This window comes from Rhinatrema bivittatum, chromosome 9 (genome assembly GCF_901001135.1).
Source record: "Rhinatrema bivittatum chromosome 9, aRhiBiv1.1, whole genome shotgun sequence".
NCBI lineage: Eukaryota > Metazoa > Chordata > Amphibia > Gymnophiona > Rhinatrematidae > Rhinatrema > Rhinatrema bivittatum.
This window is the reverse complement of record NC_042623.1, coordinates 52,752,999-53,041,356: the sequence shown is the minus strand read 5'-3', so window position 1 is coordinate 53,041,356 and position 288,358 is coordinate 52,752,999. Positions and strand designations below refer to the sequence as shown.

General features: G+C 44.1%; 1 protein-coding gene and 1 long non-coding RNA gene across 2 annotated transcripts; one reads left to right on the top strand and one right to left on the bottom strand.

Moving 5' to 3' along the window:
• Positions 1 to 76,399: 76,399 nt before the first annotated feature.
• Positions 76,400 to 150,826, bottom strand: LOC115098674. The gene is made up of 3 exons (XR_003858587.1): positions 150,752 to 150,826; positions 98,795 to 98,937; positions 76,400 to 79,379 (listed from the first exon to the last, which is right to left on the bottom strand). It is a non-coding gene; the product is annotated as an uncharacterized LOC115098674 (long non-coding RNA).
• A 22-nt stretch (positions 150,827 to 150,848) lies between these two features.
• Positions 150,849 to 237,240, top strand: NAMPT (nicotinamide phosphoribosyltransferase). The gene is made up of 11 exons (XM_029615471.1): positions 150,849 to 151,007; positions 178,109 to 178,265; positions 182,401 to 182,504; positions 185,331 to 185,459; positions 185,644 to 185,802; positions 198,980 to 199,116; positions 212,663 to 212,888; positions 215,420 to 215,539; positions 231,449 to 231,589; positions 232,050 to 232,184; positions 234,908 to 237,240. The coding sequence occupies exons 1-11, from the start codon at positions 150,954 to 150,956 to the stop codon at positions 235,019 to 235,021; spliced, it is 1,476 nt and encodes a 491-aa protein (XP_029471331.1). The 5' UTR covers positions 150,849 to 150,953; the 3' UTR covers positions 235,022 to 237,240.
• The last annotated feature ends 51,118 nt before the right edge of the window (positions 237,241 to 288,358 follow it).

The following is a 288,358-nucleotide window of genomic DNA, read 5'->3' as shown; positions in this document are numbered from 1 at the left end:
CCTTACTGAAGCGCAGATTTTATCGTTAAATATGTAACTGATTCTGAAATTCATGCCGTTATATACAGCCTCAAGTTGGGTAAGGCGGCTGGACCAGATGGCCTGGGGCCGGAGTTTTATAAGATTTTGAAATTCCCCATTTTACCTGCGCTACAATCTTATTAAAATAGTTTAGTACAAGAGAATCCGGTTACCCTCGCAGAAAATCAATCCACTATAGTGTTGCTCCCTAAGCCTGGGAAGGATTTACAGGAAGTGGGCTCGTATAGACCTGCGCTACGATCTTATTATAATAGTTTAGTACAAGAGAATCTGGTTACCCTCGCAGAAAATCAATCCACTATAGTGTTGCTCCCCAAGCCTGGGAAGGATTTACAGGAAGTGGGCTCGTATAGACCTATCTCTCTTATAAATGGGGACTTAAAAATATTGGCAGCAGTGTTGGCGGCCAGATTGAGTCTCCTTTTGCCCTCAGTAATACATGGTGACCAAACTGGTTTTATTAAGGGGCATCAAGGCGTTAAAAATGTGAGGCGCCTGATTGGCCTATTAAATTTTCATTCTAATACCGAAGCCCTGGTACTGAGCTTGGATGCGGAAAAAGCTTTTGATTCCCTCTCGTGGGACTATTTATTTTGGACTTTGCAAGCATATGGCATATCAGGCTCCTTTTTATCTTGGCTGCAAGCCCTGTATGCTAATCTGAGTGCCAGGTTACTTATCAATGGTACTTTGTCAGAAGCTTTCCCTATACTATGTGGGGTGCGCCAGGGATGCCCTTTGTCCCCTCTTTTATTTGTATTAGCCTTGGAACCTCTGGCTATTAAGTTGCGGTTGGAGGATAGGTTTAGAGGCATCCATATAGGCCGTCACCAAATGAAGTTAGCAATGTTCGCTGATGATATTTTGTTGTTTGTGGGGCAGCCTCAGACTAGCATCCCCGTCATTATTCAATGTTTTAATGTTTTTCACTCCATTTCGGGCCTGACCATTAATTTTTCTAAGTCAGAAGCGCTCGCTCTTGACCCTGGGGTACAACAACATTGGCAGGGAGGATTTCGATTCACGTGGGCTCCGAATAAACTGAAATATTTGAGGGTATGGATTTCTCGAGACCCTTTGGATCTTTATGCTTTGAATATAAAAAAGCACACTGGTAGACTTGGATGCTCAACTGAAGGCTTGGCGCTCTCTGCCCCTTTCTCTTTTCGGTAGAGGTGCTCTTATTAAGATGGTCCTTATGCCTAAGCTCCTTTATAAATTGCATATGTTGCCCTGCTGGCTTTCTAGCAGAGATTTAAAATGGCTGCAGTCTTCTTTTCAAAAATTTCTTTGGGCGGGGAAAAAAGCGAGGTTACGCTATGAGGTGTTGATGTCTCAGAGAGGGGAGGGTGTTAGGTTATACAATGAGGCCTGCCAACTTCGATTTGTGGGGGAATGGATCCTTGATGAATATGCATATTGTGAGGATGGGTTGGTGATCAGTATGGTTGCACCTTGGTCCCCTTTGTACTTGATTCAGGCTAGCCCCGGGGCTTATAGGAAATTAAATATCCCTCGTACTCTGGTACAACCATGTCGTCAGGCCTGGCAATGGATACAGTCCAGAGGAGGACTGTCGGATCTTTCTTCTCTTTTCATGCCATTAATAGGCAACTTGGACTTTCAGCCAGGCTGTGACAACTACTTTCTTTTTGATACATGGCTGCAGAAAGGTTTGGCGTTCATTTTTTTGCTTCTATGTTCCAGACTCGCCAGTGGTACAGGATTTTGCCTTTTTGGCCCGAGAATATGACTTACCAGCTAAACATTTCTATGTATATTTACAGACCCGTCACTATCTCCAATCTTTTCATTGGACTTAGGAGTCATATCTTATATTTATTTCCTGCCTTATATATTTCCCTTATATTTCCCTTATATTTATTTCCTGCCTTATCTTCTTTCTAGCTTGTTGCAAGCTTCCAAGTTCTCCTTCCCTGTTGATTGTAACTTTGACTTATTCCTACCTATTGTTTTCTTTCGTTTACTTGAATTGTTACTCCAGTTATACCCTTGTTAAATGTAAACCGATCCAATATGGTTATTTACTATGAAGGTCGGTATAAAAAACTGTTAAATAAATAAATAAATAAATATCGTAGGGAGTCAGCCTTTACACAGCGTTTTTTTGATAGGGCCTTAAAACGTAATTCCATTAAAGGTTGGTGCGAGTTTGGTACATCATATCGCTCTGTGACGCATGTGGCTTCTTTGGCGCGCTATTGGACAGAGGCGTGGAACATGGATATATCTACTACTTATCTGCTTTCATGTTTTAAGTTTATGTCCAAGAGCCTACCAGATCTCTCTCTTCAGGAATTGCAATTTAAGATTCTACATCATATTTTTTGCGATGATGTGCGTCGTTGCCGGATGGGATGGCTACCCAACCCAAAATGTGTTAAATGTCATCAGGTGACAGGTACTTTGGCACATAGACTGTTTCTATGCCCTGTTTTAAGACCTTTTTGGACGAAGGTCCTTGCAGTAGTAGCTCAATGCACTGGCTCATCTATTGGTTGGACAGGCAAGTTACTTCTCTCTGGTTTATGAGGAACTCTTCCCTCTTATAAATTATCTTTGGATAAATTTGGCCATACGGCCGCACGATCTTAGCTGACTGGATAACACCAGACAAGATGCCCAACCTGCGGGCGTGGTTTGGGCGGCTGGCCTTTTTAATGCAAATGGAACGACTGGCTGCCATGGACAGTGAGAGAGAAAGGGATATGCTATACCAGTCTTGTTGGTCAGTTTGTTATGGCCTTCTGCCGTCAGATCTTCAATCTACTTTAACCGCCGCTGGTTATCATCCCTCTTGGAAATGACTGGCTTAGAGATCACTGTATACTACAAAGCTGACTGAATTCTGCAAGGGCAGTTATGGGAGGGATGTCTCTCAGGGTAAAAAGGGAGGGGGAGGGGCGGTATGTGGAGTGTGTGGAATGTTAGTGGACGTTTGTGGTGTGGCTGGGTAGTGGGTTATGCTTGAAGTTTAATCTGTTTCTTTTGGTCAGGGGGACCACAAAAGGAGAGTCCACGGGGTGTTGTTATAATTGACCTTGCTATCCTTGGAAATTGTTCTTGAAATATGTTGTCTTGATAATATTTATTTATTTATTTATTTATTTAAACATTTTTATATGCCGGCATTTGTTGTGGACATCATGTCGGTTTACAGTAAACAGGTTAAGTTTGGAAATTACATTTTAACAGGGAGATTTACAACTGGGAGAGGGGGTAACAACAAGCAGCTAAGAAAGACAGGGTAACCAACAAAACAAGGAGATAGAGTATAACAAAACATAGTTCCTCAATATGAGATAAAAGGGTAGGCCTATTGTGGTCTACTTTGGCACGGATTGATGGCTTTTTATTCTGGGTAAGCTTGGTTGTACAACCATGTTTTCAATTTCTTCTTGAAATTGTTCATACATGGTTCGAGGTGTATGTCCGGCGGTAGTGTGTTCCAATGAGTGGGACCTGCAATCGAGAGCGCACGGCTGCGTGTGGAAGAGAGATGGGCATTCTTCAAGGAGGGCACAAGTAGGGTGCCAGATTTTGCCTTTCTGGTGGGTCGACTGGACTTGGGAGTTGTAAAAGGGAGGTCTAACCAGTCAGAGTTGTGCGTGTGGATTGCTTTATGAATTATGGTGAGTGTTTTGTAGATAATGCGTGATGTTATGGGGAGCCAGTGTAAGTCTCTGAGGATGGGGGTGATGTGATCATATTTGCGGGTGTTCGCAATGAGTCTTGCTGCGGCATGTTGTAGCATTTGTAGAGGTTTAATGGTAGAGTGGGGGAGTCCCATAAGTAAAGCATTGCAGTAGTCTAATTTGGATGTGATGGTGGCTTGGATAACTGTACGGAAATCATGGGTGTGTAGGAGGGGTCTAAGTTTTTTGAGCACATTGAGTTTGAAAAAGCAGGCTTTGAGTATGGAGTTTACGTGGTTCTTCATACTTAATTGATGGTCCAGAATGACTCCAAGGTCCTTAACAAAGGGTTGTGTAGGGGGGTTGAGTTTAGTAGTGTTAGACAGAGGAGGGGAAGCGGATGAGTGGGGGGAGATGAGTAGCAGCTCAGTTTTGTTCGTGTTGATGGCAAGATGGAGGTTGGTGAGGAGAGAGTTAATGGCCGTGAGGCATTTCTCCCAATGTTCTAGGGCGTCTGCGAGAAAGTTCTGTATGGGGATGATGATCTGAACGTCATCAGCGTAGAGGTAGAACTTAAAGTTAAGGTCAGAGAGGAGGTGGCATAGGGGAGTGATGTAAATGTTGAAGAGGGTGGGAGAAAGTGAGGAGCCTTGGGGGACTCCTTGCTGGAGGGGTTGTGGGGAGGATGTGTAGTTCCCAATTTTAACGGAGAACATTCTGTTAGAGAGGAAGGATTTGAACCAGGAGAGAGCCAGACCTGTGATGCCAATGATTTCCAGACGGGTTAGGAGATGATGGTGGCTGATGGTGTCGAAGGCTGAAGAAATGTCGAGGAGGGCAAGGAGGTAGCTGTGGCCTTGACCCATACCTCGGAGGAGATAGAGAGGGATAGGAGTAAAGATTCAGTGTTAAAGTGTTTTCGGAATCCAAATTGTGAAGGGTGAAGGATCAGGTGGTCATCGAGATAAACCATGAGTTGTGAGTTGACAACTCTTTCCAGTAGTTTGGCAATGAAGGGGAGGTTGGAGATTGGGCAGAAGTTGGAGGGGTCTTTGGGGTCAAGTGAGGGTTTCTTGAGGAGGGGTCTGACTGCTGCGTGCTTGAGAGCATCAGGGACGGACCCATGCGCAATAGAGCAGTTGATGATGTCTGCTATGGCTTTGACTATAGCGTCAGGAACGGCTAGTAGTGCTTTGGAGGGTATAAGGTCTTCAGGATGGGAGGAGGGTTTGAGCTTTTTGAGGATAGCTTGGATTTCTATGGTGGAGGTAAAGTCCAGAGTAGGCATTGAAGGTTGGCAGGGGGTGGGAGGAGCAGGCAGGGTGGGTACGGGACTGTTCGGGGATGGGGGGAATCTCATAAGGAGGGTAGAAATTTTGTTGTAGAAATATTTGGCTAGTTCCTCGCACTTGGCGGGGGCCTCACAGTCAAGTGTGGTAGGAGGGATGGGAGTGGTGAGACTTGAGACATAGGAAAAGAGTATTTTGGGGTTGAATCTGAAATCGTGGATTTTTTTTTGCGTAATAATCTCGTTTATGTTTTTGGGTGGAGATTCTGTAGCTGTGGAGAGCAGATTTGAAAATGGCAGAGTTTCGAGGGGTCTGGTCTTTGCGCCATTGTCTCTCCTTTTGCCTTAGGGTATTTACTTTCAATTGGTATTTACTTTCAATTGTGCATTATTCTCTTAAGTTTGAGTTCTGGATTGTACCTGTGTTGCTCTCTAATAAAAAAAAAAAAAAAGGATTTTGACAAAAAAAAAAGTATGTCCAGTGGATTAGGGTGGCAGAGAAGCTTTTGAGGATCTGTTTGGAAGCTGACCTGGCAAAAGCCTAGATTTCCAGATTCTATTTGAGGTATAGGCAAATGCCTCAGCAGTGAGAGTGGGGCCTCTACTCATGTGAACCAGAAAGGAGAAGCATAGTGCTGTGTATAGTAGTTGAAAATGACTACCAGGAGAGACAAAATTATTCTGCTTGGGAGAAATAGAGCCTGGTAATAAAATAGGCACTAGAATCCCTGTACTACTATATTGCACATAGGGAAAAATAATCCCAGCTACAAATCCATGTTTCTGAGTTCTATGTTGGGAGTCCCTATCCAGCAAAAGGACCTGGGAATCCTTGTGGACAATACTTTGAAATGTTCAACTGTGTGGAAAATAGAATGTTGGGAATTATTTTGGAAAGGAATAGAGAACAAAACTGAGTATATCATAATGCCTTTCTATAATGTAAACCCATAGTGCAATTGCACCTTGAGTAGGGGGTACAGTTGTGGTCATCCCATCTCAAAAAAGACATCATGGACAAAGATATTGAAAATGGTGCCAATGAGGGAAAAGCTCCCTTATGGAGAAAGGCTAAACAGATCAGAGTGCTTTAGCTTGTAAAAGAGAAGAGTGAGGGGGTATGATTGATATTTATAAAATTATGAGTGAGATGGAATGGGTAAATAGGGAATGATTATTTACTCTGTCAAACATCACTAGGACTAGGGACCACTCCATGAAACTAGCAGCCACCAGATTTAAAACAAATCATAGGAAGTATTTTTTTCATTTGGAGCACAATCAAGCTATGGGATCTGTTGCCGGAGGATCTGGTCAAGGCAACTAATATAGGGCTCAATAGAAGATTAGACAAGTTCCTGAAGGAAAATTCCATAAATAGTTATCAACCAGGGAGACTTAGGAAAGCCAGTGCTTATCCCTAGGACTGAGGTACAAGAAATAGATGAACTATCGGGGATTGGCCAGCTACTTGTGACCCAGCCTGTCCACTGGTGGAGATAGGATCCTGGTTCGATGGACTTTCTTCTGAGCCAGCTTAGCTCTTCCTATGTTCTTACTGGCAGGGTCAAACATTTTTGATGGCAACAAACCATCAAACTCTAAAGTAAATCTACCGCAATAAGGACTCCAGCAGAAGAGTAATGCAGTGTTTCCGGACCCGCCAGACCATTGACTTTAAAATAAAATAGCAAGCTGGGAAGGCTATCAGGAATTCAGATTTCCTTTCCAGGGAAGTCCAGCTACTCTCGATAAGTATTCCAATCCAGAGGCTTGGGTGAGGGTATGAGAAGGAGTCTATGTTCCCAGTTGGAGGCTGTGGTCCCTGGGACCATGATAGCTGGCCAGATAGCTTGCTGAGTCACTTTCCACATCCAGCGTAACTAGATATAAAAGATTAATGTTATTAATAAACCTTATATACCACTTGTACATCACAAGTAGTTTACAATATAAAAAAAGTTACATTAAATTAACAATCACTCAACAACTTCAACAGTTAACTTTCATATAAATACACAGTGCCATCAGGAAGTAGACTTGGCAGAGTGAGGCTGCAGAGGAAAAAACCCACAGGACAGGCTGCAAGACAAAAAGCAGCTAGAGAATTTAAACTGCTGATTGTCTTGAGGCTAACCAGCACTGCTTAACTTGATCCTGCAGAGTGAGGAAATTGCCAATGGTTTTATAACACTGAAGCAGAGGAAGGTCTTCTGTTTATGATTTTATATGTTCACTGTAAATATTATTTCCCTTTCAGGATTTCTACATTGTATTTGCGATGAATAGATTAGAAGACACGGAAAATGCAACCGGTCCAAATATGCAGTAATTGAAATAATATATAGAAACAGATATATCAATCTCTCTCTCTTGATATACTTTATAATCAGTTTCATTCACCAATTCATTCAGTGTCCTAATGTCTGTTTTTGTGAAAAGATATGAACATTTTCTCAGCATTAATATTCTTTTAAGCAAGGAAGTCGTATTATGCTTGGCAGGACTGAGTCCCTCATCAGGCTAGCAATGTTATTTTCCTTGGAGTGACAGTGTATTCCCCTGATGATGGAATGCAAAAATAAAACCAGTTTCTCCTAGGACAAGCAGGGTGGTTATCCTCACAGATGGGTGACATTCAAATGCACTTTACGAAAGGCCTAATACCATATGAGTTCCAAATGTCTTTTTTCTGACTGGCACCACAGCAGTGCATTTAAAAATACTATACATGTTGTAATATTTTTATCTCAGAAGACTATGAATATCCTTTTTTCATGTAAAATCTGTTATTAAGAACATAAGAAATTGCCATGCTGGGTCAGACCAAGGATCCATCAAGCCCAGCATCCTGTTTCCAACAGAGGCCAAAACCAGGTCACAAGAACCTGGCAGTTACCCAAACACTAAGAAGATCCCATGCTACTGATGCAATTAATACCAGTGGCTATTCCCCAAGTAAAATTGATTAATAGCCATTAATGGACTTCTCCTCCAAGAACTTATCCAAACCTTTTTTGAACCCAGCTACACTAACTGCACTAACCACATCCTCTGGCAACAAATTCCAGAGCTTTATTGTGCGTTGAGTGAAAAAGAATTTTCTCCGATTAGTCTTAAATGTGTTACTTGCTAACTTCATGGAATGCCCCCTAGTCCTTCTATTATTTGAAAGTGTAAATAACTGAGTCACATCTACTTATTCAAGACCTCTCATGATCTTAAAGACCTCTATCATATCCCCCCTCAGCCGTCTCTTCTCCAAGCTGAACAGCCCTAACCTCTTTAGCCTTTCCTCATAGGGGAGCTGTTCCATCCCCTTTATCATTTTGGTTGCCCTTCTCTGTACCTTCTCCAAGTTTTAATTTGTGTGTGGTAAGAGCTAAGAAGGTGGGGATGCAGGGCTGTAAAGTTTGCCCAGGATATTTAATAACCTTGCATTGACCTGAAGAGAGTTCGCCACACACAGAACCCACCCACCCCCTGTAGATTCACCCATCTCCCACTTCTCCAGGGGGAGTGTGGCAGGGTTGCCAGCTTCCTAGAAATATCACTGACCCTCTCTCTGCCACTCCTCTTGGAACTCTGACCTCTGCTTTCCCCCTTCTGCCGGCAATGAAATTTCACTCGGATTAACAATGTGGTAAAAATTCATGTACACTGACTTCGCTAGAAATGGACCTCATATGAAAAGCACTTAGACTGCACCATCAATTCTGGTGTCCTATGTCTTGTGGAAACCCGTGTATTTATAAGCATTGGCCTGGGACAGAGTGAATAGCAATGAGTACCAGGTATTTTTAGGATATTTTTTTGTTGCAAATAAAATCTTCTTATAGAAAGCAAAGTAAAATAAGTTTATAAAGTATGACTTATCTTGAAGCTCCGGTTCAATTAAACCTGAACCCAGATTCTCAAACAATTCTTTGGATCCACAGGAGCCAGATGATGTTGCAGTGCTGTCAATAAAGACACTCGATTCTGCAGCATTTCACATTTCTATATCTTCATCAGGGGTAAGTCTAATTGCTCGGCACTAATAAGAAGTCAAAAAAGCTCTTGTCAGATCCTATTAACTGTATTATAGAATTTAAACGAGACTTTAAGAACTTTAGAATTATGATATTGTGCATAGAAAGTCTCAAGCAAAATGACTTGTCAGCAAGTAACTTGCATAACTCATAAATGTAAATCTTCCAAACAGGTATAAGAAGAACAGCACTAATTCCCATGGCTTTTCAAGGTGACAGCTCAGCCGCTCTCAGATGCTGATTTAAAGAGACTTGCAGGGAAAAGGACTTGTCAATCCCACACCTGTTCATACCAAACCAGACAGGAACCAATCAGTGTATATTTATCTCAGGCTAATAGGTTTGACCAACTTTACGAAGATTCAGTGGTTGTACCTTGTGGATGCATAGGCATCAGAACTGGAAGGGAGGGGGACTCTAGGGCCATCACCCCCCCCCCCCCCCCACCCCTAAAAACATTTCAGCCAGCAAACATTGATGGCAATGGATGGCACATTTCTCCCTTCCTTCTACCCGTAGCACAAAAGCAACATAGGTGGCAGTGGGAGGTGCAATCTACCCTCCTCGTGCTCCACCCATACCCCCTAGTTCACTGGCTCCTCTCACTTCAAAACGAGAGGAAGAGGACAGCAGTCTTGCATCTCCTCTCTTCTCTCCTGCTGCTGTCCTCCTCTTCCTGTTTTGAAGTGAGGGGAAAGGGAGGGAGTGAACCAGTGATCGCTGGTGGAGGTGGGGGAAGTATCTGCCCCAGGTACCAAAAACTTTAGGTATGCCACTCGGGAGAAGCAAGATTTGAACCCTGACTACCCAGGTTGTCAGCCCAGTGCTCCACCCACTAGGCTACTCCTCCAATGCATGTTAACCAACCAGTTTGGTTCCAGTTGGATCCACTTTATAAGCCACATTATAATGATCATTTACAAAACGGGGTGGAGCAAGCTAATAGTTCTTAATCTATAACAACTAGTGTCAGCCATAATAATAAATTTGAAATGCTAATTTTATATATACTGTCATACCCAACATGTAAATCCTCCCAGATTCTTGGTTTATGTGCTCATTCTTGCTTTGGAGCCAGCGAGTGGACTGCAGCAGGTTTTTCTTTTCAAGTTGAACTCTTAGTTTTAACAATAATCTGAAAATCTTTTGGTGGGTCTCTTCCAATTCAGGTTCAATCAGGGATGGACTGATAGTGATCTGGGCCCCTGGACAACAAGGGCCATTGGCTCTTAACCACCCACCTGAGGCTAGGGGAGAGTGCTGTGGGCACTCAGGCTGTGCCCCATTGTGCAAATGGTCAATCTACTCCTGGATTCAACAAAAACTTTCAAGTAATAATTCTGGTTTGGAAAAAAATGAAATAAAAAATAGCCATTCCTACATCCAATCTATCACAACTAATTTCCACAAAAAAAAACGTGCTATATCCTTAGCGGGACCAACCTTATGGAACTCCCTCCAGATCTCCGCCAGGAGCACTGCACTGCCACATTAACAAAAAAACTAAAGACCTGGCTGTTTGTGGGAATACCTGAAGTATTCCCACACTGCTATTTCCCATCACCCTTCTAACCCAGCCGTAGTACTCCCCTTCAATTCCCCACCCTGATGCCTACTAGCCACTACATTTGTTTTATAGTTACTTGTTACTCTAGGCTGATATTTGTTAAAAAAAACAACAAAAAACTAGCTCTATGGTACTGTAACACTTTACTATTTTTCCCCTACAGCCCAAGTTCGCTTATGTCCTGTTTAATGTAACTTTATTCTTCTCATTTGGTTCATATGAGTTACCCCTGTTGTCTGTAAACCGATGTGATATTGCTATGAACGTCGGCATATAAAAGGTTTTTAAATAAATAAATAAAAAGTTCAGTTTGGTTTTTGGCACAAATTTTATGCCATTTGCTCACAAGCAATTTTGGCTTTTTCTACTTGTGGTGACATCATCCTTAAATTATTTCCACCTTCCAATTTCAGAAGTTGGTGACCATAAGGGAACCTCTATACAAGGCAGAGAGAGGGGTCAAGCATACAATATTGAAAGTAATAATGTGTTACGTGATTCAGAGCGGGAGTCAACTTTAAATCTCATGTAAAGGCGGTTTATTTGGTTTCCTCAAGATGCACAGGGCCTCTGAAATACGTTTGGAGGATTTGTTTTATTTGCAGAAACTGGCAAACAACTTTCTGCTGGAAATGTTTTCAAGTCACAAATGTGGGTGAATCAAGCCCTTCATGATTCAAAACATGGCCTAATCCAAGATTATACAGAGTGAGACTCATTATCATAGCACAAGGCAGTCTGCTGAATTTTTTCCTCTTTTTATCTCTTCCATTTCAGACATTTAATTGACAATTCATAATAAAAGATCAAAACTGAAATAAATAATATCACTGCACACTTATCCTTCTCATGGATGACAGCAAGCCCTGGGTTTTCTGCATTCTGCAGCTGGGGTATTTGCTTGTTAGTGCAGAATCTGTTCAAGGCCTTTCTTTTTATGCTTTTCATATAAAAACATGTTTTTAAAGTTTAATAATTGAGTAAAGAGAAGGAAAAAAGTCTGTAAATGTTTTATGAAGAAATAGATGGAATGTTCTCAGAAGATTGCCTCTGGCAGGTTCAGCCTTGATATAAACACACTGTGTAAAAAATCCCCCTGTCTTCTGTGAAATTAGGTCAGAGAACAAAGTACCTAAAAGAAAAAAAAAAAGTAGATGTGAAAATAGTATTTAACAGTGAATGAAAGTGGTGAAGCTGAGACATTCTGCTCTTCTTGGACACCTGCATTAGATAGTGTTGTGTTTGTGGCATTGTGGACCCTTGGTCGCTGTGAAGATGACTCCGCCCATGGGGAGGAGCCCCGTGGGGAACACAGCGATAGGCTAAACTCAGATAGCAGACACAGTTAGAATGGAAGGCTTTATTGTACTGCTGTAGGTAGATGGTATGAAGCAGGAAGATAAGGCACTGAAGTCCGCGAGGTGCCAATACGTTCAACAGTCTCAGAAGTAGATTCTCACCCAGATGTTTCAGAGAGGCGGAGACCCACGATGCGGGCAGTGCCGAGCCTGGAGGGTGGAGTTGGAGCACCGGATTGTAAAGGTACTCACAGGAGTGTAGGCGTCTTCCTGGTAGAGATGGTGGGACCGAAGGTCCCGTGGTACAGGATACTAGAACGGTAGGCCCTCGAGGAGCAAGTAACTGGTAGACCAGAGGTCCTGTAGAATAAGAGAGAGAGAGAGAGACCCCCGAGGAGCGGGTGTTTTGAGCTTCTGAAGGAGCGAGGCCCTTGGAGTGTAGAGCGGCGTCTAAGCGTGCAGCTTAGATCGGGCAGAGTAGCTTAACCGAAGTCCTTGCCAACTCAATGGTGGTAGCGAAGCAGAGGCTTGAAATACTCGGAGGTATTGACACCATGCGGTGGGGACGCCCCCGAGGTTCCCGCCATGACGTGTATTTGAGCGTAGGAGAGGTGCGCGCGCGCCCTAGGAGGCCACGGGAGTGAGTATGGTGGACTGGAACGCCCCTGCTAGACTGGAGACGCCGAGGCCCTCGGCATTCGGCACCAGAGGCAGCCATCTTGCCCAAAGAGGAGGAAAAGGGAAGAAAAGAGGTAAGGCAGAGCGATCGCAGCCATCTGCAACTGACGGACGCAACAGATAGGTTATCAATGAGTCAATTTATTGTTCATCGCTCACCTTGTCAAAGAATACAACAGAATAAAAATGCTTTAAGCTTAAGTTAAGCAACTTTTCCTGACTACCACATTAGGGATAGTATCTTAAGGTGATTCAAAGAGGTTTAACATCATTACATAGACATAGTTATGTGGCTATGATAACATGATTTTTAAATTCTAATTTGTAAAAGCATTTTCCTTAAGAGCATAATAAATTGCCATATTGGGTCAGACCGAGAGTCCATCAAGTCCAGCATTCTGTTTCTAGCAGAGGCCAATCCAGGTTACAAGTATCCAAACATTAAACAGATCCCATGCTACTAATGCCTGTAATAACAGTGGCTATTCCCTGTCAACTTGATTATTAGCATAGCAGTTTATGAACAAATTCTCCTCCAGGAACTTGTCCAAACCTTTTTTAAACCTAGATACGCTAACTGCTTTAACCACATCTTCCGGCAATGAATTCCAGAACTTAATTGTGCAATGAGAAAGAATTTTCTATTTGTTTTAAATGTGCTACTTGCAAACTTCATGTCATGCCCCCTAGTCCTTGTATTATCTGAAAGAGTAAATAACCAGTTCACATTTACCCGTTCTAGTCCTCTTATGATTTTATAGATCTCTATCATATCCCTCAGCCATCTCTTTTCCAAGCTGAACAGCCCTAACCTCTTTAAACTTTCCTCATAGGGGAGCTGTTCCATCCCCTTTATCATTTTGGTCGCCCTTCTCTGTATCTTCTCCAGTGAAACTATATCTTTTTTGAGATGCGGCGACCAGAATTGTACACAGTATTCAAGGTGCGGTCTCACCATGGAGCGATACAGAGGCACTTTAACATTCTCCGTTTCATTCACCATTGCTTTAGTTTGGTTAAAATTATTTTTTCACACTTTTAAATGATGCTGTAAGACAGTGCATAACTGCTGTATAATTTTATAACTGTGCTGTAGAAATTGAGAGGTTCTAGATGATTGTCTGTGCTTGATGCTAGATGGCCAGTGATAGTTGGCACCAAAGGAACAGGAAACTTAGATATTCCATATTTTTTCTATTGATTTCTTCAGCTTTTCTATATGCCCAGATCATCACAAAAACTGTGTCAGGAAACCCCACAGGTATCGGTTGCACCATTTTTTTTTCTGTTTGTTTCCCCTGGGCCGAGTCACTATTCAGCTCATTTTCTTTCCCTCTTCTCTTTCCTTTGTCTTCCTCTTCACTCACCATATCCTCACTATTCTCTGAACATTTCACAAAATCTTGTCTCTACAGCTCATTTGGTCTTCATTGCCCTGGCCCCTTCCTTCTGCTTCACTTGGCCCATTCTCTCCTTTCCATTCTGCACACGCGGGAATCCATCATCTCTTCAGCCCTGCTTGGTCTGTCATCTCTGATTTAAACTTCTACAGCTTAGTGAGAATAATGTTAATCATCTCATTTATTAAATATTGTGTCAGTCCTCTACCAAATCCTATGTCGTCTTACTCTTTTCTTCAGGATCACCACCAACTACTATTAATCGAGTGAATACATTTGAAAAACATATTTCTCACCATCTGTGACCTTGCCTTGTCCTTTTATGAGTCAAAATTTGCCATTTATCACCCTCCCAAGTCACTCCATTTCCAACAGTAAGCTTATCTGGTTGCTTATTGCTCCAACTATAGCTCTCTACTCGTCTCTGCCATGATACTCCCAGTCTACTGAACCTGCTGCACTGTTCCCATGGAATAATTTCCCTCCCTCCACTCCTCACAATTCCAAGCAATTATCAAGACCCCCTCGTAAGAAACACCTCTTCTCCGTCTTCCCAAACCGGTCCCCGTCCATCTCCCTCTTCTGCTTTTGCTGCTTAGACCTAGTCATGTTTGGTTAATGCTTCTGATTTGCACTTAAAAACTGTGTTTTGGACAAAAGCACCAGCTAAAGCTAATATTAGTCAAGGAAAGCTATAATTGTCACAGAAAGTGGTGAGTCTATAGAATGGTGTGACAGGGCAGCTTTGTCCTGCTCTAATTAGTCAGGATTCCTTGTCTGTAAATTATACAGGCCCCTTTTCAATTTTACAGGGGTTTTTTTTTTGTTTTTTTTAACATCTTTAATTTCCCCTTTAAGGATATTTTCAGGCAATTTACAATTATGAGGAATCTGGTATCTGCTCCCCAGAGGTCTGTCTAAGAACCTTTTAGCAAACTCACTGTGAATACAATCTGGAGGCTAGGTTTCCCTCCCTTTCAGGTTGGTGACCTAACTTGATTTGTCCTAGGCAGTCCAAACAGTAAATCAGGCTTAACCTTTTCTCCCCGCTTCTGCCTCTAACTCTCTATAGGCAAAAAAACTTCGTGAATCAGGCCCATAAAGTCTTAATTAGAATTACGGAGCCCCCTGAGGTCTGTAGTTTTCATTTTCTCACTTTATTTATTTTATTTATTTATTTATTTAACTTTTTTATATACCAACATTCAAGACGGTGGTCCCATCATGCTGGTTCACAAGAAACAGGGGTGTAATTATAATAAACTTTACCATTTAAACATTTAAACAATTACCATTTAAACAATAGTGCAGAAAAGCAGTTACATATAACAAGGAAAACAATAACTTGGAATGAGAAGGGAAATGAAGATCAGATAGTTATATATAAGTATAAATAACATTGTAAGAGGTGGCTATTAACGCTAATGCTAGCGGAGCATGTTGAAAGAAGGAAGTTAGATGGAATTGGAGTTAGGAAAGGCCTACGTGAACAGCCACGTCTTGAGTCTTTTCTTGAATGTTGAGATGTTGGGTTCCATTCTAAGATCCGGGGGAATGGAGTTCCATAATGTTGGACCGGCTGTGGAGAATGCCCGATCTCTGAGCGTGATGTGTCTGGTAGTCTTGGCTGGAGGTACTTGAAGTGATCCTTTGTAAGCATCTCTTTTCGGTCTTGTGGAATGGTGTAATTGGAGGGGGATATGTAGATCGATTGGGGCTAATTGATGGATGTTTTTGAAAATGGTGAGAATGGCCTTGTAGATTATTCTGAAGTGGATGGGCAGCCAATGGAGGTCCATCAAGATAGGTGTTATGTGTTCTCTTCTCCTGGTGTTGGTGAGTATACGGGCGGAGGCGTTTTGGACCATTTGTAATGGTTTGGTGTGTGATGAAGGGAGACCAAGCATGATGGTGTTACAATAGTCCAGCTTTGCGAAAATGATTGATTGTAGGATTGTTCTGAAGTCATGTGTGTGGAAGAGGGGTCGTATTCTTTTCAGCACTTGGAGCTTATAAAAGCAGTCTCTGGTGGTTTTGTTGATGTTAGCTTTCAGGTTTAGGTGATTGTCAATTTGAACTCCTAGATCTCTCACTTGTGTGGTGTTTGGTACGGTGGGATGGGTGTATGAGATGGAGCTGTTTTCTGGTGTGATGAGTAGAAGTTCTGTTTTTGATGAATTTAGTATCAGGTTGAGACTTGTAAGAAGTTGTTTGATATTTTGGAGGCAGGATTCCCAGTGCAACAGTGTTTTAGCGAGCGACTCTTCGATGGGGATTAGGACCTGAATATCGTCAGCGTAGAGAAAATGTTTGAGATTGAGGTCAGTGAGAAGTTTACATAAGGGTAATAGATAAATGTTAAACAAGGTAGGAGACAGGGATGAGCCCTGAGGGACTCCTACTGATGCGGGGTGTATAGAGGATTCTTTATTATGAATCTTAACCTTATAACCTCTGTTGCTGAGGAAGGTTCTGAACCATGATAGGGCAGTGCCTGAGATACCTATGGCTGATAATTGGTTGACGAGAAGGGAGTGATTGACCGTGTCAAATGCAGACGATAGGTCGAGTAGTATCAGAAGGAAGGCTTGTCCTTTGTCTAATCCTAGGATGATGTGGTCAGTCATAGAGATGAGGAGGGCTTCCGTGCTTAAGGTTTTACGAAATCCGTATTGTGATGGAAATAGAAGGTTGTTGTCTTCAATGTGGTTTGAGAGTCGTGAGTTTACCAATTTTTCCATTATCTTGGCTATGAATGGGAGGTTAGCTATCGGTCTAAAATTATTAGGATCGTTTGGGTCGAGATTTGGTTTTTTGAGAAGGGGTTTGAGTGAGGCAAGTTTGAGGTTGTCCGGGTAGAATCCTTGTGTGAGGGAGCAATTTATGATGTCTGCCAGGGTTTTGGAGATGGATTCTGGAATTGCTAGTAGTAGTTTGGCTGGGATGTGATCCGAGGGATGAGAAGATGGTTTCATTTTCCTTAGAATTCCTTGGATCTCGGCGGATGAAGTTGTGTCAAGTTCTTCTAACCGAGTGTAGTTGATTGAAGGTTGAGGAGTGGTTAGTGGAACAGTGGGGTTCGTGGGGAGCTGCGATAGGAGAGTATTGATTTTGTTATTGAAGAATAGAGCTAATTCTTCTGCTTTTGATTGAGCTTGGTCATGTGTAATCTCTGGTTGGTTTACTTGTGTGAGGTTGGCTACATAGCTGAAGAGGGCTTTGGCATCGAAAACAAGGTCGTGTATCTTCGAGGCGTAGTGATTCCATTGATGGGATTACACACTCAGTAACATAATCTCCCTCTTAGAGTGTTCCTGGGGAGCCCTACTTCCACCCCTATTCAAGGAGAGGTCTTAGGTCCCACCCCTCTGATCTTTTCCAGGAGGTTCCTGGTGAGCGTTGCTATCTTCTTAATCCGCAGAGTCTGCTAGTATTGCTCAGAAAATCGGTCCTGTTTCTCACAATATCTCTGTTCATTTTCTTTGTCTTTAGAATTCTCTGTCAACAAGCAGGGCTAAATTAGCAAGGGCAGTCCCTAGGGGGACTGTTTTCCCAGCTATATTTTCATGATGATTCTTAAAATTGTTGCCCAGTTGCCATGAACAGAGTTTGCTTTTGACCTTTTTCAATGCTGGATGTTACATGGGCTTAGCGCAAGACTACAGAACCGTTTACCTCTGTGTCACTGATTCCAATCTGACTCAGGGTGGTGGTAATTAAAAGACATTACCATATGAAGGAAGACTGTGATATGAAAGATATTATCTTACCAAATGTAGGTGATTTCCACCCTCCTTTAGTACTATAAAGAAACAGTTGGTCTAGCTCCGCTTCGTTTTTGTCTGGATGCTGCCATAAGGCACGCATATGCTGTGCACGTTACTACTGCTGGAAAACAAAGATGGGATTAATCCACTGGGCTGCTGGAAAAATGTTGGAGAGTGAGTGCCTTAACAAGATGACTTCCGCTTTAAAGAGGGACTTTCACACTGAGGTAGTAAATATTAGAATATATATGTTGTCTTTCACAGTAGCAACATACAGCAGCAGAAAAAAAAATGGCAACTCTCCTAAACTTTGCTGCTGCAATATACACACCAGAGCTTAATTTGGGGGGGGGGGGGGAACGGGGTGGAACATAGTTCCGGCACTTCTTTTCAGGCTTACGCGAGGGGCGTTCTCCTCCAACCTCTCCCCTCCAGGCAGCCTGCATGGAAGAGAAGAAAGGAAAAGGGGCTGAGTCTGAAGCACAGGGAGAAGAGAACTGCTGCTTGCTCTCTAATCCAGCCCCTCCTCTCTTGCTCCCCCTCCCCCCCACACACACTTCTCCTCCTGTACTACAGGGAATAGAAGGGGAAGGGGTGATATTGAAGCAGTCACTGCAGAGCAAAGAACAGACAGAAAAAAAATGTTTGATTAGCACAAGTTTGAAAGTTGTGAGCAGTAATGCCAATTGTTTAGGCTTTAACCCTGGTCTTGATGAATGGCATGTTGCAGAAGTGGACCCTTGAATCGAGGTGAGCTTGGCGCTACCCACAGGGAGGAGCTCTGCAGGTCCTCACCGTCGGTCTGTGGAGCTGGCTGGAGCAGAGGCCTAACAGGAACTTCACCACTACCAACCCACATTCCCCTTAGGTTGAGCCCTCGGGTGTGGGGGCCAGTTGGACTTAGGCATGGGCCTCTGTGTAGGGATGAATCCATGGGTGAAGAGACGGTTGGCCAATGAGAAGGAAACAGTATCAGTCCAAGCAGAGGCTGGGGCCAGCAGCAGACAGCAAGATGAGAAGGAGGCCGAGGTCGGGACAGGCAGCGTTCAGGAAGACGAGAAGCAAGCAGAGGTCACACGGCAAGCAGAAATCCATGATGATCAAGAAGAGGTCCAAAGGAAGGAAGGAAGGCAGGATCAGCACAGCAGGAAGATACCGAAGGAAGACGAGGGACCAAGAGACAGGGATGCAGCCACTCCGAAGACACAGAAACACAAAGGCAAGGCATAGGAACAGAAGCAGGATCAGAAACCAGGAACGATGTGGCAAAGAGCTACTGCAGGGAGTCTAGCCTATTGAAACATAGAAACATAGAAATGACGGCAGAAGAAGACCAAATGGCCCATCCAGTCTGCCCAGCAAGCTTCACACATTTTTTCTCTCACATTTTTGCTGAGGAATCTGAGGCAGGGCAGAGTAGGCTTTAAATAGGGTGCCGCAGAGGATTTCCTGCCTCGGGCACTTTAAATGTGCTCAAGCCACGTGTGCGCCTAGAGACGCCCCACTCAGCTGAGCGGCGGCCCTAGCTTGATGCGTCGAGCCTTCACTGTGGCCAGCCGTGTCCTCACCCAGCTGGCGTCGGTGGGCCTCCTGCAGCCCAGGAGAAAAGGTAAGAGCGATGGGTAGTGGGACAGGCCCGCAACCGGCCAAACACAACATGGGACTATTGCTCACAACTTTCAAATTTTTGCTAATTCAACCCCTCTTTGTATCTATAACCAAGGGCTTAATTTCTGGCAGAACAACCAAGAACAGCATTCTGCCACCTTTTTTCTGGGGCTTAAGAAATTGGAGCAGAGCCGGCAGTGTATATCAATTCTAGCTCCCCTGAGGAAACAGAAGAGACCTAGTAGTTACATGGATCACTTTTGGCCCCCTGGCCCTTGGAGGAAGCAGAATGGCTTACCCAGTCACATAGCTTTGATTAGGATATATGTATGTGAGAAAGAGAGTTCACACCTGGCCCCGCCCCTTTGCACAGGTCAAACCTGGCCCTGGTCCCGCCCATCTCATACCCTCCACAGTTCCACTTCCTTTCTGTTTACAAAATAAATCCTGATACACACTGAGGAAGGTGTTCTAATCAGTCTATAATGTTCAGGAACATACTGGGAAAGTTACCCACAAACGCCATAAGGCAAACTGTTCCACACGCCATCATCAGATCAACAGCACTGGATCTTGTAATTAACGGTTTTTATTGTAATGCAAACATATCCTGCAACAAAGCAACCCCATGTGCACATTTGCTCTTATGTGCCTCATGGTACAAACAGCTTAAGGTACAACAGAGTTTTATTTTTTTCTCCCCCGATAGGTTACCCTCCTCCTGCCCCACCCCCCACCCCATCCCCAGAGGTTTCCAAAAGCCAGTCCATAGACATTCACAAGAGAGAGGGGGCAGCACTGTTATCTTCCAAAAGGGTCTGCCAATTATTTGTTGAGAAACAAGCTGCGCGACTTATGAGGGAGAGATTGAAGGTAAGCGTCCCAGGTGAGCAAGAACAGTCGCCGGTGTCGTGTAGATGTCCAGGAAGTTAAACTGTCCATTTGAAGCATCCTATGTAAATGGTTGCGCCATTCCCAAAAAAGTTGGGGGATCTGCATCTTTCCAATGAAGTAGAATCACCTTCTTACCCACATAGCTAGCCTTCCGTAAAAACAGGTGAGGTCCCATCCCCCGCAGTTTCAAATCAAGAACATTATCAAATAGCAGGATATGGGGGGCTAAAGGTACACAAATGTCAAGCAGCTCGGTGAGGTAATTGGCAATTCTAGACCAATATCGCTTAATCAATACACAGCCCCAAAACAAGTGTGAAAGCTTACCAATTTCCTGGTGGCATTTCCCACAGATATCTGAGGTTACTAGGTGTGAGCGAAATGCCAGTGGGGTAGAAATATAAGCCCGCCAAAGAAACTTAAATTGCATTTCATGATAGTACTGATTGGGAGATACTCTCGTTATGTTATTAAGGCTGTGTTGAACCATGGTGGCGGTGACCACAAACATCCCATCATTAGTTCACCTGTCAGCCATCAATTGACTGGGATCTGTCCACCCCTTGGTCCTGAGACATTTATAATAATAGGACAAGGATGGCACCTTTCCCCAGCTCAGCTGTAGTACCCCTTCTAGCATATTGAAGCAGGCCAGATTGCGGTGGTCAGCTGACAAAGAGTGAGCGTAATGCCTAAGCTGCAAATAGGAAAACTCGCCCATAAAGAGTGATTATATCCTGCATTGGAAGCAGGTGTCCAGTAGCGTCCAAAGCGTTCCCCAGCTGAACCAATCCTTTTGCTATCCATCCTCTAACCCCTGCTGATTGTGTCCCAGGAAGAAAATCAGGGTTCCCCTGCAGAGGCAAAAAAAATGCACTAAGTCGAGGGATGTTTAGCTGCTTCATAAGAGCGCGCCAACCAGCGTTGGATCTTAATAATGCTAGTAAGATATAAAATATTGCTGAGCTGTGGATGTTGTTGAGGCAATATTCACAGCATCCTGGGAGAGAGGGTCCTAGCCACTGCACAACAGTGACAACTAATAGCTAGACAGGGCGCATAGGTATTGGGTTCCAAGAAAATAAAAACCACGGTATATAGAACCTTGGCCAAGGATTGGTACTTCATTGACTGCAGTAGGTGAGAGTTGGTTAAAGGGGAGAGAAAGTCCTGGATGGTAGTGATGGAGAGTTCATGGCACCATAGCTCTCACAGAGGTTGATTCCAACTGATCTGGACGCCCGTTGGAGCAGGATGAGGCTGCCAGGCTGAAGGCAAATCCCAGCTCTATGCACTGCGGTCTCCCCACGCGCCTTTTCTTCTAAAGACAATACGATGTGGTCAGTGCAGAACACTGAGACAATTTAGGCATAACTGAACACACTTTCAATGCATTTTTCATAATTTTCCTGGTGGCTTTTTTACAACTAAAAAATGTCTGTTTAGCTACATCATTTCTCCCTCACAGCATATCACTTCTTCCTGCTTGACAAAAATGAAGCTTCTCAGCTGGTTTTTCTTCTTCTTTATCATTCTTTGTGTGTGAGAGAGACTGTGATTGGGCTTTGGGGGCATAGGTGAGAATGTGTATGTGCAAGAGGAGCAGGTGGTTGTGTATGTGTGTGAGAGACTATTACTGGGTATTCGTTTTTTAATTGGGTGTGAGAGAAAATCATTGGCCGGGTGTGTGTATGTTCAAGAGATTGTACCTAGATGCGTGCATGAGTGCCGTATGTCTGAAAGAAACTGGGTGAGGCTATGCGAATGAGACAGAGGTAGGAAATGTGACTGGGTGTGTATGCATTTATAAGTATGTGTATAAGTGGTGTGGGTGTGTCTTTGTAAATGTGACAATGCGTCTGCTTGTCTGTCTATATGTGAGGGAAACTGCCTGTGTGTATTGGGAGGGGAGTTGACTTTTTTAATCAAAGCAATGACTGGGTGTGATTAAGGCTGAGTCAGTGAGGAAGGTTGTGTATGCTATGATCAAACTTTGACTGTGCACAATTTGTTTCTCCATAAAAGAAAGAGAATAAAAAATAAAACCCCAGAAATTGAATGGTGAAATGAAAAAGTGGTAAGGCTGATAAACAAGTCACTGAAAAATACAGAAAGATAATGTAAACAGAGAGACTGAAGCAAAGCAGGTAATTTTCAAAGGAGTTACACATGTAAAATCAGCTTATATGTGTATGAGTAGCTTGTACTCGATGCTATTTTAGAAATATCAAAAGTATGTGCATATTTTGGCTTTGCTTGCACATTGACCTGCACAAAAAAAGGATGATCTAGGGGTGTTCTGGGGTGGAGTCAAGAGGAACACACATAGGTTGCTATTTTATAATAGATTTACGCAAATATATTAGACTACTTAGTCGCAAAATTTTACTCCTATTAATTATCTAGCACAATTGATATCGGATTTGTCTGTTGTCTGGGTCAACTGGCGGGAGTTCAGGGTAAAGAACAAGGATGGTCTTGATGACCTGGAGAAGGACTGGGTGAACTGGTGGAGATACTGGCAAACTGGTGATTTCAATTCCGCTCGCTAGTTTTAAAATATACCAACTTCCACAGGTAAATCAGAGTTTACATGCTATGCAAGCAAGTTATTTTTTCATTCATAAAATTTACATGCACATGTTTAGAAAATAGGTAGAAAAAGTACACGCTTTCAATGCATTGCAAATATTTTATTTATTTATTTATTTATTTATTTAACAGTTTTTTATACCGACCTTCATAGTAAATAACCATATCGGATCGGTTTACATTTAACAAGGGAATAACTGGAGTAACAATTCAATAAAACCATAGATAACAATAGATACGAATAAGTCAAAGTTACAATCAACAGGGAATAAAGAACTTGGAAGCTTGCAACAAGCTGGAAAGAAGATAAGGCTGGAAAGAAGATAAGGCAGGTAATAAATATAAAGTGGTGCAATATTTGAGTGTAACCAAACATATACATGCATAATCCATAATCTGTACAGACTAGATATGCATAGATTATAAAATATCTGCACAGCCATATTGGTGGGACTATGGGGCTGTACAGAGTTGTTTGTAAGTTATTTATTTATTTATTTATAACTTTTATACACCGAAGTTCAAATAACAGAGTTACTTATCACTACGGTTTACATTACAACCATAAACAGACAATAACAAAAATTGTCTTACAATGAACAAGGAGGAGATAAACTTGGATAAAACTTAAGCAAGGGGAAAACCATGTGTAACATTAGTATGAACTGGACTTTAGGGGTAGCAAGCCAACTGGGATGGGAAGGTTGACTGGAGGAGGGGGTGAAGAGAAGATGGTTACTACAGCTGTATTGAAGATCAAATGCATAATATAGGAAAGCCTAGGCGGTGAAAAATATACTTAGGAACAAAGTTTGGGATGAGACGGTCCATGGAGGCTGTGGCGGGGACGAGTTGTTATGGGAAAGCTTGTGGCAGGTTACTGTGGTACCTGCCACTGAGAACTGAAAAGCTGTATTGGTTCGGTACTGAGCGGTTTGAGGACACTGGTGCTGACATCATCAGCATTCTCAGTGTCAGCTTTCTCTATGTCCGAATAGTTCTCGGAAGCTTTTCCCCTTTCCTTCCTGTCCCTGTGCCCAGCCCTTCGCCTGTACCGTCTCCTCCTCCTGAAACTCTTCGGTACATGGACCCCTCAGAGGTATCCTCTGAGGAAAAAAAAGTGTTGCCATAGAAGGGCGATGAATGAGCCTAAGCAGAAAAAAGGTAGGAAACTTCACTTTTATTTTTAAATTATGACAAATTAACTTTCATTACACTGTCATAAAAGTTGTTAAATCACATGAGGATTGTGAGAAATTGCAATAAGACCTTGCAAAACTGGGAGACTGGGCATGCAAATGGAAAATGAAACTGAATGTGGACAAGTGCAAAATGGTGCACTTAGGGAAGAATAACCCAAATTATAGCTGCACAATGCAAGGTTCCACATCAGGAGTTACCATGCAGGAAAAGGATCTAGGCGTCATCATTAATAATACTGCTCAGTGTGAGAGGTGGCGTGGGTGTGAGCCCTTGTTGCTATGGCGTAGTTGACGCAGCCTTATAGGAGAACTTACAAGGCCTACTCTGACAGTCGGTGAATGCACCCTGAATCGGGATGGGTTGGCACTTCACCTATACCAGCCACCTCCCTTACAGGTTGAGCCCTTAGATTCTGCCAGCTGGCAGAGTTTATGTGGGTTTTAGGGCAGTAGGGTACACAAGAATCCAAGAGCACACTGAGGTCAGGGCAGACAGACATGAGGAGTCGAAGGCAAGCCAAGTTCGGGGCAGGCAGCAGGCAATCATGGTCAGGTCCAGGCAAGAGGTCACGTCCAGGTGGCAGGCAATCATGGAATTGCAGCAAGAGATGCACAAACAATATACCCGTGTTCATAATTAAATATTTTTATTTTTATTTCACAACACTTTTTTTTAAAACACATAAACCATACCTATTACATCAAAAACCATCCATACCACACTCATTCATCTAAACATTATACAATATTAAAATTTCACAGACAAAGCAGTTACATATTAACTCCCACCATACACAAATATTGCAACAATCCCTAATTACAATATAAACAATCATTTAATGAGTATCCTTATTTCACAACAGTTCCCTGTAAATTGATTAAACCTTCTTTGGATGTTGTTAATGCTTCACTTTAAACTACTTTAAATTAATAGTTCTTATTGAATTCATATGTGAAGGGATAGCGTTGAACAAGCTGATAGTTATTGGTGGAAAACGTCTTGACGATTTAATGAAAGGGGTATGTTAGATGAAAAGTAGTCGTATTACGCTATTTGTCATGGGAGGGGTCAGATGATGTAATCACGTAGAGAAGTTTAAAAATGACAATGAAGGCAGGAAGAGATTTGTGCGCAGTCGCGGCGTTGTTCCGCTAAGAGGAGATGTTTGAATTATGGCGGCTTCTGTGAAATAAAGTAAGTAGTACTCGTTCTGTGCTGTGTGAAAAGGCACCTAAGAATGTTTGTTTAAAGAATCGTGGTTAGTGGTGGTGTTTTAATTTCGCCATGTCTTTACAGAGAGAGGCTCGGTTAAAAAAGAAAAAACAGTGGACATAAATAGTGGTTGGATAAAAGCAGCTTGTGAGGAACAAGAGTATGCAAAACTAAGTTTTTCAGGTTGGTAAAATTGATGGAATAATGTATTGAATAGGGTATTGTTGTGCAGTATGTAAATACTGTTTTTATATTTCGATTTACATAGAGGAAAAGAGCTGGCATTAGTGAAATATACAGCCGTCTAAGGGATGATGGAAATAGAGCACGTTGAGTAAGGCATTGGAACGTAGGTGAGTGGGGCGACGATGGTAACAATGACTAGGGTAAATTTGGTGTAAGCCATTTAAAAATTTAAAATTTCATTAATAAATGTATATTTATCAGTGTAATAAGTGAGAGGTATGTGTTTTAATTTAAGGTTCCCTAAATACATTGTGAATGAGAAATGAATTTGAAGTGGGAGTTGTGAATTCAAGAAGATGTTATATCAAAATCGTTGGATGTGAGTTTGAGAACAAATCCCCTGAAGAAACCAACGGGTGAAACAGGAGCTTCCTGTCGGGATAATGAAATTGGGATAATAGAATTCAATAAGAACTATTAATTTAAAGTAGTTTAAAGTGAAGCATTAACAACATCCAAAGAAGGTTTAATCAATTTACAGGGAACTGTTGTGAAATAAGGATACTCATTAAATGATTGTTTATATTGTAATTAGGGATTGTTGCAATATTTGTGTATGGTGGGAGTTAATATGTAACTGCTTTGTCTGTGAAATTTTAATATTGTATAATGTTTAGATGAATGAGTGTGGTATGGATGGTTTTTGATGTAATAGGTATGGTTTATGTGTTTTAAAAAAAGTGTTGTGAAATAAAAATAAAAATATTTAATTATGAACACGGGTATATTGTTTGTGCATCACTAGTGATAATACCTGTGGTAGACCCAGGATAGCTTAATAATATAGAATTGCAGCAAGAGGTCAACGTCCAGAAGTCAGACCAAGGGTAGACACAGACATACAGGAAAAGACAGACAGGACAAGGAAGGTTGGATGAGGAAAGGCAGAAATCAGGAACCAAAATGCAGGAGCAACCTGAACTGCTGATGCAGGAGACCCATTGCTGAGGCCTAATGCTGCAAGGCCCTTGCTTTAAATAGGCCAGTTGGCCTAATGTCAATGGAGGACCCCGCTCAACATTTCCCACCATGGGCCCTATATAATACACGCACCTAAGGGAAGGCAGTGGCCTGGGAGTGACATCGGCGACAGGAGGGTGCAGCAATGGCGGCATCCTGACATGATGTTTCTGGGCCTGCGGTGGTGTTGGGGTGAGTGTAGCTGGAAAACATAAGTCAAGCTTTTCTTCTGCCAGCAGAGTGTTCACTGGTTCCCTTCCAGGCTTTCTTGTCACACCATCCACAGATTTTTCTCTGGCTTCTGCACCTTGGCTAGTTTTATATTCCCTTGCAGATTTATCCCTCTGAAGGGCAAAGTACCAATCATGTGCTTCTTCAGCTTCCAGGAGTCCTGAGCCCTTCCTGGGCTTTACGTCTGGTAGATTGGCAGTCTTTTCTTCTTCCTTCTCTTTTAACACTATGGCCTCCTCATCGAATTTTCACAAGTCATTCTCCACGCAGGTCATTTGTGCCAGAATTCCCTCTATTTCATCCAGCAGCTGTAGGCATTCTTCATCCAACCATCCTGGATTTCTGGGAGTGGTTTCTCTGGCTCCTCTAGCTTGGCCTGCTTTTCTGGTTACCATACTTCTTCCTTAACTTGAGCAACTTCTTCTGCAAACTCAATCTTAGCTTGCTTACTCTCCTTTATTTCTAGCTTCAGTGTCTCCAACAGGTAGTTCAGGTTATTTCCCTGCTCCTCAGCTCTATTACGGGAAGCCTTCTCTGCATCTAGACCTTCTTGTAATTCTGCCACCTTTTCAGAGACCAACCAGTTCAGAGATTCCTCGAGCTGAAGCTCCAGTCTTACTTTGTCCTCTACGTTTTCTGCTAATTGATAAGGAAGGTTTTTCTTCCCAGCAACCTCACCCTGACATTTTCTTTTCTCTAACTCCTTTAGGTCTTGGCCTATAGCTGTTTTTAACTGCCATAACTCCAGTCTCAGATTATCCCTCCTGTCCTGCTCTCAAGAAGTGGGAACTCCTACTACACAAAAGTACATGGTTGTCCCCTTCTTCTAAGCACTTTCTATTTCTCCTGTGTTACTATCCATAGGTTCAGTAAATATGGGGCCTAATTCTGTCAGGTCACCCTTGGTTTCCTCCCGTATACCTAGATTCCTTTCTGTAGCCTATTTCCTGGTGCAGATACCTCAGCAACTTCCTTTTCCCCACTCCACTTCCCATACGGTGTTTTCAGTGGATCTTTAGGACAAAGTCCTGTTTCATGGGCTCTCTTACCATAAATAGACAAGGGAGACAACCCTCAACAATTTCACACCAACTTGTTCAATCAGACCATTGTCAATGCCATCTTCAACATAGTGTTTCCCAAATCCCAATGTTCCTGTCTCTGCACTTGCATAGGGACAGATTCCGGTGGCATGATGCAATGAACCCCACAGTGAACAATCCAACCCAGTGCTCTCATGGTTTTCATCAACATACCTTGTTTTGGCAATGCTACCCACTTACATTCAACCTCAAAGGGGCTTTTTCTCTGGAGTCTCAAGGTCTGGCTTTTGTGGTCCCTGCTTTAGCCGCTTACATTTCTTCCTTGTGGACTCCCCACAGATTCTTTTGAAGCCCCTTTAGCTTTTACTGCAGTTCTTGCTTCTGCCGCTAACACCTCTTCATACATCAGTCCTGTAGTGAGTACAGCACTTGCCCCTGCTTATAGAGCAGGAACTCCTTCCTTATGCTTCCACCTGTCACATACAGACAACATTTCCTTATTGTACAAGCATTCCACAGTATACTTTAAACCCTGTTTTCCTCTTTCCAGAACCTCCAGGTAACGTTTTATGCAAGGACTTCTTTCCCTAACTGCTTCTTCCAAGCTGGTTATTAAAGTCCCCTAACAAAAGTATTTGTCCAATTCTGTGGGTTTCCTTGTGCCTTGGAGTCGTCTTCCATGTACCCCGGTATAGGCTGCATTGTATGGATTTACACCTGGTCTTTTCTCCAACTGCTTCTCCGTCTGTTGTACTGTGCTCCACAGTTTTCCCTTTAGGCACTGACTTAGGAGAAGAGAAACAAACTCCAAGTGCTGACTATAAGGAAACCTTGAAATACACAAACGTATTGAAAAACAAAAATGTATGAAATGCAAACACTACAATGACTAGTTTAGAAAAGGACCATCATACCACCCTTTGGTTTTAGAACATAATTCATGTTTGTTAAGGCCAACTGGGTCTCATATAATCATTGGTCCAAATATTAAAGTCTTTGATACAATTTTCTCTTATTTACACTTTTTTTTATAAGCTTAAGCAAAAGTGACTTCCCTTCAGTGTGGCCAATGCCGCCAAGCCCAACACGATATCATGTTTCGCAGTAGCTGCTTCAGGGGCTCCAATTGTGTATAAGTGAAGTAAATAAGAGATGCAAATCTTAATGTTTCTGTTCCACAAAGAACTGTTTTGGACGCATTTGAGAAATTCCCGGCGTCCAAAACAGTTCTTTGTGGAATAGAAACATTAAGATTTGCATCTCTTATTTACTTCATTTATACACAATTGGAGCCCCTGAAGCAGCTACTGCGAAACATGATATCGTGTCAGGCTTGGCAGGGTTTCAGGCAAGATAGACATGACTTATACTCCTAAATGGGCCCTGGTGGCATGAATGCAACTTTCCCTAGTCCTTTGTAGTTGTTCCCTGATATTCAATTTATTTATTTATTACATTTTTATATTCCGCTTTTTGGCACTTCAAAGCGGATTACATTCAGGTACTGTAGTTATTTCTCTGTCTCCAGAGGGCTCACAATCTAATGGGGGTCATGCATCAAAAGGCGTTTTGGTGTTAATGCATTAGATAATGCATTATCGCATGCGAAAAATGCTGTAGCACATGGTGTGAATGCAAATTTTTGGGGTGGATGGGATCAGAGAGAAGATTTGGGCAGGAATTAGTTAAATTAGGGGCTATATTGGGCCGAGTGATAGCATAACGCATGCTATCGCATGATTTTAATGCCAGAAATAACTACACCTTTTTCCCTAGTGTTAAGCTGTGCAATATGTCCGAAATGGTCATAACGTAATTCGTGATAAATTTTTAGAATTGCATTTTGGCTATTTTTGAGCTTGTGGAAGGGGGGGGGGGGGGGGGGAGAGAGCCTCTGGGGGAGGGCCTTACTGTGTGCACCTATTTATATTTCTATAGGAGGGCCACCTTATTAGGTTGAGGTGAGGTGTTAGTGGTGGTTTAGGGTTTAGGGGCCAGTTTGACATTAGAGTTAGATGTACGAATAGCACAATACACCTTGGTGAAGATTTGACGTCATTTGGAGTGAGGAAAATCTCAAAAAGATGAAATTTTGTACTATGTTCTCTCACCCTAGCTTGATGGATTCTATAACAGGGTACCATCAAGCTAGGGTGAGAGAACATAGTAGAAATGTAATCTTTGACATTAAGTAAACTAGCTTCATTCAGCTTCAATAAACAGTTAATTACAAAAAAGAATTGTAATCTTTGTGAGACTTTCCTCACTCCAAATTATGTCAAATCTTCACCAAGGTGTACTATGTTGTTCGTATGTCTAACTCTACATGTCAAATTGGTCCCTAAACCCTAAACTACCACTAACACCTTACCTCAACCTATCAGGTGGCCCTCCTATAGAGATATAAATACTTAACTACTATGAGGGCCTTGTAGATAGTCTCTCTCTCAAAAAAAAGTAGGGTTTATCACATAGTGCAGTAACATACCCCTTTTTTGATAACGAATGTGTTATTGATGAATCTAGGTCTAAGTTTGTATTTGAGGCAATTGCCCTTATTCCTTAAGGGGCGGATTTTAAGAGCCCTGTTCGCGTAAATCCGCCCGGATTTACGTGAGCAGGGCCCTGCGCGCCGGTGCGCCTATGTTCAATAGGCCTACCGGTGCGCGCAGAGCCCCGGGACTCGCGTAAGTCTCGGGGTTTTTCGAGGGGGGGCGTGTCGGGGGTGGGGCCGATTGGCGCAGCGTTTTGGGGGCGGGACGCGGCGTTTCGGGGGCGGGCCCGGGGGCGTGGTTTCGGCCCGAGGCGGTCCGGGGGCGTGGCCGTGCCCTCCGGAACCGCCCCCAGGTCGCGTCCCGGTGCGCTAGCGGCCCGCTGGCGCGCGGGGATTTACTTCTCCCTCCGGGAGGCGTAAATCCCCCAACAAAGGTAGGGGGGGGTCTAGATAGGGCCGGGGGGGGTGGGTTAGATAGAGGAAGGGAGGGGAAGGTGAGGGGAGGGCGAAAGGGAATTCCCTCCGAGGCCGCTCCGATTTCGGAGCGGCCTCGGAGGGAACGGAGGTAGGCTGCGTGGCTCGGCGCGCGCCGGCTACACGAAATTGGCAGCCTTGCACGCGCCAATCCAGGATTTTAGCGGATACGCGCGGCTACGCGCATATCTACTAAAATCCCGCGTACTTTTGTTTGCGCCTGGAGCGCCAACAAAAGTACGCCAACGCGCCGTTTTTGAAAATCTACCCCTAAGTGTCTTCTTATTTATAGAGCTATGCATAGAGCCTTTAATGAGTTTGAAAACCTTGTTAAACCTTTGTATACACCATGGAAGTTTTCAAATTTGACTGTTTTGGTTCAATTGTCATTTAAAAATTAAGGAATGTATAGCATGGAGACTTTAGTAGTAGCTTGGGACATGAACACTAGATCAAGTCATGATTAATGGGAAATCCATTTCCTTTTCAGTATTAACCTCTGAATTTAAATTACCACCTTCACAATTCTTTCATTGGCTGCGATTACAACACTGTATTAAAGCAAACTCTACCAAACTAACTTTATTTGCAACTTCTCCACAGGTACACTCTGTATTTTTTCATTCATACAGATTAGGTTATCTCTCCTCTTCCTTGTGTTAAGTATAAGAAGGATGCCAAATTTCCTCACAATATGACATTAGAGAAGGGTGTAGGAGGTGGTTCTTCATGTCACTGATGGTTTCCCTTGGGAGCAATATTGGACATCTTCATTATCATCTGCTATCACCCAATCAATATTTTTTTTATAGCTTGTCGAGCATGTAGACTCCCTGGAAATTGCATAAAGCAGAAATGCTACCATCACATATGTGTTGGTTTTGTAGTCAAGCAAATGCAACGTTAACTTATATGTTGTATTACAGTCCTTTGACTCAAGTGTTTTTTGCAGGAAATTATGAACAAAAATCTCTGATATGATGGCTATTGCACATCCACTTTCTTATGCTATTGTTGTTTCGAAATCTTTGACTTTATGTCCTCCCTTGGGATTTTCACAGGGGAAGCTTCTTAACTTTTTCCTACTGTTGCTCTTAAAGCTCCATTAACTAATTGGAAAAACAATACCTGGGTCTATGTGCATTTTTAGTGGAGCCTGGTGTGCTTATATTACAAATATGAAAAGCTTGCAGCTGTTAAATACAATCCGGTTACTCAATGGGTGGAAATGTGGAGTCCAGTTGATAATTTTTTTAAATTTGTGAATTATTTCTTTCCTGTCAGCCTGGTTACGCTATTTTTCCTTTTCTGTTTTTGATTATCTTTGGTTGAGAGTGATATTTCTGATAAGTGCCTGCTGGGACAATGCTGATCCTGTTGGAAACAAGATATAACATAGTTAATGTGTGGCAAACATAATTCACTGGTCAATACATAGTGACAAAATACGGTACTTTTATTGTAAATACAGTCACATCAGCGGTACATGCTGATAAACAAAATTGTGGCACGTGATGTAGAAACAAGGGCCCTGACACGGCTGTGTTTCGCATCAAGGCTGCGTCAGGGGGACCAGATGTTCCATAAATCTTAAATACAAGAGCATTTCAATGCAGGCAGACTTTGAAGCTGACTGTATGCAATAAGGGGGATGTGAGGGAGTTCGTGATATAGTGGGAACCCAGACACGAATGTATGAGTGCTTGCAAACAAAGCCATAAAATGGGCTCTTGCACCGGAGATAATTGGAGTAGCAAGGTCAGACTTTTTGCCACGGGTCGGCAGAGGAAAGCCGACCCGCGGCAAGATATGCCATACTGGGTCAGACTAAGGGTCCAGCCCAGCATCCTATGTTCTTTTTTTTTTTTAACTTTTATTTATAATTTTCACAAAAATTACAAAGAACTAACTTTGCACAGAAACACAGAGTTTAACAAAAAGAAACAATGAAGTTGGGAAAGCAAACACATGCTTCTGAAGTCATATAAAACATTGCTCTCTCTAAATTCAGACCATCCAACTTATTAGAAGGGGGAGAAGAGGAAAAGTAGGAGAAACAAATCAAAAAGAATATACCAGGAAAAGACCTTAGCATGAAACCTAATCCTAATTGTGGGTAAGGATTGTCAAAACTTAAATCAAGAATGTACTGGAAAAAGGGCCAGCTTCCTCCTATCAATGAAAAATCTAAGATGTTCTGAAACAAAAAAAATATAGCATTCATTCTTAAATTTAACAATACACTTACAAGGATATCTAAGTAGGACGAAGCCCCTAAGCCCTGAATCTTTGAGTGAAGGGCCATAAAAGTCCTGCATCTTTCTTGGGTAACCTTAGCCAGGTCAGGATAAATCCTGACCGGGTGTCCCACAAAATCCACTGCCATATTTTTAAAGTAACTTTTCATTATAAAAATAATAATGTTGCCTTTCAATTATTTCAATAGAGGTAGTGTTGTGCTGGGAGTGGACCCTTGGCCTGGTGCAGGATTGGTACGGCCCTCCGGTTGGACCCGGAGAATGCCTGCCACCAGGAGGCGGAGCACAGGAGGAGACAGAGGCTAGCTGAAGCTTCACCAATAGCAACCCGGGGTTCCTCAGGTTGAGCCCTTGGTTACCCGAGCCGCCTGGTCTTAGGTGAGCCTCGCAGGGTCTCCTAGAGAGTGCCCCACCACGAACAAGGGTGCGCAGTCGGTGTACAGACAAGGAAGTCCAGAGGTCGGGTTAGACAGCGATCAGAATAGTCAGAGTTCCAGGCAGAGGTCAAGTCAGGTGGCGATCAGAGTAGTCGGAGTTCCAGGCAGAGGTCAGGTCAGGCAGCGATCAGAGGAGTCGGAGTTCCAGGCAGAGGTCAAATTTCACAAGGCACAAACGAATCCGGATCAGAACTTAGAGGGAACCTGTGGCAACTAGGAAGGGACCTGTTGCATAGGGAAGCTCTGACTGTCAGAGCTTGCCTTAAGTAGGGCTGGTCGAGTGACGACATCCGAGTGGGCCCAGCAGCCCTAGCGTGCTGCGGCCCCCTTTAAATCCTGCGGAGGGGCGCACGCGCACGCTAGGGGAAAGCCAGAAGAGCAGGGAACTCGACGGCAGCGTGTCGGCCGCAAGACGGGCCCAGGAGGACGGCGGAGGTACTTCCAGTGCGCCGCGAGGCCAAGTAACACCAGCAGGACCGCGGAGAGGGGGTGAGTAGGACGGGCCACGGAGCCCATGGCCAGCCGTCGCAACAGGTAGATTCAAGAAACTGAATTAAATTGGACATATTGAAAGAAACTTGAGGAACATCACCCTGGCTAGGATATTCTTAAAAGGAAGGAAATACATTTTATTTACAACAGGAATAGACTCTACAGGCAGATGTAATACTTTCAAAAAGAATTTTCTAAAAGTCATTTGTGGCAATTCGTCCATAACCCTAGGAAAATTAGTGAACCACAAGTTATGAGATCTCAGTCAGTTTTCCAACAATTCCATTTTGTGAGCTAAAAAACTACAATCCTGGATCATAGTGGCATTTAACAACTCCATTTTAGAAACAGCACTTTCCAGTGACCAAATTTTCTCCGAATGTTCAGATGCAGTTCTTTGATGATCCTGAACAAGAGACCCCATTTCTAAGAATAAAGAGTTTACTTTAGTGTAACATTCAGAAAAAGATGACGTGAGACTGGCAGTAGATCCCACTGTGCATCCAAAGTAATTACGGCTGGTTTGGGAGGTAGGAAAATCTCATACCCCTAGATGACTCACCAACTGCCACAGAGATTCCAGCAACATTCCCAACATTGAGGAAGTTCACTTCCGGTGGACATTGAAAATGGGAGACTGCTTGCTCTGATAACTCTGGCTCTTGGGTTTCTTCCTTGCAGCTCTCTCCTGTTGCGGCTGAACTCCGAACGCCAACAACTCCCTCCACCGATTTCCTCCCCATAACTTCATCATCCAGTGACATGGAAGTGTCGGTGCAGCCACAAACGCGGTCACGGGGAGGCAAGCGACAATGCAACGGGCTCAGCGATGCCTCTTCCCTGGCTGAGAGAGGGTCTGTTTCTCCTGCCTCAGCAATGGGGGTAATTGCCCGAGCAGCTTCTGGGTTGGGGGAAACACATTCCACAATAGTCAATTGCCTCAAGGGGAGAATAGGGTCTGAAGGGAAGACACAAAGTCGACCCCTCCTTTTTTAAGGCATGAAAAACAGTTTAGAAGGTAAAGAAAACCAAAATGAAATCAAGAAGCAAGCGGAAAGGTAACCACTCATGCGGCCACTTCACTTCTCCCCCTCCCTGATAGTGTATTTAATCTGTTCTGTGGGGTAATATTAGTGTGACTGCATTTGGTTATATTCACCATGTTTATTTTTTCTTTTTTTGTGCTGTGTTAAAAATACCATTAAGGAAATTTGAATAGAACAAAGAGCTGGAAGAGTCAAGTTCCAGATGTACACAGATGATATACAAATGTATTTGGAACTTGGCCCCCACTGAAGCCCTGAGGTTAAAGGATTGTTTGAAAGGAGTGGTAGATTGGTTAAAAATTTACAAATTAACGTTAAATACATCCAAAGCAGTCATTGTTTGGGTGAGAAGGCCTTTAAATTCAGCTCCATTTTCTCTATTGACAGTAGGCATTGTTCAGTTGGAACACAGGAAACAGGTTCAGATTTTAAGAGTTGTGATAGACATTTGTTTAACAATGAAACCCTAAGTTGCAACAATCACCAAATCCTGTTTCTTCCAACAGTACTAGCTGAGATAACTAAAACCATTTTTGGAAAAAAATAATTTGGTTTTGCTTATTCACTTTTGTTGGTTGGACTACTGTAAATTGCTGCTGGTGAATTTACTATTTACATGTAATATCCTGCTCTTTCAGTCTAACAAAACTGCCCAAAGTGACTTACAATAACAACATTTCAAAATGCAGTACAATAGATAAATAATAAAAAAAAAAGTAAAAGGCATGTAACACAATAATAAATACAATAGTGAATAATTATATTTCCTTCAGAAAACTAGTCCAAGGCATGCTTGTTGGACTTGTCTTATTTATTTATTACATTTCTATACCGATATTAGTGGGGACATTATATCGGTTTACATCAAATAGAAAACTTATAGAATGGAAAGTTCCTAAAACAGGGAGGTGGGGAGGGAGAGATAGGAACTATGAGAACGTAGATTGAAATACATAGGAATCAGGCTACTCTGAAACATGAGATAGCCAAAAAGTTAACGTTGAGCATGATATTTGTAAAAACAAAAGAACTATGTACAAGGGTTTAGGGTGGGTTTGCATGGAGGGTTCGGGTGTGTTAGCATGGTTCGAGGGTTTAGGGTGGGTTTGCATGGAGGGTTCGGGTGTGTTTGCATCGTTCAGGTGTATGCATGGAGGAGAGAAGGGTATTATTGATGATAGGCTTGTTTGAAGAGCCAGGTTTTTAAGTTGGCTCTGAATTTAGCGGTACAAGTCTCAAGCCTGAGATAGGGGGGTAAGGAATTCCAGAGCGTGGGCAATGTTCTCTCAAACTAGCTTGATGGACACTCTACCTGGGCAACAACAAGCTAGTTTGAGAGAACATTGCCCAAATCTCATCTTGGAGTGAGGTTCCTCACTCCGAAGGCCAGCAAATCTTCACAAGAGACCACTGTTCTGTTCGTACGTCTCACGTTGAATGTGAACGTGGCCCCCAACCCCCTACACTCATACCTAATCCCCACCTCGAGTTACTAGGTGGGCCTCCCATAGGGTACAAATACCTGTCTAGGGAAGAGACACTATAGCAAGTCTCTCTCTCTCTCTCTCTCTCTCTCTCTCTCTCTCTCTCTCTCTCTCTCTGTGCTGTTCGTGCACTGTGATGATTCTTTGGTTGTTTTATCGCGCACCGCGAAGATGTATTCGCGAATACATTTGCGCAAATCGCAAAAACATCGCGGCACACGAAGTTTCCCCGCTGCACGAAAAAAGCCTCATTTGCATGGGAAACGCCCCTTAATGCGTTACCAATGCGATATTGGTAAATGAGGCCCTTAGAGAGATAAATGAGCATTTTTTAAAATCTTTAATAAGGCAGGTTATTCCCCTGGATTGAACTGTAATGGTAATATGTATTAAAATTGTATTATGATTAGTAATAGTAATATTTAATTTGCTTGAATAATATTTACTGTATTTTATTGTTTGTGTATTATGTTTTTGTGTATCCACATACCCTATTTGTTTGTTCTGACATTATCTGATGTTTTATGTTCATTAATTTGTACTTGCCTTGAGCTCTGGGAAGATGCTTTATAAATTGAAGATAATAAAGACATGTGAACATGAATTGCTTGGATGGAAGCCATGCTGTCACTGCACACTCTAGCGAACTACTCCAACATTTAACTAACATTGTTTCCTCAGGGTGCATGCAACAATCACTTCCTTAAATACCAACAGAAATGGACATTTCTAGAGAGTGTGATTATAGGTAAACACTTAGCATGAATAAAATCCTGAAGAAAAGACTAACAAAAAAAGTGCAGATTTGGTAGAAACAATGGGGGATAGGAGGAGTTTATTGTTTGTTTCTAGAACAATCTGGTTACATAATGCTTGTGATAACAAAAGAAACATGTTTTGTATTTACAAGTTTAATAAAATATTTTATTGTTTTATATACCGTCATTCCATATGAAAAACACTAGTTCACAACTGTGCACAGGGTTGGCACTCACAAACGTAAGATGAGGTACAAAGGTAGGCATACATACAGATGAACAAAGTAAACATACTAAACTAAGGGTGTACTACGTGGGCAGCATATAAGAAGACACGCATGTCATTGTGGCCAGAGAAAAGGGGGGTGTTTGAGATAAAAGGGGGTATAGTTTATGACAAATTTCAGATATCTGAGTCAAGGTGAATACATTTCGGATATCTGATTCAAGGTGAATTGGCTGAATCAGCCAAACCATAAGCAATAGTAAATAACCATGTTTTCAGTTTTTTCTTATTGTCTGATATTGTTTGCAGATTCGCTGGCATTGAGTTCCAAAGCTTTGGGCCAGCAATTGAAATCGCTCGATCTCTAGATTGAGTTAGATGACAATTTCTTTATTCTGAGTTCTAAGAGATCATATGGGAATATGTAGTTTCAATGTTATTCCCATCATGTCGTTGCTTGGATTAGTGTTGTTGAATATTATTGTTAGAACTTTGTAAAATATTCTTGGCTGTATTGGGAGCCAAAGTAATGCTAACAGAGTTGGGGTGATGTGTTCGTATTTGCTTGATCCAGTTAAAAGTCTGGCTGCGGCATTTTGCAGAAGTTGTAGTGGGTTTAAGTGACTAGCCGGAAGTCAGAGAAGTAGGGAATTACAATAATCTAGGTTAGAGAATATTAGAGATTAGAGACTGTAAGACTGTTCTGAAGTCTACAGTGCATTTCAGTCGGCTTAGGATTCGCAGCTTGGATTAACTGCTATTAATCAAGTTTACTTAGGGAATAGCCACTGCTATTAATTGCATCAGTAGCACGGGATCTTCTTAGTGTTTGGTTAATTGCTAGGTTCTTGTGGCCTGGTTTGGCCTCTTTTGGAAACAGGATGCTGGGCTTTATGGACCCTTGGTCTGACCCAGCATGGCAATTTTTTTATGTTTTTATGTTCTTATTTAGAAGCCAGATTTGATCAGTTTGCCAATGTGGGCTTTCATTGATTTGAACTCCAAGATTTCTTACTTGAGTTGGGGGGATTAATTGGTGATTTCCAAGATCAATACCTGGAGGATTTAGGTGGATTTTGGCTCAACCATATTACTTCAGGTTTTTTCGGGTTCATCAAGAGTTTCAGTTGTGCAAGTTTAAAAAAAATGTTTTTTAAAACAAAAAAGTAAAGATTTAGGGGTAGATTTTAAAAATATACATGCGCACGTCCTTGGGCGCGCACTACCCGGTGCGCGTACATGGACGCACAATTTTATAACATGCGCAAAGGGAGAGTGGACTAGTGCAATATTTGCGTGGCGATGCATTGTGGCCTTCCCCAGTTCCCTTCTCCCTACCCTAACCCTCCCTTTCCCTTCCCCTCTCCTACATGTCCTATCCCTATCCTAGCTACCCCTAATTTTTTTATTTTACCTTTTGCTCCTCCACAGGAGCAGTAGCAAGTTGCGACACATGATCCCTCGGCACAGCGGCAAATGGCCACTGTACCGGCCACCTCCAGCCCTGCTCCGCCCCCTGGACCACCCTTCCCCGCCCCTTTGCCGAGGCCTGGCTCTTGTGCGCGTAACAGGGGTTACGCGCGCTGCCAAGCTCCTTCTAAAATGCGCATGGCGCTCGCAAGGCCTGGCCTCGTGCTTAACTCCCAGATTTTACACGCGGGGTTTTTTAAAAATTTGGCCGTTAATCCGTATATTCATTTTAGATCTTTTGGCTCGCTGTGTAAAACCTGAATCTTAATGTTAATTAAGCTGGTTAAGCAAGTCTGATGTTTTCTATAAGTACTTTGTCGTTTACTTTTCCCAGTATCTGATTCCACCCAATCTTTTTTCTCACTCCCAGCAAAATACGAGAAGCACTCACAAACAGAGTGGGAAGCCATGTTAGCTCACCGAAACAGAGGCTGTATCAGATAAGGACACTAAGTTCCTTCTAATCTGCACAATCTTTGTTTTTTCCTGGTACAAGAAATTAGTGACCAGATGACCACTGTGGATCTTTGGGGTTGAAGGCATTCTACGAGGCAAAAAACAAAACGTGAACTGAGCTTGCAGCTCTACTGATCCACTTTCTTGATTTTCTTTCAACAAATTATAATAGAACCATTCTTTTCCACTTCCTGGAACAGAGAAAATGCTGCTTGCTCATGTCACAGGCATTTCTTTATCAATGGCTGACTCACAGTCACATACATGCCTTGCAGCATGTATGTGACTGTGAGTCAGCCATTGAGTGTTAGGAGCTGCATTTGTTCCTCCTTCCCTTCAGTCTCTTGATCTTCCCCTCTCAGGTTCTTAAGGCTGCTCTTGTTTCTCCAGAGCTGGCTGGTTCCTGTAAGAGTGCAGTATGCCACCAAGGGGTCGTAAGCCTCCTCAGGGGATACTGACCTTTTCATAGAAACCCCCTCAGCTGTTTTTGTTTTTTTTTTTGTGTTCTGTGTAGATTCTTCAAAACAGCTGAAAATAACAACTGCTATTACTTATCACTTCTATATCACTACTTTACTTTCAGAGCTGTACAAAACACACAAGAGATAGTCCTGCTCTTTAGAGTTTACAATCTAATCAAGACAAACATACAGGGCAAAAGAGACTTTGGACCGGATTTTAAAAAGGTTATGCGCGCTGGGCCTATTTTCAAACAGCCCGGCGACACGCGTAAAGCCCCGAGAAGTGTGTAAGTCCCGGGGCTTTACTAAAGGGGCGGGGTGGGGGCGGAGCCAGAGGCTTCCAACACAGCGGCCATTTGCCGCTGTGGCAGAGGATTGCATCCTGGCAGGCTGCCTGCGCGCGCAACCTGCACCTGCCTCCAGGCAGGCGCAAAAGGTACGATAAGAATTTGGGGGAGGGTTAGAGTAGGGCTAGGGGGGAAAGGTTAGGGGAAGGGGTGGGAAGCTTAGGTTAGGGGGAATGGGGGAAGGCAGCGTGGCTCGGCGCACGCTGACCCCTGATTTTACAACTTACGCGCCCCGCGCACACCTTTTAAAATCTACCCCTTTGTGAATTTCATTTATTAAGAAAATAGTATCAATAAGGCTATAAGTGGTATAAGCAATCTAAAAAAGGAGGGTTGTTAGACTGAATTTGAATAAAGCAAGAGAGGGAGTATGATGCACCAGCTCAGGAAGTCTATTCCAAGCATATGGTGCAACCAGGTGGAAAGCACAGAGTCAGGAGTTGGCAGTAGAGGAGAAGGGCGTAGGAGTGGCTTGCTTGATGAACAGAGTTCATGAGGAGAGGTAATGAGGAGCTGCAGAGTGAAGGTTCTTGTAGGCAACTAAGAGAAGCTTGAAATGTATGTGGAAACAGATAGAGACATAAGACATAAGAAATTGCCATGTTGGGTCAAACCAAGGGTCCATCAAGCCCAGCATCCTGTTTCCAACAGAGGGCAAACCAGGCCACAAGAACCTGGCAATTACCCAAACACTAAGAAGATCACATGCTACTAATGCAACTAATAGCAGTGGTTATTCCCTAAGTAAACTTGATTAATAGCCGTTAATGGACTTCTCCTCCAAGAACCTATCCATACCTTTTTTGAACCCAGCTACACTAACTGCACTAACCACATCCTCTGGCAACAAATTCCAGAGATTTATTGTGCGTTGAGTGAAAAAGAATTTTCTCCGATTAGTCTTAATTGTGCTACTTGCTAACTTCATGGAATGCCCCTTAGTCCTTCTATTATTCGAAAGTGTAAATAACAGATTCACATCTACTTGTTTAAGACCTCTCATGATCTTAAAGACCTCTATCATATCCCCCCTCAGCTGTCTCTTCTCCAAGTTGAACAGCCCTAACTTCTTCAGCCTTTCCTCATAGGGGAGCTGTTCCATCCCCTTTTATCATTTTGGTTGCCCTTCTCTGTACTTTCTCCATTGCAACTATATCTTTTTTGAGATGCAGCGACCAGAATTGTACACAGTATTCAAGGTACGGTCTCACCATGGAGCGATATGGAGGCATTGTGACATTTTCCGTTTTATTAACCATTCCCATCCTAATAATTCCTAACATTCTGTTTGCTTTTTTGACTGCTGCAGCCGACGATTTTAAAGTATTATCCACTATGATGCCTAGATCTTTTTCCTGGGTGGTAGTTCCTAATATGGAACCTAACCGTGTAACTACAGCAAGGGTTATTTTTCCCTATATGCAACACCTTGCACTTGTCCACATTAAATTTCATCTTCCATTTGGATGCCCAATCTTCCAGTCTTTCAAGGTCCTCCTATAATGTATCACAATCCGCTTGTGATTTAACTACTCTGAATAATTTAGTATCATCCACAAATTTGATAACCTCACTCTTCGTATTCCTTTCCAGATCATTTATATATATATATATTGAAAAGCACCGGTCCAAGTACAGATCCCTGAGGCACTCCACTGTTTACCCTTTTCCACTGAAAAAATTGACCATTTAATCCTACTCTCTGTTTCCCATCTTTTAACCAGTTTGTAATCCACGAAAGGACATCGTCTCCTATCCCATGACTTTTTAGTTTTCTTAGAAGCCTCTCACGAGGGACTTTGTCAAACGCCTTCTGAAAATCCAAATACACTATATCTACCGATTCACCTTTATCCACATGTTTATTAACCCCTTCAAAAAAATGAAGATTTGTTAGGCAAGACTTCCCTTGGGTAAATCCATGTTGACTGTGTTCCATTAAACCATGCTTTCTATATGCTCTACGATTTTGATCTTGAGAATGGTTTCCACTATTTTTCCCGGCACTGAAGTCAGGCTCACTGGTCTATAGTTACCCGAATCTCCCCTGGTCCCTTTTTTAAATATTGGGGTTACATTGGCCACCCTCCAGTCTTTAGGTACAATTGATTATTTTAATGATAGGTTACAAATTTTAACTAATAGATCAGCAATTTCATTTTTGAGCTTCTTCAGTACACTAGGATGCATACCATCCAGTCCAGGTGATTTGCTACTCTTTAGTTTGTCAATCTGGCCTACTACATCTTCCAGGTTCACAGTCATTTCGTTCAGTTCGTCTGACTCATCTCTCCTGAAAACCATCTCCGGAACTAGTATCTCCCCAATATCCTCATTAGTAAACACGGAAGCAAAGAATTAATTTAGTCTTTCTGCAATGGCCTTATCTTCCCTAAGAGCACCTTTAACCCCTTGGTCCAACCGACTCCCTCACAGGTTTCTTGCTTCGGATATATTTTTAAAAGTTTTTATTATCAGGTTTTGCCTCTATGGCCAACTTCATTTCAAATTTTCTCTTCGCCTGTCCTATCAATGTTTTACACTTAACTTGACAATGCTTATGTTTTATCCTATTTTCTTCAGATGGATCCTTCATCCAGTTTTTGAAGGATTTTTTTTGGCCAAAATAGCCTCTTTCCCCTTACCTTTTAACCATGATGGTAATCGTTTTGCCTTCCTTCCACCTTTCTTAATGTATGGAATACATATGGACTGCGCCTCTAGGATTGTATTTTTAAACAATGTCCATGCCTGTTGAACCTTTAACCTTTGCAGTTGCACCTTTCAGTATTTTTCTATTTTCCTCATTTTATCAAAGTTTAGTGTTAGAGTTGCAGATTTACTTATTGTCCCCCTTCCAGTTATTAGTTTAAATTTGATCATGTTATGATCACTGTTGCCAAGTGGCCCCACCACCGTTACCTCTCTCACCAAATCCTGTGTTCCACTAAGAATTAAATCTAAAATAGCTCCCTCTCTTGTTGGTTCCTGAACCAATTGCTCCATGAAGCAGTCATTTATTACATCCAGGAACTTTATGTCTCTAGCAAGTCCTGATATTACATTTATCCAGTCAATATTGGGGTAATTGAAATCTCACAAAACGCTGGTGCAGGAGAAGTATTAAACCACCATTTTAGGTGTATTTTAATAGTGAATCCAGATAATACAATATAGTATTGTTTCTATTGGCAACTCCATAAACTCAGATAAGAAGATTTTAAACAGGTCCCCCGACACGGTCCCGTGTTTCGCTGGGCTGCATCGGGGGGGACCCAGGGTATATTCAAATCTCTGACGTCATACCCGGAGCGCCGGGTATGACGTCAGAGATTTGAATATACCCTGGGTCCCCCCCGATGCAGCCCAGCGAAACACGGGACCGTGTCGGGGGACCTGTTTAAAATCTTCTTATCTGAGTTTATGGAGTTGCCAATAGAAACAATACTATATTGTATTATCTGGATTCACTATTAAAATACACCTAAAATGGTGGTTTAATACTTCTCCTGCACCAGCGTTTTGTGTTACTTGCGAATGTGCAAGGTTCATGCTTCTTCTTCTTCTGGATTGGTAATTGAAATCTCCCATTATTATTGCACTGCCAAATTGGTTAGCTTCCCTGATTTCTCTTAGCATTTCATCATCTGTCTGACCATTTTGTCCAGGTGGACAGTAGTATACTCCTATCACTATACTCTTACCCAACACACATGGGATTTCTACCTATATAGATTCTACTGAGCATTTTGTCTCTTGTATGATCTTTATCCTATTGGACTCTATACCCTCCCGACATAAAGTGCCACACCCCCACCAAGTTGATGCTCCTATTGGTTATCCTCCTTCCACCAAGTCTCTGTGATGCCAATTATGTCAAGCTCATCATTTGCTGCTATACACTCTAACTCTCCCATCTTACTTCTTAGACTTCTGGCAATGGCATACAGACATTTCAAAGTATGTTTTTTGTTTGTATTAACAACCTGCTTTTCAGTTGTTAGGGATAATTCAGAAATCATTAACTTCGGTAATTTTTTACATATAGGCACATGGACTATGTTTGTTTTTAATGGAACCTCTCTGTTTGGATGCCCTAACTCTCCTGTTTCATTAGTATCCCTCAAGGATACATTTCTCTGAACCATACACTGATGAGTGACTGTCGGCTTTCCCCCTTGTTCTAGTTTAAAAGCTGCTCTATCTCTTTTTTGAAAGTTAGTGCCAGCAGTTTGGTTCCACTCTGGTTAAGGTGGAGCCCATCCTTTCAGAAAAGTCTTCCCTTTCCCCAAAAGTTTCCCCAGTTCTTTACAAAGCTAAATCCCTCTTCCCTGAACCACGCATTGAAACTCTGGAGCTCTGCCTGCCTCTGGGGACCTGCATGTGGAACAAGAAGCATTTCAGAGAATGCCACCCTGGAGGTTCTGGATTTCAGCTTCCTACCTAAAATCCTAATTTTGGCTTCCAGAACCTCTCTCCCTATGTCGTTGGTGCCCACATGTACCACGACAGCCGGCTCCTCCCCAGCACTGTCTATAATCCTATCTAGGTGACATGTGAGGTCTGCCACCTTCGCACCAGGCAGGCAAGTTACCAGGTGGTCCTCACATCCACCAGCCACCCTGCTATCTACATTTCTAATAATCGAATCACCAACTATGATGGCTGGCCTAACCCTTCCCTCCTGGGCAGTAGCCCTGGGAGACTTGTCCTCAGTGTGAGAGGACAATACATTACCTGGAGAGCAAGTCCTTGCTACAGGATCATTTCCTGCTACACCAGGGTGATGTTCTCCTACTGGGAGACTTTTCTGATCCAAGGCAGCACTGGGGCTGCGAGACTGGATTTGGGACTTGGCTACTATGTGTTATGGTTTAGAGCTGTTTGAGTGGATTCTCGGGGTACTGTGGAGATGACCACACCCACAGGGAGAAGCCCTGTGAGGAACCACAGTACCAGGCTAGACTCAGGACGCACAAACACAGAGATTTGTCTTTTATTAAACAGCTGATGAGTTCCACCAGAGGTGGCAGTAGTGAGGCAATCCAGAGATAGCAGTCCCGGGATCCTTGGCAGAGGAGACCCATCTCACAGAGGTGGTTAGAGAAGTCCGTTACAGATTTGCAATGCAGCGGAGCTGTAGAAAGACAGACTGACAAGTTAGATTACTCACTAAGATGGTAGCTGTATGATAGTGATTCCAGTAGGCAGAAGTAGATGGTTACATGCACTGAGATAGGGAGAGCAGGCCCTCGAGGAGCGAGTACCTGATCCCAGTAAAGCACCTGAAAGAAAGCAAAGGGCCCCCGAGGGGCGGGTACCCAGGTTAGAGAATACCCCGAAGGGCAGAAAGAGCTTCCAGTGGCAGCAAAGAAGTGGCAGAGTAGCACAAACCGGAGGCTTTCCATTCAACACAATCCTTGCTAACTCGATGAGCTAGCAAACAAGGGCAGGCTAAATACCTCCAGGAAGGAGGCGGAGACCAATGGTGATAGGCCGGTCTTCCTGTGCTGATCTTCTTTAAAAGAAGGGCTGGCTTCGCCGCGTGCATCTAGAGGACATTGGGAGGCGGGGCTTCTGCTGTGATGGCGTCCCGAGCGCAGGGGTAGGCCTTTCGACATCGCGGTAGCCCCCGGGGTCTGGAGCGTGTCGGACCGAAGCCGGAAGGGGTAAGCTTGGTCGGCCTCCTCGGCTGAACAGTACCCCCTCTTCAAGGGCCCCTCCGGACAGTTCCTCAATTTCTTCCTCGTCCTCTGTGGTCCAATCCTCTTCGTCCATCTCGAGAATCTGTTTGTCCGTAGGCTGTAGAGAAGGGCGCATCCTTTGTTGCAAGAGAGCATGTAGACGCTGAATCTCCCATTCCTTGTGTGCCAGTACGGCTAGAAGACCTTGCATGGTTAGTCCATGTGACTCCATCAATACCTTGTTCTCCAATTCTTTGCAGGTCAATGGTTTCATCTCGTGCAAAAGTTCGTCATGCGGAATGGACACCCCAGATGGGCTAGACCTCCCCTGGCGGAGTAAGGGTACCAATAGTGCCGTTGGCTCAGACGTGGTCCTGGGTAGTCCAGAAGTTTTTAAGCAAGATTCTGCACAGAAAGGACCCCATTGGATCTGATCAGGAGAGGACCAAACAAACTGCGGCTGATATTTTTGCAGCCAAGGTAACCTCAAGATTACAGGGATCACTGCGTCGGGCAGGACGAAAAAGGAGAGATGTTCAATGTGATTCGTCCCAATCTTCAAAGGCAACAGCTGAGTGACGCGAGTGACCTCCCCGGGAAGAGGGTCTCCATGCACTGATGAAAGAACTAATGGAGGATTGACTGGTGAGGTGTGAATTTGATAATATTCTACAAGGTCTTGCCGAATGAAATTCGCTCTGGCGCCCGAATCCACCAAGGCCTGCGTGAGGTTATTGGAAGAAGACAACTGCAGAGAAGCAGGCAACAGAAATAAGGGTGAGGCTGCCGTAAGACCACGGTTAACAACCTCCACATTCTCTGGACACCATAGCTTCTTCTTTTGCTCCAGGAACATGAGTACAGAGGACCTGGAGTTACCAACACATCCTGGTTGCGGATGAGGAGTGGTTACAGCTGCCGAAACATGGGCTTGACCTAACTGCATTGGTTCCTCTCCAGGAGAAACAGGGTCTTCTAACAGATGGAGGGGGTCTGAGACATGACCACCTCGTCTTGCACAGTTCTCCCGGGCTCATTCTTGGAGTCTCCGATCAATTTTACCCGTGAGGTTTATAAGGGCCTCAAGGGAAGTGGGGAGTTCCTGTGCTGCCAGTTCATCCTTGATCTGTCAGGACAATCCTTCCAGGAACATGGCGTTAACACAGTTCCCCTGCCAATTTAACTCCATAGCCATGATATGAAATTCTATAGCGTACTCGTCGAGGTACCGAGACCCTTGCCAGAGGTGAAGCAGGATGGATCCCATTGTAGGAATCCTGCCGGGTTCTTAAAAAATCTCCTTAAAGGCGGAAACGAACAGGGACAAGTTGGATACAAGGGGATCCAAGTGCTCCCATAATGGTGAAGCCCATGCCAAAGGCTCTTCCATCCAGGAGAGAAAGAATGAATGTAGTCTTTACCAAGTCGTTCGGGAACAATGCGGGCTGAAGTGCAAAGTGCATATGACATTGGTTTAAAAAACCTCGGCAGTGTCTTGCATCTCCGGAGTAGCGAGGCGGGTTAGAGAGGGGGATTACCGCCTGATTAGATCAGGAGGAAGCAGAAGAACTAATTACCGAAGTACAGGTATTGAATTGCTTCAGGAGGTCCTGACGAAGGGTTAAACGCTGAACATCCATCATCACTATTTCCAAGGAAGTCTGGAGACTCTGTACCTTCTGAATAAGGCCAGGTAGAGACTGGAGTATCTTCAATTCCTCTGCTTGAGAATCCAGTTGAGCATTCAGATGGTCTTCAGCCATCAACAGTGTTTCCAGAATCTTTTGATGTTCTTGGCCTCTCTGGGCCAGACCTGGGATGGCCTGCAATGCGGTGAGCTGAGCCAAATCCATGGAGTTAGCAATCTGTTATGGTTTAGAGGTGTTTGGGTGGATTCTCGGGGTACTGTGGAGATGACCACGCCCACAGGGAGGAGCTCTATGAGGAACCACAGTACCAGGTTAGACTCAGGATGCACAAACACAGAGATTTGTCTTTTAATAAACAGCTGATGAGTTCCACCAGAGGTGGCAGCCTGGATCCTGACCTCTGCCTGCCTTGTGACCTTGTCTGACCTCTGGAATCTGACCCCTGCTTCATTGACTACTCCTTGGACTGATCCTCGGATTCTGACCCCTGCTGCCATTGACCACATCTCCTGATTCTGGCTTGTCCCTTGCCTTGTTATCGCTTACACTGTACTGGCCTTCCTTGCTTCTGCAGACCTACAGCCTAGTGACCTATCGCCTCCCTTGCTGCTCGTGGGCATGCCTCTCTACTACTTCTCCGGGAGACCCTGCGAGCCCCATCTAAGACCAAGCGGCCCGGGTCCATACAGGCTCCACCCAGGGGGACCGCGGGCTTCCAGTGGTGAAGCTCATCCTAGCCTCTGTCTCCTCCCGTGCTCCGCCCCCTGGGGGCAGGTGCTTCCTTATCCCTACCAGGGAGCTGTTCTCCACTGTTCCAGGACAAGGGTCCACCTCCAAGCACAACACTAGGGGGCACTCCATGAAGCTAGCAAGTAACTCATTTAAAACAAATGGAGAAAATTCTTTTTCACTCAACACATAATTAAGCTCTGGAATTCATTGCCAACCCAGCTACAGTCAGTGTAGCTGGATTTAAAAAAGGTTTGGATACGTTTCTACAGCAGAAATCCATAAACTGCTATTTATCAACAAGGCTTAGTAGCTTGTGATATATTCATGCAAAGATAAATTTTAAAACAACTGCGCGGGTGTCTATGAGCGCGCAGTTCCTGGCGCACGCACATGCACCCTTGATTTTATATCGGCGCATACATGTGTGTGCAGGTGCTGACTCGTGTGCGCAAGGGTTGGGGGAATTTTGTAAAAATTGTGCGGCAACGCAATAGGGCCTTTCCCCAGTTCCCTCCCAGTCCACTCCTCCTAAAACCCCTAACTTCCCTGCCCGCCTTTTGCCCTATCCTCCCCGACCCCTATAACCCATCTAGCTATCTTTTTTTGTTTTGTTTTATACTTACCTGCTCTCCCGAGCAGTAGTAATTTGAGCGGGCCGGCCGGCTGCTGGCATGTGCTTCAGCAGGACAGTGCCTAATGGAGTTGTCCCGGCCCGCTCATGCCCTGCCCACCCCTTATTACTTTGCCAGCTCTTCCCTGTATACTGGGAAATACGCGCATCACTGAAGGCCTTTGAAAACGCCCGCTGAGTGCATGTGGCCCGGCCACACGTGTATCTCCCAGTATTGGTGTGCGCCGGTGTTTTAAAATTTACCTCTTAATGTTTGGGACTTGCCAGATATTGTGACTTGGTTGGCCACTGTTGGCCATAGGATACTGGGCTTGATGGACCATTGGTCTGATCCAGTGTGGCATATCTTATGTTCTGAAGTTAATGGAACAATAGGACATTTTAAAAGGGAAAAATCTACTGATCTGATGTCATACATCCCCATGGCAGTTGGTGAAAGACCAGGAGACTGGAATAACCACTGAGGCAGTTGGGAGAAGCATACAGAAGTGTTGTAATCTCTTGACTGACTGTTCAAGGAGTGCAGGGTGGGAGCAGTTCAGGCTCAAGAAGGGTAGTGGTGATTTCCAGAGTTGACCACTGAGGCAGCTGTGCAAAGTATGCAGATGAACTCCAAGCTCCCCAGTAGTTGGCCAGCTGCTCAGGGAGCATGGGGTGTGAGCAGCTCATGCCCGAGGTGGGTTGTAATGACTTCTGGAGTCAACCTCCAAGGCACCTGGGAGAATCAGGCAGATAGACTGTAAGCTCCCCAGTACCTGGCCAGCAGCTTAGGTGCAAGATAGGCTGGGACAACTTCCAGAACCAACTACTAAGACAGCTGAGGAAAGTATACAGATGTATCATAACCTCCCCAGTACTTGGACAGCTGCTAGAGAAGTATGGGGTGGGATCAGCTCAGACTCAAGGTAAACTGTAGTAATTTAACCACTGAGATAATTAAGCTATACCCTTCCCAGTATCTGGTTAACTACTCAGGGAAAACTGGATAGGAAGATCCAAGATCCAAGGTGGGTTGCAGTGATTTTTAAAGTTAACCACCATATATGCTAAGAGAAACACATGAATAAATTATAACCTGTCAGTGCTAGGCCAAATGTTTGGGGAGCATGAGGGCAGGAGCATCTCAGGCTCAAGAAGGGTTGTGGTGACTTCTAGCATCAACCACCAAGACAGCCCGAAGAAGTATGCAGATGGGCTACAACCTCCCCAGTACTAGGCTGGTTGCTCGGAGAACTCAGAGTGGAAGTTTTTGGGTACTTGCCAGGTTCTTATGGCCTGGATTGGCCACTGTTGGAAACAGGATGCTGGGCTTGATGGACCCTTGGTCTGACCCAGTATGGCATTTTCTTATGTTCTTAAGTATCTCAGGCTTAAGGTAGGTTGTAGTGACTTCTGTAGTTAAACCGCTAAGGGGGTCATTTACCAAGCGGATCGCATGCGATAAGGGATGTTTCACACGCGAAAAGTCCCTTATTGCATGCAATACCAAGATGAGGGCGTAGTCAGGGTGGCGTCAGCTCCGGATGAGGAGGAGTCGGGGCGGCACCAGGGCTGACGCCGCGAAGACTTCACCGACAGAGAAAGGTACGCTTGTTTATCGCTGTCAGTTTTGCTCCGAATAACTACACCTTTTATGATGTAGTTATTTGGCGCATCGCCAGTAGCGGAGGTGCGATCGCTGCCGGCTATCGCAGGACCGCCCCCCTGTTTCTCCCCCCCCCGCCCCCCTTTACTGTGGGATTCACTATGCCTTGCGGTATTAGTAAATCCAGCCCTAAGTGTCTAAATGATGAAGATGAAGAAAAGAGTAACCTGTGTAGTCTGGGGTAACCTGCGCAAAGCAACAATTACCCTAAGAAAAAACAAAAGATTGCTGGGCAGACTGGATGGACCACTTGGGTCTTTTTCTGCTATGTTACTATGCACTTACATTTATATTCAGTAACAAGAAGCGTTGGGGTTGGGGTGGATGTTTGGAACTATTTTCCTACTTCTGAAAATTCAAAAGCATGTGCAATATTTTTTATTGGAAAAGCTATGCACACACATTAGCAAGTGTAACTGCCCATGGGTAGCATTCCTGGGATAATTTTGAAAATAGCCAGGTACATGCTTTCAGTTTCAAAATTGGTAGAAAGTCTAGCAGTAAAAAGCCCCACGTAGCCTTTGCCTTCATGCAAGCAGACTCACGAGCACCCTAAGAGCAGCGCAAATCCCTTTGCTTTGGCGCCTTTCAATCGCCTTGAAAGAGAAGCGCTGTGGTGCGAGCTGAGTCCATCACAGTAGTCTGGAGGCTGTGGCCAAGTTCAATGTCTGAACATCTGTTACAGCGTCTCTCTTCAGGCTTTCCCAGGCAAATACTCATGAAATCTTTACCAGCTCTCGAAAAAAACCCAACATATCATTAGCAAGCTAAACCAGTTCCACTTTGACCGCCAAGAGACTGAGCTAGGTATGGCCTCCAATGGCCAGTTAAAAAACATTCCCCCCAGTAGATTCCTAGTCTCATTAACTGGTTTTAAACATCCTGCTTTGCACACTTTTCTAACTTGCCCCGCGAGATGCTTATATCCCTCTCCTCTGCCACATCCTTGACTGTCCTTCTGGCAGAGCACAGACTGACAGTGGAGTCAAGGCAATTCTATGGCCCGTGCTGTTTCCCTCCTGTGTCTGTGCTATTCATTAACTTGGGTGCAGAGACCCCTTTCACTCCTCCACAGTCTTTTTGGCTCCAGTTCTACCCCATGAATATTTTACTATCATCTGCAACATTTTCTATTTACTTAGGGCTCACTTTCGCTGAAGAAGGAGCAAAGCGTTTTTCCTTCTTGGCAGGTACCTGAAACACTAAAGTATCCTATTTGGGTAGAATGAGTTGCATTTTTTATTTCCTTCCTCCCCTATCACTAGTCTTGGGTTTCTTGGCAGACATTTTGTGCTTATTGACAGCATGGACAGCAAGAACTTTCTATGATTTTACTCCTTCTGCAAACTTTGTACTGGAGAAAGTACAGAGAAGGGCGACCAAAATGATAAAGGGGATGGAACGGTTCCCTTATGAGGAAAGACTAAAGAGGTTAGGGCTGTCAAGCTTGGAGAAGAGAGGGCTGGGGGATATGATAGAGGTCTACAAAATCATGAAAACACTTGAACAAGTTGATGTAAACCAGTTATTTACTCTATCGAATAATACAAGGACTGAGGGCATTCCATGAAGTTAGCAATTAGCACATTTAAAATGAATCAGAGAAAATTCTTTTTTCACTCAGTGCACAATTAAGCTCTGGAATTCATTGCCACAGGATGTGGTTAAGGAAGCTAGTGTAGCTGGGTTTAAAAAAGTTTTGGATATGTTCTTGGAGAAGTCCATAAACTGCTATTAATCAATAGGGAATAGCCGCTGCTTGCTTGCTGCTGGCATTAGTAGCTTAGGATCCATTTAATGTTTGGGTACTTGACAGGTACTTGTGACTTGGATTGGCCGCTGTTGGAGACAGGATACTGGGTTTGATAGACCCTTAAACTGACCCAGTATGGCATAGTTTATGTTCTTATAAGTAGAAGGGAAGAATGGCAGAGGCATCTATATTTACTCAAAATAATGGAGCAGAGAACAAAAATTACTTCGGAGGTTCACTGCAATATCATGACTATAACAATCTTCATGACAATAGGTAACACAAATTCTGAGGTTAAAATTACCTGCTTTTTCCACAGACCATGCAGCACAAATAGAAAAAGCACCACTCAAATTTTATACTGCTGTACAAACTTAGGGCCTGATTTTAAAAAGCATTTACTCGAGTAAAACAGGGTTTTACTCGAGTAAATGCACTTTACTTGAGTAAGTGGGCTTTTGAAAATTGCTATAATATATGCCATTGAATTGTCCATAGGATTTACTTGTGTAAGTGCACTTTACTCCAGTAAATGGCTTTTGAAAATTGCTACAATAGTAGTTACATTTACATGTGTAACTCCTTTTGAAAATTACCCCCATAATGTTCCTCTTCGCAAAATCCTTGAACTACTGCAAACTGTCCCTCTAGTGGCAGAAAGAAATACTGCACAGCAAGCTTATCGCAGGATGGTGCTGAGCGTGCTTTAAATAGACAAACTAGCCCTGCCAGAGAGGCTTCCAGCCAGATCAAGTTCTATCTAAAGGCTTAGATGCAGTCATGCTGTTCATTGATTACCCATACACTTTAGTAGGTAAATATCTAGGGTAACTTATGTACAAATGTTGCTGAAAAGCAGCGGCAGCATCTCTGATTTCTTCAGCGTTGGTGACCTCTGTGCTTGTATTTAATTAATATCCATGGCCTGGGTGAAGGACTGAGCAGGACAGGCAGAGCTCACTCATTACAGGGACTATTTTGCGGGTTGTGACATCTTTTCACTGGTGTAATGTATATGAAGCTGTTGTTGTATATGAATTTTTGAAACCACATCAGTCTCTTCTCCAGATGATTTTACAGAAGGATACAGATAACTAAGTAAATGGCAGAGAAATAATGTCATTTCAAAATTGTCTAGTTTTCAAGATTGTATCCTTTTTTTAAGCCCTATGCATGCAAGTGAACCTTCAGATATGTTTTGGAAATTAAATACGCATATGCAATAAATGTCTTATATGCATTTAAATGGATTTTCAAAAGACTTTACAAGGTCGGGAGAAGGTTTTCAAAGTCAGAACAGACTGTACAGAAAATATTGCTGGAGAGAACTGGAGATTGCTAGTTTTGCTAACCCACCATCTTTAGAGTGCCTGTCTTTACAAAAGTGTAATTATTTTTTTGGCCTGGCCTAGGGAAGCAGGGCTTTGCACAAAGCGCTGCATGACCTTAGGGGCTGTGCAGCCCCCACCAAAATACAGAGGAGTCCCTGGTGGATCAATTGTCCCCTCCTGGAGCAAAAAAGTGTGGGTTTAAGCTCCACCCACTTGCCCCCAATACATTGAAAAAACAACTGTGGCCCCATATTCTTGACCTCCTCTGCTTCCCCAATAGCTGAGGCAGGGGGTGTCTTCCAGGAGCAGGAACAGTGGCTCCCTATGCACATGGAAGTGAATGGAGTCAACGGATCAGCCAGCAACATTTTGGAAAATGGCAGCCAACAGGGCAGGAGCAAATCTCTAACATGCCTACCCCTGGAAGACTCTCCACCCAGCTATTGGGTTAGCTTGGGAGACCAGCGGGGAGTCGGGAGGGGTACAGTTTTTTTTTAATGTGTTGAAGGAGATAAGGGAATGGGACTTGGATACTGAGCTTGTAGAAGGCACATTGCACTTGAAATGTATTGCCCTGCAAGGGCAATGGGACTACTGGACTACCAGGGATGTGACTGAGCAAAGGAAGAATATTGGCTGGCCAGCACCATTTTGGTACTGGCCACCCCAGGTTCAGAGCCCTAGAGGATGCTCTGGGACCCCGCTAGACTACCAAGGCTATTGAGGTAGGGGTGAGGGGATGGGCTAGGGTGGGGCATCTGGAGTAGAGGGGCAGTTGTAGAAGAAGGATAGTAGTTTGGGGGCACACACACTGATGGCGATTACCACTATGATTTGTTGAATACTTAGTTTATAAGCAATGTGCCAAAAGTTCTAATTTGTTTTCTTCAATCGACTTGTGTTATATTGGAAAACCATACAAAATGGTATAGCGCTATGTAAGTTCATGGAACCATATCTGAATATGTAATCTGAATATGTTGAGAATGTAATGGAGCCTTGCAGAGGAATTCAATTCAGCTCACAAGCATGATATTTGAAAATCTAATGGCAACTCCTTCCGGGAGGATTTCTGAAGAGAGGAGAGGTGTGTGAAATACAGAGTACAACCTGCAGAGTCTCCATATTGGTTGTAGCACCCGGCAGAGTATTTCACACACTTCTCCTCTCTTCAGAAATTCTCCCGGAAGGAGTTGCCGTTAGATTTTCAAATATCATGCTTGTGAGCTGAATTGAATTCCTCTGCAAGGCTCCATTACATTCTCAACATATTCAGATAACAGTGTTTACTGTTTCACTTTTGGGCTTCTCTCCCTCCCGACACAGCCCTTCTGGCAAAACATGGTCCGTGTCGGGGGACCGAAAGATTTGTCTGCAAGCAATTGTTTAATAAAGCAAGGACATGTTGATCTAATTAATTCTCAAGTTTCAATCATTGAAATATTTCAGATATAGTTCCATGAACTTACATAGCGCTATACCATTTTCTATGGTTCACACCTAATAGTATACTGCTCATCGTCTCCACTTCCTATTAGCTTAAATTGGAAAACGCCAAGTGTCCAGCATTGCTGAAACAAACCATGCCCAACACTGACAGTGTTTCGGAGGATGTCACCTGCTTCAGGGGCTTGCATCTGATCTAAATAATAGCAAGTTTTCATTGTTTGGATAAAAAGGAGTAACTAAAAGATACTCAGAGGAAATGCGGGTAGGGAAGGTACTCCTATAAGTCACTTAGAGCAGTGGTTCTCAACCTTTTTTTGGCTGGGACACACCAGACAGATGATTCTCACATGCGTGACACACTGAACATGTGACCATCATGGGGTTAAATGTAAACATGCACTCTGCATCCAGAGGAATCCCCTCAACTCCCAGCAATGAGTGCAGAGCAGATCTAGGGCATTACCCTGTACAACTCGCCATACAAAAAAGATATTCTGGTTCTGATGACATCTCAGTAAAAGCAAAACAAACTCTTTTTACTACCAGGCAAAATAGCCTTCCTTATGAAAAGACAGTAATTTACCACTAATGCATATCCTATTGAGAAAACACAACAAATAAGATTGATACAAATACCTTACCTCGGTCACACACCCAGAAATGACCTTCACCAAGTACAGAAAAACCACAAATTATAAATATGGAGAGAGAAACTAGAATGGAAAACCAAAAAAGCCACTCTGCATGCAGTGCAAACCGGGAGAAATTGAAAGAGAAATTTAGCACCTAACAGACTCTCAGGATTTGCAATAATGCACACAAACTAACCCGCACAAAGTTACACCTGTATTATGGAACACACTCAAACAGTAACAACCCTATCTAAGAAATACAACTATTAAACCAGGCCCTAAACACTAATACATTTCCTATTGGGAAAACAGAATAAGCCAAGCTGCTATAGAGCCCAACATAGAAATAATTGTAAAGCTATACTAAAAATGTTACAAAACAGCTGCTGAACAGAATAATATCCAACAATTAAAAACTCATAAAAATTATTAAAATATGTCCAAATATCAATAAAGAATTTCAAAACAGCAGACACATCACATAATACCCAATAATTAAAATGGCAGTTAATCAAGAAAAATAAATTTAAAAAGCCACCTTTACTTACCCTCTCCAGCAACTCTCCTACTCCTTTCCCTTGCAGGCCAATAGCACTCACCAGAAGCAGCAAAGGCTGCTGAAGCTCTGTCCTCACAGTCCTCTTCCTTAGCGCCCACAACCAGTCACTCACACACACACCCCCAATTAGACCCCACGACCAGTCTCGGTCTCTCCCACACCAGTCATCTTCCTGACCAGTCTCTCTCTCACATACGGACACTAGTCATCTTCCTGACCAGTCTCTCTCTCACACACAGAAACACATCAACTCTGTGATCAGTCTCTATCTCTATCACACTCTTGGTCTCTTATATACAAGCTCTCAATCACACACAAATGCTCTCGCACCCATTCACACCAGCTCTTATCCAGGCTTCCATTCACACCCAAGCACAAGCTCTCACCCAAGCACCCATTCACACCAGCTCTTACCCATGCATCCATTCACACCCACAGACACAAGCTCTCACCCATGCATTCATTCACACCCACAGACACAAGCACTTACCCAAGCTTCCATTCACACCCACATACACAAGCTCTCATCCATGCATTCATTCACACCCACAGACACAAGCACTCACCCAGGCTTCCATTCACTCCCACAGACACAAGCTCTCACCCAGGCTTCCATTCACATCCTCAGACACAAGCTCTCACCCAAGCACCCATTCACACCAGCTCTCACCCAGGCACCCATTCACACCCACAGACACAAGCTCTCACCCATGCACCCATTCACACCCACAGACACAAGCTCTCACTTAGGCACCCATTCACACCCACAGACACAAGCTCTCACCCAAGCTTCCATTCATACCAGCTCTCACCCAAGCACCCATTCACACCAGCTCTCACCCAGGCTTCCATTCACACCCTCAGACACAAGCTCTCACCCATGCATCCATTCACACCCACAGACACAAGTTCTCACCTATGCATCCATTCACACCCACACACACAAGCTCTCACCCAAGCTTCCATTCACACCCTCAGACACAAGCTCTCACCCAAGCACCCATTCACACCAGCTCTCACCCAGGCACCCATTCACACCCACACACACAAGCTCTCAACCAAGCATTCATTCACACCAGCTCTCACCCTGGCACCCATTCACACCCACACACACAAGCTCTTACCCAGGCACCCACAAACACAAGCTCTCACCCATGCATCCATTCACACCCACAGATACAAGCTCTCTCCCAGGCTTCCATTCACACCCACAAGCTCTCACCCAAACACCCATTCACACCCACACACACAAGCTCTCACCCAGGCTTCCATTCACACCCACACACATAAGCTCTCACCCAAGCACCCATTCACACCAGCTCTCACCCTGGCACCCATTCACCCCCACAGACACAAGCTCTCACCCATGCATCCATTCACACCCACAGACACAAGTTCTCACCTATGCATCCATTCACACCCACAGACACAAGTTCTCACCTATGCATCCATTCACACCAGCTCTCACCCAAGCACCCATTCACACCCACAGACACAAGTTCTCACCTATGCATCCATTCACACCAGCTCTCACCCAAGCACCCATTCACACCAGCTCTCACCCAGGCTTCCATTCACACCCACACACACAAGCTCTCACCCAGGCTTCCATTCACACCCTCAGACACAAGCTCTCACCCAAGCACCCATTCACACCATGTAGAACATACTGATGGAAAAAATACCAGAGGCCTCAAAATGAATTAAGGCTCTGAAGAAAGAAGAAGAAGCTATGGTGAACTATGGCCTAGTTTTGCAAAGCAACACATGAACTATGGCCTAGTTTTGCAAAGCAACACACACATTAGCAGAATCCAGGTGAAACGTCAACAAGTAAGTCACAGGATGAGCATAAGATAAGAAGATGAAGGATCGGAGAAAGGGTATCTGTGAAGATAACAGATCTGAAAAAGGGTATCTGTGAAGAAAGTTTGTGCATATGAAGTAAGATAAGATTAAACGGGAACAAAGAGTAGCTGCACTTAGCAGCAAGGTTAACTGAAATCTTGTGGGTTTGGAACAAATAGTAGTTATCAATTAGCTTACAGAAAATGTATATAAAAAGAGCTTGCAAAAAGAAAAAATTAAGCAAATGTTCCAGACCATAGATGTGCTATGTACATGTTGTAAGTATACCTTTGCTTCCTGCGTATACCATTGCTTATACTCAGTATAATAAATATATTATTGTGTGATTTAAGACTTAGTCAGAGTTGTTATTACAAACAATTGGTGGAGAATGCGGGCATTCGTCACATGTTTGCGGAAGCAACTCTGATTATTTCTTGGGAAGAGTAGAAGATTTACGTTCTCTTGGTGTGATTCCCTAGGGCCCAGATTGATCAACTGGGCCCAGGAGTAATCGTAATTAAAAGCCAAGAGTCCTGTGTAAATCGTGGTGATAGTTTTGAGAAAAGGCGCCTGAGGTTTTAACGCTGCAGCAATTGTTGTTTTTCTTGTATTTACTGTGTGGGTTAATATTAGCGTGTATATATTTTGTGTTCTTATTTTGTTTTGGTTACTATATACAGTTATATGTGCGTAGCCTAAGTAAACGACAGTTTAAAATGGTTAAAACACACCCCACCCCTAAAAGGGTCCCAGAAGGACAATTAGGACAGCCTAACACGTTACATACATTATATGTTAACAGTGATGATACATGTACGGCTGTCCAGCATGTAATTAATTTATTTCCATTTGAAAAAGACCTTATTAAGAAAACAAATGACAAATGGGGTAAATACTCTGCTAAAGATTCCTTTCTTTCCTGGCCCATGGAAGGATCTTTGAAACTTAGTCATTTATTGCCATTGTTAACATTCCTACAAGATAATAAAAAGAAAAATAGTCTAGAGAAACACCTGCATGTCTGGAATTTATTTTCAGTGACAGGTGACTTATATACAGCTGATAAAGAAATAAAAAAGAAAAATAAGGTTATAGATGAAATAGGATCAAAATCCCTAAATCCGCCCCCATATGTGACTACATGTGCCCTGCTGGAAGACAGTGATCACGAAATTTTAATGCCCATGCCCATACCAGCAGGCTATGGTCCGTTAAAAGGTCCTGTACAAAAGCCTAAACCCTTATATCCGGATTTGGAACAAGCAGCTAAATTTGAACGGGAAGCTGCTGAGCTTTTCCCTGGAACAGATAACTTTAAAATTAAGGGATTAGTGCACCTGACACCTGCCGATGGCAAGGACTGTCAGCAATTACGGGCTGATGTGTTATCAGAAACCCCACAGAGTCGGTTAACAGAAACGGCTCAAGGGTCATCCTTGACACCAGAGATGATTAAAGAAAGGATTAAAACGAATGAGGAAGGTTCATATGGGGCTCCATGGTGGACCACTGTTAAGACAGGATTAAGCAATGCAAATATAAACATTCCTTGCCACCCAGAAGGGCCAGTAAATGAAGCACAGCTTGCAGAAATAAGGGAATTAATCGGCAAATATTGTACGGAGTCAGAAGATTGGGAATATATTCAGAAAGGTCTAGACATATGGTTAAAATGTATACAAGATTTAAACTCGCCACCTTTTAAGGGCATAAGAAATAAGAAAGATAATTTGGAGTGTCCTATCTTTCTAAGAGATAATGGGCAACAGCCACCCATTGCAGCTTATAAACCATATACACCAGTAGATATTAGTACGATTATACAAAAATTGCCTAGTATACATAAAGGAGCAAGGCTCTGGCTCGAGGCAATAGATACTAATACGGCCGGAACACATTTAGCCATAGGGGATTTTAAGGCGCTATGTGCAGCTTGCGGCATTAGTTTACCACAACTCTCAGCAGTAAGCGCACATCCACGGCTTATCACCCATATTGCTGATGGAATTCCTTTCCAAGGACAAGATAGGATAGATTTGGTAAATGCTTTAAATGTCCTGTATCCTACCAGCATAGATTTTACAGCCATCACCGCAGCCAAATGGGATGGCTTAACTGATTTTGCAATGCACTTGACAAAATGTATGGACATGTATAAGGCACAAACCGGGCAGGATGCTGATATACAGCCAAACATCCCTGTATTTTTACATTTATTCTATGCTACTTTGCCTGCAAATATGCAGACTAATTTGAATAATGTTGTGGCACTTTCAACAAAAACATGGCCAGAGGTGAGAAACACTTTAATGCATTTCGCCTCAGTGCATTGCAAAATGATAAGAACTTCTAATAAAGAGCAACAGAAAATGGCTAGCAAATTAATGACACTACAGATAGCGGACTTAGAGGAGAAAAAGAATATGAAAACACAAAGAAATCAGGATACAGTAAACCTACAAGGCAGTGATATACAGGATTGTTATGTGATACAGGGTCCTCCGCGTACCCCGTATGCAGGAATATATCAGGGAGCATATCCCTCCTATATCCCCCGAGGTCGAGGGATGAGAAGGGGAAGGGGAGGAAGAGGTTTTGCACAAGGGATAATGAATAGACCGTCCCCTGATAGAAGAGCTCATGTGCAGTGTTGGAATTGCCAGTCATTTGGACACTATGCAACTGAATGCAGGCGATCAGGAGTCCCTGATCATACACAACAGACACCGCTGCCGCTTAACCAAACATTGCAGACACCACCGTTATCTGCACCAGATCAGTTACAGGCTGGCCAACAGCCCTCACAATTCCCTGTGTGGGACCAAGGTAATTATTGACAGACTGCAGGGAATAGAGGAATAATCCAGGGAGATACTGTATTCTTACATAATTCAGAGCCATTCATTCAATTATTAGTAGGTCCTCAGCAGGTTCCAATGCAATTTTTGATTGATACAGGCGCTACATCATCTGTTATTTGTGTTAAACCAAGCGCTGTAAAAAGATCCATTGAAACAAACACCACTATTGGCTTTGATGGCAAGCCCAGTAAAAAACATTTAACTGAATTAACCCCAGTAGTAATTAACACTACACAAGGTAAAAGAGAAGCTTCAGTTAAATTCTTAATTGCTGAACATTGCCCTGTAAATTTACTAGGACGAGACTTACTTACTCAATTTGGATTAACTCTCACCTTTAAAATCCCAGCATCTAAAAGCCTCCTTTCATTACTCACTTCAATAGGAAGCGAGGAGGAGAATGAAATCCCGGATGAATGGAAATGGGATCAACTACCTTTAGATTTATGGAGCACAGAGGAAGCTCCTTATGGTAGAGCAAAAACAGCTCCGGCTTATCGAATTAAAACAGTACCATTTGAGCTGGGACCAAATGTGAGCCCTTATCCAGTAAAAGAAAAATTAATGGAACCTACTATGAAACATATTGCTAGATTGTTAAAACATGGTATTATTGAAGAATCACAGTCACCCTATAATACTCCTTTGTTCCCTGTGCCAAAAGGAGAAAATGATGTCAGAATTGTTCATGATTTACGTGCATTAAATGATATAGTGATTCCACAATATCCAGTTTGTGCTAATCCTCTGACATTATTACAAACACAGCCCATATATAAGTTCAACTCTGTCATTGACTTATCTAATGCATTCTTTGCAATTCCTCTACATACTGCTTCTCGTGATCTAACATCTTTTGTATTAGGCACAAAAGCTTATCGATGGGCACGGATGCCCCAAGGTTTTACAGATAGCCCGACTGTATTTTCAAAACAATTGAACAAGGATCTAGAGCAGTTCAGAAGTATTTTACCTAAATCAGTATCTTTATTTACATATGTTGATGACATATTGCTTTCTGCTGAAACTAAAATAGAATGTTGTGAATGGACATTTAAATTATTACAAAGGCTTGGTGAGGCAGGATATAAATGTAATCAACAGAAATGTGTATTAGCTAAGACTCAAGTAAATTTTCTAGGTCAAATAATATCCTCAGCTACTAAACACATAACAAAGGACCTATTGTTAGAACTACAGAAACAGGAGTTTCCCCAGAATTTAAAGCAATTACGAGGTTTATTGGGAACTTTTAATTACTGTCGACAATGGATACCAAGTTATTCAGCGCGCATTTCTCCTCTACTGAGACACTTACAGGTACCGGCTGGTACTGCTTCTAATGCGCAAATAAAATTGACTGAAGATGACGAAATGGTAATACAAGATGTATTACAGACTTTACTACAGGCTGAACCCTTAGGTACTGTAGACCCCAGGCTGAAAGTGCATATATGGGTCCGAGACATGGGAAACACATGGGCTGCTTTTGTAAATCAAGAAGATACACCGAAACAAGCAGTGGCATTTCTATCTGGATCCTATAGTCCAGTGGAAATGGCTCTACCTGAAATTCCAAAGTTATTAACTGCTATTGTCGCCGCTATTGGTAAATGGCGAGCTATGATGCCATATAGCTCGTTAATTTTACACTGCGCTCATTCAATACATCATTTGCTAACGACTAGTCAGGCTGCATTGACAGCAACCAGATTTGGTAAATATCAAACAATATTGACTGGCCAAGATATAGTAACAGCACCTCTCACGAAAGCTCAGAATAAGTTACTAGATTGTTTTTTTCCTAGTAATGTACAGAGACAAATTGAAAGAAAAGACATCCCGGACCTTTTACTGACCCAGTTTGATCCCCTTGACAAGGGACTAATATGGTTTACAGATGGGGCACAGAAAGACCAGCAAGCAGCGTTTGCAGCATTAAGTGTTACACCCAGTTTAGATATTATTACCAAAATACAGTATCAAACAGAGAAAGGTGTAACAGCACAAGAAGCTGAACTCCTTGCTGTAATAGCAGCTTTGAAATCTTCAGGAATAAAAGAGCACTGCACGATCTATACTGATAGTTCATATGTAGTTAGTTCTCTACAATACCATTTATTGAAATGGAAAAGAAGGGGAATGATTACTGCCACGGGTCAGCCCTTACAACATATCAACAACTGGAAACAAATACTGAACTTATTATCAAAAAGGGAAGGGGTTGGTTCTAAAACTGCTATAGTATGGACGCCAGCACATACTGGACATATGAGCTTTGAGGCACAAGGAAATGACCTAGCAGATAAAGCTGCTACAGAAGTGCTTACCGTGAAACTAATGACTATGCAAACACGGTTTAGCTCAGAATTAATGCATACTCCATATCCCATGCCACTTGACATACTCCATGAACAACCTAGTGGTGAGGAATTACAGAAATGGGTGACAATTGGATGTTATCAAAAAGGGAAAGAATGGCTCCACCCTAATGGAAAAAAATGTTTGACAACATCAGAAGTGTTGCGATACTTCTTTGCATGGCATGCAACCATGCATCTGTCTGCCACTGCACTATTAGCAGGCATACAAAGTAATCATTGGAACCAGAATCTTTATGCTTTAGCTGTACAGATAATTCATAATTGTTTAGTCTGTTCTACTCATATAGCTCGTCGAGGCCCAGCTGTGAGTCCTGGGAACTTGCCTATCCCCCAGGGACCAGGTTTGGAATGGCACATTGATTACACTGATATGATTGAAGCAGTTAAAGGAAAACGGTATGTATTGGTATGGGTGGATAGCTTTTCACATTGGATAGAAGCTTTCCCATGTACAAAAGAAACAGCTCATGTAGTTATTGATACCTTTTTACATAGAATTTTACCAGCCCATGGATGTCCGATCAAAATTGTATCTGATAATGGGACACACTTTAATAATCAAATTATGAATGAATTACAAGAGATCTGTAATATTATCCATCGACGTGTGTCAGTCTATAAGCCAACCTCGAATGGTTTGGTAGAACGATATAATGGAATATTGAAAACCAAATTGAGGGTATTGCTAGCAGCATTAAATAAAAACAAAACAAACAAATTATATACCTGGTTGGATGTATTACCATTGGCCTTAATGAATATACGGAATACGCCAGGTACAATCCATGAGATTACTCCATTTCAATTACAGACAGGACGGATTATGAATCCGGTGAGAATAAGACAAACTGATACTCAAGTAGAGTATTGGAAAAAAGTTCAGCCCCTAGTAGCCATGGCAGCAGATCTAATACAGACTGAATCGAAAAAGGTTCCTAAACAATCTTTTTGCGCTTCCTTTTCAGTAGGTGATCAAGTACTACGAAAGAATTACACCCACAAGACTTGGAAGGATCCGATATACGTTGGACCTTTCACTATCACAGACCTCAGCCATACTGCTGCTAAACTATCTGAACATTCCACTTGGGTACATTTGTCGGATATACGGACATTTAATCCGATACTATAATTGGACTGTTGCATTATCTTTTCTCTCTGAAATAGACTGACGACTGAAGGAAATGAAAATGTTATGTTTACTAACCTGTTTATATGTACTAACGTATACATGGCCACTTGTTACTTCTTTCCCTCTCCAACAGGCCCCTGTTTCAGGATTAACAAATTTGTGGGTACAGACAATACAAGAATTAGTAAAGGCTCTTCCAGCAGATATTACGGATTGTATCGTCTGCACTCCACATCAAAAAGCCCATTCACATGTCCCAGCCATTTCCTTTCCAGTTCCATTACACCATATTTTAGGATTTAAAGATAATGGACAACACAATATGACCATAGATCCATTAGCAGGACAAACATGGACACAATATTTGGGTAATGCCAGACCTCCCCCACTTACAGCCGATTTACCAAAAAATGGTTTTCTTTGCCTTAGTAATGTTACTTCCCCGAACCCTATTCCTTGCAACTATACTTACTCCACATACAATACAACATGGATTATTCGTAAGGGAACCATCTTACCCAGCACCCCTTTCACTGACATTGTAATAAGCTGTAATTGCACATTTTCACATATTACTGCATCTCCTCCACCAGGTTGCCTCCCATGTATAGCAAATCTGTCCAAGATTGTACATGTAGCCACCGACACCCAATACATACGCACTTTCAATTCCACATACACTGTCTGTCCACGTCTGTGTGACCTCTTCAACATAGCAGACAATAACTGTTCATCTGAAAATGACTTATCTTTGGTTCCTTGTAGTGTATTAGGAAAATATAAATCTCCTTTTGTTTATGGCCCTTATGACAATAGCAATGATACCGTAATACAAAACTTTGCAAATCTTTATGTTGGACATTATTGGTTGTGTGATGGAATAGTCTTCCTCAAACTCCCTGCATACTATGAATTTTGTGTGTTAGTTACATTTAACTATTTTTCTCGAATTATTCCATTAAATCACCCTATGCATACCCGCTCCCGAAGGAGTATTCCCTCAGCTGTCCCTGAAGATCAAGCAATCCAACTCTCATTGGATTATATTAACTCCACCTACCCTTTAACTAAAACTAGATTAGACGCATTAAGCTATACCTCATGGTTACCATTTGCCCAACCTGCAGTTGCAGCTGAATTGGGAATGGCCATTCGGCGACTACAATCTGTTCTCCATGTAGTCACGCATGAATTAGAAATCGCCCTTAAAGCCCTTCAAGACACGGTAGATGAATTAACTACGGTTTCTACATATAATCGACATGGTCTGGACTATATATTGGCTGCCCAAGGCGGATTGTGTACAGTACTTAATAGCTCTGAATGTTGTACAGTAGTGGTTAATCGCTCTCATATAGTTTACAACGCAATGCAAAAGATACAAGAACTGGCTAGACTTCAAGTTAGCGATTTTGAGGGAGGAATCTCAGTAACTTGGTGGGATTCCATAACCTCCTGGTTTTCTAACTTATCTAGTCATTTGAAGGGGATAGTAGGAGTTTTTCTTGGATTACTAGTTTTAGGTATAATGTTATGTTTTTGTATTCCATGTATTTGTTCAGTATTACAATATTGTCGACCAAAGATGCCAACACCAAAACCAGTAACCAATATGATAGCGTATAGCAATATAAACTTGAGAACTACTAGAATGATCCAAACCACAATCAGTACAGATGATAGCTGGGAAACGGAAAGTGAGAGCAGTTAAAAAGGGAGGTCCTAGGGAGGTGTCCACAGATACAAAGAAGAAAACACAAAGAAGAAAACCCTAGTCTCTATGCTGTTCCCCTGTGTGAAGAATGAAGACACCTAATGTGAGCCAGAGTCAATCTGGCTCAAGGGAGGATTGTAGAACATACTGATGGAAAAAATACCAGAGGCCTCAAAATGAATTAAGGCTCTGAAGAAAGAAGAAGAAGCTATGGTGAACTATGGCCTAGTTTTGCAAAGCAACACATGAACTATGGCCTAGTTTTGCAAAGCAACACACACATTAGCAGAATCCAGGTGAAACGTCAACAAGTAAGTCACAGGATGAGCATAAGATAAGAAGATGAAGGATCGGAGAAAGGGTATCTGTGAAGATAACAGATCTGAAAAAGGGTATCTGTGAAGAAAGTTTGTGCATATGAAGTAAGATAAGATTAAACGGGAACAAAGAGTAGCTGCACTTAGCAGCAAGGTTAACTGAAATCTTGTGGGTTTGGAACAAATAGTAGTTATCAATTAGCTTACAGAAAATGTATATAAAAAGAGCTTGCAAAAAGAAAAAATTAAGCAAATGTTCCAGACCATAGATGTGCTATGTACATGTTGTAAGTATACCTTTGCTTCCTGCGTATACCATTGCTTATACTCAGTATAATAAATATATTATTGTGTGATTTAAGACTTAGTCAGAGTTGTTATTACAAACAACCAGCTCTCACCCAGGCACCCATTCACACCCACACACACAAGCTCTCACCCAGGCTTCCATTCACACCCACACACACAAGCTCTCAACCAAGCATTCATTCACACCAGCTCTCACCCTGGCACCCATTCACACCCACACACACAAGCTCTTACCCAGGCACCCACAAACACAAGCTCTCACCCATGCATCCATTGACACCCACAGATACAAGCTCTCACCAAGGCTTCCATTCACACCCACAAGCTCTCACCCAAGCACCCATTCACACCCACACACACAAGCTCTCACCCAGGCTTCCATTCACACCCACACACATAAGCTCTCACCCAAGCACCCATTCACACCAGCTCTCACCCTGGCACCCATTCATCCCCACAGACACAAGCTCTCACCCATGCATCCATTCACACCCACAGACACAAGTTCTCACCTATGCATCCATTCACACCAGCTCTCACCCAAGCACCCATTCACACCAGCTCTCACCCAGGCTTCCATTCACACCCACAGACACAAGCTCTCACTTAGGCACCCACACACACAAGCTCTCACCCAAGCTTCCATTCACACCAGCTCTCACCCAAGCACCCATTCACACCAGCTCTCACCCAGGCTTCCATTCACACCCTCAGACACAAGCTCTCACCCAAGCACCCATTCACACCAGCTCTCACCCAGGCACCCATTCACACCCACACACACAAGCTCTCACCCAAGCACCCACACACACCAGCTCTCACCCAAGCTTCCATTCACACCAGCTCTAACCCAAGCACCCATTCACACCAGCTCTCACCCAGGCTTCCATTCACACCCAAACACACAAGCTCTCACCCAAGCACCCATTCACACCAGCTCTCACCCTGGCACCCATTCACATCCACACACACAAGCTCTCACCCAGGCACCCACACACACCAGCTCTCACCCAAGCTTCCATTCACACCAGCTCTCACCCAGGCTTCCATTTACACCCTCAGACACAAGCTCTCACCCAAGCACCCATTCACACCAGCTCTCACCCATGCATCCAGTCACACACAGACACACAAGCTCTCACCCAGGTGCTCATTCACACACAGACACACAAGCTCTCACCCAGGCACTCATTCACACACAGACACACAAGCTCTCAACCAGGCACTCATTCACACCAGCTCTCACCCTGGCACCCATTCACACCCACACACACAAGCTCTCACCCAGGCACCCACACACACCAGTTCTCACCCAAGCTTCCATTCACACCAGCTCTCACCCATGCATCCAGTCACACACAGACACACAAGCTCTCACCCAGGTGCTCATTCACACACAGACACATAAGCTCTGAACCAGGCACTCATTCACACACAGACACATAAGCTCTGAACCAGGCACTCATTCACACACAGACACACCAGCTCTCACCAAAAACGTATTCTTCCTTTCCTGCAGGGATGGGCTCCAGTTCCACCGTGGCTTTAATCCGGCAGGCCTTCTTTTTGCGCCACCATGGGCATGGGCTCCTGTGGTGGCCCCGGTCGGGGTCGGGTTTCCTCTTTGTCACCATGGGCTGTGGCACCATGGGGATGGGCTCCCGTGGTGGCTTCGTTCGGGGTCAGGTTTCCTCTTTGCCACCATGGGCTGTGGCGGCCTTGCTTGGTCAGGGTCGGGTTTCCTCTTTGCCACCACGGGGATGGGCTCCCGTGGTGGCCTCGTTCGGGGTCAGGTTTCATCTTCACCACCACAGGCTGTGGCGGCCTTGCTTGGCTGGGGTCGGATTTTCCTCTTCACCGCCATGGGAATGGGCTCCCGTGGCGGCCTTGCTTCGTCGGAGTTCAACACTTCTATTCCTCCCACCCCACCCCTGGGCATTCTGAAGCCTGCCTCACCAGTCAATCAAAGTCTTCCTCCCTTCTTCCTACTCCCACTGGCAGGTAGAAGGGAGGAAGGTTTCGATTGGTCTGCGCGGGGGCAGGCAGAATGAAGGAGGCTTCCCATTGGGCAATGGGGGTAGGAAGAAAGGAGGGTTCCAATTGGCCCACGGGGGCTAGAAAAAGGGAGAAGAAAAGTACAACAGAGCAGTGGGACACCAGGAGACACACACACCTGCCGGTGTTTGGCGACACACCGGTTGAGAATCGCTGACTTAGAGGACAATATTTAAAGGAATTTATCTGGAAAAATAGTTCATTACCACTAGATTGTCAAGGCTGAATTTTGCCTCCCTCAGAGCATCCAAAAGTATGTGCAGCAAGCTTTTGCAGCATATGTATTTTTAGCTGGATTAAAACAAGATCAACTGCGAGCCTATAGTAATACAACAGGAATTAAATTGGCAGAATAGATGGGTCTTATGATCTTTATCTGTCATCATAGGACTCCTGCTTTTCATTACAACAGACCTTACCAATTTTGCTAGCAATGCCATATGTCCTGAGTTTGGTTTTGCAACTATTGTCTGCCCTTCTTTGCTATTGTTCACAACTAGTTTCAATGACTCCTCCATCCCCTTACCCTTTGACGAAAATTGGGAATACTGCTGAAGAAGAAAATGTATACAATACACAACACTCTAAACCCTCTGCAAGGTATCACAGACATGGTACTAAAGTGCATAAAATATATTATGCAATGTAAAATTAAACTAAAATCTTCATGTACAGAGCTTGAATATTAAAGAAACAAGTTAAGCAAATCTCTTTCACTGTCACTGTATTACAAAAAAGTAAGTTGCAATATTCTATTTAATCATGTGTCACAGTAAAAAAAAAAAAAAAAAAAGCAAGAAACAATGCACCATCTGGCCACTAGATGTCACAGTAATACAATAAATGTAAAGTGCTATTCACTTTTGGGCCACTAGAGGTCACAGAAAGATAAAATAGGAGCTAACTGCTACTTACCTTTTGGCCACAAGAAATCACTAATTCCTACTACTATTCAGATCTGAGGAGAACAGAGAGAAACAGGTGGGGAGCAAAGACTTTGGGGTTCCTGGACTTCTGCTCAGAGACGTACTGAGGGTGTCCTGCACCTGGGGGCCAATGCATTTGTGTTGTTTCCCCCACGTTCTTCCGTGCCTTCCAGCCACCACCACCACAGTGCAACACATTAGCTATTCCAGGCTTCCATAATAGTCCTTAATTAACCATAAAGAAGTTCCTTCGGTAATTTAGAACTCAAGGCTGCAGCTCAAGCGCTTCCTTTGAATTTCAAGCACAAATCCCAGGGGATCAGGAATTCCTTTGACTTTTAGGAACAGTATGAAATCTGATTCCCTCAGATTAATTAAAATGTACAGTTCAACTCATGTTGCAGCTCTACATTTCAGGAACTGTTCATCTTTCTGGATTCTGGCTGGTACTAGGAATGTACCAAAGTGTAGAGACAAAAAAGGTTCAGTTGAGTCTTGAACCAGGAGCCCTGCCTCTTGAGTCACTGGATGACACTGGCAAAGTTGGTTTATGCAAGGAAAAAGTCCTGGTATTTAGCTGAATGCAAGCTCCAGGTGCTCTGCCCCTGAGGATCCAGATTGGACCCTGTAACTTAAAAGGAATCTCTTGGAACAACTCCTGCTTCCAGGCAATTTGAGGGCTACTTCACTGTGTTGTGAGGCACCTGGATGAGAAGATCCATAACTGTTGAAGTACTGCGTGGACTTGCTGAGTTATATGTAGACGTGGGTTGATGAGGACTGAGAATGGATTCTAGCTTGTCATATTTGGACTTGCTATTAGGGACTGTGGACCGTTTCTGCTCCTTGCTCTGTGAGAGTATAGTGGTTGTTAGTGTCCCTGAAGGTGAAGACTGGTGTGATATTTGTGTGAAATCTGCTTTTCAAGAATAAATGCTGCACTGAACCCAGTCTGATAACTGGGGATGGAATCTGACGCGGGCTAATCAGGGATCTTGGAGTGAATCAAAGACCAATGAAATGGTCACAGAGAGGATTGCTGTACACAAGTTGATTTTTGTCATGTTTACGGGATGGGATCTAGCAATGTTCTCCAGTTTTCCAATTTCCCTACTGGACTGTCCTCAAAGAACCAGCTATTTGTAGCTTGTCCAGCTCACAGTGCCACAGGACCTCTACCAATCCATAGTCCTTTCTGTGCTAGGTGATGGACTTTTCCCATCCACTTGCAAGGGTCTGTGTTATGTAACCAGCAGCTTCTCAGCTCCCAATAACCTCTAAAAGTCATTAGACTGCAGTCTTCTCTTTCATGGTTAGTTGCATAGGTCTTACAAATGGAATCTTCCAATCTCATTGAAATGATCTCTTGTATAAACTCACAATGTTATCTGATAATTATTTAGAGCAGGGTCCCATACTAATCTATTGATTCCAATAGAAGCTTTGTCCATAATTTGGGAGTGCATAAGAACCATTCTACTTCAGAGGAAATATATATTATATTGTTGCTTCATAAACAAATTTAAACATAAATGGTCTGATTTTAAAATGCATGTGTGTGTAAAAAAGGGGGGTTACGCGCATGGCTGGGCCTGTACGTGCCGAGTGCATTTTCGGAAATGCCCGGCCATGTGGTAACCCCCTTTACATGCTGAAGTGCCGGGCCTCTAGAAAGGGGTGGGCCGAGGGGCATGGTCTGGGCGCGCCGCAGATTACTTCTGCTCCAATGGAGCAGTAAGTAGCAAAATATAAAATCTGGGGATAGTTAGGGTAGATTTAGGGAGCAGGGTGGAGAGGGGAAGAGGAGAAAAGGGAAGAAGGATAGAGTTAGGGATAGGAAAGTTCCCTCCCCGTCCGCTCCTTAATTGGAGCGGACGGGGAGGGAACTGGGGGACGCCTGATTGCGTTGCCGCACATATTTTTCTAAAATTCCCCCCTGAAGCATGCGGAGCAGACAACTCGTCTGCACATGCGTGTGCGGACATGAAAATCCGGTGCGTGTGTGCGCACAGGACCCGTATTTTATAACGTGCACGTCTTAAAATCAACCCCAAAATACATAATTTGATACAGCTCCTGTTTCATTATTTTCAGCCTGGAGTTTCTTTTTGCTCCTCTGGGCTTCCAGTTCATTTGAAACCAGCCGTGAGCCTTCATTCATAGGGATGTGAATCGTGTCCTCGATCGTCTTAACGATCGATTTCGGCTGGGAGGGGGAGGGAATCGTATTGTTGCCGTTTGGGGGGGTAAAATATCGTGAAAAATCGTGAAAATCGTTAAAAAATCGAAAAATCGAAAAATCGAAAAACCGGCACATTAAAACCCCCTAAAACCCACCCCCGACCCTTTAAATTAAATCCCCCACCCCCAAATAACTTAAATAACCTGCGGGTCCAGCGGCGGTCCGGAACGGCAGCGGTCCGGAACGGGCTCCTGCTCCTGCATCTTGTCGTCTTCGGCCGGCGCCATTTTCCAAAATGGCGCCGAAAAATGGCGGCGGCCATAGACGAAAAAGATTGGACGGCAGGAGGTCCTTCCGGACCCCCGCTGGACTTTTGGCAAGTCTCGTGGGGGTCAGGAGGCCCCCCACAAGCTGGCCAAAAGTTCCTGGAGGTCCAGCGGGGGTCAGGGAGCGATTTCCCGCCGCGAATCGTTTTCGTACGGAAAATGGCGCCGGCAGGAGATCGACTGCAGGAGGTCGTTCAGCGAGGGTTCCGGCGCCTCGCTGAACGACCTCCTGCAGTCGATCTCCTGCCGGCGCCATTTTCCGTACGGAAAATGGCGCCGGCCATACGCGTATGGCCGGCGCCATTTTCCGTACGAAAACGATTCGCGGCGGGAAATCGCTCCCTGACCCCCGCTGGACCTCCAGGAACTTTTGGCCAGCTTGTGGGGGGCCTCCTGACCCCCACGAGACTTGCCAAAAGTCCAGCGGGGGTCCGGAAGGACCTCCTGCCGTCCAATCTTTTTCGTCTATGGCCGCCGCCATTTTTCGGCGCCATTTTGGAAAATGGCGCCGGCCGAAGACGACAAGATGCAGGAGCAGGAGCCCGTTCCGGACCGCTGCCGTTCCGGACCGCCGCTGGACCCGCAGGTTATTTAAGTATTTGGGGGGGGTTCGGGAGGGTGGGGGATTTAATTTAAAGGGTCGGGGGTGGGTTTTAGGGGGTTTTAGTGTGCCGGCTCACGATTCTAACGATTTATAACGATAAATCGTTAGAATCTGTATTGTATTGTGTTCCATAACGGTTTAAGACGATATTAAAATTATCGGACGATAATTTTAATCGTCCTAAAACGATTCACATCCCTATTCATTCACAATTCCCCAGGAATTTCCCCTGCCCATTGCAGCGATAGTCTTCAGCCAGGGTCCATGGCCATGGACTGGGGACCATAGGCCATGGCTTATTCTAGCACATGGTACATGTGGTCACTAGGAATCATCGTTCAGGGTTTGATTGAAACTCTCTCTGCCAACCCATCCCATGAGCCCCTCTCCTTCTGCCCCACTCTCTTCACACCATGTCCCTGACCATCTTCTGCCCATCATCCTCTTGAGCTCCCCTCTTCTCATCCTCTTCCCATATCCCCCTAAGCCTCCCTCTTCTTCTCATCCTCTACCCCATCCCCTTGATCATCTTCCCAGCATCCCCATCTCTCTCCCCCCTCTTCTGCCTGTCATTCTCTCTTTCCCTCCACATTTCCCTGCCCAGCAGCATGAGTATCCCCATTGCCCACTCCTTCTGGTGCTCAGACAGCAGCCCTACCTTCTCTTACTTGTGTTGGCTCTTTCCTATGGGCTGGCCAGCCCCGTGTAGACATGGTGGCAGCAGGAGATGGCAGGAGAAGGAGGCAGCATTCTTCTTCTCCTTCATGCATGCCAGTCAACTTGGCCTATGGACATAAAAGCAGAAAGAAGCAGCCAGTCTCTTTCAGTCCAGGCAGCAAAGAGTGAAAGAGGAGGAGGCAGCGGTGGCAGCAGTTCCATATAGCCTGAGCTGCCACAGCATATACCTCTTTCCTGTATTCCTCCATGAGGATGCAGGCGCTGCGCAGACCAATTGAAGGCAGCTGTTCATGTTCCATTTTTGAGTTTCTTCCCTACCATGGCTCAATCAGACATTCCATACAGTGTCCGATTACTATTGTAGCCGGACACTGTAGACAAATGGGGAAAATTGGACAGTTGATGATGGTGTAGTCTGCATCCCTGCACTGGCCTCTATTCTCTCTCTCTCTCCAGGAGCAGTGTAAACAACCAGCAGTGACATAAGCTATAACAGCCAAGCCATAGATAGGTATCAACAGGGACAGGCCTCAGGGACAGTGCTTCCATTAGGCAAACTAGGCAGTCACCTAGAGCACCAACATTTTGTGGGCGGCATAATCCTGCCAGTGTGAGGTCTAGATGGGTGCTGTACCAGAGCCAATACTTCCAAAGAGAGGCGTGCAGTCCTGGAACCATAGCTGTAGGTAGGAGGGAGTGCTGTGCTAGAGATGCTGGTAATAGGTAAGTTTTGGGAGGGTGACTAACCAAACGTTCGTCTAGGGTGCCAAATAGGCTTGCACCAGCCCTGACAAGCCTACTAATATCAGGAAAGTAAATGGGTATGGAAGATAGGCACAGAAATAAGGGTGACAAGCAGAAAAAAATAACTTTCCGAGTGGAACTTGAGAGCCGAATGTAACATGCTAGCTGGCCCCAGTCTCATCAGGGATGAGCAATACCGTGTGCTCCAGGTTAGAAAGATTTAATTGCAGAAAAGGTCCCTTCTGCCTTAGGGCGAAATGTTTGGCCTTCATCTTCTTGCGCAGGTCCTGCCACTTTTTCCTCAAGTCTTCATTATCTCTTCCATTGTGAACGACAGCATTCATCTTGTTCGCCATGGCTTTTTGGTATGCATTCACCTTAGTGGATGCAGGCCCAAAGAAAAATTATTTTGCCTTTAGAACTTAAGTAGAATACAGAATTTCACAAGAAAGTGAGCTTCTACAACTTAGCACCCTTCTTTGCTGCCATTGTGTGTAGACTGCCAGAGGATATGGGAAAAGCTATAAAATTTCACATAATTTGATATTAATTATGTGCAAACATAGGGATTTATTTGGCAGAGTAATTTTATGCGCATACGTTTCAGACATAGCAGCATGTGTGCCTCTGTACATTTTATGTGTTTATATTACTATTCTGCATTGTGCCTTATTGTTGAATTAGCTTGTTTCTTCAAGATGTCATATGATGTGCTGACTATTCCTTTGAGAAATAGTGCTTAACAAAAACCCTTAATCCTTTTTTTTTTTTTAAGTCTTATCAAAACTCCAAAACAAGGTGTTGCATCATTTATGCATCTTTATACAATATTTATTCATTGTTAGACCTTTATACTGCACATATCCAAAATGAGGAAGTTCTCTGGTGCTTAAACCAAATACCTGTAATGGTGACCTCAGTGGCCTGGGTCTTTCTTAATGAATGTTAATTCTGATAAATTTTGTTTCGAGATGTGGTACCAGATAATTTACTTATGTGCTACAAAATGTGTGACTTACTGTTAACCCCAGATTGTATCTGGAGTGTCATCATGGGCATCATTACTATGTGTCTGAAAGATAATGGTTGCAGTTCTACGCTTGTGTATAACATTTGGTGGTGAGTAATGTTGTTGCTATCAGACTTGAAGGTTCTAGGGCAGGGGTGAGCAAATGTTTTGAGCCTGGGCTCTCCATCCACCAAAGTTGGTTTACATCATGTATATAATATATATTTTTTATGTTTCAAACTTTTTTATTAAGTATATAATATATATTTATATTTATTTATTTATAGATTCTTTTATACCGCGGTACGTATAGTTATACATCACCTCGGTTTACAGATAAACAATAAATTAGCAACAGGCTTTACATATAACAATTTAAACAGTAACACAAATAACAGCTACAATCTTTACAGTAATAACGGGGTTCAAATGTAACATGCTAACTTCATTAACTATAATAACCATAATATATTAAAGTTCAGGTATTACGCAGGAGCAATAAACTGTCGAAGGCCAAGTCCAAAGTCACATAAATATATGTATATATATGACATATATGACATATATGACATATGTATACACATATGTGAGTATACATATGTCAAAGTCTCTCACTAACCAATCAGCTGTTGAACTGTTTGCCAAATAGCAGGCAATCATACTGCCAGCCAGACACTCAAAAGTCTAGTTTAGATTCTCTTCAGGTTGCTGATAGGAGCAATCAGATACACACAAACACAATCGGGCTGATACAGTAAAGCGCGGCCGCGGTTGCCCATTTTTTAACCCGCTTTGGATGCATATTTTGAGTGCGTAAGACGGACCTGAGATTCAGTATCGACTTTTACGTGTCCTTAGCGCTTGCCAAAAAAGACACGTATCCATTACCGCCCGCCGCATATATATATGTTAATGATCGGATTAGCTATTCCCCCCGATACAGTAACGTGCGCCCAAATTATCGCCTTCTTAACCAGCTTATTTACCGCGTCTTTAACCTCAATATTTACCACCTACCCTGACCCTGGCGTTAGTGTGGTATTCAGCCAGCTTCGTTCCGGACAGCGCCATGGACAACATGCATATATTGGCTCTGGCGTTATTTTTCATTCGGTTGAGAAGCAGAATGCGAAATGTTCGAATTAGAAATGCTCGAAATGCTCGGCAGATTGAAGAGGCCAACAGGGGAGCCCAGCAGCAAGGAGAACCCAGCCAACCGGAGGTATGTGTTCTATTCTGTGTTCAACTGTACCATCCATCTCTGGGCGTCTGTGAGGATCCGGACATGGATGCCTCTACGGACGCTGGAGAGATGGGAGCCGTGCCTGGCCAGGGTTAAACTGTGCATCTCTGAGGCTCCGGACATGGACGCCTCTACGGAAGCCGGAGAGTTGGGAGCTCGCCAGGCCTTCATCCGGCGTCTGCTAGGCGTCCTGAGGCTCGGGGGAGGGGAGGGAAGGGACAGCAGACGCCTATATGGACGCCTATACGGAGCCTTCCTCCTGTGTCTAGAATTCAGCATCCCTGAGGCTGCTGATTGTAGTATACGCTTAAATAAGAATGCATAACTCATTTCTGAATAGTAAAAGCTCAGCTAAGAATGCATAGAATCCACAGTGTTGCAGATCCATGTATGTACTGTTAAACAATTTATGTGCTGCTATTAAAAGTATGTACACCAGAGAATCCCCAGTGTTGCATATCCATGTACGTATTGATAAACTTTTTCTATTTGCCCTGCTACTAAATCTATCCATGCATGTGCTGTTAAACGATTTATATGTGTTCATCAATTAATTTGAATTTCTTGTGTTTGCCTCTGTTGTATTTCATGCAGGCAGAGCACCGTGCCATCAGCAGGCCAGGCCACCGGGAGGCCATCGGCAGACTAGGACGTTTCATTTGCACATGGACAACTCTGTTTGGCATGTGTGAGCAAGATGTTGTCCAAATCTATCCGCTGAGCTCACGGGCAATCTTGTTCCTCTATGAAGATCTGCAGTGCGACCTAGACCCCCTGGCCAATTGCCACCATGCTGTGCCAGGGTTGACAAGACTTCTCGGTGCCTTAAATTTTTTTGGTACTGGAAGTTTTCAAAACCCCGTAAGTGTCGTTGCAGGTATGATTCAGGCCTCCATTTCACGGCATCTGTCATAGGTGTTGAAGGCCATGATGAAGCGGATGAGGAAGTACATCGTCTATCTTACGGATCCAACGGTGCTGCAACAGATCCGCAGTGGGTTCATGGGTCTTGCGGGGATGCCGAACGTGTTGGGTGCTATCGACTGCACTCATTTTGCGTTTACCCCCAGGTTGGAAGAAAAGAGTGCGTTCCGGAATCGCAAGCACTTCCATTCGATGAATGTGCAAGTCGTTTGCGATGCACACCTTCGGATTCTAAATGTTGTAGCGAAGTATCCTGGGAGCTGCCATGACGCCTACATTCTCGCACATTCGTCTCTGAGGACCCAATTCCCAGAGGGAAAGTACGGTGAAGGTTGGCTACTTGGTCAGTGACAATGGCTACTGCCTGTGATTCTATCTGTCATGTGTTCAGATCTGGGGATGTTCGGTATACAATTATGTTTATGATGTTGTGTTTATGATATTAGGCGCTGCGAAGTTGTTTTTGATGCATTCCGGATTATTGATCCTATAGGTGATGGCGGCTATGGCTGTAAGCCCTGGTTGCTAACTCCACTCCAGTCCCCATGCACAGCGGCCGAAAAACACTACAATGAGGCTCATGGCAGCACCAGAAACATGATCGAGCGCACTTTTGGAGTTCCGAAGGGGCATTTCCAATGTCTGGATCACTCAGGGGGAGCCCTGCAGTACAGTGCAGAAAAGGTGGTGAGCATAATTGTTGCCTGCTGCATGCTACACAACATTTGCCAGAGATTTGGTGTGGATGCAGAGGTAGCCGAAAACGTGCCACCAGATCCGCCTGTGGAACCGGCAGCTGAAGCGGACAACACTGCACGGGGTCATGAAATCCAACAAAGATCATCGAAAGTTATTTCTCTTGTAAGTTATTATACATTCATTTTCCTAACTGCTCTTATTCTGTCTTATAGCGACACTCCTGTCTCCAGGGCCCCATACTGATGTTGCGCTTTCATTGTACTTCATCGCTCTGATTTATTCTACATATTAATCATTTATCTGCTTGTACTGCCTATTTACTCTTGTCTTGTTTTTGTTTCAGAAGCTGAGATGCCTCCATCTTACAACATTTTCCAGCAAGATGACCCCTCCATCAAACCCTTTACAATCACAAACGTTTTCATTGTCTTCTGTTTTTTTATGGTATATCTTGAAGTATCAATGATTCTATGTTACAGGGCTAATATCCTCACACTGTATATCTATACACAATACTCAAGCACATGAGGACTATTCTACTTATCACTTAAACTTTAACACATTTTTCAAAACCCAGGGAATTAGTATCAGAATATTTGTGCTCAATCACTCAGGCTCTTGCCATATACAGGGCTACAACCACTTTCATGGCAACAATAGCACTGGATTTTTACCTCATTTACCAATTCCCACTAAATGGTGATTTTTATTTTTTATTCAATTTATATATAATTTAATATTACTTATCTTTTTGTGTTCATTTTAAAAATCACTCTGATTTTTCAACACAATTCCGTGAGAACTCCTTCCAACACCTCCTCACGTGACTCCAAATTGTCTACCTATGAGGCAATTCAACCACCCGCTATTTTTGTGAGGTCGGAGTTTTTAACAGTCACATCTATTTTTGCGGCCTTCTCTTTGACCTCTTTTCTGGTGTCGCGTCACCGGTGCTGCACCTGTTTAACGTCCCTGGGCTTGACCGAAAGGGAGCTCACATCCTGAGCGATATTTTCCCAAATCCTTTTCTTCGTGGAGCACCAAACCTTGGACTGGAAAAGAACTTTATATTACTCGCAGACGGCACGGCACAATAATTCCTTCTCTTCATCCGTAAAGCGAGCGTTACGGGTTCGCTTTTTGGATGGCTGGCTCGCAGTTGTGCCTTCCTGTTGTTCATGCTCGACGGCATGCTCCTCAACCTCAGCGATTGTTCGTTTTCCCGGCATATTTATACCTGAACGATAAAAATAAAAATGGTGATTAATGAAGCATGAGGGAAATTAACAAAAGCGGTATAAATAAAATATACTAGAAACAATAGAGGCCCATGTACAGCATCAAGCAAGAGCCTGAAGTGCCTTCCAGCACTGGTTGCTGGTCTCCAGACTCCGCCTCTACCCATGCAAAGCAATGTTTTCAGGGCATCATGGTCTGAATTGGAGAAAATAACAAGGGGAAAAGTGGTTAATGACTGTGATGAAAATTTACCAAATTACAGCAAAGGAACAGGGCACATGGAGAGCATACAGCCAAGAATCTAAACCCTGACAGAAGAGGGGCACATATACAGCCAACAGTCACAGACAATCAGTGACATCCAAAACAGAATAACCGCTAAGAAGAGGGGCACATATACAGCTTACAGTCACAGTGAAAATCATGAACATCAAAAACAGAATAACCACAAAGAAGAGGGTAACATACAGTAGTTAAAATAATATACATCAAAAACAGAATAACTGCTAAGAAGAGGGGCACATATACAGCTAACGGTAACAGTGAAAAGCATGAACAAAACATCAAACCATTAATTACCGGAAAAAATAGGGGAACATATATTGCAAACAGGAAAATGAAAAACAGACCTGCCACCATGGATGTCGAGCCCATGGAGGGTAGCAAGAAAGGGCGGGAACGTCCATGTTCACCGGCCATGACCTGCAGTGGAACCAAAGGGACGCCCAATTCCCGGCTTGATCCTTGAGCCCCCTAACCTAAGCGCACAGAAAAGTGTAGCATGGAGCAATCCAAGGGACGCCTAATTATAGGCATCAGCATACATCATGGTCTAGCTACCAACCTTTCCGGACTATCACGAACGTTGGAAGAAAGGCTGCCTTGAGCACTGGAACGTTCAAAAGTGGATAGCCTAGCCGCAGCGTCCATGAATCATGGTGACCTTGCGGTACCTGTTGGAAAGAAAGAAGCATGCATTGCTATGCCTACCTGCTGAAAGCCTTGCTGATCTCACGGTAGATATCAGACGGAACAGTTGTACACGGTGTGTCCTAGTCCAAAACGAATTAGAAAGGGACCTTGGACGTCCGGCCAGGCGTCCAGACGTGGAAAGTTGGGGGTGGCCTCCAAACAAGAGGACGTCCAAATGCTCAGGACAGTGGCCCCGGTGTCCATGCGGGGTCTGTAGAAAGGAACCATCCACTTACTTGGTGGAATGACATTTGAAATGACATTTGAAATGACAGGTACCAGCGCAATCTGGATACTGTATAGGCGCTGTATACCGCTCTATACAGTAAAATGGATTGAGAACGCCTACCGCTTCATTGACGCGCTTTGGACGCTCGTTTGCCGCCGCTTGGATTTGCGTCTAATTTGAATACTGAATCGAGCGGCTTGTGAACCAAAATGTGCGCGCGTCAAACGAGCGGGCGCTCGGCACTGCCGCATTTTTTCTTAAGCATCCTTACTGTATCAGCCCAAAAGAGAGGTAGATACCACACCACATCCAGACAGGCACCTTACAGTAACAGCAGCACAAACTCCTTCCACTGCCAGACACGTTGTGAATTAATACAAAACCCTACAAAAAAGACACTCAAAATCTATACTGCAAACTTATCATAACCTAACAGTAGTAAACCCAAGAACTCAAACAAGAACCCTACCTGTGAAAAAGCAGCTTAAATATTACACTGAGTCCCAGAATACCAATATATCACCTACAGGGGAAACGAAACAAACCAGATTGCTATAGATCCCTAACACAGACACTACACGCTAGCAGAATCTCTCACCTTGGTCGCATGCACAGAGCAGAGACAGACCCTCACCAAATACAGAATAAAGGATCACAAATTAGAATCAGCAATATGCAGACAGAAACTGAAATGGAAAGCCCAAGAAGCCAGACTCTGTGTGCAACAATGGAAAAACAGAACCAAGAAACATAAAGAATCAATTATAATAGTAGAATCATACTAATAAAAGAATATTTCAAAACTATTGACAAATAAAACAACTTCTATTAAAGTCATTTACATTTTTTTTTTTTTAATTTCCCAAGCACCAATAAAATATTTCAAAACAGCACACATATCAAATAAAACCCAATAATTAAAACTATTGAGGATAAAAAAAAAGTCCCTGCTGTCCATACCTGGGAACTTGATTTCTAATCATCCTGAAATTGTCGAAGATTAAGGGCTAGGGGGACACCTAAACTTTATCCTCTCTCGCTCACACACACACATGTGCATGTTCATTCTCTCTCACACATACTCATACATACATGCTCGCATACATACCCACACACTCTCATACACAGGTTCTAAGTCCCTCTTCCCCCCCCTCCCATGCACACAAAAGCTCTTACTCCCCCAGATTCCCTCATACATACACAGATGGACCCCAGGCAGGCACTCGTTCTCACATGCACAGACCAACTATCAGGCAGGCACACAATCTCTCCTTTACACCCCCTCCCCCAGATCAACCCTCAGGCAGCCGCCCATTCTCTTTCACTCACACACATACAAGAAGGTACTCATTTTCTCTCTCTCACACACACACCCAGGCAGGCACTCATTCTCTCACACACATATGGAAGACCCTCAGGCAGACATTCATTCTCTCTCACACACACACAGACCCCCTAGGCAGGCATTCATTCTTTCTCGCTCACACACACACAAACCTCCAGGCAGGCACTCATTCTTTCACACACACACACACACACACACACACACACACACACACACACACAGATCCCCAGGAAGGCACCCATTCTCACACACATACAGACAGACACCCAGACAGGCACTCATTCTTTCTCTCTCTCTCTCTCTCTCTCTCACACACACACACACACACACACACACACACACACACACACACACACACACACACACACACACACACACACAGATAGACTCCCAGGCAGGTACCCATTCTCTCACACACACAAGCTCCCATTTATACACATACACACACACTGAAGGCAGGCTCTCTCTTCATTCCTCCTGCTGCCGCCTCCGTCGGCACGTGGCTGTTGAGGAGGAGCCGATTGCTTGTCGCTGCTTCTGGCACAGAAGCCCATTCTGCTGCCTCCTCATCTGTGCAGGCCCCATGATAGTTAAAATTGGTGGGATTAGCACTTCCTCCATCAGCATAGAGAAAGTGCTACTCTCGTGAATTCTAACACCTTGGGCCTGCTCAGCCAACAGTGGGATGAGATCCATTGGCAGCTGCACGGCCTCTCTCACTGTTTTTTTGGCTGCCGGTGGGATTGGGCCCACTGGCTGCTGCATGCATCTTTCCCCAGGGTACGGCATTCCACTAGGCCCCAGACAGCAGAGGCAGGTACTCTTGTCTTTTTGTCCCAGCTGCTGGCAGCCTTCTGGAACCTCATTTGCAGCCCCCTCCCGTTTGTGCACCCCTGCTCTAGGGGGGTTCAGGTGCAAGGGCCAAACTGAGGCAGCTGCAGGAAGATCGGGGATGTTTAAATGGCAAACAATCTTTATCTCAAATAAAATGTTACCTCAGATGCCAATGTATTTATTTTTATTTATTTGTAGTCAATTGATATTCTGCCTTTTACCAAGAATGGTATCAAGGCGGATTACAACATATGTAAAAACAGGCAATACTGTTTGAATTAACTATACAGTTAGAATCAAATTCATAGTTGACCTAGCATTAAGACTCCAATGGCGTATAAGTTATTCAAGTTATTCAAGTAAGGTAGTTAGCACTCTTGTATAGTAGAATGAGTGCTGATTAATTAAAGGCTTATGATACTTAAAGAAATGGTAAATGCCAGCACTTTGGCGTGCCGACAGGATCAGACTAACTGTGAGGTGTGGTGCTTTGGCACCTTTGTCTCTTGCTTGGCACATTTTGGGAGACCAAAGGCTCTGCATTACTGCCAGAAGCAGTTTTCTATGGAATTGACAATGCTGGGAGTGACATTAACCTTTTACTCCCAAGACCATAGGCCAGCCTGTGGGTTATTGCTCCTAGCCTAGGGCTTCCCAAACTTTTAGCTAGTGTGACTCCATTTTAGCTCTTGAAAATAATTCACCTGACCCCAGAGGGTGACGGACAGTGATGGATTTAGAATTTTGGCATCCCTAGGCAGTATTGGTGCTGTCACTCTTCCCCTCTGAGGTATGACAATAGGGAGCAGAAGTTTTCTGTGACAGCTCTGGGTTAGATCCTGTGGCATACATTTTAAAATTCTGAAGCAAATTGGAAAATATTTCCAGCTTTTGTATTACATTATAAAAATAAAGTAGTTTTACATTATAATTAATATAATTTATTTTATTTTTATTGGGTGAAGAAACATGATCTCAAGTTTCAGTACTGGGAGGAGACCTCTGGAATGGGAAGGGAAGTGTTGCATGTGCCGGCCGTGGCAGGCCCGTGGCCAGGCCCTCTTACCCTCTGCTGCCTAATCCAGCATCTGGCTCTACTTCCCTCGCAGCTGCAGGCTGCGGGCTCCATCCCCGGTCCGTCCCTGGAGCTGCTGGTTCTATGACGGACTCCTGTGCTCCGCGGTGGGTCTCTCCGCGTGGTCCGCGGAGAGACGCCGCCATCCAGCACCACGCCCCTCCCTAGGCACGCACACATCTCTGCTTCCTTTAAAGGGCCCGCGGCGGGAATTTGGCTGTGGCCCCGGATGATGACGTCGCTGAAGCTCCGGTATAAAAGGCTGGGCTCAGCTCCTGTTAGTCGCCTTTGCAACAGGTCTCCATGCTGGTCATGTACTTCGTTGCCTCCTGGTATTTCCTTTGTGTTCCTGGTTCCTGATCCCTGTGAGTTCCTGTTCCTGGTTTATCGTCTTCGTTCCTGCTTCCTAGCTTTCCTTTCGGACTGATCTCCTGGACCCGACCTCTGCCTTGCCCGACCACGCTATTGCCTTTCTCCTGGATTTTACTTCAGCCTTGCCTTGCCACCGCTCCTTGATTGCCACCTGCCCTGACTTCAGCTTGTTCTACGACGCACCCCTTATCTTTGTCCTGGACTGGGCCTCTCGGGCTTCGGCCTGTTCTTGCTCAGGTGCCCCCTGTCAGAGATTGGTTCCTATTGGCGCCCGGGTCTCCAGAACTCCGCCTCGTCCAGTACAGACTCTTCAGTTTTACAGTTGCTGCCTCTGGGCTGACCTCTTTATTTCTTTATTTATACACTTTTATATACTGACATTCATAAGAAACATCACGCCGGTTTACAAATAACTGTAGAAGAAGGAAAAATTACAATGAACAGGGAGTGGGGGAAGAGGAGCAGGTCAGAAGAAGGGGGAGGGGGCAATGGCAGGATTTTGATTTCTGTTTTGATGTATTTATTGCACCCCTGTTTATTTGTAAACCAGCATGATGTGATTGTCTCATGAATGCTGGTATATAAAAACCTTAAATAAATAAATAAATAAATAAATAAAATAAAATAAAATAAAGAATTAGAGAGAAAATAGCTAGGAACAAAGCTCTGGAAATTGAGGAGGAAACATAACCTAAGTACAATAGAAACATAAGATATATACTATAATAATTGTAAGAGGATAATACTACAAACACTAAAAAGCATTTACAGAAATTACAACATTACAAATTACAATTAGCAATGAGGGTAACATTACTTAACGGTTACGGATAATGTTACAAAGATGAGCTATTTTGATTGGAGATACAATGTTAAACTGAAGAACTATGCTGGCAAAGGGGCTGAGCTAGGGGTACAGGAGCGGAGAAACTAAGGGACTATATGGACAGCATATGAGTATGTGCTGAATATAGGACATTTGGCTGGGTCGGGCATCTGGCTAGGTTTGGTTCAAATCAGGATAAGCCTGCTTGAAGAGCCATGTCTTGATTTCTTTTTTGAAATTGCGTAGAGATGGCTCTAGATGGAATTCGGTAGGTAGGGAGTTTCAGAGGGAGGGGCCAGCAATAGAGAAGGCTCTGTCTCTGGTGAAAGCGTGGTGTGCTGTTTTGAGGGAAGGGGTGTGAAGGGTGCCCGCAAGGGATGTTCTGGTAGGACGGTTGGACGAACGGAAACGTGGAATTTCTTCGAGCCAGGCGTTATTGTGTTTGTACAGTGAATTGTGCAGGATAGTAAGTGTTTTATATTGAATGCGGAAGGGAATAGGCAACCAATGAAGGTCCTTTAGAATAGGGGTGATGTGTTCCCCTTTACGGGTGTTCGTTATTATCCTGGCCATGGCGTTCTGCAGAATTTGTAGGGGTTTGATAGTGGAAAAGGGGAGGCCCAGAAGTAATGAATTGCAGTATTCCAACTTAGATAGGATGGTCGTCTGTAGTACAATACGGAAATCCTGAGCATGGAGGAGGGGTTTGAGCTTTTTGAGGATGTGGAGTTTAAAGAAACCCCCCTTTAGTAGTGTGCTGATGTGGGATTTGAAATTTAGATGTTGATCAAGTGAGACGCCTAGGTCTCTTATGGATTGTAAAGGAGTGTGTGTGGGGGAAGTGTTATGAGGGATGGATTGAGATGTATGGTCAAATTGATTGGAGATTATGAGGATGTCTGTTTTAGATGCATTTAGAGCAAGATGGAGATTGGATAGGAGGGAGTTGATCCTTTCCTCTCAGTGTTCCAGTGGGAACACTGAGAGGAAAGGATCACCTTGCTGGTGGCTGAAAGGAATTAGTAAGTTTTTGCTTGGGACATTGTCTTTTTTTAAAGTATTGGGGCAAAGGTAACTATCTGGGAATATTATTTAGTGTGTTTGTGCCTTTAATAGTCAGAAAGGCAGTGAATAAACAAGTTAGACTGCTTGTATTTTTAAATAGTCAGTCAGTAAGGTAGCTAGTAAGCAGTAGGTAGTGTGTTTATTTTTAAAAGTCTGCAGACTCAGTGTTCTGCAGACTTTTAGAGAACTGAGTGTTTGTATTTATTACAAATTGAGTGTTTGTATTGAAAAAAACACACACAACCCCCCCCCCCCAAAAAAAAAAAAAGTAGCCAGAAGCTAGAAATAAGCTAGGAGCAGTGTATACCTAAGTAAAAAAGTTGAATATTTCAGCTCAGTTACTCACCTTGGAAAGGTATTGAGGTAGTGTGATTGGGTTTGAATAGGGACCAACATTTGTTAATCAAGAGAGCAGTGAGTCACTCAGGAAAACTAACTGAAGTGTAAATCTCTAAAGGAACTGTTTTGTACTAATTTACCTTAGAAGCACATTATAAATTAGAAGGGAAGAGCTCAGAAACCCACATTCCAGTGGCAACACTGAGAGGAAAGGATCACCTTGCTGGTGGCTGAAAGGAATCAGTAAGTTTTTGCTTGGGACATTGTCTTTTTTAAAAGTATTGGGGCAAAGGTAACTATCTGGGAATGTTATTTAGTGTGTTTGTGTGTTTGTGCCTTTAATAGTCAGAAAGGCAGTGAAAAAACAAGTTAGACTGTATTTTTAAATAGTCAGTCAATAAGGTAGCTAGTAAGCAGTAGGTAGTGTGTTTATTTTTAAAAGTCTGCAGACTGAGTGTTCTGCAGACTTTTAAAGAACTGAGTGTTTGTATTTATTACAAGTTGAGTGTTTGTATTGAAAAAAACCACACAACCCCCCCCCCCCCCAAAAAAAAAAGTAGTCAGAAGCTAGAAATAAGCTAGGAGCAGTGTATACCTAAGTAAAAAAATTGAATAGTTCAGCTCAGTTACTCACCTTGGAAAGGTGTTGAGGTAGTGTGATTGGGTTTGAATAGGGACCAACATTTGTTAATCAAGAGAGCAGTGAGTCACTCTGGCTGACTAACTGAAGTCTTGCCTCACAAATCTGCTTCACTTTTTTGAAGGAGTTAATAAACACGTGGATAAAGGTGAACCGGTAGATGTAGTATACTTGGATTTTCAGAAGGCGTTTGACAAAGTACCTCATGAGAGGCTTCTAGGAAAAGTAAAAAGTCATGGGATAGGTGGCGATGTCCTTTCGTGGATTGCAAACTGGCTAAAAGACAGGAAACAGAGAGTAGGATTAAATGGACAATTTTCTCAGTGGAAGGGAGTGGACAGTGGAGTGCCTCAGGGATCTGTATTGGGACCCTTACTTTTCAATATATTTATAAATGATCTGGAAAGAAATACGACGAGTGAGATTATCAAATTTGCAGATGACACAAAATTGTTCAGAGTAGTTAAATCACAAGCAGATTGTGATAAATTGCAGGAAGACCTTGTGAGACTGGAAAATTGGGCATCGAAATGGCAGATGAAATTTAATGTGGATAAGTGCAAGATGATGCATATAGGGAAAAATAACCCATGCTATAATTACACAATGTTGGGTTCCATATTAGGTGCTACAACCCAAGAAAGAGATCTAGGCGTCATAGTGGATAACACATAGAAACTGTCGGTTCAGTGTGCTGCGGCAGTCAAAAAAACAAACAGAATGTTGGAAAATGTCATAATGCCTCTGTATCGCTCCATGGTGAGACTGCACCTTGAATACTGTGTACAATTCTGGTCGCCGCATCTCAAAAAAGATATAATTGCGATGGAGAAGGGCTACCAAAATGATAAGGGGAATGGAACAGCTCCCCTATGAGGAAAGACTAAAGAGGTTAGGACGTTTCAGCTTGGAGAAGAGATGGCTGAGGAGGGATATGATAGAGATGTTTAAAATTATGAGAGTTCTAGAACGGGTAGATGTGAATCGGTTATTTACTCTTTCGGATAGTAGAAAAACTAGGGGGCACTCCATGAAGTTAGCATGGGGCACATTTAAAACTAATCGGAGAAAGTTCTTTTTTACTCAACGCACAATTAAACTCTGGAATTTGTTGCCAGAGGACGTGGTTAGTGCAGTTAGTATAGCGATGTTTAAGAAAGGATTGGATAAGTTCTTGGAGGAAAAGTCCATTACTTGCTATTAATTTCACTTACAGAATAGCCACTGCCATTAGCAATGGTAACATGGAATAGACTTAGTTTTTGGGTACTTGCCAGGTTCTTATGGCCTGGATTTGCCACTGTTGGAAACAGGATGCTGGGCTTGATGGACCCTTGGTCTGACCCAGTATGGCATTTTCTTATGTTCTTAAGCAAGGCAGGATTCCCAGAATTGCATGGATTTGGTAAGGGATTCATGAATGGGGATGAGGATTTGCACATCATCTGCACATAGGAAAGATTTTAGGCCTAAGTCAGTGAGAAGGCGGCAGAGTGGCAAAAGGTAAATGTTGAAAAGCTTGGAAGATAATGAGGAACCTTGGGGAAAACCTTGAGTAAGGAGAATGTGTGAGGAATTAGAGTTTTTAATTTTCACGATATACTCTCTGTGGTTGAGGTAGGAGGAAAACCATGAGATGGCAGTGTCTGAAATGCCTATCTCTGCCAGGTGGGAGATTAAGATTTCATGGTTGACGGTTTCAAAGGCAGCCGAAATGTCTAGTAGGGCAAGTAGATATGATTTTCCATGGTCCATTTATGTGAGAATGGTGTCAGTGATTGCTAGTTAGAGGTTTTTGGTGTTCCGAGATTTACGGAAACCGAATTGTGATGGGTGTAGGATGTTATGGTCTTCCAAGAAGTCAGTGAGCTGTGCATTAACTACCTTTTCCAGGATTTTGGAAATGAAGGGCAGGTTGGAGATGGGACGGTAGTTCATTGGGTCGATGGGGTCAAGGGTGGGTTTTTTAAGGAGGGATTTGACAACAGCAAGTTTGAGGGGGTCTTGGACTATACCAAATGTAAGGGAACAATTAATAATATCAGCTAGGGGTTTAGCAATGACAGAAGGGATAGTAAGGAGTGCTTTAGTGGGAATGGTGTCAGAAATGTGTGTGGCTGGTTTAAACTTTTTTTAAGATGGATTCAATTTCCTACCAGTATGGCGCCGATCACCTTTGCCCTCACTATGTCACAGGGAGCGACTGTCGCTCCCTGTGACATAGTGAGGCCAAAGGCGATCGGCGCCATTTTGAAACCTCCAGCACCGGCACCGAGGGTATGATTGAAGGGATGGCTCCCGGACTCCCCCGCTAGACCACCAGGTACATGTAAAAGGTTTTTGGGGGGGGTCAGGAGGGTGGGAGAAGCAAAGGGGTAATTTGTAAAGGGTCAGGGTGGGGTTTTTTTTATTGGGCCATCGGCGCCATTTTTATCAGTGGTAGCCAAAATGGCGCCGATGGCCCGAGAGCGGGAGATCGCGCCGGGCCCCCCTCCCCCACTGGACCACCAGGTAATTTAACATTTTGGGGGGGGAGGTTCGGGAGGGTGGGAGAGCAAAGGGGTCATTTGTAAAGGGTCGGGGTGGGGTTTTTTTTATCTGCTCAGGCCTCACTAAAAAATTAACAAAGTGAATTGGAATCGGAACCGATTCCAATTCACATCTCTAACGATCCGATTTTTTTCTCCCACCATCCGAACCTGATCGTTAAAATGATCGGGCACACGATTCACATCTCTACCTAGTATGACTGCAGGAATGGAGAATTGATATTGTCAGCAATGTATTCTATAATGGGGAAAGGGTCATGTTCAAGATGGCCTGGGGGGGCACAGACGAGGCAGACCTGCAGTGCTTTGGATTTAAACAGCCCAATTTCTAGTCTGTGTGGGGAATGGGTGTTTTGGAGTTTTAGGTTAAGGTGTTTTTTAGCAGCCAGGAACAGGCCTCCACCCCTTTTTTTGGGTCTTGGAATAGAGAAGATGTCGTAGGTTTGCAGAGGAAGCTGGTTAATGAATACCTGGTCTGTGTTCTTTAGCCAGGACTCCATGATGGCATATATGTCTGGATTGGAGTCCGTGAGCAGGTCATGGAGGATGGGGGCTTTTTTTTAGGATTGATTGGGCATTGAATAAAGAAATGGCTAACGTGGTTAGGCCCAAAAATTGAGTGAGGGGTGAGATCATGATGGGTACTAGGGATTTGCGTGGCTTGGAGGGGTGTGGGTGTAACGGGGTGGACTTTCGTAAGGCGAGACAGTGTAAACGGGGAATAGAAAAGAAGTGCATTTAGGCTGAATAGGAGGGTAAGGGAGGATAAAGAGGGGGAGAGGGGGATTAGACACTTGATAGGCGACGCTAAAATATGAGGTGCGGCAAAAGGTTAGGCCCCTTTATTGTGCTTCTTCAGCGAGAGACACCCGGACTGGGTGCCTGCCTGCAAAAAGGGCGGAGTCAAAGGGTGCAGTGGGCAACTCTCTCAGTTGGTCTAGTGCGCAGCCTCGTAATTACGGTGAGAGATATCGGTGGAGTCTGATGTAGGCGAGGAAGGCAAGCAGAGGTAGATGGATGCCCGTGACCCCGGCAGGTCTACGCCGATCACGCGGGGCCGAGAGGGAGCTAGAGCCGTGGGCAGAGTGGCCTGAAATCCAAGGCAGTCTATGTGATCGGATGCAGAACTTCTGGGCACCGCAGGGCACACAAAGGGGTGCACCAAGGGGCAGGCCCCTTAGGTCGCGCTCCTTTGGGCGCACGACGCCCGGCGCGCAATGCCAACGGGCTGCGCCTGCTTTTAAGCAGGTCGGCTGACCTTTTAAGATGACATCGTGTCCTTAGCTGTCCATCTCGTCTTCAACGACACATGGAGGCACACCTAACTCCAGCCGGCCCCAGTACTCAAAGGCTCAACCCACGGGGAAGAAGGGCTGGAATTGGCGAAGCTCCAGCCGGCCTCCGTCAGTCAACCCACTCCGCCTGTCGATGGTAGGGACCCGTAGGATCCCTCCTATGGGTAGCGTCAACCCCACCTTGGCGCAAGGGTCCAGCTCCTATGCAACAGGTTGCAAAGGCCATGGACTCGGCGGAGCCATGTGCCCTCCAGGCTATTCCTGGCCTGGCTTCAAAGGTACAAGAACAGCAATGATTTCTCGAGGCACTGGCCTCTTCCATTGAGTGTCTGCATGCCCGGCTTGATGCCCAATCCGGTAATCCAGTACCAGTACCGGGGTCCTCCAACCAACAGCCATCTCCCTCTACCTCCAAGGCCTTGCTGGCCCTACCAGCTCCGCCTCATTTCAATGGTGACTTCAAGCTCTGCAGAGGGTTTATCAACCAATGCTATATGCAGTTTGCTCTGCAGCCCTCCATCTTCCAAGATGAACTTACGAAGGTCACCTTTATCCTGTCTCGTCTGGAGGGGAAGGCGTTGGCTTGGGCCTCGCCCTTATGGAAGTGCTCAGATTTGCTCCTGAAAGAACTGTCTCTCTTTGTGGCCGTGTTTCGACGGACCTTCGACGACCCCGAGTGGCATGCTGTGGCAAGTACTAATCTGCGACAGGGCCAAAGGAGCCTGTTTGACTATGCCATTGAATTTTGGACCTTAGCTACCAAGCTCTCTTGGCAGGAAGATTGCCTATGAGCTATCTACCTGGATTGGCTATCACCTCAGCTGAAGGACGAGTTGGCAGCTCGGGAGCTCCCTCCTTCACTTGAGGATTTTATTGATCTGACTGGCCGAATTGATCATCGTCTCCAAGAGCGCCATTGGGAGAATCAGATGCCCAGAAGGTCCACTCAGGTACGCTCCCGTTCTCCACCGACCACCAGCCCTGCCATCGGCAGGGTCCCTCTTGTGGCCAAAGTGGAAGAACCCATGCAGTTGGGCCATGGGCGGCTGTCTCCGGAAGAGTGCCTCCAGCGGAGACAATCAGGCCTGTGTTTGTATTGTGGAGCACCAGGCCACCGTCTTCAGACCTGCCCAGTCCGTCCGGGAAACTACCAGGCCTAAATTCAGTAGGGGTCCTGAACTTGGGCGCTACCTCACCAGCCCCTCAGTTGTCCTTACCAGTTACGCTGACCTGGGACTCCCGGTCCTTCCCAGTCCTTGCTTTGGTTGATTCTGAAGCAGGAGGAAATTTTATTCTCAAGGATCTAGTTCAGTTATTGAGTATTGATACCTGTCCCTTGGAAACTTCCTTGTGTATTGCATCGATTTATGGTGAGCCATTACCTGGCCAGATCTCCTTGACTACAGAGCCAGTTCACCTTCTCACTGGCACCCTCCATGTTGAAGAAATCGAACTCCTTGTTCTGGAAAAATCGATTCATTTGGTAGTCCTGAGACTACCTTGGCTCCGTCATTCCTCTCAGTTTGACTGAGGGTTGCTCCAGCTGGTTGAGTGGAGTCCAATCTGCCATCAGACCTGCTTGAAAAATGTGGTACCACCTCCTACAGTTCCCTTGGCTACCACCTCCTCTGGCATTCCAGCTCCTTATGCAGACTTCAAAAATGTCTTCTCAAAGCAGAAGGCAGACATCCTTCCACCTCTACGGAGGTTTGACTGTCCCATTGAGCTCTTGCCTAGAACTACGCCTTCTCGAGGGTGGACTTACCCTCTGTCACTACCAGAGACTAAAGCTATGATGGAGTATATCCGGGAGAACCTAGCTAAAGGCTTCATTTGACCTTCAGCTTCTCCCGCCAGAGCGGGATTTTTCTTCATCATGAAGAAAGACGGATCTCTAAGACCGTGTATCGATTACCACGGTTTGAATGCCATCACTCGCAAAGACAAGTATCTGTCGCCCTTGATCTCAGAACTGTTCGACCATTTACAAGGAGCCTCCATCTTTACCAAATTAGATCTATGTGGAACCTACAACTTGGTACGGATCTGTCCCGAAGATATCTGGAAAACCACCTTTAACACCAGGGACAGGCATTAAGAATATCTGGTGATGTCCTTCAACCTTTGTAATGCTCCAGCAGTATTTCAACGGATGATTAATGAGATCTTCAAAGACCTCTTGTACGTCAAGGTCGTGGCTTACCTTGATGATATCCTTGTCTTTTCCAAGGATCTCGCTACGCACTAGGGATGTGAATCGTTTTTCAACGATTAAAATTATCGTCCGATAATGTTTATATCGTCTTAAATCGTTATAGAACACGATACAATAGAAATTCTAACGATTTATCGTTAAAAATCGTTAAATCGTGTTAGTGCGCACTAACTGAAAATGATACAAATAAACACTTTCCAGGTCACTGAAGGTCAGTTAGGAATGAATATGTGTTCCTATTGGCTGGCTGCCCTCTTATCTATTGATATTACCAAGGTTACAACTGAGGTGATGGTTGGGGGGATGGGAAATGGAACTGGAAACTAACGAACACCAACAGAAAATGAAACAAAGTGTTCACACTTCCCAGGTCAGTAAAGGTCACTTAGGAATGAATATGTATGTATGTATTCCTATTGGCTGGCTGTGCTCTTATCTATTGATGTTACCAATATGGTTGGGGGGATGTGAAATGGAAACAGTTGGAAGCTTGACAAAAAAAGTAATGTAATGATCAGCACTCAAGTGACTAGAACTTGTTTGTTTATTATTTTTGTTAGCAGGCACCTGAAATGCTAGTGCATGTTGAATTTGCCAATCACTGTGCATTTTAGAAAGGTGGTCCTGGCTGGAACTGTACACAGTTCAAATATATGTAATTGATTGTTGGTAAGTGTATTTTTTAAGTAGCCACACTGGCACCAGTATGTTTACTTTTCCTCCCACTTAACTCACTAGCTCAGCTTTGTAAGAAGGGCTTCTCTGCTTGTGTGTTGTTTTTGTTTGGTGTGAGGAGAGCAGAAACATCAGATCTTTATTCAATCTACTACAGTCATCTCTTACAGTGCCCTATCCCTATTAATACCAGGAGTGTTGTGATCTTCCTGCACACAGTGCCCTAACCCTGATACCAGTCTGAGACAGCTCCCTCCCTGCATTACTAGTGAGAGGCTGGCTTCACAGACAGGGGGGAGCTGCCTGACCCTCACTCCTGACTTCCCCCATGTCCCAGCTAGTGAATGGGGTGTGGGTGAGGGGGGGGGGGGGGGAGGATGGTGAAGTCTGAGACAGCTCCCTCCCTGCATTACTAGTGAGAGGCTGGCTTCACAGACAGGGGGGAGCTGCCTGACCCTCACTCCTGACTTCCCCCATGTCCCAGCTAGTGAATGGTGTGTGGGTGAGGGGGGGGGGGGGTGGATGGTGAAGTCTGAGACAGCTCCCTCTCTGCATTACTAGTGAGAGGCTGGCTTCACAGACAGGGGGGAACTGCCTGACCCTCACTCCTGACTTCCCCCATGTCCCAGCTAGTGAATGGTGTGTGGGTGAGGGGGGGGGGGGGGGGGGTGAAGTCTGAGACAGCTCCCTCCCTGCATTACTAGTGAGAGGCTGGCTTCACAGACAGGGGGGAGCTGCCTGTCCCTCACTCCTGACTTCCCCCATGTCCCAGCTAGTGAATGGTGTGTGGGTGAGGGGGGGGGTGGATGGTGAAGTCTGAGACAGCTCCCTCCCTGCATTACTAGTGAGAGGCTGGCTTCACAGACAGGGGGGAGCTGCCTGACCCTCACTCCTGACTTCCCCCATGTCCCAGCTAGTGAATGGTGTGTGGGTGAGGGGGGGGGGGAGGATGGTGAAGTCTGAGACAGCTCCCTCCCTGCATTACTAGTGAGAGGCTGGCTTCGCAGACAGGGGGGAGCTGCCTGACCCTCACTCCTGACTTCCCCCATGTCCCAGCTAGTGAATGGTGTGTGGGTGAGGGGGGGGGGGGGGAGGATGGTGAAGTCTGAGACAGCTCCCTCCCTGCATTACTAGTGAGAGGCTGGCTTCACAGACAGGGGGGAGCTGCCTGACCCTCACTCCTGACTTTCCCCATGTCCCAGCTAGTGAATGGTGTGTGGGTGAGGGGGGGGGGAGGATGGTGAAGTCTGAGACAGCTCCCTCCCTGCATTACTAGTGAGAGGCTGGCTTCACAGACAGGGGGGAGCTGCCTGTCCCTCACTCCTGACTTCCCCCATGTCCCAGCTAGTGAATGGTGTGTGGGTGAGGGGGGGGGGGGTGGATGGTGAAGTCTGAGACAGCTCCCTCCCTGCATTACTAGTGAGAGGCTGGCTTCACAGACAGGGGGGAGCTGCCTGACCCTCACTCCTGACTTCCCCCATGTCCCAGCTAGTGAATGGTGTGTGGGTAAGGGGGGGGGGGGGGGGGAGGATGGTGAAGTCTGAGACAGCTCCCTCCCTGCATTACTAGTGAGAGGCTGGCTTCACAGACAGGGGGGAGCTGCCTGACCCTCACTCCTCCGGGGTATTGTGATCTTCCTGCACACAGTGCCCTATCCCTGATACCAGGGGTGTTGTGATCTTCCTGCATGCAGTGCCCTATCCCTATTAATACCAGGAGTGTTGTGATCTTCCTGCATGCAGTGCCCTATCCCTATTAATACCAGGAGTGTTGTGATCTTCCTGCATGTAGTGCCCTATCCCTGATATCGGGATGTGTGCAAGAAGATCACAACACCCCCGGTATCAGGAATAGGGCACTGTGTGCAGGAAGATCACAACACCCCCAGTATCAGGAATAGGGCACTGTGTGCAGGAAGATCACAACACCCCTGGTATTAGGGATAGGGCACTGTGTGCAGGAAGATCACAACACTCCTGGTATTAATAGGGATAGGGCACTGTGTGCAGGAAGATCACAATACCCCTGGTATCAGGGTTAGGGCACAAGTTCTAGTCACATTGACTGATCACATTACTTGTTTTGTCAAGCTACCAACTGTTTCCATTTCCCATCCCCCATATACTGTCAGTAGGAAACTTGGTAACATGAATAAATAAGAGGGCAGCCAATAGGAATACATATTCATTCCTAAACTGACCTTAACTGACCTGAAAAGTGTCAAATTGTATCATTTTCAGTTAGTGCGCACTAACTCGAGTTAGTGCGCACTAATCGGAAAAAACGATTTTTAACGATTTTTTAACTAAAAAATCGTGCCTAAGACGATTTTCTTGCCCTGCCACACGATTTCTATCGTTAAGACGATATGGAAAACGATTCACATCCCTACTACGCACTGTGCAGATGTGCGCATGGTCCTTCAATGCCTCCGTGAGAATCATCTCTTTGCAAAGTTGGACATGTGTCTTTTTGAACAGTCAAGTTTGCCCTTCCTGGGGTACATAATCTCGCAGCAAGGATTCTCCATGGGCCCTGAAAAACTTAGAGGAATCCGAAACTGGCCTCAGTCCATAGGCCTCAGAGTGTTGCAACGATTCCTTGGATTTACAAACTATTATCTCCATTTCATCGCCCATTACTCGACCTTGGCAGCTCCCCTCACTGCGATGACCCGTATGGGCCAAGATACTCGGAATTGGACCCCAGAAGCCATTACAGTTTTTCAGTGCCTCAAAGAGGCCTTCCTTGTTGGACCTTGCCTTCATCATCCTGACCCAAACCACCCCTTTCTGGTCGAAGTGGATGCCTCTGCTATTGGGGCTGGGCGGACCTGAGTCAACATTCCATGTCTGGATCTTTAGTTCCATGCTCGTTCTATTCTTGCAAGTTCTCTCCTGCAGAATAAAACTATAGTATTGGTGACCGAGAACTACTTGCTATTAAATTAGCCTTGGAGGAATGGCGCCCAAATTCACGATATTTACTGATCATAAGAACCTTGAACACTTGAGTCATGCCCAGCGTGATGGGCTTTATTCTTCTCTAGGTTCAACTTTGAACTCCAGTATTGCACTGCTGAAAAGAATCTCCGGGCAGATGCCCTGTCTCGTTCCTTCCAACCTGAAGATATTCCCGAAGAACCCGGTCACATCATTGACCCAGCTTGTATCTGCTTGTCTGCAACTCACCCAGTCCCAGCTGGGAAAACTGTTGTGCCCCGTCGCCTCCGTGAAAGAGCATCTCTGATGGGCACACGATTCTAAGTTTGCTGGCCACCCAGGCAGGCACGAACCCTAGCTCTGCTTCAGCGTTTCTCCTGGTAGCCCACTATGGTCTCTGACGCATTCCTGTAATACCTGCGCTCAACAGAAACCCCCGGTCAGTCGACCTTGGGGTCTGCTCCAACCGCTTCCAGCTCCTGAAAAACCGTGGATGCATCTCTTCACGGATTTCTTTGTGGACTTACTACCATCTAAGGGTCACACGGTCATATGGGTTACCATCGACAAGTTCTCAAAAATGGCCCATTTTGTTCCATTGCTGGGCTTACCTTCTGCTCCAGAATTGGCACGCCTGTTCTTCCTCCATATATTTCGGCTGCATGGCTTACCCTGCATACAATGGAGTTTCCCCACCGTCTACTCACTATTTTGTCTTCCCACTGCTGCCCACCAGGGTGCAAATTACGCACAGGCTTCCAACGTGTGCACTGCGCACGTGCTCATTTTCAAAGAAAAGCAACGCGGGTTGTTTCTCTAGGAGCATCTGCGTGAGGTTATATGCAGCAAGACTGTCCACCTGGTTTGCAATTACCCGGCTTGTCTGAAAATTGCACCCCCCACTGGGCTACTTTCCAGGTGTAAAGCAGCAAATTAACCAAAAAAAATTTTTAATTACTCACACTGGAAAATTATTAGAGGACTAATGGTGCTGCATTTGCTTGTTTTACTCTGGTCACTGTAGCAAATTGAACATGAGCATTGTATACTTTTGGTGTATCCATACAAATTATTGTGAGTGAGCATATGTGTCGAAGGGTTGGGTTGTAAAGCTTAAAATTGCAAACTTCACCAGTTCAATGGTGTTTTGTGGACTTCAAAGGGTGCAAGGGAAGCGAGGAGCTTTATACTGACTTTTAACTGCTTTCTAGCACATTTACAGTTGAGGTTACAATGGAGGGCATCTGTTCCTTTTAAGTAAACACAGCCTTTCATTTCTTACTTTGCAATCAAAGTTCAAGCAATTCCATGATGGAAATCCTCACCCTTGCAGCAAGAATGTAGTCTCTCTATATAACATAGTGACAATTTGCTTGTGATATTGCCACTCCGTGCAGGTTACCCTTTGCATTCTGTTAAGGGTAATAAATGTCGCTCCATGCAGGTTGCCCCCCATGCGATCTGTTAAAGGTAGTAACTGCCGCTCTGTGAAGGTTACCACCATGTGTTCTGTTAAGAGTAGTGTAGCAAGGAACTTTGGAAGAAAGTCAGCTGCTCCTTCTCAACAGCTTTGGCCCTTATTTAAATAGGAATGTTGTTTGTTTGTTTGTTTGGGTTGGTTTTTTTTACCTTGGTTTAGCAGCACCAGAAATGTGTTACCAAACTTACAAAAGCAGGCATACTCTACTTTCTGAAAATCTCTCCTCCCTTAGCCTATAGCCTGGTTCTTGTAATCACTTAATTAAGTATTCAAAGCACCTGAGTGAATGTGACGGAGTTCTGAACTCATCCTCTTCCAAGAACCCCACCTAATGACCCACTTAGAATAAATAAATGACCACTTAGCTACAATATATAATGACCAGCTCCTTCCTGATTCTTTTTTTTTCCCACACAAATAATATACTCCTTCCTGCATCTGGTTTGTATGGTTTTTTTGTTACTTCAGTATACTGCTTATAGTACTGGTGAGCTACAGTGGATTAATCCCATGAGCTCTATTTTTATTTCAGCAAATGTAATGCCTCCATGCTTAATCACCTTGCAGGGGAATTCCTGGGTCTGGGATCGATCTGGTGGGATCCCTCCTCAAGAGGACTCCATCGGTCCTTGGGTGCTTGGTGCCTCCACCTGGGAAGAAGGTATTAGTGGGTGAGATTTTCCTCCCTTCATCCCAGGAAAACCTGAAAAACAGATGGGACTGTAAACAGGGTTAGAAGTATTTATAAATACGATTGTTTTATGAGACTACACAACTATATATATACACATTTCCACTAGATATCAAACAGCACATTTCCACTAGATATCAAACAGCACATTTATGTACTTGGTGGTAATACCAAGATATTCCTACATCACACAAAGGAAACACTTATTTGCTTTATCACAAATGATCCATTTATTAATACATTATTGTATACAAACACATAATTTAAAAATGCCTCCCCATATTCCCCCTCATAATCTCATTCACACATACACAATTCCACTACATTCTTAAAACCCACAAATCCAAATGTCCAACACTATAGGATCCTATTTGTTTTGTCCACCCTAGGCTTCCTCAGGGACTATAACAAATAATTTTTTCATGATGTTTCCTGTAATTGTACTTATGTTCTACTTCTCCTATTAGTTTCTTCTCTTATAGTACTTAACATCCCTTGATGTTCTTCAATCATTAATACATTTAGGTTCCATGTTGCTGTACATTCCTCAAAAGCCCTTAACTTTAATGGCACAATGAATCTTTATTTTTCTTCTCCAAATCTCCTTTCAAAGACAAGGTTTTCCATAAATTCTACAAGAGAAAACCACTCTTTAAATACTACTAAAAACTCCATAGTGCAATTAATCTACCCTCACACACAGACCCGCATTTTTTCTTTCAACAATTTTACCTACCCAATGTTTCCTATAAAAAAGTCCCGTTCCACCGACCTGATACTACGCCATAAGCTGCCACTTCTTCCATTGCCTCAACTGCACACATAGCTCTTATATATCTCTATGTAAAAAGAGTTTTTACAAAATCAATAATAAACTTTTCAAAACCTAAATCTCATACCCCCTCATATGAGTTACTCACAAAATTGAGATAATTACCTATACGTCCCACTTCTTTTAATTTTCAAACATGGATCTTTATTATTTCTTCACTGTTTAACACCTTAAGAAAGAAAATATTTTCATCATTTAAATTGTATATAATCCTTCTAAAAAACTTTCCACAAACTAACCATACCAAAAATTACCTTCATTTCGCCGTTCCTTCCCCACTGCTACGACCTCGACGCTGCACCTGCGCTCCACACTACTTCCTCAATTTTAACACCACCTTTTATTATGCAAAAAATCCCGAAATGCATCGCTCCTGCTTCTCATTCTCTACAGCCCTTTCCCCACTATTACAATCTCAAAACCGCCGTGCATGTGCTGTACACAACTTCTTCAATTTTAACTCCACCTTTTATACAAAAAAAATCCCCAAACTGCATCATTCCTCCTTCACATCATATCCCCTCATTTTATCCCCTCATTTCCAATTTCCCACAAGATTTGTCACCATTACCAACACTATACTTCCCCCAAGTGACAATTCCAACAGTTCCTTCAATATTGAACATACTCGACCACCATTCTACTATTTAATAGAACCAAGAGCTAAGAGAAACAGATAAGTATGAGAGAAAATATGTGTGAAGCTTGCTGGGCAGACTAGATGGGCCATTTGGTCTTCTTCTGCCGTCATTTCTATGTTTCTATGTTTCTATGAATGCTCCTTTGTAATTACAGCAATGCCTGCCACTCAATTTCTCTATTAAGTCCCTTAGGGACAAGTGTTTGCCACTCATAAATAAATCTTTGTTCTTTTAACATATGTTTTTTGGTGACATTTCCACCCCGCCTATTATATTCCTGATGTAATACCAAAAATTTCAAATCTTCTTCATTGTGAGCCATCTGCAGCCAATGTTGCACCAATGGAGCCTGTATTTTACTCGTTCTAATACAGCTCAAATGTGTTAGGATTAGTTAGTATGTGGGCCCTGGGCCGAGGAGAGAGATGGTACAGACACAGGGAGGAGCCCCATGAGCCTCACCGTCGGGAGGCAAGGTCTCAGCTGACGTCAGACACAGTATCAGTCTAGAGTCTTTATTAAAGAGATAGAGGCACTATCCATGGAGCGGGGGGTGTCAGAGAGGAGGTCTCACAGACCCAGAGACACAGGGTCAGTGGAATGGGGGATACCCAGAAGGAATACCTCCGTAGAGTTGGTAATGGTCCACAGAGTGGGGTACACCGATGAGGTCTTCAATAGAGATGGTAGTGATCAGTGGAACGGAGAATACAGAAGGGGTCTTCGGTAAAGATGGTAGTGGCCCGCAGAGCAGGGTACACTGAAGAGGGTCCTCAGTACAGATGGTAGTGGTCCGCAGAGTGGGGTATGCCGATGAGGTCCTTAGTAGAGATGGTAATGGTCCGCGAAGCGGAGTACACCAGAGAGGGTCCTCAGTAGAGATAATAGCAGTCCGCAGAGCGGGGAACACCAAAGAGGTCCTCAGTAAAGTTGGTAAAGGCCCGCAGAGCGGGGTATGTCCGAGGGAATCCTCTTTAGAGATGGTAATGGTCCGCGGAGCAGGGTACACCAGGGAGGTCCTCGGTAGAACAGGAAGTGGTCTGCAGAGCGGGGTACTCACGAACAGAGTAGCGATGGTTCCAGGGAAGCCCCGGGGAATGGGGCAGGCAGAGTCCCAGGCGTCAGGCCCTCCGAGGAGCGGATAGCCAAAGACGAGAAGAGGGCACCCGAGGAGCGGGTACCCGAAACGTCTACACCAGGAAGCAGGAACTGGAATGCAGGTCCTCTGAGAGCGAGGCAGATTTAGCAAGGATGGATCTCTTTGCCAAGTCATCGGTAGGCAGGGCCAGCTGGTTTAAATATCCTGGAGGGATGATATCATCCAGAGGGGATGTCCCCGAGGTTCCCACCATGACGTGCTTAAGACTGGCCCGTGCGCGCACGCATGCCTAAAGGATCCCGACAGCAAGATGGCGGTTGGTGGCGTCTGTGCTGCCTCGGGAGGGCTGGGAGCGCTAGGCAGGCCGTCAGCAGCTGGCGGAGGCTGCCAGTCTAACTTATGGAGTCAGGGAAGTGAAGAAAGTGGTGAGCAAGAGCGGCCACAGCCATCTGTGACCAACGGATGTAACAAAATGCTCACGAATCAGCACATTCACCATCCATTTCGTGTGGCCAATATTAATATAACCACGACGAGTGAGGTTATCAAATATGCTGATGATACAAAATTATTCAGAGTAGTTAAATCACAAGCAGATTGTGATACATTACAGGAGGACCTTGCAAGACTGGAAGATTGGGCATCCAAATGGCAGATGAAATTTAATGTGGACAAGTGCAAGGTGTTGCATATAGGGAAAAATAACCCTTGCTGTAGTTACACGATGTTAGGTTCCATATTAGGAGCTACCACCCAGGAAAAAGATCTAGGCATCATAGTGGAAAATACTTTAAAATTGTCTGCTCTGTGTGCTGCAGCAGTCAAAAAAGCAAACAGAATGTTAGGAATTATTAGGAAGGGAATGGTTAATAAAACGGAAAATGTCATAATGCCTCTTATATCGCTCCATGGTGAGACCGCACCTTGAATACTGTGTACAATTCTGGTCACTGCATCTCAAAAAAGATATAGTTGCGATGGTGAAGGTACAGAGAAGGGCAACCAAAATGATAAAGGGGATGGAATAGCTCCCCTATGAGGAAAGGCTGAAGAGGTTAGGACTGTTCAGCCTGGAGAAGAGACGGCTGAGGGGAGATATGACAGAGGTCTTTAAGATCATGAGAGGTCTTGAACGAGTAGATGTGAATCGGTTATTTACACTTTCGAATAATAGAAGGACTAGGGAGCATTCCATGAAGTTAGTAAGCACACATTTAAAACTAATCAGAGAAAATTCTTTTTCACTCAACGCACAATAAAGCTCTGGAATTTGTTGCCAGAGGATGTGGTTAGTGCAGTTAGTGTAGCTGGGTTCAAAAAAGGTTTGGATAAGTTCTTGGAGGAGAAGTCCATTAACGGCTATTAATCAAGTTTACTTAGGGAATAGCCACTGCTATTAATTGCATCAGTAGCATGGGATCTTCTTAATTTTTGGTTAATTGCCAGGTTCTTGTGGCCTGGTTTGGCCTCTGTTGGAAACAGGATGCTGGGCTTGATGGATCCTTGGTCTGACCCAGCATGGCAAATTCTTATATTCTTATGTTCACATGGGCATACTATGGTATAAACTACCTGTAGACTCCTACAATCATATCTACAATTCAACTTATAGACCTGACCCTTAACTGGATGTCTAAACACTGGACCACTTAATATCTGTGGACAAACTGAACATTGTCCACAGGGCTCCTGCCCCTTATTATTATCATCCTCCACCTCTCTCAACATATCATCTGACCCAATTAAGAGAACCATCAACGACATGTACTTTTGTATTGCAAAAACCGGTAACTCCTCAATCAAAGGATCCCCCTCCAAGATATCACCATATAAAAAAAGAAAGAACTACTTTTGTTCCCATTTGATCCAAGATCCATTTCCATTGTACCCCAAGTCTCACCCATGAGAAGAAATGCAACTGGTGCATTGCCAGTGAGTATTGCCAGTCACAAGGATAGTGCTTAGACTGCTGCTGTCATCTCCTCTGCTCTGCTGTTGTGTCCATATCCTCCAGGGAGACAAAACTCCACCTCTTGATCTGCGCCCTCCTGTGGGGACCCCACCAGTCCACTGGTGGGGTCCCCACCCTCCTGCGGAACCTAGCTACATCTCTACACAGCCAACATAAGGCCTTTTTCAGCAGGAGGGATTTTTATTGCTAGGGTTAATAGCTCGGATGGGCTTTGTAATTCCAGCTCAGCTAAGTCAATTTAGCAGCCTGCTAGCTTGAAGAAATTCCTCCTCTTAGCTACAAGGACAAAAAAAAATACAAGTTTTACTTTCCTCCCTGGTTTTCTTTTATCTGGATGAAAAACCAGATGCCCGAGGTTGTTGACTGCCTTTTGCTAAGACTGTCTTTCAATACATTTCCAACACAAATGCCTCTGTTACTCAAAGGTTTACAATTTAGGACTTTGTTATAATTGGGTTCTGAAGTGATATTTGACTGTAATTCATCGGTAAGAGTCAGAGGGTTGTCATATGCAAATCCCCTAACCTGAAACTCTTATTCATGCCTCCACAATAGGGACTGATCACCTTCACAGGAGGGAGGTCTCATAATCTTTTTAGCCTTGCTGTGGCAGCTCACGTTATACTGCCTCTTCCTGTTGTGGTTCATTTCAATGGCACCATGCTCTCTCTTCTTCTGCCTTCAGTCCAGGAGGGTGGCGAGGTTCCATAAATGTTTACATTTAATTCTAGGGTAAAAAGAAAATCCACAGCAGTACACTATTTTTGTATTTTTAATGCAAATGTGCAAAACGTAATTTCTGTGACTTCTATGAATATGTTTGCACATCTGTATTCCCAGGCCTGACATCAGCACAGAGGAATCTTGAACAAAATCACAGCACACCTCAGCTCTGTAGACTGCTTTTCTCAACAATAAGCAAAAGTCATCCATTTCCATGATTTCAGCCCTTTCCATATCAAGTGCTCCACTACAAAAGAACACATTTTCTCTAGTCTCCACCTTTCTAATTTGATGGTGATACCTAGTAGCCAGACTCAGAGTCCACATTATCAGGTCCTGGAGGCAGCTGTGGTCTGTAGCCCATGACCGAGGACTGACACAGCAATGACTAGGCTAAGGGGGTTGGGAGGAGATATAAAACTCTGAGTAGTTGTGAACAAAACCTCATGGTGCCTTAAGCCAGGGGTGCACAAACTTGGGGGGGGGGGGGAGCTTGAAGAATCCTGAAGGGGGCACACTGGCTGTCCAATCAGGAAAGAAAAAAAATGGCTATGCTGTGGAGGCACTGCCAGCTCAGGAGGGAGGGAGCTGCTGAAACATAGTGACTTTGTTATAAGCATACAACTGCTTAGCCATGTGCCTCTTTTGGTGGGCCAGGGAATGGAGCTGCTTCTGCTGTGATGGGCCAAGATGGGGATGGAGCTGCTTACTTTGTGGCAGAACTGGACACCAGAGCAGCCACTGCAGTGTTCAACAACCCAGGATGATCTGCCACCCTCAGACCTCTGTGTTTTGAGCCACTGATTGGAAGTTTGGCTACCTGATGAATACCCTTCATGTATGTATATGTATATAGTAACCCACGAGGCGGATTGCAGGAAAATATCCACCCAGGGGATTTTTTCAAAACCGATCCACTCTCTTGTGCACTTTCTCTGCAGCACGTGTCAACAGCTCCCTAAAGCACACCAAGTCGACTCTGGAACCTGGCAGAATTAAGCCTAAATATCTCCAAAATAAATTTCGCATTCTTCCTAAACAACTAAGAAATAGAGCATACTCTAGACCAGCAGTGAGTAAACAAAGCTGTAGGCCCCATTCCATCCATTCAAATTAGTTAACATACAGACAAACATATCCTGGTCTGGCCAACCTGGTCTGGCCAACCAAGCAGCTCGAACTCCCTGCAGACCTTAGGCTCGAACAATGCCCAATTACCTTCAAAAAAAGACTCAAGACCTGGCTTTTCACCCAAGCCTATGCTTGAGTCGGACTTTACTAACACTCACCCACCTTGGTCAACTCATCATGTGTCCCACTGCTTAATTAATTCGGAATCAAATACAATTTCCTCTTGCCAACGATTGTCCACTTGTTACATGATTGATCCTAATCGCTAGTATGTTAGATTCAGTAATTTAAAACTGTTGTTTATCATAATGTGTTATGTAACTTAATTATTTCCCAGTTCTTCATTTCCTTGTTCTCTGTAAGACACATGTGTTATGTCATCCCAAAGTTATATGTAAACCGAAGTGATTAGTAACATTGTTACCAGAACCTCGGTATATAAAAAATGTTAAATAAAATAAATAAAAATAATGAGACGACTACACTGCCAGCCATTGTCTAACACACACACACATGCTCAGTCACACAAACAGATTTATAGATTGTATATAAAGTTTCTATATCGACACACACTCCCAGACACTTTTCCACAGATACACAGATAAACCTACACTGAGAGCGAGTGTGTATAGCGAGTGTGTGTGTGTCTATCAGCGAGAGACAGCCACATATGCACTCTCCCTCTGACACAGATAAAGTGTATGTATAGGTATATGTCACTCTGTGTGACACACACACTCTCTCTAACATGCTACTATTGTGCTGCTACTTATGGTATGTGCTCATACAGTGAGTGTCCCCACCCCAGCACCTCTGCATCATAATGTAAAGTTCTAGCTTGCTGCCAGCCCTTCCTCATTCTGTACCATTCTCCTTTTCCAATCCCACTCTGAGACTTGCTGGTTCCACAGCTAACTGTTCCTCTCACAGCTCAGACTAGTCACCTCAGACAGAAGTCTCCCCAACAAAGCACAGGAACTTCCTCCTGACTCACTCTTTCCTTTCCTGTGTCTGTAGCTTGCCTCCACTTCTCTGCCACCCTCTTACCACTCCAGTGCATTCCCATTGACTGCATGCTACACATAGTCTGCTTTTTTTATGGTTCCCTAGGCTTGACTCTGTCTATCTACTCCAGAGAATAGGGGACCAGAAGTGATCCATACTTTCCCCTGGGCTTAAAAAAAAGAAAAACTTAAGCCCTGGCCAAGACGAGGGAAAGACACTAACCCAGCTCCAGATGGGAATCCTGCTTTCTCTTGTGGAGCCAGTGCAGCCAGGGTTGGAGCAAGGGTAATTTATAATAACAGATTTTACATGAAAAAGAGCATTCAAAGTATTCTTCTAAAGAAGAATATTTATTTTTATATACCAACATTCAATCTGAGATATCACATTGGTTTACATTCAGGTACTGTAGATATTTCCCTATCTCCAGAGAGCTTACAATCTAAGTTTGTACCTGAGGCAATGGAGGATAAAGTGACTTGCCCAAGGTTACAAGGAGTGACAGCAGGACTCAAACCCTGGTCTCCTGGTTCATAGCCCACTGCTCTAACCACTAGGCTATTCCTCACAAACAGCATGTATATTATTTACATGCATTATTATGGCACCAACCAGAGAACTGCAAAAAAGCCACCTGCAGCTATATGGTATTACAGCTTATTGTAAAGGGTGTTGGGTGTGGGTTCGGCCTTCAGAAACCTTTGAGTAAACTGAATTGCAATATAGTAAAAGCAAGTTTGCTTACCGTAAACGGTGTTTCCGTAGCTAGCAGGATGAATTAGCCATGCTGTCATGGGGATCTGTCAATCAGGTCCGGGAGGCGGAGCTTGCCAAAGCAGAGATTAGAGTTTAACTCTCTGTGGCTGCGCGTGTGTTCCCACTTGGAAAGTAACAGAATATCCTCAGTCTGTGATTAAGCTGAACTGTAGTCGAAGACTAGGTGACTGCCAGGGAGGAGGGTGGGTCAGCATGGCTAATTCATCCTGCTAGCTACGGAAACACCGTTTACGGTAAGCAAACTTGCTTTTTCCCGTCGATAGCAGGGCTGTATTAGCCATGCTGTCATGGGAGTCCCAAGCTCCCGATCACGTTGTTTATGATATATTTATTTATTTATTTAAGATTTTTTTTGTTTTTTATATACCGATATTAGTATGCAAACACCATACCGGTTTACATTACAACTGAAAGATTGAAAGTACAAAGAACAGGGGAGGGGGAGAGGAGTACAATTAATTACAGTGAGAAGGTAGTACAGAAAGTGCAAAACAGTAAACGATGGAACTATATACACAATGGTGTAACTTATATACAAGGGTCTTAGAAAGAAATTATATACAAGGGTCTTAGAAAGAGATATATTTGTACGTGATCTTTGACAATGTGGAGGTCACCTTGGATAGGAGAATAGAGATTGCAGGATTGCTTGCCCTATCTTCGCATCAGTGGCTGCTTGTTGATCAAGGAAGTAGTAAGATGTGAAGGTATGAAGTGATGACCATGTAGCTGCCTTGCAAATGTCTATGGGTTGCACATTCTTTAGGTGTGCCAATGAGGCTGCTACTGGTCTGACTTGGTGAGCTTTAGGCTCTGAATGTAGTTGTAGTTTCTGTTTGTCGTAACAGAATTTGATGCACTGCGTTATCCAGCTGGAGATGGTGCATTTAGCCACTCGTAATCCAGGTGCCTTTGGGTCAAAAGAGACAAAGAGTTGAGAAACACGGGAGTCCGAGTTTGTCCTTTCTTTGTAGTATGCTAAAGCTCTTTTACAATCTAGTGCGTGCAGTAGTTTTTCCCTATCATTTGCATGAGGTTTAGGGAAAAAGGTGGGTAATTCCATGGTCTGATTGAGATGGAATTGAGAAACCACTTTTGGTAGGAAGGATGGGTGAGTTCGGAGAACCACCTTTTGGTGATGAAACTGTAAATATGGAGAATAATGGACCAAGGACTGTAATTCACTAACTCTTCGTGCTGATGTTACTGCAACTAGGAGTACAACTTTCCATGTGAGGTATTTAATATGTGCCGAGTCCATGGGTTCAAACAGAAAAAGCATGAGCTGTTCCAGAACTATGTTGAGGTTCCATGGAACTGGAGGTTTGGAGATCGGAGGACAAAGGTGAGTTAACCCCTTGATGAAACGAGATAGTAAGGGGTGATTGGATATAGGCATATTGTTAACTGGCCTATGATATGCCCCTGTAGCGCTGAGATGAACTCTGATGGATGATGTTGCTAGACCTGCTGCGTATAGTGTATGTAGATAATCTATGAGCAACTCAGGTGAGCAGTCCAATGGTGGTACACCTTTGGAAATGCACCAGGTAGAGTAACGTTTCCATTTATAGCTATAATTCTTCCTTGTTGAGAGGTTCCTGGATTCTAACAAAATGAATTGTGCCGAAGTGGAAACTCCCTGTTCTGTTAAAAGGAGCTTCTCAATCTCCATGCTGTCAAGTGGAGAGATGAGTGTAGCAGGTGTAGAAGCATCACTTGATCTTGGCAGAGAAGATCTTGGCAATTCGATAACTGAATTGGATCCATGATGGACAGTTGGAGAAGGAAACTGTACCATGTTTGTCTCAGCCAGGCCGGGGCGATGAGTATCAGTTGAGCTTTGTCTGCTATGCACTTTTGAATTGTCCTTGTTATGAGTGGTATGGGAGGAAAGGCGTACAGGAGGCCTGTCGTCCACGGAATGAGGAAGGCATCTTGAGCGATCCTGAATTGGCTTGGTCTTATCGAGCAGAATTTGGGAACTTGAGCATTGATCTCCGTTGCAAAGAGATCTACCGAAGGTGTCCCCCACTGCATGAATATGTCTTGGGCTATTTCTGTATTGAGTGCCCATTCGTGAGGATGAAAGATGCGACTTAGCCTGTCCGCTCTTGTATTTGCCACGCCTGGTAGGTAAGTTGCTTGCAGATATATGCAATGTCTGTGAGCGTGTTCGAATATTTGCAGGGTTTCCTTGCAAAGGGACCATGAACCGGACCCTCCTTGCTTGTTGATGTAAAACATTGCCACTTTATTGTCCGTGTAGATCATGACCCTGCGGCCCTTCAGATGGTCTTGGAATACTTGTAATGCATTCTGAATCACTCTGAGTTCCAATAAATTTATTTGCAGGTTCTGTTCCGAGATTGTCCATAACCCTTGTGTTTCGTAAATCTCGAGGTGTGCACCCCAGCCCTTGCGAGATGCATCTGTGGTTAAGACTGCGTTGTGGGGAGGGGAACTGAACATGCTCCCTTGGACAGGGTGGAGTCCAGGAGCCACCATGTTATGTCTTTTCTCATCTCGGAGGTCAACGATACCTTCTGTGTCAATGGTTGCGAGTGTTATTTTCACTGACGTTTCAAACCCCATTGCAGGCGTCTCATGTGTAGCCTGGTGTTTGGAACCGTGAAAATAGCCGCCGCCGTGTGGCCTAGGACTACTAAAACTTGTCTCGCCGAAGGTCTCTGAGTATGGTTCAATCCATGTAGAAGGTGACGGAAGTTTAATATTCTGTCGTTTGGTAGGTATGCCCGGTTGCAAGTGGTGTCCAGGCATGCCCCTATGAATTGTAGGTGTGTGTCAGTTGTAGGTGTGATTTTTGAAAATTGATCACCAATCCTAATTCCTGCAAGCATTGTATCACCCGATGGAGGTGATCGAGTAAGATGTTTGGAGCTGGGGCGATTATGAGCCAATCGTCCAGATATGGAAAGATGGTTATACCTTATTGTCTGAGATGAGCCACCACCACAATCGTGCATTTGGTGAAAACGTGGGTGCAGCTGATAGTCCAAAAGGGAGAACTTTATACTGGTAGTGTTGATGCTTGTAGCGAAAGCATAGGTAACGCCATGAGGATGGATGGATTGGAATGTGTGTGTAAGCATCCTTCAGATCGATGGAACACATCCAATTGTTGGTTTGAATCAGAGAAAGGATCGATTTCAACGATACCATTTTGAATTTCTCTTTGGTGAGAAATTTGTTTAATTCCCTTAGGTCTAGTATGGGACGGAGGCCACCCGACTTCTTGGGTATGAGGAAGTATGGAGAATAAAATCCTACTGATTGGGTCTCCGGGGAAATTTGTCGAATTGCTTGTTTTTTGTGAAGCAAAGCTATTTCCTCCCCCAGTTGTGGTTGGAAGCTGTGAATCTTGAGAGTGGAAAGATGAGGTAATATGGGTTTTGTGACAAACTGGAGTTGGTAACCGTGTCGTACTATCTCCAAAACCCAATGATTGGATGTTATCCTCTCCCAAGCTGCCAGGCAAGAATGAATCCTGCCGAGTGGTGTTTGATGCTGTGATGGTGGCTGGGTAACTAAAAAGATGGAGTCGATTTTACTGCAGTAGTCGGCTGTTGTGCCTGCTGTCTCTGGTTACGTGGTTTACCTCTACGTTAGTTGGAGGTATTCTGTTGTGGAGCAGGACGCTGGTATGAAGAGTATGTCTGTGTACGAAAGGACTGGTAAGACCTGTAAGGTCTCCTGGCATATGATTGTCTACAAGTAGATCCCATATAACGACGCATGGTCGAATAGTGAGGTTGTGATGTTAATGATTATACTGCTAGAGCTTCCTCCTTCAGTTTACCTACTGTGTCCTGAAATTGTTCTCCGAACAGGTTATCTCCTGTACATGGGAGGTTTGTTAGTTTCTCGTGTAAATCTTCACGTATCGAACTTGAGTGTAACCATACTAGTCTTTGGGCTGCAATGGCTGTTGCAGATGCCCTGGAAGATGTTTCATATGCTTCATAGATCGACCTCAAAAGGTGTCGAGAGCACTCTTCCATGTCATGAAAAGGCGGAGGTATCTGATCCACAGTCGAAGACAACATACCTTTTATCGCTTGTATGCACTCATATAGGTATTGTACCATGTAGAATTGATGGTGCATAATTTGGGCATTCAACATTGAATTATGGTATATTTTCCTGCCAAACTCATCCAAATATTTGTGGTCTTTGCCTGGTGGGTATGAGGAATGTGACTTTGTTTTCTTAAATCTTTGCATTGCCGACTCTACTACAATTGAAGCATGCGGTAATTGTGGTATAGAATACGGTGATGTTTTCCTCATACGGAATTTTATATCCGTCTTCCTGGAAACTGCTGAGATTGCGTAAGGTGTTTCCCAGGATTTCTGTAAGACGGAATGCAGGAGTTCTTGTGGTGGAAGAGATGTTGGTTCTCCTGGAGTATGAAAATCTTTAGGAGACCAAGGGTTTCTGATCTAGGGTCTGTCTCTTTTTGGACCTCTAGATGCAGCATTGTACCTACTTTTTCCAGAAATTTTGGGTATGTAAGGTCTTCCGGAGGGGAATACGGCTCCTGAGGTTGTTCCTGCAGATCCGATGGGAATCCCGTAGATGATGATGGGGATCTTTGCGGTGAAGGAGAATCAAAAGATGTATCCTGTTTATAATTCGGTGAAGTTGGTCAGTTCACTATGGGAGATGTTGTAGGCTCCACCGACGGTTCTCTATCAGTCTGTGTCTTATGTTCCAGAGAACTGATAGAGGCAAGATTAGACATTTTGAATGATGACTGAAGTGTTTCATAAAATCCTGCTAAGGATTGGGACAATTGATAAAATGCCTCTTTTGTATGGGGGGCATTATTGTACGATTGTCTGGCTCTTGTGACTCACATGCTTTAGGTTGCATTGGAGTGGTTTGAGGTAACGTACTAGATAGTCTATGGTCTTTCTGTTTCTTTTCATATATTATGTCCATCGAATCCTCTGAAGTTGTAGAAGCGTTAGAGGAAAAAACTTGTATTCTACATTTTGTTAACTCTGTCGAAGTAGCTCTCGAAGAGAGGGAAGTACCCGAACAAGGTGGGGTTATCAATGGAGAGGTGGAGTAAGACCTCTGTGAGCGTCCACGTCGTCGCTTTAACCCATGTTGTATTACATGAGATGGGTGTTCTAATGTTTTGTGCGCCGATTTGGATTTGTGTGCAGATGTAGAGTTGTGCGCATATCTTTTTGGCTCCATGCGCACAAGAGTTATTGGCGCCGATGTCTCCGGCGCCTTGCGCGCTGAATTCCTGTGCACTGTGTGCGCAGGGTCCTTTGGCGCCATGCGCACAAGTGTCCTCGGTGCCATGTGCACAGCAGTCTTGTGCGCTGATACTTCTTCAGGCGCAGATGTGTATTTGCCATTGTTGTTTTATGCGCATAAGGCGCGCAGAAGTTCTAGGCGCTGAGATTTTTGTCGCCAGTGTCTCCTGCGCCGGCAATTCTGGCTCTATAGATTGTTGAAAATCCGATGGCCTTTGCCAGCTCGCCAAGTCCTTACCTCCAATATTGGAGGACTGAGGATCCCATGATGATGCCCTCTTTTTTGAGGGAGCCGGTAAGATAGTGGGGCCAGGTGACGAGTGAGCCTCCGATGGATCCGGTGAGGCAAAAGTTCCTGAAGCCTGTAGGCCCGTTGTTTCAGGGCTCTCGGAGACATCCTTGAACAAAATTCACAATCCTCACGTTGTGATCTGGCCCCAGGCATCGGTAACATCGGTCATGGCCATTCGTGACCGACATTACCTTGCCACAATTACAGGGTTTAAACCCCGATTTCGACATGTTTAAGTATTAACGCTGAGGAGAAAAACAGCTCTGCGTGCGATCCTGCGCGCGGAAAGAACAGACTGAGGAGATTCCGTTGCTTTCCTGCGTGGGAATACACGCGCAGTCGCAGAGAGCAAAACTCTAATCTCTGCTTTGACAAGCTCCGCCTCCCAGACCTGATTGACAGATCCCCATGACAGCATGGCTAATTCAGCCCTGCTATCGATGGGAAAACCTCCTATACGAAAACAGCACTAACTGCCAGCACTCAAACAGTAATATCCCTACCTATCAAAAGGCAACACTGAAAATATTATATCAGACCCTAAAACACCAATACACCTGCTATTAGGAAAACAGAACAAGCCAAGCTGTTATAGATCCTTGCACAGAAACTACACACCATAGTTCCCTCTAAGCTGAGCATGTGAGCGATTGCTCATACATTTTAGAGCATTGCTCACAGGTTTTACATGATCGCTCACATACATTTTTATTTGTGCTATATACAGAAATAGAATACTAATGCTGGTGCTAAAAAATTGGTTTAAAAAATTGTTGCTCTCAAGAAAAACAAATTTGTACACACCTAGTCACTCCTTGGAGGAAGCATTGCTACACGCTAGCAGAATACTTCACCTCAGTCACACATGTAGAACACAGACAGACCCTCACCAAATAAAAAATGAAGAAATGATAAAAAAATAAATAGAAACATGCAGACAATACTGAACTTGAAACCGCAACAAGCCAGGCTCTGTATGGAATAGAAAACCAAATATCATTCCTCACTAATCTAACAATAACATCAAGAAATATAAAGCATCAATCGTAAAAGCAAAACCGAACTCATAAAAAGAATATATCAAAACAGCTGTGAAAAGAACATCCAGTGATTATGAACATATAACATTTTTTAAATTTCCCAAACATCAATAAAATATTTCAAACTAGCTATCACAGCAAACAACACTAAATAATTAAAATTAAAACTAAAATAAATCTCCTGCTCTCCGTACCTGGGAACTTTAGCGTCCAGTCACCCTGAGATTATCATGAATTAGTAAGGGTGAGAAATATACTCAAACTTTCTTCTCTCTCTAACACATGTTCATTCTCATATAAACTCCCTTATACTGTCTCTCACATACATGCTCACTAGATCACACAGTCACACTCTTGTTCACACATGCTCACTGGCTTACTCCTGCTCTCTCCTATACATGCTCATACACATGTTCACTGACTCGTTCTTGCTTACACACATGCTCACTGGCTCAATTGCTCTCTTTTACACTCACACACATGTCTACTGGCTTAAATAGTCCTCTTGCTCAAACATTTGCTCACTGACTCACTCATTCTCTCTTGCTCACCAACATGCTCTGGTAACCACAAGAAGCCCAACTGTATTATGCAGTCAACAAAGGAAAAACAGAAACATAATCACTCCTCACAAAACATCAAGCAATAAAATCAAGAGAAATAAGAGAGCATTCATAATATTAAAACCATGAAAAGAATAAATATGTAAAAATAACCAACATAGGGGGCTTGATATTCAAAACACATTCAGCGCTCCTTAGCCGGATAAGCAGGACTTCTTTGATTAAACAGCAGCTGCTTAATATGCACTTACATTTAGCATCTGCTGCTTAGCCACATAAGTCCCTTATATGGCTAAAATGTTAGCTGTATAAGTTGTGGATGGAACGATTTAGCTGCATAACTTATGCAGCTAAGGGGCAATATTCAGTCATGGCCACATAAGTTAATCGGTCACATTAGATGGTTTTAACTTATACGGCTAAGTTCAAATATATACATGTACATTCAGCGACATAGATGTGCTGCTGAACGTACAGTGTAATTTAATCAGATAAGTTATATCCTGCCAAGTTACTTAAACAGCCATCTTTCAATATTGGGACCCTAATGATTTAAAAAGTCACATACATTTGTTGTAATATTCCCCAAACACCAATAAAATATTTTAAAACAGCAGACACATGAAATAACATCCCATAATTTAAAATAATAAAGAAGTAAAGAATTAAATCATCTCCAGCTCTCCATACCATTAAATAAATAAATACCTGGCATCTTTTGATTTCCCAGGAATTGTTGTGGATTTGGTTGAAGGGGGGCCACACAATCTTTATCCTCTCTCTCTGCTTCACATAGGCACTCTCGCTCTCATACACATGCAGGCTATCACACACACATTCAGGCTCTCTCTGTTTTTCATACATACATGCCAGGCTCACACATGCAGGCTCTCTCTCTCTCATACACATCCAAAGGTTCTCATGCACTCTCTTTCATCCACATGCGGCTCTCATACATATGCAGGTGCTCGCTTATTATACACACGCAGTCTCTCTCTCTCTCTCTCTCTCATACACAGACACTCTCATGCACACATGCAGAATTTCTTTTATACATGCAAGTGGACTCTCTCTCTCTCATACACATAGGCAGACTCTCTCTCTCTCTCATACACACATGTGGGCTCTAACTCCCTCATGCACACACGCAGATGCTCTCTCATACATATGCAAGCTCTCTTTCTCTTATACTAAGGCTTCCCAAACTGTGGGTCGGGACCCCAAATGGGGTCACCAAACCTTCACTTGGGGTCACAAGTGCTTCAAATGTGAGCATTCTTTAGGTGCCAGTAGCATTAGTAGTGGAAATCAGCATGAGGTCTTTGAACCAGCCTATGCACATAGGTCCTGCAGTGGCTCTGGTTTTGCATGATATTCTGTGGTAACAGAAAGCCCTGCATGAGGAAGGATCAGGGCTGCTGTAGGCCTGGTGAGCTTACTGTAACATTCAGGCCCCGTGCTGACTTTCATTAGTAAAGCTGCTGCCACTTACAGATCAGTCAGGTTTGAGACTAGCCACAAGTCGAGAAGAGGAGATTGCCACTGCTCCTTTCTCCTCAGCCCTCACTAAATCCACCCAAGTAAAATGTTGCTTGTCTTCTATTCCCACCAGTTGTCATTTACCTGTGGCCCAGGAACCAAATGAAAATGTTGCCACTGACCCTGGCCAGGGGGATATTTGGCAAAAGGACTGTCTGAAGAGATGGATGACAAGCAGGAGAAGTTTGAGGGTTGGATAAAGTGAAGAGGGATTACCTGTGGAGGGTGAGAGAGGGAGGGAATGACAAAAGAGGTGCGGGTAAGAGGGAATATGCTGCATGGAATGTGAGAGAAAGGTCAGAGGGGAAGAGGCACTCTTGGATCATTTGAGCAGCCCAGTCTTATATAAATGCTCTTTGGACCTACCTGCTTTGCCTCAGCAATATGTCTCCTGCTTTTGCAGTTTGTGTTGCCTTGAGTTCCCAGTTCTTGTCTCCTGTGTTCCTGATTCTTTATCCTGCCTTGCCTCACCTTGTCTTCCTTGCACAGCCTGCCTTACCCTTCTGTATCATCCAGTGTCCTCAGTGTATATTTGTCTACCCCTGGCCTGACCCTCCACATCTTGACCTCTTGCCTGGACCTGACCATGATTGTCTGCTGACTGGACCTGACCATCCTTGTTAGCTGCCTGCCCTGATCTTGGTTGTCTCCATTTCCATTAGTCTGCTGCGTACCCTGACTCCGGCAAGCCATTAGACTCTTGTTCTTTTCACTGCCCTAGGGACCTACCTAAGTCCTGCCAGCTGCCAGAACTCAAGGGTTCAAATTGCAGGAAAGGCGGCTAGTATAGGTGAAGCTCCAGACAGGGCTCATTTGCCAGTTGTTGGCATAGCCAAATAGGTTCACCTATGAGGCTGTGTCAACTACACCGCAGCACAAAGGACTCACACCCATACTACCCTTCACAGAGAAAGGGGGTTTCACTGGGGAGAGGAAGTCCTCTGGAAGAGATGGAAGTCAAGGGAGGGAATTAGCTGGAGTGCAGGGAGGGTAAGAAGGAGGGATTGATGGAGGGGTCTGCACTCTTGTTAATTTGTTTTGGTCATCTTCTGGGGTCATGCAAATTTTCAAGTGTTAAAATGGAGTCACATAGACTAAAGGTTTGGGAAGCCCTGCCTTATACAAACACACACACACACACCACCCCTCTTAGGCTTCCTTCTTTCTTCTGGGCCTTGGCCGCGCCCATGACTCTCCTTATTTAGTACCGGAGGGGAGGTGGGAGGAGGCGGCTCTGTTATCACCAGTTGTGTCCTTCTTCCGACCCCAGGCCATAGGCCTTTCTTCTGGCCACAGTGGGTTGGGCTCTGTTGTGGCCCTGCTGAGACCTCCCTTGGGTCAAGTTGGGCTAGGCTCTGTCACAGCCCTGCTGAGACCTCCCTTGGGTCACATCTGGTTGGGCTCCAACGCAGTCCTGCTGAGATCTCCCTCAGGCTGCGATGGGTTGGGTTCTCAGCCCCACCAAAGGCCTTGTTCCGCGGCAACCTCTCTGCAGGAACTGAGATGAAGATCATGTGATCAGTGTGACTGGCCCACCGGGGGATGCCCAATTCCCCATTAGGCCAATCTGCCCTGGTAACTCATCTTGGCAGGGAGGCCCAACCAATTATATGAATGGATATGGGGCTGTGGCTCAAAATGTTTGCTCAACTCTGCCTTAAGCCCAACAGAAGCCAATTCTGACTGAACAAAAATCCCAACAGAACAAGAGGAAACTGCCAAGCAAAAAAACCCAAAAAGCGAAAAGATTTAAAAAATAAACAAACTGAAACCAGTGTCACGTGTTAGAAAAATTTTAATAAAGATTTCAGTGAATAGTTTGTGCCACAATCTTCAAAAAATGTGTTCTCTAGATTGAAGGAAATCTTATATTTTGAGAGTACAGTTTTGCACATCATTTTGGGAATACTGCTTAAGCCCCCTGCCCCCCTGAACTTCCTGCATTCTGTCCTGACTGGAAACATAAGTCATTTGGTTCTGCATATTGCTTAGAACATTTACCTCATTCAGGCTCCGTGCTGTTAAATATCTGTTTCATGTCTCACTTCTCATTTTAGTTTACAGAATGAACAGCTTTTGGTTTCATGTTAGCTATAGTTTGCATATGAGATGACACTGTAAAGCAATAAAATATTACAGGCCCCTGGCTTTGTACCAGCGAGAAATGACAATCTTTGCAGTCAGCTATTTCTGCCTGGAATTCATGCAATTAAAGCTAGCCTGGTTCAGTTTCACTTTCAATTCTGTAGAAGAGTGTTTCCCAACCTTTCCTGGAAGTGCTCCTACCAGATGGGTTTTCAGGATTGCCACAATGAATGTGCATGAAAGAGATTATGCATGCCCTGGGTCTCCAATGTATACAAAATCTATCTCATGCATATTCATTGTGGATATCCCAAAAACCCCACTGGTAAGGTGTGCCTCCAGGAGAGGGGTGGGAAACACTGCTGTAGAATATTGCAGCTGAGTTTCTGTATTATGAGAGTGAAACAAATTCTTAGCAACTTACTTCATGTTTGTCACCGCTAATGTTATTTTTACTAAGAGGCCAAGGAAGTTTAAGGGGCAGAACAAACAGATTGCTCATGCTGCTGTATTATTTTACTTTTGCATAATGCTGTAGGTTTTTGACAGTGCTGTGGAGTAACCATTAAAGGGAGGGAGCAAGCAGAAAAAAACCAGAAATAGTGCAACATAAAGTAAATGTTGCTTACCTGTAACAGGTGTTCTCACAGGACAGCAGGATGTTAGTCCTCACATATGGGTGACATCACAGGATGGAGCCCAATCACGGAACACTTTTGTCAAAGTTTCTAGAACTTTGACTGGCACCTACTGGGCATGCCCAGCATGGCACTAACCCTGCAGCCAGGAGGGGTCCCCCTTCAGTCTTGTTTAAAAGTTACAGGAAGTGCTGAAAAATAAAATAAGAAATGTAACGAACCCAACACCGCGGGGTGGCGGGCGGGTTTTGTGAGGACTACCATCCTGCTGTCCTGTGTTAACACCTGTTACAGGTAAGCAACATTTGCTTTCTCACAGGACTAGCAGGATGGTAGTCCTCACATATGGGTGAGTACCGAGCTGAGGATGTCTGAGTATGCACCAAATGTACCCAGGTGTGCAAAGGCACTAGGACTGGGGTGGAATTTGGCGGAGGGCATCCTGAACCCTAATGGGCAGGCGGAAGGGTGTTGGTACGTCAAGTTGTAAATAGGTTGCGCAAGACAGACTGGCTGAAGATGGAATCTTGTCTTCCGGCTTTGTCTAAGCAATAATGGGCTGTTAAGGTATGGAAAGAACTCGAGGTGGCAGCCCTGCAAATGTCAGGAAGCGGCACCGATTGTAGGTGTGCTACTGAAGTCGCCATGGCTCTCACAGAGTGTGCTTTAACACGGTCTCGAAATGGAATGCCCGCTTGCTGATATGCAGTCCACTAACCAGGAGGAGAGAGTCTGCTTACCCACAGGCTGCCCCAATTTGATGGAGTGGAAAGAGACAAACAATTGAGTGCTCTTCCTGTGGGCAGCTGTACGGTCTAGGTAGAATGCTAGAGCCCGTTTATAGTCAAGGGAATGCAAAGCTGTTCTCCTGGATTGGAATGGGACCTGAGAAAAAAGGTAGGTAATATAATGGATTGATTGAGATGAAACTCCAATACTACCTTAGGCAAGAACTTAGGGTGAGTGCGGAGTACTGCCCGGTCCTGCAGAAGTTTAGTGTAAGGCAGGTAGGTAACTAGAGCCTGTAGCTCACTAACTCTGTGAGCTGAAGTGATTGCCAAAAGGAAAATCACTTTCCATGTGATAGCGAGGATCACAGGATTGGAGAGGCTCGAATGGTGGTTTCATGAGCAGAGCCAAAACCAGATTGAGGTCCCAAGAAGGGGCCAGAGGGTGCAGTGGAGGCTTGAGGTGAAGCAAGCCCTTCAGAAAACATGTTACGAGGGGCTGTACTGAAATAGGAATGTCCCTGATACCTTTATGGAAGGCGGCTACCGCATTGACATGCATTCTGATGGAGGAAGTTTTGAGACTGGATTCTGACAAGTGCCAGAGATAGTCTAGAAACTTTGTGGTGGGACAGGTAAAGGGGTCAAGGGATTGAGAAGAGCACCATGACTTAAGCCTGTTCCATTTGTAAAGGTAGGATTTTCTCATTGAAGGCTTCCATGAAGCAATCAGGACATGGGAAACTGGTTCCGTAAAGTTAAGTGGCTGAAGAATTAATCTTTCAACATCCAGGCCGTCAGGGACAAGGCTTGAAGATTGGGGTGGCATAGGCACCCGTCGTTTTGAGTGATCAGAAGCGGGTCCTTTCCCAAGGGAATGTGCCTGCGAATGGAGAGATCCTGAAGCAACACATTTCACAGAAATTAAAAGAAGGTTATGTCAAACTAATGGTACTCAGAAGACTAAAACCCCTGCTAACGCTAAACAATTTTCGCACAGTGCTACAGGCAATCATATTCGCGAGCACAGACTACTGTAACTCCCTGCTATTAGGGCTACCTCAAGTTAACATTAGACCACTCCAAATATTGCAAAAGTCTGCAGCCAGAATTTTAACAGGCAAAAAGAAAAGAGACCACATCACAGGAACACTTGCGGAACTACACTGGCTTCCAATCGAACAAAGAATACAATACAAGGCACTGTGTATAATTCACAAACTAATCCATGATGAAAAGGCCGACTAGCTTAACACTGCACTACGCGTACATGTTCCACACAGAAACCTGAGATCTGCTAATAAGGCCCTACTAACTGTTCCTTCTGTTAAATCAGCACGCCTCACTCAAATAAGGGAGAGAGCACTATCCCTGGCTGGATCTGTACAATGGAACTTCATGCCACTTGAAATAAGACTGCAAACAAATTTGAAACTATTTAAAACTAAGCTGAAAACATGGCTTTTTAAACAAGCTTTCTTGAAAAACAAAGAGAAGGAGTAAAGCAATCATAGAAACATAGAAACATAGAAATGACGGCAGAAGAAGACCAAATGGCCCATCTAGTCTGCCCAGCAAGCTTCACACATATTTTCTCTCATACTTATCTGTTTCTTTTAGCTCTTGGTTCTATTTCCCTTCCACCCCCACCTTTAATGTAGAGAGCAGTGATGGAGCTGCATCCAAGTGAAATATCTAGCTTGATTCGTTAGGGGTAGTAGCCGCCGCAATAAGCAAGCTGCACCCATGCTTATTTGTTTTACCCAGACTATGTTATTAGCCCTTATTGGTTGTTTTTCTTCTCCCCTGCCATTGAAGCAGGGAGCTATGCTGGATATGCGTGACGTATAAGTCTTCTCCCATGCCGTTGAAGCAGAGAGCCATGCTGGATGTGCATCGAAATTAAAGTATCAGGCACATTTGGTTTGGGGTAGTAACCGCCGTAACAAGCCAGCTACTCCCCTCTTTGTGAGTGTGAATCCTTTTTTCCACATTTCCTCTTGCTGTTGAAGCTTAGAGCGATGTTGGAGTCACCGTAAGCCTGTGTATGTTTATTTAATAAGGGTATTGACTCCAGGCAGTAGCCATCATTCTGGCGAGTCACCCACTCTTCATTGGCAGCCTCTTGACTTTATGGATCTACAGTGTTTATCCCACGCCCCTTTGAAGTCCTTCACAGTTCTGGTCTTCACCACATCCTCCGGAAGGGCATTCCAGGCATCCACCACCCTCTCCGTGAAGAAATACTTCCTGACATTGGTTCTGAATCTTCCTCCCTGGAGCTTCAAATCGTGACCCCTGGTTCTGCTGATTTTTTTCCTTCGGAAAAGGTTTGTCGTTGTCTTTTGATCATTAACACCTTTCAAGTATCTGAAAGTCTGTATCATATCACCTCTGCTCCTCCTTTCCTCCAGGGTGTACATATTTAGATTCTTCAATCTCTCCTCGTACGTCATCCGATGAAGATCCTCCACCTTCCTGGTCGCCCTTCTCTGTACCGCCTCCATCTTGTCTTTGTCTTTTTGAAGGTACGGTCTCCAGAACTGAACACAGTACTCCAGGTGAGGCCTCACCAAGGACCTGTACAAGGGAATAATCACTTCCCTTTTCTTACTCGATATTCCTCTCTCTATGCAGCCCAGCATTCTTCTGGCTTTAGCTATCGCCTTGTCGCATTGTTTCGCCGACTTCAGATCATTAGACACCATCACCCCAAGGTTCCTCTCCTGCTCCGTGCACATCAGCCTTTCCCCCCCCATCGAATACAGTTCATTCGGATTTCCACTCCCCATATGCATGACTTTGCACTTCTTGGCATTGAATCTCAGCTGCCATATCTTCGACCACTCTTCCAGTTTCCTTAGATCCCGTCTCATTCTCTCCACTCCTTCCGGCGTGTCCACTCTGTTGCAGATCTTAGTGTCATCCGCAAAAAGACAAACCTTACCTTCTATCCCGTCCGCAATGTCGCTCACAAAGATATTGAACAGGACCGGTCCCAACACCGATCCTTGCGGTACACCACTTAAAACCGCTCTCTCTTCAGAGAAGGTTCCATTTACCATCACACGTTGTCTTCTGTCCGTCAACCAATTTGCAATCCAGGTCACCACCTCGGCACTCACTCCCAAGCTTCTCGTTTTATTCACCAGTCTCCTGTGCGGAACCGTATCAAAAGCTTTGCTGAAATCCAAGTATATGATATCGAGTGCTCTTCCTCTATCCAATTCCTTGGTTACCCAGTCAAAAAAGTCAATCAGATTTGTCTGACAGGATCTTCCTCTGGTGAATCCATGCTGCATCTGGTCCATCAATTCTCCGGACTGTAGATAGTTCACTATTCTCTCTTTCAACAGTGACTCCATTACTTTTCCCACCACTGAAGTGAGGCTAACTGGTCTGTAGTTACCAGCCTCCTCTCTGTTCCCACTCTTGTGAAGAGGGACCACCACCGCTCTTCTCCAATCACTCGGCACCACTCCCGTTTCTAGGGATCTATTGAACAGGTCGCACAGCACATCTCTGGATGAATCCCATCAGGCCCCATGGCTTTGTCCACTTTCAGATTCTTTAGCTCTTCCCATACATTATCTACTGTAAATGGATTTTCCTCTGTTCCGCTTCCCTCCAGTTTCTTGTTGTGTAGAGATGGTCCTTCTCCAGGGTCTTCTTTAGTGAACACAGAGCTGAAGTATTCGTTTAATATTTCTGCCATTTCTTCGTCTCCCTCCACACATTGGACATTTCCACCTTTCAATTTCACTATACCACTTTGGACAATCGATAGATAAGGACGCACCGAGCAATCAGCTTTTTTCTCTTATATCTTCCAATACATATTAACGTAGATTTGAACCGCTTTACAGTTTCCTAACCGACATTTAACCTTTATTCAACACATAATCTTTATTATTAAACTATGTTACCATTCTATGTTGGCACATATTTAATTTGTAATCTATACCAATTATATTTTTTCTTATTGTGCCTTTCTGTAAACTGTTGGGATGGTGAATTAACTTAACGACGGTATAGAAAATTTTTTAAATAAATAAATAAATAAATAAATAAAGTATTGGAAACCACATTTGGTGTGGCTAGTGAGGTGCTATTAGAATCATGATTTCCTTGTCCTGACGTAACTTCATGAGAGTCTTTGAGAGAAGTGGAAGTGGAGGGAATGCATATAGGAGACCGATCGCCCATGAGAGGGAGAACGCATCTCTTGGCTGAGAGTGTTGACTGCGAATGAGAGAGCAAAAGTTCTCTACTTTGTGGTTTTGAAATGACGCAAAGAGATCTATATGAGGGTAACCCCATTGTTGGAAGATCGAGTCCGCCACTGAGGGGTTGAGATACCACTCGTACGGCTGAAAGGTGCTACTCAGCTTGTCTGCCAACACATTGTCCACTCCCGGCAAGTAGGTGGCCCTGAGGTACATCGAGTGGGATAGGGCCTCCGCCCATATCCGTGCAGCTTCCTGACACAAAAGGTAGGAGCCCGTCCCTCCCTGTTTGTTGATGTACCACTTGGCCACCTGGTTGTCTGTCTGAATCACGATAACTTGATTGGACAGGCGATCCTGAAATACCCTGAGAGCATATCTGATTGCTTGAAGCTCAGGAAATTTATTTGGTGTTTGGCTTCCTCTGGAGACCAAGATCCTTGTGTCTGCAGTTCGGCCACATGGGCTCCCCAGCCGAGGTTGGAAGCATCGGTGGTGAGAATTATTTGAGGGTCTGGAGCCTGGATGGGCAAGCCTTGGTGGAGATTGATCTGATTTTTCCACCAAGCTAGAGACTGACGGAGTAAGTCGGTGACGTGGACAATGGTCAACAGGGGCTGAATGGATTGAGTCCATTGTGACCTTAGAGTCTACTGCATGACTCTCATGGCCAAGCAGGCCACTGGGGTAACCTGAACTGAGGACACCATGTATCCCAGCAGGATGAGGAAGTGGCGTGCAGTTGTGTGGTATTGCGACTGTAGCTGGTGTGCAAGAGAGACGAGAGTGAGAGTTCGTTGTCGAGGCAAAAAAGCTTTTGCTTGCAAGGTGTCCAAGTCTGCCCCTATGAATGATAAAGTTTGAGATGGGACTAAGTAGGATTTGTCATAGTTGACGAGAAATCCTAGCAAAATCAGAGTGTGTAAGGTAAGTTGTAGGGACGACAGAGCAGTTTGCTAAGTGGGAGCCCTGATCAACCAATCATCTAGATAGGGGTAGACATGAACACCTTGAGTCCTGAGGAAGGCTGCAACTACTACGAGGCATTTTGTGAAGACTCATGGTGCAGACGCGAGGCCGAATGGAAGCACGCGGTACTGATAGTGCTTGGGGCCTACCAGAAATCTCAGGTATCTGCGATGAGATGGAGTTATCGCAATATATGTGTATGCATCGTGGAGGTCTAGAGAACAGAGCTAGTCTCCTCTTTGTAGAAGAGGAAGAAGAGAACCCAAGGTTACCATTTTGAACTTTTCTCGATGGAGGTACTTGTTGAGGGCACATTGGTCCAGAATTGGGTGAACACTTCCTGATTTTTTGGGGATTAGAAAGTACTGGGAATAGAACCCTAGGCCGTGCTGAGAGTAGGGTACTGGTTCTATTGCTTTGGCCTGGAGGAGGAGGGAGACCTCCTGTTCCAGAAGGATGGATGGTTGGATGTTCTCCACGCCAGTAGAGGTGGGGAGTCCGGTGGAATGGAGAGAAAGTTCAGATTATGAGCGATTATCACCAGGACCCACTGGTCTGAGGTGATTGAGTGCCATCTGTTGTTGAAATGGCACAATCGACTTCCCACTGGTATCTGTGGCAGTGGAAGCTGGCTGCTGTTCCCTATGCAGGAGTCAAAAACCGGAAGCAGGGCCCGGCTGAGGAGCTGCTTGAGGCTTTTGTTTTCGTAGTTGATGAGACTGGGATTTTTGGAAAGAACTCATAGAACAAGTTTAGACGGTGGTGGGTAGGATTTCTTCAGACGGAAGAATGACTTCTTAGTATCCTTTCGGAGAGGCTGTTTTGAAGAATACTCAGAAGGCATCAGAGAGAGCTGTCTCAGGGTCTCATGATGGTCCTTGAGTTCTGCCACCGTCCGTTGAATGTGCTCGCCAAACAGATTTTCTCCTACACAGGGGAGGTCGGATAATCTATCCTGTACTTCAGGGTGAAGGTCTGAAGACTTAAGCCAGGCCCATCTTCTTGCCGAAATAGCAGCTGCAGATATCTTTGACACTGCTTCCAGGGTATCGCAAGATGATCTTATCTCATGCTTGCCTGCCTCAAAGCCCTTGTTCACTAGAGTTTGAAGTTGATCTTGGAACTGTTGAAGCAGGGAGTCTGTCAATTCTTGTATCTACTTAAATAAGACCCTGTTGTATTGGGTCATATAGAGCTGATAAGAGGCAATTTGGGAGATGAGCATTGAGCCCTGGAAGACACGGCGACCAATGGCATCTAGACATTTCTGCTTCTTGCCTGGGGGAAAGGAAGAGTGGGGTTTCGATCTCCTTGTCCTCTTTTGGGCTGATTCTACAACCACAGATCGGTGATCTAACTGAGGTTTTTGAAAACCTGGGGCTGACTGTACCAAATAAGTGGTATCAGCTTTCCTGTTGACTGGAGCAACAGAGCCAGGGTGTTCCCAGTTCTTTTTGAGGAGATCCAGAAGAACCTGGTAAATAGGGATGGAGGTTATTTCCTTGGGAGCATCCAGGAATTGCAACAGCTCCATCATTTGATGCCTGTCATCTTGTTCGTGGAAGGGAACCAATTCAGACATCTCCTTCACAAAATTTATGAAGGAAAGGTCCTCTGGAGGAGAACGCTTTCTGCTTTCAGTAGAAGGTGGTGAAGGCAAGTCATCGGTGTCTGGTGAAGAATCATAAGTCCAGGTATCATCGGGATCAGCACCTGCCCCTCTAGGAACCAGAGGGGTAAGGGGCGGAATTCCTGAAGGTCCAGGTCTAGACTCTGAAGGAATCGAAGGAAGAACTGGAGGCACTGATGAAGGCATCGAAGGCACAGGTGCAGGCATCGAGGGCATCAATGGATGGATCGGTGGCGTTGGACACATCGGCATCGGTAAGACTCCCGATGGAGGGATGTGGAACGGTGTTTCTCCTCCCGATGACAAAGTAAGAGGAGAGGGCACCGGAGCCATTGGTGACCTGGGATCCATCGGTGGAAAAGCAGCAATAAGCGCTTCCATCCTCGAGAGCAGCGGGGCCAATGCTGTCGGAATCAGGTCGGTGGTCAACTCCATGATAGGCACCGGTGTCGGTGCCGGAGGAACTTGTAGTCGATGCATCGCCTTGTCGATGGCCTCCTGAACCATCTGGTCCAGTTCTTCACGGAGACCTGGAGCAATCAGCCCCGGCTCCAGAAGGGGAGAAGGAGGAAGAGGCATAGCCAGAGGGACCACCGTTAAAGGCGGAGTCGCGGCTCCCGATACCCATCCGGGTAAGGGTTGCCTCGGTGACCCGCTCGCAGAAAAGGTCGGTGCCTTTTGTGGACGGGGTTTCTTCGATGGTGGCTCGGACGATGACGAGGTTGATGATTTCGCTTCCTCGATGGTCCGAGACTTCCAATGTCGATGGCGATGTATCTCTCTACGATCACCTTGGTCCTGAGGGGGAGTAAAGAGAGTTGAAGGCCAAGAAGTCGTCGATGCTGGACGGTCACTGGCCGGTGGTCGATACTGGCGCAAAGTGGATGGTGCCGGTTCTGACGACGTCGATGCAATCGACGGTGTCAGGGTTTGAGCATGGAAGAGAAGTTCCATTTTTCTATTCTGGCCTTGCGACCTTTTGGTGTCATTAGGGCACATTTGGTGCAGGTCAGGACATTGTGCTCACATCTGAGACACATTACACAGACCTTATGAGGGTCTGTTATGGACATGGTACGGTTACAGTCCGGGCACCGATGGAACCCCGACGCCATGGCCTTGAAATATTTGAGCCGCGGAATGGTCGACGGCCAGTAGGCCACGAGGGCCAAACTCGACGGGAATCGACCAAAAACAGGTAAAAAACTCACCGGAGTACCGCGGCTTGAAAAAGTTGAAGGAGGGACTCCTGTGGGGTAAGAAAGTTTTCAGTAATTCCGTGAGGAAAATTCCTGTCAGGAATCTCTGCGGAGCTCCTTACCTGCGTGGCTATTGCTGCACGGAAAAAAGAAGATTGAAGAGGGACCCCTGCTGGCTGCAGGGTTAGTGTCATGCTGGGCATGCCCAGTAGGTGCCAGTCAAAGTTCTAGAAACTTGACAAAAGTGTTCCGTGATTGGGCTCCATCCTGTGATGTCACCCATATGTGAGGACTACCATCCTGTTTGTCCTGTGAGAAAACAAGATACCAGAGATCAGAGCATCAAAGCAGCCTCTACAGTTTCAAATGATTGGGCAGAAAAGAATGAGAAGATAGAAGAATATCTGTCTCAGAGATCTTACACTTTGAAGTAAAGTGAAAAGAACAGATAGGATTTGTACTCTGTGTTCCCAGTAAACTGCATACCTGTATGAGCAAGGCAAACTGATTATAAATTTGTGGCACTGAAATGGACTGTTGGGGTAAGGAGGTTAATGGGCAGGTTGAACAGAGAGGCAGAACCAGATAGAGTGGGGACAAAAAAGGGACTTAGATAGGGAGGCCTAAGGACTTGAAAAAAAAGAGTTAAACATAACTTTCCTTGAAAAATTACAGCAGTGGCATAGCCAGAGCTGAATTATTTTTTTTGGGGGGGGGAGGGCAAGGTTAATATGGGTGGGCAGTAGGGCATATAGGTTTGAGCCCTACTAGTTTATTTTTTTATTTGTCATTAATCGCTTTACAGTTAAAAATTATCACCCAAAGTGAAGTACAGAATAAAAACATAAAATTACAACAATATATCATAACATAAAACTCACAAATACTATGACTAACAACACTTAAAAGCAGCATTTCATAGCTAGTTCTGACATCATCACTTTTTCTGACAAGTCAGCCCAAGAAGGTCAAGAGTTATTTATTATAAGTCATTAGTAGACATAAACCAGGTTTTTAATTTCTTCCGAAATCTTAATACATTTCCCTCATCTGTCACATCTAGTGGTAACCTATTCCATATCTCACCCTAGTGAGAATGCTGAAATTTACTCACTGGAGGAAGTTGCAAATATTGTCTTCCAGTAGAACGCAAATTTCTTTTAGATACATGCCATTCCAACGTACCCCTTAAAGAGGGAGAGCCTGAACCATTTAAGGTTTTAAATGCCAACACCAAATTTTTGAGCATGCATCTATCCACAATAGGTAACCAATGCAATTCTAACAATGGTTTAGCAGAGATTCTTCGAGATTTTCCCAAAAGATTTCTAGCAGCAGTATTTTCAATAAGTTTTAATTTTGGAATCACTTTACCTTGCAATCCCAAAAATATCGCATTGCAATAGTCAAGTTGTGAAAGAACCAAGGCAAATGCCACCGCCATTGTAGTTGTACACTTATCAATAAATAATACTTTAGAATGCACCAGACAATGGATTTCTTTGTAGTCTGCAACAGCCAACATGCATCATGAGTGACGCTTTAAAATATTTTGTTTCAAGCACTCACCAACATTAAAAATAGCTTATTGATCTGTATTAATTTATTTTATATGTATTGCAGTTTATAAATAAATAAAAATGTCATATAATAGGTAAACAAAGAACCCTTCACAGAAACATCAGATCCAAATACGTAATAAAACAAATATCAATGTATTCTTTTATGAATCCTCTTTCCAAAAATGCAATAAATCATAACTACAATAAAACTGGAATAATCATAAGAATCATAAGAACTTAAGATTTGCAGTTGGTGCAGAGCAGAATTAGGATTGTTCATACTACAAACCAACATGCAAAAAAATATATATATTCAGATTCTGGTGTCACCTCAGTAACAGCAAAACAAACTCCTCCACTGTCAAGCACTTTATGAAGTAATACAAACCCCTACGAAAATATAATAAAAACCATCTAGAATCTTACCATACCATAACAGCAGTAACTCTCCGGACTCAAACACAGCAGCCTTACCTATGAAAAGGCAGGAAGGCAACATTACACCAGGCTCTAGAACACTAATACATCACCTACTGGGCAAACACGATGGACTGCTACAAATTCCTACAAACTACATGCTAGCCGAAATACTGCACCTCTGTCACACATGCACAAACTTAGCCAAAATAAGAAACTATAAATTAGAAACAGAAACACGCAGACAAGACTGAAGTGGAAAATCCAAGAAACTAGACTCTGTGAAAAGTGGAATACTGAAGAAAAAATAAAATACAAATATATAAGAAATGCACATTCCCAAAGATAGCATGTCAATTGCTGAAAGTCAAAATCATTTTTTTTACTATCTTGTCTGATCTTATTTTTCTAATCAGCTGGTCACAGTCTCCTTTTCCCCTTGTCTGTCTTTCCCTAATTCCTTTTTCAAGGTCTTTTATTCTTTGTTTCTTCTGTCTTCTTTCATTCCTCCTTCATACAGGCTTCCACTATTACACACTCTGTCTTACCCAGACTCCTCATCTCACATGCAAGCTCTCACTCTCATATTCACTCACATGCAGGTTCCCACTCCTCCCCCCCCCCCCCCCCGCCACACACACAGGCTCTCATCATACCTACTCTCTCTCACATGCAGGCTCCCACTCCTACATGCTTGCTTTCTCTCACATCCACAGGATCTCACTCCCACATACTTTCTCTTACCCACACAGGCTCTCCACTCCACATGATCTCTCTCAAAAACACATACAGACTCACTCCCGTATGCTCTCTCTTTCTTACACACACACACACAGACTTCTCACTCCCATGCTTTCTCTCACACATACACAAACAGGCTTCTCACTGCCAATCATGCTCTCACATACACAGGCTTTTCACTCCCATGCACTGTCTCACACAGACACTCAGGCTTCTCACTCCCATGCTTTCTCTCACACATACACAAACAGGCTTCTTACTGCCAACCATGCTCTCTCACATACACATGCACATAGGCTTTTCACTTCCATGCTTTCTCTCACACATACACACACAGGCTTCTCACTCCCATGCTTTCTCTCTCATGCATACACACATAGGCTTCTCACCCCCATGCTTTCTTTCATGTATACACACAGGCTTCTCACTCCTATGCTCTCTCTCTCAGGCATACACACACCGGGTTCTCATTCCCACAGACTCTATCAGGGCTCTCCCTTTCTCCTGAGCCTCCTTGCTGCGACAGGCCTCCTTCTTGGGCCATGCAGGATGAGCTCCATGATGGCCCTGCATCAGGCCTCCTCTTCTCGGGCCATGCGGGATGAGCTCTGCCATGGCCCTGCGTCGGGCTATGTGGGATGAGCTGCACAACGGTCTCCTCTTCCTGGTGCTGGGCAACACTGATTGGGTGGGCCTGAGCGCAAAGTTGGTGAGCCTCGGCCCGCCCGTAGCTACGTCATTACAGTGGCACCTCAGGGATGCTGATGCCCAGATGCTTATTTACAGCTTCCTTTTGAGGGGGCTGCTGGAAAGATGGGAGTGGTGGTGGTGGGGATTCCAGTATCATTGACCACCCTCCCAATTCCTCTGGCATCTTTACCTCTGATGGCTCTCCAGGAGAGGTCACTAGAATTCTCTGGGATCCTAGTCTGCCCCCATTTACAGCCTTCCAGCCAGAGTGACAGGATAATCATTCCCTATGTTAAGGAATGGGTATCTAAGAAAAAGGGGATCTTATATTGGCCCAGTATTTCAATTATCCAATATATAAATTATCTAAAACTCCATTGTACAATTATTCTGCCAGAGATCTAAATTACAGAGCACACTAATGCCACATGAAGGCTTTTTGCAGTTACAAAATAAGTTCTGTTGAAACTCATGACATATGAAAAGGGAACTTTGTGGTTTTCAAAGATCATATAAACTAACATTTTTGGATAACTCTTATGTTGATCCAGTAAAATGCATCAAAACCCTTTGAAGAATCAAGTTTTCTCCAAAACCAAGACAAGTACTAGTACTTCACGAAGCTGAACTCCTAAAACAGAGAAACTTGTTGAAATACCATAACACACAATTTTATTTCCTGTAAAGAAAGGTAAACATAACAACAATAACCTAATGAACGGTTTTGAACGGTTTGTTTGGTTTAAAGGCAAATATCTATTTTCAGTCCTTTCCAAACTAAAGATCAGAAATCCCATAAAATGTAGTTTGGCGTTAAAAAGCAATGTGAGTAAACTTTTCTACACCCAGTACAGAGTTAAAACTCTGCACTCCCCGAGAGTCCTGCCACAGTTCTTCAGGCCTCTCTCACCCCCATCCCCCGACACAAGTTCTGCTGCTGCTCACTGGTTCCCCCTCTCCATCCCCCCTCCTCTCCCAAATTCTGCCATTGTTCACTGGTCCTTCCACCACAATGCATCTGCTCAGTATTGACCCAGTTGTCCCATGGTCCACGTCCTGCCACTGCTCACCATTTCACACACACAGCCCGTTCCCTTTCTGGCACCCCCTCCTAGGAAGAGGTAGGTGACATGGTGATGGGATGAGGGAGGTGTGACATTTGGGGGCTGGAGCACACTTAAGATGGCAAATGTTGATGCTGTTTATGGGCACAGAAAACCTTGTGCCAGTCCTGGGCGCAGACATTCTACAGCAACTCTTTCCTCCCCGAGGTGGATAAACCTGGATCTAGTTGATCCACTGCAGCCACCTTAGTTACAGGCCTATGTAAAGTGTAAAAAATAATTTATTTATTTATTTATTTAGTTTCTTTTTTTATACCGAAGTATAGCAGAATGCCTTCACTCCGGTTTACAGAGACAAACAACATTATACATAAAACGTGTTCCTAACGCATATAAATGTGGATAACAATTAACATTTCGGTAAAAGCAGAGAACGACATACGAATCGGATTTGCTGAGATTTAACAAGAGATGTTAGTTAAATTAGGGAAATAATTTAGGAATAACATTGCAGGGTGTGTTAGAGCAATTTATTCAAAGGTGAGCAGGTTAGGAGTAAAAGGAAAAAGGAAAGGTTCAAGGGAAATAGAGGAGTAAAAAATAAATATTAATATAAGATTGGATGAGAAAAGATATGGTATAGTAGGTAAGAAGGGGTGAGGAGGATTTAAAAGCATGGTTGTTACTGGGAGTGAGTCTTAAGATAATATTGGTTTATCCAACTTCGTTTGTGAAAGATTGTCTAAATAACCATGTTTTAAGTTCTTTTTTGAAGGATTTGGAGTCCCTGATTGAACTTAGGTAGATTGGTAGAGAGTTCCATTCTTTAGGTCCAGCAATAGAGAATGGTCTATTCCTGGTGTTGGATAGTTTAGCAGAGGTAAGGAGGGGGGGGGGGGTTATGATTAGTTGCAATTTGCCAGTGATTCTTGTAGTGTGTGGAGTTTTGTGCAGTTGAATCATGTGATCAAGGGAGGAGTTGTCAACTTTGTAGATTTCATTATGTAGAGTAGTTAATGTCTTGTACTTGATCCTTTGTGTGATCGGTAGCCAATGGAGATTCATCAAAATTGGGGCGATGTGTTCATATTTCTTCTTGCCGGTAAGACTTCGTGCTGCGGCATTTTGCAGTAACTGTAAAGGTTTTAGTGTAGATTTGGGGAGGCCGATGAAAATCGCATTGCAATAATCAAGACTTGAGAATATGAGTGATTGCAGAACTGTTCTGAAATCATACGGGTGTAATAATGGTTTAAGATGTTTGAGTACATGAAGTTTGTGGAAGCCTTCTCTTGTTTTTATTGCAATGCATTTTTTGAGGTTTAGTTCGTTGTCTAACCAGATACCGAGGTCTTTTACTGGGTTCTTTAGTTGGATATTGATGTTGTTGATTTGAATGGAAGGCATTTGGGATGTTTGCTCTGGGTTGTTTCTTTTTATGAGGATGCATTCAGTTTTGTTCATACTGAGGCATAACTTTAGTTGGTTCAGTAATTTTCTGATTGAGTTGAGGTGGTTTACTGTGAGGTGTATAGCATCTTGGATGGTAGATGTTATTGGGATGAGTAATTGAATATCATTGGCATACAGAAAGAAAGTGATGCCTAGATTGGAAATAAAATGACAGAGTGGGAGAAGGTAAATATTGAAGAGGGTGGCCGAGAGGGCAGACCCTTGTGGTACCCCAGTTTCAAGGAGACAAGGGATCAGATGATATGTTATTAAAGGTGACTTTGAAGAATCTGTCTTTTAAGAATGAGGTGAACCAGTCAAGTGTTTTTCCAGAAAGACCTATGTTGGCAATAATGTCGCTAGAAGAAAATACATGCGCCTGCCTCCAACCCTACAGGTTTGCTACTATATGCAAAATAATTTGGAGTTTTTAGTTTCTGTTTTATAAAAATAAAAATAAAATAGAGAGTAAATCTAACACAGAGAGTTCTAATACATAATGGTACTTTAGAAAAGAAGCTGGTACACCTAAGAAGTGTGGTTTACCAAGTTACCTTTATGACTGTTTATTCTACAAGGTTGTTGTTGGTTCAATAAATTTACTTTGAACACGCTACCTACTTTTATGACTCTTTTTTTCTTGCTTTTTCCTGATTATCGGATTTACTAGACACCTCATTATACCCTTATTTGGGTTACAGATACCAGTGTAGAAATCAGTAATTTCCGAAACCTGATTTCCTATAGCTTAAATTTCTGCTTTGGATTTTGGGTCCCTCTTGTTTTTTTTGTTGCAAAGCAACCTTGCCTGGCAACCCATCTCTAGCCTCCCTGTGTTCCACTTCAGACATCTTTTATTCTCAACAATCAGCAAGGCTCCATGCCAAGCCAGGGCAGGCATGAACATGCTGCTTACTGAGTCACTGTCACTTTGGCACTCGCTCGGTGTAGAGTTCCAAGCCGGGTTAGCATGTTTAACAGACAAACAAGCAGACAGAGCAGGAGGCACCAGATGCAAATACAGGCTCAGGATCAGGATTGGGTTCAAACAAGCCATGCCCAGGTTCAAGCAAACCGGGTTCAGGTTCTGTCTCCAAGAGCTAGGCAGCCTTCGAGTTGCTGGGAGTACTTCCTTGTTCCCATCAACCACTTTTCAAGGTCCCTGGGTTTAATCCTTTTTCACTGGAGTGGCCTCTGGCTGTGCTATCATACAGAGTCCCAAATTCAACAGTGCTCTCTTGTTGCTTAGAGGGGAGGGCACCGGACTCCCCTTTTGTGTCCTGTTAGCAGCTGATATTACACTGTTAGGATTCGTGGCACTTAACCCAGAAGCTGCCTTGTCTCAGCGCAGTAGGAATGCTGCCAGATCAGACGCCATGCCGCTGTGACCAGCCTCTCCCATAGGCATGTGCACATGTATAATTTGTGCATAGTGGCAGGGAAAACCCAGAATGGTGCCTCCTGATGACATCAGCCTCCTGGCCTCAGCAACAGGTCTCCTGATGTGCCATGCTCGTCAGTGTGCGTTGCCTTGTTCCTGTGTTCCTGCATCCCAGCCCCATCTGTGTCTCTTGCCTTGTTCCTGAGTTCCTGCCTTGCCTTGTCCTTGCCTTGCTCAGTCCTGTTCTTATCTTTGCCGTTCCTCAGTCTTGTATTGTATTGTCTTGTCTTTCCCTTCCTCGGCCTGACTTCCTGGATTCTGAACTTGGCTCTGGACGTTTGACCATTCCTGTCTGCAGCCTACCCTGACCTGTAAATAATCCTTTTCTTCATGTGGATTATTTACAGTACAGGAGGCATCAGATAGGTACCTTTGATGCTACATGAAGTGGCTATACCTTCAACCAGTTCCTCCTGGACTTCACCAAAGGAGCACCTAAGGTCAGCCACTATCTAATTTTCAAATTGTTCTTAATTAATTTGTATTCTTTGGGTTTCATGGACTACCTACTTATCTTAGTTTTTGTCATTCCAGATCTTCCTAGACTGATGTAGTTATTTCAACTAGTCTCATTCTGTAATTGTCCATTCATTTTGTTCTCATACTCTGTAAATTTCCTCTTCTTTTTCTTTGCTTCATTGGTTTGAACCTTTGTCATTTTGGCTTTAATAAGCACCAGCAACTCTCTGTGATTCTCCAAGATTCTCAAGGCCTTTTTTGGGATGAATGGGACCATATACCCCCAAGTATCAGGGGCTCATAAGCTTAAGGTGATGGAACGATACTTGGGGAAAGATTCCTTGTTTATGTCCAAATCACAACTTTCCCTGCTTTTGGAGGCATGTCAGCCTGTATTGTCCTGGGCTCTCACAATACACATACAGATTCTAGTGTTATTGATGCTCATTTTCATCCAGTGTCAACCAAGGGTGGATTTAGGGACTGGGACCTCAGCAGCTCTTAGACCTGGAGTCCAGGAATGTGGGTCAAAATGGGCCAGAGTTTTATTTTCTCTCCCCAAATGCTCACTTAATTAAAGGGATTACAGGCAGTAAAACAATATGACCTGAACTAGTAACAGTTATAGCAGGCAATATTTATTTATTTATTTATTTCTAGTTTAGAAAATAATAAATATAGTATATTCAGTCAGGCAAACAGTTAACAGGGTCACTCTAGGAGATTCCTCATGTTTAGTCCTTTCATCTTATTTTTAGTAGATACAGGAATGAGTCAGGTGCTTCGTGAGGCATTCTAGGACCAGGATCTGGAAGTTGCTCATCAGGTTTTGCATTTTAATAAGTGTATGGACATGTAAAAACTAAAACAAATCTGATCAGATATTTTTAAACCAGTGAGAAAATGCTCCGAATAGAGTAAAAAAGTTGAATATATTTGATCCTAGGCCATTTAACTAAGGACTTAAAAAGTGTCAGATTAGGTAAAATGCCAGTGAAATTTGTTAAAGGTATAGTTAAGCTCTGAAAAGAAAGTAACTAGGAAAAACTGAAAACAACTCATGTTGCCATATGGACGTTACATTTGTACATTGAAAGAACTGAAAAATTTGAATTCACTTCTGCTAAATATATATTCCACCTCAGGGCAATTCCCTATGAAGTGTAATATAATAAAGTGAATGCATAGTCATGTGCCACATTTTGCAGATATGAATTCTTTTGTATGTATCTATCACTGAAACTGCATTGGATGAAAAATGAATCAATAGAAGCATTCTCCATGAATTATTTACAGCATGAAAAATATTTTCCCAATAAAAATTAGACCCTAATTAATGTCTCAAATATTACAAGCTAGATGACAGAATTTTTTGCCAAATTTGTTGCAAGATTCTACATACTACATGCTCATTAATAAGCAAATGTTAAAAAGTTACTTGTATAAAAATATGATTACAAAATAAAAAGATGTATAAAAATTTGGCTGTCAGCCAATTTTAAAACATTTTGAAAATACTTCCTATTTTATCATCATTAAACAAAGTCAAAAGCATGCTTGTAACTTTGTAAATGTTGTAAGATTTTTCTTATCAGCTCAGGTGAGAATTTTATGTAACATAGTTGACTAATTATTTATGTTTCCTTAATTTTTATTGAGCACTTTACTGTCATGCATACTATAACTTTAAACTTTGCACCTGCTAGATTAGTTGGCTCACTTTATAAACAGGACACTGTCATAGGAAATAATAAAAGGTAAATGGAATGTTAAGATTTTACATACTAAAAGATTTTTGATATTTTCTCTAGACGGCAGAATATATTTGGCGGAAATTAATACAAACATAATAACACTGTAACACAGTAATGACGGCAGAAAAAGACCAAATGGTCCATCCAGTTTGCCCAGCAAGCTTCTTATGGTAGTAACTGGCACTCCGTGCAGGTTATCCCAAGCCTTATATTAAAGGTAGTATTATTAAAAAACATTAAACAAAACCAAGCAGCTGTTAAACCCATAACAAAATTCAATGTACTTTTGAATTATTTTAGATTTAATTGTGTTTATTATTTTACTACTAACCAATTTCCTTGTTTTATATTCGACTGTAAACCATTGTGAAGGCATGTTCCAAACATCGGTATATAAAAATTGCACAAATAAATAAATAAAAATTACTGCTAGCAATATTTTTACAGGGTGAGCAGCCTTCCTGATAATTTATACAATGCTGCTGCTTTTGGACTTGGCCATAGAAGCAGCATTGGCTTTCCCCCTAAAGTCTGCATATCAGAACCATGGACCGTTAAAGTCAGAGCCCAGCCTTGGTTGCTGTCTAAGTCCAATTCCCCCCCCCCCCCCCACACCATCGAAGCGGAAATCGATGCTGCATTTGCGACAAAATCATATAAGCTAATTGATTAAAGGTAGTAATCCCCATGTCTTCTATTAGGGGAAGTAGCTGCTGTTCCATGCTGGTTACCCCCCATGCACTCTTTTCTTAATTTCCAATTCTAGACTTTAGGATTCCTCAGTGTTTATCGCATACCTTTTTGAATTTGTTTACTATTTTCATCTTCACCACCTCTTCCAGAAGGGCATTCTAGGCATCCACCACCCGCTCCGTGAAGAAATATTTCCTGATGTTGGTTCTGAGTCATTTCCCATGAAATTTCATATCGACAACTAGTTCTACTGTTTGCTTTCCTCCGAAAAAGGTTTGAGGAACATGCATCATTAAAACCATTCAGGTATCTGAAGGTCTGCATCATATCTCCTCTGCACCTCCTCTTTTGCAGGGTATACATATTCAGATCCTTCAGCCTCTCCTCATAAGTCTTCCGCTACACACCCCACACCATTTTGGTTGCCCTTCTCTGGACCGCCTCCGTCCTTTCTCTATCCCTTTTGAAATACGATCTCCAGAACTGAAGACAGTACTCCAGATGAGGCCTCACCAAGGATCTATACAAAGGCATTATCACCTCCTTTTTCCTGACGGTTATTCCTCTCTTTTTGCAGCCCAGCATTCTTCTGGCTTTAGCTATCACCTTGTTACATTGCTTCACTATCTTCAGATCATCAGATACTATCACCCCAAGGTCCTTCTCTCAGTCTTTGGACATTAGTTTTTTTCCCTCATCAATTACAGCTCTTTTGGATTACTGCATCCCAGATGCATGACTCTGCACTTCTTGGCATTGAATCCCAGCTGCCAAGTCTTTGACCACTCTTCAAACTTTCTGGAATCACTTTTCATTCTCTCTACTTCTTGAAGCGTGTCCACCCTGTTGCAGATCTTAGTATCATCCACAAATAGACAAAAACTTTACCTTCTATCCCTTCCACAATGTCGCTCACAAAGATATTGAACAGAACCGGTGCTAAAACTAATCCCTGTGGCACCCCACTTAACATTGTTCTCTCTTCGTCTCTTCTCCAAGCTGAAAAGTCCTAACCTCTTTAGTCTTTCCTCCTCCTCCTTTTCTCTTTAGAGATCAAGTGACCATGACCAAGTTGCATCGGTTCCTCTTTATCTACAGCAGGAATTGCTGGATCCATCTGGAAAACAGACGTACTAACCGGTTTCAACCCAGATAACACGTTAGGCCGGAGTTCCTTCTTCTCTACAGCAGGAGGTGCTGTACCCCCTCGTAGTGCAGGAGCACTGGTTTGCTTCAACCCAGGTAACACCTTAGGCCGGAGTTCCTTCACCTTGTCTTGGAGCCGCCAGTCAATCCGAGTGGCTAAGGCTATTAATTCTTCCAACCAGCTCGTCCTTTATACGGGTGTCCAGGCCTCTGCAAGAGTGTCTTGAGACATCTGGGGTCTCAGCGAAGCTTTACTGCTAGAGTTTTAAATTCGATGACGAATTCAGTCAAAGATCTGTTGCCTTGCTTCAAGTCCAACAAAGCAAATCCAGCAACAGACATACGAGCAGGGTCATCAAAAACAGATTTAAACAAGTCCAAAAATCCTTCTATGTCCTGCAAGTCAGGGTCCTTGCGTTCCCACAAGGTAGAAGCCCACGACAAGACTCTCCCATCCAAGTAAGACAAAATGTAGCTAGTCTTAGAGAGGCCTGTGGGAAACAGGGAAGGTTGTAAGGTGAAATGTAAGCTGCACTGATTCAAAAAGCCCCGAGTCTTCTGGAGTTTTCCAGAGAATCGCATAGGCGTCGCTAATGGTACAGCTGTCTTCCAAGTTTCCTCCTGTACCCGACCTTCTTGTGTAGAGGCTGTGCCTTGTATCTTCAGTGCCTGAAGCTGATGAACTGCTGCAGTAAGTTTCTCCAAGGTTTCTTGCTGCTCTGAGATGCGTAGAGCCATGCCCGGAATAGCCCGCAAAGCGGAAAGGTGAGCCGGGTCCATGACTACAGACATCAATACCTTTAACTAGATTCCTCGGCGTCCCGCTTTTTCCAGATACTTTTAGCTGTATTCACTGGAGTTAGCAATCTGTTCAATGCTGCTCCCCCAAGGGGGAGGAGCTAGCAATTTATGGTGAATCCTTGGGCCGATGGCAGAGGACAGCGCCCTCAAGAGGAGATCCTGAGAAGGACCACCAGCTAGGCTGAAGTATTGAGAAAAACACAGATCGTTCTTTAATTGACTGGAAGTAGAACCACCAGAGGTGGCAGTAGTGAGTTGATGTGCCCGACAGGGCTGAAGTCCTTCTGATACTGGAACTACGATCTCTGAGTTGCTGAGCTGTAAGGAGAGACTATAGGTAGTGAGTAGACAGGGTATGCTGGACATAACCAGTGGTAGATGATACACTCACAATTGTAGATATCTGTAACGTCTTCTATGCAACAGAGAGTCTTCACTATTCAGGAACAGGGGCCGCAGGTGAGTACTGGTTCCTATAGGCAGTCTGAAATAGAACTCACAATAACTGTGTATGGGATGGCTTCTGGAATAGAAAAGAGGGTAGGAGAGATTTAGGAACATAGGCCCTCGTGGGGCGAGTGCCGGTTCCTATCTGCAATCTGTAATAGTAACTCATGACCTCCGAACCTGCGATAACGTCTTAGACTGTAAGGAGTCTTAGGGATTAGGAACAAGGGCCCTCGTGGAGCGAGTACCAGTTCCTATCTGAAATAGAACTCACTGGGGCGGATTTTAAATGCCCTGCGCGCCGGTGCGCCTATTTTGCATAGGCCGCTGGCGCGCACAGAGCCCCAGGACGCGCGTAAGTCCCGGGGCTTTCTAAAAGGGGCGGGGAGGGGCGTGTCGGGGGCATTCCCGAAACGACGCGGTGTTTCGGGGGCGTATCGCGGCGTTTCGGGGGCGGGCCTGGGGCCGTGGTGCCGGCCCGGGGGCGTGATCAAGGCTCCGGACCAGCCCCCGGGTCGGGTGACGGTGCGCCAGCAGCCCGCTGGCGCGCGCAGATTTACGTCTGCTTTTAGCAGGCGTAAATCTGCCAACAAAGGTAAGGGGGGGGTTTAGATAGGGCCGGGGGGGGTGGGGGGAGGGCAAAGGAAAGTTCGCTCCGAGGCCGCTCCGAAATCGGAGCGGCCTCGGAGGGAACAGGCAGCGCGCGCTGGGCTCGGCGCGCGCAGGTTGCACAAATGTGCACCCCCTTGCGCACGCCGACCCCGGATTTTATAAGATACGCGCGTATCTTATAAAATCCAGCGTACTTTTGTTCGCGCCTTGTGCGCGATCAAAAGTATGCGATCACTCAACTTTTTAAAATCTACCCCACTGTGTTCACGTCTGCGATCGCCACCAGGCAATAAGAGTCTTCTGAGTCTTCGGGAACGTAGGCCCTTGAGGAACGAGTACCGGATCCCATACTAGAAGCTGAAATCAAGAAGAGCAAGAATGGAGCCCCCGAGGAGCAGGTACTCCTTGTAAGTATAAGGAGGCAGAGTAGCTTGGGGAATCGTATCCAAAAGAGATGATTCGAGTCCTTGCTAACTCGTTTGAGGTTAGCAAACAAAGACCTTTTAAACTGAAAATGGATGACGTCACTACGGAGGGATGCCCCCGAGGTTCGCGCCCTTGCTGGTACAAAGTCTGGAGCACACACGCGCGTCCTACGTCATCAGGAACATGGCGGATCCGTAGCATCAGGTCAGCCTGGGGATCTCAAGGAGAAGCAGCAGGAGGACGCCGCGGCCACAAGCCGTCCATCAGGCCTGGAGGGAGTCGCCACAGTGGTAAAGAGGGTGGAGCGAGGGGGAGAAACAGGCACGAACACAACAGTGGACCCTTTAAATCTGTGAAGGAGGCGCGGCCCACGCCTTAGGAGACAGGAAGCAGGAAACCGTGCAGGACCATGGCCAGTGGCGTCCTGCCGCTAAGCAGTGCAGGGAGAAGCTGGGCCTCTGCGCATGCCCCGATGATAGCAACAGCATCCAGGCCACTATCAGCTGAGGGCGGCCCCTGCCGCGCAGGCGAGTCCGGGGTCTGCGGCCTCCGGGCCGCAAGGCTGAAGGGGGCGACGGCGGCACTCCCTGCCGCGAGAAGGTCCCAATGAGAGCAATGCCGCGCCAGGAAGCAGCGAAGTCTGCGGCTCTGTGCCGCGTTGAAGGGAGGAAACATCAGCGGATTCCAGGCCGGGAAGGTAAACACCTGCTCGCGGCTGGCCCGCGAGCAGAAGTGTAACACAGGATGCACTTAAACATTAAGCATCCAAACAGTATGCACGCAAACATTAAACGCCCAAACAGTATCTGCTCAGCTAATGTGCATTCAGTTAACATATGCCCAGCTGGTATGCACCCAGATATCATGCGCCCAGACAGTAGGTGTTCAGCATGCGCTCCTATAATGGGCACTCAGAACGCGCTCTGATAGTGTGCGCCCAGTACATTTTCGACAGTATGCGCCCAGTATATGTTCAGCATGCACTCAAAAATGGGTGTTCACTATCTGCTCAAATAGTACATGAACAGTATGTGCTCAAACCATACCCACCTCTACGCTCTAAACAGGCTGCAGTCTTATGCACACAAGCACACGTGCACTTTTTTGTTCCCTTCAGTGCACCGTCGCGCAGCATGCACACACGCTGGTGGGAGGGAAAAAACACCACCATGGCCCTCCATGCGGCTGAAAAAAACTAGCCTTACAAGCGGGACCTAGCCAACGGCTACTCAACCCACCGAGCCTGCTCTCCCCACTCTATACTAAACTCCGAGGAAAGTGAGAGGGAAAGGGGGTTGGGACACCAAACAGCCAGTGTACCTGAGTTCAGCCCTACTGACTGAGAACACAAAACAGGTCTCTGGCTATGGGGGGAGAGGACACAAACCGTCACCACTGAGCCTCCCTCTGGCTCCAACCGCTTATATTTTTAGGTCCACGGCTGGGGCAGGCTCCCGGATTGAAAATGCTCAACTGACAGAGGAACTCACTGGTGTCACCTCAGGAGGTCAAGCAGTGTTCGAAAATTCTACTATCTTCTCCTTTCCTTTCATTAATTTTTTCCACAAGCAAGCCCCAGATGGGAAATGCAAATCCACCATCTGCTGGAGACAGAGATTACTAGCAAGCTGTCGGGGCAGGGCTATGTATCTGTAATATCATTTTTGCTTTGACTCCATCTGTTGGTAGAGGTGCATAACTCACTAGTGTGGATTAGCCTGCCTGAGTAAAGAGGAACAGGGGTTTGATTACCATCACAGTAGACTTTCTAAGGCTGCCAGCTATATTAGACTGTCTCTGCCTCTTCCTCTTGCAGTTCAGTTCAATGGCAGCATACACTTCTGCCCACAATCCATTGAAATGAACTGCAAGAGGAAGAGGCAGAGATAGTCTAATATAGTTGTTATTTTACAACATTTATATTCCACCCTGCCCGGACAAGTTGTGCAATTTTACTATTAAGAATGGATGTTTTAAATTGTATATTGATTGTATTTGATGTTTTATGAGAAATGGTAATGTTTCTGTTTTTCTGGCTTGTTGCAGTTTCTAGTTCAGGTTTTGCCTGCACATTTCTATTTATACTTTATGGTCTCTTTATTTTGTATTTGGTGTGGGTCTGTCTGTGTTCTGCATGGGTGACCAAGGTAAAGTATTCTACAAGCATGTCGTTTTTAGATAAGGATCTATAGCAGTCTAGCTTGTTGTGCTTTTCTAATAAGGAGTGCATTGGTGTTTTAGAACCTGGGGTAATATTTGCAGTGTTGTCTTTTCATAGGTAGAGTTCTTATTGTTTGAGGAACATATAACATAAGCACAGTAATGAGTGAAACCCCCCTCCCAAAGGGAGACGGAGGATTTGAGCATGCTACTATTTAAGGGAACTGTAGCAGAAAAAAAAAAAAGAGAAGAAAATGCAGCTATGTAACCTAAGCTGTCAGCCAAGGAAATCCAAAATACCCCTTACTGTGAGGGGCTTAACTGACAATTGAATAGATGAGTCACAGATTCAGGTAGAGGATTTTCATGTCACAGCCCCCTGGACTTCTGCTGGTAATTTTGTAAGAAATATCACTAAAAAAAAAGGATTCAAACTCCTAAATTACAGAACTATGATTGCGAAAGGGATTTATGAGAGAAATGTACTGGAGAACAGTCCTAGGAAATAAACAAATTCTCACCCTGACTAACAAAGGTATTCAGACACTTGGGTATGAAGTTCCAGACATCAGCAGGGATATGGCCAGGCAGGATGGAGAAGCGTGCACACATTCTCTCTCCGTGATCCTGCCTGGGTCTTGGCTTTTTGGCTGAGAGAAAGTGACCCATACAGGGTCAGACAACAGATAAAGCAAAAGACAGGCTAAGAGAAGGTGATTTATCCAGGCTGGGTAACAGCACATGACTGGCCACGAGCTTAGCGGAACTAAAATTGCTGAAAGCTGAGACTGCGAAGGATCAGAACCACTGAATGCTAAAACAGTCATGAGCCTCATGGAGCTGTAAACCCAAGCCAGGGAAAACCTTACTACTGAGGGAGGAGAACTGAAGGACAGCAGCAGGCTGGGAGACAGAGTGGTCCTCCACCTTGAGTGAGGGGACCCCAGTGGCAGATCTGGCGATCAAGTGGTCCCCCTTGAGCAAGGGGACCCCCAGTGGCAGTCCAGGAGGCAGAGTCGGGACTCCCAACAGGGCGTGGACCCCAGCAGCAGATTGTGAGATGGAGATGGGTCCCCCAGGAGTGTGTGGACCTCAGTGACAGACCATGAGAGGCAGTTGGGTACCCCAGGAGGGTGTGGACCCCAGCATTGGCACGGACCTTTTCAGTGGAATGGAAAGAGTTGGTTTAGATACAGTGGACACCCTCCCCCAGGCCAACACTGCACAGCAGCCAAGTTGCATCTTTTCATATGGGTGAGACTTGGGATAAAGGGGGGGAGGATGATAATAATGCCTGAGTAAGTGGGAACGCAAGAGGTCCCTTCTATTCTATTTGGTGGTATACTGTGGGGGCCAACAACCCCAAATTGCCAAATATTAAATGTTCTTGCTACCTTGTAGAAATGTTTATAGCTGTGTAGACTGAGAGTACCAACCACGGGTAGATAAGTGTGCTGGTTAACATCCCATTAGTAATGTACATAGTCACGTAGAAATGTATATGCTTATATAGTCTAAAAAACCTTTATATGTTTGTACATACTGTCAGCCTTGTTCACAGTCCCATTTGTTTTCCTGGGGTGAAAGGAGGGAAACTCAACCCATTAATGCCTTATTCCCAAGGTGAAGACACCAGGTGCCAAGAACATGAGGACCGACGGAGTCTGCCCTAAGGGGGCTCCCGCCAGGTCAGTTCCAGACCCAGGAAAGTGGTCAAGGGGGCGTTACATGATGGTGAAAAAAGACAAAATGGTTCACCCATTCTGCCCAGCAAGTTTCTTATTGTTGCGTCCGTCGGTCTTCGACAACTTCACCCCACTTGTTACACCTCTATCTCGGCTCCTCCCGCTTGCCTGGGCAAGATGACTACCGCAGCATCGTCAAGCCGACTTCTCTGGCGTCCTTGGAACAGTTATGGTGCAGCCGTACGCCATTGCTCCTCCCAGGTACCTGCTAGGTACACCCAGTGGCGCGAACCTCGAGGGCATTCCCTCATCTGATGTCACGCCCATCCGGGTATATCTACATCTCAAGATTGCTAGCTCATTGAGTTGGCAAAGACTCGAATAGTCTGGCTGTTCCTGTCTGCGCTACTCTGCCGTTCCCTGCTGCCTGCAGGAAGCTCTCCTTCTGCCCTTCGGGGTTTGACTACTAACTTGGGTAACCGCTCCTCGGGGGCCCTCTGTTCTATTTTCAGGTGCCATTCAGGGATCAGGCATTCGCTCCTCGAGGGCCTGTTCTCCCTGCCTCAGTGCCTATACCATCTACAACTATCTGGTGGAATCACATAAAAGCTAACACCGAGTGAGTACATTAACATCTCATCTGTCTCATCCATAGTAGTTCCTGCTGCGGAACCTCCTGACGTCATCTTGGAGAGAAGGGCTCCCTCTGCCGAGATCCTTGAGACTACAACTCACCACTGCCACCTGGTGGCTACTACAAGCTGTATAAATAAAGACTTAAATCATAGTGTTTTGTGTATAGAGTCTAGCCCAGTGCTGTGGCTCCTCACCGGGCTCCTCCCTGTGGGCATGGTCATCTCTACAGCACCCAAGGATCCACAAAAACACACATAATAACAACAGATTGCCAATTCCATGGATCTGGCTCAGCTCACGGCGCTGCAGGCCATTCCCGGCCTAGCCCAGTGGATCGCCGAGCAGCAGACTGCGTTGGAAGGTCTGACTGCTGCATTTGAATTGTTACACAAACAGATGAACTCCCCTTCCACCTCAGGTAAAGAGGCTGAACCGTCAGAGGTGATGGTCAAGACAACTGTACCTCTAGCAGCTCCGACCCACTTCTCGGGAGAAGTATGGAGATGCAGAAACTTCATTAACCAGTGCTGCATGCACTTTGCGTTACAACCTGGACATTTCCCCACAGCTTATGCGAAGACTATGTACATCCTATCCTACCTAGATGGACGAGCCCTGTCCTGGGCATCTTCGCTGTGGGAACGCGAGGATCCGATCCTTCACAACATTCAAGGATTCCTTGAACTGTTTAAATCAGTTTTTGATGACCTTGCCCGATATTCTGTTGCAGGATCTTCTTTGGTTCATCTAAAGCAGGGAAACAAAACCCTAGCTGACTTCGCTATTGAATTCAAGACACTGGCGTCTGAATTATCCTGGGACCCAAGATGCCTGAAGACGCTGTTCTTCGAAGGACTGAACACTCGCCTGAAGGATGAACTCTCAGCCAGAGAGATGCCTGAAACCTTGGCTGAACTAGTCAACCAGATATTATGGTCCCGGGCTGTGCCCTGGTCCCTCCACCTACCTTGGGGGCGGCCCGGGCCATTTCGGGAGTTCCTCGGGCCTGCAGGCACTCCAGCGTGTCTCTCCCTCCTCGGGAGAGACGCCGACAGTCCGGCGCGGCTGGCCCCGCCCCCTGACGCGTGCGCGTGCGCATGCGGGGAGGAGCTTCACTTAAAGGGGCCAGCGCGGGAATAACTCTGTCCTGCTGTAGGTGATGTCAGACGCCCTCAGGGTATAAGTACCCTGCACCTAGATCACTCCAGTGCCTTGCAACGAGGTTCCTCAGGATCCCTGATCACTAGTTGCTGTGTTCTCCTGGATTGCTCTCTGTTCTCGACCCGGCTTGACTCCTTCTCCGTCCCTTGGCTCTGGTATCTGCTTCTGACCTCTGGTTCCGACCCGGCTTCGTCCACGACTTCACCTTCAGCTTCTGTCCCTGGCTTGGCTCACTCTGACCTCTGGCTCCGACCCGGCTCCGTCCACGACTCTGTCTTCTGTCTCATCCCTGGCTTGGTTTCTCCTCCGACTCCCGGCTTCTGACTCGGCTTCCTTCCTGGACTCCATCCTTGGGCTTCGCTGCTCCTCTGGTACCTGGTCCTCGCTGGCCCAGAAGATTCGCCTAAGTGCCAGCGGCCGGGCCCCTATGGGTGCCTCCTGGGGGGGCTCCGGCTTCCAGGGTGAATCTCCAAAAGTCCCAGCGGCTGGACTCCTATGGGCTCCTCCTGGGGGAGTACCGGCTTCCAGGGTGAAGACTCTTCAGTCACCAGGGCCCAACGTCGTCCGTCCTCTCAGCCATTGCCGAGTCCTTGGTCGCATAGGACTCCACCTTGTCCCAGTGCCGAAGCCTTCCCTGAGTCCTCCGAGCTGCCTCCCGGTTGGGACGCTTGCCATGGTCCTCCACAGCGCATAAAAGCTGACACCGAGTGAGTACATTAACATCTCATCTGTCTCATCCATAGTAGTTCCTGCTGCGGAACCTCCTGACGTCATCTTGGAGAGAAGGGCGCCCTCTGCTGAGGTCCTTGAGACTACAACTCACCACTGCCACCTGGTGGCTACTTCAAGCTGTATAAATAAAGACTTAAATCATCGTGTTTTGTGTATAAATTCTAGCCCAGTGCTGTGGCTCCTCACAGAGCTCCTCCCCGTGGGCGTGGTCATCTCCACAGCACCCAAGGATCCACAAAAACACATGTAATAACAATACTTATGGTAGTAACTGCCGCTCCATGCAGGTTACTCCAATGTTTTGTTGGTAACTGCCACTCCATGCAGGTTACCAGCAAGCCTTATGTAAAGGGTAGCAACATTTACAATCCAAACCAAGCAACTATCAAACCCATTACAAAATTATTGCTAGCAACATTTTTACAGGGTCAGCAGCCTTCATAATAATTCATACAATGCTGCTTAAATATGCTTTGCTTTTGGACTTGGCTGTAGAAACAGTCTTCTGCTTTATCTCTATGTCTGCATATCAGTACCCTGGATAGTAAAGGTCAGGGTCCAGTATTGGCTGTGATCTGACAGTTAGTGCTGTTTTGGTATGGGAAGTTTTCTATATTGTAATTGCAGATATGAGAAAAACAAAAACAAGACCAATGCCTTGGAAAGAAAATTTATTCAATATAAAAATACCCGCCTGACTCTGGCCGAGTTTCGCCCTTTCGGCTGCATCAGTGCCTCTAAAAAATACAATAAATATATACTTTAATACTGATATAAAACAACCCAATAGAAATAAGATAAAATAAATAAAATCAGAATTAAATAAAATCTACATATACAAGGATAAATGAACAATGGAGACAGGTATGATTTGTATTCTTACAGGAAAATCGGTATAGAAAAATTAAAAATAAATAAATAAGCATGTCAAGTTTAAATTAAGAACAAAAAAAATCAACTCCAAAAATAGCCTTGAATAATTTATAGAGTATGTATTTGGGCACAATGTGTAGTATTGGAAATATTTATTTTATTTATTTATTTAAAATAAATATATATATATATATATATATATATATATATATATATATATATATATATATATATAAATATATATAAATAAATATTTATTTATTTAAAATATTTCTATATTTATTTAAAATATCAACTAAAAAATAAGGAAAACACATGGAAATGACTTTAGGATCATATCTTTGTAAATGGTCCTATAAAATGGACAGATCACAACGGAATTTATATGATCATACAGTTCTGCAGAAACCTTTGGTAATAACAAGGATAGATTTTCCGAGGTAATTATTGTTTCTATTTTGGATGATTAATATTAGACACTGTTATTTAGTACAACACATATTATAGGTTTTGGTTACCCATGAGCATTGTTTGAATAAGTTTTTATAACTTTAAAAGGGAGTCATAAATCATTAATTAGACATAAAGTTTAGACATATACTACATAGGGCTTGTCCCTCCTTGATTGTTATTACCAAAGGTGTCTGCAGAACTGTATGATCATATAAATTCCGTTGTGATCTGTCCATTTTAAAGTACCATTTACCAAGATATGATCCTAAAGTCATTTTCATGTCTACACTATAAATAATCGAATCGAATATTAAATTTGACAATGTTGTTCTAATGAATTATTCAGGATCTAATACATAACTCATAACAGTGATTATTTATTTATTTATTTAACATTTTTTTATACCGGGATTCATACAAGATATTGCATATCGTTTCGGTTTACATTGAAACTGAAAACAAGCATGAGAGCATGCTAATTACATAGAACATAAAATGCTAATGACATATGATGATGAGAAAGACAGAAAGAAAGAAAAAAAGGTGAAAGAATCCATCTGGAACTGAGAGGGGAGGGGCGGTGTGTAATCCTTGATTGAGAGACCCGCTCCCCCTCTGATGTCACTGAGGACTGTGACTGACATTAAACGGCACCAGAACACCGGGTGCCTGCGCACAGGGATGCCACACACCATCACCACCGGGCTCCCTGAAATAACTAACAGTGATGAGAAAGACAGAAAGAAAGGAAAAAAAGGTGAAAGAATCCATCTGGAACTGAGAGGGGAGGGGCAGTGTGTGATCCTTGATTGGGAGACCCGCTCCCTCTGATGTCACTGAGGACTGTGACGGAAGTTAAACGGCGCCAGAACACCAGGCGTCGAGCGCTGAAGGGGCACTCCCCTTTGTGCATCCCTTCGTGCATCCCGTAGTGTTAGCCATTCCCCATGTTCTTTTATATCCCTTATTAACAATCCCCATATTTAAATGTTTAATGTATTTGACAAAGGTAACGTATAAGTTCCTGCAAATTTTGTTTAAATGTAAACCGATGTGATATGTAAAATCGAACACCAGTATATAAACGTAAATAAATAAATAAATAAATAAATAATTCATGTGTTTTCCTTATTTTCTAGTTGGTATTTCCAATACTACACATTGTGCCCGAGTACATACTCCATAAATTATTCAGTTTTAAGGTAATATTTGCAGTGTGTGTGTGTAGGGCTGAATGAGGGGAGGGTTGAAAGGCTGTAATGTTTGCCTAGAGCGCCTAATGCCCTTTCGCTGGCCTTGGCCTTAACCAGAGAGAGGAACTGTGAGAAACAAGAGAGACGGGGCAGGAAGACTAAAGAGACAGCAATAGTAGTGTCAAATATTAAAATGTTTTGTAGCCACTGCTTTGAAAACCCATATCGGATGGGGTATGGCATTGTGGGTTAAGAGGTGGGTGTGCGGGTAGGGCAAGGAGCTTGGCGCACCCTCCACCACAGAAAACAAAATATTCAGTTCTGGATACATCCCGTTCCAGTTTACAGTATTTTCCATCCAAAGAGGCAAGCACTGGGCTATTCCACTCGCCAGTCCCTGACCCCTCTGATCGGGCTATCTTAATACAGTTGGGACCAGCTTTCCAGCGCTAATCTCCAGTGCATTGACCCGATGACGGGAGCACAGGGGAGCACGGGGAGCACAAGCTAGTCCAGTAAAAAAAAAAAATCACCTCAGCAGCAGAAAATCTCCTAACTACCCACGAGAAGGAAAGGGCCTCTCTTCCTCTCCTGGGGTCAAGAATTCACACAAGATAACAGTACACTCCTTCCCGGAATCTACGTGTACCTTCTTTTCCCCAAAATCGAAACTAGTGAGGCTTCTTTTCCATAGAAACCGCGGGCAGCGACAACGCATGCGCACACTCAAGGCATTAGTCTCATGTGCCCCTAGCCCTTTCACCGCCCAGCTACAGTCTCCGTGCCCCCCACTCCCCGGGCCTACCCACCACCAACGCACGCCGATTTGCTATGACGTCACAAACCTGGGCCTTGCCTTCGCCGAAGCTGGGAGAGATCTCGAGCTCGTTTCCAGTCCTCGGATGGGTGCCCTTCACCGCCCCCTGGTAACGTCACAAGGCCCGCCCCCTATCCGCCCTCGGTAGGGTGGCCGGCGGGGAGGGCCGAGGACCTTTAAGCTGCGAACGAACGCTGCTTCATAGCTGGTGCACGGGTAGAAGCGCGAAGATGGAGCAAAGGGAAGCCGAGTTTAATATCTTATTGGCCACCGACTCGTACAAGGTGAGAGGATGCCGGGGGGTGTGGCGAGGAGCACGAGCCGTGCGGCGTCTCCGTCACTGCTGACAGGAGCTGAGACCAGGAGGGCTTCTCCCGCTGCGGAACTCAGTGCTACCAGGCCGGAGGGTCCTGGAGCGGGGGTGGCGGTCAGCGCCGCTGTGAGGTGTCCTTCCCTCTCTGTTTCTCTGCACCTGTGCCGCGGTGGGGGTAGGACTGGGCCGTGCTGGCCTGGGCTCTGGCACCGCAGACCCGGGCTGCCAGTGAAGGTCAGTGTGCGTGAGAGGACGGGACGAGCGGGCGGGAGGCGGCGATCCCGGGGACGTGATTGCTTCTCTGGCTGAGAGGGCGCTGGGGTTGGGAGGAAAGGAAGCAAATCTTTCTCTATTACAGGTGTTTAGGAAACTTGCATTTCAATTTATGCAATATTAACAATAATAATCTTATGTCTCTGCAATTCTGGCGGTCCAAAGTCTTAGGGGACAGGGGCTTTTCAGATGAAGTCCCTGGGGGAGCCTCGTGTCGAAGCCCATCCTGCCCGCTTTCGTCGACCTCCAGTTCGGGATTCTGCTATATATAGCTTCTTCCACACACCCTACAAAACTTCGCAGTTAAGGTCAGCGGAGAAGATGAGAAGGAAACCACCCCCCCGTTGAGAGATCTGTCTCCATTGCCACCAGCAATAGTTTGGGTGGAGGGGAATAGAAAGTGAAAGTAGAGGTAATTAAGTGAATTGAAAGGCGAGCCGGGGCTCTTCCCCACCCCGCTTCAAAACGGTCGCAAAATCCGATGGCATTCCTGGAAGAGTGGAAAATCCCTCTGACCCGTGCAGTTTCAGAACTGCAGAAAGCAAATTGTAGTGCCGAATTCGAATACCCCTCTGGGCCTTCAGAAAACTAGATTCTCTGCAGGTTGCATGCTTCTTATCTGACGAGTATTAGTGTTCTGCAGTGATAATATGCAGTATTGTTCAAACAGGTTTTCTTCAGTGGTCATGCATGCTTGATCAAGGTCTCAAACCATTACTGCTGGATGTTTCTTAAGGTTATTCAACAGAAGGTATCACAATTTGTGAAAACCAGCATAAGCTACCCTTTTTAAAATATAAAATTATTTTATGGAATGTTGAAGAGAATTGTGAAAAATATATCTGTTTGTCTGTAAGGCCATCTGTGGGCAAAATAACACTCCAAAGAAAGAATGGAAAGCCACCAAATTTTGGTACAGAGGAAGGAAATGTCTCAATCTAGTTCGAAAGCAAAAGTATTAGGTCACCACTTTTCAGAGAATATGCTTCCAAAAAAACCCTTCTTCTTTTTATAAGAAGCAGTTAGATGTGATAACATGCAGGCGACTGCTTTGTTCCAAAAGCACCACCACCTCTCATCCCCAATAGCTTGCCCCAAAGTGACGGACCAATAGGGAAACCAAAACTGGCCAAGCTGTTGGGAGGTGGAAAGGGCTGCATTTTCCACTAAATAGACTATGTGGTTGCTTAGGGGGCAGGAGGTGGCAAAAACCTCCAGGGGCTGTCTAATCACTTTCTAGGCATAGCACTACAAAAGAAAAGAGACAGGAGCCGGATTAGGATGGCCAATTTTTCCATGGACCATAACTGGACATCCCACTAAACTTCATTCTTTGGGGGGGGGGGGAAGGTTATGGATTACTGTCAATTGTCAATCCACTCATTGGTTTTCAAGCACTCACCCTCATATACTTAGTTGAAATAACATTTTATAAAACAATCTTCATAAAGACATCAACTGCAGCCTCTCTCATGCAGTTTTGCTCTCTACAATGAAAGCCTGTCTAATATACATCCACCTCCATACTTCCCCACAAGCACAAATTATATATATATATATATATATATATATATATATATATACATACATACATACACTTCCAAACACCAAGTCTCCTCTCTCATCTGCCCAACCATACAGCCTCCTGTCTCAGAAGGTGGTTTTCTCTCCCTTTATTTAAAAACTTCCCAGCCTTCCATTTGTCTCCCTTGTACCACCTGTCTCAATATGCCCTCCCCCTCCTCTGTGCACTCCTTTTATGCTGCCCTCCTGTCTCTAGTCCCCTCCTCCCTATGCTCTTGTCTTTCTCTCCCTCCTTTCAGTCTGTCTCCCTCTCCTCTTCAGTGCCTTCCACTTCCTTTCCCCTTTCCTCCTGTGTCCCCATCTCTTCCTTCCCTTTGCCCTCTCCCTCCTTCCCTCATGCTCCTGTTGTGCCTCTCCCCTTGCCTGTGACTTTCCTACCATAACATCTTTCCTTCCTTGCTCCCCTTTTTCTGTCCACCTATCTCCCCTTTCCTCACCATGTGACTAACTCTCTTCCCCCCTCCTCTTTTCTTGTATCCCTCAGCTGGTTTGCTGCAGCCCCCTCGCAGGTCTTGGCCCAGCACTCAGTGAGGGAGGGGGAGGGACCCAGAAGGCATTGCTGCAGAGATCTGTGGAGCCACTGGGAACTGAGGGTTGTGCTATGCCATGCCTCCTTTCCCCATCCCATCCAATCACAATATAGGAAAGGAGGCAATCAGGTGGGAACACAGCACAGCTCTTCGCTCTCTTTCCATGTAACCAGGAAGCTGTGGGAAAGAGAAGAAGCCTCTTGCAAAAAACAGATTTTCAGTGTCTGGTTAGTACTTCTGACAGGATGTACAGCACAGCTGAAAACCCGGCTGTCCGGTCCAAAACGGGGCAGTTGGCAACCCTAAGCTGGATAGATGTGCTGGGTGGAGAGAGAGAGGGGGAGCTGTGGTGCTGGGCAGATGAGTGGCATGGAGAGAGAAGATTCTGGTTGGGGACAGAGGCTGCTGGGCCCTGCAAAAAAGATGGGGGGGGGGGGGGGGGTGATGCTGTGCTGAGCAGGGAATGAAAGGGGGAGAGAAAAGATGCTAAATGGGGGGGGGGGGGTAAACATAAGAGTTGATAGGTACTGTGGACAGAGTGAGAGGTAGATGCTGAGTGGGGTGAGAGGATGATGCTGTGCTAGAGTGACTTCAGATAGGCAGATGTGTGAGATTGAAGGTTTGCATAGGGCACCTAATACCCTTGTACTGACCCTGGAGGTGGCAGCTTTTGGCATGGAGTGCCTACCAGCATTCCATAACTACCTCCCATTAAATACCAAGCCACACAGATGCACATACAGAAATTCCATGGTTGCAACAAGTGGAAAAAACCACACCGAAACATAGCATGTAATGTTAAAACCTAATTGCTCCCTTTTACACATCTGTTTTTTGGAAAGCATTCCTGAAGCTTTGACTCTGCAAGCTTTTTCCCATTTGTTTCCCACTTAAAATCATGTTCTACAGTTTCCCAAAACCTCCCTGAGTAGCTGTTTTGAAACTGTATCATAATTCAGACATGACATAGCATCTGGTTGATTTTATGGATCATATGTCATGTCTGTTTTGACTTCATAGTCAATAAATCCAATCAAATCCAGTGAATATATTGTAATTGGATTCTCTCATTGTCCTAGTTTCTCCCAAGGTTTAGTGGAATTACAATTAAGTTTTAAAGTTTATTTATTGATAGAGGGTGAGTATTTTTAGAGCAATACCCTCTTACCATGGGATATATCAGGTGTTATACAAACTATGTGCCTAGTTCACACATTGCTTAAGGATTGATCAGTAAGTCATGGTATGCTCTACAGTTGGTGGTACTGTACTGTTTAACATCCCTGCCCCCAACAGTACTAGTGTGTAGTATATTCCCCTATTCCTCCTTCTCAAATACAGCAACAATGGCAAAGATCCCAATAGATTACTAACCACCATTACACCTATCATACACTGCTTTCTAAAAAGACACCAGTAGCTTAGACCTAGTCACAAACCTGTACTTTACTTTTACTCCCTGCTACCATTCCCAGAGAAGAAACTGGCACTATTTTCATAAAACTAACAAAAACAGCAAGAGGACCTCATCTCATCAATTCTGGGTAAATTATATTTTTTCTTAGCTTTGCTGTACAGGCTTTTTTTTTTTTTTTTGCCATTCTATTATTTTTTTTGGCTTTAGCTTTCACCTTAGCCACCTGTTTAGCCATCTTGATGATCACCACCAGATCCCACTCTTGATCTGTGCATAGACAAACTTCACTCAGACTTACTGCTCAAGTGTATGACTCTGCATTTTTCAACATTGAATCGTAGCTGCCAGATGTGAGACCGTTCCTGAAGTTTTGCTGGATCCCTCATAATTTCCACATCTTCCTGGATATTAATGCTATTGCAGATCCATAAAGGCAAAGCTTTCCTGATAGTCCTTTTGCACTATCACTTACAAAAAATGTTGAAAAGGACTGATTCCTGTGGCATGCCACTGGTAACCCCGTCTCCTCAGAGTGAGCTTCATTTACCACTACCCTTTGTTGCCTCCCACTCAACTAGTTACTAATTCACTTTAGGGCCCGTACAAAAGATGCTTAATTTGTCACCTTGCTGAAATCCAAGTACACTACATCTAGTGCTCTTCACTGATCAGCTCTCTGGCCACCCAATCAGAGAAATTGATGAATTTGTTTGACATGGGAAAAATCATGCTGCCTTGGGTTTGTAATCCATTTAGATTACAGAAATTGCAGTATCCTCTGTTTTAGCAGTGTTTTCTATTTAATTTGCTCAGCTCACCACATTTAGTCAGATTAACTGGCCTGTAGCTCCTAGTTTCCTCCTTACTTCATTTTTTTGTGAAGAGGAGCCACATTTGCTGGTCTCCAGTCTTCCAGAACTACTTTTGACTCTAAAGAAGCCTTGAAAAGCTCAGTCAATGGAGCTGTCAGAACTTCTGTAAGTTGCCTTAAAACCCTTGGATGTATCCTGGATGGCCCCATTGCTTTGTTTAGCTAGCTCCACACAAACACACTTTTCTGAAAATTGTTTGAGGTTTACCTCCCAATCTTATTTGTGCCTGTTTTGTGGTACTACTCTGGCTCTTCTTTAGTGAATACCAAACAGAAAACTTGTCAAACATTACACGGTTCCACCTTTTCCTCATCTTCTGTATTTTCCTTCCCTTCTTCTTGTCCAAGTTATTACAGTGCTACTGTTGTGCTTTCTCCTATCACTAATACAGTGGCTTGCAAAAATATTTGACCCCTAAAAAGTCAGCAGATGTGTGTGGCTTTCCTAGTGTGTAGCAGATGGACTCAGGACCAATGGGTATAGTGTACTCCTGATAGCAGTTGGAGACTGATCAGATTTCAATCTGACGTCAGTCCTCGTACATATACCCCTGCAGGAAGTGCAGCTCTTCAGTATTTTCCGTCTCCATAGCAAAGAAAACCAAAACAAATCTTACCTCTACAGACGAGCCCCGCTCTCCTGCGGTGAAACCCATTGGGTCCCTCCCCCAGTTGAGAATTCCTGAGGTGATTTCCGTGATCCCTTGGAGGTAAGCCTCGGTCTGGCGGCCAACCCTCGGCGGGGACTTAGCCCCCGACATCGGGTGAGGCTGAGAGGTAGCGGGTGCAACTTCTAGCGCGGCGGCTTCTGATCTGGTGCGCACCACAGCTAGGGGAGTGTCATCAGCCGAGCAGCCAGAAGACAACTCTGGCTCCGAAGCTGGTTGGCCGACGCATCCTCCAAAACGAGACTTACAAGGATGCCCTTCAAGGGAACTCTCCTGTTCGGAAGCGAATTAGAGAAACTAGCTAGTACCCACTGCCGCGGCTACCAGAGGACAGGAATAAGAGAAACCAGCGACCCTTCCCCCAAACTTCCAGGGGCAGAGGGTCACAGCGCTTCAACCCATACAGAAGCACATATCAAGCGGCTCGCCCCGCAGGCAGGAGCCAGTCCTTTTGGAACAAGCACAACAAAAGGGGAGCCAGCCTGGTCCCAGGCCCGAGCTGCACCCCACAATGAAAATCAGCTGACCCCCGTCCAAAGGAAGAAGCCATAGGGGGCAGACTTGCCCTATTCTACCAAAGATGGGTCGAGAGAACTTTGGACAAATGGGTCCTAGCCATCATTCGAGAGGGATATTACCTGGATTTCCACCACCTCCCTCCGGACAAGTTTGTGGAATCCCCCTGCCACGACCCTTCCAAGATGATGGCAGTGGAAGCTGTACTGACCAGATTGCTAGCCTTAGAGGCTATAACACCGGTGCCCACACAACAAATAAATACTGGGCATTATTCCATCTATCTTATCGTTCCCAAGAAAGAAGGAACATTCAGGCCCATCCTGGACCTCAAGTCGGTCAACCGCCACCTGAAGATTCCTTGCTTCCGCATGGAAACCCTACGTTTTTTAATAAGGGCGATACAACCAGGAGAGTTCCTTACAACCAGGAGAGTTGCTTACATCCCTGGATCTGTCGGAAGCCTACCTGCACATTCCGATCCATCAAGAGCATCCGCATTTTCTACGCTTCACGATCCTGGACAGTCACTACCAGTTCCAGGCACTACCATTCGGGTTAGCCACAGCACCCCATACGTTCACCAAGATCATGGTGGTGGTGGCAGCAACACTGAGGAAGGAAGGAATCCTCGTACACCCTTATCTAGATGATTGACTGATCAAGGCGAAATCCCCAGAGAAAAGCCACCAGGCGACCAACAGAGTCAAAACTCTACTGGAGAGCCTCAGGTGGATGGTCAACACAAACAGCTGTCTGCAACCCTCCCAATCTCTAGAATACTTGGGAGTCCGGTTTGACACCAAACAAGACAAGGTCAACCTAACACAGACAAGGAGATCAAAACTGCGAACCCTGTTGAGCGAGCTTTGCCCCACGGCATGGGACTACCTCCAAGTCCTCTGCCTCATGGCATCCACACTGGAAGTAGTGCCATGGGCAAGAGCTCTAATGAGACCCCTACAGCGCTCACTACTATCACGATGGAATCCGCTGTCCCAGAACTACACTGAACGGCTCCAGCTCCCGGACAAAGTTCAGACCCAACTACAATGGTGGCTACATGAAGGCCATCTGAGCCAGGGAGTGAGAGTATCCTCACCAACCTGGATCCTGCTAACCACAGATGCCAGCCTACGAGGATGGGGAGCACACTGCTAGGAGCTAACCGCCCAGGGGCAATGGAACAAAGAAGAGTCTGAATGGAACATCAATCGCCTAGAAGCCCGGGCAGTCAGACTAGCCTGCCTATGGTTCGGTCACAGACTCAGACAAATCAGAGTAATGTTGGACAACACCACAACAGTGGCCTACATCAACCGTCAGGGAGGAACCAGAAGCCAACAGGTGTCTCTGGAAATAGACCCCCTAATGTCATGGGCAGAAACGAACCTTCAAGATCTCGGGCGTCCACATCGCGGGGAAAGACAATGTCGCTGTGGATTACCTCAGCAGACAGTCTAGACCCAGGAGAATGGCAGCTGTCAACCACAGCATTTCAATTGATAGTAAACCATTGGGGAACACAAACCATGGACATCCTGGTAAACTGGTCCAACGCCCAAGTGCCCAGCTTCTTCAGCTGCAGGCGGGAACCCCAGTCCCAGGGAATCGATGACCTGGCCACAGGAAACTCTATTATACGCCTTCCCACTATGGCCCCTTTTGGGCGCAATCATCCACAAGATAGAACACCACAGGGGACCAGTACTTTTAGTGGCCCTGGACTGACTAAGAGAACCATGGTACGCGGACACGGGAAGGCTGCTGACGGAGCCCCCTCCCGTTGCTTCAACAAAGACCGATCCTCCACGAGGATCCAGCTCGATTCTCTCTTACGGCCTGGCCATTGAGAGGACTCGCCTGAGGAAGAGCGGATACTCGGGGGCAGTAATTGGTACCCTGCTCTGAGCACGCAGGTTCTCCACATCCCTAACATACATAAGGATTTGGAGAGTATTCGAAGCCTGGTGTGAGGACCACGATATCGTTCCATGCTCAGTCAAAATTCCTGCGATTTTGGAATTCCTGCAGAACGGACTAGAGAAGGGATTGTCTCAACTCCATCAAGGTACAGGTGGCCGCATTGTCATGTTAGGGAACCAAGAGCGAGAGCGGCAGCATAGCCTCTCACGCAGATGTCTCCCGATTTTCTGAAAGGAGTCAAGCAGATCCGACCACCCCTAAAGTGGCCGGTGCCTCTTTGGAACCTCAACCTGGTCCTAGATTTTCTTAGCAGGAGCCTCCTTCAGACCTCTTTGCGGCCAGTCTCTCCGACTATTAACATTGAAGACGGCCTTCCTGGTGGCAGTCTGTTCGGCCCGTCATATCTGCGAGCTACAAGCATTGTCCTGCTGGGAGCCATTTCTCAGACTCACCCTGGGAACCATCCAGTTACGCACAGTCCCGTCCTTCCTCCCCAAAGTGGTTTCTCACTACCATCGCAGGATAAGCATAAGAATTCGGAAGTCTTGCAGTCTACGCCACCTCAACGTCGGCAGACTCCTAGTCCGATATCTGGAAAGGTCGGAATCCGTACGAAAGACTGATCATCTATTCGTCCTTCACAGCGAGGGGTGGAAACCAAGATGCTATCACCTGCCGAGATCTGTCGGGCAGCAACATGGTCCTTCATCCACACCTTCTCCAGGTTCTACCGCCTGGATGTTCAGGCTCAGGAGGACACAGCATTTGCAAGGGCAGTACTAAGTGGGCCACAGGCAGCCTCCCACCCAGTTCGGGAGTAGCTTTTATACATCTCATTGGTCCTAAGTCCATCTGCTACACGCTAGGAAATTGAGAAATGACTTACCTGATAATTTCGTTTTCCTTAGTGTAGACAGATGGACTCAGCATCCCACCCACGGCTGCTGTTATTCTTGGAATCCTCGAGTGACATCCCCGAGAGCAAGTGATACACGGGTAAGCCATGCCTTTCTCCAACTAGGACACCCATCCTACCGGGTGTTGACGTTTCTCGGTTGAGGGTACTGGCGTTCTCCAGCTATAACCAATTCAAACAGTTCAAGTTAACCAAGTTAGTCATGCATATATCCACAATTGCTTTTCGAGGAGAATACTGAAGAGCTACACTTCCTGCAGGGGTATATGTACTAGGGCTGACAGATTGAAATCTGATCAGTCTCCAACTGCTATCAGGAGTACACTAAACCCATTGGTCCTGAGTCCATCTGCCTACACTAAGGAAAATGAAATTATCAGGTAAGTAATTTCTCCATTATAAATGACACTTAAACAAGATTGTTCCAGAAAATGTTTATTGCAAAACAGTATGCTCGTAAACCTCATTTTCAAAGTCACAATTCATTATTTCTCTGCATATTTTGTAAAATGAAAAATGCTGCTTGCATAAGTAATGAACTCCTGTGCTGTGGAAGCTTCAAGTTTACATAGATGAAAGATATTGCCCTAACAATTCGGTGTACATTTGGTCTCTACCTGTGAATCATTTTAAAAATGGACAACTTTTCTGGATAAAAGACACCCCCCCCCCCCCCCCAATTCTGGTACCATTGGTCAAACTGTGAATCTAAAGGAAAGCTGTGACAATGAAGACCAAAGAGCATTCTAAGGAAATTAAAGATAGGAAAAGGCTACAAAATAATATCCAAGTACTTTGATATCCCAGTGAACACTGTAGGATCAATTATGAGGAAATGGAAGCTGCTTCATACCACCCAGGCACTAACTAGACAAGGCAGTGCCTAAAAACTCAGTGTCTCAGCAAGAGAGAGACTTGGGAAGGAATCCACAGAGAGGCCAGCAATCACTCTGAAGGAGAGTTCAGTGGCTGAGACTGGAGTGGAGGTGCACCAGTCAACCATATTGAGAGCTCTGCATGGGAGGGTGGCCAGTAATGGCTCCTTTCTAAAGGGAAAAACTACATCAAAGCACATTTGGAGTTTGCCAGAAAGCATCAGAATGACCCAGCTAAAATGTGGGATAAGGTTTTATGGTCAGATGAGACAAAAATAGGGTTTTAAATTTTGACCAGAAAGGTTTGCACCACACATGGAGCTAACACTACCTGCTCCTCAGTAAACACCATCCCAACTGTAAAAGTATGGGAGTGGCAGCATCATGTTGTGGGGATGCTTTTTAAAATTGAAGGATGGATGGATGATGGCAACTTACAGGGAGATACTGCAAGACAACCTGCTAAAGTAAAACTTTGGAGAAAGTTCACCTTTCAGCAGGTCAATGATTCCAGGCCAAAACAACACAGGAATGGTTGAACAACCAAAAAGGGAATATTCTACAATGGCCAAGTCAAAGTCCGATCTCAATCAAGTGAGAATCTGTGGCACTATTCGGAAACTGCAGTCCATAAGTGTCATCCAACCAATCCTGAAAAACATGGAGCAAATCTGCTAGGAAGAATGGGCAAAGCTTACCTTTACCCTAACTGACATAAAGCTGTTATTGCAGCAAGTTCTAGTCTGAAGGGGTTGAATACTACTTAGGCAAGTGATATTTTTCAGTTTTTTAATTCTATTTTACAAAAAATGCAGAGAAATAATGATTTGTGAGTGAATTTAAGAGCATACTGGTTTGCAATAAACATTGTTGGGAACAATCTGTGTAAATGTCAGCTGTAATCCACACAAACCTTATCCCACACTTTCACAATATGACTTTTTTTAGGAGGTCAAATTCTTTTGCAAGCCACTGTATATCTAAAAAAAAAAAAAGTCTTGTCTCATTCTACTGTAGTTGCGTTTTTTGTTTTTTTTACCCATTTGCATCTTTGTTGTCCTGACTGCCAGTTTTTCTTAACTTTTTCAGAGATTGTTGCTGGTCTTCCTCTTTTCTGCAGTCTCTTGTGGCTTATGAATGCTAGCCTTAATTTTTTTTTTTTTCTTCACCTTGATAGCAGCTACTTTAGAAAACCATAGTGGCCTCTTTCCTAACAAAAAGGTTAGCAGCCCTTACAATATCTGCTTTGGTTTTGGCCACTGTGCTTCTACTTCACCCAAGTTTTTCTCATCCAGCTAACGACTCTTTGAAGTATTCAGTTTTTTCTTAAAGCCTAGATCTTGCCTTAGAGTAAATATTCACTGTCTGCATTCTAATACTGAACCATCCAGTGATTGCTGGATCTCAGATGATCCACTACAACATCAGAAACAGTCTCCTCCTCTCCCCCCCCCCCCCCCCCCCCCAATAAGCACCAGGTTCATAATCGCCACCTCTCACGGGAGTTCATTACCTGCAGAGGAGAATCCAGGTTCTCCTTGCTTCCAAAAGACAACCAGTGGGTTGAAATTACCTAGCAATACCCCCTCTCCTCCATATCTTCTATGAAATCTGTCCATTTCTTTTGCCTGCAAAGGAGGTCTAGGTTAGGACTTAGGTTATATGCAGCCAATCCAATACCCCAAACCAGTGTTTACTGTATGATTTACTTTTTCAATGTAAGAATCCATATATACTTCAGGATACTGCTGGTTTCTCAACAGAATTATATGGGACTTACTGTCTAAAGTTGTTTTCCCATACTTTAAATGCTCAAATGCAGCTTCTATTGATTGCCCATCACAAGTGCCCTTCGTTGTCTTGATACTGACTTACATAGGGTTTTTTATTTATTTATTTTTTTTCTTTAGGTCTTGTGTTAGTTGGATAGTGGTCTATAAATTCCATTGCATCAACACTAATTTTCTTCTGGTAGCTGAGGACAAATGTTTATGGTTGTATACTTCATTTCCGTTATCCCTTGCCATCTTAATGTTCACAGTATCTCATTTGCAATGCAGTTCTGTGTTGGAGACCCAGAACCATAAGGCAAGGCAGATGTTGGAATGGTCCGTGAACGGTGTGCTCTAACCTCCCCAGTGAGCTTTCAACTGAAAAATACTGGCCTGTTTTCCCCCCTAGGAAGTGTGATCCAGAAGTTACTGAGCACAGGCTTGGATGAACAGCTCAAATTATTAGAGGGACACAGTTATCTTAATGCCTGTTTCTTTATAGGAAAGTTGGCAAAAAATGTGATTTCTTTCTAACATCTTTTCACCTTTTTAAAATTTAGTTGTGACGAAGTCTCTGCCTCTTCCTGTATTTTCTTAAAGTAGTACTCCTGGTTGCAACAAAATTTGAAATATGATGAGTAGGAGGGCAAATTCTTCTTCTTTCTTCTTAAAAAAAAAAAATAAAAATAAAAAAATAAAATCAGTTGGAATGGAAGAAAATGTTAAACTGGAGAACAGACTATCTTCCCTTTTTTTTTTTTTTTTTTTTATCATGCTTCTCACTATCCTTACTATAGAAAGGCACTGTCTTACTTATAGGAAACTTAAGATTTTGTCATGGAAGTCACTGTTGCTTTAATTCTTACTTATATTTAATATCTAGATTATGCTTTTAAATAACTTTTCCTACTATAAACAAACCTTAAGTTCTATATCCGCAATTACACTTGTATGCCATTTGTGGAACTCCCATCATTTACCAAGCATTGTCACTTCTAGGATTTGGTTTGTCTAGGCGTTCTTGTACTGAAACTCCTGATCAGGGAGGATAAAGAACTAAATATAATCCTAATTCAGTGTGTCCCAACCCTCTCCTGGAGGCACACCTAGCTAATGGGATTTTCAGGATTTCCATCATGAATATGAATGAAACTTAGAAACATTACAGAATAAAAGACCAAATGGCCCATCTAGTCTGCCCATCCATCCAATTTATCTAGCCTTACAGGGGATCTCTGCATGATAGGAATTGTATTTCTCATGCTTTCTTGAATTCAGATACCATTATTGTCTCCCACCTCCACCAGAAGGTTGTTCCATGCAGCCACTACTGTCTCTGTAAAGAGAGATATTTCTTAAGATTACTCCTGAGCCTTCCCCCCTTCCCCCTCATTCCATGACCTCTTGTACATGGAAACCTTTGAGATATTTAAATGTCTTTATCTCTTCTTGCCTTTCCTCTAGGGTACACATGTTTACATCTTTAAGTCCGTCCCCATACGCTTAGATTAGTTTAACCCTCTGGACAGACTTCAGCTGGCTTGCATCCTTTTTGAAAGTCCAGTCTCCAGAACTGTACATAGTATTCCAAATGAGGTCTCACCAGAAACCTATACAGGGGCAATATCACCTCCCTTTCTCTGCTGAACATTCCTCTCTGTGTAGCCAAGCATCTTTCTGGCTTTTGCTGTTGCTTTTATCTAGCTCTTTGGCTGCTTTAAAAAAAAAAAATCATCAGATACAATCACCCCCATTCTTCCTTTGCTTAGAAAACTTTCACCTCCAATACTGTACCTAATCACATTATTCAATGTCACAAGAATGCTACTTGGACTTCAGTTTAACTTTTGAAGAAAAAAGGGTTTATGGCTTGAAAACTGCAGGGGTGGAAAATTCCTAGGCACCTAAAAATCAGCCTATTGTCCCTTTTGGCCCAGTCCAAAGGGACAATAGGTCCGGGCCAAACAGGAGCTGCTTCAACAGATTTGGGCATCGCAGGGGGGGAAGCCATAAGTCCTTTAAATACAAAAATGCAGTATCTGCATGTAGAAAGCAGGCGCTCAACGCTGAGCACCCACTGTCTTAACACGTTCTCAACTATCTCTTCCGGAGGCCCGATGATACAGTCAAATGACCAACCGCACTAAAAAGGACATGCTAGGGAAAAATGTGCGTGCCTAGGAGACATGGCTGGGCGCCCCTATCTGACCTTCCCTAAGCCCCCTTCCCCCTCAAGGTCTGGCCCCCGATTGGTCCTTTTTCACTGACATTTTGTCAGTGAAAGGACCAATTGGAGGAAAGCCCTAGAAGTACAGAAAAAGTATTTATTCTTTTTGGTCACTCAGAAATTACCAGTGCTGTGCTGGTATTAATTTCTGAGTGTGCAAATATGCAGATTGGGTGCACATTTTTTTTTTTTCCTGCATTGAGGGGAATACATAATAGCACTCATCAACATGAATTTACATGTTATGAGCACTATTATCTACGCGGGCAGTTGGGAGCGCGTTTTGGACGCGCTAACCCCTGTTTTTTGCATTGGGGGTTATGGCCGCATGTCCAAAACACGCGTTGAACCGTGTGCTGTGGCCAGTGCACCATACTGCATCTGCCTGTATATGTGCAAAAAAAAAAACTGAGAAGGAAAAGATCGTGTTTCCTAAATTGGCTGGTGTGAAGATATATTTTCAGACTTGTGCATGGATTGGAGGTTGTGGTGGACTTTCAGCAATTTAGACTAGTTTTCACATTTCTTCAATATAAAGGTAAGTTTATCTTGCTCCCAAGTACAGATGTGTGGCGTTCACTTACTTCCAGTGACCTACTTTGGGATTATAAAAAAAACTTGGCATAGATATTGGCTTTCTACTTCTTTGTAGTTGAGGTACTTGTATACATCAGTGCTAAAATACATATCTGTTCATGTAGCTAAACATTTTAGGGTTTTTTCTTAGTAAATAGATCCCAGAAAGATGCTACCATGGGTCAGATTATACAGCTATTTCTTCTGTTTTGTATTTGTGTAAAAAATGTACAGTATAGTCAGTCTTTGCAGATGAAATGGTTGCCTAGAACAGGGGTAGGCAACTCCTATCCTGGATTGCCAAAAATGAGTCTGGTTTTCAGGATACCCACAAAGAATGTGCATGAGGTATACTTATGTGCACAACTGTATGCAAATACCTCATGCATATTCAATATGGCTATCCTGAAAACCAGACCTGTTTGTGGTAATCAAGGACAGGTGTTGGCTAAGGCGGTGTTAGTACAGGAATGAGCTGTCTTTAGTATGTATGACAATGAACTGAGAACATTTTAAAACAGAATATTAGTTTTTGATTTGAAAGCAAATTAATCTCTATGTACTACAAGATTGTGGCATTGTTAAGGCATTACCAGATTTAAATGTTCTCACTTGTTTCTGGCTAGTGGCCACAAATTGTCATTTATCTAAGTTATGGTGGACAAAATGATTTTTCTATAGTTTCATTCAGACTTTTGTTCATGTCTGTTTTCTCTTCTACTGTCTCAGGCTTTTTGGGTGTGGTGGGGTTTTTTTGTTTTTTTTTTTTTTTCCCATTTCTCTGTATTTGAGACACCTGCAGGTGAGTTTTTTTTATTCTAGTCCTGTGTGAAGGTGACTAGATGGGCTGGCTTGATTTGTCTGGCAGTGCTGTGCACTGCAGGGTGTGTGGGGGGGGGGGGGGGCCACGAACCTTGGGTTCAGTTTGTGGGTCAGGTCTTCCCCCCCCCCCCCCCCAAGCTACTTGGGGAGACAGTGTTCACTCTTGGGGGATAGGGAGTTGCAGCCATTGTGCACTGGCTACACCTAATGGCTGGATTTAGTGCCCACGAATGCAGTGTTTTGGATGGAGACCTGGCTGAGCACTGTCACTACATTAATGGGTTAAGTGAATTACAAGAAGAGATATAAAATAGGAGAAAATTCCCAACTACTTGTGAATTAAGGCTCGTGCCACCAGATCTTAGCCTGGTTCCAGCTGAACTGGGAATCCAAAAGAAGAGGAAACTACCAGGCTCTAAAAAGGAAAACGAATGGATAAAAACTCACATGTAATAGGGTCTTCAAACTGGGTCAGAAAAAACATACAAGTTCTGCTTCATGCCTTCTGTATCACAAACAAAAGCTATGTATAGTGAGGGATCTTACACTGGCAAAATCTGACTGCTTTTTTTTTTTTTTTCTCCTGTAGAAATTCCTTCTGTCCAGGGATATCCATATGGGCAAAAGGTTTAACTTGGTCCAACAGCCTAAACATGCATGCTAACTACTTTTACTTAAAATAGGAACAGTGTAAATTTAATGTGAATTCTTGGAGGAACTTGATGCCAGATTAATGATTTTAATACAATTTTGATTACACTAGCTGACCCACATGGAAATTCCCCAGAGGCCCCTATGAATTGCCGCTTCAGTACAGTGAGGCTCCTATTTATTGCCTTTCCCCCCTCCAGCCCCAGTATAACCTGGCCTCAGCACAGCCAGCTCTAGCCTTCAGATAGCAGCCTCATTCTCTGAGGGCTAGGAGCTCTCTGCACAGAGTACACACACACAACCTCTTACCAACTGGTAGATAATTATACATATGAGAATTGGTACAGAAGCCTGGATAGAATCAAATATCGTAAAAGAAAGCTGCTTCTGCTAGGAGACTCAGAGGAACCAATTTGGGAGCACATTTTGATGGTAACATAAGTTAAATGCTTTCCAGGATCCTCCGCTAGTAGAAATGCAAGCCAAGTCATTGAAGAAGAAAGTAGGAACTTTGATATCAGTGTTTATCATCCATCTGGGGATCAATGACCTCAATAGAAATGGTATCCATGAAGTACAAAAAGGTTTCCAAAATGTAGGAAAGATGAGACACGCTGCAAGGGCTGTTGCCTTTTTGGAAGTAGTACCTGTTAATGGAAAGGGAAATGAGAAGTTATGCCATACAGATAACTTCAATTCCTGGCTCAAAACGTGGTATACAGAAAGTGGTTTTGGAAACATTGGAGGCTGGGGTCGTGCATGGAGCAGTAAAAGGCTATATGGTAAGGATGGCCTATACGTGTCTGTAGCAGGACGGAAGATGCTAAGTGAGAAATTCAGATCATATATTATCAGACATTTAAAAGAATCGGGGGGGGGGGGGGGCAGGAGATGGCCAATGAAATCAACATGTCACCCCTAAGCAATACAGGAAATGGGAGAGAGAATGCATTTTTTGCTTTTTTGAGTTGATTGTTATCTAGGAAGTGCAACAGATCAAGGGAGAAAAATTGGAAAGCTATGACTACAAACACTTGCAGTTTGGGCAATAAAATCCCAGACCTGCAGGCCCTAATGGTGGGGGTGGACTTGGACATTGTTGCTGGTGCATGGACTCTCATGATTGGGATATGGACATACCAAGCTATAACTTAAGGGAGGACAAAAGGGGAAGGAGTAGCTCTTTATGACAAAACAATATGCAAGGAATGTGGTGTGAAGCATTATGGGCCATTCTTTTAAAAATAAAATAAATAAAATCCATTTTTTACAGGAGTGGCTTTCAGGTCTCAGATTCATATGGTAGAACTAGACAGAGATCTGATCGAAGTCATCCAAAAGGTGGGAAAGAAGGGAGAAGTGTTTATTGCTGGACATTCTAATCTGCCGGACGTAGACTGGAGAATCCCTTCTGCAGAGTCTGCCAGAAGTAGAGAGAGAGTGGATGCCCTGCAAGGGACTCTTCTTCAAACAAATGTTAATGGAACCCCGTGAGGGAAGAAGTTATACTCGACCTGGTGCTCACTAACTGGGATAATGTCTCTAATGTCCTGGTGGGTGCCCACCTTAGCACCAGTGATCAACAGATGGTATGGGTTGATATTGCAAATAGGATACAGCCACATGAAGACCAGAGTTTTGAGTTTCAAAAATACAGACTCTGTCGAAATGAGGACATACCTGGAGGTAGAACTAGAAGACTGGGAGAAAAATGAGAGGTTGAATAATAGTGGGTCAAGCTAAAAGGAGCAATTACAAAGGCAACAAATCTATGTGATTAGAAAAGTAAACAAAAGTAGGAGAAATAAGAAAATGATCTGGTTTTCAAAGGAGATGGCTGATTAAAAGCAAAAAGAACAATGTTCAAGAAATATAAAGGAACACCAGGCATGAATATCTGGTGACACTGAAGGAGACGAAAAATCAAGAAAACAAAGTCAGGTGGAAGAAAGGATTGCCAAAGAGGTAAAGCGAGGTGACAACATTTTTCATATATATCAGAGAAAGGAGAGAGGTCTGAACTGGTATAGTGACATTGAAAGGTGACAAAGATCAGTGTGTGGCGTGAGATGAAGAAATGGCTGAAATATTAAACAAATACTTCATTTCGGTGTTCACAAGTGAAGACTACCCTGGAGAAGGATCATCGCTAGTTATCAAGACTGTGGATGGGGGTGGAGTAGATGAAACTCCGCTTACAGAAGAGAATGTATGGGAAGAGCTAGGAAAACTGAAAGTGGACAGGGCCATGGGGCCGGATGAGGTACATCCTAGGATACTGAGGGAGCTCAGATTTACTGGTGGGTCCGCTGAAGGACCTGTTCAATAGAGCCCTGGAAACAGGAATGGTGCCACAAGATTGGAGAAGAGCGATGGTGGTCCTGCTTCACAAGAGTGGGAGCAGAGAGGAGGTGGGGAAACTACAGGCTGGTTAGCCTCACATCGGTGGTAGGAAAATTAATGGAGACTCTACTGAAAAGAGAGGATAGGATAGTGAACTATCTACAATTCAGTGGGTTGCTCAACCCGAGGCAGCATGGATTCAACAGGGGAAGGTCCTGTCAACAAATCAGATTTTTTTTTTTTGATTAGGTGACTAGAGAATTGGATCAGGGAAGAGCGCTTGATGTGATTTATGTGGATTTTAGTAAATACTTTGATACGGTCCCACAAGGCTTGTGAACAAAATGAGAAGCTTGGGAGTGGGTGCAAAGGTAGTAGTGTGGATTGCAAACTGCTTGACTGACAGACAGCATATAATGGTAAATGGAACCTACTCTGGATTGCCACAGGGATCTATTTTGGGACTGGTTCTGTTCACTATCTTTGAGTGACCTGGCAAAAGGGATAGAATGTAAAGTTTTTTTGTCTATTTGTGGATAAGATCTGCAACAGAATGAGCACTTCTGAAGTAGAGAGAATGAAAAGTGATTTAAAAAAACTTGAAGCATGGTCGAAGATTTGGCAGCTAGGATTCAATCCAAGAACTGCAGAATCATGCATCTGAGGTGTGGCAGTCCAAAAGAGCTTTATGTGATGGGTGGTGAGACTAATGTGCACGGACTGGGAGAGGGACCTTGATGTGATAGCTAAAGCCAGAAGAATGCTGGGCTGCATAGAGAGTAATAACCAGTAAGAAAAAGAGGCGCTAATGCCCTTTGTAGAGGTCCTTGGTGAGGCCTCACCTGGAATTCTGCATTCAGTACTGGCTCCTGTATCTCAAACAGGATAAGGACAGGATAGAGGCGGTCCAAAGAAGAGCAACCAACATAGTGAAGGTTCAGCATTTCAAGACTTACGAGGAGAGGCTGAAGGATCTGAATATGTACACCCTGGAAGAAAGGAGGTGCAAGGGAGATATGATATAGACCTTCAGATATCTGAAAAGTTTTAATGATGCACAATCAACAAACCTTTTTCATTGGAAAGAAATCCAGTAGAACTATGGGTCATGAAACGAAATTCCAGGAAGGACGATGCAGAACCAATGTCAGGAACTATTTCTTCACGGAGAGGGTGGTGGATGCTTGGAGTGCCCTTCCAGAGGAGGTAGTGAAGATGAAAACAGTGAAGGAATAAACACTCTGGATCCCTAAAAGCTAGAAAATGGAAATGAAGAATACATAAAGCCTTGATACTGTTAATGTAACTCCATCATGCTTCAATGGTAGTGAGAAAATGGGAATTGGATTCAGACAGCAACCAATGAGGGCCCTGAAGTTTACGGTTTGGGGAACAAATAAACATGGGGTAACTAGCTGATGCGGAGCTTACTACCCTTAATCACTAAGCTTGATACTTTTGATGCAACTCCAACATTGCTCTCTGCTTTCATGGCAACAGTTAAGGGAAATCGGCGGACCCTGACTTTTTTTTTTATGGTCTGGTAAAAAACTGATAAGCATGGGGTAACCTGAACAGTGCAGCAGATACTAGCATAAGCTTGCTGGGCAGACTGGGTGGATCATTTGTTCCTTTTCTGCCATTGATTCATTAAGGTGAAAAGCTGTTACTACTTTTAACATAGAAACAATCACCCTTCCAACTTTCTTTTCAAAACCACATCGGAATGAGTGAGAAAACATTACACATCTTAGATTATAGTATGCTAGAGCTCTCTTACAAAGAACGCAGAGCCACAGCAGTTTGTCTCCTATGACCCTATTAAACCGGGAGGACTCTATCTAATTGAATAAAAAGTTGCATTTGATACTGTTCTAGCAAAACCTCCCTACCTCTCTAACAGGCCGATTCAGTAAAGACCACGGGAGAGCGGACGAACGGCTACTCTCCGGTGCGCACGATACAGTATGCAAATTAGGTGGTGCGGTAGAAACAGGCAAAAGGAGGCGCTAGGGACACTAGCGCGTCCAGCGGCTGTCAATGGGTTTGACAGCCGACGCTCAATTTTGCCGGCGTTGGTTCTCGAGCCCGCTGACAGCCACGGGCTCGGAAACCGGACGCTGGCAAAATTGAGCATCCTGTTTTCGGCCCATTTAAAAAATTTTTTCTTCCTTTTTTTTTTTTCTTTTTTTACCCTTCGGGACCTCCGACTTTAAATCGCCATGATATGAAGTTAGAGGGTGCACAGAAAAGCAGTTTTTACTGCTTTTCTGTGCACTTTCCTGGTACCGGCAGAAACTAGCGCCTACCTTTTGGGTAGGTGCTAATTTCTTAAAGTAAAATGTACGGCTTGGCTACACATTTTACTTTCTGTATCGCGGGGAATACCTAATATGGCCCTCAACATGCATTTGCATGTTGAGGGCGCTATTAGGTGCCGCAGGTTGGACGCGTGTTTTCCGCCCCTTACTGAATAAGGGGTAAGGGAAAACGCGCGTCCAAGAGCAGGTTAACAGTGCGCTCCGTCGGAGCGCACTGTACTGTATAGGCCTGTAAAGGATGGTCAAAGCGCATAAAGTACGATCCACAGCATCTTCCTAGGCACATTGAAGAATGTGCTTATTGTGAATATTTGCAAAGCAGCTACTTGGTGGTTTAGCTCACTATTGTCTAGACAAACTATTAGACTCCTACAGTGCAGTAGGCAGAGTGGTAAGTTCTCTAGAACACTCCTAGAGACTACTACTGAAGTGAATGAGTTGCATTAAAAAAAAAAAAAAAAAGACAAACATTATTTAAAAACTTTTCTATACCGTCATTTAGTAGTATACCATCACAACGGTTTTCAGATAGGCACATAAGTCTGGTTAGGATTATAAATTAGCTAGTAGGTGCCAATAAAGTTTCGGTTACATGATTCAAATAATATACACTATTTGGATTGTGGATTGGAAATTCCATTTATATGAATAATAGGATATCCATATATGAGAATACTGTACTCAAATTAATCTTTAGGTATGAGAAAAAATAATAAAGGAGGGATAACTGCTATTTGTTGACTTTTAACAGTGTGCCGGTGTTCTCTTTCTTGTCCGCTAGTATTCTTTACTCCCCACTCTCTTTGTGAAAAGCTTTTTTGAAGAGCCATGTTTTTAAACTTCTTTTTAAAGAGTTTTAGATCTTTCATCAGTCTTATTTAGAGTGGTAGTGTGTTCCATAATATTGGACCGGCTAGGGATAGTGCTCTCTCTCTTACTTGCATCAGTTTTGCTGTCTTTACAGAGGGAATGGCTAGTAGAGCTTTATTGGCTGATCTTAGATTTCTCTGGGGGACATGTAGTCATAGTGCAGTGTTTAGCCAGTCAGTATTTTCCTCATAGATTAGTTTGTGGATTGTGCATAGTGTTTTAAATTGCACTCTTTGTTCAATTGGCAGCCAGTGTAATTCAGCGAGTGTTTGAGTGATGTGATCTCTTCTGCTTTTTCCAGTTAGAATTCTGGCTGCAGAGTTCTGTAAGATTTGTAGTGGTCTTAGTGTTGTATATGGTAATCCAAGGAAGAGTGTGTTACAATAAGCAAGGAACAGCATGCTACCCTGTACAACATGAGGCAACCCTTAGCTTGGGATTCCCCCCAGAAAACACGGCTAATGCAGTCTGCTTATGGACAGAAAAAAAGCAAGTTTGCTTACTGTAAATGGTGTTTTCCCATAGATAGTAGAATGGATTAGCCCACCTACCTGGCAGTCTTTTAAGCTAAGTATAGCCTTTGATAACAACTTGGAAGTTTGAGCGGGAATCGCTCTCAATGAGCAGAGTGTCACAGCAGTGCTACTTGGCAAACACTCCGAACTGCGCCGTCAGGATGACGTCTCCCAAGAAAGCATGACCCATCCATCCTATCTACAGAAGATACTGTTTACAGTAAAACTTGATTTTACTGCTGTCTGTGCACATACACTTTTTTTTTTGTGTGTGTGTGCTTAAATCCTCCTTAAATCATAAGTAAATTGCTCACATAAATGGGAGTAAAGATGCACTCAGCCTGGTGTCCATGGTTAAATCATCCCTAAATTTTGTTTTGGTGGTAAATGAGGCGCTTTTCTCTAACCAGTGTTTGAAGTATTGCTCTAAGAAGTTCTTATACACTTCAAAATGGAAGAGCATAAAAGTTTGCTTGTAAAGTGAGATTGGCTTCAACATAACTTCTAGTTGATTTTGTTTTCATCAGACATGACTTGACCTGTTTCTGCTCCCACCAAGTGCTCTCTGAGGTTTGTAAGCCATGCTCATTATTCTACTAACAGCATAATGAAGTACCTCTAGTCTTCTGTTTGTTTTTTGGGTTGGTTGTTTTTTTTTATATAATATAAACAGAGTTGAAGACTTGGTTTTTTTTTCTTTTAGCAGGCAATGGTCTTCACATTGCTTCCAGTCAAAGACCAACTGGCCTATCCAGTCTGCCCTGTCCTTCCTGTTCACATTATAAGGATGGACAGCTGCTACCCATAGTGTAATTTCTTGGAAGAGTTCCCCTTATCTATGAAAAGTTTCGGTCATCTCGCTCATTTCTACTCTTGTACATGTCCATCCACGAAGCTTGGTGGTAATCTAAATGGCTACCAGAACCAGCATGGCCATTGGCCAAAACATCTGATCTCCTGCTTAGTCTTCCAGACAGAGCTGAATGTGTGGCTGTCTACTCTTCCTCTAGGATTACTAATATCACATTACTCACTTTCGGGCCGATACAGTAAAAATCGATTCAGTAAGTTAATTTACTTAAATTAGGGCCCGTGGTAAAAAGAGGCACTAGGGACACTAACGCGTCCCTAGTGCCTCTTTTTGGACAGGAGCAGCGGCTGTCAGCGAGTTTGACAGCAGACACTCAATTTTGCCTGCGTCTGTTCTCAAACCTGCTGACAGCCACGGGTTCGGAAATAGGACGCTGGCAAAATTGAGCGTCCGGTTTTCAACCCGCGGGCCCACTTAAAATTATTTATTTTTTTTAATTTAACTTTTTTTAACTTTTGGGACCTCTGACTTAATATCGCCATGATATTAAGTCGGAGGGTGCACAGAAAAGCAGTACTGCTTTTCTGTGCACCCTCCGACTTAATATCATGGTGATATTAAGTCTCGGGGGGGGGGGGGGGGGGGGATGCGCGTTTTCGGTGCGCTATTACCCCTTACTGAATAAGGGGTAAATCTAGCGCGTCAAACGCGCGTCCAAATGCCGGTTAACAGTGCGCTCCACTGGAGCGCACTGTACTGCATCAGCCTGTTTGTCATTCATTCTGGCAATCCAAAAATAGTTGTTGAATTAAGTTTAAGAAGAGAACCTGGAGAGTGGTGGGGTTTGGTTTTGTTGTTGGGGGGGGGGGGGGGGGGGGGGGGTTAATAGCAGGGCCACACTGCTAGCTGTCTGCAGCAAGGATTGGGGAGGAGGAGGGGACCCCCTTGGAGCTCTTCGAGAGGGTCATCCTTAATAGAATTTCAGTAAATATCAGAGGTTGTGTGTTTCTGTTATTTCAGTACTAAAATATGCACAACCATTAAACTGTTTTCAGCCATATAATGTATTTTTTTTTATGATGTAACACAGTAAACATATAACTTTGCCTGCTGCTTCCTCAGTTTTAAAATTAAAGTTTGCTCACTCCAGTGTAAATCTGTTCAATTTTTGCAAATAAGAATCCTCTGTGTTTAATCCAAGCCTTCTTAGTCTGTTGCTTCCAGAAAGTATAACTTTTTTATTTGTGGTAAAATTTATACTATCAAATATTTCTTGAATTGTTAGGCACATTGTATTATGCAGACTTTATTTGTGTCCGTATGTTTGTTTTTTTAAATTGCTGTGCCTTTTAATCTGCATCTCTGGATCAGTTTTCAGGACTGGTTATGTGACTCATTCACTCTTTTATATAAGTATTGTCTTCAGGTAAACCTGAGATTTGCACTTCAAGGTACTGAAATACTTTCAAAACCACATCCACTGAAAACCCAGTAGGTTATTATGGGACTTCCTATATGAGCATTTTTCCCATAGACAAAGAAGCTTATATAACAAAACAAGGGGGGGGGGGAGAGGTGTGCTAAAATTTTAGTGCACTTTTTCCTTGCATGTTAAATGAGTAACGCCTAATGCAGTAAAACAGTATGCAAATGCATTGGGAGTTAAAAAGAAAAAAGAGCACTAAGACAATGTGCCAAACTAGGAGTAAAAAGGTATGCTAAGCTTCGCACACGTATTTACATTGATCAGCGAGCCAAAAACAGGAGAAATGTTAAAAGTGCACTGTGGTGCATTTTTATTTTATTTTTAAGTGCTCTGCTCCAGCCTGGGACTCCTGGAGCAGGGACACTGCCTCCAAACCAAAGAGTACCCAATGGCTATCTCTCTCTTTCTCTACACCCCTCAATCCATAAGCTTACCTCCCCCTCCCCATATCTACTTTAGACTCTGTCTCTGTCTCATGACTCCTGAGGGGTCCTAGTGCTCAGTTAGCTTTTTTTTTTTTTTTCTTTAAAACTTGGAATTTTAACTCCTGGGTCAGAAATGGACATGTGGTCCGCCTGAGTCTAGGCCCCTTGTACCCAGGATCTCCAGGTCTGGGACCATGCTGGCATAACACTATAGACTAAACACTAGCTCCAGGAATGTGGGTTAACCTTATCCTATCTCCGACACAGGCGTTAGATTTCCAAACATGAAAAACTAAATATTTAGGGCTTTAAAGCACTTCCCTGCACTTAATCATTTAAATTTAAAGTGAGAATAAGGGTTAACAAAAAATGTGATATCCTTTTTATTGGACTAACATTTTAATACACTTCTTGATTAGCATTTGGGAACTCATACTAATCATAAGTTCAATGATGGAGTAATCAAAGGAAAATTTAAAAAAACCTCCAGGAACATTTAAAATGAGCTCAAATGATCAGATACTTCAGAATAGACCTGGTCGACTTATCTCATTATGAGCCATAAACTTCTATTGCCTGTCACATTCTAATCACCCAACAGACACCCCCTCTCCTCCCTTCACACTGTTGTTGGCGTGCCTTTTTATGATTCACTTATTTTCTGTAAATGTCATCTTTTGGTCATTCTAGTCTGACCTGAGGAAGAGGATCAGCTTTGGAAAGGCAGTCAAATTAAATTAGTCCAATAAAAAGGGATCACCTTTTCATTTTTTTTTTTTTTTTAATTTATTTAGTCCACACGAATGTTAATATAAAGTGGTGTCCGCGCTATTTTATCTTTAAATGGGATTTGCATGCAGATGTGCTAAAGTTGAGCACACCTTTTTTTTTTTAACACTCATTTTACCATCTTTTGTGTGCTGTAAACCACTAGGTCCATATTTAAAGGAGTTTACCTAGCCAAGATGCATCTTAGCTTGACATACCTCAGGGGTATTTTGAAATTCTGGCCTGTTGACTACCCCTGAATTATTTAGTACTTAGCAAACTAATTACTTAAGCCATCTAAGTCACGGGCGGGCAGAGTAAAGTTTTAGCTGGAAAATGCTAATATTCAGTGTTATCTAGCAAGTCATCTGGGTAACTTTAGGACTACCTCTGAGCAGTCCTGAAGTTAGTAGAAAATCTGGTATAATTTAGCCAGATAAGTGTATCCAGCTGAGGTAGCTGAATATGGACCTCCTTTATTAAATTGAGTGCAGTTTTAATACCTTTAAAATGTGAATGAAAAGGTGTGTGCTATGCTTAGTGCACCTTAGAACATTGGCCTCCAAAACTGGGGAGAAAAACCCTTTAATACATCGCACTCGTTATCAATTCAAAACCTTTTTTAGAAATAACTCCTGCTGTACCAGATTCGCTGCTTGAATAGTACTCACCCACAGTTTAGATAACACATTGAAAAACTTGTCTTATTCTGTTTCGTGAAAATGGTATAATCCAGGATGTTTCAGGAAAATGGGGGCAGGAGGAGGACTGGCATTGCAGAGCTATCTTGAAACTGGATAACATACATGTTTTAAGTCCTGTATCTTCTTCTTATTTCAGCTGGACTTGGAAGGCAGGCTAGGGTCTCTGCATGCTGTGGATAACATGATAGTGGTCCTGACCCACCCCAAACCAGAACCTTTTTGGTACTCTTATTATGATTGGGGCTTTGTTTCAAAATTCCCCCATCTTACCTTTCCATGGGTGTAGTTAAACTAATATAATGGGTATTATGGGATAACTTCCTGAAGGGGTTTGTAAGTCCATGTGCCTTTCGAAATAAGACAGGGGCATTCTTGTTTGTTTTTGATTGGCTGAGTTGCCTCGTGACGTCCATCTTGTTGGGATCTGGAGGATATATGAAGGTAGTCACCCCCCCCCCCCCCACACACACACACTTTTGGTATTTTTCAAACTTTGTCAGGGGCTCTTTCAGTTTTCCCCTCTTACCTTCCCTCCCGCCCATTTTAATTTTTTCCTCTGTTGGTTATGGTTGGATAACTTCTGTTGCGATGTCTGTCATAGTTGGTGGGTAACCTGAGCCTGGATTGATTTTAATGGATATGGTAAGGCGAAGAAGTATTTTTTTGGGCAAGGCGAAATGGGGTTTTAAAATCCCGGAATTGACATGGAAGCGGGCTCGCCGGCCACGTCAAAGTGTGTGTTTGTGTTTTGTTTTGTGTTTTCCCTGCTGGGTCATGGCTGGGCAGGAGTGAGGAGGCAGAAGTGGTTCAGCTGGTGGGTGGCAGAGCACTTCAAAGCTGGGCCTGATCTATTATGGCTGAAGATGTGATAATGTTGTGATAAACTGTAACTGGGCTCAGATTTATGGGTTCAATTATCAATAAGCTGTGGCCATATTTAACCCAAGCTAATATCTGATCACTTTTTATAATGAGTAAGAGGTTTGGGAGAGGGCCGGTGATCCTAACTTAGGAGATTGCATTGCAGAGGCTTAGTTGGCCATCTAAAACACTTTTTTTTTTTTTTTTTTTTAAATTTTATTTTTTTTCCTGGACTAAATACTTCAAATTTTATATAACAAATCTCTGTTTTTTGATGTCTCCAAGATTTGTTAGTTTTGCTTTGTATTTTGTTAGCTCTTACTGAGGTTTATCTTTTGATGCAGGTTACGCATTATAAGCAATATCCACCCAATACAAGCAAAGTTTATTCTTACTTTGAATGCCGAGAAAAAAAGACTGAAGACTCTAAATCCAGGAAGGTGAAATATGAAGAAACTGTCTTTTATGGTTTGCAGTACACTCTTAATAAGTACTTAAAAGGTATTTTGAATTTTTTTTAAACAAAATATTAAATGTAATCATTGTAGCTTATCACGCTTGCTAAATTATTTTACAAAATGTTTCATTTACTTTTTTTTTTTTATGTTATGTTTCATGGCATCAGTGTGGATCTAGAAATTAAACCAGATCGTTGCCAAAGGGTTTTTAACTGGTAAATTCAGTATTTTTTGTCATTCTTTTAAAATTGATATGCTGCAAAAAAACCCATAGTTCGTAGTGTGTAATTTTTTTTTTTTAACTTCTATTACAGCAGAGGTTCGCTGACTAGAAAAAGTAGTGCAGTAATTCTCATTAAGCTATAGAATGTAAGATGCTTTCTGCTTGCAACACTTTAAGGTGCTAAATGCAAAAAATGTTGACTTTGTATACCAAGCTACAGCTCTCTTTGAAACTTTGCTCTTGCGTGATAGCCTTTTATCAGGTTGCATGGCTACTGCATTATGTACTTGAGTTTATTACTCTTGCCAGCTACTGTGCTCGCATTTAGAAATAAAATTCTAGGCTGCTAAAGGGGAGGACCTGGATTTGATTCCCAGGCTAGGTCTTCCTTTCTCTGGATTGGCAGGGAGGAGGGGGAAGTCATAGCCATTGCACAACAGCAACACCCAGCAGCCAGATTAAGGGCTCATGATTGCAGGATTCTGTTGCTTTAATAACTGGGTGAGTTGGAAGGTGATGTATAGGAGAATGAAGGTTCATATCACCAGACATGGCTCTGATTTGAGCTGGAGGCCCAAAAGTAGTAGGAGGAAACTGCTAGGGTAAAAAAAGAAAGTGAAATACTTTGTGGAGTGTTATAGCAACTACAGATTCTGTTTTTGTGTTTTGGTTTTTTTTTTTTTGTTAGGGTTTTTAAACTTTAAAAAAGTTTCCTCCTACATCGGACCTTCTTTTGGAGGAAACCGAAGTCCCATTTATTCCAGAGACTATATAGTGAAGCCCTGAGGCCAATCCTGTTCACTTAATAGAAAATTAAACTATTATCCCAGTCCATCCCCTCATTACTTTGTTGAATAAGCCCTCCATTTAGAATGATACTAGGTCTGAGTTTGCCAGGTACAGGCCGATACAATAAAGATGTGCGGAAAACGGGCGCTCAGTGTTAAGTGCCTGCTTTCCTAATGCGCGCCCAGCCACCTCTCCTGGATGCGTGATACAATATTTAAATGAGGGGGTCGAGCTGAAAAGGAGGCGCCAAGGACAATTTTGTACCCCTAGCACTGCCTCGGCAGTGGATACCCAGGAGAGGTGGCTGTCAAGGGGTTAGGAAAATGGACGCTCCAATTTTACCTGCATCCATTTTCGTAACCTGTGCACAGCCATGGAATAGGAAAGTAGATGTTCATTAATTGAGCATCCCTTTTCTTAACCTGTCTGGCGCGCACTTTTTTTTTTTTTTGTTATACTTAAACCTTTTTGTTCCTCTGACTTAATATCTTCACGATATTAAGTCAGAGGATGTACAGAAAAGCAGTATTTTTCTGTTTTTTCTGTACACTTTTTGGGCTGCTCAGAAACTAACGCCTGTTCTGGGCTGGCGTTTAATTTCTGAGTATTAATGTGTGGACTGGAAGCACTTCCCACCCCCCATCTGGGGCAAATTGCTAATAGCCTCATCAAATGCATTTGCATGTGATGAGCGCTATTATTTTTGGGGTGGGGGGGGGATAGGACATGCTTTTGGACGCACTAAACCCCGTATGGTTAAACAGTGTGTGCAGCTGAGTGCACTGTATTGTATCGGCCTGATAGTGAGTGTGAAAAGTTGTACTTATTGTCTTTTTTTTTTTTTTTTTTTTCACTATAAGAATATGTGGAATAAGGTAACTAATATTCAGCTGAATGTTCTAGGTCATCAGTGTTGCCTTAAGGAGGACTCTTCAAGGCAGATAGCATCTTCCCCAGTTTAACAGCTATCCTTTTTCCTTCTGAAAATTACAAGGGGGTGTGTGCATCCGCCTCCCCCCCCCCCCCCCCCCCCCCCCCCTCTCCCCCCCCAAAAGCAGTGATTGATTATTGGGACTTCCATAGCTCCCTTGTTTGGATCAACTTTGAAATTCCACATGTTGCCTTTATGCATAAAGGACCAATTTTGCTTCTTTATTGGACAATGGAGAATAGAAAAGGTCTTTTGAAGTGTTTTCTTGAAGATCTTCATCCCTCTTATTGATCCTTATGGTTGGGCATCTGATCACAGAGAGAAGAAAAGTCTTTCTGAAACTGAGCTGATTATTTATTTTATTTAAAAACTTTTCTATACCGTTGCTAAGTTATATACCATCGCAACATAAAAAGGCACCTATTGACCTAATCTAGAACAGTGGTTCTCAACCTTCTTCCCATCATGATGCACCTGACAGACCCATGTGTGGTGCACTACTCATTACAATTCACAGCAAGGGAAAAAATAAATAAAGGTCCAGTATTTTTGTTAAGGGACAGACATAAATAGTAAACATCCCATTCCAAAACACCCAATTTCCAGCACTCACAGTAACCACCTTACCTAAGAAAAGGCAACACTGAAAATATTACACCAGGCCTTAAGACACCAATACAGCTGTTAGGAAAACGGACCAAGCCAAGGCTCTGTAGAGCCCTACACAGAAACTACACGCCAGCAGAAAACCTCACCTGAATCACATGTGCTGACCCTCACTTAACAAAGAATAAAGACCATAAAGCATAACTAGAAACATGCAGACAATAAGTGAGGTGGAAACCACAACAAGCCAGAGTCTCTGTATGCAGTGCAACAAAGGGAAAAAAAGAGAAACTTTATCAGTCCTCAAAACAAATCAAGAAATATAAAATCAATAGCAGTAAAATAATACTGCCAAAAAACAGATTTTGAAATAGCTGATGAATAGAATATCCAATAATTAAAAACTCATATCAAAAAGTTCTAGATACCAATAAAATATTTCAAAATAGCAGACACACAGACCTAAATAATGAAAAAAATAAGGATAAAAAATGCTTTGCTCTGCATACCTGGGAACGTTTGATATCAGGTGGCCTGAGATTGTTTTGAATTTGCAAGAGGGGGATGGTTTGCTTGCAACTTTTCTCCTCTCTCTTCACACACAAGCTCTCTCAATCATGTACGTAATACACATGCTTTTTCTCTCTCACTTATATAGGCTCTTAATCACACTTTTACACACATGCTGTCTCTTTTCACATGCGCACGCACACCAGGCTTTCAATCACACACTTACATAATGCTGTCTTTCTGTCACACATTCTCTCTCTCTCTCTTTCTTTCTTTCTTTCTTAATTTCTCCCCTCTCCCCCCACCAAACTAGTGGCAGCATCCTCCTCCACTTCCAGCCTTAGCAGCCTCGAGAAAGGACTTCCATTCTCCACAGGGGCAGACGTTTCTCCTTTTTTTTTTTTTTGCTCTGTGATGTGCTGCGCCTCTCTTCTTTGGGCCGATGCTGCCCACACTAGCATGGTCTCTTCTTCCTGCACACACGGCCTCTGCATACCTCTTCCGGGGATCGGAAAGAAGAGACCAATCTAGTGCCACTGACTCCAGCTCTCCTGCCACGTTCCACCTGGGCTATCAGCATTTTAAGCCCGGGTGGAGGAAGAATTGCTATTTTGCTGGGGCAGGGGGAGCAGCTGGGTCAGCAGGGGACTGGGAAGTGTGGCGACATACCTGTGTGTGTGTCTCAACACACGGTTGAGAACTTCTGATCTAGAACAGCAGAGACCCAAATCTCTTGTGCATATTTTATTCATTCAAGGTAACCTGAAACCCCAACTGCCTAAGTGTGCCTCCAGGGCAAGGTTGAGATCATAGTAATGTAATGTGTGTTTTTTGTTTTTTTTTTTTCCTTTTATAGGTGCACATCTGTTGCTTTAAAAACATAGCTGTGGGTATAGTTCTGTATCTGCTCTATAAACAGAATATGTAAACGAGCTTTCCATAAACTGCAGGAATGATTTCTGGAAGAAAAGAGAGAAATGCTTGGTGGTGATCAAAGTGCCTGAGATCCTATTTTTTTTTTTTTAAGCTGCTTAATGTGGTTTATGGGGGGTTTGCTTTCTATAACATCAATGTAGCCTGGAGTTATCTGAACTTTTTTTTTTTTTTCCCCCATTTCAGGTCAAGTGGTGACCAAAGCGAAAATTCAAGAAGCCAAAGAAGTCTATAGGGAGCATTTTCAGGATGATGTTTTTAATGAAAAAGGTTGGAACTATATTCTTGAGGTATGAGGGTCAGTCTTTTGGTGGGAGATTTATCAGTGCTCTGCTGCTTGTCTGACTGTGTCTGTTTTCAAGACTCATTCCATGTTAGAGGCAAACAATAATAATCCCGAAAGAAAGTTACTGTGCAATAATTTTAAGCACTTAAGGAATTATATAACTGCAAAATGTATTTTTCCCTTTCACTAGCAGTAATGTACTTCTGGGTCCGCAGGATTTAACTTGCCTGACCAGCAGTGCTGATGCCCACGTCCCATATCTCCCCCCGCCCTTTCCCCCCTACCTTTTCCTTTTTCTTTCTTTCATCACAAAACTTACTTCAGCCCCAGGGCTGAAGTAAAGTTGCACGCACCGGCCGACTGCCAGTGCGTGATCCCCAGCCCAGCGGCCGTGTAGAGGCCCCGGGACTTGCACACATCCCGGGGCTTTATGCGCGTTGCCAGGCCTTTTGAAAATATGCCTGACGCATGTAACCTCCCCTACGCGCGTAAATCCTCTGGATTTTTAGGCATGTAGGGCTTTAAAAATCCGGCCCTTAGTGTGGTAGTCAGGTTAATGCATATGTTAGCCACTGCCATTAGCAATGGTAACATGGAATAGACTTAGTTTTTGGGTACTTGCCAGGTTCTTATGGCCTGGATTGGCCACTGTTGGAAACAGGATGCTGGGCTTGATGGACCCTTGGTCTGACCCAGTATGGCATTTTCTTATGTTCTTATGTTTTGGTGGTGTCTGACTTTTTTTTTTTTTTTTTTAATTGAATATTCTGAGGAGTACTTTCAAGTTGATCTTGAACAGTGTCCAGTGTTGCTGCTGCTTGATAGTAAATCAGCCGTTCGTCTTAAATGTTGTGCTGCACAGAAGATGTTAGAAATGGTTACTGCATGTAAAAAAGTCTGGAGTTCTACATTAACCTCTAGGCTTATGAGCAGCTCTGCCCACTTCTTCTGTATTGCTTATGAGAAATCTTAGCTGATGCCAGCCAGATGTATCTATCTCAGTGCATGAGGTATTTTAAACAAATAAAGATAAATATATATCACAGGGCAGAAAACAGTATCTTAATCACATTGGGGGGGGGGGAACTTTATTTTTTTTTTTCACATGTAAACTCTGAAAACATTCCCTTCCTAGCTTAATTTTGTGACAAGCAGCCGTTAATATAAATCTGTCTTGTGTTCTTAGAGTGAGTGGATCCCAGACATTCCTTCTTTGTGACAGGGAAAAAAACTATGGCTTAAAAAAAAGTACTCTACTCTTTCCCCCAGCTTTTTCAGGCTGTTGCTCTGGACCTTTGGGGTCCCAATTCCAGTTCTCTAGAACTGCAGATGGGACTAGATTTCAGGATATCCAACAAGTGCATTTGCATATATTTGGCCTACGATCACAGTTAATTTGCTTAGGCTGACTGTTTTGAAAACCCAGATGTGTTTTGCCCTGGAGGGGCCAGCATTGGGAACCCTTGCTTATATGTATTGTACTGCAGTGGAGCTGAGAGCATCAGGTTGAGAAACCACTTGTGAATGAGTTGACAGTTTTTTATCTCCGGATATTAGCGACAGAGCACTTCAGGTTAAGCAATTTAGCACAGCTGATTTGCTTTTGGAAGCATTGGAAAGCAGAATTTTTTTTTGTTTAAAAATGTTTACTGGCCAATGCCGATAGCCATATCAAGATAGAAAGGATCTTGATGCAAGATGGGGTTCCTACCACAAATGTACAGTGCAAAAGAAAAATCAACCTAGTAGCACTTTCTGAGAACTGGACTAATTTATACGTCTAACTAAAAAAGGATTGCCTTCGTTCTGAGAGAAGTTTCAAAGCTAGTTACATTAGAAAGTAACAACTTATATAAATTGACTGATTGTCTAAAACTTGCCCCCCTCCCCCTCCGATATGTCCTAACTGCATTTGAGGGAGGTGTTCTGGGAGGGGGGGGGGGTTGTTATCTTGGGCCTGATTGGAAAATAATATGAATAGATTGTATTTGTATATCTGCACATGTTTTTCCTTACAGATTGAATGTGGGATATCTCTGGTGCACAAAACCCACTTGAATGCCTCTGCCATAACCTTTTGCCAGCAATTTAAGATCCATGTTTTTTTTTTGGGGGGGGGGGGGGGGGGGTTGCCAGGGATATCTGACATTCCAGCCTCAGGATCTTTGCCCCTCTTGTGAATTTAGTGTAATTGTTTTAAGGGAATGTGTCTCATTTGATCACAAATTCAAAAAGCAGCCACTTTATACAGTAGGATATTATAAAATTCCCCCCAACTTGTCCAAGCTTGGGGATTTATATAACTTTGTCTGCTTGATTCCTAAACTGACTTCTTGCAAAGTGGTGTGTGTTTGTTTTTTTTTTGTTTTTTTTAATAGGTGCATTTAAGTGCTTCAATCTGCTTGTTGTTTACTTATCTTATACCTCCTAAGTATCCTTCTGTTCCTCCTACTTTCTCTTGCATACAATGTTTTATAATAATGGAAGATTGTACAGATTTCATCCCTGGAAGTGATCCTCTGTTGTATCCTTAATTGCCAATATATACCTCCCCACCCCTTGATTTATAATAAAATGAAAACGCAAGCATTTTTCCAGTCTGACTTTTGGATTAAGAATGCATGCACTTTCATTATTATTTTTTTTTTTTTCTGTGTGGATGTCTTAGCAGGTGTAGCTTTGTGCAGGTAGATTTTGATATAACTTTCAAAATAGACTTGTGTATAAGTCCACTTCGAAAATCGTGACTCATGCATGATATATAAATTACCCCCTTGGCATCTAATCAGATAAACAGCTTACACTGTGGGTGTCTGTCTTCTCTTTACAGAAGTATGGTGGGCATCTTCCCATAGAAGTGAAGGCTGTTCCCGAGGGCAGTGTCATTCCAAGAGGAAATGTTCTTTTTACAGTGGAAAACACAGATCCTGAATGCTACTGGCTTACAAATTGGATTGAGGTTTGTTTAAGGCTCCTAAAATAGAAGAAAGTTTTGAAACACATATAGTGGGCATGGCTATGCAGATGGACTCTTTATCTAGAGATGTGAAATGGGTTAATTGTTTTCTCCCGTTTGACAGCAGCAGTATTACAAAGACGTCTTCTATTTGCATATCCTTTCTAATTACTTTCTCTTTATATAGACTATCCTTGTTCAAACTTGGTATCCGATCACAGTTGCTACAAATTCCAGGGAGCAGAAGAAGATTTTGGCAAAGTATTTGATGGAGACATCTGGGAGCTTGGCTGGGCTGGAGTATAAACTACATGACTTTGGGTACAGAGGAGTGTCTTCCCAAGAGGTAAAACTCATGTCTGCTAGGTTTTATGACAACATTGATCTTTATTATATGCTTAACCTCTTATAGTAGCCTTTCTACATTTGGAAAGGCTTCCTTCCATATCAGCCTGTTTTGGCATTTGTGTGTTTAATCCCTCCTCTTTAATTAAAAGTTTTATAGTGGGTGTCAAATTTTTTTTTAAAGCAAGACTGGGCAGCATCATATTAGATCCTAGCAGGCTCGGCCTCTAAATGCTATCACCAGGATTCTCTGCTACATACATACATACATACATACATACATACATACATACCACAGCAAGCAGGGCCATGAGGTCAAGGTAGAAAGAGAAGGGATAACTGTTTAGGGAAAGGCAAGACTTGAAGTAGTGTAGGTTTTTTCCTACTTGGATTTAAAGAAGATTAGAGCAGATGTCCTAAATGTCAGAAGGAAGCTTGTGCATGGGAGAGGAGCAAGTAGCACAAAGAGAGATTATAATTGAACAAGGACACCAAGTGTGCGTTGGTTTAATTGTTGGCAGGAGCTCTGTTAACAGTAAGCCAAGTAGACTTGTCTACTATAACATGCAGCTGCATTTACAGGCCAGAGGTGGGGAAAGTAGTCCATCAGGATTTTGGTTTATTCTCCCTGCTAAACGTAATATTGTGTTGGTTAGAAATACCATGGCATCCCAGGCTTTCTAGAAAATATGCAATCATTTTGTAGTCTTTTTTTTTTTCCTGTGGGAACCAAAGCTTGGAAGTCCCTGTATTGTTTTCTGGCTGTAATAACCAGAAGGCATGGAGAGAGGAGTGAACCTGGGTTCATAATTTCCATATCCATTCTAGTCATGTTTATATAGATCTCTCTGCCTTCTGTAAATACAAATGGAGGGATATTTATGCATTGTGTAATCTAGTAAGGTTGAAATTGATTAGATATATTTCTTCTGTTTCTGTAGGACTTTAGATTGCATGTAGCGATGTTTGTTTCCTTGTCCCTGTGGTGACATTGTTTTATCTGGAAAGTTGGGCAGGGGATAAATACATTATGCAAGTGCTGTTCTGTTACATAATAAAGAATGGCAGACTGGGAAGCAAGCCCAGTCTTCGTGAGTTTCTCAAATGCTTGGGCCACCAGCAGGAGGCTGTTAAGAGTTCTTAGAGGACCATGCAGTATCATGCACGCCAAAAAAAAAAAAGTGCATCCAACCTGGGGGAGCCTATTTTAACGCAAGCACACCCCCTCTTGGGCGTTCAATGTAATACTCAAATGAGCTGGTGCACTAAGGACACGCAAAAGATAAATTATGCGTTCATAGCGTTGAATGCCTGGGAGAAGTGGCTGAGCGCAGGTAAGGAAAGCATACGCTCAATTTTCCGAGCGTCTATCTTCCTAACCCATGCACAGCCACGAATTGCAACTATATTAAGTAGGAGGAACCACAGAAAAGCTGTATGGTGGCGGGGAGGGGGGGGGTTTAAATCGGGGATACTAGCTAAAATAGCCTCATCAACATGGCATTTGCATGTGATGAGCACTATTAGCCAAGTGCCGGTATGGACGCATGTTTTGGCCGCGCTAATCCCGATATTGCATTGGGTGTATGTCTAGCGCATCCAAAAAGCATGTCAACCGCACATTTAATGGTGCGCTGAGCTCAGTGCCCGATATTATGTTGGCCTCTTAGTTTGAGACTTGCCCTGTGTCACGGAAAAGGGGAGGAACTGAGAGAACAGAAGATGCTGTGGTGTGCCCAGCGCTACACTGAAGTCTCATTTAGTATATTGGATGATGTGAAGGCCATCTCTTCGTACCTCCTCCCGCTTGGCTTCTTTTTCTTAAAGTATACTTTTTTCTTTTTTTTTTTTTTTTAAACTTTGACAATTTTTTTTTTAAACTTTGACAACCTTCAAATTCTTAGTGCATCAATGATAGTTGCTCTAATGGTCCTGTGTTTTTTCTTCAAATGGAATTATAGATCTTTCTCCAGTTTTGATGTTTATGCTTTGTTACTGTATATTTCTTATGGTTCTTTTGAGTTTTTATGAATGTTTTCATCTTGTACAATTGGATCAATTCATTTCTTGGTTTCTGATTAGTGCATTTGCAGAGTTCTTCTGCATAGAGTTGTATGTTGCTAGTTCTAGCTCCAGTTTTCATCCTTCCCATCTTAAAAAGTCCATTATTCCCAGCCAAGTTACATAATACTACCCGTATTTTCTTCTGACCCAGAAGATAGGAAATGCTTGAAAGCTTTTATTGAATCCTTCAAATAAAAGGCCTATCGCCCCAAAAATCCTCTCCAAGAAAACTGCATCCTCACTTAAAACACCAACTGAAAACCTACTGCTGTACAAGGAAAAGAAAACCATGCAGCAGATGCCACTTGTACCTAGGAAACCTAAAGAAAATCATAAGACCCTTAACTGCTACTACTGGAGGATGAATTATTGAAAGAAATATTCTTTTCATGTCCTCCCAGTCCTAGCCTTATGGCAAACACTTAATCTGAAAAAAAAAAACAAAAAACTTAAAAGGAATAAGCTCCAAACAGAAGAAAATGGTGCAGAACCTTGTAAAACGCTACAACGTAAGTTATGCCAGCACATTACAGGACCCTATAGCTACCCACATGGGGAAAAGATGAAAAAGAAGTTCATGCTTATGCTTCTCTATAAACAGTGTGTACAAGAGTCAATGCAAAAAAAAAGTGAAGGATGCTACATCTGGGGGGGGGGGGAGTCAAAATCAATCTTCATGCACAGCAATCTAAAACTTTTACAGAGAAACAGAAGGACAGCTCAGGAGCTGAGCACTTGTCAAATGAAGGCCCCCTTCATGACCTTTCAATTAGGGTACTTAAAAGGAACTTTAGCAGTAAACAAGAACAGAAAGAAACTAGAAATTAGGATGATCAAGCGCTTGTAAAATACAAAGAGGACTTAAGGACATTGGCTCTCTCATCGTTATCAGATATAGGCCCTTTCAACTGTGAAGTTTTATCACCTCTGGGCATCCCCCTTCCCCCTTTTCTTTACTAAAGTATGGCATATGGAGGCAGTTGTAAGACATAGATAACTCAATACTGTTTAAATTCAGCATAACTGCTGCTGCTTCACAGATGTGGTGAAGAGAGGAAAGGTTGAAATCTAGTTACAGATGTTACACTTTTTTTTTTTTTTTTTTTTAATATTGGACTAACTTATCATACACCTTGTTTTTTGACCTTTAATTCTACTTTCATCTCTTCAGAAATATTTGCATTAAAGCAAGATCCTAGTACAGCAGTTCATTCACTGCAAAGCAATAGATCCCTACACAGAAATTACATGTTAGTAGAATATCACAGCTTGGTTACAGACAGACCCTCACCAAATATACAATAAACAGACCATAAAGCATAAATAGAAACATGTACATGGAAACTGCAACAAGCCAGATTCTGTATGCAGTGCAACAATAGAAAAATGGAAGCATCACCATTCCTCATAAAACATCAAACAATAAAATCAAGAAATATAAAACATTCATAACAATTGAACCCTATTACTAAAAAATAAACATTTCAAACAGCTGAGTAGAATAAATCCTATAATCTAACTCAAAACATTTTTTAAAAATTTCAGGAACACCAATAAAATGTTAAAAACAGCAAGCACATTAAATACACAATGAGGTTGATCTTAAAGTACACCGGATTTTATAAGATACGTGCGTAGCCGTGCGTATCTTATAAAATCCGGGGTGGGCGCGCACAAGGCTGCGCAAAATTGGCAGCCTGCACGCGCCAAGCCGTGCAGCCTCAGAGGGAACTTTCCTTCCGCGTCCCCCCTACCTTTTGTTGTGCAAGTTACGCCTGCTTGAAGCAGGCGTAACTTGCGCGCGCCGCCTCGGCATCCCCCGGCACAGGTCGCAGTGCCGGGGGACTCAGGTCCGCCCTCCCGGCCCGCCCCAAACCATCGCCATGCCCCTCCCGCCCCTTTTACGAAGCCCCGGGACTTACGCGTGTCCCAGGGCTTTGCGAGCGCCGGCGGCCTATGCAAAATAGGCGCGACGGCCCGTGAGTGCTCTGTGCGCGTAAATCCGGCAGGATTTACGCATGCAGGGCTCTTAAAATCTAGCCCAATACTTAAAATGAATAAGGAATTTTTTTAAAAATTCCTGCTCGCTGCATACCTGGAGACTTTGATTTCCAGTCATCCTGAGATTGTTGTGGAATGGTGGGGATGATGCACAAACTCTCTTCTCTCTCTTTTTAATATAAAGATACATGTTCTCTCACACAACTCACCTACACACACTCTCTCTCGCTCATGCATACTCTCCCACCACCCACACATTCGCTCGTGCTCGCTTGCTTATGATCTCTGTGTCACATCATTCAGGGAGACGCTGCCCATTCCCATGGCCGGCCTTACAACAGCCCGAGGGGACCAGGAGAATTCTAGGTAGGGGAGGGGGACACTAGGGTTAGAGTACGATGCAGGGAGAGGGGAATGGCAATACTGGGGAGGGGGAAAGCCAGGAAAAGGGGTAGAGCCTGGGGTTTCATTACAGTACACTTCAGGTTTTGTTTAATAACAGGTAATTCCAACTTAAGGGAGAAGATCAAGGTTTCCTCCCCCTCCCCCACTACTACTGACCTGGAATGTTTGGTTCAGCTACAGCAACACCAGCCAGTTGAATATTAAAAAATAAATAAAAAGGCTGCTTTCAGTCAGCGGGAGGGGGCATTAACAAATACCAGAACAGAAAACAGGGGTGGGGGCAGCAGCCTGGGGAGGTAACATGCTGCAAATCTGAATCAACTGGCCAGGTTCAGACTTGACAATGAGAGCTGATGAATGGATGCCATTAAGCATAGCCTGCAGTGATCAGTGGGCAATCACAGTGACAACAGGGTGCTGGACAGATATGAGCTGAGTGTGAAATAGGCGATGGAAAGTGGTCAGTGCCAGCACAGCAAGCCACCGCCCCACTGCAGAGAAAACGTGAGGGGCTGCAATGGGTACCTTAGTCCCTGGAGGGGCTCAGAGGGAGTTAAAGGTAGGGCAGCAGGCTGCAGCTGGATGGGCCAAGTAAGTTAAGAGAGAGGTGGGACAACAAGCAGCTCTAACTTCCAGCAGGCACTGAGGAGAAGGCCCCTTTCACAATCTGAGCCTGCTCTGGAACCTTCTGTAGCTGCAGGGAGCCAGCGCCTGCAGCCCAGAGCAGGCAGCTGATTGGTGCGCCAGGCTCCAAGCTACGCCTAATCTGATTTGGCCCCTGGCACGGCCACAGTAGAACGCTGCCTTGACCAGGTTTTACAGTGTCCGGTTACACTTGTAACCGGACACTGGACAAGTCACTGAAAACCGGACTGTCCGGGCAGTTGGTCCCACCCTACTCTTGGCAGACTTTTCAATAAATTTCTTTCCGGGGGGGTGGGGGAAATGTTTACCTGTAGAAATCCCTTTTTAAATATTGCACCCCCCCCCCCCATTAAAAGAAAATTAATTCTGCCTATAAAAGTCATTGTCATGTGTGCAGTAACTGGCACTAAAAGGTGTACTTTGTAAAGGGCAGGGAACATCTGCTTCTACCATTGTGTATTCAAATGCAAAGTACGGTGCACCACAGGTTGCCAGGTTTTCATGAAAGAACAAGCACCTTTTTTCCCAAAAAAAGCCCAAAACACATGAGATTGACTTTTTTTTTTTTTTTAAATTTTTATAGCATTTAATGCTTGAAATACTGTTGTAATACATACAAAACAGTTGACTTTATTGTAGTAAATTGTTGTAGCTCTCACAGTTACACTAATTGTCAGACCTTGTTTTAGTTAACAGCCAGTTCTTCATTCTCTATATTGTCAGCATTGTCACAATACATATTTTTGTTGAATCACTTCAGCATATTACTACCTGGCAAGAAGCTAGTACAGCAAATTCCCTCATGCTCATTCCCCCCCCTCCGAGCACATCTCTGGCCCCCACTTTCTCATTTCCCCCCCCCCCTCCCAACATACTAATTCCTCCCTTCCTGATACCTGGCTGTAGCTGCAGTCTGAAGATTCCTTCTCTGTTTGCTGCTGGCCTTCCAGGTCTGCCCACGTGGGATGCTTGTGCATGCCGTGCTGGGTAGGCCCACAAATGTGCTCGTGAAGGTTTGTAGCTCTGCTCTGATTGGCTTACTGCTGCAATATAGGGTGCGCCTGCTATGGACAGGCTTCATTGCAGCAGCAGCCAATCGCTGTAACATCAGAGCACAAGTCCCGCCCAACAAGTCCAAAAAAACCACGACTGGCAGAAAGAAATAGCCCAATTTAAAAGCAACCCGCAAATCGGGGAAAAAAAACCAAACCCACTAATGATTAGAAAAAGAAGCCCAGTCTCACGGTAAATAAGCGAGGTTGGCAACACTGGTGCACCAGTCTGCTGTCTGTCAGTCCACACTAAACATGATGTACAACTTAATTCCACCATTACAGGTACTTTCTGGTCTCCCTTGGCTTCCAGTACTGAGTAATATTATGCTTCCACCCCCCCGCCCCCCCCCCCCCCCAATACATCAGCAGGCTCGGTGGAATAGGAAGAATTTCACTGAAGCCTACCCTCATTCAGCAGTTTCCTTAACTCTTCACCTTCCATCATGCCATCCCATATAGCGGAGTCCACCAAGTCAGGAAGTTAGCTGAGGCAGGAGGATTAATGGGCCAAAATGTTTAGAAAGCACTGCCTAATCTCAGATATCACAGTTTGCCTACCTTGGTGTGTCCTTTGACTGAACTGCACGGAGAGCTTCAGGAACTCATTTAGTCACCAGGAAGGCTATTGCTTGGCTTAGTATCTATGCATGTGCTAAGTAAATAAAGCTATTTCTTCATTCTATTTTATGGTATGACAGAAACAGCTTTGCAAGATAAGGGAGTGTGTAAATTTCTCTGGAAAGTTCCAAAACGTGTGGTAGTGCTTTGGAGAAAATAGTAGCCTGCTAAACGAGCAGACAGGTCTGCATAACCTTTTCCTCGCAAATATTTCACTCTGGAGACGTGCAATGAACAGTGTGTGCCAAAACCTCTTTAGTGTTAATGGGGAGACAGGCACTAGATTACTTGCATTGTTTCCATTGCATTCACCCTCCTCCTACAGCAAGTCTGATGAAATGGTTTTTTCTGCATGGGTGTCCATCTTGGTGACTGCTGCTGTCTCTTGGGGCAGCAGTGAAAAGCAAAACAGGATGTGTTGCATTTGTACAACTGATGTAATAGGGGAATGTTCAATAGGAGGTCCTAAAATAACATGCTGCCATTGAGCATACTTGATTTAGGAAAGAATAAAGCTAAAACATAAAATGGGGGAAGAAAACAAAATTCCATGGTATTGGCACACTACAAATTGCAAAATTTGCTGGTGTCTGTGGTACATAGTGCAGTTCCTGTACGTACCCGGATCAGTCCAGACAGTGGTTGAGCCTCCTTTCCAGCAGGTGGAGACAGACTAAAACTTGCAGGATGCCCTATATCAGGACAGAGCCTATCCTCTCACCCTCCAGTATTCGTCTGTCTCCCAGCAGGTGCAGCATCTCCCCTTCGGTTCTCTGCTGTAGGCTAGTCAGCCTCTTTATTCTCTTTAGGTTCAAGCAAGTACTTTTGGTTCTTTTTAAAAATTATAGAAAGTGAATCTCTGAAATAATTTTTACCTTCTTTAGTGCCTTTTTGTGTGGGAGACGTCCGTCTCCCAGCTCTTGCCTGGCTCAGGGGGGCTTGTCCCCTTTTGCAGGAGGGGGTTCCCTGCATAGTCCTGAGTCCGTGTACGCTTCCAGGTGTGGGGACCGACGCTCTCTGGGCCTCGTTCCCCCTCTGGCTGCCGAGAGGGTTTTGAACCCACTGCTGCGCTCAGTAAAAAAAAAAAAAAAAAGTTTCAAAGTTTTAACTTTCAATAAGTTGCAGGTACTCACCTACCTCTAACTTATTTGCAGCAGGTGACCAGCTTTTTTAACTTTTTCTGGTCAGTATAGGATTAGAACCGGCAGTCAGAGAAGCAGAAGGCAGCAGGTTCCCGCCTGCTCTCTCCTGCTGTCAATCAAGCTTTGTTTGTTCAGCTTTTTTTTTTTTCTTCAGCCGAGGTTGCTATGTCCCGGCTGACAGCCTGTGTTTCTTGTGGGCTGTCCTCATCGTGTTTTTCACGGCAGGGCCTCTGAACTGCTTATCTGCAGGGTGGGGAAGGTCCCTCCTCGGCAGGACAAGCAAATTTAGCCCGGGGCTCCACTCCTCCCGGCATGGATAGGCCTTTCCCGGGTCGGCAGAGCCCGGGAACGGCCGCCATCTTGGATTTTTCGTCTGGGCCGATTTCAGTGCTCCCTGGGGCTGGGGGGCTGGATTTTTTCGATTTAACCCCCGATTTGGCCACTGCGGGTTCCCAGGAGGGGGGTCCTGACCTTCCCTCGTGCCCCCCCCCCCCGGTAAATCCAGGGTCCCTTTTTCCGCGGATTTCGTCGTCCTCATGCACAAATCTTATTTAGCTAGCCTGCATGAGATGGATGAATGCCTCCCCCCCCCCCCCCCCCCGTCTAAAATCTCTCGCTCAGCGCCGTTGACCTCTGGACCAGCTGCGGAGCCTCAGGGACCAGTTCGGGTGCGGGTGGTCCCGGGGGTGCCCCCCTCCCCCGGTGTCTCCTGGGTCCTCGGACCCCGCTGCTTCCTCTGATTCGGCAGATGCCCCCCCCCCCCGAGGGGGATGACCCCAGAGCCCTTCATCTTTTTCGTAAGGAGGAGCTAGAGCCCCTCCTCCCTTTTTGTTTTGGAGGAGCTGGGTCTGGAAAGTCCCTCCGTGGATAATCTCATGGCCTCACTCCCTAAGGATATGAACTCAGTTTTGGGAGGGCTCCGGCCTCAGCCTTTCCCTTCCACCCCATGCGTAAGCTCCTTATCCAACGGGAATGGGAGGCTCCTGAGGGTTCGCTCCGGGTGGGGCGTGCGATGGATAAGCTCTATCACCTCCCGGAAGAGGGCTTGGAGCTGTTGCAATATCCATCAGTGGATTCTTATGTTTCTGCAGTGGCCAAGCACACCACGATCCCGGTGGAAGGTTCCACGGCCCTAAAGGATTCGCAAGATCGTAAGCTGGAGGCTCACCTGAAACGCATCTTCGACGTCCTGGCCCTTTGGGTTCGGGCGTCTTGCTGTAGCAGCCTCATGAGGGCAGGCCTCCAGTGGGTCCAACAGTTACTCTGCGCCCGGGAGCTTCCGCCAGGTGAGGCAGAACAGGCCGAACGTCTGGAGGCGGTAATCACTTACGTGTCGGACGTCCTCCTCGATTTGGTCAGTGTCCAGGCGAAGGCGATGGTTTCAGCAGTGGCTGCCCGGAGGCTCCTTTGGCTTTGCCACTGGTCGGCTGATCAGTCCTCGAAGACCCGGTTGGGCACCCTTCCCTTCAAAGGTAAGATGTTCTTTGGCGAGGACCTCGACAAGCTTATGGACTCCTTGGCTGACAACAAGGTCCATAAACTTCCAGAGGACCGCCCTAAGGCTTCTCGGTCCTTCGCGGCCTCTCACTTTCGCTTCAGGGGTCAGCGTCGCTTCGCTTCTCGAGGGCGGGGCGGTACTCCTAGGGAGTCTTCTCGTGCGCAGTCCTGGTCGCAGTCCTTTCGTGGCAGGCGGCCCTTTCGCGAGGGCCTGCCCGTGCATACCACCGCTAAACCTGCCACACAATGAAGTTCAGCCGGCCCATCCCTCGGTCCCTTACCTCGGCGGACGCCTCTCCCTGTTTTTCGAGGAATGGGTCAAAATCACTTCGGATCAGTGTGTCCTCGACATTATCAGAGACGGGTACGCTTTCGACCTTGTCAGGGAACTTCCAGATCTCTTTCTGTTCTCACCTTGCGGCCGGGCCAAGAGGGACGCGGTGGTCCAGACTCTCTCCAAGCTTCTGGATCTGGGGGCGGTGGTCCCAGTCCCAGAAAGGGAAATTGGCGCCGGCCAGTATTCTATTTACTTCACCGTGCCCAAAAAGGACAGGTCCTTCCGCCCAATCCTGGACCTCAAGAGGGTCAATCGGGCCCTCAAGATCCCCCACTTTCGCATGGAAACCCTGCGGGCGGTCATTGCGGCGGTCCGTCCAGGAGAGTTCCTTGCTTCCCTCAATCTCGCAGAAGCATATTTTCTTATCCCCATCCACCGTGACTACCAGAAGTTTCTCCGATTCCACATTCTCAACCAGGACTTCCAGTTTTGAGCTCTCCCCTTCGGCCTCGCGACCGCTCCTCGCACCTTCACGAAGGTAATGGTAGTAGTGGCTGCGGCCTTGCACCGGGAAGGGATTCTCGTCCATCCCTATCTGGACGATTGGCTCATCAGGGCCAAGTCGGAGACCTCTTGCCGGCGGGCGGTGGATCGAGTCCTGGAGCTCCTTGCCTCTCTCGGGTGGATAGTGAACTTTTCCAAGAGCAAGCTTCAGCCCACCCAGGAGTTGGAATTTCTGGGAGCACAATTCGACACCCGAGTAGGCAAGGCTTTCTTACCTCGGGCGCGAGCCCTCAAACTGATCTGTCAGGTTCAGAATTTGATTGCGCTCTCTTCACCGACGGCCCGGGATTATCTCCAAGTCCTGGGCTCCATGGCTTCTACCATCGATCTGGTCCCCTGGGATTTTGCTCATATGCATCCATTACAGAAAGCTTTGCTGTCTCTTTGGCAACCAGTGTCTGAGCAGTTCCACGTAGTCCTTCCCTTCTTGGAGTCTACTGCCGATGAATTACAGTGGTGGCTGTCCCTTCCTCATCTCCTACAAGGGATGCCTCTTCAAGCTCCACAGTGGACGATAGTAACCATGGACGCCAGCTTGTTGGGCTGGGGTGCGGTCTGCCTATCTCAGTCCACCCAGGGGATATGGTCCCAGACTCAGTCGCTCTGGCACATCAATCGGCTGGAAACTTTGGCGGTCCGCCTGGCCCTTCAGGAGTTCCTTCCTCTGATCCGCGACAAGGCGGTACGAGTCCTGTCCGACAACTCCACCACAGTCGCCTACATCAATCGCCAAGGGGACACTCGCAGTCCCCTGGTAGCCTTAGAAGCCAGCCGCCTACTCGCCTGGGCGGAGCGTCACCTACAGTGCCTTGCGGCCTCTCACATCGCCGGAAAAGACTATGTTCAAGCCGACTTCCTCAGCCGGCAGTCGCTCGATCCGGGAGAATGGGAACTCTAGGACACGGCCATGGCTCTGATAGTGGACAGGTGGGGTCCACCTCATGGCGACTCTGCGCAATGCCAAAGCCAATCGGTTCTTCAGCCGCTGGAAGGAACACGGCGCAGAGGGCGTGGACGCTCTGGCTCTCCCTTGGCCGGCAGACGTGCTTCTGTACGTGTGTCCCCCCCCCCCCCCCCCCCCCCCCCCGTGGCCTCTGGTAGGGAAAGTTCTCAGGAGAATCTAACTCCACCGGGGTCCGGTGATTCTCATCACTCCCGAGTGGCCGTGAAGGCCGTGGTTCGTGGATCTCATCAATCGAGCGGTGGACGGGCCCCTGCGCCTCAGTCATCTCCCTTGTCTCCTCCGGCAGGGGCCTGTATTTTTCGACCAGGCCGATCGCTTCTGTCTAGCAGCCTGGCTTTTGAACGGCGTCGCTTGAGGCGCAAAGGTTATAGGGAGGAGGTCATCTCCACCCTGCTGCGAGCCCGGAAGCAGTCGACTTCTCTGGCCTATGTGTGCATCTGGAAGGTCTTTGAGTCCGCATGTATGGAGGCGGGCGTCCCGGCACGCTCCGCCTCGATTCCTTTGGTTCTTTCTTTCCTTCAGAAGGGTCTCTAAGGGTCTCTCCTTCAGTTCCTTATGCGTTCAAGTCTCTGCGCTTGGCTCTCTCCTGGGTCGGGTGGATGGTCATGCCTTGGCTGCTCACCCGGACGTCATTCGTTTCCTGAGGGGTGTTAGACACCTCCGCCCTCCCTCTCGGGCCACGTGTCCATCTTGGAGTCTCAACCTCATCCTTCGTACTCTCTGTGCGGCTCCCTTTGAACCTCTTCGCCACTCTACGCTCAAGGATCTTACTCTTAAGACTGTCTTTCTAGTCTCTCTCTCCTCTGCTCGTCGTATTTCCGAGCTTCAGGCGCTGTCCTGTCGGGAGCCCTTCTTGCGTTTTTCTGATTCCGGGGTCTCTCTCAGGATGGTTCCTTCCTTCTTGCCTAAGGTTGTCTCTGCTTTTCACGTCAACCAGTCGGAGGAACTCCCTGCGTTCTCTCCGGAGGAGATTGCGGGTATGGCTGGGGGCGACCTCCGTCGACTGGATGTCAAGCGAGTCTTGCTTCGTTATCTTCAAGTCACCAATGACTTTCGTGTTTCGGACCATCTCTTCGTCCTTTTGGAGTGGTCCCAACCGGGGTAAACAGGCTTCTAAGACCACGATTGCGCGGTGGTTGAAGGAAGCCATTTCCTCAGCATATCTTTGTCAGGGTCGTCCACTTCCTGAGGGTCTGAAAGCCCATTCTCTGCGTTCGCAGGCTACTTCTTGGGCGGAGAGTCAGTCTGTCTCTCCGCAGGAGATTTGCAGGGCTGCCACTTGGACGTCTCTGCACACTTTTGCTTGGCACTACCGTCTGGATGTACACGCTCCGGTGTTCGGTTCCTTTGGGCAGCAACTGCTTCAAGCGGGACTGTCTCGGTCCCACCCAGTTTAGGGAAGCTTTGGTACGTCCCACTGTCTGGACTGATCCGGGTACGTACAGGAAAGGAAAATTAGTTCTTACCTGTTAATTTTCGTTCCTGTAGTACCACGGATCAGTCCAGACGCCCTTCCCTGTCTGTCTTCTGTCCTCTCGAAGCTTGTTTTCTTGCAGGTCTGCAGATTTCATATTTTCCTTGGTGCAAGATTACTGAGCATTTACACCAGAAGCCTTGGTGGTTATTTTATACCAAGTTTATGCAAGAGCGTATAGGTATACTATGCTTCTACATTAATCTATGGTTGCTCCGTTGAGCTTTTGGTTACTTGCTTGATCCTATTCTTGGTTTTATTGTTTTCTGCTTTGACATACGTTATACTGAAGGGTGAGAGGATAGGCTCTGTCCTGATATAGGGCATCCTGCAAGTTTTAGTCTGTCTCCACCTGCTGGAAAGGAGGCTCAACCACTGTCTGGACTGATCCGTGGTACTATAGGAACGAAAATTAACAGGTAAGAACTAATTTTCCTTTGATCTTCCTTTTTTTTTCCCTGTTTATTTTAAGACCGCAGGTATTGGAGCCTCAGCTCACTTGGTGAACTTTAAAGGAACTGACACGGTAGCAGGAATTGCTTTAATTAAACGATATTATGGGACAAAGGACCCAGTTCCAGGATTTTCTGTTCCAGCTGCTGAACACAGGTACTGACTGTCCTTCATATGTTCTGTTTTTTCATATGCTTGAAAATTCAAGTGAAGAATTTTGATGATCATAGTTCTGTGATTTATTCTCTTTCCAGTGAGTTCTTTCAATTTTCACTTGCTAACTGGGAGTTAATTTTCCATTTACGTTGGAACAGATCATTTTCTGATTTGGGAATCCTGTAATCTATAGACTGTCCAATCTTGATTCTGTACAACTTTTTTTTTTAATGTATTGTTTGATACAGTCTTGAAATCATGTTAATATAGGCTGTCTCTTGCTATCTTGGGTTCTACATTTTTGTAGTTCCTTTGTACAGGAGTTTGAAAATGTTGCTTGCAGACCTCCATGACCCAAGCAGGCTGATAGGTTCCACAGCCCTTACTGGGGTAACTTTAAGTTGATGGGAAGAGTGGAACCGATCGTGTGAGTACAGTGATGGGCTGATCTTTTATGGTGCTTCAGGCTTCTCCAGCTTGAAGACAGCGGTGGACACTGTACCCCACAGTCAGAAAGCCCCAATTGGAAATACAGCAAAGGCATTGTGTCACATTCTCCAAGCTAATAACAGGCTGAAGAAAAAGCAACTGCCAGTCACTTGAAGCCATTTAAGGACCATTTAGCTTTATTTTCTTGCCTGACCTGCTTTATATAATTAACTTTATAAGCATTTGATGATGCCTTTTCCTAAAGGTAAGCCCAAAGTGAATTATATAGAGACCTTGGTAGGCATGATGCACCAGAAACTTATGGTATGAAACCTCTCGTGGTTTCTTTTTTGAAAAGGGGATTTCTAGGAGATATTATTAAACAGTTTGAAAACTCCCAAATTATTGGGTCAATGACTGGGAATATCTGACTTTATATACCCCCACCTCAGAAGTAAGCATATGAAATTGATCTGTCAGTGCCAAAGATGATGATGAAGGTCTTGTCCCTAGATGCATGTTTTCTTCCTATGCACACCAAGGTGCTGAATGTCCCCAGTTTTCCCAGTAATAAAGAAAAAGCTACTTTTGAAGTGGTGTTGGCCAAGCGTGATGGACTGTCATATAGTTGCCAGACTGTCTGACTTATGATTATGGCATACAGCCAGATACTGATGTGAACAATCACTTAGATAAACCTGCTAGTTTTACTGCTTCCATTGGACTAGCAAACTGCTAGTGTAAACATAAATCTTAGTTTTATGCTTGTGTGTTTATTTTGAAAAATGTTATGTAGTCAGTGAGCAAGCACTTGGTGTACAAGTGCAAAAACATGGAATTTTAACTCTGCACTTTCTATAATAGGCTGAAAGTGAGCTGTATTGATATTGCTACCTGTATTAAGTAGCTATGCTTAAATTAAAAAAGGCTGGTATCTACAAGAGTTTTGTTCCCTTCCACCCCTAGGATTTCTTCTTAGATGAACTATTTAAGGGCTTAGATTGGTACTTAAGTCTAAATCACTTAACCTAACAACTTGTATATAAATCAGTATTAGTAGACTGTCTTTAATTCAGCATAATAATTGTGGTACTTATGTCACAAGGCCTGTGATTTAAGACTTGTCCAGTTTGCTTTCAGCTGTCTGTAACGAAAAAGCAGTTGACACATCTGAAAGAGGAATTGCTCAAGTTTCAGAAAACCTCCCCTCCCTGGCAGCATCGAGACTATATCCCCCAGCTCCCACAGAGGATTCAGAAATCCATGAATAAATGGTTTATAGTGGGTTGTGGTAGAACAACATGTGTGACTATACAACACCTAATTTCCCTAACTGTGCAGTATCTTGAATATCTAACCCCATTCCCACAGAGGAGTCAGACATCCAGGATTCAGAAACCCAGGAATAAATGGATTACAGTGGCCTCTGACAGAATAAGGCCTGTAATAAAGACGCCCATCCTTCCCACTGTTACTCTTACATAATACCTTTTCTGCATTAGATAAAAAGAAGCTCCAGAAATAGAAAATGAGGTGATATCTGAAAGGGATGTAGTCATCCTGTCTACCCAGAAACCCTTGAACATTATCAAAGGTCATAAAAGGGAGACTCAGTCATCGGAGGGACACATTTGGGTAATAATTTTGATGGGGACACAAAGTTAAATGCCTTCCAGGATCCTCAGCTAGTAGAAATGCCAACCAGATAGTCAACGCAATTACAGAAGAAAGTAGAGACTCTATTATCAGTTATCCATCTGGGGACCAATGACCTTGCTAAACATGGTATCCTTGCATTACAGAAAGATTTCCAAAACCTAGGGACTAAGATTAGACAAATGGCAAAGACCATTGTCTTTTCAGAAGTATTATCTATTCATGGAAAGCGGAAGAAAAGGTTCTACCATATAGATAACTTCAATGTTTAGCTCAAAGCATGGTGTAAATCAAGTGGTTTTGGTTACACTGATGGATGGGGCCATGGAAGGAGCAGTAAAAGGTTATACTAAAAGAATGGTCTAATTTGTCCTTGGCTGGAAAGAGGATGCTAAATGAGAAATTCAGAGCATATACTATGAGGCGTTTAAACTAGAAGGTGGCCAATGAAATTTCCATGTCAACCCCAAACAAAGGAATTGGGAGAAGAAAACAGCTCAAAATAGCAGAAAAGATGACTAAGAAGAGCAGCAATCCTAGTGAGACGAGCTGGAAACCTATGACCACAAATGCTTGTAGTGTAGACAAAATCCCAGATCTGCAGGACTTAATGGGTGGAAGCAAACTTGGACATAGTTGTTGTTGTTGCAGAGATCTGGTTCACTGAGTGTCAAGATTGGGATATGGCCATTCCGGGCTATAACTTGAAGGACAGAAGAGGAGGAGTAGCTCTTTGTCAAACAGTATCCAAGCAACTGAACTGCAAGGAATATGGGGTAGAGAAGCGTTATGGGCTATCCTTAAAAAAAAAAAAAAATATGGTGCATCAATTTTTACTGGTGTGGTTTACAGGCCTCAGACTGAAACAGAAGAACTAGACAGAGATCTGGTCAAAGACGTGGAAAAGAAGGGAGAAGTGTTGGAGATTTTAATCTGCTGGACATAGCCTGAAGAATCTCTTCTGTGGGATCTACCAGAAGTAGAGAGATAGTGGATGCCCTTCAAGGGACTCTGTTCAAACAAATGGTAATGGAAGCCACAAGGGAGGGAGTTGTACTCAACCTAGTGTTCACTAACAGGGATAATTCTTTAATGTCTGGGTGGTTACCAGTGATCATCAAACTGTATGGTTTGATATTGCAAAAAGGATACAGAGAGGTTACCCAAAGACCTGAGTGGTTGTGGGTTTGTTTGTTTTTTTTTAAAATAAAAAAATATGGACTTTGTTGAAATGGGGATGTACTTGGAGGTAGAACTAGAAGACTGGGAGAAAATGAGGTGGAACAATGGGCCAAACTAAAAGCATTTACAAAGGCAACAAATCTATGTTAGAAAAGTAACAAAAGAAATGAGAAACTGATCTGGTTCTCAAAGGAGGTGGCTGATTTCAAGGCAAAAAGAACAGTGTTCATGATGTAAAGGATCCCAAAAAGAGGAACACAAGGAAGAATATCTAGTAACACTGAGGGAGATAAAGAAAGAGGAAGTAAAAAGTGAGGCAGAAGAGAGGATTGCCAAAGAGGTAAAGTGAGGTGGCAAAACTTTTTTTTTTAGATATATCAGAGAGAGAGAGGTCCAAAGTGGTATAGCGAAATTTGAAAGATGACAAAGATCAATGAGTGGAGAGAGTCAAAGAAATGGCCAAAATATTAAACATACTTTTTTGGTGTTCACTAAAAAAGACTACCCTGGAGAAAGACGCTAGTTGACAAGACTGTGGATGGGAGTGGAGTAGACGAAACTCCACTTACAGAAGAGCATGTATGGAAAGAGCTAGGAAAACTGAAAGTAGACAAGGCCATGGGGCTGAATGAGGTACATTCCAAGATACTGAGGGAACTCTGAGATGTGCTGGCGGGTCCACTGAAGGACCTGTCCAATAGATCCTTGATAATGGGAGTGGTACTGCAAGATTTGTGAAGTGGGACCACCACCACTCTTCTCCAGAGAAGGTGCAAAGAGGCTGGAAACCACAGGCCCGTTAGCCTCACCTCCGTGGTGAGAAAATTTAATGGAGATTCTCTGCTGAAGGAAAGGATAGTGAACTATCTACAATCCAGTGGGTTGTTTGACCTGAGAGAGCATGGATTCACCAGGGGAAGTTTTTATCAGACAAATCTAACTTTTTTTTTTTGTTTGGGTGACTAGAGAAGTAGATCAAGGAAGAATGCTGGATGTTTTTACTTGGATTTTAGTAAAGCTTTTGATATAGTTCCACATAGACTCATGAACAAAATGGGAAGCTTGGGAGTGGGTGCCAAGGTAGTAGCATGGATTGCTGACTGACAGGAGATAGCGTGTAATGGTAAATGGAATCTACTCTGCAGAAAATGGTGTTAAGTGGAGTGCCACAGAGATCAGATTTGGGACTGGTTCCGTTCAATGTCTTTGAGCAACCTGGCAGAAGGGATAGAAGGTAAAGTTTGTCTCCTTGTGGATAAGGAAAGATAAGGCCATTGAGGAAAGACTAAATGAATTTTTTGCTTCTGCCAAGAGGGGGGTTTAAATTGAAGAAAGGACGCCGGAGGTGCCGCACGCCGGCGTCGCGCACCAAAGAGCGCAACAAAGGGGCATGCCCCTTTGTACACCCCAGAGCAACCAAGACTGAGAGACCAACCATATACTACACGAGACAAAACCAGTCAACTTGGAACATGGACAATGAAAGAGAAGTACCAGCAAAACAAATCAGTCTGCCTATACAAAGGTAAATATGGAAAAAACTTTTCACTTAACAGACATAAACATACAATAAAAGAGTCAAAAGAAAACTCACATAGCAACCTTATACAGATAAAAAGTACCAACAGTTCAAATAAATTCACCATAAACATGTTAATGTTAGCATTCTTACTAGTAAATGCACAATCGGTAGCAAAAAAGTTCCCCATCGTCACAGACCTGCTATGTGACAATAAACCAAACTTCATTGCAATAACCGAATCATGGCTAAAAAAATCAGATATAATTCTAAAAAATCAAATAGCACATAGAAATTATGAAGTTTTCTCAGTACTTGATTACCTCACAGGTCGTATTCCTTTCCAGATTTTATATATATATAATCTGGAAAGGAATACGTCATGTGAGGTAATCAAGTTTTGCAAATACAAAACTATTCAGAGTAGTTAAATCGCAAGCAGATTGTGATAAATTGCAGGAGGACCTTGTGAGACTGGAAGATTGGGCATCCAAATGGCAGATGAAATTTAATGTGAACAAGTGCAAGGTGTTGCTTATAGGAAAAAGTAACCCATGCTGTAGTTACACGATGTTAGGTTCCATATTAGGAGCTACCACTCAGGAAAAAGATCTAGGCATCATAGTGGATAATACATTGAAATTGTCAGCTCAGTGTGCTGTAGCAGTCAAATCAAGCAACGTTAGGAGTTATTAGGAAGGGAATGGTGAATAAAATGGGAAAACATAATACCTCTGTTGCTCCGTGGTGTGTACAATTCTGGACGTCTCATCTCAAAAGATATAGTTGCGCTGGAGAAGGTACAGAGAAGGGCAACCAAAATGATAAAGGGGATGGAACAGCTCCCCTATGAGGAAAGGCTAAAGAGGTTAGGGCTGTTCAGCTTGGAGAAGAGATGGCTGAGGGAGGGGGAATATGATAGAGGTATCTAAAATCATGAGAGGTCTAGATCGGGTAAATGTGTATTGGTTATTTACTCTTACGGGTAATAGGACTAGGGGGCACTCCATGAAGTTAGCAAGTAGCACATTTTAAAAATGATAGAAACATAGAAATGAAGGCAGAAGAAGACCAAATGGCCCATCCAGTCTGCCCAACAAGCCCCCACACTTTTTTTTTTTTCCCTCATACTTATCTGTTACTCTTGGCCTTTATTATTAACTTTCTGGCTCCAGTAACCCTCCATCCCCGCCATTGATGCAGAGACCAGTGCTGGAGCTGCATCCAAGTGAAGTATCTAGCTTAATTGGTTAAAGGTAGTAACTGCCGCAACAAGCAAGCCACTCCCACGGCTACCTGTCCACCCAGCCTGTGCCACTCAGTCCCCATTGGTTGGCTGCATATAAATCCTCCTCTCCCCATTCCCCCCTGCTGTTGAAGCAGGGAGCTCTGCTGGACATGCATTCCAAGTGAAGTATCAGGCTCAATTGATTCGGGGTAGCAACCGCCGCAAAAAGCAAGCTACACCCATAATCACTTGTCTACAACTTGGCCGTTGTCTGAATATAAATCCTCTTCTCCTTCCCCCCCCCCCCGCCTCCATTGAAGCAGAGAGCTATGATGGACATGCATTGAAAGTGAAGCATCAGATCCATTTGGTTTGGGGTAATAACTGCTGCAACAAGCAAGCTACTCCCCCGCTTCTTTGTGAATGCAAATCCTTTTTTCCACATTTCCTCCTGCCATCGAAGCATAGAGCAATGTTGGAGTTGCATCAACAGTGAGTTTGTTTATTGAATAAGGGTATTTATCTCCAGGTAGTAGCTGTCATTCCTGCAAGCCACCCCCATGCCTCTTCTCTTCATTCACATCCGCTAGACCAGTGGTTCTCATTCTTTTTTTGGCTGGGACACACCTGACAGATGGTTCTCACATGGGTGACACACTGAACATGTGACCATCATGGGGCTAGATGTAAAAGTACAGTTTGCATCTACGGGAACCCCCTGACCCACAATAATGGATGTAAAGAAGAATTATGACATTCCCCATACACATCACCCTACAAAAAAAGATGTTCTGGTGTCATCTCAGTAACAGCAACTCAAACTCCTACTTCCAGGCTCAATAGCCCTACTTATAAAAAGACAGCAGTTTACTACCAATGCATGTCCTCTTGAGAAAACACAACAAATAAGACTGATTCAGACGCTTACATGCTAGTAAAATATCTCATCTCGGTAACAGACCCAGAACCAACCTAACAAACTCCCAAGATCTGTAGTAATGCGCACAAACTAATCCTCACATAGATATGAAAAGGCAACACTACAAATAATAAATCAGGCCCTAAAAACCAATACTTCTCTTATTAGGAAAACAGAACTAGCAAGCAGCTATAGATCCCCACACAGAAATAATTGTAAAACTATACTAATAAGCAGAATAATGTTTCAAAACAGCTATGAACAGAATAACATCCAACAATTAAAAACTCATAAAACTATTAAAACTTCTCCAAACACCAATAAAATATTTCAAAAAAGCAGACACATCACATAATATTAAATAATTAAAATGGCAGTCGAGCAAGAAAAATAAACTTAAAAAGCCACCTTTACTTACTCCCTCCAGCAGCTCTCCTACTCCTCTTCCATGCAGGCTGCAGCACACACCAGAAGCAATAGTGGCTAAGATCTATATTCATGGTCCTCTTCCTTAGGGCTAAATCCAAAAGAACAATGTAGCAAGACCTGCTATATGACAATAAACCAAACTTCATTGCAATAACCGAATCATGGCTAAAAAAAAATCAGATATAGTTCTAAAAAATCAAATAGCACATAGAAATTATGTGCCCTCTTCCTTAGGGCCCATGTCTCTCACACACACCATACCAGTCATGCCCCCATGACCAGTTTCTGTCTCTCACACACCAATCATCTCCCTGTCTTTGACACACACACACACACCAGTCACCTTCCTGAACAGTTTCTTGCATGCCATACATACACACACAGGCTTCCCACTCCCGTATTCTACTTATATATACGGGCTTCTCACTCTCATAATCACTTTTTCTGTCTCTCTCACACACACACTCACCAGTCTCTCACTCCCATGCTTGTTCTCTCCATATGCACAGGCTTCTCATTCCCATAATTACTTTCTTTCTCTCACACACACACACACCCAGTCACCTGATCTCTCTCATGCATACACACACCCAGGCTTCCCACTCCCATGCTCGCTCTCCACGTGCACAGGTCTCTTTCTCTTTCTCTCATATACATCAGTCATCTCCCTGAGCAGTCACTTTAATTGTGTCTCACATATACAAACATCAGCTCTCTGATCAGTTTCTCTCACACACATGCTCTCAATCAAATACATTCTCTCACTTACACACAGGCTGGCTGCTTCTCTCTCTTTCTCCCCCCACCGAGCACAAATGGTAGATGCAGCAGCTGCCTCCTCCAGCCCCCGCAGGCCAAGAAAGAAGAATCCCAACGGCCGCGGGAGGCTCATGCTGCTGTCTCCTTTCCCGATTACCAGCTGCTTCAATTGCTCAGGGGCAGATATTGCTGATACTTTTTCACGCGGCACGGCTCTTTCTCCTTCCCGCACACTGCACTCTATCACTTCCTGTTCTGGGTCACGGGGGGGGGGGGGGGGGGAGATAGGCGCGGGAAGAAGAAAAGGCCAGCTGCGGGTGCCACAGCTTCTTCTAGCACCGCTGCCATTCCCACTGGGCTTGAACGTGCTGATAGCCCGGCGGCAGCGGGAGAGACCGGGAGCATGCGACACACCTGTCTGTGCTTGACGACACACCAGTTGAGAAGCGCTGCTCTAGACTTTATGGATCCACAGTATTTATCCCACGCCCCTTTGAAATACTTCAGTTTTGGTCTTCATCACTTCCTCCGGAAGGGCGTTCCAGGCATCCACCACCCTCTCCGTGAAGAAATACTTCCTGACATTGGTTCAGAGTCTTCCTCCCTGGAGTTTCAAATCGTGACCCCCTGGTTCTGCTGGTTTTTTTGGTTTTTTTTTCCAACTGAAGAGGTTTGACATTGTCTTTAGATCATTTAAAACCTTTCAAGTATCTGAAAGTCTGTATCATATCACCTCTGCTCCTCATTTCCTCCAGGGTGTACATATTTAGATTCTTCAATCTCTCCTCATAAGTCATTCAATGAAGACCCTTCACCTTTTTGGTCTCCCTTCTCTGGACCACCTCCATCCTGTCTCTGTCCACTTGGAGATACAGTCTCCAGAACTGAGCACAGTACTCCAGGTTAAGCCTCACCAAGGACCTGTACAAGGGGATAATCACTTCCCTTTTCTTACTCTATATTCCTCTGTCTATGCAGCCCAGCTTTCTTCTGGCTTTAGCTATCACCTTGTCTATTTGTTTCGCTGACTTCAGATCGTTAGACACAATCACCCCAAGGTCTCTCTCCTGCTCCGTGCACATCAGCCCTCCCCCCCCCCCCCCCCCCCCAATCAAATACAGTTCTTTTAGATTTCCACACCCCCATATGCATGACTCTGCACTTCTTGGCATTGAATCTCAGCTGCCATATCTTCGACCACTCTTCCATCTTCCTTTAAATCCCTTCTCATTCTCTCCACTCCTTCCAGCGTGTCCACTCTGCAGATTTTTAGTGTCATCCGCAAAAAGACAAACCTTACCTTTTATCCCGTCTGCAATGTCGTTCACAAAGATATTGAACAGGACCGATCCCAACACGATCCTTGCGGCACTCCGCTTAAAACCACTCTCTCTTCAGAGTAATTTTCATTTACCATCACACAATTTCTTCTGTCCATCAACCAGTTTGCAATCCAGGCCACCACCTCTGCACTTTTTCACTCCATGCACAATTAAGCTCTGGAATTTGTTGCCAGAGGATGTGGTTTGTGCACTTAGTGTAGCTGGGTTGGAAACGGGATGCTGGGCTTGATGGACCCTTGGTCTGACCCATTATGGCAATTTCTTATGTTCTTATACTAAGATTTGCAACAGAGTTGACACGCTTGAAGGAGTAGAGAGAATGGAAAGTGATTTAAGAAAGCTTGAAGAGGAGTTGAAGATTTTGGCAGCTGGAATTCAATGCCAAGAAGTGCAGGGTCATGCATCTGGGGTGCGGCAAGACAAAACAGCTGTATATGATAGGCAGTGAAAGACTAATGCACACAGACTGGGAGAGGGACCTTAGTGTGATAGTGTCTGATCTGAAGGTGCTGATTGCTAAAGCCAGAAGAATGCTGGGCTGCACAGAGAAGAATAACCAGTAAGAAATGAGGTGGTGATGCCCTTGTACAGGTCCTTGGTGAGGCCTCAGCTAGAGTACTGCGTTCAGTACTGATGCCCGTATCTCAAAAAGGATAAAGACAGGTCCAAAGAAGAGCAACCAAAATGGTGAGGATTGGAAGGCTTACAAGGAGAAGCCGAAGGATATGAATATGTACACCCTGGAAGAGAGGAGGTGCAGGGGAGATATGATACAGACTTTCAGATACCTGAAAGGTTTTAATGATGCACAATTGTCAAACCTTGGAAATAAATCATTAGAACTAGAGGTCATGAAATGAAACTCCAGGGAGGGCAACTCAGAACCAGTGTCAGGAAATATTTCTTCACGAAGAGATTGTTGAATTCTTGAAATGTCCTTCTGGAAAAGGTGGTGAAGATGAAAACAGTGAAGGAATTCAAAGGTGCATAGGATAAATACTGTGGATCCCTAAAGGCTAGAGGATGGAATTAAAGAAAAGAGTGCATGGGGGTAACTTGCTGGTGTGGCAGTTACTGTGCTTAAATAACAGTATCAAGATTCAGTGCAACTCCATCATTGCTGTCGTCTTCAATGGCAGTGGGATATAAGGGGAATTGGTTTCAGACAGCAACAAATGAGGGCTCCGACTTTTACGATTTAGGGAACAACATAGGATAACTTGCTGATGCAGCTTTTACTACCCCTAATCACTAAGCCTGATATCTTTTGATGCAGCTCCATTATTGCTCTTGGCTTCCACAGCAAGGGTTAAGGGAAACTGGATTCAAACAGCATCATGGTATGGGAAACTGATAAGCATGATTGATTGTAACCTGCACAGTGCAGCAGATACTGGGATAAGCTTGCTGGACAGACTGGGTGGATCATTTGGTCCTTTTCTGCTGTCATTTTTATGTTTCTATATTTATAGACAATGTATTAAAACAGACACCCAACATTTTACATATTAAAACAATATCTTAAAAGCAAAATCTTTTAGAATTTGAGTATAAAATGACTAAACACTTTTTAATATTAGGGTTGCCAACTGTCCGGATTTTCTCCTGATAGAGGGACTGTTGAAGTCAGGAGGACCAAAATGTCCAGATTTTAGCTCTTCAAGTCCATCTACAGTACCCTCTACCGCGCTGTCCATCTTATCTTTCAGTGGAGCCCTGCAGCTCTAGCCGAGCACCACGGTATTGCATCTAAATGTTTCCCCAGCCACACAATCTCTATAGAGAACAGTTCAAACATCTGTCTGATCTGTGCAGGGCTCTGTAGCATGCATGGTTCAATCAGCTGACCTTTGCATTCAGCCCATAAGAGGAGCTAGAGTGTGGGAGAAGTGGGGGCCGAAGAGAAGCCAGAGCAGTGATGGCTGGGCCCTCCTGCTTAAAGAGGAGGCAGAACATCAGAAGTGATGAGCATGTGCGGCCAAAGAGCAGCAGTGTCAGTTGCACAAATGGAGAAAAGGTGTCTCAGTACCATGTGGGCCAATGGAGGAAGCTGCAGCTGCTCTGCTTGCATGCTCTGGAGAAAGGTAGTGCATGTATGTGGGGGGGGGGGGGAGAAAGCATGTATGTATTGGTGGAGGGGGGAGAGAGCACACATTTTTGTATATGTGTGTATAGAGGGGGAGTATACATGGGAGGGAGAGTGCATACGCTGGATATGGGACGGGATAGAGCAAGGTCGAGGAGGTGGTAAAAGACAAAGGGGCAGAAGCCAGAGGAGGCTAGAGTACTAATGAGAGCATTAGAGACAGAGGAAATGGTTGAGGATTGGAAATAAAGTAGGAGTGGGGGAATAGAAGATTAGAACAGAATGAGAAAGCAGGGAGATGGACTGGGAAGTGGCCTTGCTCCTACAGAAGGTGATGGGGGAATGGGATAGCTGGTGAGAAGGAGACAGAATCGAAAAGATTGAGGAATTAAAAACCTGAGGAGAAAGGGGTGAAATCTAGCTTTGAGTGAGTAGAGGCAGATGAAAGGAAATGGAACATGAGAGAGCAATTTCAGAGACAAATGTAGAGGATGAGGAGGAAGTGAAAGATAGACGAGAGAAGAAATACAAAACCTTGGACAAGATAGGAGAAGCAGAAAAGTCTGGGAATCAACACAATTTGAAAAATAAGATCTCTAGACGACAAAGGTGGATAAAGGCATATTTTAAATTTATAGTTTGATTGGAATATGTCTGTTTTTTGAAATATTGTATCCTTTCATTTTGCTTAGCAGAGAAAGAAATGCATTTGTTTCAAGTTCTCCAGTGTTACACTGCATATGGAGTCTGGCTACTCAGGATTTCAATTTCAGATTTTATCTAAGTATTTCACATTTCTGGTCACTTATTCTGTATTTGAGGGTCTGTCAGTTCTGCATGTGTGATTAAGGCGAGGTATACTGCCAGTATGTAGTTTTTGTGTAAGGATTAATATTAAAAAAAAAAAAAAGTAGACCATTTTCTTAGTAGGAGATATATTGGTGCTCTAGGGCTCACTGCAGTATTTGCAGTGCCACGCTTTCATACATAGGGTTATTGCTGTTTTTTGTTCCGGGTGTTAGTGCTGTTTGGGGATGGCAGGTTTGCATCATAGGAGCAGAGTTTGCTTTTTGTAGAGTTTTTTTATGTTGCTTCAAAGAGTGCCTGTGATACAGAATGGAGTTTGCATAATTGCTGCTGAAATGATGCCTAAATTTGACTATTCACCATGTGAAAGAATATTAAGGGCAAACATCTTCCTCTTGTTCTGCACACTTTTGGGGTGTTTCCATGGATACAGAATATTTGCAGAACTAGAGGTGCAGGATTTCTATAGGGGTTCCATTCTGTATAGGTTGGGGGTTAATGATCACTGTCATATGAGGATTTATTGAATATTATTGAATAATTTGGTCTCAATCTGCTGTCATTTACTGTGTTAATGGTGGGTGGCAATAACATTCATGTGTGAATGTGGAAGTACGTTGACAGCTCTGCACCTCCAAGTGTTAGGGTTGCCAACTTTCAATCGTGAAAATTCTAATCTAGTATCCATCTCATTGGCACCTATCCCCCCATATGTTAATATCCATGTGTATGTGTATTTATAGGATTAAATTAACAGTTGAAGGAGAATTTGAAGGTTAGTTTAAACCCAATAAGATCTGGAAAAGTGTGAAAATGCAGCTCTAATTTAAAAAAAAATCCAACTTATTCTATCCCTTTGGTTCCATATTTTGTTGCACAGATGTCTGACCAAGTCAAAATGGCACTTAATGGAACTCATGACTTTTTTTTTAGCATGCATCAGTCATATCATTTGGAACAGATGTATCAGTTTATTCGGAGGGGGGCTAAGAATGTTTAGCACATTTGGATCTTTAATATCTGTCCATCCCTTTCTTCCTTCCTTACCCCCCTACCCACAAAAATAAACTTTGCATAGTATATTTTGATGCAGACATCATAACCCCTTAAAATAAAAAATACAGTGACATCTACTGATTCCCAGTTTGTTTATTAACCTTCATGTATGCATATCTTATTCTTTTTATAGTACCATTACAGCCTGGGGCAAAGACCATGAAAGAGATGCTTTTGAACACATTGTGACCCAGTTTTCCTCTGTACCCGTGTCTGTGGTCAGTGATAGTTATGACATTTATAATGCCTGTGAAAAAATTTGGGGTGAAGACTTAAGAAATATAATTGAGTCCAGAAGCCCAGAGGCACCACTTATAGTACGTCCCGATTCTGGAAATCCTCTTGATACTGTATTGAAGGTAAACCATACATTTATATTCAAAAATGTTAAGTTTGTATTGTGATTTTTATGTAGCAACTACATTTCATCCAAGGTGACGGTTGCACTTAAAAGTGGGCTATTTTTACTTGGTCATAAACAATTTTAAAGGTAATTTGAACACTCATGACCAGTGCATATATTCCTCATGGACACTTTACTCAAGGGGGAAACATTTTAGTCAGGTTTTAAGGACAGAACTTCTCTAGCTGCAAGTGTATAGCTCATTGGTTTCCAACTCTAATTAGAATCGGCTACTGTTAGGTGCAGGACCTGGGGTTTCTTATGCTTTAATTCCCCCAGTATAGTCCCAGCCTTTGCAGCAAACTGTCTTCTGCCCCCCCTCCCAATAAATTCAGAATGAATACATGGCAGATTTTTGAAAACTCTGATAGTTGTGGCAAACTTGCATAACTTTATATGCATTTGATTATCAGTATGGGGGGGGGGGTTCTTTTTTAGAAAAAGGGATGTTAGTGTTTTGGTGCTGGAAGAGATCTGAGAATGGATAAGGGATGGAAGAGGATAGAGATCCAGAGGGAGGAGAGGAAAAGGGAATGAAGAGGGATTCAGGGAGGGGGGGGGGGGAGAAGGATCTAGTAGGAATGAGCTACTCACACCACTCCCCCATACAGATTTCCATACCCCTTCCAGACCTCTGTCATGCTTTTCCAAACACACCCCTCCAGTCTCATCATAGAGCATAGCCCCTTCCATTTCCTCTCGCACTCATTGGCACTCAGTGCCTCCGAGCCTCTCAGACTAATCCCCCTCACACTCCTCACTCAGGCTCTCACTCCTCTCCCCACATCCCCTTGCTCTTTTTCCCCTCCTTATGACATCTCCCATCCTTAAAACAAAAAAACCCCCCAAAAACACCCATGTGTGTGGGGGTTTTTTTTGTTTTGTTTTTTCTGCAGGTGAGCTTTTAATTGCTGCCTGCAGGCCTTCAATAAAAAAAAAAAAAAAAAAGCTGGGAGGTTAGGTGGAGGGCTGGTTGGCCAAAAAGACAGTCTGCCATCTTCCTTCTAGATTCTCTCCCAACCCTTTTTAGATCGGGCAGCTGGAAGCAGCAGCCTGGGTGCGATATCCTCCTTCCTCTGCTGCTTTGAACTGAGGGGGCTTATGTTTCCTTGCTGTTAGAATCTATAGTCTGACCCAGGCAGCAGAGGAAGATGTGACCTGACTGCTGCCGCTCTGCTAGTCCCCCTATTCTTGCTGCCTGATCTGCAGAGGGGATGGCGAAATCAGCCAGCGGAGGAGGGAGTTTATCATGGCCACGGCTTTTTTTAAAATTACTTTTTATTTAATTTCTCTGATCTAGTTCGGCCCCATCTCTCATGGGAACTGGCCAATTCCGTGGGAAGGGCTGGATTTTGTGACCTTCCCCCCTCCCCCAGCCCAGGAATTGAGACTGTGGGGACCCTGCTCTTAAATTGCTAGTTCAATAAAAAGCCATACATTTTCACCTTGTTAACGAGTTCATGATTACTTTCAGGCCGAAACAGAAAGAAATGCAAGAGAGCGTTAGAGCGCCCGCTCTCCCGGCGCGCGCACAGGACACTGGCCTGTGCGCGCAATACAGTAAATAAAAATATTCAAATTAGGGCCTGCGGTAAAAAGAGGCGCTAGGGACACTAGCGCGTCCCTAGCACCTCTTTTGACAGGAGTGGTGGCTGTCAGCGAGCTGACACTCAATTTTGCCGGCGTCTGTTCTCAAACCAGCTGACAGCCACTGGTTCGGAAACCGGACGCCGGCAAAATTGAGCGTCTGGTTTTCAACCCGCGGGCTGATTTTTTAATTTTGATTTTTAACCTTTGGGACCTCAGACTTAATATCGCCATGATATTAAGTCTGAGGGTGTACATAAAAGCAGGTTTTACTGCTTTTTCTGTACACTTTCCTGGTGCCAAGAGAAATTAACACCTACCTTTTGGGTAGGCGCTAATTTCTGAAAGTAAAATGTGCGGATTGGCTGCACACTTTACTTTCTGAAATGCACGGAGATAACTAATAGGGCCATCAACATGCATTTGCATATTGCGGGCACTGTTAGTTTGGGGGGGGTTGGACGCGAGTTTTCGACACGCTATTAACCCTTACTGAATAAGGGGTAAAGCTAGCGCGTGAAACGCGCGTCCAACCGCAAGTTAACAGTGCTCTCTGCCAGAGCGTACTGTACTTTATCGGCCTGTTTGTGAGTAGTAAATGTTTGTTAATGAGGCAGTCTGAATGCAGTGCATATTGTTGAGCCACTTTGTTATTCCTTGATTCTCCTTGGTTATTAATATGGATGTGGTCCATTTTAATATGAAAAATTCAAAACAGGAAAGATTTTGCAACTGAGATACTTGATGCATTTGTTTCTTGCTTAAAAATACTGTTGGGACTGGAAAAGTTTGGGTGCCAAGTCGCCCAGATGCCTGAAAGTTCATCCCCTGCTGCTGGACTATTTCTAGAAGAGGCTGGAGACCAGGTATAAATACTTTCTTGCCTTGTGTATTTTACAGGTATTAGAGATTTTAGGAAAGAAGTTTCCTACAACAGAAAACGCAAAAGGCTACAAAGTGCTGCCGCCATATATCCGTGTTATTCAGGGAGATGGTGTTGATATCAATACACTTCAAGAGGTAGGAGTTACCTGAGAGTGATTGATTCCTCCAGCAGTGCCATATTAAATTGTGGGTGATATTCGTACCTAATAAACAGGGTCATTCTTTATTGTGCAATGTGCTGGTATCTCGGGTGGTGGTATTAAAATAAGGGGAAGGGTTTGCACGGCGTGATCTCCAGGCAGCACTGCGGGCAATAATGTTTTCCACATTATTGCCGGCAGCACCGCGGGAAATAACTACACCTTTTCCCGTGGCGCTATGGGGCAAAAGTGTGCCGTGCAGCTGCCCACTAGAATTATGAATGCAGAGCTGAAGCCATAGGAGATGACTGCATTGATTGGAAAACATGATGAAAAATCAGTGATGGGTTTGTTTGGTTTTTTTTGTTGTTTTTGTGGACTTTCTAGTTGCCCTGTAATCACACAGGACAAGCAGGATAGTAGTCCTCACACACAGGTGATATCAGATGGAGCCCGGCACGGAAAACTTATTGAATATTATGCTCTAAAGTTGTTGTATTAGTTCATAAATGATTTTAGTTTCTTCCGAAAATCATTTTATTTGTATGTAAAACATTATATTATTTTATGGTTTACTATCTGTACTGCCGGTTATCGTATATACCTGTTATCTGTAAAGCCTGTTGCTAATTTTTGCTAATTGTAAACCGCGGTGATGTATCTTTTTACGTACTGCGGTATATAAAAACCTCTAAATAAATAAATAATAAATAAATGTCAAAGTTTCTAGAACTTTGACAGCCTCTGAGCATGCTCAGCATTAGGATTTTTGTAAGTTATTGGTAAGTTTATTTTTGCTTCGATAAGGTGTGCTCGGTGGCTGTTGACAACCGACACCATCTAGGGAGGAGGAATAGCCTAGTAGTTAGAGCAGTGGGTTACGAACCAGGAGACCAGGGTTCGAGTCCCGCTGTCGCTCCTTGTGACCTTGGGCTAGTCACTTTACCCTCCATTGCCTCTGATACAAACTTAGATTGTAAGCCCTCTGCGGATAGGGAAATATCTACAGTACCTGAATGTGAACCGATGTGATATCTCAGATTGAATGTTGGTATATAAAAATAAATAAATAAATCTGTTTCGGTGTTGCGTCCCTCTTATTTGATGCAGACATGTCCATCTTGGGATTTAAGCGATTTTTACCCCCAGTTCATGAGGACCATGTCTATCACTGACCTCCATAATAGATGTGGCATGGCATCTGGGGTTGCGGCAAGTGCATCAAGATGACCATGAAGGGATGTAAAATCCAGCTTGATAAGATGGAGTGCCTCTTCAGGCTGGCGAAGAGTGGACCATTGGCATCGCAGGACCTCTGAGCAACACAGAGCCAGGGCTGGCAGTTCCATCGGCACAGACGGCTGGAAGAGACAATGGAGACCAGCCATCGTCTGGCTTCTCTGGGCCATAGTCCTTCCCTGGAGACAAGGACAATGACAATGTCGAGCATCGAGGGAAGCTGAAGAAGCATCAGCATCTGTCCCCCTTAAATACAGAGTGCCAGACACAGAGATGCACCAGCTTCTACTGTAATGCACCCAAAGCAACCCCACGGTGAGAAGAGCCAGTCCTTCATTGATGCTGAGGGTGCACCACAGACTCCATTAGTCCCGATACTAGCCACTGATCATCCTCCTCCTGTTCCAAAGAGGATCTGGTCCCACCTATTCCACTCCAGCCTTTATTGGCATCAGCAATGTTAAAGGAGGAACCGGAGAGGTTTGTGCAGCTGGCTATCTAAAGCAATGTACGGCATCGGCGTCACGAGAGACTGTGCCGGCAGTGCCTGAGCTGCTGCTGGAATACCTGCACGCACTCATTGGCAGGTACCGACCCAGCTGGTGTTTGGTTTCTGGGACGACATTAATGTCCTGCAGGGCACCACCGCAGACACCATCTGCCGTTCCGGTTGTTGCCAGTTCCTCGGAGGAAGCTCCCCCCAGACCAGCAAAGGCACCAGGGCCTATGGCCCCATGTCCAGTTCCATTGGTGACTGCACTGCTGGGCAAAGGCTGAGTGCCCCATCTCTAGCTCTTAACAGAAGAGATGATGGTGCCTACGACCCCTGGGGGATTGATTCATCAGGAGTCTCAGACAATGCTTGTGATGGTCTCTCCTCTGTTCCCTCTCCTCCAGAGGAACAAACTAGGTCCCTGCCAGAAGACCTCTCCTTTAGAGGTTTGTCAGGTTGATGGTGGAAGCCATCCCCTTTCAGTTAATGACTGAAGAGGGCTACCAGGCTCAAAATCTTGGAAAGCTCCACAAACTGGAGAATATCAAAGGAGATTGTGGCAGTCCCAGTACACGAGATCCTTGTGGAGTTACTATTGCATATGTGGGAACACACCCTCACAGTGCTTCCTGTGAACAAGGAGGACACAGTTTCTTGTCCAGAAGGCTCTCTGATTTGACAAGCGTCAGCTGCCCCACCAATGGGGGGTGGTCGAATCCACTTTCAAGAAGGCGAAGTGTTCTCAGCCCCATTCTTCGGTGCCCCTGGGGAAGGATAATAGAGCGATTAGATATGTAAGCTAGTTTAGGAGTGCAGGGACTTGTCTGCTACAGGACACTTTCAGTTGCCCTCCCACTTTACATCATGATCCTAAGCTCAGGAAAAAGACAATGTTCTCCTCAGACTTGGATTTATCTTATTTGTCAGGATTTAGCATTTAGAATAGTGGTTTTCAACCTTTTTTCTGTCAGGACACACCTGACAGATGGTTTTCACATGCATGACACACTGAACCCATGATCGTCACGGGGCTAGATGTAAAAGTACAGTTTGCATCCACGGGAAACCCCCCCCCCCCCCCCCCCCCCCCCCCCCGACCCACAATAATGGATGTAAAGCTGAACTACGACATTCCCCATAGAATACAACTCACCCTACAAAAAAGATGTTCTGGTGTCATCTCAGTAAAAGGAACTCAAACTCCTTCTACTACCAGGCTCAATAGCCCTACTTATGAAAAGACAGCAGTTTACCACCAATGCATGTCCTCTTGAGAAAACACAACAAATAAGACTGATATAAACACTTACATACTAGTAAAATATCTCACCTCAGTAACGCACACAGAACCGACCTAACATACTCCCAGGATCTGCAGTTATGTACATAAACTAATCCGCACACAGTTAACACCTGTATTATGGAATGCACTCAACCAGTAATAATCCTATCTATGAAAAGGCAACACTACAAATATTAAATCAGGCCCTAAAAACCAATACATCTCTATTAGGAAAACAGAACTAGCAAGCAACTATAGATCCCCACACAGAAATAATTATATAACTATACTAATAAGCAGAATAAATGTTTCAAAACAGCTATGAACAGAATAACATCCAAAAATTAAAAACTCATAAAACTATTAAAAATTCTCCAAACACCAATAAAATATTTCAAAAAAGCAGACACATCACATAATATTAAATAATTAAAATGGCAGTCAATCAAGAAAGAGAACTTAAAAAGCCACCTTTACTTACCCCCTCCAGCAGCTCACCTACTCCTGTCCTCTTCCATGCAGGCCGTAGCACATACCAGAAGCAGCAGTAGTGGCTAAGCTCTATACTCATGGTCCTCTTCCTTAGGGCCCATGACCAGTCTCTCACACACACCATACCAGTAACACCCCCCATGACCAATTTCTGTCTCTCACACACCAGTCATCTCCCAACCAGTTTTTGACACACACACCAGTCACCTTCCTGAACAGTTTCTCTCATGCCATACACACACACAGGCTTCCCACTCCCATGTTCTATCTTACTTATACGGGCTTCTCACTCCCATACTGTCACATACACCCAGGTTTTTCACTCCCATGCTCACTCTCCACATGCACAGGCTTCTCATTCCCTTAATCACTTTCTTTCACATACACACACCCCCATAACACCAGGCTTCTTACTCCCATGCTTTCTCACATACCCAGCTCTCTTTTCCTCCCGCCCCCCCCCCCCCCCCCCCCCCCAAGCACAAACGGTAGCTGCAGCAGCCTCTTCCAGCCCTGCAGGCCAAGAAAGAAGAATCCCATCAGCTGCGGGAGGCTTATACTGCTGTCTCCTTTGCCGGCTGGGTCGACTGCTCGGGGCCAATGCCGCCGCTACTTTTCCATGTGGCACTTTCTACTTCCCGCGCACTGCACTATGTATCACTTCCTGTTCCGGGGCAGCCGCGGGTGCCACAGCTTCCTCTAACAATGCTGCCATTCCCATTGGGCTTGAACGTGCTGTGAGCCCGGGAGCATGCGACACACCTGCCGGTGCTTGGCGACACACTGGTGTGTCGCGACACCGGTTGAGAAGCACTGATTTAGAAGATGTCTCTAACATCCTAGCTACTAAGCACCAGTCTATCCTAAAAGTTCTGTATTATGGGTGAGTTCACATATGCCAAAAACCTTAGCCTGCTTAATCCATAATATATCTGGCTTGGTAGTGTGTCCCTCAGTGCTCGCTCATGTTCCCCAGCCCACCGATAGATGGCACAGGCGGCTCCTTGGAGGCTCAAACACGCCGTACGGCAGCCATATCACAACACCAGCTACGAGAGGCACTCCTGGGGGAATTCAGCGCTACTGCGGAATGCAGAATTTGCGCAGAATTCCTCCTTCTCGCAGATTTCCTCCCTTACCGGAAAGAAAGCAGCCATCGCGGGACATGCAGAAAATAGCAGAAGAAACCTTGGCATGCTGCGAACAGAGCGTGTCCTGCAGCACACGCGCCATTCGAAAAGGGAAGGCCCCGTCTGCCGCGATTGGCGCGTCCAGGCTTTCATCTTCGCCGTAAATGGAGCATGTGCCGCGGGACATGTTCCGTTCGCTGCTAATTTCTGCTCAAGGCGAAAATGGAAGGCCCCCCGTGTGCTGCAAACGGCACGCCGGGCCTTCGTCTTCACCGCGAACGGCGTGGGTCCCGCAGCATGCCAGTGAGAGAGAATGTGTGTCGGGGAGGGTGAGAGAGAGTATGGGGGGGGGGGGGGGGAATGCCGGAGAGTGTGTGTGTGAGAGGGTGTGACAGAAAGCATGGTTGGGTAAGAGAGGGGTGGGGAGGGTGTGAGAGAGAGCATGGGAGGTAAGAGAGGATGGGTGGGGGAATGCTTGAGTGTGAGTTTCAGAGAGAGGGAGCCTATATGAGGGGAGGGGGATGCTGCTGAGAGAGAATGTGTGTGTGTCAGAGGAGAGGGGGTGTGGGGGAGTGCGGGAGACAGCTTGGTAAATAAACTTTGCCAGCCCTGGCTTTAGCAAATGTGCTTCCACGTCCCTTGCCCTGGATGAAAACAATTTCATTTTTCCTTATCAGCTAAGGCTTCCATACAAGAGCATAAGTGCCAATAAATAGGCTCCCCGCCTGGGTGTAGAACAGGTACAGTTGCTAGTAAATTAATACTTGTGGCTAACTTACTTATCCCTGGTCCCAACTTCAGGCAATCTCCCCTGCTTACCTCTGAAGCAGACTCTGGCTGGAGAACGTAGACAGGCGAGGAGAGCCACCAGCTGTCTGGGGGCTTGTTTCTGGGTTGCTTCCCATGCTGGCAGAGCTGTCTGGCTGCTCTCTGCTCCCTGTCGCCTCAGACTGCTCATTGCCATCTCTCGTCAGGGTGCTCTTCCTTTCAGGGTCACTTTCCGCTTCCCCTTCGCTTCCTTTCTCAAATTTGCCCCCTCCCATCTTATACTGTCCAGCTGATAAATATGCATAAGCTCATGCATAATCCATTTGGTGGGTGGAGGGTCTTTGCCGCATTGCAGGTCTCTTCTCCCCTCCCCACGTCTTCCGGAAGGGTCCTATCTTTTTTTTTTTTTTCCCCCCTCCCCATTTCTTTGCGGAGGGAGAACTGCCACATCTGTATGCCAAGCTGTTATGCTAGAGTTTTTCTCTCTGACTGCCCCCCCCCCCCCCCTTCCAATGGTGGGAATCTTTCTGACCTCTGGCCTTGGTTGGGCCGCCCGACTCAGACTAATGAGCTTAAGTTGTTGCTTTCTGTGTCTCTTCTTTTTTTTATTTAAACAGGCAGATCTAGATAACTTATCCTTCAGTGTAAAATTCTCATCAAGGCAAGGTTTCTTTTTTTTTTTCCCCACTGACCATGTCTTTTGGGGCCTGTTAGTATATGACTGCATATTTCTTGGCTATGATTCATATTTGGTGGTCTTGGGAGGAGTTTGTTCCAGGAACTATGCTCATTGCCTGTATTTCTGCCTACTAGTATACACGGGACTTCTGGAAGCAGGTGTGGGATGTTACCGAGCAGTTGCCTCAGCTGTAGCAAGACATGCTCCTGTCGCTGATGCATAAGGGCCTGGAGTGTGAAAAACACAATGTCTGCTCAACCTACTATGTTTTCAAAACAGCATCAAGGGACTTTGAAGCAGGAATCTGCTCCTGCAGACTTGCATGGCTGCAAGCCTCTGAACTCTGACCAGAGGTGCAGGAGCAACTCATTGACATGCTGTGCACTGAAGAGAATCTTTGGTAATAAGGTTAAGGGTGTGGTGGCCCAAATCCAGGACCCCACAGTGTGATCCTTCAGCAGCACTCCAGATTCATCCTCCTGTAGGAGGTCAGCAAGATTAGGGCTTAGTATCTCTTCAGGTGGAAGGACTTAGCCTCCAATCTCTTGCTCCTATCGACACCAGACTCTCGTGACCATCCCAGGCAGCAAAGAGCTCCGAAACCCCACCTGGCCCCTAAGTCAGCTCTAGGGGATGGGGTTTTGATTGGATTGTAAGGAGCATAGCCCAGTCGCCCATATCCGGAGTAATGGAGCTGCCAGTTGGGGGCAGGCTGTGGTTCTTCATAAACCAGTGGCTTCTGTCCACCTGCCATGGGTATGAATTGAACCTATTAGATGCCCTGCCAAATTGTCCCCGTCCCCCCCCCCCCCCCAGTTCATTTTTGGGCCCAGTAGCATATCAAGACAGTTGTTAATAGTACTTCCTCTAATGGTCAGAGCAGTTGAACCCGTTCCACCAGGATAAAGAGGGTGGAGATTTTACTCTTTGTACTTCTTGATGCCAAAGAAAACAGGATGACTCCATCCCGTCCTAGCCCTAAGGGCCTTGAACAAATTCATCTAAAAAGAAAAGTTCAAGTTGGTTTCCCTGGGCATCTTGATTACCCTTCTTTCAAAAAATCACTGGAAGTATCTGATTTTGTAGTGGGAAAAACAGCACTTCTGGTATTGCATGCTGCTGTTTTGGGTTTGCATCAGCCCCATGCGTCTTTATGAAACGTCATGCTGTGGTGGTGGTGCACCTTTGCAGTCTGGGAGTTCATGTTTCCCATATCTGGATGATTTAGCTGGTCAAGAGCACCTCTTGGGCAGGGGCTGTCAGGTCCATGCACTCGACCACCCAGGTGTTGGAGACACTAGGGTTCATTATTAACTACTCCACATCCCATCGCAGCCTATCACCTCAATTTAAACTTTTTGTAGCCTTGGTAGATACAGTCCAGGCCAAGGCCTTCTTTCCTCAAAGGGCCATCAATCTGATGGCCATTGTGGCAGAGATTCAACAGAGCCAGCAGGTGTCTGCTTGGCACATGAGGATGCTGGGCCATATGGCCATGATGATTTGTGTCAGTCCTTTGACATATTTATACATGCAAAAGGCCCAGTAGAACCTGAGATTGCAGTGGTGCCAAGCCATGTAAAACCTCCAGGATCACATCGAAGTCACTTCATCTCTCTGGGACTCTTTGTCCTGCGGGTGGGTAATTCCTCCTCTTCCCCCCCCCCCCCCCCCAAATCTGGATGGGGGATCTCCTTTCAAAGTCCTCCTACCCAAATTGTTCTGACCACAGATGCGTCCACCCTGGGTTGGGGAGTTCATGTAGATGGGCTTAACATTCAAGGTCCCTGTTCTACCTAGGAAAGTCTCTATCAAATCAATTTCCTAGAGCTACGGTCAATCAGGTATGTACTAGGTGCTTTCAGAGAGAGACTGTCCAACAAAGTTGTCTTGATCCAAACAGATGACACATTATATTGCTACCTGGTTAAGTAGGGAGATACAGGATCGTATCTCTTGTGCCAGGAAGCTGTTCAGATGTGGTCATGGACCCTGTCCTACGGGATGGTGCTCAGGGCTATGTACTTGGTCGGAATGGAGAGTGTGATAGCAGACAGTGTCATGCCTTCTGACCCCACGAATGGACTCTGGACCAAGGGGTTGCTGAATTGGATCTTCCACCTATGGGGCAGCCTGGATGTGGATCTCTTCGCAGTACCTTGGAATATGAAGGTTCCTTATTTCTGCTCTCTGTACAAGAAATGCACAAACTAGCCTCGGATGCCCTAGCTCAGTATTGGAGCGAGTGTTTTCTATATGCATATCCCCCAGCTCCACTGGTAGCAAAGACTCTCTTGAAGCTTCATGAGGCCAAAGGGACTAAGATTCTCCTAGCTCCTTATTAGCCAAGACGAGTCTGGTTTCCACTCCTGTCCATCCGGAAACTGCTCAGTCTGGGGATTTCCCCAGCTCTCATCACATAAGATCGAGGCAGGTTGTGGCATTCCAACCTCCAGGCCATCACTCAGTCTGGATGTTGAGAGGTTAATATTACAAACTGTAGATCTCTTGGAAGATGTCTCTGGTCCTGATGGCTTCTAGAGAGCATTCCACTAGGAAGTCTTGTGGAGGAGGTTTTCCCTGTGTTGTGTGCAGAAGGTATTAGATCGTTTCTCATGCTCCACAAACAAACTGCTTGACTACTTTCTACACCTATTGAAAGCTGGCTTGCAGATCAATCTGTTTAGTTCATCTGAGTGCAGTTGGCACATATCATCTACACCATGGTGATATGCCCATCTCTGTACAGCCTATAGTTGTACATTTCATGCGTGGGCTGCTTCAGTTTAAGCCTTCCCTAAGGCTGTGTCTTGAGACCTCTACATGCTGTTAGCTCAGCTGATGAACGCTCCCTTTGAGCCGCTGTGCTCCTGTGACCTGAAATACCTGACCTAGGTGGTCATATATCTTTTTTTGGTGGTCACTTCAGCACACAGGGTCAGCAAGCTCCAGGCCTCAGTGACTTATCCACCTTAAAGTTTTTTGGGTTTTTTTTTGTTTTTGTTTTTGGGTTTGTTTGTTTTTTTCCATGATAGAGTTCATACACAAGACAATCCTAAGTTCCTGCCTAAGGTGATGTCTGACTTCATCTTAACCTGTCTATTGTGCTGTCAGTGGCCCACTTGTGAGTTTCATGGGGGAAATCTGTAGAGCTGCAACATGGAGTTATCTCCACACATTCACTTCACGTTATTGTTTGGATAGGGACGGCCAATGCACCAGGTTTGGCCAGTCTGTTCTTCGGAACTTGTTTGAGGTGTGGAACCCAACTCTGTTACTGCCTAGGGCCCAGCATTTGAATTCAGGATGCCCCCACCGTATTAGGTTAGGACTTTTCAACTTGGAGAAGAGATGGCTGAGGAGGGATATGATAGAGGTGTTTAATATCATGAGAGTTCTAGAACGGGTTAATGTGAATCAGTTATTTACTCTTTCAGATAATATACTAGGGGGCACTCCATGAAGTTAGCATGTGGCACATTTAAAACTAATCTGAGAGAGTTCTTTTTCACTCAACGCACAATTAAACTCTGGCATTTGTTGCCAGAGGATGTGGCTAGTGCAGTTAGTGTATCTGTGTTTAAAAAAAAGGATTGGATAAGTTCTTGGAGGAGAAGTCCATTACCTGCTATTAATTAAGTTGACATAGAAAATAGCCACTGCTATTACTAGCAACAGTAGCATGGGATCTTCTTAGTGTTTGGGTACTTGCCAGGTTCTTATGGCCTGGATTGGCCACTGTTGGAAACAGGATGCTGGGCTTGATGGACCTTTGATCTGACCCAGTATGGCATGTTCTTATGTAAAACCAGTTGTGCCCGTTGGATTTTAGTTTGGGTGTTTTTTTGTTTGTCCTTTTTCATTGTTGGGGGGGGGGGGGGCATCCTGTAGCTAGGGAGTCATCCATGTGTGAGGACTACTATCTTGCTTGTCCTTGGAGAAAGCAAAATTGCTTATCTGTAACAGGCATTCTCAGAGGGCAGCAGGATGTCTGTCCTCATGAAATCTGCCTGACCCCCTACAGAGCTGAGTTTCCACTATGTGGGTTCCTTCTCCTTTTTTATTTTATCCTTGAATTCTATATTATAAGACTGAAGGGGACCCTGCATGGATGCATGGTATATAATGCATGCTGAACATACTCAACGAGGCTTAGTCAAAGTTCTAGAAACTTAAGACATATGCTTTCTGTGCTGGGCTCCATCCAATGTCACCCATGTGTAAGGAATAACCTACACTGTGAAACGGAGATCCCTTGCTAGCAATATACACGTGCATGTGTACATATGTGAGTACACACTCTCCCTATATGCTATAGAAGGCATCTGATATCTATATATCTACATTTTATATCTAGCGAGAAGATATTTTTACTAAAGATGTTATATCTAGAAGTGCTGTCCTTTAAAATATAAATAGAATAGAAGATGTATATTAAACAAACAAAATTCTGCAGTCCTTTCTATTGTGGATATATGTGTGTGTGTACAAACACACCTTTCTATAACTAATCTCTATCTACCCTGTCTCGGAGGCCCAGTGGCATGTCATTTGAAACACATCCCAACCTGACAAGTCTATGCCTGTCTTTAATCCTGAAGGAAAATTGTCCTGGGAGTCACTTTTACTTTTTTCAGCAGGCACAATGGATTTAAAAGAACATTCAGGTTTCATAATGTACATATAAATCTTAGTTCCACCTAATATTGAAGATTTCACTAAGTGTAATAAATGGAAAAAGGAGACCTTCATGCATCAAAACGCTGACACTTGAAATTCAACAGCTGATTCACTTTAGTCACTGGCTTCCTCTATTTTTCAAATGTTTTAAACATTTTCATTGCAAACAAAATCAATATAGTATCAATTGTACTTATTCTGCCAAGTATAGATCCAAATCTGGGCTTCTAAATGGCAAGTGCAGAGTAATTCATGTAGGGGGAAAAATACCTCCTACAGGTACATGTTACGCACCAAACACGCTTAAGGCGCTTCTCCACGGACACAAGAATACCATACCACAAAATTTGTATAAACAGAGAGCAATTTTTTTTTATTACATATCAATAAGCAATACAGGTACCCTTGGGAGGTACAGTCGCAACAGTTCTCTGGTGACATGCTCAGGAGAAGCACTACTCTGTCTCAGTTTGTACATTGATTAGTTACCTCTTCTTTTTATAGATGAAATAATCTGAAGTAAATAAGTCCATGAATTGCATGAATCTATAGGAGTATCCTGTACACAGTTTTTCAGGTCAAAAAGAAGCAAATTAGACTTGTTACCCTGATCCCCTTCCCAAATTGGGGCCTAATTGCCTGGTGGTCACATTAATCTTCTATTAGTCCTTTGTCTTGTCATTCTCATCCTCAGATCTTCATGGCTTAAGCATTTTTTTTCAGGTGCTACTGTAATTGAAATTTTAGCCTGTGATTCTGACCTTTGCCTTCTGCTTTTTTGTGACCCTATGATCTTCCATCACAAGTTTTAGACCGCTCCAGCTGCTGTCCAGATGTGTCCTTTAATTTCTCCAGGTCAGGCTCACTAGTGCATTTAGGATTCACATAGCCAGAACTGCAAGCAGGCCAAGGCAGCAAAGGATTGTGGGTAAATCACTCCATGTTGGTCTCAGACTCAGGCACACATATCAATGATGCTGCATTTTGTTAGGAGTCATCGCCTAAGAAATGGCCCTGGGTCCTTGTAGGTAATACCATAATCTTCGGCTCTGTGGTGGGGCATTGGTCAAAAAGGCAAATAGGATGTTAGGAGTTTGGAAAGAAATAGAGAACAAAAACTATCATAATGCCCTTGTATAGATCCATGGTGCAACTGCACCTTGAGTAATGTGTCCAATTCTGGTAATCCCATCCCAAAAAATACAGAGCGGACATAGAGAAGGGTGGCGACAATGATTAGGGGGGGGGGAGGGATAGAAAACCTCCCGTTTTTATAGAGGCTAAACAGATTAGGGCTCTTTAGTTTGGAAAAGAGACAAATGAGAGAAAATATGATTGAAATTTTCTAAATCATGAGTAGGGTGGAATGGGTGACTAGGGAATGGCTATATATCCTTTCAAACACTAGGACTAGGGTACACTCCATGAAACGAGCAACCAGCAGATTTAAAACAAATCGTAGGAAGCTCTTTTTTTTTTTTTTTTTTTTGCTCAGCGCACAATCATGTCAGAGGACGTAGTCAAGGCAATTAACATAGTGGTGTTCAAAAGAGAATTGAATAAGTTCCTAAAGGAAAAGACCATAAACTTTTATTAGCCAGGTAGCGCTTGTCCCTGGGAGTGGGATACAAGAAAAAGATCAACTATTGGGGGATCTGCTGGGTACTTGTGACCCAGACTGGCTACGGTTAGAGACAGAATGCTGGGCTTGATGATCCTTGGTCTTATGTTCTTAAGCAAGCTTTTTGCGTTATTCTCCCTTCATCAAGATCAGTCAGGTCAAAAACTAATTGTAAATGCATTGTTACCTTTTTATTAAACTTGTCTCCTGTAACTTATCCACAAGTTCTCCTGTTATGGATTACTGTAAGCCACTTTACATTGGGATCCCAAACAAACTAAACCAGTGTCTGCAATTCAGTCAGAACACTGTGGAGCAAATAGTGCTAAATGTAAATAAACTCACTAGGAACACTCCAGCCCTAAAACCCCTACACTGTCTCCCATATCAGGTTTTTAAAGCCCTTGACTACAAGACTCTGAAAGGCAATGCCTAGCCTTATGTCATGCATGTCTTCCTGTCCTTTATGCTCAATACCACAAGCCTGTTCAGTTGTGCTGGCTCCCAAGGAAATACCCCTCACCAGAAGGAGAATATTCTCAGGATCGGTCCCAACCCTTTGGAACTCTGTTTTTTATCGCCTAATATCAAGCTGGCTATAGATCTCAGTTTTCAGGAAACTACTGAAAACTTGGCTGTTCGAAGTAGTTTTTGGTCCATGGTTGTAATTTTGAACCCCCTAATCTCTTACTTTGGCTGGCCTTGTGTATCTCTCCTCAATAGTCACCTATTGGACTCTGTATTGCACTTCTTATTGTACTGTGAGTCCTATAATATTTATGTATTATACTTTTTTAGCTAATACCTATATCTGCTGTAATAGTACATTCTGTATGGCACTATATGTACTGTACTTGATTCAATTAGTTTAATTGAGGTGACAAGCTGCGATGGGATGTGGAGTAGTTAATGATGAACCCTATTGTCTCCACCTGGGTGGTCGAGTGCATGGACCTGTCAGCCCCCACCTAAGAGGTGCTCTTGACCAGCTAATACACTATGCAATGTATTTGACATTCTTATTCTAATTAGTTACTGTACTTTGTACCCATTGTAAACCCTAACTTGCCGTCCCCCAAGTTTAGCCCGGTTTGTGTTTTTCCATTCTTTATGCTGGAGCTCGGAAGCCAGTTATCTCTGTGTTGAAGTGTAAAAACACTTGTTCATTTAACATATAAGATGGAGTGGCAATCAAAAGCCCATGACAAAGTGCTGCAGAGGGATTTGTGTAGATGATGCATCCATTTTGGGGGTGAGTAAGGATGCTGCTAGTGAATGAAATCTGCGGTCAGAATAGTAACCAAACCCTATGTAGGAAGTCTTCCCTGTCATTTTGGTAAACCACTAATGAGTACATGCAGTGATTATAGCTTTAATTCTCACTTCAAGTTTTTTTGTTTCTTCTAGTTTTATATAATCGAGTTTCCTTCAGTTGTTGCTAGGCATCCCCTCTCTTGCACTTTGTGCAGTAACCAAATGAATCACTTTAAAATATCCCCTCAGTGTATCACAGTAAAATACTGTGGTGGGGGGGGGGTGAATCATGGTATCACAGAAATACCCGATGCTTTCCCCACCCCCCTCCATACACACAGTATCCTACTGATCTCTTAGCCCTTTTCTCAACATTGGCCTCTGTCTCAAATATGTCCAAATAGTGTTGCATTGCTAGCCTCATCTTCTTCTACTGATAGGCCATTTCGGGCATGGTCTTCCTCATTGTATCTTAAAACAGAAGGTGGACCTGCATGTCGGACTATTGTCAAGTTTTGTAATCCACACAGCCATCAAATGATGTTACTGCCCAAAATATCTGGCTCCTCATGTTCATTACTGTTTGGATTTAAACCATGGTCACTCTGTGTCCAGGCAACTCCCATTGCTTCAGAATAGATGAACATATAAGGTCCCACACTTTAATCCAACACGTGGCACCCCAATCCCATGTTTTACCACCAAGCGTTTTGATAATTTAAACTAGGGCTGGAAATATCCCAGGAGCCAGGTCATCTGGTTGCCTGAAACTCATAAAAATATAAAAAGCAAAACAAAAAAAACAAACCTAAATTTAAAAAAAAAGCTAACCCCCCCCCCCCCCCCCAGCATAAAACAACAAGAGGAGTGAAAACTGAAGAAAAAAAGTAAACTCTCTGGCTCCTCAAAATGTTTCACTGGTGCCTAAAATGTCGAACCCCCCCCCCCCCCCCCCCCACACACACTCTAAAGAGTTACCCAAACCATTGAGGCCATTGCTCAAACATGTAGCCTCCTGGTCTCTTTGAACTTGAAATGACAAGGAGGCTCAGCAATAAACTGTAAACCCAGTCTGATAAGCCAGTTTCAAAGTAAAATTGTGTAGAGGGATTTTTAAGGGGCTAATTTTGTAAGGGTCTTCACATGTTCAAGGCGGCTCTTATTTTGCATGAAGCTTTTCAGTCGCTCCAGTATGTACCTGATTTTTAGTTAAATCATGTTAATCTGTCCCCCCTCCACTATTCTGGTCACATTCAAGAACACACTGTAGATTAACTACTTCTGGATTATCAGATTTTTCTGGTGATGGCAGCCATGTTTAATTCATAGTATTTTATATATTTTTTTCCAAACTAAACATTTATGGAGAATTTTAACTGTCCACATAAATGTAGTCAGTTACCTACAAACTTACACCAGTCTTCAAAGGGAAAGTACCCATGTATATTCCCTTTGGAGGTACATTTCAAAAGGATTTATGAGCATAGCTCCTTTAAAAAATCATTCCATGGGGCTGAATTGTTAAAAGGCTTTACGTGCATAATGGGCTTTTGAAAATTGCTATGCTATATGCTACTCTTAGGTCCACAATTCCTTTGACAATTGCCTTTTTTTGAAAACTATTCCACCAAAGCTACCCACACACTTACACCTGCTAATTTGTGTGCATGGTTTGTGAGGCGTAACACATTCACACTTTTTTTTTTTTTTTGGAAGTGCAAACCCCTCAACTCAATCCCCAGGAACTTATCTGCAGCGAGCAGAAAATCTTGTGTGCATTGCAGGCCATACACTTGGCAAGTTGTCCCCACCTATCGAGAGGACATTATTTTTAATTGCTGCTTTACTCATGGAAATGGCTTTGAAAATCATTCTCCCTGCAGTTTTAATAAGTTCTTACTCAAGGTTATTAGAGATGTGAATAGCATTCTGCATTTGAGAGTTCCAATAAGACATTCAGCCTATCCTATGTTGGCAATCAGTTGTTTATCCAATACGCTCAGACATCTCCTGTAAGTGGGGAGCCTTGTTTTTTTGGTCAACAAGCAGTTTCTGTGATGCAAAGAAGAGCAGTCACCAGGCCATATTACTGCCACAGTCCTCCCTGAACTAAGTCAACCACTGAAGTGCAAGACAAACCTGAATTTTAAAAGCCTGCTTGGCTTTAAACTACAGTTGTACATTTGACATGTCATCTGGTTAGACCAATCCAATTATTGCTGTGACTTTATTAGCAGATTTCCTACTACCACTTGTATCTTTTCAGATTGTGGAAGGCATGAAGAAGCATAAGTGGAGCATTGAAAATATTGCCTTTGGATCTGGAGGAGCTTTGCTGCAGAAGTTAACCAGAGACCTCTTGAATTGTTCCTTCAAATGTAGTTATGTGGTGACCAATGGACTCGGGGTATGTTCCGGAGAATATGCTGTAATTTAATACATGAGAGAAAATGCCATGTGCTCTCCCCCCCCCCCCCCCCCCCCCCACTCCCACTCCAAAAAACACACACATTCTGGATTGCAGAACCAGACCAGTGTTTCAACTGGCAAACTAAATGGTGTACCCTTTTTAGAGCACAAATCAAATACGCCGTGGGTCAAGCTGCTGGCCCTGGTGATTCTCCATTGATCCACTACATGCCAGTTTGTTTTTCAGTCACTCTAGTTCTGTATAAACCTGGAAGCTCTTGATTTGCTCTCTTACCTCTTTTAAGACCAGTTTTTTGTGGAACATTGTAATTTTGTAGCTCTGGATTTTTGTGAAATTTTTTTTTGTTTTGATTTACCTTTGAAAAGGTATTAATTTTTGAGTGTTTGCAGCATGCTGACTTTATGAATGAGTTCCTCGTGTTTTCCTCTTATTTTAGGTGAATGTCTTTAAGGATCCAGTTGCTGATCCTAACAAAAGGTCAAAGAAGGGTCGCCTCTCTTTGCATAGAACAGCTCATGGTGATTATGTCACTCTTGAAGAAGGAAAGGGAGATCTTGAAGAATATGGACCAGTATGTATTTGCATTCTTAAAAACAAAACTTCCAGTACCTACAGTACAAACAAATGTTGCTTCAATCTATTATGTAGGCATATAGTTTTCTAGTAGAAACAATATCTATGCTGCAGTCAGTCAAAATAAAACTAACTAAACATTGTTTTACTACTTAAAAAATAAAATAAAGCCCAAGCACTCAGCAAAAGTAACAGATGCTGGCAGTTGCATTAATTCTAAGTATGTAATTTACCACGTTTTGGGCCAATTCTTCTATTCTGAAAAGTGGAGTGAGTGTTCGGATCTCATGTTGGCAAGATGCAATGTGAGCATTGAAAATGATGTAATCGTGTACAGCATGGCTAAGACAGGTGGCACTGAAGTATGAAAAGGCTCTGTAGACAAGATGTCTGTCTTTGCAGCCTTCTGCCATTTGTGTTTTTTTAATGGAAGCGCTTTGATTGTGAAGGGACCAGGAGGGAATAACAGATATAAACTATTGTATTTCCTTGGTTGAGTTTACATTTTTTTTTTTTTTTTTTTTTTTTTAAATCTAACATGAAATGATGTACATGACCCTTTTAAGACCACATGTCCAGCCTTCATCTGTAATCAGGAAATTAAGTGGATCAGCATCATGGAGTTATGAGCTGCAAAGCTTGCTGCTTTCTCTGAGAGGACCATATGCAAGGCTGACCCTGGGTGGGTCAGCCTTGCATACGATTGAAGGGTAGAGGGGAAGCAACCTGTCTCACGTGTCTGCCACGTTTACCTTCTGGCTGACTGCTGTGTGGGCTTCTGCAGCTCCTGGCTTGCCAGTATACTCAAGGAGCCAGAAGTAGTGATTGGATGACAAAAAGACCAAGGATTGCCCTGCCTCTATGCCTAACAGAACTATGTTTCCTTGGATACTGAAATTTGTCTGTCTTATACACATTGGGGCGGATTTTAAAAGCCCTGCGCGCGTAAATCCTTCCAGATTTACGCGCGCAGGGCACTCGCGCGCCGGCGCACCTATTTTGCATAGGCCGCCGGCGCGCGTAAAGCCCCGGGACGCGCATAAGTCCCGGGGCTTTGTAAAAGGAGCGGGGAGGGGGCATGTCGGGGGCGTTCCGGAAACGACGCGGCGTTTCGGGGGTGTGGTGCCGGCCCGGGGGCGTGGTCGAGGCCTCCGGACCAGCCCCCGGGTTGGGTGACGGTGCGCCAGCAGCCCGCTGGCGCGCGCAGATTCACATCTGCTTTTAGCAGGCGTAAATCTGCCAACAAAGGCAAGGGGGGGGTTTAGATAGGGCCGGGGGGGTGGGTAAGGTGGGGGGAGGGCGAAGGAAAGTTCCCTCCAAGGCCGCTCCGATTTCGGAGCGGCCTCGGAGGGAACAGGCAGCGCGCACTGGGCTCGGCGCACGCAGGTTGTACAAATGTGCACCCCCTTGTGCGCGCCGACCCCGGATTTTATAAGATACGCGCGGCTATGCGCGTATCTTATAAAATCCAGCGTACTTTTGTTCGCGCAATTTTTTAAAATCTACCCCATTCTGTTTAACTGCACTGAGAGCTGAAGAAACCCAGGTGCCAGGTTGCCCAGGTAACTAAAATTGGAACCTGGAGTCTGCTGCCAGGCAGAGGAACCAGAACTAGGGTTCTAGGAGGGGAGCCGCCACTACCAGCAGCTGAAATGGCAGTGGTGGCCTGGGCTGTGGTGGGAGCAGCTTTCCAGCCCAAGGCTGAAAGGAAACATGGACACTTGAATTGGAGGGAGGGGGGGAAGTGCAGCCGCTGGGGCAGGGAGTATTGGGAGCATTCCTGCACCCAGAGTAAGGGACTGGGGCCATAAGTTTAAAAACAAAATAGGTGTTTGGTGCAGGGCAGGCTTCTGTGACCTTTTTTGGTGCGTAAGGCTTTAAAAAAAAAAAAAGTTTACTCAAGTCTGCATCTTTGTCCCTTGATGCTTCTGATTGATTTTCTTTCTAAAAATCAGCCTAATAAACAGGTTTTGGAGAATCCTGTACTAAATAAAAGGAAAGTTTTATGGCATATAAAAATATTGTAATAGAGGGCAAATTTTAAAAAGGCCATTTACATGGGTGAATTGTCCACCCTGTATGGTGTAAGTTATGCATAAATATAAACTACGTGCCTACTTTAGGGGGGGTGGGGGAGTGGGTTAAGTCAGGGGAGGCAATGCTTGTAAATCTTTTTTAATTTTTTTTGCATTTTCAAAACTGCATTTTTGGTATGTTGCCTAATTGTAGGATTTGACAAATCCCTTTTGTTAGCATTCGCACACAAAGACTAGTTCTAGGTATAGCCTGAGAACTTAGGGGGGTCACTTTTCAAAACACGACGGGCAGTTATCGCGTGTGATAAGGCCCTAACGCACGGGGTAATGACCGCATCGTGGTGGTGGTATAATTTAAATGAGGGAAAAGGGGCGGGGTTTGGGCAGGATTTTAAAAAAATTAATAATTGGGGGGGGCCTGGCTGCGCTGCGGGCGATAATGTTTTTACACACTCGCCGACAGCAGCGCTGGAAATAGCTACACCTCTTGCAAGGGCACCATGGGGGCGATAGCGAGTGCCATGGCAGGTGAAAACGGTGTGCACCATCGCCCCGCCCCTTTCTTCTAGCCACGGCTCTTCATTCCAATGTATTTATAGCGGAATGAAAATTCCTACGGTTAGTTCGCGAAAGGAATATTAACATGCAATTCATATCCATTAACACCCACCATTGTCCATTGCAGGATCTCCTCCATACGGTTTTCAAGAATGGCAAGGTTATGAAGTGTTACTCATTTGATGAAGTACGACTCAATGCTGGACTGAAGAACCATGAATTGGATGTGGGGTGCCATTGATTTTCATTCCTTGTCTATCATGTGTATGTAATGCAAAGATGATGGGTTTATTGTACAGATCGGTGTGATTTCAATGTGTAGGAGACATTGTAGCCATTTTTATTTTGTTGATTTTTATGGACCTACTGCACTGCCATTTTATTTTTGATAGTAACTAGAAAAGCTGTAATCAGGAAATTAAAACTTGCAACCTAAACCTATATTTACTGATGTAGGTTTTGTAGGAGGCATCTTTGGAAATATATTCTATCTAGTACTGATCTTTTCACAAATAACATAATTTAAAAAAAAAAGACTATGTACAGAATATCACCCAAAATACATTTACACATAGCTGTCATAATTATTTTAAGTTTAGACTTGTATTTTTGTACCAAAAAAGTGTAAAATATTTAAAATGTTAAATGATTGCTCTCTCCAACTCCATTATTTTTACACATACAGACTTGCAGAAAATGCCCTTAAAGCAGTAGTTAGACCTTGTCCATTGATCACCAAATGTAAAAGTTTGATATTTAGAGGAGTTGGGAAGTTGAATTTGGACTGACACTCTCAAATTGATGACCTGGTCTTATGTAGTATTTGTAATAATACTTTCACTCTGAAAACCCTTTTTTATTTTTTGGTCATGAAGGGTTTGGTCATGATGGTTGTATGCAAATGGAATATTTGATCTAAAAAGACTTAAATTTATATTTTATCATAGTATAGCCCAATTGACTTATGCACTTCAAGGTTTGAGTAAGTTTTAAAAACTGTCCTCTTCTGCTGTAGGTTATATACATAAGATATATTAAATTTTGATAATTTTGGAAATGTTTTAAAGAAATTGTACTTCTGCATTTTATTTTGCATATTCTGTAAGTGGCATTATTTTGAAGCAAATACTGGATTGGCTGGTATACTTATTTTTATACTTTTTTTTTTGTATTTTTCATTTTTTGCCTTAAAACAGGATATCAAATTGTAAAGACATTTTATCTAAATTTTTTTCATACTGTAGTAAAACGTTAACATTGTAACTTTCCATCAAGTGAATAGCTTGCTCTTCCCCCCCCCCCCCCCCCTTAGTGTCTGGGGTGTACCTTTGTCGAGACATGAGGGTACGCTTTCTGATGGCACCTAACATAACATAAGTTTGTGCTGCATTCTAATAAAGGAAGACAGAATGCCAGCCAAAGAACCAAATTGGCAACCAGTTTACCTAGGATGGTTTATGGCAGATTTTCTGATTAAACTAACATGATAATACTTCCTTTTGTGTGAGGAAAGGAATGGCTTACTGGGGAGAAGAGAACTAGAAGAAATAGTACAACGTTTTAGTAGATATTGGTTGTTCGTCTTCATAAGTCCTCTAGGTAAAATGCATTGATTTTGTGCCAGAGTACTTCCCCCCCCTACAGAGCCTAGTTTTCATCACCATAGTATTGTCTGGGACTTTAGCAAAGCCTTAACTTGACACTATATGGTCTCATCCTGCATTCTGATGGAGGTGCATAATTTATGACAAAAACATTGTAGGCAGAACAAGAAAATTGATGTGCCCATTACCAACCTCAGAATAAGTGGCATTCTGAAAAGAAAAAGGGGTTTACATTGTAACCAGTTTACAATGTCGTCTGCTCTTACCAAGAGGGTGACAGTGAATTTTCCAGTCTTCCTTGGATTGCCATTGAGATTTTGTATCCCAGTTAGTAAGTACCCTTTTGAGGAGTCTTTCTGCAGCTTCATCCCAATGAGATGAACATAAACCTGAATTCCTCTACACTGCCACTTAACTATATTTGAGAACTGTGACATAAGGAAAAATAACTCTATCAAGGCATTCTATTATAATGCCTTTACCATAAACCAAAACAGTACAATTGCCTGTATTGTTAAAATCATGAGGGTTCTTTTTAATTTATCCAGCTTAAAGTTTATTTTGCACTTCTCTGGACAAGTTTTTTCCCCTTTTTTTGTGAAATTTTGTTTGCAATCTGTGAGGAGTATTTATACTGATTTTTATACTTTTTAAACTGCCTTTCTCTTGCTGTTAACTCCTTAATCGGCAGTTAATCATTACAAGTTTTAAATTGTATATAAAATGGTTTGCCCAAGACTTCAGTAATATAAAAATGTGTACATGTACATATTTCATTCCGTCTCCCAGAAGTGTATATTTGGAAACTTTGTCCTATTGTTTGGCAAAATAAAACTGCATTTATTCTGAACCAAGATATTGTGCCCATGAGTACATTTTTTTTTTCTAAGAATCTAGAGGATCTGTTGATGCACAGTTAGCTTTGAGATCGTGTACCATCAATTACATGAATGTTTGATATTTATGTTCAGATTTTTATTTGGAGACCTATTAGTACTGTCACTCATATATTCAATTTCAGAAAGTCAATTACAATGTTTTTTTCACAGTGTTAGTGATTTTTCATTTCAGCTGTATGGTGCTGAGGAGGTCCTAAGTTCCTCAGGGAAGATGGGGATGTGTTCAAATACACTTGGGCTACTGCTATGTAGTGGGTAATCTCCCAAACTGTTTAGGGCATGAAACATTGCTCTACAGAATTATACTGTGGTGGTCCAGCCATATATCATAGTTCTTCCAAACAGAAGCGTGTATTTTGCTTATATTACTAGGTGTGTGGGGGGTTTTTTGTCTTGGTGTTTTTTGTTTGTTTGTTTTTGTTTGTTTGTTTTTTAAACTATGGATTTATATTTTGGAGTATCCTTATAGTGGTTCTTGATCGAGTCCTCGGGACCCACCTAACCAGTCTTTTTCATGATACCTACAATGAACATGCATGCATTATTATATACAAATAAGTTATAAATATTCATTGTGGAAATCCTGAAAGAGACTTGATTTATTTCATTTTTCATCACTTCAAAGTGGTTTATATTCAGGTACTGTATTCCTGTAAGCCCTATTCCCAGAGGGTTTAAAATCTTAAGAGCCTGCTTCAAGGTATTTTCCCATAGAAGAGAATGGGAGAAAAGCCTTAGTGAATCAGGCAGTAAGTTTCTACCTTGAGTCCCAAGGACTGGGTTGAGAACTGCTGTGCTACTTTTAAACAAATTATAATTGACACTCAGGTCGATCCAGTAAGGCCGCGGTAAAAACAGTGAGGTAGTGTCAGGCGCACCCTTCCTCCCCGCACGCACAGTTCTCTTCACTAACTCCCCGATACTCTCCTCTAATCGCATGCAAATGCATGCCGCGGCTGTGAAGCGTTAGGGAAGGGTTATGCCCGCGCAACCCATTTTACTGTATAGGCGCTGTAACAGCGCCTATACAGTAACCTGGGTGCGCTGGTACCTGTCATTTCAAATGACATTTGAAATGACAGGCACCAGGAAGTGTAAAAAAGTTTAAAAAGTGTAAAAAACAAAAAACCTGTGTGTTATATAAAAAAATAAAACAATTTTAAATACCTGTCGGAGGGCCGTGGGTCCCGGTGGGCGGCGGGCAGCCATCAGCGGCATCCGGTAGTCCCTTCTCCCTTCCTCCCTCCCTCCCCTGCCTGGATGAGCGCCAAAATCGCACGGGCGGGGCGGCAGCGGGGGGGGCGGCAGCAGGATCCGGGAGCGGCGGGTAGGCGGCAGCGGGGTCCGGGGGGGGCAGCGGCAGCGGGGTCCGGGGGTGGCAGCGAGATCCGGGGAGCCAGCAGCAGCAGCATGTTCGATCGGGTAGGCAGCTAGGTGGCAAAGTAAAGATGGCCGCTTGCATGGGAAAATCGTGCAATTGGCCGCTGAAGACGTGACGTCACGACGTTTGGCGTCACGGGGTGTGACGTCACGTCTTCAGCGGCCAATTGCACGATTTTCCCGTGCAGGCGGCCATCTTTACTTTGCCACCTAGCTGCCTACCCGATCGAACATGCTGCCGCTGCTGGCTCCCCGGATCTCGCTGCCACCCCCGGACCCCGCTGCTGCTGCCGCCTACCCGCCGCTCCCGGATCCTGCTGCCCCCCCCCCCCCCCGCTGCCGACCCACCCGTGCGATTTTGGCGCTCATCCAGGCAGGGGAGGGAGGGAGGAAGGGAGAAGGGACTACCGGATGCCGCTGATGGCTGCCCGCCGCCCACCGGGACCCACGGCCCTCCGACAGGTATTTAAAATTGTTTTATTTTTTTATATAACACACAGGTTTTTTGTTTTTTACACTTTTTAAACTTACCATAGCAGGCCCGAGCCTTGCTACTTTTTCGTTTGTTTTTTTTTGCCCTGGTCCCGTCCGGTCTCCTGCAGCCCCGTCCGGACCGGACGGGGCTGCAGGAGACCGGACGGGACCAGGGCGGGTAAGCAATGTTTTTACCCTACACTACACTAACTCCTACTAGGGGGAGGCGGTAAACTAGCAGGTTAAGGCCGCGGCAGAACAGCGGGTTACGGAGGAGATAATATCAGCGCCCATTACAGTATCGCAGGGGAATAGCTAATTCCTTCATTATACAGCTTTTTCGTTCATTTACATGCCGGGTGCGGAAAGGGTTATGCGTCTGTTTTCAGAAGCGATACGGACGCGTGAAACTGGAGACTGTATCGCCGAATTGCCTTGCGCGCCCGAATTGTGCGCTACGAGCACGTTACAGACGGGCAATCCTCGAGCGGACGATACTGGATCGACCTGTTAATGTGAAAAGGGTTACATGTGTGTTCTAACACACTGTAAACAATCTCATTCAGACTCTCAAGGGGATGCCCATCTTGCAGGAGATAACAATTAAAATGGGCAAAGTGTTCTGTTTTCCAAAATCCAGTATTTAGCTTAAACAAGAAGTGTTGTAATGAAACTGTTATATTGTGTACTTGGCATTGGATAAAAGTCTGTAATTTATTTATTTTTTTTGAACAAAAATAAAATCAGTTCTTCTAGTAGTAACTATTTCACTTATTGATGTTTCTAAGCAAATTTTGTATGTTTCGGTGTCTTTACAATGCTAGCACCTGAATCTAATTACAGGTGAACACTTTTTCAGAGATGAATTTTGGATGTTTGTGTCTTTACAACCACTTAATGTGTTTGTAAATGGGGTAAATACCTGCCCAATTGTTGCTAGTGCCTGGGGAGCTCCTGGCACCAGAGAGCCCAGAAGTGCCGCAATCTATTTTATTATTTTTTTTAAATAGATAAATGCAGCTCAGTGCAGCAGCAGTGCTGGGAATGCTGCCGCTGCCAACTTAAGCCAGCAGAAAGAGTCAGAGCTGTAATCAAAGCCCCGGCACGATTACGGTGCAGGCCAAGGGATTCTCTCCTTCTTAGGGCAGTGTTGTAAGTGGGAGGCTGCCTACACAGTACCTGTAGGAAAAGTAAAGTTTAAAAGTTAATAAAACTTAAACTAATGATCTTTAAAAGAGTATAAAAAGGTGGTGGTGATTCAAAAGGGGAGCATGTAGAGTGGCTCCCACCTGAGTGTCAGCCCCTGGGAAGCTTCTTGACGAACCTGGCACCAATAAATTTAATTTTTATTAATAGACAAAAACATTTTGCAAGTGTTGGTATGATTTAGGGGTGCTTGTGACCTGACATCTGAAGTTTGGGGTCAGAAGTTAATATTAATTGTTATCCCACCTGTTTTCCCAAAGGGGTACCTGTGATTGAAAACTGATTAAACTGGGGTTTAGTGATGGATGTTGCCAGGTGAGATCATATAAATATGTATTTAACCCTTGGTTTGGGGGAAAAAATTTATGTAAATTTAAAAAAATATATAATTAGCTGTAAAATTGTTAAAATAGCTAATGGTCATGAAGACACAGGACTACTATTTCACTTATTTAGAAGCTAACTTGAAAGTTTGGTGTGATTTTTGAACTGTGCAAGTGGAGTGTTTTGGTTTTGTTCTGTTTTTTTTTTTTTTTTTCCCATTCATTTTGATGGGCAAACTGGAAAGTAGTGGAAACAAGTTCGTGCAGCTCTCAGAAAAAAACAAAACTCTTTGCCAATCCATAGACAAAGCCATGGTAACACCATAGTAACGCTAGCTGAGTTGTCAGGTCTGCATAGCAACACCAACCTAAGGCAAAGTACAAAGATTTGAGAAGTAATTTGCTTAAAAGAATGTTTTGAACATACTAAAAATTCTTTTGAAAGCTGTGTTCCTTAGTCAAGGAGTTTTTAAATGGTTTCTTGATGGATAATTTTAAGTAGATATAGGAAAATGTGTGAGGGAGGTTCTGGAAGCCACATTTAGGTTCTTAAGTAGCAAGCTTAAATCCAGAACCTCCAGGGTAGCATTCTCTGAAATGCTCCCTGTTCCAGGCGCAGGTCCCCAGAGGTAGGCAGAGCTCCGGAGTCTCAATGCGTGGTTGACGATGGTGCAAGGAAGAGGGATTCAGTTTTGTAAGGAACCGGGGAACCTTTTGGGGAAGGGGGAGTCTCTTCCAAAAGGATGGGCTCCACCTTAACCAGGGTGGAACCAGACTGCTGGCACTGACCTTTAAAAAGGAGAGAGAGCAGCTTTTAAACTAGAACAAAGGAGAAAGCTGACAGTCGCTCAGCAGCGCATAGTTCGGAGGGAGGTATCTTCAAAGGATACTAATGATGCACTAGAATTAGGGCATCCCAACAGTGAGGTTCCAATAATAAGAAAAGTAGTCCAAGTGCCTGTAACTAAAAACTCACCTGAGCTAAAAAAAATTCTAACTTACCCTATCAATTAAAAAGCAGAATGAAAATACAAGCAAAAAACAAACTTTGAAATGTTTGTATGCTAATGCCAGGAGTCTAAGAACTAAGATGGGAGAAGTAGAATGTATAGCAGTGAATGATGACACAGACTTAATTGGTATCTCAGAGACATGGAGGAAGGAGGACAACCAATTGGACAGTGCTATACTGGGGTACAAATTATATTGTAATGATAGAGAGGAGCACCCAGGAGGCAGTGTGGCGCTTTATGTCTGGGATGGCATAGTCCAACAGGATAAACATCCTGCATGAGACTAAATGCAAAATTGAATCTTTATGGGTAGAAATCCCTTGTGTGTCAGGGAAGACTATAGTGATAGGAGTATACTACCGTCCACCTGGTCAAGATGGTGAGACTGACAGTGAAATGCTAAGAGAGATTAGGGAAGATAACCAAATTGGTAGTGCGGTAATAATGGGAGACTTCAATTACCCCAATATTGACTGGGGTATGATTGGTACATGCTGGAGATATAAAATTCCTAGATGGAATAAATGACATTTTTATGGAGCTATTGCTTCAGGAACAGACAAGACAGGGAGCAATTTTAGATCTAATTCTCAGTGGCACAGGATTTGGTGAGAGGTAATGATGGTGGGGCCCCTAGGTAATAGTGATCATAATATGATCAAATTTGAATTAATGACTGGAAGGGGGACAGTAAGCAAATCCACAGCTCTCGAGCTAAACTTTCAAAAGGAAAACTTTGATGTAATGAAAAAAACTGAAAGGAGCAGCTACAAAGGTAAAAAGTGTGCAAGAGGCATGGTCATTGTTAAAAAAAAAAAAAAAAAAAAAAAAAAAAATACCATCCTAGAAGCACAGTCCAGATGTATTACACACATTAAAAAAGGTGGAAAGGCGGCAAAACAATTACCGGCATGGTTAAAAGGGGAGGTGAAGGAAGCTATTTTAGCCAAAAGATCTTCATCCAAAAATTGGAAGAAGGATCCAACAGAAGAAAATAGGATAATGCATAAGTGTTGACAAGTTAAATGTAAGACATTGATAAGACAGGCTAAAACAGAATTTGAAAAGAAGTTGGCAGCAGAGGCAAAAACTCATAATAAAAACTTTTTAAAATATATCCGAAGCAGAAAGCCTGTGAGGGAGTCAGTTGGACCGTTAGATGATCGAGGGGTTAAAGGGGCACTTAGAGAAGATAAGGCCATTGCGGAAAGATTAAATGATTTATTTGCTTCGGTGTTTACTGAAGAGGATGTTGGGGATGTACCCATACTGGAGAAGGTTTTCATGGATAATGATTCAGATGGACTTAACCAAATCACTGTGAACCTAGAAGATGTGGTAGGCCTGATTGACAAACTGAAGAATAGCAAATCACCTGGACCGGATGGTATACACCCCAGAGTTCTGAAAGAACTCAAAAATGAAATTTCAGACACATTAATATTGTTAAAATCATCCATTGTACCTGAAGACTGGAGGATAGCTAATGTAACCCCAATATTTAAAAAGGGCTCCAGGAGCGATCCAGGAAACTACAGACCAGTTAACCTGACTTCAGTGCCAGAAAAAATAGTGGAAAGTGTTCTAAACATCAAAATCACAGATCATATAGAAGACATGGTTTAATGGAACAAAGTCAGCATGGCTTTACCCAAGGCAAGTCTTGCTTCACTTTTTTGAAGGAGTTAGTAAACATGTGAATAAAGGTGAACCGGTAGATGTAGTGTACTTGGATTTTCAGAAGGCGTTTGACATGAGAGGCTTCTAGCAAACGTAAAAAGTCATGGGATAGGTGGCGATGTCCTTTCGTGGATTGCAAACCGGCTAAACGACAGGAAACAGAGAGTAGGATTGAATGGACAATTTTCTCAGTGGAAGGGAGTGGACAGGGGAGTGCCTCAGGGATCTGTATTGGGTCCCTTACTTTTCAATATATTTATAAATGATCTGGAAAGAAATATGACAAGTGAGATAATCAAATTTGCAGATGACACAAAATTGTTCAGAGTAGTTAAATCACAAGCAGATTGTGATAAATTGCAGGAAGACCTTGTGAGACTGGAAAATTGGGCATCCAAATGGCAGATGAAATTTAATGTGGATAAGTGCAAGGTGATGCATATAGGGAAAAATAACCCATGCTATAATTACACAATGTTGGGTTCCATATTAGGTGCTACAACCTAAGAAAGAGATCTAGGCGTCATAGTGGATAACACATTGAAATCGTCAGTTCAGTGTGCTTTGGCAGTCAAAAAAGCAAACAATGTTGGGAATAATGAATAAAACTGAAAATGTCATAATGCCTCTGTATCGCTCCATGGTGAGTCCGCACCTTGAATACTGTGTACAATTCTGGTTGCCGAATCTCAAAAAAGATATAATTGCCATGGAGAAGGTACAGAGAAGGGCTACCAAAATAAGGGAACTGGAACAGCTCTCCTGTGAGGAAAGACTAAAGAGGTTAGGACTTTTCAGCTTGGAAAAGAGACGGCTGAGGGGGGATATGATAGAGATGTTTAAAATTATGAGAGGTCTAGAACGGGTAGATGTGAATCGGTTATTTACTCTTTCGGATAATAGAAAGACTAGGGGGCACTCCATGAAGTTAGCATGGGGCACATTTAAAACTAATCGGAGAAAGTTCTTTTTTACTCAACGCACAATTAAACTCTGGAATTTGTTGCCAGAGGATGTGGTTAGTGCAGTTAGTATAGCTGTGTTTAAAAAAGGATTGGATAAGTTCTTGGAGGAGAAGTCCATTACCTGCTATTAAGTTCACTTAGAGAATAGCCACTGCCATTAGCAATGGTAACCTGGAATAGACTTAGTTTTTGGGTACTTGCCAGGTTCTTATGGCCTGGATTGGCCACTGTTGGAAACAGGATGCTGGGCTTGATGGACCCTTGGTCTGACCCAGTATGGCATTTTCTTATGTTCTTATGTAATATTACCTAGTGCTCATTCAACACTATGGTTGGGATTCTGGCACCATGACTTCTCATGTACAACTGGGCCCTTCTTTTGCATCATCCCCCCCCCCCCCCCCCCTCCCGTGCACCTTGTCTGGTGATTGCAGAAGCTATTCTCAGCTAGGGGCTGTGGGCTGAGGCTTCTTATGTAACCCTGCAATCATAGACCCTTAATTGGGCCACTTCCCCACAGGATGGCCTGTAAAAGCTGCATCTGCAGCATCCCAACACCAGCCAACTCGGGCAGATGAATATACTCTGAATTGTTTGCTTATCTGAATCATATGTTTCAAATCTCATTTATGCACACTTAATTATGGGAAAAGGGGGAAAAACTCTCTCCATGTTCAAAATTAAGTAGCTTCAACGGTGGCAAGAACAACCTAAGGCACTAAAAGAGGGTGCGGGTTATGCCAACACTAGCCTGGTCTACCCACTTTTTTTTTCCCCTACACTTCATTCCCCCTGCTCCTCTTTGTGATGCTATTTCCAGACTAGCCGCCACGGTCTTATCTTATTTTGTAGTTGTTGCTGCAAGAGGTCCATGAGAAGTAGCACTTCGTATTTAGAGAGTTCCTGCTAGAAACCCTCTTACTGCCTCCAAGCTATTAACTATGGGAATGACATTGCCCAAGATGGTTCTTAGGGAAGTGAGATCCTGCGTGGCAGCTCTGAAGAATTTCAGGACTCTTACCATCTGCCCCATGTGTCATCCCTTACCATGCCTTGGAGGGCACACCTATATCTGTTCCCGCAGACAAATCACGAAGGGCTGGCTGCTGTTCCATGAAGCTCTGCAGCAATTAGGTGAAATTCCACTTGCTGCTTACATCCTGAATAAGTCGGTGCAGCTGTTGCCCCCATTGCTTCCTGTTTCTCACAGAGCTGCTGATTTCCTCCCCCCTTTCATGCTATGGTGAAAATAGCCTGCTATTTATTTTAGGACTGAGCTGCTGCATTCCTTAGCCTCCAGCCCCAGGCTGTCCTCTTAGTATTAGGTGCAGCAAGTGTGCAAAGCAATTATCTCATAATAGCTGCTGCCTGCTCCTGCCTCTGCTGCCACTGTGTCATCAAGGGAGAGGTAGGTGTGCAGCATTTTGGTTCACCCAGATTTCACTGGCGAAATGGATGCTACTCCACTTTGATAGACTGTGTGTGTGCATAAGAGTACAAGCTCACGATAACCTACCTCCTGTCAATGTTCTGGAGGCCACTCTGTAATTGGGAGCTAAAAGATGGCAGCCACCTAAAGCCCTCATGCTTAGGGTCCTTCATTTTCAGTTTATTTTCCCCAAGAATTTATCAGTGTTTATTATAACAAAAAAAACAGGAGAAAATCATTGGGGGAAGCAGGTTTTTTTTTTCCCCTCCTACTTTACATTACTTCCAATTCCAGGCCGTGGGGGTGGGAAGAAGGAAAGGCCATGCTGCTGATGTTATCAGCTTCCACTAACTGCTGCAGTTCCTGCCCGGACGGAACGGCAGCAGTGTTAGTGGGAGCACTGAGAGGAGAGGATCACCTTGCTGGTGGCCTAAAGGAATCAGTAAGTTTGTGCTTGGGACATTGTCTTTTTTAAAAGTATTGGGGCAAAGTTAACTATTCAGGAATATTATTTAGTGTTTGTGCATTTAATAATCAGTAAGGCAGTGAATAAACAAGTTACACTGTTTGTATTTTTAAATAGTCAATAAGGCAGCTAGTAAGCAGTAGGTAGTGTGTTTATTTTTAAAAGTCTGTAAGGCAGCTAGTAAGCAGAACTGAGTGTTTGTATTTAAAAAAAAAACCCAACAAAAAACCCCCAAAAAAAATAGCCAGAAGCTAGAAATAAGCTAGGAGCAGTGTATACCTAAGTAAAAAGGTTGAAAAGTTCAGTTTAGTTACTCACCTTGGAAAGGTGTTGAGGTAGTGTGATTTGGTTTGAATAGGTACCAACATGTGTTAATCAAGAGAACAGTGAGTCACTCTGGCTGACTGAAGTTAGACTAATTGTATTTCCCAACCCTCCCCCACCCACCCCTAGCTCATCCTTTAATTTATAGGCAGGTGCCACTTTCACAAAAAAAAAAAAACAACCCAACAAAAACTTTGAGTTTGATCTGACCGCTGTAGGCCACTACCAGACATGTAGTGAATTCACTAATACATTTAAGGGATGTTACACATTCCTACTCCCATAGCAACCTAAAACTTAAGGAATTGATCAAAATTGAGATGAAGGCAGCAGTCCAGCAGCAAGAGAGGGGCTTCCCAGTCTTTTGCATAAAGTGTCACATGTATGATTTTTTACCCACCAGTGAGAAGGTGTACATGTACATGCGATGCAAAGAGCTCCTGGCTCTCAGAACGAGTCCGATCTCTGGAGGCTAGAGTGGCAGACCAGGAGGAGCTGAGGCAGACAGAGAGGCATATAGATGAGACCTTCAGGGACATAGTAGCCAAGTCCCAAATTCAGACTGGCAGCCCTGGTGCTGCCTTGGAAGAAAAAGGTCTCATGATTGGAGAGCATCAACCTGGTGTAGCAGGAAAGGATCCTGTAGCAAGGACCTGCTCTCCAGGTGATGCAGTGTCCTTTTGTACCGAGGATGTTTCCCCAAGGCCTACTGCCCAGGAGGGAAGGATTAGGTCGGCCGGCATAGTTGGTGATTCGATTATTATGAATATAGACAGCTGGGTGGCTGGTGCGTGTGAAGATCGCCTGGTAACATGCCTACCTGGTGCGAAGGTGGTGGACCTCATGCGTCACCTAGATAGGATTTTAGACAGTGCTGGGGAGCAGCCGGCTGTCGTGGTACATGTAGGCACCAATGACATAGGAAAATGTGGGAGGGAGGTTCTGGAAACCAAATTTAGGCTCTTAGGTAGAAATCTTAAATCCAGAACCTCCAGGGTAGCATTCTCTGAAATGCTCCCTGTTCCACGCACAGGTCACCAGAGACAGGCAGAGCTCCAGAGTCCCAATGTGTGGATGGGACAATGGTGCAAGGAAGAGGGATTCAGTTTTGTTAGGAACTGGGGAACCTTTTGGGGAAGGGGGAGTCTCTTCCGAAAGGATGGGCTCCACCTTAACCAGGGTGGAACCAGACTGCTGGTACTAACCTTGAAAAAGGAGATAGAGCAGCTTTTAAACTAGAACAAAGGGAAAAGCAGACAGTCAATCAGCAGTGCATGGTTCGGAGAAAGGTATCTTCAAAGGATACTAATGATGCATTAGAATTAGGGCATCCTGACGGTAAGGTTCCAATAATAAGAAAAGTAGTCCAAGTGCCTGTAACTAAAAACTCACCTGAGCTAAAAAATTCTAACTTATCCCTATCAATTAAAAAGCAGAATGAAAATACAAACAAAAAACAAACTTTGAAATGTTTGTATGCTAATGCCAGAAGTCTAAGAAGTAAGATGGGAGAATTAGAATGTATAGCAGTGAATGATGACATAGACTTAATTGGCATCTCAGAGACATGGTGGAAGGAGGACAACCAATGGGACAGTGCTATACCGGGGTACAAATTATATCACAATGATAGAGAGGAGCACCCGGGAGGCGGTGTGGTGCTTTATGTCCGGGATGGCATAGAGTCCAACAGGTAAACATCCTGCACGATACTAAATGCACAATTGAATATTTATGGGTAGAAATCCCTTGTGTGTCGGGGAAGACTATAGTGATAGGAGTATACGACCATCCACCTGGTCAAGATGGAGAGACTGACAGTGAAATGCTAAGAGAAATTAGGGAAGCTAACCAAATTGGTAGTGCGGTAATAATGGGAGACTTCAATTACCTCAGTATTGACTGGGCAAATGTATCAACAGGACACGCTAGAGAAATAAAGTTCCTGGATGGAATAAATGATAGCTTTATGGAGCAATTGGTTCAGGAACCGACAAGAGAGGGAGCAATTTTACATCTAATTCCAGTGGAGAACAGGATTTGGTGAGAGAGGTAACTGTGGTGGGGCCGCTTGGCAATAGTGATCATAATATGATCAAATTTGATTTAATGACTGGAAGGGGCACAGTAAGCAAATCCACGGCTCTCATGCTAAACTTTCAAAAGGGAAACTTTGATAAAATGAGAAAAATAGAAAAAAACTGAAAGGAGCAGCTACAAAAGTAAATAGTGTGCAAGAGGCGTGGTCATTGTTAAAAAAAAAATATATATATACCATCCTGGAAGCACAATCCAGATGTATTCCACACATTAAGAAAGGTGGAAAGAAGGCCAAACGATTACCGGCATGGTTAAAAGAGGAGGTGAAAGAAGCTATTTTAGACAAAAGATCTTCATTCAAAAATTGGAAGAAGGATCCCACAGAAGAAAAATAGGATAATGCATAAATGTTGGCAAATTAAATGTAAGACATTGAATAAGACAGGCTAAGAGAGAATTTGAAAAGAAGTTGGCTGTAGAGGCAAAAACTCACAGAAAATTTTTTTTAAATATATCCAAAGCAGAAAGCCTGTGAGGGAGTCAGTTGGACCGTTAGATGATCGAGGGGTTAAAGGGGCACTTAGAGAAGATAAGGCCATCGTGGAAAGATTAAATGATTGCTTTGCTTCGGTGTTTACTGAAGAGTATGTTGGGGGAGGTACCCGTACTGGAGAAGGTTTTCACGGGTAATGATTCAGATGGACCGAACCAAATCACGGTGAACCTAGAAGATGTGGTAGACCTGATTGACAAACTTAAGAGTAGTAAATCACCTGGACCGGATGGTATACACCCCAGAGTTCTGAAGGAACTAAAAAATGAAATTTCAGACCTATTAGTAAAAATTTGTAACCTATCATTAAAATCATTCATTATACCTGAAGACTGGAGTATAGCTAATGTAAACCCCATATTTAAAAAGGGCTCCAGGGGTGATCCTGGAAACTACCGACCAGTTAGCCTGACTTCAGTGCCAGGAAATATAGTGGAAAGTGTTCTAAACATCAAAATCATAGAACATATAGAAAGACATGGTTTAATGGAACAAAGTCAGCATGGCTTTACCCAAGGCAAGTCTTGCCTCACAAATCTGCTTCACCTTTTTGAAGGCGTTAATAAACATGTGGATAAAGGTGAACCTGTAGATGTAGTGTACTTGGATTTTCAGAAGGCATTTGACAAAGTTCCTCATGAGAGGCTTCTAGGAAAAATAAAAAGTCATGGGATAGGTGGTGATGTCCTTTCGTGGATTACAAACTGGCTAAAAGCCAGGAAACAGAGAGTAGGATTAAATGGACAGTTTTCTCAGTGGAAGGGAGTGGGCAGTAGAGTGCCTCAGTGGAAGGGAGTGGGACCCTTACTTTTCAATATATTTATAAATGATCTGAAAAGAAATACGACAAGTGAGGTAATCAAATTTTCAGATGATACAAAACTGTTCAGCGTAGTTAAATCACAAGCAGATTGTGATAAATTGCAGGAAGACCTTGTGAGGCTGGAAAACTGGGCATCAAAATGGCAGATGAAATTTAATGTGGATAAGTGCAAGGTGATGCATATAGGGAAAAATAACCCATGCTATAGTTACACAATGTTAGGTTCCATATTAGGTGCTACCCTACCCAAGAAAGAGATCTAGGCGTCATCGTGGATAACACATTGAAATCGTCAGTTCAGTGTGCTGCGGTAGTCAAAAAAGCAAACAGAATGTTGGGAATTATTAGAAAGGGAATGGTGAATAAAATGGAAAATATCATAATGCCTCTGTATCGCTCCATGGTGAGACTGCACCTTGAATACTGTGTACAATTCTGGTCGCCGCATCTCAAAAAAGATATAATTGCGATGGAGAAGGTACAGAGAAGGGCTACCAAAATGATAAGGGGCATGGAACAACTCTCCTATGAGGAAAGACTAAAGAGGTTAGGACTTTTCAGCTTGGAGAAGAGACGACTGAGGGGGGATATGATAGAGGTGTTTAAAATTATGAGAGGTCTAGAACGGGTGGATGTGAATCGGTTATTTACTCTTTCGGATAGTAGAAAGAGTAGGGGCACTCCATGAAGTTAGCATGTGGCACATTTAAAACTAATCGGAGAAAGTTCTTTTTCACTCAACGCACAATTAAACTCTGGAATTTGTTGCCAGAAGATGTGATTAGTGCAGTTAGTATAGCTGTGTTTAAAAAAGGATTGGATAGGTTCTTGGAGGAGAAGTCCATTACCTGCTATTAATTAAGTTGACTTAGATAATAACCACCACTATTACTAGCAGCAGTAACATGGAATAGACTTAGTTTTTGGGTACTTGCCAGGTTCTTATGGCCTGGATTGGCCACTGTTGGAAACAGGATGCTGGGCTTGATGGACCCTTGGTCTGACCCAGTATGGCATTTTCTTATGTGCATCTCGCCACAATGAAGGAAAGAGAGGGAGGCGCAAGTGGGGCAGCAGGACACCAGAAAACCATGACACATCCACTGGTGCTTGGTGACACACTGGTTGAGAATCTCTGCACTAGCAGAATACCTCACATTGGTCACACATGCAGGACCCAGACAAACCCTCACCAGATACAGAATAAAGAGGCCATAAAATATAAATGGAAAAGTGCAGACAAAATCTGAATTGGAAATCGCAAGAAGCCAGACTCTGTATGCCGTGTAAACAATGGAAAATAATAAACTTTACCATTCCTCATAAAACAATAAAATTAAGAAATATAAATTATCAATAGCAGTAAAAACACATGAATAAAGAGTATAATTCAAAACAGCTATCAAATAGAATAACTAATAATTAAACTCATATAAGTATTTTCCAAACACCAATAGGACACATCAAGTAATACCCAGTAATTAAAACACATAAGGATTTTTATAAATCCCCTGCCTTCCATACCTGGGAACTTTTGATTTCCAGATGCCCTGAGATTGTCATGGATTAGCAAGAAGAGAGGACTGAGGTTTGTTGCACACACATTTTCTGCTCTCTCTGTCACACACACACACAGACACACGTGCACACAAAACGTGTATGCTCACTCTTATATACACATGCTTTTCCTCACCCTCTCTCACACATAGGCACACACATATGCTCACTCTCCCTCAGTTTCTCTCAAATGCTCACCCTCACACTCACACATGCTCTCGCACAGGCCCACACTCTCTCACACACACATGCACAACTGCTTACTCATTCTTTCACACATACACACATGTGCTCTCTCATTCTCCCACACTCTGTCATACGCACGCGCACTCACTCTAACTTCCCCCCTATTGAAATAGCAGCTGCTGTCTACTTCTTCATCCCTTGAAGCCAACAGGACTTCTTCTTGAGTCGACCGAGTTCTGACCTAGAGCTCCTTCCTGCAGAGCAGGTCGTGCCAATTCTCTTCCAGCAGGACTGTGGCATTGCTCCTCATCTTCGGCCCCTGCCAGCAAATCCAGAAAGGCCATGACAATGCTCCTCTTCCCCAGGCTCCACCAGCAATTCTGGCAGGGCTGTGGCATTGCTCCTCCTCTTCAGGTCCTGCTGGCGATTCCAGCAGGGCTGAGCATTGCTCCTCCTCAGGGCGACATCACCGGCAGCACTATGGTGTCCCTCAGGTAGCGGTGCCTATGGTCAAGGCCATATTAGCCATAGGCACACTACGGCTCTGCCCTCCACTCCTCCTGGAAACGGGAGTGGTGCTACAAGATTGGAGAAGAGCAATTGTGGTCCCGCTTCACAAGGGTGGTAGCAGAGAGGAAGCTGGAAACTACAGGCTGGTTAGCCTTACTTTGGTGGTGGGAAAATTAATGGAGAGGCTGCTGAAGGAAAGAATAGTGAACTATCTATAATACAGTGGGTTACTGGATCTGAACATGGATTTACCAGGCAAAGATTCTGTCAGACAAATCTGATTTTTTTTTTATTTGGTAACTAGAGAATTGGATCGAGGAAGAGTTACTTGGATTTCAGCAAAACGTTTGATATAGTGTGGCATAGGAAACTTGTGAATAAAATGAGAAGCTTGGAAGTGGGAACCAAAGTGGTGGAGTGGATTTCAAACTGGTTGAATGACAAGATACAATGTGTAATGGTAAATAGAACCTTCTCTGAAGAGAAAACAGTGTTAAGTGGAGGGATACTTAAGATCTGCAATAGAGTAGCACGCCTGAAGTAGTAGAGAGAATGAAAAGCAGACTGACATTATCTGATGTTCCTTCCTCCTTTATTTATTTATTTAAAGATTTTTATATACCGCGGCATGTGTGGCACATCACCTCGGTTTACAGATAACAGTAACTCAGCAAAGCGCTTTTCAGTACAACAGATTATCTGATAAAACGATAAACAAAGTATAAAATCAACTAGGAGAATAACGATCGATGATATAAGGGAGTCAAGGGGTCTGGTGTAATAGTTATTAACTTATAAGATAACTTGACAAAAGAAAGTTCATTTATATAGAGAAAATTAACGGAGGGGAGCGTTTCTGGGGGGGAGGGAACCTTATTAAAGTTTCAAGCACAATCTGGAACCTTGCGGTCCTTATTGACTGGGAACTTTCTATGAAGCCCTATATTAGCTCCCTGGTCAAATCCTCGTGTGCTAAATTTATGATGTTGAGGCGTTTAAAACCTCTGTTGCCTTCTTTTGAATGTAGAACTGTTCTGCAAGCTTTAGTTCTTGATTGGTTGAATTATTGTAATGATTTGTTAATTGGGCTGCCTGCTAATTCGCAAAAGGTTCTTCAAATGATACAGAACTCAGCTGGAAGAATTTTAAATGAGAAAAGTATCTGAGATCATACACCTCCCTCTTTGTACTCACTCCATTGACTTCCAATTTCTTGGCATATAAAATCGAAGATTGTTTTAATAGTTTATAAATTGGGCACATACTATTAAAATGATATGTCCCTCCCCGCAGTTTACATTCTGCCAACTGCAATTTATTAGATGTCCCATCTTTTAGAACAATTTATCTTGTTGAAGCACGTGAACTTTATTGGCCTTCAGTTATGGAACAAGCTCTCTGAAAGCGTCAGAGTGTTATCTTGTGTCTCTGGTTTTAAAAGAGCAATAAAAAAACGCACTATTTTGAAAGAGCTTTCAGTGATATGCAATATTAATATCTATTAGGGATGTGAATCGTGTGCCCGATCGTTTTAACGATCGGGTTCGGCTCGGGGAGGGGGGGAATCTGATCGTTACGAGATGTGAATTGGAATTGGTTCCGATTCCAATTCACATCACTAATTTTTTTTAGTGAGGCCCGCGCCAATAAAAAAAAAAAAACCACCCCGACCCTTTAAAATTACCCCCGTAGCCTCCCCCACTTTCCCGACCCCCCCCAAAAAACCTTTTACACATACCTGGTGGTCCAGGGGGCCGCGGGCATCAATCTCCCGTTCCGACGCTATCAGCTGCGCTACAAAAAATGGCGCCGATGGCCCTTTGCCCTTACCATGTGACAGGGCAAAGGTAGCGCCGGCGCCATTTTGAATATTGGCAATACGGCCCGCGTGCAGGAGATCGATCCCGGACCCCCACTGGACCCCCAGGGACTTTTGACCAGCTTGGGGGGGGCCTCCGGCCCCCCTCAAGACTTGCCAAAAGTCCAGCGGGGGTCCAGGAGCAACCTCCTGCACTCCGGCCGTATTGCCAGTACTCAAAATGGCACCGGCGCTACCTTTGCCCTCACAATGTCACAGGGGCCGACCGTCGGCCGATGCATTATTTGATTCACCAAAACTACAAGTTTGCCTCATCTACTGTCCACCAGGATCACTCGACAAAAACTGCTCCCCACTAATTGAATACATCATGAATAACATATCACTCAACAAACCCATCATCATCCTAGATGATTTCAACATACACTTTGACTCACCCACTCAAAAACCTGCAAAACCATCATTGATGCCCTATCAACACTACATCTAAAACAAGTAATTGAAACTCCAACTCACATAGCAGGTCACACCATCGACCTCATATTCATCAACACTGAAGATTGGCAAACAACGCAATCCACACCACAGATATACCTTATTCTGATCACCACCTAATCCAAGCCAACTTATCTAATAACTTCAACCTCAAATCACCTCAAAACACTCCAAATAAAATATCATACCGTCCTCCATTCAACAATGAACTAATCAACATAAATCTATCAAACTCCGAATATGCAACAGCATCATGGCTAAACATCGCAAAAAAAGTAGCAGACAGCATCAACCCCATTGTTACAAAAACAAAAAAGCAATCAAAACACATCAACCAATGGTATAATGATAACATCAGAGCAGCCAAATGTATACTCCAGAAAAAAGAAAAAGAATGGAGAAAGAACAAAACTTCAACCACACTTAATACATATCGGAACCACCTAGCACAATATAAAAACACCATCAACAATGCAAAAAAAGAATTCTTCTCTAATAAAATTGTCAAATTTCATCAAAACCCCAGAATGTTATTCTCAATAGTACAAAACCTCACTAAAACCGCCCAGGAAACTACATGCACCACGGAAACACGGAAGTAATGACTTTGCAGAATTCTTCAACAAGAAACTATCAAACCTAATACAAACCAACTTAATCAACAACAACCAAAACATCAGACTGAACACTAAGGTAACCTCAACATGGAAAAACTTTGACACCGCCTCCACCCTTGAAATTCAATCAATCATCAAAAAAATGAACCCCGCCAACCACCCCCTAGACAGCATCCCCATAACAACTCTCAAAACAATCGAACCCACCATATCTAAAACTATCACCAAGATTGTCAATTTATCCCTGACTGAAGGTAATTACCCCAAATGCCTCAAATCTGCAGTAATCAAACCAATACTAAAAAAGAATAACTTGGATCCTGTAATCCTAGCAAACTACCGCCCTATTTCAAACCTATCTTTCTTAGCCAAGATCATCGAAAAAGTCATACACTCCCAACTTGATGATTACCTTGAAACAAACAACATCCTATCACCAACCCAATACGGATTCAGAAAGAACCTAAGCACAGAAACTCTCCTACTCTCATTGAATGACACGATACTAAGAGGATTCGACAAAGGCAAAAAATACCTACTCCTTGACCTCTCAGCTGCCTTCGACACAGTAAACCACAATATACTCCTAGAATGGCTGACTGAGATCGGTTTAACTGATACCACCTTACAATGGTTCTCATCCTATTTATCCGACAGAACCTACCAAGTATCAATTAACAACAACCCATTCAAAAGATTAGCCTCAACACTGGAGTTCCCCAAGGATCAGCGTTATCGGCCACTCTATTTAACATATACCTTCTTCCTGTATGCCAACTACTAAAAGATAGTGGAATCACCCACTTTCTCTACGCTGACGACATTCAGCTTCTAATTCCCATCCAAAATTCAGTTGAAGAAACGTACAAAGAAACATCTGCTCTACTTGTCTCAATTAAGCATTTTCTAACAACCCTGAAACTCATAATCAACATTGACAAAACTGAAATAATCCTCATGGATAAAAAACCCAATCCAACACCACCATTCCAACTCATATTCGGCAATCAAATGAACCCAATACTCCCTGTCACCCACACCAGAAACCTAGGAATAATTATTGACAAAGAACTTTCATTCAAGAACCATATATCAAACAAAATCAAAGAAGGATATCACAAACTACTAACTCTAAGACATCTGAAACCATTTCTTAGCCCTTATGACTTCAGAACTGTACTACAGCTACTCATATTCTCAACCATCGACTACTGCAACTCCCTACTGATTGGAATACCATCTTCCAACCTCAAGCCTCTCCAGATTCTGCAAAACTCAGCAGCCAGAATTCTGACTGGAACAGAGAGGAATAACCACATAACGCCAATACTGATTTCACTACACTGGCTTCCAATTAAATCCCGAATTGAACACAAATCCATGAACATCAGGGTCAAATTGGTTTAAACATAACCCCCCAGAATCCTAAAAGAAACTTACGCTCAAACAACACAGGCCCCTTAACAATCCCCCCTATCAGAGATGCTCAATTGACAGCAACCAGAGAAAGAGCATTTTCCATCGCCTGCCCTAAAATATGGAACTCCCTCCCAAACGATTTAAGAACCCAACCTAACCTCAAAACATTCAAAAAGGATCTAAAAACTTGGCTGTTTTACAAAGTCTACATTGGCAATCAAGTATCACAACATCCAAACACCCAACAGAATTACCAACCGAAACCACACAAAAACAAGTCATCAACCAGCACCAAGCAAACCCTTCTCGTTCAAAAATGATTTTATTCTGGACTATAAAAAGAATAATTTTACGTTTATAATGTGTCCTGTTATACCCTTAATTCACATTTGTTAAGAAAATACCTTTTGAATCTTGTAAACCGTTATGATGACTTCACCGAATGACGTATATAAAACTCAACAAATAAAATATATAAATAAATATTAATGAGGACCGCACAATACTAAAGTAACCAAAAAAAAAATATTTTTATTTTAACACTTAGCACATCATTAATGATAATTGACCATTTATAAAAAAAATAGCTCGAAACTATTTATACAAAAGCAATAATCAAGAAATGTCCATGTTAATCCAGTAAAACATCACCTTAGAATTGCCCCTTTATATAAAGCTGTAAAGCGATACTTCCATCAGTGCATAGCACTGAACGATGTTATCATCCAAAACAGTTTCCTTGTTCACTAAAGAAGTTTTAATCAAATTCCAAATAGTGGATATAATATTCCCGGCAATCTTCTATTTCTTTAAAAAAAAAAGAACCTTAAAGTAGATCTTCTAGCCCCAAGATTAAGGCCTCGATGTTTCACCACGTAGCAGCTTCGTTGGTTCATGTAAATCCAGTTCAATCAATGATCATTCATAAATTCATGCTAGTTTATATTAGCGTTTTCAAAACATGGAACAATTCATAAATCCCAGCCTTCCTTCTTCCTGAACATGATGACGTTTCAAAAATTTTTCAAGGAAACTGTTTTGGATGATAACATCGTTCAGTGCTATGCACTGATGGAAGTATCACTTTACAACTTTATATAAAGGGACAATTCTAAGGTGATGTTTTACTGGATTAACATGGACATTTCTTGATTATTGCTTTTGTATAAATAGTTTTGAGCTATTTTTTATAAATGGTCAATTATAATTAATGATGTGTTAAGTGTTAAAAAAAAGTTTTTTCTTTGGTTACTTTAGTATTGTGTTGTCCTCATTAATAGGATTATATTTTGTAATAGTTGGGGACTATTGATTTAAAGATTTCTTCTGTCCTTTTTTGTTTGACTGTATAGGGATTTTTTGCTTATATATATATACTAGCCGTTAAGCCCGTAACAACGGGCTACATTAACATTTTTTTTCGGTCCATTTCCTTACCCCTCATTCTCCCCTCCCTCCCCTCATTCTCCCCCTCCCCTTCCCCCTCCCTCCCCCTCTAGTCTCCCTCCCACCTCCCCCTCCCCTCACTCTCCTCCCCCCTCCCCTCTCCCCTCTCCCCTCACTCTCTCCTCCCCCCTCCCCTCTCCCCTCACTCTCCTCCCTCCCCTCTCCCCTCACTCTCTCCTCCCTCCCCCCACTCTCTTCCCCCTCCCCCCTCACTCTCTCCTCCCTCCTCCTCCCCCCTCATTCTCTCCCCTCAGTCACTCTCTCCTCCCTCCCCTCAGTTACTCCCCCTCTCTCAATCCCCTCCCCTCTCAGCTCATTCACAACCCCTTCGGATGGCGCAGACGGAAGATCTCTGGGGGAGGTCCCTCCCTCCCTCGCACTCGCCACCGCCGCTACTGCTCCTTGCCACGTCATTTTTGTTAAAGGCAAGCTCTGACCGACGTGCTGCCCACGTATGCATGGTAGAGTTGCTCTCTGCTGCGCATTTGCAGCACGTCAGTCAAGCTTCATTTATCTAGTAGATATATATCTATATAGATATAGATATAGAGATATATATATATAAATAAATCTAGAAATTGGTCAATATGTACAATATTTCAAGTGCTCGATGAAGTTATGTCAAAAAAATTTCCAAAAGGATAAAAGCACTAATGTTGAATGTTTACATTAAAATTAATTTATTCTTGAACTACAAATATTAAAATAAATGAGCAGTTCCTAATATAATAATGTCTAATATGTTACTCAATTAATACATTACAATTTACACTTAATAATTTTCCTGCATCTTCAGATATACGAGTCACCACAATATATTAGACCAACATACAGTATCAATACACAAATATTTTATTTTATTTATACACTGAGATCAAAGCAGTTAAGCTTTTTTGCTATACACTGAGATCAAAGTTATAGCAAATTTGGAGCGATGTATATTCCTACTATTCCTCACCAAAAACAAATGATCAAATGCGTGGAATTTGTAAACATGTACTGACTACACACAAATACATAAAATAATCCAATAGTGGTATACAAATTCACATCCATACTTGCATACACAAGAACCATTAAGGACTTGTAGACAACAGTGTATTGTTTCCCAGGTGTGATGGAAAAAGCCCCAACAAGGCCCTTGTTTCACTGTGTGCGTATATACACACATACATGTTAGAACTGTTCTTTAAAAAATATTTTTTTTTTGTTTCAGTGTATTTATTTATTATTAAAATGTATTTCTGAGTTGATTTTGTGCCATTGTTTATTGTATTAGCTCTTTATAACTTTTTTTTATATATATATTGAATGTGTTGCCCATGTTTACTTCCTGCCATACCTGTTTTTGAATATTAGTACTTGTGATGGTTAATGCCGCTCTTCTTTTTCTTGCTAATTGGCTGGAGCAAAGGCTTCTGTTTCTAATGTACAGTAAGAACACACACAAAATGCTATCATGTCTTCCAGTGCAAATTGGATGCCACTTAGCAAGTCTTGTCATACATATTTGAGTTCCAGTGGTACTGTCACATTCTGAAGATCATGCTACACTCTGATGCCTTCCCCTTCCCCCCTCCCCATTTTCTAAAAGGTCAATGTGTCCTGAAGATTAAGATGGATAACTTATATATAGCAACATATCCAGTTACTCATAACTCAGAGTTAAAAACCAGCTATAATCTTGAACAGAGACCATTTTTTTACTCTACTCTAGTTGTCTTTCCAGACATAGATCCCATGGAGTATCAAACATTTAAGAGACCAAGATTTAGCATCATTTTTCCAGCTAAATTCAGACTTAGCCAGAAAAATGGCAGGATTTGGAAATCCTTCTGCCCTGACTGGCCCCATGTTCGCCGGAAAACTTTTGATCCAGTTAAAACGTTATCCAGCTAACTTGAGGGCGAGAGCATTCCGGGATGAAGTTGATTATTCAGCTAAGTTAGCCGGATCGCTGCTTATTTTCAGTATTATCCAGCTACCGTAGCTGGATAACTTTAGGGCAAATAAAAGTAGCCTAATCGTTTACACTAGAAGACCTCTCTCTCTCTCTCTCTCTGATTCTTACTCTGAGTAGGGCCAATGAAATAAGGTGAGCCCAGCCTAGTGCATGGGTTTACTTGTGCAGGGGCGGCCCAACGCAATCTGCTGCCTGAGGCGAGGGATAAGATGGCGCCTCTCCTGCCCCTCCCCCCCCCCCCCCCCCCATAGCCTGCAGCATCCCCTCTCCTTCCCATTCCAACCTTTCTTGGCACCCCCCTTCTCCAGGAGGTTTACTGGTTCCACAGCCAGCTGCCTCCCTCTCAGAGCTCATCCCAGTCACCTCAGTCAGAAGTCTCTCCAGCACTGCACCGGCTTGTTCTTCTGGCTCCCCCTGTCCCTTTGCCACTTCTCCATGCCCCACTGCCGCCGCCGCCATCCAGGGCATTCCCATTGATTGTATGTTGCACGACTTGCTGCTTTTATGATTCCTCAGGCTCTGTTCTGCCTATCAACTCCATTGGAGAGAGGACTAGAAGTGATCCACGCTGTTCCTCCAGGGCTTTAAAAAAGTGAAAAATGAAGTCCTGGCCGAGACAGGGGAGAGCCACTGACCCAAAGCAGCATAGCTCCAGAAAGAATCCTGCTTTCCCACATGGAGCCAGTGCAGCAGAGCTGGTGCAAGGGTATTAAGTGCCCTAGGTGAATCCTACAGCCTTGTACCACTCCCCCCACCTTCCTCCCCTTCTTACACACACACAATTAAAAGTTATGAATTTATAACAAAAGATTTTACATGGAAAAGGACATTCAAAGTACAGTTTTTGAGGTAAAAATATTACAACATGTATATTATATTTATATGCACTGCAGTGCTGCTAACCAGAAATCCCTGCAAAAAAGACACTTGGAACTCATATGGCACTAGATGTATTATAATGCATGTTGGGTATGGGCTTGACCCTCAGAAAGCCATGAATAAACTGAATTACAGTTACAATATAGTAAACCTCTCATACCAAAACAGCATTAACTGCCAGCACTTAAAACAGCGACAACCCTACTTATGAAAAAGGCAACGCTGCAAATATTGCACCAGGCCCTAAAACACCAATATACCTCTTATTATGAAAAAAGAACAAGCCAGGCAGTTATAGATCCTAGCAGAATACCTCATCTCAATCACACAGGCAGAACATAGAAAGACCCTCACCAAATACAGAATAAAGAGCCAATACACTGTATAAATAGAAATGTGCAGACAAAAACTGAACTGGAAACCACCTCAAGCCAGATTCTGTATACAGTGCAACAATGGAAAAACAGAAACATCAAAAATAAAATCAAGAAATATTAAATACCAATAATACTAAATCCATATTAATAAAAAAAATGTCAAAACAGATGAACAGAATATTTTTATTCTCTGGAGTGCAATTAAAAATTTCTCTAAAAAAAATAAATTATATATATATATATATAATTTGTTAAATATTTCCAGAATACCAATAAAATATTTTACTTCAGCAACAAATTTTAAAACATCAAATAACACTCAATAATTAAAACTAATAAGGTTTTTAAAAATTCTTCAGGTCTCAATACCTGGGAGCTTTTGATTCCAGTCACCATGAGACTGTAGTGGATTAGTTAGTGGTGGGGAGGAAGAGACACAAACTTTCTCCTCCCTCTCAGGTGCTCACTCACAAACACTGATACACAAAAACCCAGACATACAGACACATGCACGCTGGCTCTTTCAAGCTCACTTTCATACACACTTGCTCACAGGCTCTTACACACATATACACACATGCTTTCATGCTCCCACACATGCATGCTCTCTGACATATAACACTTTCTCAAGCTCCCACACATGCTTGCCCCCAGACACATGATCTTGAGATGCCAACACGTTCTCACATATACACACTGGCTCCCATGCATTCTGTAATGCTCATACACTTGCATGCTGGTTCACACTCTTGCATACTCACACATATACATACTGGCTCACACACACTCTCTCATGCTCACACCTACTCTCACATGCTCACACACATTCACTTTTCACCCCCTGGGCATCTGAATTAAAGAGAAAACCCTTTCAGGGGGGATTCAGACTGGGTTGCCTGTTGATAGTCCTGGAAGTGGCCCATCGTGTGGGCTGAAAGGCCTCAATGTTGGGAGGAGGAGGGTTGGTGAAAGGATTCTTTTTTTGCATGGCTAAGCTTAACGGGGGCCTAGGAGCAGACAGCAGTGCAAGACCTCCAGCTGGCAGTGAGGCAGAGGAAGAGACCACGGCAGAGAAGCATGGGGAAGCCACAACAGTGCTTCCTGCCACTGCGGTGAAGCAGGGGGATGGCCACCTGAGGAAAGTAGGGTGTAGGACCCAGGCCCATACGGCCACGATGCCAGTTAGGAAGGAGAGTGGGAGGCAAATAGTCCCATGCTGCTGCCTCTGCCTCGAAAATGAAAAGCATAGGGGGAGTTTGCAGCTCTCAAAAAAGAGCTACAGTGTGGCTGGTGTTGGTTGCAGTGGCTCCGCAAGCACGGGGCTGCTCTGACCAACACCAAGCCATGTGATTGGCCGGATTGGCCCACCGGGGCATGCCCGCAGCCCCGATAGGCCAATCTTCCCCTGCACTTTCCCCTGTCCCCTCTATTAATGCATCCCTCTTCCTTCAGTGCCTTTGGCTGTTCGTTGGCCGTTGGGGATTGTTTTGCCCAACAGCTGATGTACTCCCCAACAGAACAGCTGAGTCTTCTTTTTCTGGTGGGGCCTGGCATCCCCACCAGCCAATGTCCTGAGAGGCTGCCAGGTCTTATTTTAATAGCGGGGCCCAGCCTCCGCATCAGCTGATGTCCTCCTAAGCGGGACAACCAGGTCTCCTATTACTAGTGTGGCCCGGTCTCCCCGTCGATGCGTTAGACTCCGTCTGAGACTTCTTCAGTTTTTTGGCCGTCAGCGAGTTGTGCTCAGCCTGCGGTGCTTGACTCCTGCTGTCCTTCTTCTCCCAGCAGTGCGCGACTCGTCTTTAACCTCTGCCGCCAGTGGCCTCCAGTTTTTCAGTGACCGGCGGCTCCTGTCCTTCTGCTGCTAGCAGGTGGGCTCCGCTGGCCATACCCGACCGAGCCCTCTATCCTGCTGCCGGAGAGGCACGGGGCTTCATCCTTTTTCAGCTGCAAGGTGAGGCAGCTGCCAGGCATTTTGGGGGCACTTTTTGCTACTCCAAAATTTTGCCTCCTAAAGCCGCTGCCTCACCCTGCCTCATTATAGAACTGCCCCTGTACTTGTGGTTGGGCATGCGCAAAATTAGCACCCGATGCAGTAAGGAGATTAACGTGCCCAAAAGCGGGCCTTAACAAATGCGTCCTGGATAGCGCCCAACGCACGTAAATCCCATGTAGATGAAGACATTAACTATTACCTTCCAATGCAGGAAAGTGCACCCAAAGGTTGGGCATCCAATGCACAGTTTTTAATGCGGGGAATTTAATTCCAGCTCTGGAGGTGGAGTAAAGTTAACTTGCACTCAAGGGCTCATGAGAATCTTGAAAAAAATATGGTCCTCTGTGTTGCAATAAATGTGGTCTCCTCCTTAGTATCAACACGACTCTTGAATTTACTGGAGAAAAATATATGTATATTGATCTGATCAAAAGGAAGCGCATCTTTCTGATGACTGCACAGTTTAGATGCCCGCAGCATTGGGAGACTGATATAATAAAATTCAGCATTGAAATCAGCACCTCGACAAAATAATAAAAAAGAAGCTCAATCAAAATGGATGCTCGTATTGAGCGCCCATTGCAATAAACATTTGAGTGCCAGAGACATACAATTCTGCCTGAGTGTGTTCTTTCTTATGCTGCCCTGTTTTCCTTCTCATTTAAATACTGTATCGAGTGCGCAAGGGATGTGGCTGAGCTTGCGCTAGGGCATCGGCCCCTCAGTGAGATTATTGCCCCAATGGTTGGAATATTTCCAGTCCTAGGAAGCACAGCTCTGCTCAGTACTTTTATGTTCCGTTGCCTGCTGTCTGGGGGAAGGAGGGAATGGAGTTGGGGGGGGGGAGGGTCATGACATTTTGATTAAGAATTTGATCTCGGTTGGCTGTTTAGCAAGCAAACTAGGTTTACATGTCACAACTGCAATGTTAAAACTACTGCAAGCTAAGTTATGCAATTTAACAGGAAATTATGTAAATGAGGTTCAAAACAGTTCATTACCTATTAAACACAGTGAAAGTGTGTGCACAAAGTGCTTTGTAAAACTCATTAATGCAAACTACCTAACTACCCTTCCCAGGGTTGTAACTTTAAGTTTTTGCAATACCTTTTGTATGTAAAGCGTGAGCATAGTTTACCATCTGCTTCATATGCCTGTGGTTAGTATAGGCTAATAAACCCGGCATGAGCACATGTTAATGCACTTCAGAATATTTTCTCACAGTTTGCTGTCTAGGCTTTCATGGTGCTTGTGAAAGGCAGTAGCTGTGTTGTTACAGAGTCATGCTGATGCACACCGTGCTGACCGCTAGCGAGCCATGTGGACTTTGGCAAGAGATGTGTTCCCTTGTCTGACTCCACTGAAAGCGACACAGATGGTAAACAAACCAAGAATGATCCTAAAACAAAAAACAGACCCAAAAACCACGCACACCAGTACAGAATTCATAGAAAGAACACACAGTAGAAATTGCTTCCAGAAAACATGAGCCCCGCTGAAAATATTACATGCAGGGCTTCATTCAAACACTAAGGAGGCAATTTTTAGAATGGGCCACGGGACTTGTAAAATGTGAGGCGGGAAGCACAGCCTGCCTGTGCGTTCTGTGGCAGCAGGGGCAGGAAGAGAACTTCATTACTGCTTGATATAGCTGGAGGCGCTTTCCTAAGGGGAGAGAAAGTGATTTGACCACAGAAATAGGGTTGCCAATTAGCTCCAGATTTTCAGGACAGTTTGATCCAGTCCTGGTTTTATCCCCCCCCCCCCTGCATGCAGGTACTTATAGTCTTGCTTTTCTTAGGGACTGCAATAGGGACATCAGAATAAGTCCCAGCATGGAATGAGGTAAAACCAGGACTGGATCAACATGTCCTGAAAATCTGGAGCCGGTTGGCAACCCTACACAGAAACTCAGAAGCAGCGCTATAACTCCAGATTACAGCAATGGGAGTGGGGCAATTTCATTGTAATCTAGCTCCAGTAAAAACTGATTGACGTGCCCAAATTTTGATTGCCCTGTTTGAAAATGACCCTCTTTAGCCCAGCTAAAAGCATGGGCGGACCCCAGTAGCACACACGTCTTTACCTGCATGATGAGGAGGAGGTGTGTTCAGCTTGGGGGGGGAAGCAGCACATACAAATGACCTTTCCAAACCAGACGCACCCTATTTTACTTTCGTGTACCCTGGCAAACTAGCAAGTGCAAAGCACATGGGTGCTCCCAGCACGCCGCTTTCTGCAATGTTCAAAGAGAAATGCCCGGATAACTTCTCTCTGAAAATTAGCAAACCGTACGCGTGTGACAGGGCGGCCTATTCGAAAATCGCCCTGGAGTGCTGGAAAACCCCCAATGCATTTTTTTCGTTGCTTATGTTGTCAGGTCTTCTCAAGCAATGCATGAAATTACCATTCTTTTGCAGTCTCATTCTATCCAGAGTTTCTACTCCATTTTTTTTTTTCATTTCTGATTTAATTCTTTTGAAATTTACCTAGAAAGAATATACGTTTATGAAATATTTACCCCCAGTAAAAGAGTTCTACGGGGTGCTACTTCTATGGAGTGACTGCTGAAGTTGATGGTGTACCCTCACGCTCACCCCCAGGACTGGATTAAGGTGACCTGATCCCCTAAGCACAGATCAACAATGGTGCCCCCTTCCACTGCTTAACTGATGAGGCATTAAGACTCAAGTGCTGAAGGTGAAATAAGAGATTAAAAATTCAATTTTCTTTCAGGCCATCCCCCAGGCCAGACCGCACAATTATATTAAATATAAACAATTTTTTTAAATTTGATTTATTTAACACTAAATAGCAGTAAGTAATATAATCAATTATTTACTTATAACTGGGGGCAACAGACAAAAAATGTAAATTTTCAACACTCTGTGGTGTGCCCTATGCAAGTGCTTATTTTGCTTAATGTTAATCCAGGGCTGCTCGCCCTCTCATCCAATCCCCTCACTATTGCAGAGAGAGAGAGACTTGCAGTACCTTCTCTCTCTCTCTCTCTTTATCACTTAGACAGACTCCCTCCCTCCCTAGCTCACCCTCGCCCTTGCCAAGCCTTCCTTCTGCTGCCACTCCCGCATGCTCGCCGCCTCTGGCCTCCCCCAGACTGCTGCCACACTGCTAAAACCTCCTGCCTCCAGGCCCCTCCCGCAGACTGCCTGCTACGGAGCCCAGCCTGGGCCGTTGCTGATCCTCCCGCCTCTGCGCAGGCTGTCCTCGTACTCTTTCTTCCTGCGCTGATGTCTTTCCACCACCACGGCCCGTCTTGATCTCCTGCCGCTGGGGCCCTGCTGCCGCAAGAAGCCGAAAATAATTGAGTGCTGCCGCGCTGCTTGCTCATGGCCCCCTCCCCCCCCCCCCTCCCGGCGCACCAAAGCTTGCTGTTTTGTCAATTTCAATAAAAAGGCTGGTTTGGTGGTGGTGCATGGCCCACCCTTCCTCCAAGTTGGTGGTGCTTGTGCACTATAGACGATAGGCCCCCTGCTTCTATAATACAGTGCATTCAGAAAGTATTCTGACCCCTTCACGTTTTCCACATTTTGTTACATTACAGCCTTTTTCTAAAATGGATAATGTGCATTTTCCCCTCTTCAGTCTACCCACAATATCTCATAATGACAAAGCGAAATCCTCCTCTGACCTTACTCCACTCTGTCTTGTCAGCGGGTATAAGCGTTTGCAATGTGACTTGAACATCGGAGTTGTTTAAATGCTAAGGAAAACAATACAAGCTCTGTGCAGCATTGCTTCACGTGTAATCATGTTTAAAATTTGAAAAAAAAAAAAGTATATACCGCAAATCGGAATGTATATTGCAAGATTTGAAGTGGGACATTAGTGAACAAGTTAGTTTCATGGAGGGGAAGGGATGAGCAGGCAGCATTGAACCAATGGGAGCAATCCTGTATTTCTACCCTGAACAGCATCAGCCGAGGATTTAAATGAGGTTACAGAATGGCACGGTATATGAGGCGAACATTGACTGGGATGACATAACACACTGCTCAGCCAATTAGAGTATATATTTGGATCTGTTTATGACTGGCTCTTTTGTATTTTCTTGAAGGCTTCTTGCTGTGCAGCTAAAAGTTTGAAAGAAGCAGTGTTGCTACCCCTGCGCTGGGTGGATTGTTTGGATTTTATGCAAGCTAAGTAACATAATTTGTATTTTTTTATTTTTTTTAGAGTTTTCATTGCATTTAGAAATCTGATAAAAAAAAAAAAAAGGACATTCTTTTATATTCAGTAGAGGCCGATGATCTTGAATGCTGTTCCATAGTCTGTAAGCACAGTCAGGAGTGCCAGTATTTATAGCTTTTTCTTTTGTATTGTAACAACCATAGCTTCAGCAGGCTGAAATGTACACCAGGGTGTAGAATTACTTACGGTGTTTGTCTTTGCCACCTGAACTCCAGATAAGTGTCATTTGAGGCCAGTTCTGGATTGTTAGTTTTTGGGGGGTTTTATTTAAAAGCTCCAGTGTCAAAATGTACTGGGATTTGTGGCCCTACCTTCCCATTCAGAAACAATGAACAACATAATTTTAATCTAGATGGCAAATGACACCCCTATAGCATCCCAACACACTTTACAAGTTTTAGATTCCAAAAACATGCAAGCAGTGGAGTGGATAATTTGGCAGTACATTTCCAGTACCTATGGTACATGAAAGTTTTTTGAAGTTTTTTATTGCCCAATTAGAGTTAAATAAAGAAAGGCATGGGAAGATACATTGGGTTTTCCCATAATCACACAGAATCTGAGGTAGAGGGGAAGACTTGACATCATGTTCTGGGAATTTTATTGAGCAGTAGTTGAAAGCTGGAGCAAGCCTGCACCCAGAAAAAAGGGTTCCACTTCAGCATGCCTGGAGATGAAAGTTTAAAGATAAGACCGGACTGAGAGATCACGTGATGTGGTGAAGCTGAATGGACGTGTCTCAACTCAGCTCTAAGCACCATCCACCGCAATCCACCGAAATCCGCGTTATTTTGTTGAAGGGAACCAATTCAGATCAGGGCAGGTGATTTATATGTCGATCAACAAATTCATGCTAAAATCTCACATTAGCATGCCCTTGAGAGGGGGAAGAAAGAAGAAAGATAACCCTAAGGAAGCAACAGGCAAGATGGTGCTGGCGCCAGGACGCAGCCCTTCTCCACAACAAAGCGACTCAAATAGAGAATCCCAAAATGACCTTTCAGCCCAAGTTACAGATGCAGTGGTGAAGGCTCTTGACTCCAGATTCAAAGAATCCCATTGAGGAAGCCCATTGAGGAAATACACCCGTGTATTGAACACGTGGAGGCCCGAATCTCCTGTCTAGAAGACGAAAATACTGCGCTGACCAATAAACTCTTTGCTCTTAAAAAGAAATATAGTGGACCAAACAGAAAAGTTAGACGACCTCGAGAACAGGGCACAACGCAATAATGTCCGAATAATGGGACTCCCAGAAACTATGGAGGAACAAAATATGGAACAATTTCTTGAAAAATGGCTACCGGAGGCCCAGGCATTGCCTGAATTGAGAGAGCACATCAATTAGGTAAGAGAAAAGAAGGGGAAAAGCGGCCGGTGGTACTGGCGAGATGGGCCAAATATCCCTCTTTAGCAAAATCCGAAACAGACATAAAGCACTATTTGCGGAATATTCCCAAAATATCAGAAAATTCACATCTCGGGGAACTACTTTTTAAGATTGTTTGGCAACTTTATTATTCCACAAGGAAAGCTTTTCAGATGAAGATTTGTCAGTCTTCACTCTGCATAAAATGTGAGCTCTCTGAAGGGGGTTATCTCCACTGTTTTTGGTCATGTTCAAAGATTCATGCATTCTGGTAAAAAATAAGACGGTTATGTTCAGTATTATGTGCTCAAGTCATACCTGATGACCCAAGAATATGGTTGCCTGGCAGAAATCCTAGCGGGCAGGCGAGGTTTCAGAGAGCCTAAACAAGTTTCCTAGATAAATCTGCATTAATGGTAAAACAAACTATATTATCAGCTTGGCTGTCAGCAGAGGCTCCTGAATTTCAACACTGAACTAATAAGATGCTTGGGTTAGCCACCTTTGAGCTCCTGACCGCAAAGAAGACTGCTGGGCTTAAATGGGGGGAAACCAAAAATGTCTGGGACCGTTCATAATGTATAAGAACAGAGAGATTCAAGAGAGATTCTTGGCCTTCCACCAGTAATTATGACCCTAAATACGAGAACAAACAGAATTAATCTGTAGTAATCAGTATTAATCTGTATCAGCCTGCAGTATTTGTCCCAATCTACTCTACAACTGCTGAATTCTGGAGAGAAAACCACGGGCCTGATCGTAATTGTATTCCGGAAGGAAGGGAGGGAGGGAGGAGGTGGGGGATGGGAACAGTTGGGGATTAAATAACAAATAGCTTGCGTACATATAATGCCCCTATGCTTCTCTTACATTATGTTACTTACCATAGATAACCACAGCATTGCACATTGTGTTACAGGGAATGATGACACTGGCATTCATTGCATATGGTGTGTGACCAATTATTCTGGGGACCTGTTATAGTTCCATTGTTTATTGCATTGCTTGCTAATCATTTGTACCACTCTTGTGTACCTAAGCTTTAATAAAAATAAAAAATAAAAAAAAATAAGACAGACCGGACTAAAGACAAATGGGAGGCCTGGAGTTAGCTGGAAGCATGAAGTCTTGACATTTCATACCTTATTGCTTTATTGTAATCTTATGATTTAGTTAATCTTAGGTTCAAAGTCTTAATTCTGAATCTTATGATTCAAAGGAACAAAATGTTTGGTAGAGCAGAGAGGAGCTGGCACGTCAAAACAAAAATTCAAAATTCAGTGGGGGTGGAGAGCGCAACTTCACTGCCAACAGATTGGAGGGACGTGTTAGGCCAATCCTGTTGTTTCTATGGAGCTGCAATTCCAATTTCTCTAAAAACAATAGGGGGTAGATTTTCAAAGGGTTACGCAAGTAACCCCCGAAAACTTACCCCTGCGCGCGCTGAGCTTATTTTGCATAGGCTCGGCGGCGCGTGCAAGCCCCGGGACACGCGTATGTCCCGGGGCTTTCAAAAATGGGCGGTCCAGGGGCGGGGCCAGGGCAGCGGTCCGGGGGCTGTCCCGGGTCCTCCGGCACAGCGGCCATGCTAGAGCCGGCGCGCGCAAGTTACGCCTGCCTCAGACAGGCGTAACTTTGACAACAAAAGGTAGGGGGGGATTTAGGTAGGGCTGGGGGGAGGTTAGATAAGGGAAGGGAGGGGAAGGTGGGGAGAGCCGAAAAAAAGTTCCCTCCGAGGCTGCTCCGATTTCCGAGCAGCCTCGGAGGGAACGGGGAAAGCCATCGGGCCTCCCCTAGGGCTCGGCGCACGCAAGGTGCACAAATGTGCAACCCCTTGCACCCGCCGACCCCGGATTTTATAACATGCGTGCGGCAGCATGCGCATGTTATAAAATCTGGTGTACATTTGTGCGCGCCGGGTAGCACGCACAAATGTACCCCGCGCGCGTAAGAATAAAAATCTGCCCCTAGGTGTATAAGACCATAGAGGCAAAGGGCTAAAATTAGGGCTGGCTCATTGTATTCCTTTTGATATAGAGGTACCTTATGTGACCCCTTTTCTAGTTGGGGGGTCACTCTCAGTTCTGGGCCTAAGTCCAGAGTCCTGCTAAACCCAGTGTGGAGTCTTCGATGGGGGTGGGGATGGGAAGGAGAGAAGGGTAAACATTCAGGGCCCAAGGCTTAAGGCGAAAGTGTTCTGTTCCCGTGGACGTATCCTCCGATCTTAATTCTGCAATGGTGCTAGAACAAAATGTACAGAACACGCAGGTTGGGTGTTCCTAACAAACGAGCTTACTGCAGAAGCACCAGATGCATTTCCTCACTGAAACCTCCATATTCATTAGACAGATCCAAATTCAGCTTGATCTGTGCAAGGCTCTGGGATATGCTCCCTTCCAGAGTATGGGAAACAAGGTTCCCGGGATGGAGTGGGGTCCCCTAGCTATGATGGGGTCCCTCCTTTCTAAAAGGCAAAAATACCAGAAGTCACTGATGATTCTTCAAAGATTCCAATCCTCTCTCTCCTCTAGGGGTAGAGGTTCCGATGTCTTTCACAAAAGTATTCTCTTCTTTACTCCAATAGTAACTGGATCTTTCTGGCTGAAAATCCCAAAGTCAGTTGCAGGAAAACCTTTCTTTTTTCCTCACTCCTGGACAGGAAGCTTAGGCAGAAACTCCTTCTTGAAAAACACAAAAACGACAAATCGCATAGAACTGTCCCAAAATCTCAAAGGTCACACACCGATGCTCCACTCCAACCAGGGGGTATGTATAGCGAAAAATTAGGTTTCTCTCTTCCTAGCCTTTCCCAGAACAAGGGGGCGTTTCCCTCCTGAAGCAGGACTACAGAACCAGGAAAAATCAAAATAAGGACTAAAAATAATCCCTAAAAATCCAAAACACAGGGACATTTCAACAGCACAGAGTGTAGACCTGCAAGATTTTGTCTTACTTCCCATCTTATGGAGTCAGGAATGTGTGCCCCAGCCAAACATAGGAATAGGGGAACAAAGAAAAAGATACTCTCTCTTTAGATTCCAAAAAAAACAAAACCCTACACTGTTTTCAGGCTTCCCCTGCTCTTAAACAAGCAGGAGCCCACCACTGCCGCAACCTCACAAGGGGTGCCATGCCAGGTCCTGGCTGGGGCCAGATTCTAGTGGGGATCCCCATGGAGTCTCTACACTTGCATTAAAACAATTGCACTGTGATGCTGCCAGAAGGAAAGAATACAATTTTAATTAAAAGTTATTTTTTTCCCTTCTGTGCTTTGGGGGCTGGGTGAGCATCAAGAGAACTCTTTTAATTTCCAAGACATGTGGAAACTACCAGAGAGCTGAGTACTCGCTCTGGCCTAGCAAGTGAGTTGGGCACTGTCCAGTCTAAGAAACGTTCATACAACATTATCATCCTACTCTAGGACTGGTTTACTAGCATGGTGTTTTAATCTTTGCCAAGTTCAGTGCCGATTATGTGTGGTGTCAATTTTTATTTTTGCTCTGGTTATATTTGCTATATTTGGCTTCTTTACATTCTCTGCTGAGCTGGAGTTTTGTGCATTATTGCTCTTGCTTACCGGCTGTAGCTGTATCTTTATAGTTTGGGATGCATTTTTTTTTTAATGTGCATTTACTTTTGTCTTTATGGCTTCTGTGAAACACCATGATCACAGCTCAGAAACAGAGCATTTCAAGCTTGGATGCACTCAATTACTAAATCTAAACTATAATATAGAGCAACTTTTTAAAAATTAAACTATAAAATGTGGTAGAAGAGTAGCACTAGAGACAAGGGTTGCCAACTCATGTCTTTCCTGATGCTCTGCCGGATTTTTTTTTAACAGACAATAACTTTTTTATGGACATAGGTTTTCCTGTTGCTATTTTGTGCACAGCTGGGCCTGCTAGGTTGGGATTCACCCCATTAATGCACCAAGACACAGTCCCGGACTCCTGCGTACTGCAGTCTTGCAGAGTCCTAGCCCATGGCACTGAAAATGGGCCTCTCTGCTCATGATGTTTTTACTGATATGAAAGTCTTTTTACAAATGTGGGGGTTTTTTTCTTTTCTGATGGTCAGTTGAAAATATTTTTTAGTTTTTTTTCTAATGTCAGAAAAAAGGTTGCCAACTGTCAGTGAATTTGCTGACAGTTGCCAGTCCCTAGTGGAGCCTATAAGTCCTTATCTATAGAACATGGTGAATAGTGGTGCAAGCTTCTCCACAACATCTGGGTAAACAGCCTATGCAATGTGTGTTATTGTTTGCATAGGTGGTAACTTTGAAACAGCCGCGTGGGCGCACATGTATGCGCGTGTGCTGGCTCACAACAAAGGATACGGCCATTTTAAAACATACGTGCGTATTTGTGTGCATGGTATAAAATAGGCTGTACGCAAGTACGTGTGCACAATTTTATATGGACGAGCGCATGTGCACCTAAATGCTGCCTCTACCGCGGAAGTGGGGAGATTTTAGTAGACACGCGTGCCCATGCAATTACCAGTTTCTCCAATTCATTCCCAGTTCGCTTAGGTAAAGGATATAACTCCCTAACCCCCCTCGTTAATTAGCCTTCCTTATACCCTGTTAGCCCCCACCCTTAAAACCCCGCTGACTAGCCTATTTTTTTGTTTTAGGACTTACAAGCCATCCTTAGCAGAAGTAAAGTTACGTGATAAGAGACACTGGCGCACGCTTGTGCGCATATTTACGTGGTTTCATTCATACCCCCCTGGAATGCCCATGCACTGACCCTTTTTTGGAAAACTATTTTTGTGCACTTACTAGGAGATACATGTGTGGGTACCTTTTAAAATCCACGCCGCGCGCACCGGCCCAATTTCTGCACATATCTCCTAGCTTTGGCGCGTGCAGGGTTTTTAAATTTCATCCCATAGAGCCTGGGCTATTTTTTTTAAAGCTGTAAAAGGCTTTGATTATTGCCTTATAAATATACTGAAGAACAAAGTAACCTGCCTCTCTCCTGTTCCAGAGGAATGAATTGACAAAGCAAAAATTGTAGTGGAATTTTCATCCAAATCTCTGACAATCTTAGTACTAGCGTTATATCCCACTAGATGGCACTAAACACCTTTCCTTTCCAGGTATTCTGTGGACAGTTTGCGTCTTGTAAATAATGGAGAGCCTGGAAGGGTAAGCTTCAGGCTGTCAGGAGTAGAGAAAAACCGTGTGCATTTTATAGGCGTAAGGTTTTTCCCCAATTTACAAAGCGAAAGCACGGACTTTTCGCTTTGACATTACGGCAGAGCCATAAAGTACACGCTGTCACATCCGCCCGAAGACTTAGGCTGGCCTGGCAATGTGCCGTCTACGCACGCACTTTCCATTCCCCCTCCCCCCGCTGTAAGCACGCGCCCGGGAACGCCGCCTGTCGGCTAAAAATCTGTGCGCGCGCGCTGTGCCAGGGCGACTTTCGTCCAACCCGAAAAAAAAACAAAACCCAACTTTGGAAACGCTCTTTATTTTGGGGGGAGGGCAATAATTATTAAACATCCCATGTAGGGTAAGTTTTAGTTTTTACCACAGCTGTGCCCCAATAATTAAAACAAATCCATGTGTGTAGTTTTGCTTTGATTATTGTTGTGGAGGAAATAGCATCTGCAAGAGATTCGCGTTTTTTCTTATTTTTGTGCAGGCAGAATTACAAGCCCTGACCTAAACCTACCCACAGGAGACCCTCCCCCACGGTCTGTACTTTTTGCCAGCCTAGAAGCAGGGTAGCGTTAAAAGGAAACTAGAAATGGTTTCCATTATCGCTCTCTGAACCTTACCGAAGAACAAAAAGAGCTCGGCCGAATGGGGGTGTCATGAGACCTCTTACAATCCTCACAGGGCAGGTTTAATTCAGTCCATGACAAATCTTAAAAACGTCACACTTGTGAGCAAGAGGAGTCCATGAAAAATCTCCCTCAGTTCAAAAATCCTTTTCGTTTGTCAGTGAGAAATTTACAGCCACGGTCTTATCGGAATAAGATGCCTCCTCAGTCGGACTCTGCAAAGTTTTAAAGACAATTTGGGAAACCCCCCCCCCTTCCTCCTCTTAGCTCAGGCTTTCAATGTACAACATTCCAGCCAGTGGCTACCTCCCAGCCTTCAAGCCCTGCCCGAATCACCTATCACCACACCCTTGCAATTTAATCTCCAGCCCTCTAGAATTCAGCCTGGGGCCCTGACGTTCCTGGGGGTTGACGGACAGGTAGGATTTTAATCCTGTCCTGCCAGTGGGTGCGGTGTTTAGCAATAGCCATAAAGAGACAAAGCAGTAGTTCATTTTCATTCTGTTATTTCAACCTGGTTAGATTCAGCTTTAATTATTTTCTCTCAACAAAGTAATTTTCTTAAGCCCGTCCACAGCAAAACAAAACAAAAAAAAATTAGCAAGGTCATACTTCCAGCAAACATGAGCACTTTAACAAAATATTTACAGGAATTTTAAATGTTGTCAGTAGCTGAATGCAGTTGAATTCCTTGGTACATCGAGAGGTCCTGCTAATCAACTGGGTCTATGGTACTACCCCAGAAATGACACTCGGCAGTCTTGACCAAAGGATCCCCAGACTTTTCAAGGGAAGGTCCACATAAGAAATTTCAAACCACCAAGCCGGCTGGAGGGGGCAGGTCAGGCCCTTTCAATAATCTGAAATGCTGGGAATGGGAGGGGTGTAGCAGAGTGCCAGTAATAATAATTTTATATTTCTTGGAAGTTGGCAACCCTACTCCTGGGCTTCTCCTTCTGCTGCATTTGGACCTGAGGTGTGTGTGTGTATGTGGCGCACCCCTCCTCTCCATCTCATTCACTGCCCTCCCTTCACTCTTGCCCCTTCTCACTCAGTCACATCCTTCACTCACCCTACTCCCCTCCCTTCTTCACCCTTCTCCTTTCCTCTTCCCTCTTGAAGGGGTTCAATTTCGATGCCCCCGAAGAATACAACTGAAAGTCTTCCGACTAACCATGCCAGCAGTGAAACGCACAGCCATTTTGAACGTACTAATGTTTGCAATGCAAATGACACGTAATGCGTAGTGACGCAAGTGCACACTAACACGTAACGTAACGTAACTCCATTTTGGAATAATAATTTGTTTGTATTAATACGAATACGCTGTAAAATGTCTAACACGTCAATTAAATGACGAAACAATAGTCTGATCATAAGCTACACCTACTAGAGGACCACGCTAGCTAATGCTTGTTCAGCAGTTTGTGAATTGTTTGTTCAGCAAAAACCAGAACGCATGTGTGAAAGATAAGAGTTGTAAAGTGCATAAAAGTTTGCTCCCGAGGGGGCGTGGCATGCAGTTGTACTGAGCCTTTGTCTTAGCTGCATCTTGCTGGCAATAAAAGTCTATCTTTACGGATCAGTTGTCTGGACCTCCTTACTGACTAAAAAGAGACGGTTACATTTGGCGAGCCAGCCAGGAGGTACCGGGGACGCTATTTTAGCCCCCCAGTGGGTCTGGTAGGTTGGTGGCGGAGCGATCCCCCAGACGCACCTGGTGAGTGGCCACCGCTGAGTTCAGCGATCAGGTTTCTGAGGGGACCGTTCCACAGACATTCTTCTGAGACCTCTGGGCTGGTGATCTGGGAAGAAGGCTTTCGTGACAATCGGAAGAACCCTGCAGGCGAGTATTATGGGAATGGTGGGAACAGTGAAGAATAGCTAAAAGAGTAGCAAATAACCGGTCCATCCCCAAGCGGACCGAGGGGGCTTTGATCACACCCCACGCCGTGGGTTAGTAGGAATCGTATTCCGAAAGCCACGCGCATAAAAAGGAAATTATAAGTAAAGTGTATAATAGCGGGAATAGGTTTCTTGTTGTGTGAAAGAGAGTGAATGGCCTCGCAGTTCTAGGCCGGGCTGACTGCGTCCTAGTCGGGGCGATTGTGACCCTTTGTGTCTGGCGGATACGGACCCCTTACCTATCCGTCTTCCCTTCCCTTCTCTGTCTGTGATTCTATCCTAATGGGAGGGGGCTATTCAACTCCGCTAAAAGCCATGACGGAGCACTATAGTGAAGTGTTCAATAAACGTAAATGTACGAAACCCGGAATGATTCAGCGATGCACCCATAGGTGGCCCAGTTTGTGTGTAAATTGGCCTCCGGCAGGAACTTTCAATTTCCAAACGGCCACAAGGGTCCTGAATATAGTTACGCAAGAAGGGAATCCGGGTTGCCCTGAGGATAAGCCGTACATAACTGCTTGGATTGCAGTCATTGAGAATCCTCCGTCATGGGCAAAGAAGTTAGTGGAGGGAGCCGCCCTCGTAATGGTGGCGCAAGTGAACAAGATGGGAGACCGGAAGTCCCCAAACCGGAAGAGAAAGGGAAGGGCAGCCATCTTGGGAATACGAGACCATGCATCATCTGCGGCGGCCATGTTTGTAGTGCAAGGGAATACACGGACTCAAGAAAAAAAAATTAAACCCCTTCCGCCCTCAGTACCGTCTGACGCAGAACATCTTCTGCCGCCACCGTATACCCCTGGCTACCCTCAAGCGTACAATGCGCCACCAGATCCCTCAGCCCCCGTCAATGCCCGAGCTGATCCTGAACTAGTGCCGATTCCCGAGGCACGGCTTGAAGCGGCAGCGGCAAAAGTTGAAGACGGCGGCGAGACGTCCGTAGCAGGCGGTACTCGCAGTAAAACCCAAGCCGCAAGTTTGCAGTTACCAATTAGGGAAACGACCACCGTAGTTCCCGTGGTCCCGACTGAAGAAAACGAATATCATACTACGCAAACAATAAAGTTATTTACCTACATACCTTTTACTTCCAGTGATCTTTTTAACTGGAAACAGCTTGGCCCCTCTTACGCTGATAAACCAGATCAGATGATAGATTTTTTAAGGGGAATTTTTGCAGCCCATAACCCCAACTGGGCTGACATTCGGCATCTAGCCTCCATCCTTTTTACCACTGAAGAACGCCGACAAATACAATTAAATCTGGAAGAGGCAGCTCGATTAGGAGCTGGGGCAGACGGTAATCCGGACGAAGCAGTGAGAGCAATAGCCCCGGTTGCCGATCCCAACTGGGACTTCCAGACTGCAGCAGGGCGCGAGCGCATTGCTGCATACCAAACCGCCTTTCTTGAAGCTTTAAAGAAAGGAAAGAAGAAAGTTGTGAACATGGGAAAGATCCAAGACGTGGTGCAACGCAGAGACGAGACCCCCGGAATCTTTTTGGAACGATTGATGGACGCATACCGGCAATACAGTCCATTTGATCCAGAGGACCCCAAAAGTCAGTCCGTCATCGTGATGAGTTTCGTCGGACAGTCTTATCCCGATATCCGCCGGAAGTTACAGAAGTCAGAAGGATTTGAGGGAATGACCATTAGCCAGTTAAAAGCCATGGCCGACAAAGTCTATGTAAACCGAGAGCCGGACGGAGAAAAGAAGGAAAAGAAAGAAAGTAGAAAGTTGAGAGAAAGTGTTAGTCTGTTAGCCGCAGCGTTGGAAGAAACTAATTTTGGGAACTCGTCCAGGCACTACCAAGGATATCCTGGACCGAGAGGAAGGGGCAGGTCGCCCTCGAGGGGGCCGCCCAGAGGACGAGCGAGTAGAGGAGGATCGTTCAGAGGTGGAAGGATGCCGTTGGGAGCCAATCAATGTGCATTCTGCAGACAAGAAGGACACTGGAAGTCTGAATGCCCTGAGTCCCTGCAAATGAAGCAGGAAGGATATACTCCGTCCAAACCAAAAGAAGCTGAATGGCAGATGGCCGTAGGAGAAACTTCCGGCGAAGACAGTGAAACATGACTAGACAGGGGAAATCTTCCCCTGGATCCTTTAGTAGAAATCAAAGTAGGGACTGAGACGTTTAAAGGATTGTTAGACACCGGGGCACAAAGATCAGTCATGACTACCGCTATCACCACGCCCACGTCAAAAAGTATTTCCATCGTAGGAGCCTCTGGAAAGCCACTCATCACTCCTTTTCTTCAAAAACGACAGGTTCGAGTAGGGGGACAATTAGTATCCCATCAGTTCCTCTATGTCCCCGGATGCCCAGTCCCACTCATAGGGAGAGACCTTCTTTGCAAATTAAGAGCCAATCTACAATTCGAATCTACTGGAGAAATCAAGGCATCCTTCGCTGATAACCCAATCTCTCTCATTTGCCCGCTCCAAGAAGAATGGAGATTACATCTTCCCGTAATTGAGCACATCATTACGCACCGCTACGGAGAGAACACCGTACTTAACGAAAAACGCAGACAGCTGATGGATAGTGTACCTAAAGTGTGGGCCGAACAAAACCCAGGAGGAATAGCCATCAATGCTACCCCTATTTGGATCGAGATGAAACAGAATGCACAGGTGATCAATCAACCTCAATACCCCATTCCATATATGGCCAGGCAAGGAATCCAGATACATCTGCAGAGACTGTACGATTTGGGCATTCTCCGACGAATCCGATCTGCTTGGAACACCCCTTTGTTGCCCGTAAAGAAACCTGGATCTAATGATTATCGACCAGTACAAGACCTAAGGAAAGTGAATAGTCAAGTAGAAGATCTAGTAGCTCTCGTGCCAAATCCATATTCAATCCTAGCCCAAGTCTCCCCTGCATCAAAGTGGTACAGTGTCATTGATCTCAAAGATGCCTTCTTCTCCGTCCCGGTGGCGGAGGAATGTCAGAAGATTTTTGCTTTCACATGGGAAAATGCACCTACTGGAATAAAGCAGCAGTACACATGGACTCGTTTGCCTCAAGGGTTTAGGCACTCACCTACGCTGTTCGGTGAGCAACTGGCAAAAGACTTGAAGATGTACCAAGTCATGTATGGGCCAGTAATACAATACGTGGATGATCTTCTGGTGTTTCGAGAGACGTACCTCGAATGTGAAGTATCCACTCTTCAGCTGCTAAAGACGTTGTACTCAAAAGGATATCGTGCAAGTAAAAAGAAAGCGCAAATCTGTGAATTGGAAGTAGAATATTTAGGCTTCCAAATACGTGGAGGAACCCGTTGTCTGGGAGTTTCTCGCACCAGTTCGATAAGAGGTCAACCTGTACCCACTTGTAAGAAGGAACTCCGAGCGTTCCTTGGAGCTGCAGGATACTGTAGACTGTGGATTGCTAACTATGCAGTTATGGCTCAACCCCTATACGACAAATTGCGGGGTAAGGAATCAGAGTCTCAAACTTTTCAATGGGAAGGACATGAGCTGGCAAGCCTACGTCAACTAAAAGAAGCCTTGATTGAACCACCTGCTCTAGGATTGCCAGATGTAATGAAACCATTCCATCTATTCGTCGATGAGAAGAAGGGAATGGCCATTGGGGTATTGACTCAAACTCTAGGCTCATGGGAGCGACCTGTTGCATATCTCTCAAAAGGAATGGACAATGTAGCAAAAGGATGGCCTGGGTGTCTTCGAAGCATCGCGGCTGCATGCTTACTCATTCCAGAAGCAGTCAAATTAACTTTTGGTCAAACTCTGAACGTAACAACTCCCCACACAATTCAAGGACTACTAGAGACTCATGGGCCAAAATGGATGACTAATTCACGTCTCGTAAAGTATCAAGCTTTGTTATGTGAAACTCCAGAAATCCAAATACAGGACAGTAAAAATCTGAATCCTGCAACTTTACTCCCAACTCCCACTTCAGTCACTCATAAGTGTGAGGAAATCATGGCTACAGTACACTCCAGCCGACCCGATCTGCGTGATCAACCCTGGCAGGGAGCCTGGACTTTGTTCACTGATGGAAGCAGCCAGGTTCTAAATGGTGTCCGGGTCGCTGGATATGCTGTGGTCTCCGAGGACGACATTATCGAAGCTGAGCCCCTACCCCAGGGAACATCAGCGCAAAAAGCAGAACTAATTGCGCTCACCAGGGCTCTGCAGTTGGCAGAAGGAACAACTGTTAACATCTATACTGACTCCAAGTACGCTTTCCTTACTATCCAAGTACATGGAGCCTTATACAAAGAACGAGGATTCCTAACTGCTGAAGGGAAACAACTAGCTAATGCATCTGAAATACATCAATTGCTAGATGCCGTGTGGGCACCACTGAAAGTAGCTGTCATGCATTGTAAAGCCCACACCGGGAAATCAGATCCCATCGCCAAAGGAAATCAATGGGCAGATAAGACAGCAAAAGAAGTAGCACGTGCACATCAATTACCCACCTCAACTAAAACTTGCCCACTTCTGCAATTTCCAGTTGAAGTCCCTGTCTATTCGGCAGAAGAAAATGACTGGGCACAAACTGAACAGTTCCACCAGCAGGATGGTTGGTGGATTGTACAAGGAGATCGGGTGTGGATACCCGACGCACTGGCTTGGACCATTGTCAAAGAAGCCCACAATAAAACTCATCTTGGTCGCGATGCGTTAGCTACACTATTGGCAAAAACTTACTACATTAACAGACTCATACAGTTAACTAAATATGCTGCCAAGAAACAACCCAAGAAATGGACCTGGTCCAGCCCCTGGACATATACTACGAGGGACTACTCCATTCCAAGTTTGCCAAATCGACTTTACTCATATGACTCCTTCAAAGGGATACAAAGCAATGCTGGTAGCTGTCTGTACTTATACTGGATGGATCGAAGCCATACCTACACGAACTGAGACTGCCAAGGAGGTAGTGTCTTTGCTTCTCCATAAAATCTTACCACGATACGGATTACCACGGCAAATAAATTCAGACAATGGACCAGCCTTCACAAGTGAAGTCACACGACGACTAAGTCAAATTTTGGGTGTCCAATGGCACCTGCACTGCGCTTGGAGACCTCAGAGTAGCGGAGCAGTTGAGCGAGCTAACAGGACTTTAAAGAATCAGTTAGCTAAATTGTGTCAAGAAACAAAAACTAAATGGCCAGACATCCTGCCATTAGCTTTACTACATGTCCGATGCACTCCAAGGAGGTCTGGTCTAACACCTTATGAAATGATGTACGCAAGACCTCCACCTCTTCCATCCTTTCCTGAGTCGTTGCAGATACAAGGGGAAATGTCTCTCAGTAACCAACTTAAAGGACTATATAACACAGTCATTGCAATTCAAAATTACACCTGTGACACTGAGCCATTAGTCCTGCTAACCCCGATCCACCCATTCCAGGTCGGAAATTCTGTGTGGATAAAGGATTGGGATGAGTCTGATTTCCTCCAACCTCGATGGAAAGGACCGTACACTGTGTTATTGACCACTCCAACAGCAGTTAAAGTCTTTGGATGCCCTTCATGGATTCATTGGTCACAAATTAAACCAGCTGCATCCAATTGGCAAGTCTCCAGGATTGGGGACCACAAGCTAAGATTCACCCAAGGCAGGCACAATGCTAATCCGAGTAAAAGACCTCAGTAACTTCTAAACAATATTAACGTGTCCATTTCTTTCCTTCCTTTCAGACTCCGTAACTTATGCCTGCAACTGTCTACATCATAAAGCAATGTCACAGATACCGACTTCAAAGATCTACGCGGCAACTACCTTCTACAGAAAGTTGTCATTCAGCCTACAAATTTCTTTATTCCTCTTCTGTACGCCTACTACCTCTCTTTTCTTGCCCCTGAGCAAGAATTGTACAGAATGTATCAAGCTGATCCGCACTACAACTCAAGATGGATTTCAAGTTGTATCAACAATCATCCACCAATCTCAACCTCCTGCGTCCTGTGCAACACTACCGGCTTGTGCCTTGAATACCACTCAAGGCTATCAATCTTTCCATCGATGTTTAGAGGGTAGCAAAATCATCTGTCATACCCCAACTACTCCTAAGTACTACAACGTTACACTCACCGCTGGATTACCAAAAAGCTACACATCAAGTATTATCCCAGAAGGAAAAGGCATCCTGTCCTACATCAACTCGACAAAAGTCCTCATGGGAGGAGAGTCTACCGTAACAATAACCTTCGATGCCTGTGATGCCATTGATAAACACCCAAATGCACTCCATTGTGGGTCTCAAGCCTGGAAAAAATCCTATGTCTACAACCATAAATATCTCTGTCCATACAACCGAGCCGCCAATCCATCCAGTTGGATACCATGTGGAGGAGACCTGACACTGTCAGGATGGGCTCTAGTCTGTGACTATATTGGAGGAGGTTACCATGGCTGCCACGGAATAGGCCGGCTAACCGAAGTAACTGGTAACACTGTGTCTATACAATGGCCCATACGAAGTGAAGGCTTACCCTGGCAAGATACTTGGGGATTTGGCATCGATGGAACTGGGAAAGACCCCATGACCTACATTACTATCACACAGCGGAGAGATAAACCTCATCCAATAATTCACCAGACCACTGTAGTGGGCTATCAGTCTTTCTTCGATGAAATATCCCATGTGACTGAGGAATTGAAGAAACATACGATTTCCCAGCAAGCAAAGAACATGTTCATTAATTTGGCTGAGAATATTGCTCTCTCTCTCGAAGTCAAGAACTGTTTTGTATGTGGAGGAACAAATACAGGAGAACAATGGCCTTGGGAAGCCAAAGAGACATTCCAATCTGATCTTAATACATTGAACACAACTGTTACCTACAACCGCAAAACTCATCCATATGAGTGGGCCCTCCAGACTGATGTGATTGGCAGACAATGTATATCTCGACAACGTTCACGAATCTATACCATACCTGTTGGTAACTCTCCATGTACAGGGGTACTCACTGCCAACCTAACCAACAATACATGGTGGCAGACGGAAAATTCTACCATGCCTGCTTCCATCTGGACTGAATCAAACTTAAACAAGACATGGACTGCTGCAGGCGTACCCACCACAATCTTCACTGCCCCAGATGGCTACTATTTTGTATGTGGGCGTAGAGCTTATGAACAGTTACCCACTCACTGGTACGGAACATGCTTCTTGGCTACCATACGATCCAGTTTCTTCTTACTTCCTATTTCTGCTGGAGAAACCTTAGGAGTACCAGTATACAGTCCCATGCGACCAAGCAAACGTCGTAGAAATTCTAAAGTAACCATTGGAGACTGGAAAGATCAGGAGTGGCCACCCGAAAGAATTGTACAATATTATGGCCCGGCCACGTGGGCTGAAGATGGTTCTTATGGATATAGAACCCCTATTTATATGCTCAATCGTTTTATCCGACTACAAGCAGTACTAGAACTCCTAACCAATGATTCTGCCTTGGCTCTCAACATCCTTGCCAAGCAGAACACCAAAATTATAACCGCTGTTTACCAAAATCGATTGGCTTTGGACTACCTCCTAGCACAGGAAGGAGGTGTATGTGGCAAATTTAATCTTTCTAATTGCTGTTTACAGGTTGATGACAAAAGTAAGGTCATTGAAGAGATCACTGATCGCATGATACGACTGGCACATGTTCCCGTACAGACGTGGACTGGCATTCTTGATTGGACAGCCTCCTTACCCAACTGGTTTACCTCTATCCCAGGACTTAAGGAGCTCTTCCTTCCTTTACTATTTCTTATTTTAACTTGTATTCTTGTTCATTTGTGTCTACCTCTTATTTTCAGAAATCTCCGATCCATGATTGAAAAGATTGCTGACCGACGAGCGGCTGCTCACGTCATGATGATTAATAAGTATGTGTCTGTCTCCACACTCCCTCCATACGATTCATCTGACTACGACACTACCGATGATTCAGATATTCCTGATGTTGATTCTGATAATGAGTACCTAACCACTAACTTATAACTTACCACACATTTTGAGTAACTAACATTACTGAGCCACTTTGTTCGCTGGGGTAAGTCGGGCTACAAAGGGGGGTGACACCAATAGGGTCCACCCGTCTCAAACCCGTGAAGCAACCAACGACCCAGCAACACATTAGGGCTCCCTTCACATGACACTGGTATTAATTCTTGTTTGTCATTTCAGTTACTACACAGGTAAAAGAGTGATACTTCTGCCTTCCACCCGAAGTTGAAGTATCAAAGGGGGGAATGAAGGGGTTCAATTTCGATGCCCCCGAAGAATACAACTGAAAGTCTTTCGACTAACCATGCCAGCAGTGAAACGCACAGCCATTTTGAACGTACTAATGTTTGCAACGCAAATGACACGTAATGCGTAGTGACGCAAGTGCGCACTAACACGTAACGTAACGTAACTCCATTTTGGAATAATAATTTGTATTGTATTAATACGAATACGCTGTAAAATGTCTAACACGTCAATTAAATGACGAAACAATAGTCTGATCATAAGCTACACCTACTAGAGGACCACGCTAGCTAATGCTTGTTCAGCAGTTTGTGAATTGTTTGTTCAGCAAAAACCAGAACGCATGTGTGAAAGATAAGAGTTGTAAAGTGCATAAAAGTTTGCTCCCGAGGGGGCGTGGCATGCAGTTGTACTGAGCCTTTGTCTTAGCTGCATCTTGCTGGCAATAAAAGTCTATCTTTACGGATCAGTTGTCTGGACCTCCTTACTGACTAAAAAGAGACGGTTACACTCTCACACCCTCTCCTCCCCTCCCTGCACCTCTCATTCACTCCCTTCCCTGGTGTCTTTCACTTTACTTTTATCCCTCTCTCTAGTTCCTCACTCACTTCCCCCAGCAGTGTCCTTCAGCTGTATGACCCGGTGGTCTGTTCTTTCGTTGACATGGCCTTCAACTAGAGGCTTTCTTCAGCAGCTGGTTAGGCCGACTCTTCTCCCTTTGGCAGTGCCTGGGTAATCCTGGCAGTCTTTCTGCTACTACTGTGCATAAAACAAAAGCTTTTTCCTTGGCCTAGATCTAGTAGGTCAGCAAAAGGAGCTTGGCAAGGGAGGTCCAGCCCATGGGCCATAGTTTGGGAACCCCTGGTCTAGAAAGGCCTTATGATCATTATCTGCTTTCATATTTTATGTCTCTCCCTTTCTTCTTCAGCTCCAAGATGGGAGGGAGAACTTGAAAAAGGGAATAATTCACTGGAAATTTTACTCAGCCAGCCATTGAATGCCATGTCAGCTACAGAGCAAGCTGTTCATAGGCCTTTCTGGACAGAGGTTGCAATGCTGTGGTTTCTGTGACTGGAAAAAACCAGACTGAGACAAGTGTGGTTGCATCTGAGTTCCAGCTGCAAGAGAAAACACGATAACTTACCTAGGGTCACACAGAATCAGTAAAGGCGATCCTCACGGTGAAACAAGTGCAGAGACTAGGCCACCTTCAAGAGCTGAGATCCAGGGGTGGTACCGCTGTGCACTTCTCAGAGGTCTGCCCAAGGATGGGATGTGGTATGCCACCGGCGCTGAATCAATGTTGTAGAGATGACAGCAGACCAAATTCAGCCCTGATAATAGGACTCTTTATTAATCTAAACAGTGCCACCCCCCCTCTCCCCATGGCAGAGACCTTCTCCCGCTGCCATGTCTGAGGCTGGTGGGGTGCTAAAAGTTTCCGTGCTGCAAGGCCTCTAGACAGAACCTCACAGGGTGGGCTGTTCGATGTTTTCTTCCCTATTGGGGCTCCTGCATGGGAATGGGGTCCAGAACCCACCCAGCAAAGTCTCCTAGAGGCAGGGAGGGAAAGCAGGGAGAAATTTAGGATAAGTGTACTGAGGGAGGATGTTACCTGAAGTCCCTTGAAAATAAACAACTGCCGATGAACAAGTTTAACAAGTTTATTTTTACCAAAAAGAAAAGGATTAGAAGTAATCTTGTGGTAAACAATACAAGTATTCAAGTTCTTTAGCATGAATCTTTGGAATAGTGTTTAAAAAAAACTTAACCATAGACAATTAGACAACAATTAGAAATTATAAATACTTCCCAAATTTTTCTTTTTTTGGTAGCAGTGCAAAAATAATATTAACAGTTCTATTCTTTGTGTCCAAGAACATTCTGCTGGATTCAACTCCAAATCAGATTAAGTATTACTTTTATTTTTGTGAATGTTGGTCTTCACATTACTCTGTTTAACCTTCAGATTTGTATCTTAAGAACCTAAATCTTTGAGTACTTTTTCTAGGTTCTTCTAAAAACCAATAGTCCCTCTTATGGTATCTTCTTTTTTCTCTTTGGCTTTTGTGTTTACTCTCCACTCTCAGTATTGTCTGTCCCTTTGAGTTACTTTCCTATTGAGCTCAATTAGATTCTGCTGGTCCGGTCACACCTAAGGTGTGATTTCCTATTGTAGGTGTATGCACACACTTATCTGGGATCCAAGCTCAGTTCATTGTGATGCAATCTCTGATGTGATGGTCTCTGGCACAGGAACCTTCTCCTCCAGGTGATGGGTCTTGAGGTCGCTGGCATCTGGTCTTCCTCCATTGGTGTCCGCCTCCAGAGGGCTACCTACTACTAACTATACCCCAACTCAAAAATAAAGACTAACTCCCTGGCAAACTAAAAAGTCTTTCTGCTGTGGGTGTCCAGCAGCTTGGTGAAACGGTTTTATCTGGCTAAAGAAAATAAATGAAAATCAGGAAATCCCTGTCTTTAATTTCAGTGGAACAGCAGTTGCTTTGCACAAAAACAAAATCCTACTCTCCTCTAATTAGAACAGACAAAAACCAATTACCGCGTTCTTGTTCAGTTGCTTCTACTTTTAACTACTCTGTCCCTTCTTTTCTTTACCTTCAGGGCACAGGAATCACTCTCGGATCTAGAATCAAAACTTCTTTTTTTTTTCTTTCTCCCTTCCTTTCAAATCTCCCAGGGACATAGTTAGTCAGTAACAGCTGTGTTACTGGTTTCTGACTGTTCCTCTTGGGTACAGACCAGCTCCACCACAAATGCTTTTGGAGCTTGACCACCAGCAGTTCTGCCTTCTACTTAATTTCCCATGTGGAAAATCTTTTTCTCCCAGAGCAAATCCTTGCTCCACTGATGTCACTATAAAGTAGTGCCACTTTTAAAAGTTTTTACTTTCCCTGGGACTGCCACTCTCAGCCTTCCTGGTGACAGGGCAGACGTTCAGCCACTTCTATTTAATTTTTCTTATATTTTAAAAATAGCTGCACTGTCCCAAAACAAGGTTCTAGGGACGAGTCACCTTACATTTTAGTGCTCCTACACTAGGCAAATTACTGACAAAAGCCAGGAGGTTAGCCCCCATGCTTTTGAACTGTATATATACAGGCAGGGGGCTTTTCCTGGCCACATAAACACACCAAGCCAGCCTTGCACAAGTGATGCAAGGCTGCTCACCCCAATACTCAATCTGGCACAAACATGTATTTTTAAATTATTTTTCCCGGGGGGCTACATGGACATGCTTACCGGGATTCATCTTTCTCTCCAGGACTGACAATACAGCCAAGCAGCAAAGGCTATCCCAGCATCATTTGCTGCTGTCTCTGCTGTGCTCTGTGCTCCGATGTGCCTCTTTCACTACAGGGGTGGGGTGGCTGTGGTAGGAGATTGGTAAGTACCCTCTGCTGCTTGTCCTCCCCCCTCCTTGCCTTTATATTAATCTCTTAGTTTTGTTTTCCTTTGATCTCTTTTATTTTACTTTTGTGCCTGCCCCTGCGTTGCTGATATAACTTGGCCCCTTTAAGAATCCAGGCTATAAATCATCATGGCTGGGCTGCTACACTGAAACTAA

Bases quoted from the DNA above. Each gene is read 5' to 3' on its own strand.
- NAMPT (XM_029615471.1), top strand. From the start codon at position 150,954: ATGGAGCAAAGGGAAGCCGAGTTTAATATCTTATTGGCCACCGACTCG. The intron at 199,117-212,662 runs GTACTGACTGTC...TTCTTTTTATAG, and splicing joins GTTCCAGCTGCTGAACACAG to TACCATTACAGCCTGGGGCA. The intron at 212,889-215,419 runs GTAAACCATACA...TGTATTTTACAG, and splicing joins CTCTTGATACTGTATTGAAG to GTATTAGAGATTTTAGGAAA.